Source organism: Malaya genurostris, chromosome 3 (genome assembly GCF_030247185.1).
Source record: "Malaya genurostris strain Urasoe2022 chromosome 3, Malgen_1.1, whole genome shotgun sequence".
NCBI lineage: Eukaryota > Metazoa > Arthropoda > Insecta > Diptera > Culicidae > Malaya > Malaya genurostris.
Window position 1 is genome coordinate 242744204 of NC_080572.1, and position 265253 is coordinate 243009456.

Genomic DNA, 265253 nt, shown 5'->3' on the forward strand with positions numbered 1-265253 from the left:
TTTCGAACGTATCGCATTAGGCCGTAATCAAGAATGAGGGTAATTGTTTCGCAGAAGTGGATGTAGAATTTCAGCTAGAGGATGAAGTCTGTGACTGCAATAACCAATTAGTGACACCTTTGAGTACATTACATGGGTACATTTTTGCACAAGAGCCCTATTTGGGGAATCCTTACGACAGCGACAAATATTCGAAGGAAATTCGTATTGAAAAACTAACGTTTCAATTTTTCATTCACCTTTATTGAAGGGTTCATTAATCCCAAACTAACTTTCCCAAAGGGCAACTGCCCCAATCCAATCCGTCGGCTGGCACTTCTGACCAAACACCGTACTGTTTGGGTATCTTAGTACCATCCGCATCTTGCCTGTCAACGTCCAAAGGCTTCCGTCCGACAGCTCGTAAAACATCATCCAAACAATATACTTCGGATTGTGTTTGTTTTCGGCCACCTGTTCTTTTTGGAGTAGAAGTCGTCCTACTCGCACAGGAGGGCTCGTCATGCTGCGTCTCTTCGTCGCCTGCTACGGCCAAGTAATTGAGTGTAAACTTTTCCATCGCAGCCTCGATTGACTCCCGTTTGGACAACTTTAGATGAGGTTCCGCCAAAGCTAGGATTCTTAAAGGAGAGAATTTAAAAAATTAAAATATAAATTTCAACCACGTATAGTACGTTCACTAACATCGGCATAATTTCCTTGGTGTATACGTTCACGTTCAAAATCCGATCGATGAGATAACTTCTCGAGAACCGCAGATGCCATGGACAGTTGGCCGACATTCCAATAATGATTGTGTTCTGCAAATCAACCCTCAATTTGTTTTCGTAGATTTCACGAATCGTTCTGGACATTTTCTTGGTGTGTTCACGACGAACGTACCGAGGCGATCGTGCCGGAAGACTGTTGATGAGCTTCTTGAATTTCTTCAACAAACGAAAAGCTAAAGCTATCTCGATGGCCCAAAATTTCGCTCCTGCTCTTCGTTCGGCCGACTCCTGACCGTCTTCGCAGATGTCGATTAGTTTTTCCATGTATCTCTGAATGTAGCCCCTTGCAACCAGCACTTGAAAGAGACGTTGATGGATACATGCCAGTCCCTGGGTGTTTCCTTTGACCGGTGCTTCAAACATGTACTGGCAGCTAAGGAAGGCATCACAAACGGCTAGTACCGTTTCAGAACATTTGGGCAGTTTCATATTTTCCGAAAGATAACGAACAACATCAAACACAATAGAGTTCAACCGGTCATTTCTGTTGGCCAAAGCGTGCTCCTGCAGAAGTTGGAATTGGGACGGGGTAAGTTTATTTTCCGATGCGCTTAACGTTTGTGCTCCCAGATGCATAGCTTTCGTAGCAACATCGTATATTGCAGCCATGCACATCAGTTCCTGCTGCTGTTTTGCTTCCAAAGTGTTACGTTTTATTTGTTTCGCGTCACAGCTTTGTATCAGCTCCAGCTCGCGTTGCCAGTAGCAAACCTTCAACCAGTTTAGGCAATATTCGGCCGACCGTCGAAATACATCGACCGAAATCGACATCGAAGTGTGAGCGCACAGATGTCTTAATTCTACTATAAACCCTTCGATTCCGATCTTACCAACCCGATTCGATATAGTACCTCTCCGTCCCGCACCACTCTGCTTGTGACTCTCCGTGAGATAGTTAATGAACCTGGTAAAGGCTCCAGAGTAAATGTTTTTGATTTCATCGCTATTGCCGTCTTTTTTATCCCGCTGGCGCTGGGCATCGTAAATCTGTACCTCCAGGATCGTCATCGTGCACAGCACACTGACCGGTGTGTGCCGATTCTGTCGGATCTTCCATACTTTCAATAGCTTCAGACCTGATTCTTTCGAATCTAGGTCCGATACGTCGGAAGAAAAAATGCGATCATAAACGAGTTTGAATTCTTCTCTAAAAATTAAAACAATTTTGGTGTTGAAAGCGGTTATCAAAAAGATAAACTACTAAACGTACCTGTCGAACCATGCTGAAATGTGGGTAGTATTTTTCTTTTTCGAATCAATGCAACTCGCAGGAAATTCTCGAGGTAATGAATCGACATTCATTGTCGTTTTTTTTTTCAGATGCTTGGAATTGTTGAAATAACGGACGAAAATTGATTTAATTCGATTCTATCTTCACCCAGTAATGTAGAACAGAACTGACCGCTATCTCACTTATTACCGTGTTCGGTGCGATGAATGTTTACTTCCATACGCATTCTCCATCATAAACACAACTAAGAAGGTGTATGACAATCTGCTGTCAAAAATGATTCAATCGAAAATCTCCTGCGAACGTGACACCTGTCGTCGTCTAGTTGAAACTTGCATCTTGTGAAGACTGTTCACATCTCTTCACCGAGGAAAAATTGAATACACGAATTGCAAAGATAATGATCATTTGTAGTTTTTTTTTTATAACGACTAATAAGAAACTTTGAAGAGGAATGTAAGCGAACCATTCTAAATGGAGTATTGATTTTAACACAAAATTTTTCTTTTTCGATTACTGTTATGACTTACTCTCAGCAGGTATCGAATTCCTTTTCAGAGTGATTTTTGTTTTTATAGTAAAATTTTTATTCTGGCCTTTTTGCGTAAAAGCTTTACGTGGCCGATCGGCTTACATTTTTGTTACTTAACATATTTTTTGCTATTGGAACTCGTTGTCACCCTTTTTCTAGGGGGAGATGAGTTTCATTTCCATCCAACGAGGATCGGGGGTCACTTCGTCCGGGACTTATCTCATCATCTATTGCTTTCAGTGCGGCAAAATTTCATTTTCAATCGAATAATATAAGATGAAAATGAAATTTATGGCCATTGACCGTCAGAATTATCCCTTCAAATTCATTTGACTTTTGCTGCCATTTTCAAGTGAAGCTTCCAGAATTCATCGTCAGTTGAATAATCGTACTTAGTCATTTGAAGTTTTGCTTGCTCAGTTTCAAGTGTCAAGTAGTCTAGCTGCTTCATTGTCTTCGCTCTTGGTAGTAAGCAATTTCGAACGAATAGAATTATAAATGGAGTAAAGTGTTAAAAATGAAAACTTAAGGAGGAAACAATTAATTTATGTGTATTCTGTGATTGATATTTCAGCTATCTTATTAGGCTTTCAACTATTATCTTGAACCAATTCGAATGTTTACATAAACCTCATTTGAAGGCCGCTCTCACACTATTGAAAGAGATATTTTGTTACTTCAAGAGATCAACTGACGGTGGTTAAACTGAGCCTCGATTGAAGAGAAACGAGTGATGAACTGAATGCTGGTCGTTCGGGCCAAACTTTGTGTGTGTCAGCGAGTGAAGTTTACTGCAGTGGAGAGATCGTCAATGTGTTCCACATTCAGTTTCAATTGAATTGAATGAAATTTTACTGCACTGATTGCTTCATCGTCGGTGTTGTGTGTGATTTCCGTTTTCTTTTCTTTTTCCTTGTTGATCGTAGTCTTGAACTCGTTGAGAGTTGCTGTAGATGCGCCTTGTTGTACATTGGTTGCAGTTGCTGTTGGTTGGAGGGTAAGTTGTTAACTGCAGCTGGTGTACTTTGTTCTATAGGAGATACTGATGGTTTCGTTGAAGGCGATGCTTCATTGTTGTTGGTGGCTGTCACAGATGTACTGGGGTTGCTTGGGGTTGGTGTGAAGGAAGCACCGTTGTCCTTTGGTGTAGTTTTCTCCTTGTCCAGTTTGTCACATGCCTTACCGTAGTGAACAGCTTTTTGGCAATATTGACATGTGGCCATCTGATTGTCATAGGTAACAAGTGATTTGCACGGAGTTCTTGTATCTTGACCGAAAGTCACATAAGAATGTATAGGCCTCTTCAAGCGCATGTGTAACAAAAGTACGCCATTTAGAAAATCGGGGAAAAAGTTCTTTTACTTTTCTTTTTCGATAGAGAGAATCTCTCCGTATTGGGGCATAGTTTTGCGAATATAATAATCGATGACGCTTGAGGGAAGATCATGCACACGCACTTCTATAGCACTATCTTCCATATATACTGGAATGTTGTACTTAATGTTCTCGTGCTCCACATAGTGCACATTGTTATTGTCTTTTGCGAATTGAATTGCATCCAACTCTTTATGAAACTGGATGTAAACAACATTATTTGTCTTATTGCATTGAAGTAAATGCATTTGCTCCTTAAGCAAAGCTTCAAGTTCTCCTATCTAAGGTCGAATTTTGCACTGCCTGAAGTCAACAATAATTGTATTCTTTCGTGCCGGCGGGAGCTTTTGTTCGTTTGGTTCACTGATTTCGAGATCGTTATATTGTTCACTACACAATACTGTTTTTGGTTTTTCAAAGATATTACATTATTCAGTGGATATTTTTACAAAGTGGGCCAAAATAAAATACAGAAGGCCAAAATACCTCTGTTACCCTATTCAGTAAACATGGCAACACCCATTTTACAAGACAATGAATACTTCATTTGATGTTAGAGTAAAAATCATGTAGAAAAGAGAACTACTACTAAATATTATTCAAATTACAACCCTCAAAAGAATCTCCCTCATAAACGATGTATTAAATTAATAATACCAACTATTGTCAAAGGTAAAATAGTACGGTTTGGATAAAACATTGAATAGATGGTTTGGTAGGTTTAATAGTACCCGCTTGTGAGGAATTCTGGCAACCGTCAGAAGGCTGGCTGCATTCCGGCAGCTGTCAATATTGTCCAGGCGAAATTACGTCATTATCTCGCCGCACGTGTCTTGTTTATTTCTCTCTCCCTTCTTTCTTCTCTTTTTTATTCGACTTCATTTAGATATTCGTCAATCCCACATGTCCATACAAAAAAAAAACGAATCTTGAGACGAGGTAAATGAGATTGAAATATGGGTATGTTTGGTAGTGAGAAAGCAATGTTATTGGCAATAACATTTTCCATAATTAGTGTATATGAAGGGCAATAACTTATTGTCTTTCATGTGTACTTTTTTTTTTAAATCCAAGACGCTAGAAATTTAGAAACGATTCAAAACGGTTCTGCCAGTCTTGTATGGCAAGAATCCGACAGAAACAAAACCGATAATAACCGCTAGGCGAAATTCTCGGCCGGAAACGGTTGTTGCATTGTTGCCAGACTTTTGCCGGAATTCTGGCAGAATTTCGGCGAAAATGGCTGGCAGACATAGCCAGCCGTCTGGGGGGAAATCTGCCCGCCGCATACAAGTGGGTACACGTGAGAGCTCTCGATATAAGTTATCAAAAAAAATTCACTGGATTAACACTTAGAAGTATCTAAAATAGGGTTAGTATAACAATAGTAATCTTTTTTGCAGATTACTCGACCTTCAATCAACAAATTTTGGTAAAATCGAATACACTGTCTTCGCTTCGGCTCTAAGAAGTAATTCTGCCGAAAAAATAGTTCAAGAATTTTGCGATACTGATGTTGCACCGAAGCGAATGCGCCTATTTTCATCTTACCCTTATAGTTAACGCTCTTATAATTTTTTTTGACGAAAACCACTACATTTTGCATAAAAATCAAGAAAATAACAGATCGGCTGAAAAGTTCGTATCGTTTCTATGAGAGGGCGCCACTAGAATTAAATCCATACCATTTTCAGTTAGTACCAACCTTCAAAAGATACGTGTATAAATTTGACAGCTGTCTGATTATTAGTTTGATGAAAAAAGGTGCCGCCGATACCAAAAAATGGCTTGATGAGTGTTATCCAGACTCTGCACCGGGCGAAGCAACAATTCGTAAGTGGTTTGCAAAATTTCGTACTGGTCATATGAGCACCGAAGACGATGAACGCAGTGGACGTCCAAAAGAGGCTGTTACCGATGAAAACGTGAAAAAAATCCACAAAATGATTTTCAATGACCGTAAAGTGAAGCTGACACCCTAAAGATATCAAAGGAACGTGTTGGACATATTATTCACGAATATTTGGATATGAGAAAGCTTTGTGCAAAATGGGTGCCGCGTGAGCTCACAATCGATCAAAAACAACAACGAATTGATGATTCTGAGCAGTGTTTGGAGCTGTTATATCGAAATAAAACCGATTTTTTTCGTCGATATATAACAATGGACGAAACATGGCTCCATCACTTCACTCCGGAGTCCAATCGACAGTCAGCTGAGTGGACTGCACGGTAAATCGTACTACAAAAATGGTATCGAAAAGTTGGAAGATCGCTATAATCGCTGTATCGTCTCTGATGGCAATTATGTTGGATAATAAAAACGAATTTTGGCAAAAAAATGTGTGTTTCTATTAAACGATACGAACTTTTCAGCCGAACTGTTACAGTACATAAACTTTGAAAAAAACGATACATTTTGAAGTACGCATTTCATCTAATCAGAAGATTTATTTTCATAATCTCATTCGTTTTGCCACAGAGAACAGACATTCAAGCTAGTACAAACTTTTTCAAAAAAAGCTGTGTAAAGCATACAAGTAAAAATCCGTTAAAAATTACCGTTGCGAACGACTTCGCACGCCTGAATTACCATTGTATGAAAACTCGAATGCAAGAGCCCATAAGAGGTTACAGGGCTGCTCGAAGCGTCTCTACAGGAGAATTGCTACTTGGTGATTGCTTTTTAAAACAACCGTTAAATTTCTTACACACATTAAAATCTCTACTTCGATGTCTGTTCTCTGTGGTTTTGCCTTTCTCATATAGAAAGATTATGCAATCACTGTGCAAACCGACTTTAGAACCGAGGCTCGGAAAACCGAGTGTCATATACCATTCGACTCAGTTTGTCGAGTACGTAAAATATCTGTGTGTGTGTGTGTTTGTAACGTTTTTTCGCACTTATTTTTCTCGGATATGAGAAGGCCTATTTCCACAAACTTAGATTCAAATGAAAGGTCTTATGGACTTCCGGTTCCGGAATAATGGGGTAAAATTTTAAAAAAAATTGTGAAAATAAGTGCATCAACTTTTCGTCTTCGCCTCACCGATTTTGACGAACTTAGATTCAAATGGAAACTCTTACGGTCCCATACAAAATTCCTGAAATTTGTGTAGATCTGACTTCCGGTTTCGGAGTTACGGGATAAAATGTGCAAAAAAAAAAAACATATGTGCACTATTTTTTCTCAGACATGGCGTGACCGATTTTTACAAATTGAAAGGTCTTATATCCAAACGAAGGGTCTTATGGTCCTTCACAGAACATCTGAATTTCATTTGGATCCGACTTCCAATTCCGGAATTGTAAGGTGATTAGTGTAAAAATTCCAATTTCGAATTACTTACTCGCTTTTCTCAGAGATGGCTTGACCGATTTAAACAAACTTGAACCTACACCCGGGCGACTCTGACTCCGAGCAGACCCTGTCAGTTTGGAGTGAAATCAATCTTCAGTTCAGCAACGCCATCGCACGGCATCACATTCAACATATCATATCAATTGTATGGGTGCGCAGTGCTGCTATTTTGGGGCGAACGAATTTGACATTTCTCTCCCCTTCTTCTATGTATGAGATTCGATGCGGACTCGCCTGACGGCGCCATACTCGCAGAAAAGTATGTTGCCAATAATTTGTTCGGGACATGTGAGAGCTAGATATCTTATTAATATGATGTCTTTGCTCCAAGTAAAACGAACACCTGATACGCGCCCTAAACAACAACTCATAAAAAAAGAAAAAATAAACAAACTTGCATGGATGCGACGTGCGACGAGGAGTGAAACTACGCGATTGGAGTCCGATCTAGAGCGACCTCAGGTTGCTAAAACAAACATATTAAAAGTTGTTTGGACGACTCTGGATCAGCTCTCGGGCTGCTCTGACCAATAAATGAAAACGGTATTAAATTCAAATGAATGGTTTTATGGTCCCATACAAAACTTCTGAATTTCATTTGGATCCGACTTCCGGTTGCAGAGTTATAGGGTAAAGGGCTTGAAAACTTGTATATCGGAAGGTGTGGCAAGACTGCCAGAGGGGCAAGTGTGCCATCCCCACCATTTTCACATAGAATGAGCATTTATCATAAATATACACATTTTGGTTTGTTCATTGAATATCCACGATTTAATTTCACATTGCTTCTATTTGTCTCATTTATTTATTTGGTCGTGAAACCCAAACAAACCAAATCTTGTAATTAGGACACAGATAATATAAGAACGAGGTCTTACAAAATAAGAGTTTTTCAATTGTTCTCCATTTGCTAGGGTTTCATTTTAATGTCAGATCATTGGTATAATATTTGTTAAAAATTGAATATCGATAATTGATTTATTAGTAACATAGTACCATGATTTTGCAATCGGTTCATAAGGGGGCAAGTTCGCCATATTGCTATGGAGCAGGTGTGCCATAACGGATGATCGACAAACCTAACCTCAAAGTCGATCAGTGTTGAAACATTCATTGTAAACAAACAACTAAAAGTAGGTTGTGAACGATGGTACGGACATACAAGAGGGGTTTTTCGCGTAAAAAGTTGTCAAACACAACCATGCTTGCTGCAATCCGGTCCTTGCACGGTGGTGTTTCAACAATTCGACATGCCGCGGAAAACTTTAGAGAAGTAAATGATGATTATTTTTTTAATACACGTAATATCTAAAATAAACATGAATCTTATTGATTGCATTAAGGAAAGCAGTACAGTTGAGGGAATCTAATTAAATTACGGAGAAAATGTAATTATTGTTAGGGTAGCGGTTCTGCCCCACATAAAGGGCACTTATGCCCCGCATTGAAAATATTGAGCTCCTCAACATCCGAAAATTACATGTATTGATTATTGTATTGTTTTGTTTATCAATAATGTTTTTGGGCTATCGAGGGCACTCCTGAAAGTACTTCATAGACGTATCAATTATCAAAATCAAGCGTTAATTTATTGTAGAAACGCGAAAATTCTTAGCATGGCACACTTGCCCCATCATCCCTTACCATCACTTAGAGGGGCGAAGAAGACGTAAAACCTGTGTAACCCGCAGAGAAATAGAGCATGTTTAAAATAACAAAACTGTTAGTAGATTTTCAAATTTGATTTATGATGCTTTCTAGCTAGAGTATGATTATTTTGAACTAATATTTTCCTTCAGCATCAACAATTTTCTCTGTTTGATTTGAACCAAAATTTTTGTCTAGTCAAATGAACAAAGTATCTGTTTCGGATGAACTAACTATTTATTATATGTCAACCAAAGTTGAGTTGATGTTATCGACCATGTCTACGTTGATTAAATCCTGCTATACGTTTATATCAAGAAAAAAATTGGTTAAATTTATCTATGATCGAGTTTGTATTATGATAAAACTAACTTTAATGTTTAATTGAACCATACAAGTTTTATTTCTTATAAACCATAGCAATTTTTTTCCCGCGCGAATAAGCCAGAGCATTTTTCCCCCGCAGATAAAGTATGTGTGCGCTTTTTAAGTGAAATTTTATCTACTTCTTTCATTTCTCAGGAATTTTCAAAAATTGAAGCGTATGTATTTATGAAAATTTACATTACATAACAGATTTTTTTTACAACAAAATATTTGATGCAGAAATCTTCACCGGACTGATGAAGCACAAAGTCATTGAATACTAATTTAAAGACCAGGGCTTGTGGTATGTGAATGATTGGATCGTCTTGCGTTTCGATAAAAGGGCTACATGTCTTGAAATATTATAATTTCGATCAAAATCATGATTTTTATGAATTTGAAAGCGAAATAAAAGTACTATCATAAATTACCTTACGAATTAATTTGAAAAAAATCATTTTATTTTTTGAACAAACAAAAAAGTATGATTATAACATACAAAATGTGAGTTGGTATAACTAAATTTAAGTTCATTTATTTCTACTAAAAAGTTAGTAAATTCGAAGCGCTACAATTATTAACTTTAACTAGAGTTCGTTTATTTCGAACTAATTTTCTAAATTGAATTTACTTCGAAATTGTTTGTCAAGAAATTGACAGGAACGCACAAGTAAAATATTTGTTATTTTTATCAAAATATGGATTGAATCATACTAATCCGTTGAGAAAAATTAATTATCACGTTTTGTAGTTTCAAGCAGCAATATTTGCTATATCAAGCCTGATTTTCTTTTGTCACTATTTCAATAAAATAATTCGTTGTGTGAGCCCCAAATTTTGTTATCTTTACAATTTTTTTCTCTGCGTGATAATGCCTTTCTCATATGTAATACTGTGGTAATGTTTCTCTTCGATTTTTAAAAGAAACCAAGGGATTGTTTGTGCATTAACTAGTATGACATATACAGAATGAAACAGTGCTTTGCATGTGTAGGTCATCCTTAAGAAAACAAAGTGGGTTAATTCGGGTATAAAGGGAGTCGATTCCTACCAACCAACATGACATACAAGCTCTACCACACTCTCATTGAACATAACTCAAAATTGAGTGACACAACACTCATATTCATAAAAAGTGCACGTACTCTAAACGTACTCTCTCTCTCTCTCTCTCTCTTTCTTCAAAGAGCGTGTAGGGTTTGTTCAAATTTTGAAGCTTTTTTTTATACGATTTTGGCATCGTACTCTAAACAACGGTTTCAATTTTTGTTGAATCCGAAAGTATGCAGTAATTTTTGGTACAACCATAAAACCTTTCATTTAACCCTAAGATTGATAAGGTAATATCGGTTATGCAATCACTTAGAAAAGTGAGTGAGATCCATTTTTGAGCATATCACTATTCACCCGGATTCTGCAATCCGACGGACTTGTGATACAAACGAATCTACACTTTAATTCGGGAACGAATTTTACATTCTTTATTCCGTTCGAATTGTACGATTCGATCGACTCTCGTTCGGGAACACTTGAAATTTCGAACACGAACCATCAAAGCTGTCAACACTACTCACACGTTCTATATTATTTATATTAATCATTTCTTAGTAAACGAAACCGTCACACTTGTATAAACAAATTAGAACGATTCTAAACCGAACAGAAGTAATACGTACGCAAGTCGATCGAGTAATGTTCGAAAATTGAACAACTCGAACGAATTATATTCGAGTTCATGCCCAACTCGAACGGAATGCAGAAAGGAAATAGCACATTCGATCGGAATATTCCGAATCAATCGACGTACACAATAGGGCTGAATATTTATCACACTTTATCCTATAACTCCGAACCCGGAAGTGGGACCTGGGTAAAATACAGGAATTCCGTATTGGATCACAAGACCTTTCATTTGAATCCTAGTTGGTAAAAACACAGAGTTGGCAAAGCACAAACAGAAAGTTAAAGAGATTGCTTAGCTTGACGAACTGAGTCGAATGGTATATGACACTTGACCCTCAGGGCCAATTTTTACTAGTCGATTTTTCAAGTGATTTCATAACCTTTCTATATGAGAAAGGCAAAAGGATACGAAATCATCCTGTAATGGGTTGGAAAGCATGTCACCCGATTCAAAGACAAACACCACAGCTTTCAATAATGCTCCATTTATTTTCATGATTTTTTTGTAAACGAAACCTTAACATATACAAGTATTAATAGTTTATATAATTCATGTATAGTAATTAATTCATATCAATTACAATTCATTAATATTAATAGTTTTTTGTTTGTTTCTGTCGAATAATATTCTTGTTTGCATTTTCTGTTCTGGCTTTCGTGTCAAAATCAACGCTTTCGCTCACAATCTCGTGCTTTCACTTATTCATTGTTCTGTTAAATAACTCACATGTACATTTAACTTTCATCATCACTTCATTTAAGTGGTACTTTGTCTTAGTTTAGATTTTGTATTTAATGTTTTTTTTTCGGTGTGTGTGATTCTCTTACTTAGATGGAAAATTCTGCTTATCAGTGGAAACATTTTTTACAATTTGGCCTAACCCCACGACAGAAACGTGCTTCTTACTCTTATTTGCTCCGGTTTCGTTCATTCCATTGTCTATACACGGCCGCGACCCATCCATGATCACCATGTTTATCCCACCGGCTGGATAGGGGACCAGAACAAAAACATGCAAATCACACATGGACAGCCGTTTTCTGGCGGAACTCACCTCTCTCCTTCGAGTAAGTTGATGATTCCTTGATTCCTTTTATTATGTCCTCAATTACACTAGCTTTTCAGTTGACTTGCTTTCACCCGTCAGTGAAGCAAATAATATTCTGTCTCATTCTTGTTCTAATACTTGCTAATAAAGTTTTTTTTATTTGTTTTCACTAGTTACAAACCTATGGATTCAAACACCACGTTTACTAAGTTAGCAATTAAAAGTAATTTTCTCTTTGATTCGATTTCTTTGTCCCCTTTCGCTTCGCGACTGTGGTCTGGTCGGTGTTTGTGTGTGTGTGTGTGAATGTGTAGAAGTGTGAGTGTGTTTGTGTGTAAGTGTGAGTTTATGTGTTTAGAATGCCTCTTGGAAAATCAATAATTTGTTAATCATGGGAACATGATTCTTCTAACGTGTGTGTCATTCTTACTTTGTCGAGTTACTGCTGGCTTATCTGACTACACTTACGGTCTAGCGTTTGTATTTTCACTATATATAATATGAGCTTTTATGATTTGGTCTCTCTTGGGGATGGGCAAAGAGATGAATTGAAATAAATATTGTTCCATTTCTTCTCGTGTCGTGTGTTCAAAAGTCCTGTGGTTTAGCTTTGACCTAGGATAATTCTTTAGTGCAGTATACCCTACACTCTACAGCATTAGATCATATTTACAGAAGTATGTACATACTTGACAATGGTGATAATTCACCGAACGGATGATTCTTCCATTGTTCAATCTCGTTAGATGAGTGTCGTTTGTCCATTTGTCCTAACCATAACTGCTTCATTTGTTGGATTTTCATATTAACTAACACGTACAAGAGTCTCACCTACTTAATTCATTTTAAAACACTAATCCGATGAGCTTTTCTAAATTGCATGTTGTCGTCTGGGTAGACTAAAAATGTACAAGTGATCGGAGCTATTTTCAGTTTATTAGCTAGATAAAAATGTACATGATTTCCTAGATTGTTTCCACTATAGTTCTATAACTTCTCGCTACTCAATTGACGTCTCGCTGTGTTGTATTTACAATTACTATTAATTTTACAATAAATTGTAACATTCGCTACGATTTTTCTTGTTTAATCTCCTTTTGTTACATTCGGTAAAAAAAAATCCGGCCCAACGCAAACAAGGTATGTCTCCGTTGAAAGCGATTGAATAATAAAAAAAAAAAACAATACTGCTTGCAGACAGACAATCCTATTAATTTTCTCTAGGTTTAAAAGCTTTTGGCTTCCCTCATACACTGTGATTCATCAAAACGAAAAACGAAAATACTTACAGTCATTGTCGAGAGCTTAACAATCGATGTTAAAAAAAACGCATGCCATAAATTAGAATAAATTTTAAAACCAGATCTTGGCTGTTGTATAAATTTACATGCTACGTTGCAAATAATTTACATTTCTTACTAAATTTTGATCCTCCAGCATCATTATAAATACTTTCCACTTGACCTAAAATAAAACTACGCGTGAGTGTTTCAGTAATATCGAACCTGGCTGGCTTAGCAAATGTCCAGGGAGAACTGTATTTGATCTTCGATGCGCAGTTGCATTCGAACCAATCCCTCACTATTCTAGTGAACCATTAACCTTTACTGTTGTATCAGTTTCCTATACCCCTAATATCACAGACAGGCGGGAAAAGAAAGAGAACGACCATTCTTCCATAATAGTACCGGTTCCGAGTGTTAATATGTGTGTATGTGTGTGAGTTGCTGTCTTACGCCAACGCCGCGGTCATGTGGTACAACTGCATCAGCACTTGCACATGAATGGGCAAACAGGACAACCGATCGTGGGTGTTGGAATCCATGGCGAGCCACGAGAGTACGTTATAACCTTCCAGTACGAAGCGCAGCACGTCGGCCGTCATGTTCGAGTCCAACGGGTGCTCGGTGGTCGACTGGGACTGGGCCATCGGATCGTCGTTATTCTGCAAAATCTGGAAACTGTTCAGGTGCAGCGCTATCCGAAGGAACACCGGACAGACGTTCTCCAGATGCGGACAGGAAGACCAGAACCAGGACGGCATTCGCCCGGTCGGTGCGGTCGATACCAGATAACCGATGGCCATCGGTTGCTGGGCAAGGGAACCAACCTGGAAAAAGGAAACTCGGTTTTAGTGGTGGTTTGTGTAATTATTTGTTTGTGTTAGATTGGAGAGACTTTCAGTTGTAAAAATATTCATCTCGAGCTTTATTTCCTGGGCATTTTTGAACACATTCCTACTAAGTGTAGCATTTCACATTGTAAAATATCGAAATTACGACCCACGTTGACCGATAAAGCTTTTCTGTTGTACACAATATCATATACAAGACAGGTTACAAGTGAACGAATGGAGATGCACACCGTTCTGAACAGCAATAGAACCCAGTGGATTTTGTCGACTCGCGTCGGTCCGATTATCGGCCCGATTATCGAACCGATTGAACATGATATCGGCCCGATCGCAGCGCTTCAATCGGCCCGTCATCGGACAATTCTTCACCATTTGCATCAACAGCGTCAACCTGAAAAAGCTTTACGTATTCATTATGTATCGCTACCAAACACCAAACAAGGAACTTTCGAACCGACCGAAGTATCTGTCATTTATTTTATTTCGATCATAGAGGCTTTAACCTTAAGGTCATATACAATTTTTGACAAAAATTTCAGTAGTATGAGATAACCACAAACAACCAGGGTGGTAAGTCGATTGCCGATTTCAATTTCCTTTTTTTTTTTTTTTTCATTTACCTATGGCGGCGTCATATACATTCACAACATTGTATTGTACGCACCTCGAGGATGAAACACCTTGACGTCAGTCAAGTAGAAAACGTTACGCTCGCCGGATAGCAAGAAATCGCTCGAATAAAATTATTGATTTTATTGACTGTGAATATATTCGTTTTATTCTCTCCGTATCCGTGGCTCCCACATTGGTGACCCCGACGCGATTTTTTTTTTAATTCGTGAACCGGAATTGCGTTTTTTTGCTAAAAAAAACTGGTATTCCGTATAGTAAAATTCACGGTACGCCATTTTGTAAAAAATAAACATGGCTCAAGTTTCGGGATCCGGAGATCCCTTGGACGGATTGGACGTACCTTTTCCATCGTCACGAGATGCACACATTACCGCAGCAGTTTCCGTCAAATTACCGGAGTTCTGGAAAACGGATCCGCTCATGTGGTTTGCCCAGGTTGAGGCTCAATTTTCGCTTGCTGGGATTCAGAGCGACCTAACCAAATTTCACCACATAATTGCTAAGGTGGATCAGACAGTCTTGCGGCATATTTCCGATATAGTCGCAAATCCTCCTGCACAGGATAAGTAGGTAACTGTAAAAAACCGTCTAATCTCCCGATTCGAGTTGTCGGCACAGGAAAAATTCGAAAAGCTACTTAATTCCTGTGATCTTGGTGATATGCATCCGACTCACCTGCTAGCTAAAATGCAGGAGCTGGCTACAAATCTAAACGTAAACGACGAGTTAATGAGAATGTTGTTCATGCAACGGATGCCAACGAGCATACGTGCAGTTTTAGCGATTTGTGAGAATAAACTTGATCAGCTAGCGGAAATGGCTGATAAGATGGTCGACTCCTCTGGTCATCAGATAGCCATCGCATCTCTTCCTGCTGCTATTACGAATATACAAGATCTGGAAATCCAAATTGCTGCACTGTCCAGCGAAGTGCGACGATTGAGAACGGTGGAAAATGGAAATCGGTCCCGTTCTTCATCACGTCGCCGTAACGACCCACAGTCTTCGCAGGACATTTGTTGGTATCATCGTAAATTTCGAGAGGCCGCACAACAATGTCGATCTCCGTGCCGGTATTCGAAACCAAAAAACTAAAATCCTTCTCATCCCAAACGGCGGGGGTGGGAGCTAAAACGAACAGCAGCCGTCTAACTATTTTCGATCGGACAGCAAACAAACGATTTTTAATAGATACCGGATCAGATCTCTCAATAATTCCAGCTACAATGAAGGATAAAAAGGGAAATCAAAGTCAATGGGAACTGCACGCTGCAAACGGAACAATTATAAAAACGTTCGGACAGCGTTTCGTTACAACAGATATGGGTCTACGTCGTAGATTCTCATGGAATTTCATAGTCGCTGATGTAACTACACCTATAATAGGCGCGGATTTCCTGGCCCATTTTGGGATTGTTGTGGATCTGAAACGTCGCCGGCTGATCGATTCAATTACGAAATTGCACTCAATCGGCGGATTAGCAACTCCTACACTGTGCAATATAACAACCGTGGTAGGAAATCACCCATATAGAAATTTGTTGGAAGAGTTCCGTGAGGTTACACTACCGTCTACCCTGCGTTCCGAAGTTCAACATGACGTAACCCATCATATCCTTACAAAAGGGCCACCGTTGTCTTGTAAAAGTCGTCGACTTCCTCCAGATAAATTGAAAGCCGCTAAACAAGAATTCGAGACGATGTTAGAGCTTGGGATATGTCGTCATTCCAGCAGTTCCTGGGCAAGCGCACTGCACTGTGTGCCCAAAAAGAATGGTTGTTGGAGATTCGTTGGCGATTACAGACGTCTAAATGCTGTTACCGTACCGGACCGATACCCGGTACCGCATATCCATGACCTTCTTAACGCACTTCATGGTAAGTCTATTTTCACAACACTCGATTTGGAACGGGCCTACCATCAGATTCCTGTGGAGGAAATCGATATACCAAAAACCGCCGTGATTACACCATTCGGACTTTTCGAATTTACAAGAATGCAGTTCGGACTATGTAATGCATCGCAGACTTTCCAACGCTTCATGCATAAGATCCTCGGCGATCTCGATTTCGTCATTATTTTTGTGGACGACATTTGTATCGCCTCCGCTAACGAAGAACAGCACCGTTATCACATTCGGTGCGTGCTAGAGCGCCTTCACAAGCATGGATTGGTTATAAACCTCTCGAAGAGTCGATTTGCACAGCGCGAAGTGGAATTTCTCGGCTATCTCGTGAATCACGACGGAATTCGACCACTACCGGATAGAATACAAGCGCTCCAAAACTATAAGTTACCAACTACAGTCAAGGAGCTTCGCCGGTTTTTAGCTCTAATAAATGGTTATAAACGTTTTCTCCCGCACGCTACGGACCAACAAGCCCCCCTTCGCAATCTTATACAAGGAAACCGAAAAAATGACTCAAGAAAATTAGACTGGTGCGACAACGCTGAAAAGGCTTTCGTAAACTGCAAGCAAAGCATTGCGAATGCAACTCTTTTGCATTATCCTGATCCAACCAAACGTTTAAGTTTGATGGTAGATGCGTCGAATACTTCGGCCGGAGCAGTACTTCAGCAGTATAACGGCAGTCACTGGCATCCGCTGGGTTTTTTCTCACAGAAATTCTCCGAGGCTCAAACAAAATACTCAACGTTCGAGAGAGAATTAACCGCCATAAAATTAGCAGTACAATACTTTCGACACTTGCTGGAAGCTAGGAAATTCACAATTTTTACTGATCATCGACCACTAACCTACGCTTTGAGATCAGCAAAAAACGATTATTTACCGCACGAGGAGCGGTACCTCGGTTATATTTCTCAATTCACATCAGATATCCAGCATATTAGTGGTAGTAAAAACGAGATTGCAGACGCTCTATCTCGCGTAGCGACGATTTCCTTTCCGCAATCGCTGAATTTTGAGGAGTTAGCGACTGAACAAATCCATGATGCGGAATTAAAAAGATTATTGGCCTCTGACAGACCAACATCGATTAAGCTGGTTTTGAAAGCATTGCCAAGCACACAGACAGGGATTTATTGTGATGTATCGCTTAATGATCGGATTCGTCCGTACGTACCAGAAAAACTTCGCTTCAAGATCATGGAGATTTTACACACAGTCTCACATCCAGGCATTCGGGCTACCAGAAAGTTGATAAAAGAACGATTCGTCTGGTCATCTATTAACAAAGACATCAAGACGTATGTTCAGTCATGCGATAGGTGTCAACGATCAAAAATCAATCGACATACTTCATCACCCCTACAAGCCTTCAATATTCCCAAGACCAGGTTTCAACATGTACATCTCGACCTTGTTGGTCCATTGACCTCATCGAACGGTAGGCGTTACGTCCTAACAATGATTGACAGATTTACCAGATGGCCTGAAGCGGTGCCATTGTGCGACATGACAGCGGAATCAGTTGCTCAAGCCCTTCTTAGCAGTTGGATTTCTCGGTTCGGCATTCCTGAAACTATTACGACGGATCAAGGACGACAGTTCGAGTCAGAGCTTTTTCGGGAGCTCAGCAATTTGCTAGGCATTAAACGAATCCGTACGACAGCTTATCATCCTCAAGCAAATAGAATGGTCGAGCGGTTCCATAGAACAATGAAAACAGCAATTATTTGTGTAGATTCAAAGCACTGGAGCACTAAACTTCCGTTGATTTTACTAGGACTCCGAACAGCGATCCGAGAGGATATGCAGTGTTCGTCTGCTGAAATGGTCTACGGTCAACCGCTGAAACTACCAGGAGAGTTCTTCGAAACGCAATCTGGAGAAGGAGTGGACCGCTCCGACTTCATTCGCTCTCTTAGGGAATCGATTCAACAACTAACACCGGTTGCCGGTAGCAACCATTCCAAGCCAAGAGTATTCATTCCGAAAGATCTAGCTACTTGTGAACATGTTTTTGTTCGCGTGGACTATGTCAAACGACCGCTCCAACCACCATACGATGGACCGTACCAGGTGGTAAATCGACACGGTAAATACTTCGACATTCTTGTTGGTGGAAAGGAGAAACGAATTTCGATCGACAGAATAAAGCCTGCATTCACATCAAGGGAGCATTCAGGAAGCCAGGTGAACGACGAGGCTCACACTAAAGTTACACCTTCGGGTCATCGGGTCCGATTTCTCGTGTAACTGAAGGGGACTATATGGCGGCGTCATATACATTCACAACATTGTATTGTACGCACCTCGAGGATGAAACACCTTGACGTCAGTCAAGTAGAAAACGTTACGCTCGCCGGATAGCAAGAAATCGCTCGAATAAAATTATTGATTTTATTGACTGTGAATATATTCGTTTTATTCTCTCCGTATCCGTGGCTCCCACATACCCATTTTTAAAATGCGATATGCTTACAATTTCAAAGCGTTGATGAGCAAGTAAATAAATCAAAAACGTCCAAGATATCGATCTATTTTTTCTCATAATGAACTCTGCGCTGCTTTTGAGTCAGTTTTAAAGTTTATCTTCTATGCGAAATCCTTCTACATCCTTCCGGTTCCAGTAGTTCAATACAACATTTGTGGTGAACTAATTACTCAAGCAGACTTTGATTCAGATCATCTACTAATAACATTCTGGATTTCATATCTAGCAATGATTAATTCAGTTAGTATTATATTCTACCATCTTAGAACTAATCGGCTAGGATACAAATCTCATACAGAAAACAAAATGAACCTTAAAATTGTGTTGGAAAATTCGGCTGATATCGACACAACAAAAGATTATTTAAATCATTACATGATTGAAGTTATAAGTCTATCAGTTCCAAAAGCTCAAACTAAATTTAATTCTCCTATCATCAACTGCTCCTGCGTCAACATGAATATGGTGATCCTATCATGGACCTTCAGAATAAAATTAAACATAGATTCACTGAACAAATCAAACCATATTCTAAGCCTTTCTTAGTGATGGTTACAAGTACTCTCGAAAAAGTAAATCAAATACTCCCTGCAAACGGTGGATAAAGTCGAAATCAAAAACTTTTTCAATTTAGTGAGTCCAGATGAAAGCAATATCTCACACAAATAGGAGCATAGTACAAGTATTGTCTCAAGATGACATTTTGAGCTCGTGACATTCTCGAAACCCGTGACCGAAAATGAACAAAGCAGCTACTTATCCAGTATGTATGTACACTACCACAAAGCGAACGCTGTGGCTTTGACTGCTGTGAAAGAGTGCGACAAAATTGACTGCTCTCAATATTGCTGCCGTGTGTCGTGGCTCTCATGATTGCGCCAAGCTCTCGTGTCATCGCGTGTTGGCTACTGTTGAACGTAGCAGTTGCGCGTATCGTTGGTAGTGACTGTCTTATGCTTGGCAAAAGTATAAAAAAATGTCAAACTTTCGCACCCTTGAACCCGACACATAGAAATACGGAATATTTTGAGTGATTAGGCGCAGTGGGCTTACGACACGTTTTGTTCGCTTGTAAAACAGGCACTAACGATAGTCAATTTAGTCATACAATTGATAACCAAAGTGCTCTTATAATTGATTTTCTCGCCTATTGCGAAATTGTTCATTGCTGATTCCAACTATACGTCATTTTATAAAATGAACTGAATAATATTTAAAAAGTTTTTATGTTCAATTTTGTATAAAAAACTACAAGGATCAGCCCCATGGGGTTGTTCGAGACCTTGATGTGGAACAAGGCAACCAAAATTTCTAATGATCTAGAATCAAACAGTTCAATCAATCGTCACACTTTTGAATCCGCAAATGCACGAGAGTCTGCTTAGATTGATCTTTATTAAGAACCAACACCAAGCACGTAAACCCAGAATATAGACTCTATTTGTCGTGATTTGTATTTGTTTTGTAGCCGACGAAATTACATCAATAGCCCAAATGTATGCAATTATATGTTTGCACATGCTTGCGATACGGATATCGATATTTAAGCGCTATCCACACTAGGCCGTGACGTATCCGGAACGGGACCACAACGTGCCGGGATTTTTTTGTAAAATATTCTCATTATACCGTGCACTTTCCGTGTCGCTACCGTTGCTATTAGTAGCATACATAATCGATGCATTTGATGTTAAGTTTTAAATATGATCAATATATAACGCTTCTGTTCCTCTCGAAAATGGCACATTTGTCCAACAAAGAATTTGGGTGCACAAACTTTGGCGAAAAAGAGCAGTTGAGGGTGAATTCACCACCTTATATAAACAGCATGTGAATGACGAGATCAAGGAATATTTCTGAATGTCAGAAGCCTGTTGCAACTCGCTGTTGAGTCAAATTCATCCGTATCTTATGAAGCATGACACTACATTCCTATTAGTAGTGACTCCCCGAGAGAGGCTGGTAGTTTGTTTAAGATATTTTCATTGATTTGTTAACAAAATTTCTTTGTAAATGTCAAGAAAACTCCAACCAAAAATTGTATAGCGATTATTGAGATGACTTATAGTTTATGTTCGTCTCATGATTTCAGATATTAAGCAACAGGAGACACGAAAAAAACCATAGCATTTAGTTACAGACTTGGGGCTGTCTATCAGATTGTTCACGAGATATGTCGTGTAATTACCGAAAAATTATCGACGATGCAATGCCGAAACCAACAGAAGATATGTGAAAGAAGATTGCTAACGATTCCTCTGTGTTTTGGAGCCTTGGATCTAAAGCATGTGACATTTCAAGTACCTGCCAATAGTGTCTTTGAGTCAACGCCTGCTTTGACCGTGCTTCGGACGTGTGTCGATACAGACACGGGTACGGTGACGGTCTAGTGAGAAAATTCACATGGAGCTGCATTAAGCGCTATTCGCACTAGGCCGTTGCGTATCCGGAACGGGACTGGACCGGATCCCGTCCGTGATACGCTTCAAAATTGTTTAATGCAGCTCCATGTGAATATTCTCACTAGACCGTGTCGTACCCGTGTCTTTATCGACACACGTCCGAAGCACGGTCAAAGCATGCGTTGACTCAAAGACACCATTGGCAGGTACTTGAATTATCACATGCTTTCCATCCAAGGCTCCAAGACAGCAGGAAATTCCACAAAAATCTTCCACATATCTTCTGTTGGTTTCGGTAGTGCATCGTCGAATAATTTTTCGGTAATTACACGACATATCTCGTGAACAATCTGGTAGACAGCCCCAAGTCTGTAACTAAATGCTATGGTTTTTTGTGTGGCTCCTGTTGCTTAATATCTGAAATCATGAGACGAACATAAACTATAAGCCATCTCAACGATCGTTATACAATTTTTGGTTGGAGTTTTCTTCACATTTACAAAGAAATCTTGTAAACAAATTAATGAAAATTCCTTGAACAAACTGCCAGCCTCTCGGGAGTCACTGCTAATCGGAATGTAGTGTCATGTTTTTAAAGACACTGATAAATTTTATTCAACAGCGAGTTGAAACAGGCTTCTGACATTCGGAAATATTCCTTCATCTAGTCATTCACAAGCTGCTTATATAAAATGGTGAATTCACCCTCAACTGATCTTTTTCGCCAAAGTTCTTGCATCCAAATTTTCTTTCTTTTTATTGTTTTTAAACTGCTGATTGTCTTCGTCATTCAGAGCAATTGCAATTCTGGCCAATTCTTCGTTAGAGAATGTGCCATTTTCGTAAGGAACAGAAGCACATCAAATGCAACGATTGTGTATGTTACTAATAGCAACGGTAGCGACACGGAAAGTGCACGGTATGATGAGAATATTTTACAAAGAAATCCCGGCACGTTGCGGTCCCGTTCCGGATACGTCACGGCCTAGTGTGGATAGCGCTTTAAACAATTTTGAAGCGGAACCCGGATGGGATCCCGTCCAGTCCCGTTCCGGATACGTCACGGCCTAGTGTGAATAGTGCTTTAAGCTTCTCTTCGCCAAGCTTGTGTTCAAGTTTTGTATGCAAGCAGTTATTTTCATAGCGTTTCGGTACCATTACTACCATTCTGCGATTTCGGTTGAAGCGATAAACTTTTTCTTATTATCAAGCGAGTTCATCTATATATATATATATATAAAAATACAGAGATCATTCTTTGTAATCGCATCACGTAAGAACGGATGGACGGATTGAGATGCTTTTTTTTTTGTTTGATCAGTTTTTACCCCCACCGGGTTCGTAAATCAAAAAAATTAGGAAAATTTACCGGAAAAGTGGGAAAAACCAATAAAGTTATTTTGTGTGGACAATGGAATTTTCCACTGAAAAAGTCGCCAATGATTGCTAGATCATTGATAGGTGTTTGGCGCATAACGAGTTGCATAAGTGTTTGGCCGTCGAAGAAAGGAATACTAGATTGTTGAAAGAATCTTTTGGCGCGCAGCGAGTAGTTTTGTGTGAATATGCATACTTGAATTATGTGATTATTCATTTCAAGCCACGTGCTTAATTGGGTATCAAAATTATTGCTTCCTAATGACGTTTTCGCTTCAGAAAGTTAAAACTGACCCAGGGTAGTTTCATCAAACACTTTTAACGAAGCTGTGTTGGTTTCGCATTTAGTATATGGGATCTGAGCAAACCTCACAGAAAGAAATAATGTAATTTACACGACATGTAAATCAATAGCAACATGGAATAGACATGGATTGAATCAAAAGTTTGATTGAAAACCATTATCGTTGTTAAACTAAACTGGATTGCATTGAAATTTCAATGAATAGAACTGTATCTTCCAATTAACGCTGAGCTTTACGATTGAATTATATTGAAACGTACACAGAAAGAAATAATGAAATTTACACGACATGTAAATCAATAGTAACATGGAATAGACATGGGTTGAATCGAAATTTTGATTGAAAACCTTTATCGATGCAGAACTAAATTGGGTTGCATTGAATTTTCAATGAATATAACTGTATCTTTCAATTAACGCTTAGTTTTGCGAATAAATTATATTAAAACCTACAGAATTGTAAGGTAACTTTATGTTTAATTGCATGCTCCAAATATGTGCATGTAAATAGATGTAAATTCACAAAATATTTTTATCTGTGTACAGCATTGTAAAGTAAGTCTATGTTTAATTGCCTGCATGAAAATACATGTAAATTCACAAAATATGTTTGAAAAAGATTCGATTTTCAGCTCAACAATGTTGAAACTAGGTTCGAAACTAGCTTCAAACAAACGGTTTGACAACAGTTAGGGTGGAAACTGGGTTAGGTTCAGAAACAAACGAAAACGACATAAATGATTGGCGGAATGTATATGACTGTTCTAGAAATACCGATGTAGGCAGGAGAAAAAGTTCTGATATTGTTCACCAGTTAATGGATTCTGTGTAATGGAGTCAGATGAATAATATTGGTCATTGTGAGCGTGAGTTTAACAAATTAGAAAATTTTTGAATGAATCAACGAAATAATCGTGCAGTAGAAGTGTTAAAGTCAAACTAAGAGACATTCCTTGCATTTCGCCATAGAATGAGTTAGATTACACTAAACGCAAATAATAAGTGGCAATTACAACAATGTTCAAGATGATTACCATAATGGATTGAGACTGCAATTTTATATTTCATATTCTGTGAAGAATGTTCGAATTGGAATGATAATTATCAAATTAAAATTTAAGCGTCGTCTCTCCAAGCAACCAAAATTTTCACAGTACTTGAAAAATATCCACTTTATTAGAGCTATAGAGTACGTGTGGCACTTTTTGGCAACTTGAACGCACAGAAAAATTTCTCGGAAAACTTTCTCGCTGCTTAAAAGCTGTACGAAGTTTGTTCTGCTGCATCGGGTGAACATTCAAGTATGAGTAATTTCTTAAAATACTTTGTATGATCCATAAGCCAAATCTCCATTTACGAACTTCTGGTTACTTGGACTAAATACAAATTGTAAATGCATCCTACTCTACCGAATAAACAACCCTAGAAGAGAAATTCTTCAACATTGTATCAAGTTTATCAATACAAAATTCTGGTTAAGGACATTTTTTTGTCGATTACCGAAAGCAAGAATCACATCTGGAAGAGAAAACGTGGCACCTTATATCGTTTATGTTGAAGCCATTAGAAAGGGAACTCTGTCCAGTGCATTGACTTAAAGGATGATATGCCAATCTATGAATTTGCTTATTAGAAGTATTTCACATTTTCACATTAAATTTTGATGATATTTCTCAGTTGGTGATAGTATTCAGAAAAGTAATGGAGAGGAATGTTAACCACTTAGTCGTTTGACAAATTTGCTGTTTGAAAACATAAATTCGAGCAAATAATTTTTAGGCGAGACGAAGTTCGACGGGTCAGCTAGTCTTATATAAATTAGAAATCTTATATAAATTAGAATCTACCCTGGGGTAGTTGCCAATTTCTCAGGCATAACATGGAATTTCATCCGATCTTGCATGACACAAGATCAGAGCATACCAATTAAAGCATCAAATCGTTTTATGGCACTTTTTGGCTTGCTGTCTAGCAACAACCTAACTCTAGCATGCTACGAGTAGGACTGAAACGTTAGCTATAATTTCGCTTCTATTTATAGATTCGCGTGCTTACAACAGCTTCGCATTTGCATCGATTGACCAATCAGAGCGATGCTTTCCCTTTGATATATCGCTTACTCCTTCAAAACAGTCGTCTATGGCAGGGAAATCCGGTATGCCGGAGATTTATTGCAGACAAAATAGGCCACTGCTAGCTATTAATCAACATTTCAATGATATATAATTAAAAATACATGGCTATGAACATTCAAATCAATATGTAGAAATATTTCCAATCAAATGGTTACATAATATTAATAATTGGTACAAAATTGACTGAGCTGTATTTGTTCAAAACCTGACCACATTTCCACGTGTATTTTTCTTGAGTTTTTAATTTGCACTCTTATATAGAAAACAAAAATGAGTTCCACATTAAAACCAGAGATAGAATAATAGTTTGGAATAAACCTTTGCTTGTGCTAATGCGTATCTCTACTTACATATACCGTTTCGGGGCAGAGTTGTGACTTGCGAAACAGTTTATGTACATGCAGAATAATCTCGATTGATTCCAATTACTCAGAATTTGTTGATTCTTACAGCAATCTGTCCTGCATATACTACTTAGTTCCAACCGCTTTTGGCCAGTTTCCAAAAAAAAATGTTCCGCCTTATATTTTCCGCGTTAAATTCTGCTAGTGAAGTATTTAAGTTTTGCAAAAAAACACACAATCAACTAGTACGAGCGATTATCGACATTCGGTAGTGTGGAAAAAGTATGTCAATTTTATTCGTGTTCACGTCATACAGTTGTATCTGACATTACCCACCCGTCATTTTATACAGGGCAATAGAGATTTTCTATAGAAGTATCTGACATAGTACCCCAGTGATGCCATTAATAAAATGCAGATTCTTACCGATGAGTTTGTTTGGCCATCAACTAACACGATTTAAAAATTTGAAGGTTCTGCCAAACAGTTTTAAAGAATCCGATTTCTTAACCCATTGCAACCCAGGGGACCTCAAACTTGAACCAAATGAATATTGGACCTCTTCTCATTTGTTCAAACAATATTTGGTAATCAAATATATGATTCAATGTCATTTGAATAGTATCGGGGAAGTACTATCAGAGATGAATGCACAATATAAACAGAAATACTTGATACATTTCGTCCGAAATGTACACCTTTTTAGATAATTTGATAAATTTGGAAAAAAAGCCAACTGTTCAAAGTCGCACATATAAAAGTAAGTATTCTTCTGGAAGTTACTAATATATCGCATCTTTACCAGTATATGGCGTTTCGTTAATCTGTTCAAAGAATTCGTAATACAGTATCAAACATGTCGATGTTTGTATCTGAAAAATCTTTTTTTTTTGCGATGAGTATTATTTCATTACTTCAACATCGAGTTTTAGTGGAAGTATACAAACATGAAGAAGGTTGTTCACGTAGTTCAAAAATGAACATTAAAAATTACGACACCTGATAAAAAAAACTACCAAAAAAATACTTACATCCTCGGTTTCCTGTGTCGTGTAACCGTTGAGATTCTGAGCGCAGTTCGAACCACTGTCACCGGGACTCTGTCGTTGCCCTTCAAACTGAATTGGGCTACCTTGCCGCGAGTCCTGCTGTATTTGCTGTGGCATTGGTAAATCGTCTACGGAATAAAAACATTTATAATAATCAATTTCAATCAAACACAAACTTTGGTTTTTAGTTACCCCAATTATCGAACAGATCTCCCAAGCCATTGATACCGTCCTCGTCGCAATCTTCGCCGAGTCCCAAATCCTCCAGGTTACCGTCGCCAAGCGTCAGCTCTAGCTCATCGTTGATGTGCTCGGCGACGAAAGCCGATTGGGCCGACTGGAAGTGGTCGAAAAATAAAACATTAACTTTTGCAATCATCAATTCAAACACTTTGCAACCCACCTGCGTTCTCGCACTGGTCGGAAATACCAGGATATGCGTACACGTGACATCCTGTGGGGTAGTAAGTGGCGACTGCATCGACAGCTGGCTGAACCGTTCGTCCGGTGTGAACTGATCCGGCATCACCCTCAGCTCCGAATCGGGTTCCAGTGTAACCAAACATGCACTCAGTATACTGGGAACCGACACCGGATGCATCAGCGAGCACTGCTCGCAGATATCCTTCAGGTGTTTGGAAGCCTTCTGCAGGTTTTGCTTGCTAAGCAACCAACTCCATCCTTTCAACTCGCCGTGTCCAATCCGACCGATACGCCCAATGACAATTCGCCACGGTTGGACAGTCTGCGATATAAGCCCCAGGATGAAATCCATCAGTTTCTGAAGACCCATCCGCCGGGCCGAAGCCCGTTTTCGCCGTACTCGGTTCGGAATGTCGATATTGATCGTCACCGTTTCCAGAAACTCTCCTCGATCATCGGTGGCCACTGCCAGCAGCCAGCTCTGATCTTCGCTAAGACAGTAACTGCAGTACATAATCGAACATTGCTGTTTGATGCTCGTTTGGCCGAACGATTCGGAATTTTCCTTCTTTTCGCACAATTTTGCCAGCACGTACGGTGGGGTGTACAGTTTGTAAGGTGCCCGGTTCTTTTCATCCTTGTTTTTCATGAACTGCTCGGCATTGGCTGCTGTGCCGAACCCGGTGAGGCTCTTGACATTATTCAAGTGCTGCATAAAACGTCGACTTTGAGAGAATATACTCAGTGCCTGGCAGCGCATGTGGTCGCTTAACCTCAACCGATTTCGACTTCGTCCCAACTCGAGAATGCTTTCCAGCGATATAAGCTAAAACGAAACCAGTTCCAATTAGTAAAGCGTGGTAACGGTAAACGGTCGCGTGAAATCCAAATATCTTACCTGTACACTGATATTGGCTCGGATGGAATCCGGAACCGTGTTCAGTATGTTCGAGTAGCATCGCAGCAACGATAAGCAGGCCAGTCGCTCGATTTCAGTCGAATCTGTTCCGCAGGTGAATGGTTCTACCATGTACAGCACGATATGTGGCGGTTCTTTGCCATCGTCGTCGTGTTGCATTCGGTCGGCCGGACTCGACGAGGACGTATTCAGATTGTCACGACTTTCGGTGTCTGTTGAAAGAATTAACATGACAAAAAAAAACGAATGAATACTTGTTCAGACTTTGCCCGCACAGTTGAAACTTACCGTTTTCGGATTTTGGCGTACTTGGTGCCTTGTCACCGGGTTGCGTAGGATCCGGCGTACTTGGTGGTGGTGGAGGCATCGGACTTTGGTTGGGAGCATCCCGATTGGGGGTGGAACTAGCCTGCGCTAAGGCAAGTGCAGCAGCATGCGATGCAGACGAAACGTTATGATTCTCCGGTGGATCCAGCAAACTTTTGTCCGAGGGCACTTTCGACAGGTACGGAGCCAGCTGCTGTTGACACGTCTGGGCATACAGTTTCAGCAGCTCACTCAACCGAGTGTCACCCAAACTGGTGAACCATTCGTCCATGCTGGAGTTTTGCGTTTCTTTGAGAACTCGATTCGAGCCAACCCGCAGTATTCCATCCCAACCTTTGATAGGATTGTGACGGCCTAGCTTGCACATTTCGTACGTTGTACTAAGTTCTTTGAAGTAAGTTTTAACTTTAGACACAATATGATCGTTATCCGGAAGCACCACGACGTAGGCGATGTCCCGAGGATAGGAGTACGGTTCGAGAAGTAGTTTGTCCCAATACTGGATAGCGTACGGGGAAAGCGACAGCCAGTCCTTTTCGTAACCAACGACCAACGACGGAACCGGTTGGGGTTCGCACTGGCCTGTGCCTCGTCCGGCGAGTCGATGGAACTGCCGCCAGGTGAGCGGTCCCTGTATCGTGTATGGAGCATCCCACAACCGGGTGGTACACTTTTTGTGGAAGGCATCCTGGAGGAGTGGTTGCATAGATTTCATTATTCGCACAATATCCTGATTGCTCTTGGGACCGCCAGCCCGTAGATATGGCCATTTATGGACGTTCATAACACCCCGGAGCAGTCCGGATTTCATCAATGTAGAATCTTCGTATTTGTTCTCGTTGATCGCTTGCAGTCGGCTTTGTTCTAACGCTAAACTGATGACCTCATTGGCATCGCTGTATTCCAACATGTGTACGGACGCGCTGGTGGAGCTTTTGACGTTGATTGCACTTCGGAACCGGGCAACCGCCCGGTGGATAGAATTGCTTGAATTCTGAATGACGGCACAGTGCTCCCGCAGAAGATCCATGATCCGGAGCGGCAGCGGTGAAATATCACAGTTCACTCCACTGCTGTAGTCACCCTTGCCTAGCAGGAACTCAAGCAGTGATTTTTTCTTCTTCGTCGCCGGATCTTCTGCCATACCGGTAATCTCCAGTTCGTCCTCGTAGAAAAGCCCCGCCCGATGCGCCAGCTTTCTGTTCATCAGGGCACTGAAACCGCACGTACACTTGATCGGATCCTCATCCATGTATCCGTTCTGTAGGCTGTTTGTATTGATGGCCACTATTCCGGAAGAGTTTGGTCCGTTATTGGCTGGCGAATCCAACATTCCAAAGGCACCGTTATTGTTGTGATTGTTCCCATTAAATTGTGACACTGAGGAAGGCGTAGATTTGGCTTCTCGTTCGCTGCTACTGCCACTGGTCAGTCCGTTCTTGGTGACTCCTATGAAGCTTGTCCCCGGCAGTGGCAAGTATGGACCGGAGTCCGCTCCACGAATGTTGCCAACACATTTGGGACCAGCATTACATACGCACAGGGTGCAGCTGTTGAAGTTATGATCGCGAAAGATGTTGAGCGATGTATCGTACAGTAAAACGTTGACCAGCAAAGCGTTGGTCTCGATGGCTATCCTTTGTAACGAGGCGTTCACTCCTGCACCGGCGAATGGCGTTTGAGGACCATCCTCCATCCCGAACTGTTTGTTGTGATAGGATGAAGTGGTGGAGGTAGCTGGCGAAGCCACGGCCACATCGTACGGAGGTGGAGGAAGAATCGGTGTCCGTCGGAAGTTCATCTGGTTCAGAGGATTCGGGCTTCCCGGGATGATAGACAGAGATCCTCCACTGGCTCCGATCGGTGAAGGGTACGGCAGAGGACAGGATCCTTGTGGAGTTGGAACACGCATTGAATTACCTCCGGCAGCGCTACCACCACCGGGAGTAGCAGGAGATATCGGAGACATTCCTTGTCGCAGGGGAATGTTAATTCCCATTCCAGGGTGGAACATGTTGTTACTCAGAGGTCCGTTGTTCATCGGCGACGGGCTCATTAAACTACCTCCCGAGCTCATCATACCGCCGGGCAGAGAATTCACCGACGGAGGTCTCGAAAGGGGCTGTGATTGACCGCCCTGCGACGGTGGATTTGAGTACGGATGGCCAGCTCCGTTGAGATTGAGCGAATTTGGAGTGCTGAGAGGTTGCGGTACGGTCAGTGATGGTTCATGCTTCAGCAAGCTATTAGTGATTGCACAAGCGTTCGGTGAGATATTTTCCAACTGTGCCTGCTGTTGCTGATGGGTTTCCTGCTGCTCTTGAAGTTCCCGTAACTTCATGAATTTTTCACGTTCCTGTTTCTCCTTCCTCAGCTGCGAGGACGATTTGTAGAAGCAATTCATTGGAAGGGCGACCTGAGGTTGCATCAGTTGACTTGGAAGCTGCTGGAGAGGAGCATATTTCGATGATCCAACGTACGTACAGATGGGCGGAGGAACGAACACGTAGGACCAGTCTTCGATTGGTTCCTCCTGGGGGCTACCGAGAATTGGAACCGTTGCCGCCTCGACCATGGTGTCTATCACAATGCCGTCGGATAGACAGCCACCACCTCCTGGGCTTGAGTTTGGGTGATGTTCTAAACTGGGTGGGGTCGGGAACATCTGCGACAACTCCTTGGGACTCAATATTCCCGTATGGACCGTGTTTCCTGGTCCAGTGAATCGTTTGATATCCTCTAGGCAACCACCGCCACTTTTGTTCGAAGCAGGGCTTGTATTTGCGTGAATATCCGAATCGTCAGGATAGTTTGTACTGTCGTCGAACAACTGATCCAAATCGTCCAGCGCCGGTTGCAAACCTTGCTCCGTAAACAAGCTATCATCCTTGTCCTCTTTCTCCTTCTTGATCTCATGAGCCCCCAAAATTTGACTATCGCCGTCACTTCGGTCGCAGCCTATTTCGGTTTTAATCTGATTCTCGTTCAACAAACTTGGTTTAACATCTTCCGGTAGGGCCAGTGGATCCTGTTGGTCTGGTCGAATACCACCACCGCCGCCCATAGATCCTGGTCCTCCCTCGGAACCGGCATTCTGCAGTGATTGCAAATACTTTTCCGAGTGATTCTTCTGGTCGGCGTAGAGATCCAAGTTTCGAATTTGTTGAGCCAACTTTGAATCCTCATTTGGTCGGTATCGCTTCACCGGATGGTTCATCCAGGCATCGATCGCCGAATAATCGTACAGAAGATGTGACGTACTGGGACTTTCCTCACCCAGCATACCTTCATAGTCCCGCGAAGACAGGGAAGGCCTTTTCAGCGACTGCAATATCTGCAACATTGCTTCCTTTTTGTTGATTTGATTTTGATTGACGATTGGATTCAAACTGCTGTAGATACTTGGGCTGGTTCCCAGCATTATAGCGTCACCCATGATTCCCAGTGCGCCCTCGGATTTCAATCGCATACCCATCATACCATGACTCGGTAGATTACCGGGGCTGCTGTTGGTGGTCCCTCCACTACTGCTACTGCTGGTACTGCTTAGATTGTTACTTACAAGCTGCTGTGATGATTGCTGCTGCTGTTGCAGTTGTTGGTGTTGCTGCTGATGTTGTTGTTGCTGTTGTTGTTGTTGATGCTGCTGCTGTTGAGACTGCTGTGAGAACGGAGCTTCCACGCTCATAACCCCACCCGGATGAGATGGAGTGTTGTACGGCGAAGCAGTAATACTTTTACTATCGTGCTGATCGGTTGGCGTCGGTGCCGGCGTGTTCTTGTCCAGATGATCCAAACACGGTGTTCCGGGCTGGACGCTCCGAGGGTTGTTGGAGGTGGGTGGATGCGGTGACATAGTTATAAGCTGTAATTACCGAAAAAAAACGAATGTTAAACAAGGTTAGCAATTGAGACTGTGCAGCAGTAGCATATCACGTACCTGATCTCCGGACGGACCGACCGACGTCGGTTGAGAAACCGATGAAGGTTGCATCGGGGATGGCGCTGCACTGGCGGGTGAACCTTCCGATGGCAGCGGATGTGAATCGCCGATGGAGAGCGGATTCCGACAGTAAGACGGCGGACCTCCGTATGGCGTACTCCCACCGGCACCGCAATTTTGGTTTGATCTGGTGGGCAAAAACAAAAGTAAACGACAGCGATTAGATGATGGTTAGATTTCTCTGTGAGAAGGCTGACAATATGTGGAAAAGAATTAACGGAGTAGGCGCTGATGTTGTTGCAAATTTCGATCAATAATCAGTTACGAAAACTGTTTCCGTACGGTTGTGTAACAGTAGCAACAAAATCAACGCTTGATCAGGTGTCGCAATGTTTATAATGCAACCGAAACATAAAGGAACTGGAAAACGTTGCCACGACAAATCCATGCACCAGATGAAACCGCAGAACAGATAGAGAGACAGGCAACTAATACTAAAGCCATAAAAGCAACCAGGAACCGGGAGACCTACCGTTACTGTAAAATCTGTAGCATGCAAACAAACGGCAAATACAAATCACTTAACCTATAAAATTTGTGAGGAAACCAACAACATACGAGAAAAACAAAAGAGTGGGAATTAGCTTACTGTCACTTTCAATTTCATTCCGTGACGTGAATTGTTTTTCTCACATGTATAGTGACTGTTTTCCGGAGGCAATAGGAAATCGCATGCAAAGATTAATGCTACTGACGCATTGGTCCAGAAATAATGAAATCGATAGGTTTTGAAGCATCACGTTAATTCTGAGCAATCACATTACATAACCTCCCGAAAGCGGCGAGATGGATCAACTATGGTCTTAGCCTGTCGATAAGACAACACAAACAAAAAAAAAACCTCCCAAAAGGAGCTAGACAAACTCTCATGGTTTGTTTACATTTTCTCTTAAACTTAGAGCAAATTCAGCAGCTGCAAGATTCATATGGGTGGTCTATAATGTAAATAAAACTGAAACAAACGAATCCCCAGCAATCCGTTTTAGTTTTATTAATTCGACCAGTTCTACTGTCAAATTTAAAACTGGTTTACACTGCCGTTCTATTTTTTCTATATTTGAAACACAGATAAAACGCTGCTGGGGCTGCCAGATTATTTTGTTATAATTTCTAGATTTAAATTTTAAAACTGACATAAATTATGCATCTAGAACTAGAACACTCCTGAACACGCCCTTACACCGAGGAAAAAGCAACTAAGAGTGTCATACACGCAGAGAAAAATATTGTAAAAATAACTAAATTTTGGTTTCACGCAACGATTTATTTTGTTGAAATAGTGACAAAAGAAAATCTGGTTTGAAATTGCAAAAATTATTGTTTGAAGCTACAAAATAAAATATTTGATTTTGCTCAGTGCATTAGTTTGTTTCAAGAAATATTTTGTTAAAAATAACAAATATTTTACTTGTGCATTCCTGTCAAATTCTTGACAAACAATTTCATGGTAAATTTAACTTTCAAAATAAGTTTAAAATGAACTAGCTTTAGATAAAGATAAAATAATTAGTTCTTTGAATTTATAAACTTGGCAGTTGAAATGAACGATAAGATTCAAACCTAAAATAATTAGTATTTCAACAAACGCTTTTGTTTGTTAAAATCATACATTTTTGTTTGTCATTATTCTTAAATAGAGATTTCTTTCAAACTAATTTTCAAGGTAATTTTTTTAACTAATTTTATTTCGATTTTCAATTTTCAAATTGTTAATTGCTTTCAATAGCTGTTGGGCCCTTTTGTCGTAGGACGATAAAATTTTTCACATGTTACAATTAATGATTCGGTGCTCCATTAATCTGGTTAAGATAGAATTCCTGCATCAAATATTTTCTGTAAAAAAACGTGTTATGTAAAGTAATGCAAGTTTGGTAATATTTTTAATTATCCATACATACACTTGAACTGTTAAAAGACCCCGAGGAAACGAAAGAAACACTTAAATTTTCCTTCTAGAACACGAGCAAACTTTTTTGATCATCCACGGGAGCAAAATTGTCTGACTTTTAAGAAACAAAACTGATACGGTTAATTCAACCAATAAACTTAGTTGCCATCACACAAATAAAATCATAGATAAAATGAACCAAGTTTTTTCTTGATATAAATGTGAAACTCGATTGAATCAACAAATACTTTGCCAATAACTTCAACTCAACTTTTGTTGACATGTAATAAATGGCTGATTTATTTCAACGATAAAATCTGCCGAAACAAACCAGTTTTTCGATAGCCAGGATGAGAATTTGTCTTCAAATCAAATAGATATAATTGTTAATGTAGAAGGGAGAAATTGGTTCAAAACAATCATATTCTAGCTTGAAATCAACAGAAATCGTATTTTAAAATCTACTGACTGTTTTGTTATTTTAAACAAGCTCAATTTCTGTGCGTGTAGGACTACACTGAAAATCGAGATTTTTTTTAGGAAAAATCGCTCATCATCGAACTCTTCTATGAGCGCTACCCAAAATTAGGTAGGAAACTACCACCCAAATTTTGGGTAAATAACCGATTACACTTTCTGACTTCATAGTGGTTAGTAACTGACTCGTTATCTACTCAAACTTTGACTTGATCGTGAAAAATAGGTAGCGAGCATTACCAAGGTTACCATGACAACACTTTGGATAATCTTACATTTACCTGAACATTAAGGTCATCGGTCGTTAGGCTGGTTTATGTAATACGCTAGTTACATAAAAATTGCGAAGGTGCCCTATACAATAAGGTCTTTTTTATGCGATCTTTTTTATGCAGTTTTTATGCGACTTTTTTTATGCGAATTTTCAGAGTTATGCGAATTTTCAGAGTTATGCGGATTTTTTTTTATGCCAAGTTTTAGAGTTATACGTTTTTTATGCGAATTTTCAGAGTTATGCGGTTTTTTATGCGAATTTTCAGAGTTATGCGGTTTTCTTTTATGCGAAGTTTCAGAGTTATGCGGTTTTTTATGCGAATTTTCAGAGTTATGCGGTTTTTTATGCGAAGTTTCAAAGTTATGCGCTTTTTTATGCGAAGTTTCAGAGTTATGCGGTTTTCTTTTATGCGAAGTTTCAGAGTTATGCGGTTTTTTATGCGTTTTTTATGCGAATTTTCAGAGTTATGCCGTTTTTTATGCGAAGTTTCAAAGTTATGCGCTCTTTTTATGCGAAGTTTCAGAGTTATGCGATTTTTTATGCGAAGTTTCAGAGTTATGCGATTTTTTTATGCGAAGTTTTAGAGTTATGCGGTTTTTTATGCGTTTTTATGCGAATTTTCAGAGTTATGCAGTTTTTTATTCAAAGTTTCAGAGTTATGCGATTTTTTTATGCGAAGTTTCAGAGTTATGCGGTTTTTTATGCGAAGTTGCAGAGTTATGCGGTTTTTTTATGCGAAATTTCAGAGTTATGCAGTTTTTTCATGAGGTACGTAAAATCGCATAAAAATTACTTCAGTGTACACTGAAGTAATCTTTTCAGGCGAGGGATACCGCGTAAAAAAACCGTTCAAAAAACAGCATAACTTCTTGGAAATCCACATTGAAAAAATCTTAAAACTAAAGAATTTTTTTTAATGCCAAATGTCTTAGCAAAATGCATGAATCATCCGGATCTGGTGTAATCCCAGAAAATGAAATTAAAAAAAACGACTCTGGGTCTTTGGGACCGCGTACTTCAGAAATCCGCATAGAAAAAAAACGCAAAAGTAAAGGATTTTTTTTTATGGTGAATGTCTTAGAAATGCATGAAACGACCAGATGTTGAAGATTCAGAACGGAAAGGTGAGACGGTACAAGGGTCATTTAAAGCAAATTAATTTTCTAATTCTCTAAAAAGTGTTAAGAGTGGTCACTCGATTTCCTAGTACACTGAGGCCCTTATTACCATTCTCACTCCACTTTCACATTCACTTCACTTACATGTCATTTCACTTGATTTTACCTATTACCAGTATCACGCATAGTGAAATGATCACTGTGGTGGAAAAAAACTATTTTTTTCAACAAAATTTTGGTGGCGTGATGTTCATAATGACATCCAGTTTATTCAAGTAAATACTTTTGTCACAGAAGCGACTTTCGTAATAAGGACCTACATTCACTTCACTTGATTTTCACCGTGAAGGGATAGCCATAATAAGGGTCACAGTCACTTCACTTGGTTTTCACCGTGTAGTGACACCGGTAATAAGGGCCTGAGATAAATTTTAACGCGCTTTTTTCTCGCGGATTCCCGAAGTTACGCGGTTTTTTAAGCGGTACGTATCCCCCGCGTACAAAGAGACCTCAGTGTATAGAATTTTAATTACGACTTATTCGTCGATTAACATTTTTTTAATTTAGAACTATTGAACCACTTGGCCGATTTCAGTGATTTTTGGAAATGTTATTAATAAGTGTCTATAGTTTTTAGGAAAAGTATGTTAATATGACAAAGCTGCAGATTTTTGAAACGTCAATTGAATATCTTTTTAACGGTTTTCATGGTTTGTTAGACAAAGGGCGCTGCAACATTTTTTTCTGAAACATTTTCATACATTTGCAATTAATCATTTTCCGTTTGTGGGCTCCATTTTTTGAAAATTTTAGGTCATGCAGTTATCGACCATGTCCGTTTGAAAATCATCACTTTTGAACCACTGAACAGAATTCCTTAATTTTTGGATATGTTGTGTAAAAAACTTCGTACTTTCCAGAAAAAATACGAAAATATAAAAAAGAATGGTTTTGTTCATGTTTGAAAACGCAGATTGTTGTATCTCTCAACGGTTTTCACGGTTAGTAGTTGAAGGGCGCTATATTTTCTAATTTTTTTTAACTTAGACGTTTCTCATAACATATAAAAAAATGAGTAAAGTGAAATTTGCCGTTTTCTGATTTGAAATCTTTCGAAAATTCAAACAATTAGCGTTTCAATCACAATAAAAACATTTTTGCATTTCATGTGTTCATATCTCGAAAACGGCTACTTCTAGGAGGAAGATCACTAGGAGTTAATTCATTGCTTTTTATGTGTAGAATCATATTCTATAGTTGGAATGAATATTTTTTTATCAAAGATACAGTTGGCAAAATGCCTAAAAGTTATTTCAGTTGTAACTTTTATACTTTTTAATTCACACTCAAATTAACAATAAAAGTGGATTTTAAGTTTAAGTTTAAAACAAAATTATTGAAAAAATATATCTAAATTTTTAAATCTAATTTTTTCGGCTAATTTTCAACCGATTTTTTAGAACTTCTGTTTCGACACCATTTTTTCTACAAATAAAAATTTCCAAGCTTCACCAATTAGAAGAAAAAAAGGGGTAATTCAACAAGGATCTGAGTTCTTATCGAAATATGTCGAGAGCTTCTAATAGAAAGTTCACAATTGGTTAATCTTTTACCCTGTAAAATCACTTTCTAGTGATTAATTGACTATTTTCCATCAAGAACTTTGAATAATCTTCGGAATAACTAAAAATTCATTCAGGTGTTTTGGTAGGGTAACCATTTTGTGGAAGTCGTGCACATAACTTATTTCAATTTTTTTCGGTTCGTTTTCGACTCATCAGACCATGTTGAACGGTTAATGCCACTCGAAGACGAAACATACAAAATATGAACTAAACTTATTTCAGTTGCATCAACATCAATGTGTTGGTTTCATGCACAGTTTAAAAAAAATTGAAGAGACGTTTTTTTTAAATTAAATTTTCGATTATTAAAAATTCTTCATAAATTGTTTTGTTTTCAGAACATTTTTTTTTTGGTGCTCGATTGATTTCTTAGAACGTATTCTTCGACAGCATTCTCCTACCAATAACAATTATCAAATTACAACAATTTGGAGAAATTTTCTTGTAATAATACATATCTACATCATACATCTGAAAATAAGTCTTTAGTCAAATGCTCTGTTCATTCATGGAGAACAAATTCATGGGATTACTCTCATTCATTGGTGACTTTATTTTGTGAAACCTCCAGAAGATATCTTATACAATCGATAGTAAAACTATGATCCTAACTGTCAAGTTTGTGCAATAGAATCCAATATCTGCGGAAAACAGCCTTGCGAACATTGAAAAACCACCGAAGAGAGCGAAACAGAGACAGAGAGAGAGAGAGGAAGTTAAAGGAAAAACAAAGGAAAGGATGTTGATCCCTTCATAGATGGATGAAGGAAAGCGATTTTGTGTTTAATGGCCCAGAAATTATAATGTTGATAAAAACCGATGGAAAATATTTCCAGTTATCGAAATTTAGATGAAAATGAGATGAAGTCCAATATAACCAATTAGTAATTTAGTTCTTGTATGATTATTTTTGATAACATAAGCATATTTACACCAAAACAAACGGGAACTTCTATTAATCAAGCTTCGCTCTAGCCAATTTGAGTAGTTATTCTTGAGTAAGTGACAAACTAGAGCAAACGCATTGTTGGGTAGTGAGTTGTTGTTGGCATGTGATTCGTTTTTTTTTTTTGAATTTATTTCTTTGTAGTTTGTGTGACTATGTGTGAGTGTGAAACGCACCTTTGAGTGGAATCAAGAAGACAGTAGTCGGGGCTACTACGGGCAGCAACAGCAGTAGCCAGGGCAGCACCAACCACTTGTGAGGAATGTGCGGGGGAATGGTACAGGAGCTCCGGGGATGGTCTCCGATGGAACGGTATTCGATGCGGTCGGGATGGTTTTTCTGCACGACCGGCACCGCTGCTGGCCTTACCAGGGAAGCCGCCGCTGGCCCCAACACTGGAATCGCTGCCAGGAGCAGAACCGGAGTTACGATGGGAAGCAGCAGTGCAGCCGCCACCGTGCAATCGTCCACCACCGGTGCCGGACAGTTTCCTACACCTGAAAGAGCCACACACACAGCTCAACATTTGACACTGGACATTTGTGTTGTGATTGGTAGCGAACAAAACTGAAGCACTCTAGGACGGATTGTGAGTTTGGCATTACGGCAGATGTCCCAAGCTTAAATTGTTCTTAAGGTTAAAGGAGGCATGATGTCGCAACTATTTCGAACTGGTCCGTGGTTCTTGTTATTGTGACGTTGGGCGGTCCCAACAAAACCACGCATATAGTGATGCGGTAATCAGATAGAATATTGTAGGACTATTTTGAACAATATTAAAATTAGAGTTCAAAAAATTGACGGATGGGTAATGTTAGAGTCATGATCAGACAAACGTGAAAGCAAATGGTTGTGTACTATCCCTAAATTTAGGAGAAAACGAAAGAATAGCACCGACAGCTCTTGACTTTAACAGGGTGGCAAGTGAATTGTCTATTTAAATTTCCCGGTTTTTTCCGGTTTTCCCGGTGCACGAGACAAAAAATTCCCGGTTTTTAGAACAGACTCGAATCGCCTATGATCAGTTTTTTTTTAATATTTCTAAAAATCCCACATCCAAAAGAACATCGAGAGTTGAGTATTTTTTGGGTATCTCGATTTAGAAATAGGAAATATTCATTATGCCAAGTGCACATAACAATGGGAAGAAGTCGTTCTTGGCTTTCTTATATAGATAAATTATGCAATCACTGCGAAAACCGATTTTGGAACCAAGGTCCGGAGGGCTGAGTGTCACATACCATTCGAATCTGTTCGTAAAGATCAGAAATTGTGTATGTTTGTATGTATGTAACGTTTTTGAGCGATCAATTTTCTCAAAGATGGCTGAATCGATTTTCTTGTGGTCCCATACGAATTTTATCCGGATCCGACTTCCGGTCGTGAAAAGGGTGAACAGGTGGAGATCTGCAGAGTGAAAATATTGGCTCTTATCTTGATTAGAAACTGTTTATTCGGTTCGACAGCCTCCTTGTATCGATTATATGATTTTGAGTGCAGTATTGTTGATTACGCTCCCAGTATTCAATATAGCATTATCAACGAAACGCTGAGCCACAAGACTTTCAAACCGTTTTTGTTTAAGCATGATGATTTACTTAATAGAAGAATTAAGATTTAAGATCCTTGGAACGACGTTTAAAAACCTCATCCACAATTTGTCCAAATATTCATCTTTAGAACCAACAGTACCACCCAGCTTAATGTATTCCATCTTTTTTTTTTTCGTCTGCTACTCTGCTACTAATGTTATTAGTATGTATTGACTCTTCAAGATAAAAACTCAATCTTTTTGACTATTTCAAATTAATTCGAGGTAACAGTAGGATTAAAACAAGAAAAATAGCTGGCCAGCGGTTATGATAAAAGTGATAAGTCTTGCATTTCACGAAGGAATACAGCATTAACATTCTTGCAAGTTTGTCTAGAAATCAACACATTTTATTCAGACTTCATGGTCTTTTCAATAATTCTCTTAAGTGCAGCTGTTAACCCAAATTCGATTATTGTAAGTGTTTTCTAGGTAGCCAGAAATACCATCAGTCAATTGAAAACCAAATAATTAAGAAATAAATTCAAACCCTTATAATGAAAATTGAAATTGTTATTATCCGAACCATTCAGTCTTCTGTTCGACTACCACTAAATAAGTCTTGTTAAGGCTTTCTGCAAAATCAGTAGTTCTTAAGACTCTTAGGATTCAAACTAGAAGTGTATTCTAGAGATGGGCAAACCCGTTCATTACAAAGAATCGCTCAAAACTTAATAGTTCTGCCGAAAGAATTTGTTCTATTGAACCGTTCTTTCGTTCATTTTTTATATATATCATTTATTTTATCCCTTTATCCTTTTTATATATCATTTATTTTATCCTTTCATTTCTATATAGAAAACTATCATTCTTAAATAAAGAACTAAAGTTCACTCATTCTTGGAGGATGAATAACTCGTTGAACTGTTCGTGAACGCATTACCCATCTCTAGTGTGTTCCAATACTACATTAGCCTAGTATAGTCTAAAAAAGTATACCTAAGGTTAAAAATGAACAAGAAACAATTCTACTCCCGATTCCATCTAACAACATATAAAATATTCTTTCAAAATTGAATTTTGGTAAAACAGAACTAAATCCTTCTAATATTCTTAAAATAGACTCTTGTCGCTCTGGAAAAACAACAACAATCTATACCTCTAGTGACTGAGATGATCTAAGTTTTATTCTTCGTCGAGATCAACACCCGCATTCTTGTGAATCCTACTATGAATTCCATAGGTAATGATGTTTAATATAAATTAAACATTAATCATTCACTGAACAAATCAACCATCTTCTAAAACTTTCTAGGGTTTTTCACAAACTCTCAGAAACCAATTTCAGCTCTCAAAGAAGGAAATCAAATACTCATTGCAAACGGTGGACAAAGTCAAAGTCGAAAGCTTTTTAAATTTTGTGAATCCTATTGAAATCAATACCAAGATTACAACACAAGTAATGTCTCAAGATGACATTACTGAGACAAATTATGATGAAATTAGGACAATCATTAACCCACTCAAAACATGAAGGCTCCTAAGAATTTTTCATAATTTTATTTATACATGTTATCTGATATTTCTTTTGCAATCATATTATGCAAACTTATTCTGAAATTTTATAAAAAATCCAGCAAAAGCATCCGTTCGATGTGATGTTGTTGATAACAACTAAGAAATGCTTTCTGATCTATTAAAAATTGCTGCAAACCCTTACAATTGTTGAACGAAACAAGGGATCAATCTCCAATGGATTGTGTACCATAAAACCTGTGTGGGACAATACGATGTTTCAAAACATTTACTGAAGTTCTCGCTTAAACATAAAAAGGAATATTGCCTCCAACTTTTCATTTGTTGTATCAGAAAAATCATGATTTACTACGATTAGGACTAGTAAGTTTTTTCCCGGATTTGCACTAAAATTCCCGACTTTTTCCCGGTTTCTCCCGGTGAAACGAAATTCCCGACTTTTTCCCGGTTTTCCCGGTTTTCCCGATTTTCCCGGTCACTTGCCACCCTGCTTTAAGCTTTCAATGTGTAAATCCTTGGTAAAAAAAATCTAGCCACCAAGTTCTGAGTGGATGTTACGAGAGAGACGACATCTCATCCATAATGTTGATTATATTTAAAAAATTCTCATTCGAAGCGTTAACCATTTCTTTAGCTTTTTATTGAATTTGGGAGTTTGTTTGTTCGGTGGAATGATACTGACAAATTATTATTTCTTCTAATCCGACAGCTCTCTTTCCTTCTATCCACTCTGTAGATGATAGTCAACTCATTGGAAAGAATTAAAAACGAGCATGGTGAGAAGCACGCAGATTTTTTCAAATATCCTAGTGCTGGAATACAGACTTCAGGAAAAATGTGAACGATGGAATAACAACTTGCGGGTCTGCAACTGAGTTTGCTTCTCGCAATGAAAAATTCTGGCAATAATTCACTCTTGTAATAAGAGTGAATCAAATTGATCTTGTTGAATCAAACAAATTGAACGGACGTGATGCAATTTTTTCTAAGAATGAGATAATGAATGAGAAAATGAGATTTATGTTGAATTTGAATTTTTCCTCCAGTTTTAGAGAATTCTAATGTTGTGTCAAACTTTTTTCACTAAGTAATGATGGCTGTATGAAGATGACGCAATAAATCAAAAATGTCTTTACTGTGCAAACGATAGAAATAGGAGACTATAGACAGAGCCACAACTATCAAGCAAATTATATCCTGGTATATATGTTAAGCTTCAAACGAGCAATAAAAACAAAATACAAATAATTACTTAAGGCCAGGTTCCTCAATACAATTTTCAAAAAATTAAAGATGTTTTATCTCGAAAATTGCTAGAATTTACTCTTTGTGTTACAACCAAAAGTACTCGTAATAATAAAACAAAGGTTGAAAATAAAAAAAAACCCACCGGTTGAAAAGTTTCATTGTAGTACCGACCAGAGCCAATTCGATACAGAATATGAAGCTGTTTTGTTTTTTACTTCCAGATTTCGTTTTCAAGCAATGATGACACCCACCAAATAATCGAGCGACGTAATGAAAACTAATTGAAAAAGATATTCAAGTAGTTTTATATATGTGGTAGTAGTTTTACGTTTCGACTTAGACTCGTCAGTGTATAACAGTTTATGTTGAACTGTTATGGCATCTCCAGTTCCGAATAAAAGAGGTTGAAGATTACAAATTGGAAAAAAGCTCGCCTCTTTTGAATTGAAAAAAAAAAGAATCCAGCCATTTTGTTAACCATTTCGAAGTAAACGAAAAATGTTGCTCGGCGAGTGCGTGTCTTGTCGACGCAAATAAATGATAATATGAAGGGGCTAGGTCTGGGGAGTAAACTGCATGCGATAGAACTTTCCGGTTTCGAAGTGTCCGTAAGCGTAGCGTTTACGATTCTCAAAATAGATCTAGTTTTCAGTAGTCTTTCCCTAATGATTCGAGTAATTTTCTGGACGGAAACTGGCTGTTTGTGACAAATTTAATGCATCAGGCAATCATTTTTGAGTTTGTATTTCATCTTCGTCCAATACGGCCAACAATTTGGTGTGATTAAATATTTTTTCCGACGGTGTTTCAAATACCTCGTTTCCCACACAAAACTTATCGCCTTTCAAGCACTTCAAGTAATTATTCGACGAGATCCGACAGCGGAAAGTATAAAATCAACATTATTCGTGATTGCTTATTTGTCACAAAATTTGTCATTCGTACTCGGTTCGGTTGCATACTAAATATTATTGAAAGCATTTAAAACAATAACAAAAACTATGCACACCTAGAAAAAAATCATGTCATTTTAAATCGTCTGAAACCGACATATTCGAGCGTCTAAAATGATTCGTTTTAATTTGATGCATTACACCATATTTTAAGTGCTTAGGTATGTTTGACACATAATTAAATCATTCTTGTAAAATTCAGCCATCTAGTGAACGTTTCCTGCTACCTTATTTAACAAAGGTGCTTTATTCAATCATGTTGCATTCAGAGCTTAAAGTTGTCTCGTATTTTCAATGAAATAATTCAATCCTACAGACTCATCTTCGTTTTTTACTATCTCATTTGTACATAATCACATTCAAAACAAGCGAACTATTCTACTAAAGAGAGTATCAATGCCAACGTCACTTGTTCCTCTGCGACAAGACGAGATTCTCATTCTTGCTTCAATATATTGAGAATCTGTGTAGTTTGGCTATTAAAAAACCTAAAATATGATAAATCACACTCTGAAAACCTCTTTGGAAACCAAAAAATCTATAGATACGAGCCTTGACAGGTAATTACCATTGTGTATCGTTTTCCGTCATTATTGATTCTCGGAGCTTCGATTGAATATCGAAAACCGAAAATGACTGAAAGGATAAATGATGTGAAGAACACAAATTTAAAATTACTATTCCGCTTTTGTCGCTGACTGGACATGGATCTTGTTCTCAAAATTGCAAGCGGAGCTGAAAGTGACATATTTTGTCATTTTCGTCTAAATTTAAAAAAATATATAAAAATTAAAATAACTTTTATTAGCTCTGGTTGCATTACAAAAAAAAAATATTTCATCTTGATTTCAAGATAGTTCAATAGTGGTGTAATTATACGTTTCTCATAATTCTGAACGACGAAAATTTTATTTTTAATTTTTTACTACTACTTCCAGTATTCCTGGAACTGAATCCCGGATAGGGTACAAACGCAGTATTGTTTTTTCCCATCAAGATCTATATTGGAACAGTTTTCAGGAATTTTTATTTTTTTTAAATCTTCATTTTGGAAAATTTTAAAACTAATCACCTTTTTTTTCAAAGATATATTTATTAAGGCACAATCCATTTAGGTTTACGATGCCAAGGGCTTGTCTATGTGGGTCCTCAGGAAACACTCTTGAGTCTTCGATCCGGCGGGTTGCCCTAATCGATGGGAGTGGTTCTTTGTGGCAGTGGTGTTGAAATCTGACGTGGAAACGTTTCAAAAGTTACCGCATCCTTTTGTGGGTCCGTGAGAAATACCCCCAGGCTACGAAGGCCCGGCGGGTGGCCCGCATGTTGGTCATCGACTGGAGCGGCTAGCTAATCACCTTGTAATGCCAGAAACGAAATTTGGAACCGAATACAAATTAACAGTCATCGAGGGGACCATAGGACCTTTTATTTGAATCTAAGTTTATGAAAACGGGTTATTCCGTCTCTTAAAAATCGAAGTGAATCGCTGTTTGGAAATTTTGAACCATGGCACCAATCTCCAAATAATTAGGGAAATGTGCCATTTTAGCCAATTTATTCTGATTACTGAAGGCGTTTGATTTGCATTTAAGTTAAGACATCTCTGAGAAATCGAAATGGCTTTGATTTTGGAGTTTTGGTTGAGGTTTTGGAGTGAGGTTTAAAGAAAAAATTATTAAAGCAGGGTGGCAAGTGAATTGCCGACTTCAATTTCCCGGTTTTCTGAGAAAAAAATTCCCGGTTTTTTGGAATAGGTTCAAATCGCCCCTGTTTAGTTTATTTTTGTAAATATTTTTTAAATTTAAACTTTGAACATATATCCCATGTCCAAAAATTCATTATAACATGTGCATATAAGAAAAGCATAAAGCCTTTTTCAAGTCATTCAGGGTTTTGGTTACACGTAACCGATTTTTTCCGAGTGAAAATGACTGCTTTGATTATTTTTTTGGTATACATATGATTGAAAATAAATCAATAAGGAACAACAATCCCAAAAACGGACGATTGCCACTCGGAAAAAAAACAACAACAATCTATGCTTGCAACTTCAAATCGTTACGGCAGGAAAATTATAAACGGTATGATGGCCAAGGATGGTTTTTATCGTATCAAAGAACTCTCTCTACCAACCCTTCACAATATTCAATCATTGCCATCAAAGAGAGACGGATATCATCTCAGCAACAAAACACCGTGATGGTTCATTCTACATAGAATGGACACCAGTGCGAGAGCGAACATCTCTCGATGAGCTGTCTGAGCATCACGGAAGCAACAAACGGTCGCTTATTCTCGTTTTGCGATCCGATTCTATACGGGCAGTTGATAATTGCGATAGAATCATTTTACTATTGCCGCTTATTCTAACTATGTGCATATAACCTTTGAATAAGTTGTATCTATGAAAATAGCTGTGAATGCTCCAGACCAGGGTTTTGAAATATTGTATATTTTAACCTAGTATGAGAATCATCAAGTCGAATTATCTGATGAGCATGAACTTAGCGAGGCACCCCTCACCGATGATAACGCAAATAGGTGAATAATTTGTTGCTAATTAGTTACGGTAACTTTGAATTTGTTGCTCAATTTTTTTTTAAATTTTTTTGAGTACTTCGCTAAGTTCATATGAAGTTAGCGAAGCCTCCCTTCCAAATATGCTTCAAAACAAATTGAACCCTAGTGAATAATTTGTTGTTAATTTGTTGCTAATTAGTTACGGTAACTTTGAATTTGTTGCTCAATTTTTTTTAAATTTTCTTGAGTACTTCCATATTTGGAAGGGAGGCTTCGCTAACTTCATATGAACTTAGCGAAGTACTCAAAAAAATAAATTGAGCAGCAAATTCAAAATTACCGTAACTAATTAGCAACAAATTAGCAACAAATTATTCACTAGGGTTCAATTTGTTTTGAAGCATATTTGGAAGGGAGGCTTCGCTAACTTCATATGAACTTAGCGAAGTACTCAAAAAAATTTTAAAAAAATTGAGCAACAAATTCAAAGTTACCGTAACTAATTAGCAACAAATTAGCAACAAATTATTCACCTATTTGCGTTATCATCGGCGAGAGGTACCTCGCTAAGTTCATGCTCATTAATTATCTGCGATAATTAGTAATTTGCGATTTTCTCTTGGTAAATTCCGCCGATCATTGCCGGACTGTATATATTTTGTTAAGGGCTGTGAAATACTCAGAGTATGAAGTGGAGCAAAGAAATGTAGACTAATTCTCTCACGGTTCATGCATTGAGAGACAGCGAGTTCTTGTTGCAGCTTCTACCAGATTGAAAATGTTGTATACAATGTAGAGAAATATCGAGCCGTTTTCTGCCAAATTATCGGCAATCACCAACACTGATGATGGCACAGCGAATCTAACACAATATCGTCATTGCTAGGGCTTCGGCCATGGTACAATAAATTGTAATATGGACATATACTGTTTAAATTATGTCGCTCATAAGCACATCTGTTCAATGAACGATACCCTCAGATGAATTATCATGCTGTGATTGTGATGAAAACCATAAAACCAATTATTAACAAAGTTCTGTCAGACCAAAAATTTGAAATTTTTGAGTAATAAAATTGAATTTAAAATCATTAGATGTACGTATACCTAAGATTTCGGAAAACCGTTCGGCTGCCATGACTTGCTCTTTTAAAACACAATTTTTTCTAATGTATCTGTCAGTCAATAAACAATGTTTACGATTTCAATGCGTTGATGGGCAAATAAATCAAATGATAACTGTTAAAATGCACAATATATCGATCTGGTTTTTTCTAATAGGATTCTAAATGCTCGTAGAGGAATCAGAAAAATAATCAGGAAGTACGATTTCTTCATGATGAACTATCCGCTGGTTTTAAACCAGTTTTATTTCCAATAGCTTAACTAATTTATCTTCTATGAGAAATCTTTCTACAATTACAATTGATTTGATTCTAGCAGATCAATCAATAACATTCAGGATTTAAAATTAAGCAATGATTAGTTCAATTAGTTATATATTCTACCAGCTTAGAACTAATCGACTAGAACACTAACGAATGTAAACCCTGAAATTGTTTTGGGAAATATAGATATAGCCTTATATAATTTAAATCATTACTTTATTGAAGTTCCAAAAGCTCAAACTAAATTCAATTCAACTTCATCTACATCAATATCAACGTTCTTGTGATCCTACTATGGAATAGTTGAGGACCTTCAAAAGGAAATTAAATATAGATTCACTGAACAAATCAATCCATTTTCAAAATCTTTCTAAGATTCTATACTGGTCCTCAGAAACCAGTTTAAACTCTCAAAAAAGGAACTCAAATACTTCCTGTAATCGGTGAATAAGATCAATGTCGACAACTCTTCCAGTTTTGCGAGTCCTTTTGACATCTAACAGAAATATAAGCATAACACAAGTATTGTCTCAAGATGACATTACTGAGACGAATTATGATGATACAAGGGCAATCATTAGCAAACTTAAAAACATGAAGGCTCTTAAAAATGTTCAATAATTTTGTTAAAAATTTTCCCTATGTTACCTTGAGATTTTGCCATAAATTTTGCATATGTGTTCAATACTTATTTAAAAATTTTACAAAAATCCAACAGAAGCATCCAAATTAGCCTTATTTTTCAAAATGAATTTATTGTTATTAATAACAACTACAAAAAAACTCTGATGCTTCCTGTTTGATTTAAAACTGTCTGCAAGCCTCTAAAAATCGTTGGACGAGACATGGGGTATTGGCATATTTGGCATATTTCCAATGGGCAATAAGTTATTTCAACACTTGTACAGAACATTTCGCTCAAACGCAAAATTGGGTATTGTTTCCTACTATTCAATTTATTCTAACAACTGTTACGCATAGGTGAGTTAGTAATATTTTTCCTGGGTTTTCACTAAAATTCCCGACTTTTTCCCGGTTTTACCCGGTGAAATCAAATGCCCGACTTTTTCCCGGTCACTTGCCACCCTGTTAAAGTAAAACCAACACAAGGTCCGAACAATGGCTCATTCCTTAATATATCTAGCAACACTGCTGCTAGTGATCGTAATACGATGTGACTTTCTTTTAATGTACTATAACGGGTTATCAGAGTTGTTTGATGTCTTCACTATAGTTACTCAGTTTATTCTTTTTAAGTGACAAACCATATTCAAAAACTTACTGTAAAACCACAAAAAAGTCATGTAAATTATTATTTTTTTTTGTTTTGATTAAGGACCTTTTAACCGACTTGTCATTCGGGTCCGTAAATTATTTTTTTCTTTGTATCTTTTAAACTATATGAGATAAAGAATATATGTTTTCGGCAAAGTAATTGTATTTGAATTTATCTAAAACATAATAGAAGACACCAAAAACATGTTTCCTCAAATTAAAAAGTTAGACTTTTTTATGATTTTACAGTAAGCTATAAAACATGGCTTGTCACTTGAAAAAAATCTTCATACTAAGCTGAGTAAATATTGTGAAGACATCAAACAACTTAGATAAACCGTTATAGCATAATAAAAAAGTCAAATCATATTACGACCAGTAGCAGCAGTGGTGTCAGATATATTAATGGATGAGCCTAGTGTCGGTTTTTCTATAATAACTATTTCTTCAATTTTTTTTATTTAATAATATATTTAATAAGGCATATTGTTTTAGCTCTAAGAAGACGAGGTCTAAACCTATTTTTTTCTACAAATGTTCGATTGTTTTGCAGTCAAAAGAAAGGCGAAAAGTTTGGTGGAACGAGAAAATAAACCTTTTCCTCATTTTCCCATACAACCTTTTCCCACCCTAATGGTCACTATTAGTTTGCACTAATCACGCTGTCATTCCGGAACCGGAAGTTGCATCCGAATAAAATTCAGGATTTTTAATACGCTTCTAAGTCCTTCTTTTCGAATCGTAGGTTATGAAAATTAATGTCCTTGTTTGAGGAAACTTAGCGCGAGTTTTTGTCATTTTTTCTGACCATGTATGTTCGAAACCGGATGTAAGTTCTGGATAAAAAACGTCCCATTTAGATCAAAGTTTCAAAGTTTGTGAAAATCGGTCCAACCATCACAAACACACAGAGACGTTTTGCGATCTCGGCGAACTAAGTCGAATGGTAAAAAAGACTCAGCCGTCCGGGTCTTGATTGAAAAGTCGGTTTTTATTCTCGGAATATTTGAAATGGAAATTAATCGGGACACAAGAATTGTTTGCCAATCATGAGTGTTGTGATCCTAATGACATATTTTATTTTTGAAAAAAAAAACGAATTCCAGAAACAGAACTAAAATTTTAATTTCAGCCGAGATGGTATTCTGCACATTACAATGGAATGAAAGAAATATTTTCTCATATAATTCTAAAATGTGTGACAAATGATGGTGAAACCACGAAACAGTTCGAAAGTTCGATCGCCATGCTCCAATTTTTGTTTTGTATGACCTATCTCTATTTCTTCATTTTGGTCGTTTGGTGTTTCTTTTTTCATATGACATAAAAACACTAAAGTTCAACAATAAATTACAATGATAAGGTACTAAGAAAAAAAAAGACTACGCGAAAAGAGGCTCACAATTAGGAAGAAATACAAATTAGCATGCTTCAAGAAGAGTTTTACAGTGAAAATAAGATCAGTGGAAAACGGCGTTCGACAAATCGTTCTTGTTATTAGCACAGGAGTGTAAATATAAACAATATGAAGGGATAAGAAGGCACATACAGCATACACTAAACTATCGGCAACTAGAACGATGCTAGAAAACCAATCAGGAAACGGTTGGTTCTATTGGCGATTTGGCAGAGAGCGATAATTTGGTAGGGGGGGCGGCGCTTCAAGTTTTCTAAGCGTTCGATCGAAGCGTGGTACTTACTTGATACACGAACAGGGCACCTTCAGTGCGGGGTCGGTAATCTCCCACACGGAGTTGGCATTCCCATCGAGCGTAGCTGACATACTGTTGTCATTGTTGTTGCTACCGGTTGCGGACGAGGGATCCGTCGGTTCCGACTTAATCGTGACCACACCCGTGACATCGCAATTCGCCAACCCTGGCGACTGCTGGGGCGGTGGAACGACGGGCGGTGTCGCATGCATTATACAATCCTGCCAGACACGCTCCGGAAGCAGAATGGCGGCCGAATTATTAACGATGGCGGAGGACATACTGTTTTGGTTACCGAGGTCATTCGAGGGCGATTCCGGCACGGTTAACGGTGGGTTCATGGACGGCCTGGTGTCTCGATTGTTGTTCGTGCTGGTGCCGTTGCCGTTGGTATTATTGCTGGTGGCAACGTGCATTGGACTCAGCGCTCCCAGCGGGTTAGTGTTCATTGGTGAACTGGAATCGGTGGCGACGAGGGGAGCAGCTCCCGGCTGCGGTGCTGTTTTGGTGGCATTCGACGGTGACTGGATGGATCCGTTGGTGGCGGGCGGTGGTGACCAATCGTCAATGTCCGTCACGAGGACATACTTGGACGGGTAGCGCATTTTAATTCCACCTGAGTGAAGCGAGAATCGGTTAGTAAATTGGAAGGCCCTAAGATGGCTGAAAGGTCTGAGCTTACCCGTCATGATCTCTACGATGGGTGGCACCGTATCGGCACTGTCGGAAAAGTTAACATTCTTGTTCGAGATCGGATAGAAGGCGCTCCAGTCATCGAGAACTTTTTGCGTCTGTGGATCACTGGTCTTGAAGCTTTGACCGGTAAGCGTTGCAGCAAGTCCAAACGGTGCCAGAATGACGGAACGGGGTTTCACCTCGCTATTGCGATTACTGCCCTGCTGGGCCTGGGCCTCCTCCAGATGTTTGATCATCAGCGGTCGCACGGGGGGATGTTCCCGAATATCCATCGAGGCACATACCGTGCTATCGCCATGGACAAAGAAGGCGAACGAGAACGAGAGATGGAGCGAGCTGCAAATAATTTCAACAATTAGCTGGCTGCAAACGACAGGTGCTACGGGTCGGTTGTGCTCGTTAATGATTAACGGTGTCGATGGGGGAACGAAGACCTTTCTATCAGCACTTCACGAAAAAGTCCCAGAAGTCCATCGGTCTAAGCAACTTGCTCTTGGAAGCATTCAACAATTCCCACGGGTTCCACATTTGGCCATGATTCAGCGCAAAGTGGCACCCAGCTAACTGTGGGTAATACTTCCGTACGGTATTCTATTTCCTCTTTCACTTTCCATTTCCATTGCATCAAGCACACACAGAGCGGAGTTGAAGTTCGCACGGAAAAGAAAACAAGACGCCAATTTGGCACACTTACCTCTTGCCAAACACTCGTTCGCTGTTGGAGCTTGGCTGTACGAACCACCTGCCTAAACGCACGACATCCCGCGACAGTAAACATCTGTGTTGTTGTTGTTGTTGTTGTCCAACAGGTGGTGATTGCGAGTTTGCGTTTTTTTTTTTGTTTTTGAGTGTGTGACGCCGTTCCGAAGAAAGATGATTGCATGGAAAGAGAGAAAGAAGCAAAGAAAAAAAACCAAATGTATTAATTACGTTTCACCGCAAAATAACCGATCATCGCCGGTCATTCCGGAAATATTTGCAACCATGTGGAATCCGGTGCGCAGATCTGTTCCATGTATTTATGCAAATACAATATATACTGGAGCTGTTTTCACGGGAATCAGTTTCTACGCGGAACACATTTTTTTACGCTGGCTGGTTGTTTATGCTATTCATTCGAAGTGTGATTATTTTTTTTTTATTAATTATATCGTGTTAATTCATTTTCATCGTATTCTAAAACGATAAGTATTTTTTCTACCACTTGTAGTCTTTTTCAGTGTCTGGAATTAGTTTAAACCTACTCCGGTAGGGGTTCTGGTGTATTCTCGTCTCGGAAAAATTAATGAAAAGAAATTGTTTATTTTGTATTTTGTCCTTGTTATGTGGAAGAAATTCAACTAAACCAAACTAGTAGTTCGGTGTTCGTACAATTCCAGAAGAAAGTTTCTCTACTGATAACAACAATCTACATAATGTCAAATATTACAACGTCAGATATCAGATTGCAATGATATGGAATAGAAGCAGATCGTCTTCAAATCATTTTCCAGTGGGTAAATGTGAGGAAATTCAGGACGTTTGACCCATTATGTCCTAGTGTATGATATATCGTATGCAAAAATATTTGTTTTTCAAAACATGTTTACTGTGGAATGGCAATATCCAACAGCTTAACGCACCTTTTTTGTGTGTTAAAACTGCTGTTTGTGTTTAACATTTTATTGTATAGATATGGCAGTACGAACGTATGTCATATATTGCTTTGTTTTTTTAATGAATTATGTTTGTTAATACTTACATCTGGTGACAGAACATTAACAGAGACTTTAAAAAAGTTGTTTCTATAAAAAAAATTCCGAAATAACGTGTAAAACAATGTACAATTCGATTTTAGCATTTGTTGTATGATATATCATACGGTAGGATAATTTCGTTTATAAAAAAATCCTAAACAGTGGTTTTGCGTTTCCCATAATCTTCAACAAATAATACGATAGAATTGATGATATCAGTTCATTTGATTCAAACTTTAAAACCCCCAGGTTATAATGGGTTAAGATGAAGAAACCAGAACACTTATCATCAATTCACGATCAGATCACGTATTTTGGTTCACCAAAGGCCATTGTTGAAATCACGACAGCGGTTTTCATCCTTTTCTTCACGCATTACAGTAGTATCATAAACTAGGTGTAACTCTCGAACAATTTCTGTTGCTGAGAATTCTTTTACATAGAATATTCTTATTACAGCGTAAATTTCACAACTGTGGAATTTAACGATTAACGCAAATATTGTTCACTGTATGCACAGATAGGCAAATGATCTCTGAATCAAAACAACATCTGAAATTGCTGTACACTGAGGTCTCTTTTTACGCGGGGGATATGTACCGCATAAAAAATTGCACAAAAATACCACGTAACTTCGGAGAGCCGCGTAAAAACACCACGTAACTTCGGAAATTCCCGTAAAAAACCCGAACCTGGGTCTTTGAAAAAATCGACTTGGGGTCTTTGGAAATTTGAGACCGTGTAACTTCGGAAATCCGCGTAGAAAAAAAACGCAAAATGGAAGAATTTTTTTTTTATGCCAAAGGTCTTAGAAATGCACGAATCATCAAGATAGATGAAAGACTTCACTTGACGAACTCCACTACAATCGCTAGGAGATGTAATTGAATAAACACTTCATTGATTTCATTTGCCTGAAATTTTCTTACGATAAACTAGAGTCGAAAATTGTCACATATTTTACAATAAAAGAATCCATTCCGAAAGCATCATCTACGTTTTTTTACTGTATAATTCGTAAATGAACGCATCCAAAACAAACGAAGAGTAACGAAGCGTTTTCATCTTTCACTTCAACAAAAGAGAGTATCAATGCCAACGTCCCTCTTTTCTCTGTGACAACACGAAACCAAAATATCATTTGCATGCACATTTAGTCGAATTTTAATTTGAATTTTGGACAGATATACTGCAAAAAACTTCTAGGACTGTCTAATCTGCTCAAACCACAATTGTAGCATTTTTTTAATAGCTAAGAACTATTAACAAATCGAAGTTTTAAAAAAATACCAGACTTGGCAAGCATTTCACGCTTATGGCCGGCCAAAAGGCCAATCCACAAACAAAGGGTTTAGACGGGTAAGCTAAGCTAGGGTTTTCTGACACTTTTTCGAATTTTCAATTTTTTTTCAAAAAATTTCTAAAACATTTGACATTAATTTTTTTTTTGATTTAGATTTTGGATTTAAAGTCGATTAAAATTTTTTTCGAGACAACGCCTGATCTCGATGTTTCGTGAATTTTTGAAGACAATATTTTTTTTAAGTTTCGCGGTTGTTTTACGTGGATTTCCGAAGTTAGACGGTTTGTTTGCAAGTTTTTTTTTTGTTTGGCGCGTGACCCCACGTAAAAAAAACCTCAATATACTATATTTAACTGATTACTACTGAACTGATTACGTTATACTACATTTGAGCTGGAGACAATTTTCCCTAAACGTCAACCCTTCAACTGCCATATTGACGGAGCTAGGGTGGTAGTTACTGATCTTCGTTTTATTTGATTTTTGAAGTAGCCATTTCTCCGAGAAAATTTGGGATGTTTTAGTCATTTTGTCAGAGAGGTTCAAATTGCTTTAAAATTTATCAAAAATGGATTCCTTCCATTAAAAAAAGCTTAAAAATTTTGAAACTGATTTTTTTACACCTTCGATTTTGTTACTATTCTGGATTTTTTAATAATAAACAATTAATTTTTGAATACGTCGAAATGATTCGGCTTTATTTTTTTAATTGTAAAAACATCAATTTTTGAGTTTTTCTGCAAACATTCAACTATGCGTCTCCATAAAATTTCAACCAACATTTTTATGGAGACATTCAACCATGTTCTATCCTGACAGTGACATCAATGCTATTATTAACTCAATGAAAAGTGATTTAAGAACTCTTGATCAATATTTCAATGCGAACTTATTATCATTAAATGCCACAAAGACTAAGTATATGATTTTCCGTTCCACAAGGAAAATTATACCAACGCATAATCATCCCCAGCTTGGACACAATATTATTGAAAAAGTTGACTATTTCAAGTATCTGGGCATATATTTCGACCCCACATTAACCTGGGCTCACCACATAAAGTTTGTTGCCAAGCACGTGGCGTCGTACTGCGGTGTTTTATGGAGAGTCAAGTCCTTTGTTCCCCAGCGTGTGCTGTTAAATTTTTATTTTGCTTATATCCATTCACAGCTCAACTACTTGGTATCGGTGTGGGGGCGAGCCGCTAGTTATCATCTGAAGAAACTCCAAACTCTACAGAACAGATGCCTAAAAATCATTTTCAATAAACCCTTACTATTCTCGAGTCTTTTGTTATACTCTGACAGAAACCATAATGTTTTACCAATAACATACTTATGTGATGTCCAAACGTTGCTATTCATCCATGATAATTTGTATAAATCCACAGTACACCATAACCTACAGTTCCCAACTATATCCCATTCTAGAACAACACGCCGTAGTAACAATTTGTTTCGTGTTCGAGCAGCTACAAGCCTTGGTCAAAGACGGATCCTTTTTGTTGGTCCAACTAAATATAATGCACTTCCGCCTGACATGCGAGGAATAAGCAATCGTGCCACATTTGCGGCTAGACTAAAGTACCATTTTAAGCACAGACTGAACGAGATATTAAGCTAATTTAGTTTTTTGTTTTATAATGTAATGTATTTATCGTCAACAGTATTTCATATTAATAACTAATTACCTAATTTAATTTGTACTTTCTTTCCAACATAGCGTAGTAATTAAATTGTGGATCCCTTAAAAGGAAATCTTTTCCACTGGGATTCCACTTTAATAAATTGCACATCAAACCATGAATAAATAGAATCTCAGCGGACTTTGAATCAAAATTAAATTTGTATTTCTAGTATTATTATTGCCAGTGTCTATTTGTTTCTTGTTTTTCCGCTGAGACTAGTTGCGTCCACTACCAGGGGGCTTCAAATTGAAGCTTTTTGGTGTGGGGGAGTGTGGTGGGCAAAAAAAAAAAAAAAAAAAAAAAAAACCATGCGTCTCCATGAAATTTCTACTATAAGAAAACGCATGGCTGATCGATAATTTTTTTAATCAAATATTATGGCCGAAAAAAGATAAAGCCGAAGCCCTTAAACGCGCCCAAAATTTATTTATTCATTTTAAAAAGAGTCGTACCAAAATCGGCAGTGTGGAAAAAAATGTTTCAAATTATGCGAAAGTGTGAAAAAATATGCTTCGAAATTATCGAGTATTTTTAATGCAAGAAATACATCTCCAAAAAATTGTAAACCTTTCTGACAATGCCAGAACATTCGCGATTATTTGAAGCAATTTCAGTGGAGCGCTTGCTTCAAAATTCAAATAAAATGAAAATCAATAGAACCACCATAACACCTTCAATGTGGTATCCGAGATTTCTTGTTCATTAGGAGCACAGTTAAGTGGAAAGATTTGATATAATGCAAATAATATCAATTGGATCTAAATTTTTGTTGTAGTGAAAAATTGGCTTTTTTTGCTCAATATCCAACGAGAAACATTCTGAAATATATTGATATAACGAATATTAAGCTTAGATAATAGTATCTCCAGAAGCGAATCAGGGAGCAATGTCACGACTCTTCAATTGAGCTACTCTGACAACATTCCTGATTACTTTAAAAAAATCGGTGGGGCGGTTGCTTCAAAATTTTAATAAAATGAAAATCAATAGAACCACCATAAAACTTCAATATGGTATCTGAGATTTCATGTTCATGAAGAGCACAGTTAAGTGGCGAAATTTGAGATAATGCAAACGAAAGGATTAATTTCAATTTTTTGTGGTGGAAAATCGGCAATTTTGCTCCCAACGGGGAACGAAATATATATGATTGATTAGGATACCATAATATTTGCTAATAGTATCTCCCAGATGCAGAATCGGTGGAATTGCTCTTCTGTTGAGTTACTCTGGCGATGTGCGGAATTCCACTTTCCAGAAGCAACCCGGACGAATCATAATACCGAACTTGTACACTTTTCAAGGCCAGTGAGGTTTTATTTTATAATCTCGTTTGCTGTGTGATCTCACTATCCACATTCATCAACTCCATACTTCTATCGTTTTCCGAGTGATGACATTTGAGAATTATTACCTTGTGAACTATTGAACTCTATTCCTGTCGTTCGAGATGAAACAAATGGGGATTTGAAAGGTAATGCGTAATTTGTGCTTTGCAGAATTTGAGTAATTTGTGTCAGATTGATGCATCGTGAAGGATAAAAAGTAAAAAAATGACTATTTAGATGATTGATTGAAAACAACCGTTGTGTGAAATACTCTTATTTATATTAGTTTTTCTTGATTGTTCTACTACGTACCTATAAAATGAATGCTCTTCGCTGTGATTTAAGATTGTTGTTATTTATAAAAATTAATATAGATTTTTTAGCAGGTATTTCTCGATAAAAAGGTTTAAATTTAAGCATTTCAGAGATTTTTCCTTTCAATTTGTTTTTTAAGTAGCATCCGAATATCCACATGGTGATCCGACGACCCCGCAGAAAGTACTAAAACATTTTGATTTGATGCTACCTACCGTTCTATGAGATTATGCAACGCCTTGAACAGCAGCGACCGACATTCGTATGATAGACCAGCCTCCCAGGAGCCTTTGTCGCCTTCTGCAAAAACAAAACAAAGAGATAGAAAACACATGGTTAGTAAATGTGTCGATGATATAGTGCTGTTCGAAAAGAAAAATGCGTTATAATTCTCGCGCACACCAGACAACAGATGCGGTACGCGATATAATTTATGCGGTTGATTCAATTACGGCGGCAAACAGGTTGATTGTTTTATTGTTTTGTCGTATCGAAATACCGTTGAGTCAAACAGTCAACAGTGAGCTAATTGTGGATCGATGGTGTTTGATGAAGCAACCCTAGTTATAGGTTTATAAATCACAAGCAAACATTTGTTGTGTAGTTAATTCTGATTGTACAATAATGTGCAACAGGATATTGCAGTTTGATTGAAATGATATCGACTTCTAAACATAGCAGCTCTAAGCTACCTCTAACTGAACCTAAAAATGTCTGTGTCCTAACAGTCCATTAGATTACAATTAAAATTATGGGTAAACGTTAATCAGAAAGTTGAAAACCACGGAGATAGAGACATCAAAAACAGAATTCCTTCATACAAGAAATGAAAAGCATTGAGCTCTAATTAATATTAGTTCAATTAGAGTAGTAATTAACCTCACAGTAATTTATCACCTGAACAAATATCAAAATTTGAAACTGATTAACAAATATTTATCTTGCCATAGATGAAGAAATCATAAATAATGTCGTGTTTTCCTGGATAATCAAGATAAGAGTAAGAAGAAAATATATTTTTTACTTCTTGGACCCTCCACAAAAATTGAAGTGTGGTACAATACTAGTAGAATATATGATCCCCAGCGAAGAAAGAAAAAACTGTTGTTTGATGATGAACCGGCTCTGCTAGCTTATTTGATAGTCTCTCAAAGAAAAATTGGAGAATCAAAAAGTCATATTTTGATTTAACGCAGTATACAAGGAAAAACTTACTAGGAAAAGAAATGATAATTTGGGAAATAATACTTAGAGATGTGACTCGAACTTTTTTCTATTCAGGAAAATTTCCTTGCAAATTTAATTACTCTGGAGGTGATGAAAAAGAACTCAGAAAGCAACCCCTTTTGTGCAGAATTTTGTACATGTTCTGACTTTGCACGGCCGGTACGTAGTTTAATTTTTAGTCTCACTCCTGTTGCGTTATTTTTAACCCTTATGCACTCGAATGGGTACCCGGGTACCTTTTCGAATTTCAAAATAAGAAATTTCTGAGTTAGGTTTAAACTAAGATTCTGCAATTCGGTCAATTCCAAGAACTAGTTGGACCATAACTTCTCATGCTTTGACTTTTCATTTTACAGTAAGGGGGGTCGAATGGGGGGGCTCAAATTTTTTTTATTACGTAAACACCCGAATGGGTACCCGGGTACCCACAAATAAAAATGCTTGTAACTAAGGCAAATTCCATCCGATTTGAATTTTTTCAGTACGGGTAAATTCAGAAATTTATCCACTTTTCGATGGCCGTGTATATTGCTGTAGTAGGTTCTTCTGGTTCCCGTTAATCCGGATTTCCGTAGAATGTTCCGACACTTGTGTTTTCCACCATAAATGTCATTTACTAATTTGAAACTTTTCCAAACCAGCTATTTGAGAAAGGCCGTACCAAAATGAACCTTTTGTAGAAAAATGACGTCATCTAAAGGGTAGTTGGCCTATTCTGGACTTACTCTCATAGAACGAAAAAAAGGAAATATAAATGAGAACGAAACTGTTTGGGAAGTAACTTCGTGATGTTTCGAAATGTTTGTTGCCAGAATTAAAAATTGTATTGCGTGCTCCTCGCAATAGGCCTGAAGTACATAATAATTTTCAAACTGAAGATAAGAAAGTGAAGTATATAAGGGAACATACATAAAGTACGTCACGCGTTTAGGGGGGAGAGGTTTCAAAAATACGTGACAATACATGGTGAAAAGATTGAGAAATGCTCGACAAAGGGGGAAAGGAGTGGTAGAAAAATTCAAAATTTTATGTTACGTACATAACGGATGCCCCCTGAAATATATAAACATAACAACTCAGCATAGCACTTGATTTCATATAGCAATTCTTAGATAAGATTACAAAAATACGTGAAATCCGTGTATAAATGCCTCGATGTCGGAACTCATTTAGGATATCCGGGTTCCTGGGAACCAGGAGCACCATGTCCATCTTTATGGGTACCAATCCCAAAGAGCTTAAGTTCCTGAATCCAACAGTGCTAAAATTACTTCAATCGGTTGAAAAATGCTCAACTTACAGCGATTTAAAAAAATGGGTACCCGGGTACCCATTCGGGTGGTTAAAGGTGTTTTTTTTTTCGAGTGCACAACGGTTAAGAGAAGACTCACATGGAATTACCAAATCCAGTAGCATTTCTGTCAGAAAAAAAGTATTATTGTAACTCTTTTGGCGCTTCTGAAATTTAAAACCGAAATATCCCGAATGAATATAATATATTCTACATTGCTTACAAAACGTCAGTTACATTCAGAGTCTGGACTAGTAAAACTAGATCAAATAATTGTGCTTCAATTCTATTGAACTCGCAGAGTTTTTTTTTTTTTTTTGAATTCCCACCATTATCTGTCGCACACTGGAGTGGTCAACTCAACTGAATTCTGCGACCAATTTCTATCAACATCAAGTCGTTGCAGTTCTATACGTTTCGATTGGGCGAAATAACGGCAATATGGTGAATCGATATCCTTATGCACCATATAGTCGCGAAAACATTGTAGAATTTCCTGATATTGCAGCATTTTCGTAATGAGAGTGTATTTTTATTCCTCAAGCTTCCCTCCCAACAGGGTCTTGTCCAGTGATTTCCAAACGGGTCGGCATCGACCCCCAGTACGCGACAGTTCGAGATGAGGCCCAATAAGGGTTTGCATCGCTCCTGCAGTGACTGGGAGAGTTGAAGAAACACTGCTTCAGTCCATCGTTTAATTCGTTATAACAAGTTGGCTTTGAGTCTGCAGTAGAAAATTTCATGCCAGATCGTCAGTTTCTAGGCGATTCATCGGCGAAAATAAGTTTGAGTTTGATTATTAAAAAGATTACCTTTGCCATTTTAATATACTTTAGGTTTCGTCATCGACTCAGTCAGTGCTGTCATAGGTTTCTATTTAGAATATGACCCTCTAGAGCAGTTCCGCCATCACCCTTCTCACTGCCTCATTCTTGACTAATTGTAATAAAAATAGTAAAACAGAGCCTGGACAACTTCTATTTTTTGCTTCAATCACATTTGTTTTTGGGCGATAAATTTATTAATTTATCTAATATCCAGTGTATGAAAGTATTTTTCGGATTTCATTATTATTTTCATGTGAAAATGTTGATACTGAAAAGAGTGTTCGTGAGGTGAAAGGCTACAGGGTTTTTGTGATGTTTTTTGAATAATAAACCAAATTTTCATTCTTCGGTCAACGCAAAAATGAGCGTATGGAGTTATACCAATATGGATTGCAGGCAGGCTTCCGAACAAAAATATCATCTGATCACAGTATACGAGGATAATCTCAGAGAACTCTAATGCGTTGGGTCACAACACAATCTAGATAGAGCTGTTCCTCATGTAGAGTTTAATGTTAACATCTGCTTAGTGATTCATGATAAATTGCTAAGTGGCATCAGTAGTTCAGTATGAACGGTTGAAAACAAACGGGCGAAGACGAAACTTTGCTCTAAGCACAAAGAAGAATATCCTCCAAGTAACCTAATTTTAATTCGTTTTCGCTGAAGAACTTGCCCGGAAATCAATTACAAGACAATCGATTTGCAGCTGCGGAATCAAAATTAAACTTTACATTACCAGTTAAACGATGAACTAGAGGATTACCTGAGGAAATAAACACTAGCTTTCATTCGATCTCACAATTATTCTGTTCATTTTTCATTTTGGTCACAGTGTTTTTAACTTATTTTTTGAAAAACTCTAACCTTATGCGCAGGTAAGATTGCGTGAAGGGCTTTTACTCATCAGTCGGTAAACTGTGACTACTACGGATTATTGACGATTTAAATTTTTATGCAATTGCTATTCTTTACTTGAGATTGCTATTGTGTAAGATTTATGTAAAAATATCGAGTTGTTCCTGAGATATGATTGCTCAAAGTGGAACATATTTTTCAAACTGGTGTACAAGTTTTGTTGTAGTTTTTGTATAAGTCAAAAAAATAAGACAGCGTTCCACAGAAAACTCAAAATTAAACAAAAAACATTCCATTTTCAACTTATAAGTACATTAGCAGTAGATGTTTATTAGCTAGATAGCTGTTTATTAGCTGCTAACGACACCAAACGGTTCAACATAAACCACAAAACAGACGTTAAATTAATACTAATTTCAACACATTTTTTGCACAGAAGTGAACCTAAAGAACCGAAAAAACGAAACTTAGTAAGACCCTCTTTATTTACTTTTGAATTGTGGATAGTTTCTAGCCTGTAACTGAGGTACCTTGTTATAGAATTTTATTGTTGTCAATTTTAGTTCTAGAAGTACTGAGGTTGCTTCAAGCCGGTTTCATAAAACTATCGATAACCTTGAGTGTTGTTTGTACGATTCCTCGAAAGGCCTACCAAAGTGAGTAGACTTTCTACAGTACTGGCATGTGCCCTGTTGATTCTCGTATGTCATCAGCGATTTGAATAGGAGCTCGAAAAGCTAATAAGAAAGAGTAGACGACCTCTTCCAACACATACTTAATGCACCGCCTTCACACTGTTATACTCCAGTAGGCTATGTCATCTACTAGAGAAAATTTACCAACTTCTGCTTCGCATTTGGGGAAAAAATGTACGAATATTGCATTATCAGATTTGTTTAACTGCAGCTCTTGTACCGTTTTTATGTCAAGATGCAGTTTTTCCTTCAGCAAAATTTTAATTTCAATTACTGAAGGTCGAATAATGCTCTTTATGAAGTCAGTAACAATAGACCTTGAGGACGGTTTTTTACGTCTTATTTACGATGGGACGTCTTTTCAAAAATTGCCCTGATGAATTGTTCCTGAGACATGATTACTTAAAATGAAACACGTTTTTTTCGAACTGGTGTACACGATAACAAAAGAACAGATTGACCGCTTTGTTTTGATCCACTTTTTTGCTCGAAATTAAGGAACGAAACCACTCGTTTACAGAAGAAGCTCCCCTTAAGCGAATCATAATTTCTTGGGATATCTTTCTTTTACACAACTTCGAGTGTTTAAGTATCTTTGGAATGGTTCTAAATTTATGGACTTTTCGGTCGACATCACAGTATTTGCGACACTGACAGTTTTCCATGGCCCCAAGAATGCGACCTAAATAGTTATAAGATCATGTACAAAATAAATGTATTTCATTTAATGTAATTTATAATAGCAACTCGCTTGATAAAAACAGTGTTTAGATTAACTAATGAATACCAACATACTAATAGGATATTCGAAATGTATTAGGTTTAAAGTACTATGTATTGTAGATGCCACGGCGAAGAAAAACTTATGTATATTGCCTATGAAATAAACGTATTTATGAAGAAAAAAAAAGAATGCGACCTTAATCAGTCTACTCATGAAAACAAATTTTTGGCCTAACAAGGAGGTGAGTACCTTGAAAATCCCATCAGAAATTCCTTTTTGCGATGATTGTATATCGGCTCGTGCGATACGTCCTACCATAGTGGGTAATAGGAACAGGAACGGGGCTACGAACATACGAACAAAACTCAGCCCCCTGGATGACTATGCAAAATTTCTGATTTGTGTCAAACAACTAAACCTACTGATCACTGGCACGTGCTTTTGCTGTACTGCTTTGAAGGTAAGTGATTTCATCCATTACCTAATGATGCTTTCAACCGGTGTCAAAAGTGAAGTGAAAATGAAAGTTGTGCGGAGTAAATTTGACAAGTAAATAAAAAAAAATTCGAACTGCATGCAAAATTACTTTTATATTAAAAACAGGATTGAAATGTTCCTTCGAATTGCCATTCCAGTTATTGAAAAAAATAATCATCATTCTTGATTACCACTGTTTATGTGTGCCTTGCCTTAGAAAGTCATCGACTTTATCGACTGTTCCGTAATTCGTCGAATAAAAAAATGCTTGTTTTACTTTGATTTCCGACATACTCGGCTCGTGTAAAACCGTTTACATTTGCTGGCTCACTGACGAACAACAAGACAACGAATGCCACTAACTGAAATCAGGAAATTCCATTACATCTTTAATGTTTTGTGTTCAGTTCGACTTGTATCGAATGTTGTTTGTGTTTAATTTTACAATTTCCCAAGCAGAAACGATGTTCACTGTAGTGAACATTAATCAGCAAATTTCAAATCCCATAAACAAGTGCGTAAACAAACAAAACACCATGTACCTGTCCCTTCGAATACTTTTATCCATACTATCCGCTGTCATAGGAGCTTCGAATTCAGCGAAACGTCCGCTCCTTATTCAATGGGCGTGGTTTCGATGCGGAGCACGGAGTACAGCATATATGCATCACCAGCGGAAAAACGTCCATCATCAAAGTCTCCTTGCCGGAATTCGGTTTGTTCCCCTGTCTCCACCAATTCCTAGTTCGTGTATATTCACCACACTGTCTTCTTCTGCTGGTAGTAGCTATACACACCTCATAGTCTAAGTAAGGTAAGGTCTCTCTGCAGCATCGTACCACGGTAACCAACGAAAACGGCCGCCTACTCAACCAACCTTCCATCGATCGAACTACAATACAGAGGCAAATGAGAATACAAACATTGCTCCACTTGTTGTGTGACGTGTTGGCTGAGCCGGGGAGAAACGGGGTGGTCTTCCGTTCGTCGCGTTGGCCTGTTTCCTTTTCGTCTGCCTTGGAAGACCACTCATGTAATCATTCTTGAAATTCCATGAATTGGATGAGTTCCCGTTTCAATGTCGCGGAATCATTCAGGTCCTTAGTGTGAAATCAACGCTCCCCAACCCGCGCCATCGCTGCTATTCTGCCTCTTAACACCCCTAACTGCACGAAAAGGCCAAACTGGCTTCCGCGCGTTTATAGGTATAAATAATAACACAATTTCATTACGTTCAATTAAATGCTAATAAAAAATGTACACACAAGCAATCGGCTGCTGCATGCCGTTGGGGCAACCGCAACCCGTCACATCGTGCTGTGGCGTAGAGAGCAGAAAAAAAACGACTGATGGGAAAGTAATAGCGGGACCAACATACCTAAACACACACACACGCGCGCGTGCGGTGGGGAATACAAACACCCACCACTTTCGGTAACATTACGAATACCACCGCAGTGAAACGTCAAAATCCCTTCAAATTTTCGTCAACAACAGACCGATTTCGTATCGCACTGTATCGAAGTGTGCGACGCACTAACACCACCGATGAAATGCCGCCGGCACCTGTGTTTGTGTGGTTACACAGTGATAGATTAAAAATGGAACATTACCACTAATTTCAAATAAACGCTTTTCTACGTTTCCCGCAATGTTTTTGTTTAGTGGTGAGTAGCGAAAAACGAAAAAAAAAAACATTTCGTTTTTTTGTCTTGGATTGTTAGTCAATCATATACCGCTTTTCGGTTGTTTGATGGGTTACTGTGATTTGATACTGGTTTCAAATTCAAATAATACTTAACAGTATTGCCAGATTTAGTAGTAGCAGTATTCGGTAAATAATACTCGGAATATTATACATGGGTTTACCACCGAATAGAAATATACAATGAAATTAAGTTCAAGAACAAAGAACTTTGCAAAAACAATACATATTTAATAGGGGAATGTGGGGAAAAGCAGTGGGTTGTCGATAAGTCCCGTATTTCACTGCGGCGCCATCTACCACAGACAGTATGAACTTTGTTGAAAAGTGGCGTGATGTAATTTTAGACGTTGAAACACATTCTGATCACGCATTACAGAGTTGTGGAAAGCTAACCAAGACTCTAGCCTGTATTACCCGTTTTACAGACTAGTAAAACAGAAGCAAGTAATCGCATTATTATTTTGCACCTGCACTATTCAGATGATATTGAAGCAAATTCTTCACTTCGCTACATTTTAGCGTAGAACCGAACAGTTATATTTATTTTTCATCAAATAATGCATATTTAATCAAAGATAAACTCAAGATAGAGTGGTTTGCGATTCAGTCATTTGAAGCTAAACAACAAGCGTCTGATGGCTACATGCGTCATAACTATAACAATGCTCGTTTATATTTGAAAAAAATATCAAGTTACAGTATGAACGATATTGAACAATTTTGCTGCATATCCAGTAATGCTTAAAATAAGAATTACTTAGAATTTATATAATTTGTTATTGTCTCATCCCACGAAGCATTAAAGTCAATTGAAGCAAGAAATCATTATGAGCTGAATGTAAATTTATGTTTACTTCCTTTCTAACTTTTTTGTTTCCATGGCCGGAGTTTGCCGACGCTTATTACCGAAGGGTCAATAGAATTGCATTATTACTGAGCCTACTGGTTCACGATTACCGACCCAACATTCATCAATAAATCGTATGGGACATTATACTCTAAAGTATATTTTTGATTTAATTGCAAACGTGCATTTGGGGCAAAGCGGGGTGATCCAAAGTGTCTTTTTGTCACAAATTTTGTACCTAACTTACTTAACCTTGTGACCTAACCTAAACAAAGACGAAGCAGGCCAACACTCAACGCTTCGATGGTTGAAGAAAGAGGTTGAAGTCGACCACTAAAACATTTTAAGTAAGGGAATCGTAACGCTCGTCACACTTGATTCAGATTTAAAAATTAAGTTACCTCTTATATTTTTATCTTTATGTAACATAACATTCATTAGAAACAATAACTTTGTCCATGGCTTTTCTCAATTTCCCACTTAGTCCCTCTTTGAAGGCGAAACGAGGGCACAGGTGGGTTGCATATAGATTATAATATTGACAGATTATTGAATTTTACCCCCAGTATATTTTTTTATTGCTACTTCACGATCTAGGATAAGCTATAATTTTATCATTTAATTCTACAATATGTAAAAAATGCGTTAACAATTAGGGTCCCCACTTTGTCTCGCATTCCCCTATAGCTTTTGTTTTTTTTTAGTGATGCGAAAAACTATGGCCGATGCAAAGAATAAGTATGTAAAATCTGCCCACAAAGAAAATTCATATTGTTATACCACATTTGAAAAACCTTGGACTGGAGCTGTCATATTGGCGGAGCTAGGGTGGTTCTATTGATTTTTATTTTATTTTAGTTTTGAAGTCACCGCTTCACCGAAAATTTTGATTAAAATCAGGAATGTTACTGGTAGGTACTGTCGGCAAGGTTTTCAATTTTATTCGAAGTTTTTTTAGATGTATTTCCTGAATGAAAAAAATCCTAGAAAAATCGATTTTACATTTCGTCTTTGACTCTTCAGTGCGTAGCAGTTTATGTTGAACTGCTAGCGCGACCTGGCGGTTCAACATAAACCGCTAGGCAGATGTACTTCCGATTTTGGTATCACTCTGGATTTTTTAGTAATAAATCAATAATTTTTAACGCATTCCAGTGCTTCGGTTTTTAGTTTTTGAAAATGTGGATGACCATTGCGGTTTTTTTTTCTAAAAAACATCACAAATCAACCATGCATTTAGGGATTAACTTCATTTGTGTTAGGGTACATAATAGTCTTAGACTCGTCAGTGCATAACAGTTTATGTTGAACTGAACTTATGCACTGACGAGTCTAAGAAATTATAAGTGTATTGTAAATAGCAATAACTTTATGTCTGCCTAGCGGTTTGTGTTAAACTGCAGGTGGCATAACAGTTCCAAATGAACTGTTTTGCACTGACGAGACTAAGACGAAACGAAAAGATAATGAATCAACTATGCGTTTCGATTGAAGCACTATTACAAGAAAACGCATGGTGCTTAATTCTAGTAAAGGGTGATTTTTTAAGAGCTTGAGAACTTTTTTAAACAATAAAACGCATAAAATTTGCAAAATCTCATCGGTTCTTTATTTTAAACGTTAGATTGGTACATGACATTTACTTTTTGAAGATAATTTCATTTAAATGTTGACCGCGGCTGCGTCTTAGGTGGTCCATTCGGAAAATCCGCTTTTTTATCGACAAATTTTGTTCAGCGATGAGGCTCATTTCTGGTTGAATGGCTACGTAAATAAGCAAAATTGCCGCATTTGGAGTGAAGAGCAACCAGAAGCCGTTCAAGAACTGCCCATGCATCCCGAAAAATGCACTGTTTGGTGTGGTTTGTACGCTGGTGGAATCATTGGACCGTATTTTTTCAAAGATGCTGTTGGACGCAACGTTACAGTGAATGGCGATCGCTATCGTTCGATGCTAACAAACTTTTTGTTGCCAAAAATGGAAGAACTGAACTTGGTAGACATGTGGTTTCAACAAGATGGCGCTACATGCCACACAGCTCGCGATTCTATGGCCATTTTGAGGGAAAACTTCGGAGAACAATTCATCTCAAGAAATGGACCGGTAAGTTGGCCACCAAGATCATGCGATTTGACGCCTTTAGACTATTTTTTGTGGGGCTACGTCAAGTCTAAAGTCTACAGAAATAAGCCAGTAACTATTCCAGCTTTGGAAGACAACATTTCCGAAGAAATTCGGGCTATTCCGGCCGAAATGCTCGAAAAAGTTGCCCAAAATTGGACTTTCCGAATGGACCACCTAAGACGCAGCCGCGGTCAACATTTAAATGAAATTATCTTCAAAAAGTAAATGTCATGTACCAATCTAACGTTTAAAATAAAGAACCGATGAGATTTTGCAAATTTTATGCGTTTTATTGTTTAAAAAAGTTCTCAAGCTCTTAAAAAATCACCCTTTAGTTATGCACCATGCGTTTAATTGAATTAGAACTTAAATGGAGACAAAAAGTTAAATGGTATTTTTATAAAAGAACTAAATTGAGCTCATGATACACCACATCTTTCTGGTCCCACCAAACACAGAGCACTGCCTTCTTGCCGAATCGATCTAAACGATTTGTGTTTTGGTCTTTGTTAAGACGTGGTTTCCAATGTGATCAGTATCTAACGGGGAAAATAGATTGGAAAATTTACATGCGAATGCAATTATTCGATGAAAACCGTGGAAATGTTACCGCAAAGACGGGACTCGAGCCCGTAACCAACTCCTAAGCGGGGAAATTTTTTTGCCAATTAAACTACCCTGCATTGCATTTCACAAGTGTTTTTTCGGTTTTTCATCTGTCTTTCATTCAATCCATGTGGCACCCATTTTCCACACTTTTGAACTTTTCCCACTGCTTTAGAACGATCAGAAATTGTTTACTGTACAATATTCAACATTACTGCTATATGCAAGCCCGGGTTGGCGGTTCAATGCATACGGCGCTGGTTTTACAAGCCAGTTGTCATATGTTCGAACCCCGACGTGGAAGGATTCATAGTGTCCGTAGGATCGTAGTAATGGCCATGCAATGATTCTGTACGCGACGAATCGGCTGCGAAGCCTGTTGAAACAGAAAGGCCAAATTCCACAAAGGGAATCTGATGCTAAGACTTTGCTTTGCTATTTGCGTTTGACTAGGAGTTCAATCCTCTTCATTCAATATCGCTTGTCATTCGGCGTCTTCAGACTCCCACGTTCTTCATTCCTTACATTGATAATGATTATTATCTCTGAATCGTTTGAACTATCTTGTGCACGTTGCTTCTGGTAGCATTCGATACGACTTCGAGACACTTTTCTTCAAATGAAAACAAAAAATATACTTCCTACAAATCATCACTCACACTTACACAGTACAAAATTCAACATTGTTGATACGATGCAAAAATATGATGATATTTTCAATCCAACAGTTCAATTAATCGGCATACTTTTGAATGCGCAATTGCCCGAGGGTCTCCTTATATTCATCTATATTAGGAACTAACATCGACCACGCGAACCCAGAACATAGACTCTGTTTGCCTTGATTTGTATTTGTCTTATATCCGAAGAAATTATATCAATAACCGAAACATATTTAACTATATCTATGTGCTTACTAGTGTAACGGATTTCGATATTCAAGTCTCTCTTCGCCAAGCTTGAGTTCAAGTTTTGCATGCATGTAGTTTTTTTATAGCGTTGATATTTGCTACTCTTGTGAATACGTAACATAGCAACTTATGGTCGCGCTATGGTTCTACCATTCTGCGATTTCGGCTGAAGCCATAAACTTTTTCTCATTATTAATTGAGTTCATCTAATTAAAATTAGAAATTTATCTTAAACACTCAAAATTGTAAAATTGTTGGGTAGTTGCAGATTTCTCAGACGGAAACGATATAACAAAGCATTTCATCCAAACTCGCATGACACTTAACATCAAAGCAAACCGATTAAAGATTCAAATAGCGCTTTGTATGATGCTTTGCTATCAGCAACCTTCCTCTGTCATGTTTCATGTGAGACTGAAGCTTAAGGACTGAGACTAGTAGGTCGCATATAACCACCGCATGGCTCGCTTTGAGTACTACATTTCTCTCCATGCTCTCTCGCAAATGTGCAAAATGACTCTCGATGTGGCCGGGTGGCCAAGAAAGTTTTGACATTTTCGGTTACAAGTTTGACTACATCACATAAAATTCAATAAAGCTTCCGCTTGTTTGGCAGCCTTTTTGAGCCGATTTTATTTCTCTATCATGTTTCGTTACGTTACCAGGGAACTGGAGCAGCAAACAATGGCGCCGCCATAGTAATCGACTTACCTTCACAAAAATAACATTCACTTCATTTTTATCGCGACAACATATATGTTTTTATGCACTAATCGCATCTAAATTGAATGAGCTAGACATTGTCAGGATAGATTTTTGATCCCTGCTTTTGAAGGCGTGATATTCAATGAACAAGTTGAAAGACGGCGTTTTTCAGCTATGTAATTCTTCCTTCAGACAAAAAACTTTCCCGACCGCTAAAGTCAATGAATCATTCTGAAATTTCACAGAATAATCTGAACTAATTTTCTAAGAGATTGACAGTTGGGTTTTTTTATATTCGTCACCGTTTCTGAGAAAATCAGATTTGAAGCGTGAAAATAGCTCTCTAAAACGCCCAAAAACACACTGGCCTCAGCCGCTTATATTTTTATAGATTCGAGTGCTTCCACAATTTCGCTTTTGCATTGACTGACCAGTCAGAGCGAAGCTTCCCAGCTGATAAATCGCTTACTCCTTCAAAACCTTAATTGATGATAAACTTAATTTTAAGAATCATATTGACTACGTGATTTTGAAGGCATCGAAACTCTTAGGTTACATATTTGGAATTACCAAAAAATTCGCTAACATACACTGCTTGAAAACTCTTTATTGTGCACTAGTTCGATCATCGCTTGAATATGCGGCTGTCGTTTGGTTACCTCATTATCAAGCTGATATTGATCGCATTGAAGCTGTTCAACGCAAATTCATTAGGTTTGCTCTCCGAAATCTACCATGGAGAGACCCATTAAACTTTCCAAGTTATAATGATCGTTGCCGACTGATCGAACTGGAGCCGCTGTTTATTCGTAGAATCGTCTACAAGGCTGTTTCCATCGCTGATTTAATACAATCACATATTTATTGTCCTAATCTCCTACGATTGGTCAACTTTGACATCCATCGTCGCAATCTTCGTTCACATCCATTTTTACGAATCCCTCGTGGTAGAACTAACTACGGATATAATGAACCGTTTCTCAGTATGTGTCGTTTGTTTAACAGTTGCTCGCAGGTCTTTGATTTTCATCTCTCGCGTAATGCGATAAAACGCTTATTCAACGATTCCTTAACTATCCAGTAAATAAATGTTCACCATCTTCATTGGAAACTAATCAGATTCGCCGAAGCTAACCTGTTCGTCCTCCATCTCATTTTCTCCGTCTTCCACCATCTTTTTGTTCACTAACTAGATCTACATGCCGGTTCTAACCCCGTCGTTCGTCCACGCTCACTCACTACTCCCTCAACTAACCTTCTTCTTCCATCTTTATATCCGCTTTTCTTTTCTATTCTAGCCTTTCAAGGAAGCTGCTCTGTAATGCTGTAATATTGTGTCATCAACTAGTTATAGAGTTAGTGGTTTAGCTTTAACTGTGAGTTTTAATTGTTAGTTTTGAACGTAAATGTATCTCTTGGATCATTGTAATCTGTTGATACAAAAGATGAGGAGGTTTTATGCCTACTGGAGAGAGATTGCTATATTTCATCTCCATCGGGCTTTTCCCTGCTCCCCAACATAAAATAAATAAAATAAAAATAAAATAAATAAAATCATCGTCTTCGTTAGGGAAATCCAGAAAAATACAAAAGGCTTGATACATTCAAATCGAAACTTAGAAATGTTTCCAATCAAAATGTGAAATACTTTTAATAATTGATACAAAATTAACTGAACTGTAAGTGTTCATAACCTGATCACATTTCTACGTGTATTCACCCTTGAACTTCTAATTTACACTCAAAATTAACGCTCACTTCATACTGGTATAACAGGCATATATCCGGAAACGATAGTGACAGTTATTTAATCTTTGAATTTGATTCACAAACCAATCTTTAATCTGTAGATGCAAAAAATACATTCGGCACGTCAGTAGAGACGACGCCGGACGATTTATTTTGGAAAAGTGGTAACTCAAGTACAGTTTGAACTTCATGTCTGCTTAGCGATTTATGTTGAACTGCTAGGGGATGGCATAACAATTCGAAATAGACTGTTATGCGATGATTAGTTGAAGACGAAACGTAAATAGAGAACTAAAAACAAATGTTTCAGCTGCTAGGTTGATTTTCGAACAACAAATAAATCGTTTGGCAGCACCGTATCACATGCACCATACCACAAGAACAAAACTCGTCATAGATGGAAAATTATACATTCTTTCCACATTAACTTCACACAGCTGAAGTTGACTTGAAAAAACGTGTTCCCCACACCGCACACAGCGGACATGACCGAGCCCACATATTAGTACAAACATTACGTCGCAAGAGCCGCCACACAACGACGACGACGACGACAAAACCGGAGCGCGCGAGAGCATAACAACAGTCAATCGTTTGATATGAGTGGGGAGGGGAGGCAACAAGATGGGAGATAGTAGCCTCAAGCAGTGTTCGTCTCCTCTCCTCCAATCATCGACCGAGCGGTTCGCTCCATCGATAAAGCAATGTTGTATACGGGTACTGGAAAGGAGGTCGCACACAGATCGAAGCACCAGTACGTAATAATGAGACTGAGAAAAGGCCTAGGAGAGAAACGATTAATATAGTGCAATTTACAGTGGACTATAACAGCATCGATAAAGGGAAGAAAGTGGTTCCAGCCAAAGTTTTCAAGGTTTTTGCTCTCCTGACGAGCGAAAAAATTGCTGAAAAACCCATACACCATAACTGTTCAACCGGACTCTTAACGGATCGTCAAATTCTTGGAATCACTGAATAATTTAAATGGATCGTTATCGTTATTATCATCACCACCATCGTCGTTATCATGAACGCACGCACACACAGACACACGACGCACGAGTTTGGAAGATTATCTTAGAACTGAAGTGACGCTTACATGACGTCACAAACACGTCTAGGTATTGGTGAGCTACGATTGCTCACTTTGCTCGGAAGATTGGGGATGCCGATCTGGTTTGCGGTATGGGAAAACGGCGATGATGATTGGTAAACTTGAATAACTTGATTTTGTGATTCTTTTTTTTTTGTCTCTGTCGCTCGAACTACATAAGATCCCGCCACCAACACCAATAACCGGGGGATGGTTCGCCGGCAGTGGTGTTCCATCTAACACCGTGAAACGCGGTTTAATATTAATGGCAAACAGACAGACGAGAGCTGCGGGTATTGAGCAAAAAGGAAGAAAAAAATGACACTCGCTTCCAAAGGGAAAATTCTTCAGTATGAAAATGAAGTCCAGTCGCTTCGCGATTTAAAATCAATAAACTAGGAATGGGAAACGGATGTCATGTGACTGGCCTGATGATTCGATCAGAGTTAAACAAGCTGTTTAATTCGGCTGGCTGTATTCCGACCGTTAGATGAACGATTATGAATCATCACGCAAACGTAGTCAACAGCGGCGAGCACAACGTGATTGGACTTCATATATGTAGGAGGTAGGCACGCGTGCAGCAGCGATGTTTTACTTCGGTGTATCAACTAACTTTCGGAATGAAGAACAGTACTCGTTAAAGTGCATACCACAAGCACAAATCCATTTTCCATCTTCAGTAACAATTCGATGCAAAACTGACTTTCTTTTCGGTTTTCCATCCGTCTTTCATTCAATTCATGTGGTACCCATTTTCCACACTTTCGCCATAGCTTTTAAACGATCAGAAATTGTTTGTTGTGCAATATTGAACATTACTGCTGTTTACTTTTGACTAGGAGTCTCCTCTTCATCCTGTATACCACAACAAGCACACCGTTGCAGTCGACTCGACTAGACTCTACACTAGGCCGACCACCACGCAATGGTGCGGCTCTGTACCACCAGAAGCCGAAATCGAAGCACGATAGGAAACAGGCATGAAAATCACAAATCTATTTTTAATTTGCATCTAGTCTAAATATAAAGACGTGTTAATTATCGTCACACGGTACGGCACGATTCGGTCGCACGCGGTGTTTGCGCTGAAACTACGTATCGAGAAAATATTTTAATGAACCAAATCATTGCGGTTGGTGGTTTTAAGGGTGCTAACGACCCTGCTGTCTTTATTCTTCTTCTTCTGCCACCGCCGCCACAGATCAAGTGGTTTGCAATGGTAAATGCGGTTTGGCGTACAGTTCTCTTAATTCATAAGAAGATCACCCATCATTTCATCAAGCGTTAGAAATTAACCATGATTGTTTCACTTCTAGAACCTGGTGGTGGTAATTGAAACATCGTGCGTAGCCACGGTCAACAAAATTGACACTTCTAGCTTCATCATTCCAACCACTTTCATTTTCTTTGTAGTCTCTGACTATGGAGGATTTGACCACCGAGCCAGAGTAAACACCGATCACCGATCGGATCGGATGTGCAAAGCAAACACTCTGGAAAGGCCACCACCACCAATTGGCCTCCTATCCGACGAAGCCTAACAAAGCCTGCCGTTCTCGTTGTCGCGGCATAATCACCTGTTCCCGCGAAAAACACACAGAAACCACAACACGCAGTCAGTAGGAGGTAAAATTCGTTCTACCAGCAAATCTCGGAGCATCAACTCGGGCGCGTTTCGTTTTATAATACCTACCACATGAAACACACACACACATCGTACCACATCAGGCGCCTTCGCTGAATGTGCCGCCGCCTTCATGGGAATGTAATCAATCTTTTATTAGCTTAATTGATTTAGTGCGGTCTCGGGTCCATTTCAACTGACTTCGGTTCACCGCTGCTGCCAGTATCGTCATCGGCATCATCATCATCATCATCATCGGACGACAACGGGGCTATCGGGAACTCACTAATTGCCGTCGAAGGAGGGGGAAGACGGGAGAGGGGTGACGGACGAGTACGGTGCCCATCGGAATGAATGGAATTGATAAATTGATCATTAGACACGCGCTCGGGGACGAATGTTGGCTTAAGATGAACTGAATAATTTGTGTACATATTAATCTTGAATTTGTCGTGTCGGGAATTAATTGATTTATCTGCTTGCAGGGGCAAGCATGTCAATATTCTTTATTAAACTAAAAGTCAGTTCCGACAGGTTCTGTCTATCAGAGAAGAAAAAACTTTACTAAAACAAAACAATGCATCTGTCCTTCGCATATTTAGTCACCATTCATCAAAAGAAACACTAAACGTTTTCATGAGCAGTATGATAAAATTTCATTTTAAATTGAATTGCGTAATCCCTTCTCATTCATTTGACTTTTGCTGTCATACTCAAATGAAGCTCCTAGAATTCATCGGCAATTGAATGATCGTACCTAGTCATTTGAAGTTGTGCTTGCTCAGTTTCAAGTGCCAAGTACCTGTTTCATTGTCTTCGCTGTTGGTAGTGAGCAAGTTCGAATGAATAGGCATGAACATCAACGCGATAACCAAACTTCTCTCCGGTCAGAATTACAGGGTTGTTACGAAAAATTTCAAAATCAAAACGTGCGAAATCCGCGTGAAGTCGAAAACTAAAACGCGCGAATTGGAAAACTAAACACGCGATATTCTAGCGAAGCGTTAGACAACTATTTTTATACAGGTGATACTTTCCGCAGTAATTGAAAATTCACTTAAATATAATTTAAAAATCTGCATGAACACAATAAATAAGTCCGTATACAATACGTCACTTCATTTTTATTCTCCATCTATTTCGATGTCCTTAGTTAAGGAGCAAGACTTTTTGCAAGCGTATGAGTAATGTCAACAATATGTGCGTAAAAGCAATTCCGGCGCTTCTTTTTCTGATTTCAATCAATAAATCTTCCATATAATTGAAAAATAAACCAATCAGTTTATTCTGCTTAAAATCGCAATTCGAGAAAAGTGTCTTAGTCTAAAACTATTCGGTTTTCCTTAAAACTGCTCGAGAAAAATTATTTCAGTTCCAGCTTACTTTCACTGACACATTTGATTAGCAAAAAAACACATTCCTATATGGATTTCCACTTGCAGAAATTATTGCGATATTAAGATTTTCGTAGCTTCTATAAGTAAACCCGTAAAATAGGAACCTTTAATTTAACACGCGATGGGCAATGGATATGAAATGTTGTCGTAAAACTATTTATTTTTCCGGAAAACTGCGTTTGTTACAGAAAATGTTTAGTTTTGCTTATTTTGTGTAGCGCAATCTAACACAAATGCATTGAAGCGGTGTTGCTAGCTTTTTTATAATAGAATAAAATCTATCATAAAATGTAAGCTATTTTTCATCAAACGTTGATGAAAAATTGTTCAAAACTGATATTTCATACAAAAAGTCAGGCTTAGCATTCATTTGAGAATAAATTATTGTCAAAAAAGATTGTTTGAAACTCAATCCTGCAAGTCACTTTCATAAACTCGTTGCACTGCATATATGAATGCATAGACCTATGACATATGTACCAAATAAAATGTACGCAATACTCTAATTACCAACACAAGTTAACTTGGTTCACTCTTGATCCTTAATCAATACTTTCTGATGTACGGAAAATGTTACAGTAAAAATTAAAATGCTTACAATTGTGATTTTGAAAGAAGTTAAACAGATTTCACCGAAGATATTTTTTTTGCTTCGACATCTTTTTGCTCGGCAAACATTTCCTTCATGGTAAGAAGAATTTTAAGGTAGACATTCAGGACGATCTGATTCACTCTTTTTAATTTCAGTTTCAATTATAATAGCGCCTTCTTCCGTTATCAGATTTTACTCTGAATGTCTTTCTTTTCCTCCTCACCTTTTATTCATTCAGGGAAAAGCCCACTGGAAATAGTTTCTGTCAAACTTGTTCTCCAGCAGGCATAAAACCTCCTCATCTTTTGCATCAATAGATCAAAATCATCCAAATGATACATTTCCTTAAATCTAGTTCTTCTATAGTAACTAAATCTAATGGTACATCAACATAAGAAACGATTTCTTGATCCCATTACGTGCTAAATGAAAGTCGAAAGAATTGAAACATTTGTTAAATATGCGGCGGCACATGCTAGGAATGGGCTCGTTATATCCATAATTAGTTCTAACATAGGAAATCCGAAGAAAACTACGACGTCGAATGTCAAATTGTAACAATTGCAAGCTCTATAAAATTTAACTTGGTTTCCTGAACACCCAAGTCTGTTAAAGACGATGCGCGTTCGAGAACAGTTTGTGGAATATTATAGTCGAACTTGAATACAGACTTTTTGCTACTAAAAGAGATGACGGAGCATTTAGTGACATTTAAACTAATTTGAAATATGAAATATGAAAGTCATCGGCGAACGATAGTTCCATACACTTGATCGATAAATTTAGATCGATGAGATACATTAAAATTATAAACGGTTCAAGGTGACTTCCTTGAGGAACTCTAGATGTAACAGCACATGGTGAGGTTGTGCAGGCTCCTATTTTCACTATCATTTCATTACCAATTAGAAGGTAACTAAAAAAAGATCCGTTTAATCCTAGTCTACTTAACTTAAGTTATTTGATGATTGATTTCGTCGAATGCAGCACGGGGAGTTGAAAGCTTTGGCATGGATCCATGCTGAATCTTAGATATGTAGTCAAAGCAACTATGTGTTATAAAATCCAGAACTATAATTTCAAACAGCTTCGATACAGCGCACAAAGCAGCAATTCCACGGTAGTTGGATACTATACCCTTGTTCACATTGAATTTCTTCCATATTTCAGGAAAAATTCCAGAACGCAAAGAACAATTGAAAATGTTGGATAGTGGAACCAACAAACTATTAGAACACTTTCTTATCACCACGGATGGAATCCCAGAACTTCTTCGTTTCTTTTATTGTCAGACTTCGCTTCGTAAGCATGTCGTGCAAATTTTGCTTTAAGAATGCGATGTTTAGCATACACAAAATTTGTGATTTCTATATTTTCAATTCAATAATATTGAAGAATCGCATTCCATTTATTACGTTCTTTGCATTATTGAATGTATTTTCACTGAGACGATATCTTCCATCAGACATCAATATCCTTGAGTGCGAAAATATTCTTTTGATTTCCGCATTGGAATGGGAAAACGCAATCACATATATCGAAAAGTTTTTGTAATTCCTGGTAACAGTTCTGTTGAAATAGAAACTTGTATCACTCGAGATCGAAAAGCATAAAATCGAAATTTTGTCCACTGAAGAAAACATTTGTTAGAACCGCCATCTAGTAAATTTTAGTTTTATCAAGGTGAAAATTCACCAATTCGGCCAGCTCGACCAATTGCTGAAACGTTCGCCTATCTTTAATTTTTTAGGGTTTCATAAAACTCACAAGCTTTAAAAATTTGCAAAGAATTTTTTTTATTCAAACAAATGAAATGTGGAATGATGTTTTTAGAAATTCGCGCGTAATCCGCGCCGTAGCATCAAAATCTTAGCAGAAATCGCGCTAAATCCGCGAAAATCGCGAAATCCGCGCGACCGTTACAACCCTGGAATTATAAATACAGGAGGACGGTTTTCATTTGAATGTTCGATTATCACCAGCAAGTTTAAATCGATATTTTTCGACTGTTTGAAACTGAATGAGATGGAAATATTAAAAATGAAAACAGAAAAAGGAAACAATTTATTTATGCTTATTCTGTAGTTGATATTTTAGCTACCACGACTGATTTACCTTTTATTAGTAATCTTGAACCAATTCGAATGATTACATGAACCTTATTCGAAGGCCGCTCTCTCGTAACATTGAAAGAGATATTTTGTTATTTCAAGAGATCAACTGACGGTGATTCAACTGAACTTCGACTGAAAGAGAAACGAATGAAGATTTGAATGCTGCCCGTTCGGTACGTCAGCGAAGTTTATGTGTAAGGAATGTGAAGTTTACGGCAGTAGAGTGATCGAATTGAATGAAGTTTTACTGCACTGTTCGTGACCGAAAAAAGGTCATTTCATTAGCACTTGTGAAAAAATCAATTCAAGAGATTTACTAAAAACAACTCAGTGATTGAACAAATCACTTCCAAAACTTTCATTTATGAAACAAGCATCCAGGAAACTCTGAATCTAAAAGTTCACAAGTATTATTTTGTGTCAGCAAAGCTTCACGCAGCTGAAGTTCTGGAAAATTTTCATCCAAAAAATGTAATTGTTCATTTTGGAAAGCAGAAAAAAGCCCGATGGAGATGAAATTTCTCAATCTCTCTCTCTCTCTCTCTCTCTCTCTCCAGCAGGCATAAAACCTCCTCATCTTTTGTATCAACAGATTACAATGATCCAACAGATACAATAGGCTTAACAGTAACAATAAAGACTAACAATTAAAATTAAATATCGACAAAGAGATAATCCAAAGGGAGAAGTGTCTCCGATGATATTTCAGTGCTGAATTTCCACTACGCTTCAGTTCGACACCGAAGTGATTCGTGTAAGATCAATTTATTAAATCTTCATGAATAAAAAAATCTGTACTGAAAAAAATTCGCAACTGAATCGGAAATGAGCAAAAAGGACTGCGATATTTTCGATGCACATAGAGCGGTCAATATGAACAACACAATTACTTTCCACATTCCAAATAGGGATAGTAGGCTGGTTCAATTCCAGTTGGTTGTGAACACTGCAAGTTTTTCATATTAAACCTAATTTTAAACGCTATTTGGCATGAATTTCATTTATAGAAGTAACAGGAGCGCTGCATTTTGCTTGTCTCGAACACAAAGCAGGCGCAGCGTTTAAATGGCGCGTTTGAATTGGTGTAGCGATAACCTGCGCTCCTGTTACTCCGGCGTATAATATTCAAGCTAAATTGGGTAATATTTTTCAATCAGCTGCATAACATGCTTTGTGATTGCTTGTTTTTTAAAGTCTTTATCATCATAATTGTTATTAATCACAGCACTTTCTGCTTTTATTGATAATATTACTCCACCATCACGGCATTGCTGAATAAAGGGTGTAACCGAGTATGCATATAAAAACTGCCCCCAAACAGAAATTAAATTGATATAAGCTGTTTGAAAGGGTTAGTATTACAGATAATTTTCCCAAAACTTTAACCTTTTAACTACCATATTTGTGGAGTTGGGGTGTTTCTTCTGATATTCATTTTATTTTAATTTTTAAAAAACCTTGCAGAAACTAACTAAAATTTTTTTTTTAAATCGGGAATATTTTAGGCATTATGGGAAACCTTTCTGACTTTTTTCAAAATGTATTTCATGAAAAATAAATGTTCAACATTTTCGATTTTTTTATTCGCACTTACGATTTTGGTACCACTCTACATTTAACATACAAAATACATCATTTCTGGGTACTTTACGCTGTATTATTTTTAGATTTTTAAAAAATAATAATAACGGTGAAAAATTTTTCTACAAAAGAACTATATTTTTAACATGCTTTAGAACGTTCACTAAATATAGCAAAAATAAGCGATTAAAGTTAACTACTGTGTACTTACATTGATTTGAAAACAGTAAATGTTAGAAAAATTACTTATCCGTTCAGTATATTAAAAACTAAATATTCGTCAATTCATTAGTTCTAATTCATGTTTCCTCCTCACACATCCCTACATTATTGCTAGCTAAATCGAGACAGGCGTACGGACGTGTGTAAATAACATTAGGAATGAAATTCTTTTATTAATAGTAATTACGTCAATACTCAAGCCCTGAACTCAAGTTGTATATGGAAACGAATGGTATTTAATTCTGAAGATGACTAGTGTACGATTTTAGAACGAAATACCATGCTTCTCCATCTGATGCTAATTTTATGGAGACGCATGGTTTTTCGACTGATTCTTTTTCTGATTTTTTTTTTAAATCTGAAAATAATACATCTCATAAATGATTTTTTTTCGATGTAAAATCTAGAGTGGTACCAAAATTGTGAATGCGAATAAAAAAATCGAAAATTTTGAATTTTTTTTATAAGTTTGAGATATAACGGCTATAAAAATTTATTTCAAAAAAAAAATTTCTGTTCGAGAATCATATCAGATGTATTCAATGTGTGAACTTTTTTCCTAAATATCATCGAGGAGAATGTTCACTGGTGAACTTTTTACAACTGATTTTTCACCAAGTGATATCAGTTTCAGTGATAATCGCGTTTGCAAAAAATCAGTAGTGATCTTTTCTTCAGTAAGTTTTATGATCGATGATTTTTTTTGTCTGAAAATCACTTGCGAAAAACTTCAGTCGCGATTTTCGAAAGCTCGATTTTTTTCCTCAAAACTGAATATGAGTAGCTGTACCACCTATTCTTGTATTCGACTTTAAGTCAGTGAAATTGAAACCTTATTAAAGAAAAAAAATGTGCCTCGAGATAAAAAAAAGTACAGCAACTACAGCTGAATAAGTCGGGCAATGCAATTTACGTACAGTTCATGAAGGAACATGAACAATTGCATTGAACATGAGCAACTTCAAGTATATAACAGTGCAGTTCGAAATAGTAGCTGCACCCAACTAGTTTTCAGTAATGTGTTTTCTTTGTGATTACTTCAACAACAATCAACAGAACTGAAATAAAACTTACGAAAATTTGATAAAAGAAGGAAAAAGTATTGAGATATAATTGATAAAGGTTTGGAGTTAAGGACCATAGCATAAACTAAAAACATAAATACGTTAACAATACGGCAGTTACGGGACAAAAAGGGAAACACAATGAAAACCAAGCCAAAAGCAAAATAAAATAATAATATAAGACGAAACGTAAAAGAAAAGTAAAAATAATATGGTGAATTAAAGAAGTCAAGAACAGATACACAAAAATAAGACAAAAATGAGTCAAATTGAAAAATGAGATGATGTCGAAACTAACACGATACAAAATTGTGTACGGATCAGTAATCACTACAATTTTCCAATTTCCATTATAATTTGCAAATTCTTGTTTGTTTTTATAGTGTTTCTATCTCATTCCAAATACAAATTTGACCTCTGCTTGTTTCCTATTTCTTAACTTTTATCCGTAGTTTGGTCCCATATTCACCTTGCATTTTGCTCAATTTTAACTCATTGATAATGCATTATAAAGTATTTAGTTGTTTTGATTGAATTCAAATTTGTACCAGTTGATCATAGTCATATCTTATTGTTTTATCTTCTTTCCATTTTAGTCCTAAATTTATTTTAACCTATTTTCGTGTAACTTTTGTTTCGTTTTCGTATATTGCTTTTTCATTTTCATCTCATTTTAACATTAATCATTATTACCTCCGCTTATTACCTATCTTTCCTTATTTCCTTTCCATTTCGATTCAATATTATCATATTTCTAGTCTGTATTATTTTTCCTCTTGAACCCTTTTCGTCTCATATCAGTCTAACTTTGAAGCTTTTTAAGTTTTATCCCTTTTTGTCTCACTTCAGTCTAAATTTGAAGATGTTTAGTTTCATTTGAATGCTCAATTCTAGTCTCATTCTGGCATCATTTTTAATCGAGTTGTTTTCTTTTCAGTCTCATTTTTGTATCACATTTGTATTGTATTTTTGTCTTATTCCTGTTAACTTGTTTTTCGATTTTTAACGATATCAAACTAACTAGAGATTACAAGAGCAGGAAGAATATGACAATTATAGAGTGATAGTACTACAGGAAGAGCAAGTACGACAAGACGTGAGTTAAAACAGAGGCAAGTATGAGACCAAAACAGGAACAAAATAAGACACACAAAAACTAATTTGAAGACCAACATTCATATCAAAATGATACAAAGTTGATTACTCAAAGTTAGGACGAAAATGAGGACAAAAAAATCATTATAAAAATAAGAAAAAACTTAAACTGAAAATGAATATAGCAAACTATATGGAATGAGAAGTCCTGGGCCTAACAAAGAAAAAGTCGATTTTTTACCATGAAAACTTTTTTATTCTTCAGTATAATCTCCATCTAAAGCGATTCCAACATTTTGATGCTCTTTAACGAAAAAGATTTGTCAAGGCCTTCAAAATAGGCTTCCGTTTCTGCAATGACCTCAGCATTCGACGAAAAATTCTTTCCCTGGAGAAACCTTTTCAGGTTTGAAAGTAGATAATAGTCACTGGGGGCCAGCTCTGGAGCATATGGGGGATGGTGGACCAATCGGTACCGCAAATCATTCAATTTTACCGTTGCTTTTATGCATGAATAGCGCAATAGTGCGTCTTTTTCCATAGCTAGAACTCGTCTGAAACGATCAGCTGTTATTCAAACACTAGTGGATAGATGATTGTCATGAAATTTGGCATTGGGTCATCTAAAGGCTTGTTATCAACAAAAATATACACGGTTCGAAACTATTCCTGTCTTTTATGCGAGAGGCCCGTGATTTTTCGTTCCATGTGGTAGCTTTCTCAATAGAAATTCGACAAACTTAAGCTCGTATGAAAATTACTATTGAGTTGTTAATCAAGTTCGAAAATCAAAAGGCCATCACTTCCGGTTTTAGAGATTTAGAGGCATAAGTGACGTAACCGACAAAGGGAATTTTTTTTCCTCTCCGCTCAATTTTCTCGGAGAATCGTTCGAAAGTCACTCTTGATTCAATGTATAATTGTATAATAACTTCAAATGACTGATATTTCCAGTTCAGAAGATATTATGGTATAAGTGACGCAACCGACCAAATACGCTCAAATTTTCTCGGAGAAGGCTAACCCGATTTCAACAAGGTTGTTCGAAAAGCTACTATTAATTCATTGAACAAGTTCGATGGTCAAATAGCCATCAATCCGGCGATATACGGGTATAAGTGACGTAACCGACAAATCGAACAACATATTCAGGAAGCGACTAATGAACGGGTTCAAATGTACTATTGCTTTCTCAATAGAAATTCGACAAACTTAAGCTCGTATGAAAATTACTATTGAGTTGTTGATCAAGTTCGAAAATCAAAAGTCCATCACTTCCGGTTTTGGAGATTAAGAGACATAAGTGACGTAACCGACAAATGGAACTTTTTTTTTCCTCTCCGCTCGATTTTCTCAGAGAATCGTTCGAAAGACACTCTTGATTCTGTGATAATTTTGAACTTCAAATGACTGATATTTCCAGTTCAGAAGATATTATGGTATAAGTGACGCAACCGACCAAATACACTTTTTTCTTCTCCGCACAAATTTTCTCGGAGAAGACTAACCCGATTTCAACAAGTTTAGCCTCGTTCGAAAAGCTACTATTAATTCATTGAACAAGTTCGATGGTCAAATAGCCATCAATTCGGCGATATACTGGTATAAGTGACGTAATCGACAAATCACACAACATATTCAGAAAGCGACTAATAAACGGGTTCAAATGTACCATTGCTGGGACAGGCTTGTACGAACTATCCGAATCAACCTGAATAAATTTGTGTCAATAATCAACCCAAATTCGTGTCAAAAACAACTTAATGAAAAAAATATTTTCTAATGAGATTGTTCGATTGATAGTTTTGGATTAAAAAATTCGTGAATCGAAACCTTTTGCAAATGTATTTTTTAGTAAAATCGGACATATTCAGTGCCGGAAAATAGGAATGATGCAAACAATATTTAAGTGTATGACTTTCAAGATGAAAAAAACAGGAAGTTCCCAAATAGTTTTACATTGATAGCGTTGACCTCTATTTAAACGGAGATTCTTGTATTCATTGAATAATGTTATTTTATGATTACCCTATGGCTGATGCAATTCAACTGAATGTTACAAACTTTTCAAGCTTAGTGGAAGCAGCGCACATAGATTATTTAAAAGAAAACAGGGAAAGGGTGGGAAAACATAGATCGTATAGGATTTGAATAATTCGGTGAATTTGCTACAGGAATATTGGGACCAGTTTATTAGTAACATTCTTCTGAAACACAACCAATCAGTACTCCTGCAGCTTGCATTCTATAGGCCAGAGGTCGTCAACGCTTTTCATACAACGTCCGTCCGTCAACACAGTCCTCTATTCTATATTATTCGGATATTGGATGTTGAATATATTGACGGTAATAATGTGATATCGTTTCGTTCGGGTAGAACATATAGATGGAAAAATCAATATCAGCTTCGATTCGGCACATTCCCAGCCATTCTGCTTCGAACACCCAATAATGGCACGAAGAATCCCACTACGGTCCGAGTTATATATCGCAGGTTGCACTTTTTCCGCCGTCCACTGTTTTAGTAGGTGGAAAGCTAACCGAAACTTGATCCTGCAAAATAATTGCATACGATAATGATGCATACAAGGTGCAGTAAAGTGTACCCAACACGTCTCCCATCCTCAAACTACACCAGCAAGTGTACGCACGCACACACACACACATACCAACACGTTAGCATGCCATCGGACGTCGGTAAACATGCTTCGGTTCCACCTAACCCGAACGAAGGAAGCTGTTGCTGATGGAAAATCATCTCCGAGTTACGACCGAAAATGTCAACTTGTCTTCCGAGAACACCGCGCTTATCATCGATACACGTGCAGTTGAGAAGAGCAGAAGAGAGCGAAACTCTCCAGACCATAAGACTGTGGTGGCCTTCCACTGTCACATACATGCCGGTTCCGGTGTTCCGGAAGAGCATGCGCCGTTCGAAACCTCCGTAGCACATTCTCTTTTACTCTCTTCAATCGATTCGGATTGATATAAAACCGAATTGTAAAATTGTAAATTGATAGCAAAGTTGTAAATTTTCATTAGTTAGTTTGCTTCTGAGTTGTACGTTTTCAGTCGCTCATTGTCAATATTATGGAAGAAAAATCGTTTGAATCGTCCCATTCAACAGAAACATAACACTTCTTCCGCTTGATTAAGGACAACATGTAAACTCAAAAGAAAACCACCTCGTTTCGAGAATTGCAAAAAAAAAATAAAACAAAATCTGTTTGCATTTCATACTGCCGTTCTTATGTACATGAGTTTACATACGACCGCCGACACCCACCGATCCTGTAAACACACGTACAGAGCATAGTCGCACACACAGCGCACATGAAGGAATGCGAAGAATCCTGTGCTGCAGCGGTGAAGGTGATGCCTTGCTGTTGGATTGAAAATTTGCGCGCCCACACATACATACACAGACACAGGGCAGCCCAAAGCCCAAAACGGGGGGACTCTTTCCGAGGTGGATCAATAGACATGGGAAAATTCCTGCATCGATCTGTTTCCGCTGGTAAAACCTTGGGCCGTTTGAACAGTCCGTCCGTTCGAACTATTATTCGGAAGGAGATTCCGTAGCCGTACGGCTAGTAAGCCGAAACTTGTTTCGTTCGGGACGTCGGTTTTGATATTACACTTAGGTGTAATATCAAAGAAGTGTTTTGCAAAAAACATTAACTTTACGTCTGCTTAGCGGTTTATGTTGAACCGTCAGGTCGGAGGTAGCAGTTCAACATAAACTGCTACGCACTGATGAGTGTAAGACGAAACGTAAAATCAAGTGATATATTGATATTCAGTTCTCCTCAGTGATCTACCAGGAACGTTGATATCTAATTTGGCCAACAGCACAGGGCAGTCCATGTCCATGCAAATCGAATATAAACAGTCGCTGCAAGTAGAGGAACATGGGGTAAAACGCACCCCTGAGGCATAATGCACCTTTTGCTTTTCTCAAAAGTTACCAATTTTTTTCAATGAAATTTTAATGAACCTGAAAGTCCGCCATAACAACAGATTACTATAAAATTTTGGTAGCGATGGTTCAATAATATCTGGAAAATTTTAGAAAAAAAAACAATTATGTCTCTGTTAAAAGTAATTTTTGATGTTCGTTCCATAGTAATTTTCTAGGGTGAGGAAGACGATTTGAATTTTGTAACCAGTAAACTTCTTTGCCAATATTCATAAGTTATCAATTTAATGAATAATAGTGAACAATCTTTCACTTGGCGAATATTTCGTCAACGAAAAGTCTGAAGCTTTCTTTAAAGAAGAAGAAAAAGCTTTATGAGGGTCCATATTGCCTCGTGGTTGTCATGAGCTTAAATCCGTTGTTTTGATGGATGTTTACCCGGGATCAGGGTCATGTCGCCGAAAGCCATTTCGCCGAAAGCCGTTTCGCCGAAAGTCATTTCGCCGAAAGGGTCATTTCGCCGAATGTCATTTCGCCGAATAAGCCACTTCGCCGAATGTCATTTCGCCGAATGTCATTTCGCCGAAAGCCATTTCGCCGAAAGGGTCATTTCGCCGATTCCTACAAATGTCTTAAAATTGTAATGGGAATCGATTTAAAATAAAGACAAATTAAAGATAATAACGTGACGCCCGTTTTGTTGACCTACAATTGTACTTCTTGAATAAAGATTGATTCATGAACCTCAGAACGGAGTTCCCAAAGAAACTTGTTGAGTACTAATCATCAAAGCAATTCTATAGGTATCTACCAAGCAAATTTATGTGGTATTTTCCGTTTACTAAATAAAAAAATATTTAATGCAGCTTCGCCACATCGATTTGATTCGTGTGCTGTCCGGAGCGTTCGTCGTCTTCAACGTCTTCGCGGCCATCTTGGAAACGCTTATATCACTCGTAAACACTTGTGTTTTTCATAGCAGACTCGCCGTAGGCTCTCTGTGACATTTCGCACACTTGGTTACACTTTATTTCATTTTTCATGCAAAAATTAATACAAATTCTTTGACTCTTCAATTCTTCCATTGTTTAAACTAACAAAAATCGCCGAGCTCAAAAAAACACGTCTACACCAGCCGCTACAAGACAGAATGTAAACAATGAATACAGCTGAAAATTTCACCACACATTAGGGACATATGTACCAACACAATAAAAAAAATTTTTGACCACCGGACTCTCCAGACGCGCGCAAATTAAAAAATTCCGGGAACTTTTTGAACAGACCTCGTACACACTGGTGTATCACTCTAGTGAAATGCCATCAGTCCATGTAGAATAGTTTAATTGGCAAAACAACTTCCCCGGATAGGAGCTAGCTACGGGTTCGAGTCCCGTTTCTGCGGTAGGTTTTTCGCGGTTTTCATTACATACTTTTATTCGCATGTATTTTTTCCATCTGTTTTCCATGTTAGGTACTGATCAAATTTAAAACAAAGTGGCTTTTTGGGGTAATCCATGTCCAGAAAGTTTTATCGAATTCTGAGAAAGTGCTGCCAACATTTGCCTGAGTTGGCGTGAAATTTCTTCTATTGCGATGAGTTTCTCAGTGAATTAAACTTTTCATTCATTTCTCATCGGAAAAAAGACAACGTAAAATAAGAAATACTTGCAAGTATTGAAACAACACAAGTTAAACCTTGTATACTGGATTTGTTATTGCGAACCAGCCGCAAAACGAGAAGAAAAGGCTGCACGTGCTAAATATGGAATAACGCCTGAAACCAGTTCGCAGTTGTGGCCAGGTGTGGCCGTACCCGACCGGTCGATAGTCTTTCTTGATTCGACTCGCCAAGGTCACACTTTACCGAGATTTAGATGATTTGCGAGAACAATTCCGGATACAATTCCGGCACTTTTTCAAGATCAGGGAATCAGGATTCACAGTCTTCAATTTCAACATTGTCCGGTTACAAACGGAGAAAGCAACAAACAGTAGTAATGCAAACAACATCAACTCAAATCAGGTTTCCGCAACACAACCTGTATGCCGCAGTCAGTCAATAATACCCGAGAATCAAAGAACGAAAAGTGTCTTATCCACACGATGGGTAACACTCGCAATCGTAAACCGCCGTCGTCGTCGTCGTCGTCATCATCACGGCCAATCAAGCAAGCAAGCGTGGGGACACACAACACAGCGATCGAAATACGACGAATGAACGCTCGCCCGGTTCCGAGAGGAAAACCAAGGAGAATACGGAAAGAGGTCGTTAAACCTAACGAAACAACAGCAGAATGGTCGATGATAAACCGGTGGAGCTAGCTAGCCTACCTTCAGATCCGGATGGGCAGCGACGATGGGAATAAAAATAACGCAAAGCAACTCTCGAACGAACGAAGGAAGGAAGGAAGGAACGGGAAGGGAGTTGAGCAAGTTTCCTTCATGTTTGCAGTAAACATTAATGAATTGGACTGCTGCAGCAAAGGTGATAATGGTGTTGCAGAGGAAACATAGAAATATTGGTGCGTGACGTAAGGTTTGACGGGTTCGCTGACGCACCGCCGCCATGGTGACGTAGGCTCTGCTTCATTTTGCTGCCAGGCAGACAATGGTCACTTTGATTGAATCGAGGTAGGGGGATTTTCTAGAAAACATTTCCAACATGTGAAAAGTTAATGCAAATGCAAAATAATAGCTGATGCTGGAACACCTTGAGACGAACTTTAGTAAAAAGGTTCCATCCCAAGAGATTGCAACTTAGACTGCGACAGTCAGAGCAGTTTCAGCCGTTTCGGTTTCCGTTAGTTTCGAACTAAGGGAAAAAAGTGTTCACCGGGGTTGTATGTACATAAGTCCAGAGACTGAAGAAACCAAAAAAACAGAGTAAAGTTTGTGCTTTTGTTTCACGTTTTACCATCGGATCGCGAGCCTCGAAAGTACATACTCTCGGAATGCCGGATGATGACGGTTGTTAAGGGGACCCGGACCAGGAAAGAGGGAGTAAGGATTTCGTTTGCGAATGATAGCTCCCGGGTTCCGGGTAACCCGAAACAGAACATACAATATGAGTCGACAATTTATGATCGTATTTTGGGCTATGTTTACTAACGTGAACCGGAGCCTCATGCTGGATAACGAATTTTCCTTTCACGCCCGCATATATACAGGAATGTTGATAAACCGGAGCTGTGAAAAGTATAAAAACACACAACACTTATCATTCTCAGATTGAAACCGAGATTCCAAGCATGCCCTACTGAAAATCATCCTGCAAGCAACATACGATGCTCTATTGTTTTTTTTTTTTTTTGGTTTTTGTTCGGTTCCTTTGCATCTTCCTAGTCTAGCCTATTTAGTACTTCATTTAGTCTTGCAAGCAGCCGGTGATTTCCAGCCGGTCGTAATCTCTATTCACCAGTGAGCACAAGTTAGCAAAAGCTGCTGAGAAACCTGATGAGGTGCATAGTTGTTGTTGTTGTTGATATTCACAGCATAAAACTTATGCCTTCCCCCCCGAAAACTGACCTGGAGAAAGCAGTCATAAATAACGCAAACATGTAGTTATGTACATAGATGCCGTTTTGTTGTAGTGTAGTTTTTTTTCTCTTTTTTCTCGATTAACATTGGATACGGCAGCAGAGAATCCGGACGATGGCGCCACCATCCTAGCACCCTCATAGCATAGTGGAGTACATAGACGATGGCAATGTAGTTATGAGTCTCGAATTTACGAACGAACGGAAGGCGGGGTGGGGGAGGTCTTTGGCGAACAAACACCGAAGGGATCCATTGGCTGGTTCTTTGGTTTTCATTGGCGATGATAGTGTATAAAGATGATCATGATGGTGATGGTGCTGATGTTGATGACGGCAATGGTGTTTATGATGTCGTTGAGTACACTTCGGGTGTGCGCCAAGCTCTCGGATCAGTCGTGAAGATTGGCTATTATCAAATATATGGACGATGACAATGAGAACTGAATAGGGCACATATTTTCCGTAAGTCAGGCGACGAAAGCATTGTACTTTTGCACGGTCCTCACCGGGAATTGATGATCCGAACGTGGAACCAAAATGTCAACTTATGTTGAACCTCGAGATTCTGGCGAATCCATTTTTGCTTCTATCGGTACCAAAATAACAATACCCTTAGTCGCGTAACTATTCCAAAGTTATGCTCCGATACATTATTCCTAATCTTCCATTTTAAAGGGTGTAGGGAATCTAATTGCACCACTTTTAAAGGGCTGTAATAGCGTCATGGCTGCGTAGGAATGGTAACAATCGATTCTTTAGACACGATATATTTCCTTGTTTAACGTTTCGGTAGCGATGAAGCTTTCATTTGCTCGACCACAGCTGCATATTGCCTGCCAAACCAATTTTTTTAAAACTTCGCTTCGTATGGCATGGCAGTATTAGACATTCCGGGAATCTGCTCAAATCTTCCAGCGAAAGCTGCTATATGTCACTATCAACTAGCAAACTTTGCACGATAAAGATTGGAAGCTTATGTCACTGGACTGCTGCCATCCAGCAATAAACTGCGAAGTCCTATGATTTTTTGCAAAGAACAAAAGAATTTATCAATTTATGTTCATGTTAGTACTCTCATTGTTTTTTCACTTCAACAAAGAATAGGAGAATGAGAGAGAAACAAAAAAGTCGCCTGTCTTTGACTGAGCATATTTCTACTTGGACATAGAACTATCAAGTATCTCATTTGACAGACATTTTGACCGTACCGATTACAGTTGACGATTGATTTTAGGAATATATACTAAAATGTCGAATGACAAAACGTCGGTGAACAAAAGGTCGAAAGAACAAAAGACCGAATGCGTCAAATGGTCGAATACGACAAAAAGTCGAAATAACAAAACGTCAAATATAACGAAAGGTCAAATGTAACAAATAGTTGAATAACCATAAGGTCGAATACACCATAAAGTCGAAAGGGACAAAAAGTCGAATATAACGGAAGGTAGAATACAACAGTAAGTCGTATACAATGTAAGGATGAATTCTGGGTGCGTTGAATGGCACATATCCACTGAACATCAACTGTTCAGGGCTTGTATTGTGAATCCTCAAACGAACGAAGCAACAAAAAATATCTGCTGTGAACACTTTGCTTGACATAGCTGAATGAGAGACCTATATTAGAGAGAAACTGGGTGCGTGAGAGTATATGCTACTGAGCAGACCAATTCCCCTTGCCAAGTAAACTGTCTGTGCTCTCAGTCTCAGTTAACACATGAACTAAGCAATCCATGACAATGTAATGAAATGAAGGGTTCGCTCTCGTTAGTATTGTACGAAAAAGAAGACCTTGCCTCACGGTGTGCTACAAGACGCGAAGCAAAGTCATATAGGCAGTGTTTACGGTTTATTTTTAAAAAGTAGGTTTACAGAAATCATTTTTAACATAATGTTCGCATTCCAAGACCAAATTTGATCACATTTCAAACATACTTTAAACATTTTATAGCAGAAGTTTTGCATTTGAGCCCATTTTCAAAACGATCAATTTGTTTTTTTGGCAGTTTACACTGTGTATATATCCGAGAAACACTAAAAGCAATGTTCTTTAAGTTAATATTCATCGGAACTAAAAGTTATGAAACTAGTTTCCTCATAGGCATCTACAATATTAGAACCATTCATCAAATGCTAACCTCATGAAGCATAGGGCATATTCATGAACTAATGAACGAACGAAGCAGCTCTCCTGGCTTGGGTTGCGCTGTGAATTCTACCTGACATACGAATGTGTGTGAATAGCACAGATGGTGAAATCCTTTCGTTCATATTCGTTGCTTCAATTTGCAAGCCCTGCAACTGTTAAACCAAATTAATCGTCAGGGTTAAACCGAGGCAAAGTATGCGGCTCTAAAAGTCGATAATGGAATATAGTAGCAAAATGATGCAACTCTCACTTTACGTAATTGCACTTTACAACACTCACAGATTTTGAAAAGGCAACAATCGATAGTTTGTCAAAATCGGCGAATCCGATTCGCAGCAAAAATAATGTTTTTTCATCTCTCTCAATTTTTTTTCAAAAGAGTACAGTGCACTGGATTTCGCTCACTGTACATAGAGAACAAAGATGTTTATATGATATTCAAGAAAGTTGAAGCATTGGCTTTTGTATCACAAGTGCACGTACCAAAAACTTTTCAAATCATAAAATCTGATGAAAAAATATGTTCTTGACAATCATAAAAAGCTCAGAGCAATGGAAAGTGAAGTAAAGCATTATTTGTTATTATGAGCAAGTTGTTTGAAATTGTGGAAAGGTTTGTAGTAATAGACAACATTTCTGATTACATTACGGATGTTGCAATAATATTAGAAGACTATTAATTACAATATCTATATTCCTTTTGATTCATGAATGTCTTTTTTTCTGTGTTTCCCTACTTTACATGTTCAAAAATAGTCGTCTTTATCATTTTCATAATAACACACGAGCCAATATTCCGGGCAAACGGGTGGATCACAGGTTTGAGTGCCATCCGACCTCGCTACCGCTCGATCGGACCTAAAAAAGGTAAACAAACTATGTTTAAGTAAACCGGGCAAACGAGGCGGTTACAGGTTTGTATGCGAGAGGCCGCACAGGTTTGTATGACAACGGATAAAACATGGATCCATCACTTCCCTTCGGAATCGAAACGATCATCATCTGAGTGGACTACAGCCGATGAACCACGTTCGAAGCGTTCAAAGGCACAACAGTCAGCTGGGAAGGTTATGGCTTCAGTATTTTGGGATGAACACAGTATAATCTTTATTGACTACCTTGAGAAAGGAAAAACGATCAATAGCGAATACTACATAGCGTTGTTAGATTGTTTGAATGCGAAAATCCCTACATGTCGAAGAACAAAACAAACACTGTTTCACCACAGACAATGCACCGAAGCACTAGTCGATGGCAACGATAGTTGAATCGAAAAAAAAAATACAATTCCAATTTCTTCCTCATCCACCGTACAGTACAGATCTGGTCCCCAGTGACTACGAAATCAGCCAATTTCAGGAAGGAATGCTTGCTAGTAGGAAATTCAACTCAAATGAAGAATCAATTGCTAAATGTGAAACCTGTTTTTGAAGCCAACGACAAATCGTAGATTACTTTTCATCGCTAGTGCGCATGTGATGAAACAGCGTTCGACGTTCCTTGATCATAGCCAAGGAACGTCGAACGCTGTTTCATACGGTACCCAATTGCCTTTCGGATCATTCCCATTGCTTTTGAATGTTGGTAGATGGCTTCTTGCGTTTTAGACGGAGCTTGCCTGAGTAGTTCCTCTAATTCTGGGTGCATTTTGCTGACTATTTTCTTGTAGTTTAATTCCGTACACCGTTTACTAATAAAATAAAACATGGGTGTGGCTTCATCTGTTTGTAGAATCTTTAATGGTAGTGTAATTAATCTTTAATGGTATCTGTAATTTTCACACTAACTATGTCAAAATGTGAATTCAGAATTTTAACCATTCACTATTTTAACCATTTTTAACCTTCTAGGAGGTTAGTTACATGGAACCGGTTTGTACTAAGCGCTCATGTCTATTTTTTTTTACGTACTGTCTTCGACTCATCAGGGCATAACAGTTCACGTTGAATTGCCATGTCACTCAACAGTTCAGCACAAACCACTAAGCCCTTCACTAGAGACTCCATTGGTAAAGCCACTGCGCTTAGGTACAATCTAAAGTGTCTCAAATAGAGATAATTTTATGTCAGCTCAGCGGTATAGCTTGAACCGTTGAGTGGTGTGTGGTAGTTCAACATAAACTGTTAAAGATAAAGATTTTATACGAGGTCGGATCCAAATGGAAATCAGACCTTTACTATGAATCAAAGTTCATGAAATCGGTCCATTTCTAAGAAAACTACGCGTGTACCATTTTGAACCTTTTCACCACAATTTCCTGTAATTTCGGGACGGGGAACAAAGATCTGGTATATCCCAAATCAAATATTCTGCACGGAACCCCTCGCGATCGTGAAACAACCAAAAATATTAGTTGTTTTTCTGAATTTGATTGGGTAAAATTTGGTACAACTAATCGATTTTCTAAACTGTAATTTTTGTGTTTTCGATCAACAGAAACGATGGTTGAAAAAAAGATGCTGTCAGTTAGTTAAGACACACACCTTTCAATTTCAATAAAGATTTTAGTTACATCAACCGACCTTGTTATTGATTTAACAGTTATGTGAGTTGGCAAACAAATCGGTTTTATTTGTTTTAGATATTACGATTAGTTATTTCAACTTAAGCAAAATTATTGATTTTGAATGACAAAAAAATATTCCTTATTGATATACGTTCTGATTTTTTAAATGTAAATTCGGTATGTTAAGATATATAAAAAATATGTAATATTTAATATAAATAATATACTGTCCTTTAGTAGTGCTGGTGTCAACGAAAGTATCTAATTGTGACCACTATATTACTTACGAACAAAAAGTCGAACCGAATGCACTGATTTTTATTTTTTGAGCCATTGCAACTTACAGTTCCAACAGATTATATGAATGAATATTAAACATTTTCAATTTAATCACTTTGTTCATACAATTTTTGTACATGACTTGAAGATAACATGATGCTCATTCATTAACATGCATTTCACGATGGAGAATCAAGTTGATTTTCAGACCAAAATTCAAACGCCTACAATTCACTGGGTTCTAGTTTTGGTTAAACACGTTTTGTTAATTGCAATATCTCTAACGGCTATCAGTTCTGTGCATAGCACAACTTTATATCAATCGTTTTTTCTTGTAACACCAGAGCAGTAAAGATGTAGATAATCTGTCATCACACTAATATTCTGACAACTAGTGTTATGATAAAAATTAATTTACTATCATTCAAAAGTTACTCTTCACGATTTTTACAAACGTATAATAAGCGAATTTCGTTTGCATGAAAATGATTAAGAAACGCGTTTGAATTTCAACTAAAGTAATGGTTGATTTTCCATTGCGATTTTTGTTTTGCTTTGTGCTGTTTTTGACATTAGATAGCATTGAAAAAAAAAAACATCATTTTTCAACTACTTCAATATGTGCAAATCAAATAGCAAATTGGTTGAATCAACTAATTATTCGTTAAAACAACAACTGCAAAAATCAAAATTTGCGAGATCGTAATTTTTTGATTGGAGGGTTTTCCGTGTGGGTAACAACTATCTAGACCAGCACAATTGAAGAATTATATGACCAGTTCAAAAGGTTTTGTTCGATTTTTCCAGCATCGAGTGAAGAACCAATGACCATGAAATTGAATTTATAAGCCAGTAATTCCGAAACCGCAAGTCGTATCCAGATAGAATTCAATAGAGTGTGATTTTGAAACCTTAGATTTAAATCTAAGTTTGTAAGAATCGGAAATGCGGGTCGAAAAAAGCAAATGTTGGCGGTTACGTCACTTATACTATTATATTTCCGGAGCCAGAAGTGTAAACCACTTGACCTTCGAACTTGATTCACAACCCAATAGTAGCTTTCAAACGAGTTCAGCCATCTCCGAGCAAAATGTGCTAGGAAAAATCTAAAAAAGTTTTTATACACACACATTTTCCGATCTCGTCGAACTGAGTCGAATCGTATATAAGACTAGGAATCTCCGGAGCTCCAAACCAAAAGTCGGTTTCTTCAGCAATTCTATTACTCTTCTATAGCGATATGAAAAGAACAAATAATGAAATCTTTTCACAGAGACGAGGCGTAACCTTCTCAAATCCGGAGGTATCATTCTGCCATTCATAGAATGACACATAGAACTCTGGATGTGATTAAACACAACGCAGAAGGCAACCCCAATTGAACAAAATTCCGTATAGGTTCACACTGTCCACGGCCAATGCGGTTCAACTTTCGGTCCCCCACCACTGTTGCCATTTATCGCATATCAGCGGAAGAAGTTTTACCGCCCTTTCAAGGGACATTTTTAGATGTCAGATTTGCGATTAAATTGGATTGGATTCATCTCAAGGTTTCAAGACTCAAGACTTCGGGGGCATCAGTAACCAAGACCCGAGAACCGTTCCGACCTCTTCAAGTTTAGTTCTTTAATTTGAAGCTAGACTAAATTTAACTCAATTTACTAATGTTTGTCGGTAGTACAGAAGTAAAAAGGATTATAATATGCAACTATGGCTTTTCACATACTGCGAAGTCTGTTGTTTAATTCAATAACACTGTTAACATGCTACTGTGTTGAGTAGTGGTAACATATCTACATGATATGTGAAATGTGAAAACACTAAAATGCTATTAGAGCGATAAAGTGAGATTCTTGTTCGCAAACAAACCATATCACCATGATATTTATATATTTATGTTCAATATTAAATACATTTTGCAATATTTGAATTTCATTTGTAAAGCATTATTGAAGCATTATTAAAGCACTTTCATTGCTACTATTGATTTTCATTTTATTTTAATTTATTTTATTTGGGAGCAGGGAAAAGCCCGCTGGAGCTAAAATTTACAATCTCTCTCTCTCCACCAGGCATAAAACCTTCTCATCTTTTTATATAAACAGATTACAAAGATCCAACAGATATAATGCTATTTTTGAGCAGTATAATAGCACTATATAAACGTTTATAACTCCACTGCATTTTATCAATTTCTTCACACGATTTTTTAAAGCAGAAATAGTATTGGATTATAATGCGTTGTGGTTACTCGGGTGGACTGAAAAACCAGATTCTTCTCTGTAGAGATTATCGGTAAGTACTCTTCCTGTCATCATTTTCCTAACAGGAAATATTTCATCTTCCGAGCTCCATTGCAGACTGTCATGCGTCTGCATTGAATTGATAATTCGGTTTTTCTTTCCTCGGCAAAATGATGAGCCGATATCGAATCATTAGTTCGCCATCGGAAGAATCGCTTGATTAGGGTGGATCGTTGCTTTCCAAGCAGATACGTACGTAACTAATTTTAAATGTTTTAGATTGACTTCAAAATGAATAATGTAATAATCCTCCATGCTCCGGAAGGCAGTCGTAACGAAAAACGGGAAGCTCAACGCCATGCAACTAACTCTCGTGCTGTCAAAATTACTTTCGACTAGAGCGGCTCTCGTAGAAACGCACCAATTCAGTTCCGCAAACAACATCCAACCATAAACTCAACTGACAGTCAAACTGTCCAACGCAGAAAACACTGGTGGCAGTGATTTAGTTTGTAGCTAAGCACACACAGGACTGCCAATAGCAGACACACCTACGCACCTACGTCTCCTTCTGTTCGGTATCGCAACTAGGATAGCCTGCACAGCAGATCCTGACAGGAATTATATAACGCAGCCCACTGTTGGAGGTAATCGTAGTCGTAGTCGTAGTCGTCGTCGTCGTCGTCGTTGTCGTCATTGTCGTCTCTGCTGACGCTCTGGCTCGCAGTAGGCATGGGCATGTGGGCGGAAGAAAAAGGCTCGTTCCAAGCGAACGACCAACGCAACCGACCAGAGTCGAAGCGTTTGGGTCGATGTACCGTCATCAGCAAGCAACAAAAGTAGGAACGGGCTTCCGGCACATTCGCATTTGCACCAACTAACTCTCTCGTGGGTACACACGCATCGGTCCGGGCGATGCCAAACTAGACACGATGCACTTTTAGTAGGTCCTTCTGTGCCGCCCGCGCGCACACGTCCGGTACCGGTCGTCGTTTTGACCTTCCGCTGCAGCAGCGACCAGCGACATTGGTGGAAGTTGAAAAGGACACCTCTACGTTATGCTGCTGCACTCAACTGAGTGAGGGGGGTGGGGTCAAAAAAAAATTGACAGAGTGGTGGTGGCACACAAAGAGAGAAAGCAAATAGAGCCATGAATTTCGGTGAACGCCATACTAACTGCAGCTCGTTTGCTGGGGATGGTTTGAGGAACCACCGCCCACCAGTATCATCACTGCATTGCACTGCACTGCACTGCATTTCACTGTACTGTTGTGGCATTGTTTTTAGGTTGACGGTTCAGTTCAGGGCTAACCTTCAACCCGGGGACCAGATGCGAGACGCTAGTTTCTTGCATGCAGAGGCATAATAAAACGTAATAGAAGTACTAATGATGCACATTAAAAGGCATAATGCCCACCAGGCCTGAACCGATTTGTAGTGGTTGCCAGTTGTAGTGTTGGTTTGTTGAGGTCCTCCACCACCGCCGTCCGCCGTCGCCTTCGTCATCATCGTTGTATCGTGCATGCTTGACCCGAGAGAAAGCCAACAACAGGCCCCGGCGATCGACGACGACGAAACCGGGGTATGTTCGTCACACGTTGGGGTTGCGATGAAAAACGAGTTTTCAGGGGTAAAGTGTGACTGGCCGCCTGCAGGCAGCTTGTGCTGCACCAGTCTGCAAGTGCACTGTGTGTGCATCGGAATTATCCGGCTGCTAGACGGACCCGAACATTTACATAGCGGGCAGCTACCGGGCGAGTGATACATAGCATAGTCCTTCGCTCCCGCCATTCTTCAGTCTCACCCGCACTCACTGATTTGCTGCATGGTGAGATTTCGAGAATGTGCAATGGCTCTCTGGCTGGCCAAACTTCAGCTTGGTGCTGTATTGGTATTTATGACATAATACCAAATGTACACCGCTTGCAAAACCCAAGTGCCTTTTTGTTGGTTTCCTTTTTCGGATAAACAGGACAAATGCAGCAACCCCCCAGCGACTGGAAAATAAAAAACACCTAAGATTAAAATTGATGGCGATGCGGTCCGGAAATCCAACCCGTAATCTAATGAGTTGCAGTCGGTTATTTGGTTTTGAAATTACGAGAGCATATCTTTTTGTTCATATTGCTAGCTGGGAGCTTGTCTTTGTTGATGAAATAAAAAGATATCCAATGTATGAACAAATTCAGAGTACTACAAAGAGTTCCATTAAATTTTATGTGCGGAATCAACTTTGCTTGCACCGTTTTCTTCCAAAATTAAAGCTTTATTGCAAAAAAGTGCTAACAGATGTATTATTCAAAGTATTGTCCGTCGCTAGCGACAACTTTCTCCCATCTTTCCGGCAATTTTTGAATCCCGGCTCGAAAAAAGGAGTCATCTTTTGACACTATCCATGAAGCAATCCATGTTTCCAACTCTTCGAAGGATTGAAAATGTTGATCTGCCAGGCCGTGTGCCATCGAACGGAATAGGTGGAAGTCAGAAGGGGCGACAGCTGGGGAATACGGCGGGTGGGGCAAGACTTCCCATTTCAGCGTTTCCAGGTACTTTTTGACGGCACCACGACGTGAGGCCGAGCATTGTCGTGTTGGAGGAGGACTTTGTCATGTCGCTCTTGATATTGTGGCCGCTTTTTTTAGCGTGCGACTGAGGCGCATCAGTTGCGTTCGGTAGCGATCTCCTGTGATGGTTTCACAAGGTTTTAAGAGCTCGTAATAAATCACACCGAGCTGATCCCACCAAATACAAATCATAACCTTGGCGCCGTGAATATTCGGCTTTGCCTTCGACGAAGTAGCATGCCCGGGCTTTCCCCATGATTTTCTGCGTTTAGGATTATCGTACCGAACCCACGTTTCATCACCGGGGTCGATTCAATGTAAAAACCCTTACGATTTTGTCTTTGAAGCAGTTGCTCACATACAAATAGACGGCGCTCGATGTCCCTCGGTTTCAACTCGTACGGCACCCAGTTTCCTTCTTTCTGAATCATGCCCAGGGCTTTGAGACGTTTTGAAATGGCTTGCTGATTCACTCCCAACTATTCGGCAAGCTCTTCTTGGATTTGGCACGAATCTTCATCAAGCAATGGTTCTTTGAAGGTTTTTCTCTTCCAACCTTCTTTGAAGGTTTTTTCTCTTCCACCACCATGTTTGTCTTCGACATCGAAATCATTATTTTTTAAACGTTGAAACCACTCTCGACACGTTCTTTTACTCAGAGCAGCATCACCGTAAGTTTCTGAGAGCATTCGAAGCGCTCCAGCTGCATTTTTTTCGAATTGTAACAGAAAAGTACAACTTCCCGCAAATGACGAGAATTGGGCACATAAACAGACATTTTCGAACCACGTCCAGGACGGCCATCAACATCAACTTATGATATCTATAAATGTCAAAAACATCAAGAAATTGGTAATCGAGAACCAACGATTGACAGTCAGAGACCTTACAGGGATCGTTGGAATAACGGAAGGATTAGTAAAAATCGGAATTTAGGGCCGACAACTCTTGGTTTTTGCACCACGATAATGCACCGTCACTCACTGCATTGATTATTCGTGATTTTTTCGCCAAAAATTCAACCAATATCGTACCGCAACCACAGTATTCGCCTGATTTAGCTCCGTGTGACTTCTTTTAGTATAACTATCAAGTTCTGAGTGGTTCTTCAAAGTGGACGGTTTTGTCTATCTTTAGTTCCTTTTTCGCTGTGCGCTTAGAACAAACCGATTTCTAGGAACCATATCCCTAAATGGTTACTAGCTAAAAACAAGCAGTATGCCGTAAATATCGGTTACGTTCGGGACTTCATCAGTAAAGACACTGTTTTTCGATAAAATATAACTGTCTCAAGTAGTAACTCTTTACGTCTGCTCAACGGTTTATGTTGAACTGTTGAGAAGCGTAGCAGATGAACTGCTATGCCCTGATGAATCGAAGACGAAAAGTAAAATGAAAAAAATAATAATAACAAGGGGGGGGGGGGTCGGATATAGCGTTATGGGTAAATCGATGCCTTTCACGCAGCATGCCTGGGTTCGATTCCCAACCTCGTACATAAGGTCAGAAAGTTTTTATGGTCCGGAGAGGCGAATGATCTTAAGGTTAAAACCTTCACAATACACTGAGGTCTCTTTTTACGCGGAGGATACGTACCACGTAAAAAAAAAACCGCGCAAAAAGCCGTGTTACTTCGGAAATACGAGTAAAAAAAACGCGTAACTTAGAAATTCGCGTAAAAAAAACCGCGTAACTTCGGAAATCCGCGTAAAAAAACCTGCAAACTTAAAAAAAAAAATTTTGATGCCAAATATCTTAGAAATGCATGAAACGTCCAGATCTGGTGTAATCTCAAAACATTTTTTTTGTGAAAATCGACTTTGAGACATAGAAAAATTTTGAGACTTTCGAAATTGAAAATTTTTTTTTGATGCCGAACAAAAAAACCCGTAACTTTTGAAATCCGCGTAAAAAAAACCACGTAACTTCGGAAATCCGCGTAAAAAGAGACCTCAGTGTAAAACATTAATATGTGTTCCCCTGACCCTCCGCGATCAATCCAGTGACAAAGCTTAGATGAGAAAAAATGATTCGAACTGAGCGACATTTTGAACACAGGACTACGCGTTTGTTTTCTATATAGAACTGTGAATTTAAAATTCGTCAAATAAGACTGTACAACATTTCTCGACCAATTTCAGGGAAGATTTTCAATTTTATTACACTTACTGCTGAACTCCAGAATTTTATAGCAGAAAAGATTGCAGTCAGGATTGATTGGCTTCGACTTGGATGAAACTTTGCACACATCTTCAGTGTCCAGCGATTCCATGAGAAAACGATATTTGATCTCTCAGAAATTCGTCATATTTTATACAATTGTTCTCCTCCAAAAATATTAGACCCATTTTTTTTCTTTCTTTCTTTTCGTTGGGGTGACCGTTTTCATGTTAGAGTGGTTCAAAAAATGTATTTAATCGTTTTTTTTTTTGAAAAGCTGTTTTTTTTTCAAAAAAATATTTTGATAATCTCTTCCATTTTATCAATACTTTAAATTTTCAAAAAATTATAATAGGTGTATAAATAATCTCTTGCTGTTTTCTGCAGATGGCGTGACTTGATTTTTATTCCAGTGATTTTTTCTTTCAAAATATGCGAAACCACTGTCATACAGCTTCAGAATCAGTATCTGTTATTTAGTTGAAACTTTAACAAGAATACTTTGTTTTACTATGAAAATGTCGAGTTTTGTGGCGAATAGAGTATTTTTTTTTGTTGAAAATTCTTCTTCATTATTTCAATATGAAGAAAACAGTTCGAGTTCATATTAGTCAATAACTACAAACCACTTGCCTAATCTGAAATTTTTTGGAAACAAAGGTTGAACCTTGGTCGTCGAATCACCACAGCCGCTTAGGTGTATTCATTTCGAATCGTCTTAGTACTTTGTTTCTGTCATGACGGTAGTAAGTGAAATACTGACTCGACTCGACAGATGAGATATGAGAACGATTTGAGGCATAAATATAACAAATTCTTTGGGTACTTCGATAAATGGTAAAATGGTTTCTTTCAGAGACGCTTTCTTGTAGAAATTCGGGTTTATAGAATCATTTGTATTTAAATCTTGACAATTTGACTTGACCGATCTGGTGACTTTGTCCTTCGGTTCAGTTTTATGAGGCAATAAAAACGACAGCCTTTGTGTGAACAGAATTTCAGGCAGAATTTTCGTTGGAATTGTATTTTTTTTAGCAATGTCGTCATCCGAGATTCCAGAATCCACTCTAATTGGCTGAAGCGTAACTCAGAACAGTTTTGAACAATTTAGAGTGTAGTGAATGTGTAGCTTATGTGTGCACTGGGTCTTACAAGCCAGTTGTCGTATGTTCGAGCCCCGACCTGGAAGGATTCTTAATGTCAGTAGGATCCATAGTACTAGCCATGCAATGATTCTGTACACTAAGAATCGGCTGCGAAGTCTTTTGAAACAGAAAGGCCCAATTCCACAGAAGGAATGTAATGCCAGGACTTTGCTTTGCACTGGGTCATGCAAACACCAGCTGCTCGACCAATCTAGGTATCCCTATTCGTTCTATCTACGCACCAGGTGAGCAAGTTTTAGGTCTCGCTTCCAACACATTTGGTTTTTGACAATTGACGGATACCGTCACAAAGGAAATCTTCACCTTTTATAACCATCCATTCATCGTACGTCATCGAAAATCTATATAGAACTGTGAATTCAAAATTCGTCAAATAAGACTGTATAACATTTCTCAGCCAGTGTGTGAGTGTCATCCATGAAAAACAGTGATAATTAGAAGGTGCCAAATCTGGTGAATATAGCGGGTGCGGTAATAGTTCACAATCAAGCGTAGTGATTGTTTCTTAGACCACTTTGGCTGAATGTGGGGGGCTGTAGGAGAGCTTAGCCGTGCCTTCGAGTTGTTGACAGTAGCGGGTGTTATTAACTGTTTCGCCGGATTCAAGAAGCTCGAGATACACTATTCCTTTATGCTTCCACCTCACACCTAACATTGTATTAGTTGCTTGTCTTAGTGTTACCAATATTTTTTGCGTTTCGAATTCGTAAAATATATCCGTTTTTCGTTTTCCGATGCAATTCGATGCAAACAAAACTTTCATTCGTAGCGTGAAAAGAGCATTTTGTACTGATTTTTTCGCTTTCCCACCTGTCGTTCGTTCAGTTCGTGTGGAACCCATTTACTAACCATTTGAATGTTTAACATGGCTCCCTGGAGAACAAAAATGGCTTGCCGAATAATATTCTACAGCTTCTTTCTCATTTATCGTGTTTTTGCATCACTTTCGTCCAATAATGATTGTAGTTAGTCATCTATAAACTTTTCCTATTGATTGTCTCGTTTTAGTTGTGTTTGGAACGTTGAAACCAGCGTTCACAAATTTTGACGGTTGGATAATGATAGCCTTCTCATTTGGCTCAAAATTCAACATGTTTATCACGAAAAAGAAGTATGTGAAAAAATATGATGTTTTGAAGAGGGGGATCAAAAACCAACAAAATAGCAGTTTAGGTTCGGAATATGCTTAAATAGATTTAAAGTTCCATCTGCTGACAACAAATAGACCTCCCGCGGACCCATTGAAACGTATAATCGTCATCTGGAAGAAACTAATGCCATATTTAATCCACCGACCATTGCCGATCGCCAGCTGCAGACTGAATCTGCAGAATCGACCATTGCGACCGGAACTCGCCACTACCCTTATGATAATACCCTAGTTTTAAGTTAGTTTTAATTTAAAATAAGAAAATGGCATCTAAGAGCTTAAGCAGTGTGCCTTCAGATATGTTACTATTGAATAAAAAAAAAACAAATAGACCATTTAAATTCACGTTTCATCTTTGACTCACCAGTGCGTAGCAGTTTATGATGAGTTAAAGACGAAACGTAAATAAATTCAAAAATGGTTATAAACAATTAGCATAAATTTGGGGGTTTAAAAATAATTAATTTTTCAATTTAAAATTGAGCCGATAACTATTCTCATATCCTACTAAGTGCAGCACAAATTCAAAACTTCGGCAGTTCTTTTATGATGTTGTAGTTGAAGAAATATACCTTTATGCCAATTGCACTTTTTCTCTCTCGTTAATTGGTGTTCAACGTTTGCTTTTCTAAAAAAACATTGTTCGCACAACAATATCGAATTTGTCAGCTTTTCATACAGTAATCAGTCGAACGATAAAAAGTCCATAGACTCATAAGCAAAGTATTCCAATGTAAATCTATTTTCGACGCAGATACAATAGATTAAACAGGGTTGTCAAAAGATGACATAACTAAGTGCTCACAAATTCTTATCTCATGCCTCCCCGTGATGACATTTGGTCAATAGAACGACATCGACTGGGTGCTATCATCTTCTGCGTTAGTAGCAGAATGAGAGGGTGCGAATTGGTTTGTATGTAAATAACCCATTTGAAATTACTAAAAGCGTCGGAAATCATTTCAACACGTTCGAATGTTTCAGCTTGACAACTGACTCCTAGACTGAAGATTGGTAAGAAGTAGGGCATTGAATACATACTGGAGTATTACTAAGACCGGGAAATGTTCATTGTATACACTCATTTAGGTCTTTTTTACGCGGACTTCCGAAGTTACGCGTTTGTTTTTACGCGGGTTTCCGAAGTGACGCGGTTTTGCGAAGTAACGCGGTTTTGCGAAGTAACGCGGATTTTTTTTATGAGAATTTTCAAAGATATGTGGTTTTCTTTTTTGGTCCTAGAAATGCACGAAGTGTCGATGTCTGGTGTTATCCCAAAATTTTTTTTCGAAATCAACTCTCTGACATCTAGAATCTCGACCTAGATTTCGACGTTTCATGCATTTCTAAGACATTTGCCATAGAAAAACCTCGATTTCGGAAGTCCCAAAGTAGATATTTTTCAAACAATTTCTTTCAAGATAACATGTTTCATGAATTTTTGAAGGCATTTCGAACAAAAAAAAATTCTTATAGTTTTTCGGTTTTTACGTGGATTTCCGAAGTTACGCGGTTTTCTTGTGCGTAAAAAGACCTCATTGTACACCACACTGTAGAACATAAACTGAATAGGCGTCGATTACTTATTATTTGCAAGGGATAGAATGTGTCTGTTCGAATCCATTTGATGCAAACATTGCATTGACGCGGAGCTAATCGATGGAACGATGACCTCGGAACACGATTTGCTCTGTATACGAAATGGGTCATTCGATTGAGTCAACACCTCCCTGAGTCCGGGACTAAAGTTATTTGCATATATAAACAAAACACTTGGAAACAAATTTTTTCTGTAAACCAAGGCTACCAGACAGTGGGGCTTGGGATAGATTAAACACACACAGAGATTTTTGGCAATTGTACTGATACGTATTTAAATCAATCTAATTCTCCGCGCAGCTTGTTAGACTGCATTCCAGTGCAGTATCGGACAATTTGATAGAAGTTGCTAGATCTAAGTCACTTGTGAGACAAGTTTCTTATCCCGGAATCATCGACTGACCCAGGAATATTATTTTCTATAAACCGCCCAGCGCAGCGACTTCGGTCGTCCCTCCTATAAAGTTAGGCTTTCAATTCCACTTACCGGAAGACTTGAGCAGATCCGGATCGACCAGATCGGTTAGGTCCGGTTCCTCGCCGTACCAGAAGATCCACAGTTCCTTGGCGGCGGTCAGCGAGAGCGGCGGATGAATCACCGAGCCACCCGTCACCGGTCCCGGTATGCTCATCTCGAACACATTCTGATCCTGTTCGGCCGGTTTTGGGGCGGCTACCCGGCGCCACACGCACAGAATATCCACCTCGAGACATTTGGAGTAGGATCGGAGCACCGGGTCGTCCAGTGGGTAGCTCGACGCATTCGGCCGTTCACCTTGGGCCAACTTACGCCATTTTATACCGCACAAATCATTCTGTGGTAGAAGTAAAGAGGGAAGAGAAAAGAATATTTTTATTATTCATGAATCGTTTTTAAAATTTTTGTTCTACATCAGAAACATTGAAATTAGTTTAAATGAACCACTTACGACGACCAGCAGCTAGAAATGCCTACAAAATAAACAGACAGTTGCACAATCGTAGTCTTGCACAACGATTCAAACAGACGAATTAGTCTGATACAGTTTCACATAACAGTCGCAAGATTGAATCGCAACGGCACGAGCACATCAAATCCGACTCTGTGCTTTGATCCACCGCTGAAATTCGGACACTCCCGGGTGTTAGTCGATAATCCACTTTTTTTTAATTAAACTTCCGAAATTTCATCACCGCTTTCTCTGGAACGAATGCCACTGGGTGCACGCGACGGAGTCACACGTGCAACGTAGGGCAGCACTCGGATTGGCAAGTCATACAGAAGGATGAAGAGTAGGGCCACCTCTCCTTGCACTCCGCTCAGAGCATGCTGAGAGTACACCAATATCCTCACAAGTGTAAGCTATTTTTCTGACATAAAACAGTAGTATGTAGTAGTGGGAATCGACTTTTTTGTTTTCATCTCATACCGTTCCGATGTTCGTGTCACTGTGGTGGTCCTTTGGGAGCAAGGGTAGTAATAGTAATAGTGTCCATAGACAGCCCGTGCCCGTCCGTCGAGAGATTCAGTGAATAACAAACGTGAGGAAACCCGCTTTCCGACGGCTACCAACAACAAGAGAGCGTGTGAAACGGAACTCAGGTGGCGTGGAAAGGCCGCTGTTTCACCGTTCCCCCTTCCAATACCTATACCTATAGATAGATTAGCAGTGCTGCTGTATGTGTATGTGTGTGTATGTGAGTGGGTAGAGAGGAATATGACGGATGGTGCCTGTCAGTACAGTATGCCCGGTAGAGATGTTGTGTTCCGTTGCTGTGGCAGTCACCACCTCCGGAATGATCCTTCGGTACTCCTCGTTCCGGTACTGGCCCGTTGGTCGACCAGAAACTCTGCTCTGTACTCCACAGGATTTTTGGTAATGGTTGGCGCGGGATTTTTTTTTTAACTGGGGAAGCAAAACTACCATTTCAAATTATCCCGGAAAGCAGTATTTCCACACGAATCAATTTGCTATTTTCATTCGCTGATCCAGGATCACACTTCCGTTTTAAAACTTGCATAATTAATTCCAATCAGATTCAAGAGTGATAAAAATAAACAGAATAGTAGGCGCCACAAAAATTGTTCCAATTTTGACACCCGCCTTCGACCCCTTTTGAAAAGCAACAAATAACGGTTCAATGAGGAATTCTCATCCCCCTTTGACAATAGACAGTTCCGTTCTCCCAACACACATCACATTGGAGATCGGGTCCGAAAGAAATGATTTCCTGTTCCAAATCCAAGCGACTTTCGTAAGTGACAGTACGCTCCAGTAGCTAACGAAATTCACGCATAAAATAAAGATTGAATTACCTACTTTGTCTTCGCCACGATTATCTCACACTTTTTTTCTCTACCTTTTGCTTGCTTGATTTTCCCTTTGCAGTACATATAGTAAATCTCATCCGGCGCGGCTGGCGATTGTTCACCAACACACCGAACCCCAGGGTAATGAGTACACGACACCTCTACAATGGTGGTGAAGTGCGTATGGAAAGCAGCAGAACAATTTAGCATTCAATGTTGCAGCATTACAATGGAGAGCGCGGTGCGCGGTGAAGAATAAAATGAACACACAAAAAAAGACAGAAATAAAAGGTAAAATCAACTCAAACTAAACGGTCTATACCCCCCGTCTCCCTCCTGGTCCTCACCGGGGGTACGATTGTATAACGTAAACAACATCAGCAAGAAAAGAGAACACACACTCTTCTTCGGCAGCAGTGAGCAGCGAACAAACAGCCAAAGCAAAAGAAGAAACCAGATGAAATAATTCGCTCTTCGGAATCCCTGCTTCCCAGTCTGTTCGGACACTTTGCCGCATTTACGACCCCCTCCACCCCGCTTCCTCTGCTGAAAGTATCAGTCAGTATTTCAGGTTTCCTAGCCCCGTTTCTGTCAGTCACTTTTGTTGATGTTGTACAATTCGACAGCGATTATGAGCCACATTTCACAACTACTACCATGTGCCTATTTATCATTTTCTTTCGACTGCATTAGTATCGAGTGTGGGTGATGTGTTTACCTTTTTGACGTTTAAACACATAACCCATAGAGAGAGAGCAAATCGGAAAGGAATGTGCGGTACTAAAAAGCTACGATTGTAAATCGAAGTTGTTTTGATTATGTTATTTCCAGTAGGTGTTTAAGTTGTTTAGTTCGGTCATGATGTGTGACTAGAGATCGCTATTTTTCACTGTTGGCGAAATTTTCAAAAACCAAGAATTTTTCGTTAGATGATAATATTAAATTGACAAACTATTGTAATTTAATTTACCTCCTAGAAGAGCACCCCATTGCTTATATTTCAAAATCGAAACGCGTCTAAAATTTTGTGTACCTTATGATAAAAAAAGAACCGGAATTTTATAAAAAAAGAACGCAAAATTTAAATTTTTAATAAATTTCTTTATTATCGCCTTCAAAGTACTCTCCTCCTGCGGCAATACATGCATGCCAACGCTTGATCCAATTTTCCATACAAGTTTTATAGGCCTCCGAAGGTATGGCCTTTAGTTCACGCAGCGAATTCTCTTTTATGGTCTCTATGGTCTCAATACGCGTTCCCCGCAATGGTAATTTGAGTCTGGGAAGAGGAAAAAGTCACACGGGGCCATATCTGGAGAGTACGGTGCTTGGTTGATGATATTAATTGAGTTTTTGGCCAAAAACTGCGACACAACCAACGCTGTGTGAGCCGGCGCATTATCGTGAAATTCAGCTTTTTTGGCACCAGCCGAGAAGCGACGCGTTTCAAACCCAAAACATCAGTTAAAATGTGTTCGGCTGATCCTTAAGAGATGCCCAACAACACAGCAATCTCTCTAATCGGTACAGAACGATTTTGCAACATGATTTGCTTTGCCAATTCAATGTTTTCTTCAGTAACAGATGTTGTTGGGCGGCCAGGGATCTCATCATGATCCAAGCTTGTACGACCACCTTTTGAAGCGTTTATACCACTCGTATGTCTGAGTTTTTCCTAGACACGATTCATCAAAGGCCTTTTCTAACATTTTCAACGTTTCGGAACACTTAAATCCATTTGCAACACAAAATTTGATGCACGCACGTTGTTCTAAATTTTCATCCATTATAAAAATTGCCACACGAAAATTTTTCAACTTCTTTGTATAGACGCCAAACAAAAGCTAATCGTACGATATGCGTCAAAATTTGACAGAATGTGTATAACAGTGTCGTGTTCTCTCAAATAAAAGTTTACCGATTGGACAAGCGCAGGAATTTTAAAATGAAAATTCCGGTTCTTTTTTATCATAAGGTATCTCTGTTCGTCACTATCCGCACAGCTATTTAAGGTTTTTTTTATTCTGCAATCGTTTGCCTATCTGTGCGTACAGTAAACTATGTCCGCAGAAATCGTTGCTGTCGCTGTGCTGTATCTTCAGCTACTTGAGTTCATCGAGTTATCCCTAGTTTATGGATCTACTGTGATGAGTAAAGGAAAGATTGGTTGGGATCTACTAGGAGATTTCTAGCCCTTGTTATCTTTCTCCGGACAGGATTAGTCGTTAGAGGCCACAATTGCAAGAATTTTTCCTTTTTCTAATTTCAGATTGTTTGAACGCTTCAAATTTGGTTGTTTTTTAGGCTTTCTCATATAAAAAGGCTATGCAATCACTGTGAAAACCAACTTCTGAACCTAGGACCAGAGGGGCGAGTGTCATACCATTCTACTCAAAGAATTGAGCAAACGTCTTTCTCTTCCTTTCTCTCTCTCTCTCTCTCTCTCTCTCTCTCTGTAACAAAAATGTGCACTCGATTTTCTCGGAGATGGCTGGACCGATTGTCACAAACCTATATTAAAATTATAGGTTCTTGGTTTGGGTCCAAGAGCCCATTGCTATTGAATTTTACTCGGATCGAACTTCCGGTTCGGAAGTAACGGGGTAAAATGTGTTAAAAAAATAAAGAAAAACTGCTCTCGATCTTCTGAGATCGCCCAACCGATTTTCATCATCATAGATTCAAATTTAACTAAGATTAGTCGATGACCAAATGCGTCAATTTTTGGTATACCGGATCATCGTTCCTGATTCAGGAAGTACCGGGAAAATGCTCGTGATGTGATGTGATGTGAAGTGAAGCCACAATCAGTTCTCGGACTTGCCAGTGGTTCCGGGTAGACTTACAGTAGCCCCGATATGACTCTTCTGACTATAGCTGTTACCGAAAAGCGAACTAAACTTACGGATATGTAAGCAGAGTCACTCATATTTCGCGGCAATAAAAGATGCTCCTTCAACCATAATATCCAGTGAATGGATGAAGTATATTGCTATACACGCTTGAAACCGCCTGATGGTTTGTTTGAGAAGGGCGCGTCAGACTCAATTCAAACCTTCAGGAGGAAACAAGTATCTTTCAAGTGACTTGGACTGGCTATCCACAATCCCTCGTCCAGTCATCAATTCGTACGATGCCCTGATGCTTCCTTCCAATACATTCCCATTATAAATGTTTTACTTTAATATAATACAATGTAACAAAATGTAATATAATATACAATGATATAATATAATTAATTAAAGTAAGGTTCGGAATTCGTATCCAGAATTCTCATTCCGGAATAAAATTCACATTTCTGAACCAAAATTCAAAATACGAATTATAGATCTGAATTCCGGAATAAAATTTGAAACTAACTTCTGAACCTGAATTTAGTTTCAGATTTTACTTCTTAAATTTAGTTACAGAGTGGAGTTCCTGAATTTAGTTTTTGTGTTCATTTCCAGAATTCAGATCAAGCATGCTGGAATAGAATTCGGAACTTGAGTTTTGGAGCTAGATTTTGGAACTGAATTCATTGCCTTAAGGTGAATTAAATTCAGTCAGTATTCAGTTTTAGAGTTGAACTGAGTTCCAGAAATCTAGAATCAAATTTATGAACGGAATTCTTGATCTGGATTTCGAACCTGAGCTCGGTTCAGAATTTAGTTCTTCAAGGGGGGATTCAGTATAGATAAAGTAGATGTTTTTCTAGATCCCAACGTTTCTGTTTGATTTTTTTTTTATTTTTGGTGGTTGTTCAAAGTGAAAACAACGATTTTTCACGAAAAAAAATCGCAATTTTGTAGCTGTAAAACCTCACCAAAGTAACAAACAGGGAAAAAGAAAACGTTGGGGTCTGGTTTTTTATATGTAGAAAGTGTGTGAAAAATTTGAAAAAAAAAATTAGTTCAGTAGTTTTTGAATGACGTTGGACACGGACTTTCAAAACCTGCTTTCGAGAAAAACGCGTTCAAAGTTTTTTGTCTATAAAATCAATGGAAACAATTTAAAAATTCTTTGCAGTATGAGATAAGCAAAGATAAAGGCCCATAACTTGCCGAGTTTTTCTCCGATAGGCCTGAAAATTTCACAGAATATTCTTGAAATGTTTTACTATGAGAAAATACAAAGAAAATAATAAATGATTTTTCAAAAGTGTTACACCCTACCCGCCCCTTAATTCAGTTCCAGACATGCTTTAGTATAGATGGATCGTTACAATTCTGGATGCGAAGCAATGAAGGTTGCAAAATTCCTCACAATCAGTCAACTAATACGAACGATTATTGATTTTCGGAAATGTGAAAGAAGTATGTCAGTTTTGTCCGTAATCACGTCCTCCAGTTATGACTCTGACGTTACCCATCCGCATTTTTTTCGATCACCGACTATTGACAGACATCGTTTTCATTCGTTTTTGTCTTTCTCATATAGGAAGGATATGCTAACATAGATTTAAATTGAAGGCCTTCTAGGCTCGATTCTCTTAAAGCTGACTGAACCTTTTTTAACAAATTGAAACTTTTGAATTTGAAATTTCAATAGATTCAAAGGAAAAATTTTAAAGGTCTATAGAAAATTTCTGACTTCCGACTTCCGGTTCTGAATTACTGGGTGATAAGTGTGAAACTGTCAACTTAATTTGTATTAAATGTAACGTAAAAACCTGTTTTAATCCACCTAGTGGTGTAATGACCTCTTTCTCATATAAATCATACTATCATATATAATACAGCAGTATTCTTCAAAATAATTTTCTTCGATTCTTAAAAGAATAATCGAAATCGGTTTGCTGGTTGGACCGTCTACTGATAAAAACTATCAATTGGAGTAGATTTGAGATCGATTTAGAAAACTTTGTTCGGTTTTTCGCCCTTTTCAGTGATGGTATAAAATTTTTAACACACTTTACCCTATATTTCCCGGATCCCGAAGTCGGATCCGGATGAAATTCAGGAATTTCGTATGGGACCTCAGAACCTTTCATTTGAACCTATGTTTGTGAAAATAGGTCACGCCATCTATGAGAAAAGTAAGAACACATATTTTCATTGTTATGGACATTTTACCCCATAACTTCGGAACCGGAAGTCGGATCCAAATAATATTCAGTAATTTTGTATGAGACCACAAGACCAAATTAAAATCGGTTCAGCCATCTCCGAGAAAAGTGCAAGAGAAACGTAACATACATACAAAACGCGTACACACACACATACACACACACACACACACACACAGAGAGAGAGAGAGAGAGAGAGAGAGAGAGAGAGAGAGAGAGAGAGAGAGAGAGAGAGAGAGACAGTGATTGCTCCTTCCTATTCGAAAATGAGAAAGGCAAAACCAGCAAATTTCTTAAAAATAATTGTAGTTCACAGATCTTGTCAGTATAAACTTAATAAGATCCCAGGTCTCCGATTCCGGAAGCAGTTGTTAAAAACTCCAAAATTGAATGCACAATGACTGAACCAATTTCACAAACTTAGAATTAATTGAAATGTTTTGCGGGCTTTCCATTTTTATTTAGATCCGATTTCCGGTTTCGGAATTACAGGATGTTTAGAATCAAAAATTTCAAACCATCTTATAAAGTGATGCAAAACACTTAAAAACTTTTCGAAGAGGCTTCATTTTTGAGGTCTTGTGTCTTCGGCTATACCGATCCGTGGTTTACGGTTCCGAAAATATTCCTCGAAGACTTCTAAGATGGAACTCGTTTTGATTTCTCAATGATGGCTAAACCGACTTTTACAAACTTAGGTTCAAATAAAAGCTTTTACGATATCATAGGCAACTGTTAAATTTTATTCGAATGCGACTTCCAGTTTTGGAATAATAGGAAGATGAGTACATATTAAAAATTTCATGCCGTCCTTTAAAATGGAAATGCAAAAAAAATCCACGGAAATATACAATTTGTAGACCACTAGAGCCGAACTGGGAATTCTCGTCCCGTGGTCTGGTTCTGGAATTACCAGAACTAGCGATTAAAATCTCCAAAAAGTAACAGTATATTTGGGGAAAAATAGTAAAGTGACACTTCTATCATTATAACACTAGACGGATGCCAACAGGTTATTTTTTGAGAATTATGTTAAAAACTTAATTTTTGCTCGCTAAACCGATTTTGTTTTGAGTTCTTCGGTTTTTTCAACCGTGTTAGAAAATATTTAAAAAATTTACCTGGCATCCCTGCTTTCGAAGTCGGGTACCAAAACCCAATCGGGTTTCGGTTAGCGATTAATTCTCAAAAACCTGCAAATTGATGTAGTCTACTCAATTATGTTCAATTTTTCCACTATCTTAACTATCCGTAACTCCGGAGCCGATATTCTGATCTCCAGTTTCAGTCTAATGTCCTTAAATTTTTATACTAGCATCAGGGAAAATTCTTTAAAAAGCCCATGGTTTGTAATCGAATTCTAAAAACGTGCTTAATCCACCTAGCGGTAAGATGATATCTTTTCTTTATCAATCCGCATGAGTTTTTTGCATGAATATTCTTCGGTGTTTTAGTTCTCATGACAGTATTTTAATGACCGTTGTTTTAAGCGGCAGTTTGAGAATCTTAAAAATACGGTTCGAATTTAAAAAAAATCATCATCCTGTAATTTTAGAATCGGAAGTCAGAATTGGATAGATTTAATAATTTTGTCTTTGTCGATTTGGCTTTTTTTGCGAAAACGATCGAGCTTTGAGAAACGATTCGATACTGGAACCGGAATTCGAAAATCGGTGTAGCCGAGATCGGATAAATTCAGCTGAGTAGCTGTATAGTTTACATTTGTTTCTTAATATTTGAAAATCAGTGTAGACATCTTTGAGAAAATGTAGTGCGAATTAAATATGAATCGAAAACTGAATTCCACTAATACTAAAATAAGTTTATTTGGTTATCGACTATTCAAATCTGCATATTCGATAAACCTGGATATTTGATGTGAAATGGACATTTTATACTAATCACCAAGTATCCCCTAAACCGGAAGTTGGATCTGACTGAAAAGCAAAACGTTTTATAGTATCTTAATATTTTTCATTGGAATCTTAGATGATTCCTAGATATCATTTAAATCTTAGATCGGTTTAGCCATCTACGAGAAAAATGAGTTACACCATTTTAATTTCGTTTCACATATCATCATATAGTTCTGGAACCTGAAGTCGGATCCAAATGTAATACGGGAACCTTGTTTGGGAGCATACGACTTTTCGTATGAATCTGAGTTTGTAGAAAACGGTTGAGTCATCTCCGAGAAAATTGAGTGAATTTATTTGTCACACATACATTTGCTGATCTCGACGAGCTGATTCGAATGGTATATGGGTGTTATGTTCTTTCAGCATTTATTGCTGTAAGTAGAGTAAATCAATATAATTATGGAAATATTTTCAACTCGAAAATGCTGCCATCATATGGTTTACATATGTCACATTCTAACAATTATGTTGCCAAAAACGAACCGTGCTAAAATCGGTCCGAGGCAAAATGTCATGAAAAAGAATGCTGTACACAATCGTTTTTGGTATGTACTTAGAAACAATTGTATGAAAAATCGTGTTCCACGTTGCTACCAAACATTACTCTGTCATTCAACGCTCAAAACTCTTATCACTGGAATAAAGCGAAAAGTCGCTTACACAAAAATATCGATATCTCCGTTAAAATTGGACGGATTTTGACAATCTAGGCTCGTTGGATAGTTATTACCGTGCAAAATCTAAATCTAAAATAATATTCTTTTTTCAAGGTCAATTGTGACAGATAAAATTTTGACATAAAACTTCGTATAACTCAAAAAGTAAACATCTGATCTCAAAACTATCCAATAGCGTTCTGGATGACGGGTAGACCTTTCAGTTGCGACTAGTTTGATCAAAATCGGTCCAGCCATCTCTGAGATCTCGACCTCTTAGTTGACAACACACATACAGACAAACACACACACACACACACACACACACACACACACGGACATTTGCTCAGTTCGTCGAACTGAATCGATTGGTATATAACACTCCGCCCTCCGGGCCTTGGAAAATTTTTCTAAAGTTTGAGCGAATTCTATACCTATTTTTAATATATATATAAAAAAGGTAAAAACCTGGTTTAATCCACCTATGAAGTAATGATGTCTTCATCATATAGCTCATGCTTTCATAAATATTACTATGGAATTCTACAAAAAACTTTTCTTTGAGTCTTAAATAAGAACATAAAGTTTGTTTGAATGTACGCTACCATAACCATTTAAATTTAGAATCAGTTTTGAGTTTGTTGGAATTCTTCGTTTTTATAAACTGCTAATGCATTGATGAATAGAAGACGAAACGTAAATACTATTCAAAGTGGTTTAGAGCACTTAGCATACAATCAGGAGTAATATTTACTTTCAGTTTTGGGTCAAAAAACTGTTCTTCTCCCAGAACGCCCAGTACTTGACTAACGTAATTCGGACGATTCGAGGGAACAACTTTCGATTGAAACTTGCAAACAAACAAACAAACAAACAAATAAACAAGCGTGTCAGGAACCGAATAAGCTCAATTTAATTATCTAATTGGTATGCGAGAAATGACGATGACTCTCCGGACTGAACCCCTCTACCAAGAGGCCACTGGGAGCTACGTTTGAACTGACGGGCACATTACTCTTCTGTTTTCCACCACCAACCATTCTATGTAAATAGCCGAGCAAAATAATAAACAATCGCCAACGGTGGTGGGTACACGAAGGCGAAGCGACGGAAAGCACAGTTATAGTCGTAACAACAACAACAACAACCAAAACAAAAATTGCTGGCCGGGTTTGGATGATGCAGCTCCGGTACGAGGACGAGGAAAACTAACGCGAGAAATACCCACTTGAATGACTTTTTTTTCTTCGGTGTAACATTTTCATTTAACCGCGATACTATACCTATGGTAGGCGGTATGGGCGCTTGTAGTGCTTCCCCGCCCTCTTTTTCGACGAATACTTCACCGAATCTGTGTTGTATGAGGGAATGACGCAGCGCCGCCGACTAACCAGCAAACATTATGATAAATGCGCGGTGTTGTCAAATCATCATTATTTCTCGAGTATCGCACATGAGCGAGCATGCCGATGTGCGATCGTAATCAAGCGAGAGGCGGTGATACGTGATAGTTACTAACTAATACCAAGACTCTGGTTCGAAACACGAGAAAGGAAAATTTTAAGATTCAATTTTTGCTGCTTTTGTTAGTGTCATGAAAGTGTTTTTTTTTTTCTTCGAACGGAATCCAAATCAAAACTATTAAAATCTAGAAAAGTGTGCTAGATTCATCCACCACCCGAGTGATCACTCACCCACACTAGTTAGCTAAAAGTGCGCTCGGTAGAAAACAAAAAAAAAAAAAAACAACGGACTGCAGCAGTAGCAGGGGTTGACATTGACATAAATTGCATTATTATACTCAGCAAAAGAACGAATGATTAGCACCCGCAGCAAAACCCGCAAGGGTGCGGCGGTCTCTCCTCTGCTGGCCGTCAATGAAATGTTGAAACAAACAACACAACTACTCGGTTGCGTTGCGGTTACAGAAATCAAAAATAAATACACGTGACCAGTTAAACGATGCGTGTTTGCCGTGTGAGGCTGTATGTGAGCGGGTGTACGTCCGCGAGTTCACTAATACGCAACTGCGGTTAGTTCTTCTGATACAAACGGGTACAATGTTGATGATCTACTTTTACCCCAAGTGCAGATGAGTCAGGTAAGGCACACAGCACAGTGAAGCAAGCTAGTTCGAAGATTAGTTCAGTACTTCGTTTTAGCCGTATGATTTCTATTTGAACTCGGGTCCGTTGGTTCCGAGTATAAGTCACTGATTTCGCAAGTCAATTAGTCGATCGTAGGTTCGAGCCCTGACCTAGAACAACATTTAGTGGGTCAACAGTACTAGGCGTGTACTGGTTCTGTACACTACACTACGAAGTTTGTTGGACCCAAAAATGGTCGAATCCCACGTAAGGAATGTGATTCCAAAAAATTGCTTTGTTTTCCATTATGCACGTAAAATGGAATTTATTAAATTTGAGGTAATTTTAAGATATCGCCAGTCTCAAACAAAATAATAAGTTTACAGCTGTTAAAACAAACGGGTGGTAAAAACCTCTATAATTCTCAAATGTCCTAATCAGGCAAACGTTAGAAAAGAGTTTAGACGAATGTTTGAGTATGGTTTTAACATACTGGCTTGCTTTAAATTTCCGAATGGGTAAGGCTAAAACGGGACCACTCCGAAATGATCTTGACCGGGTGCTCTTGTCGAATCAAGTCACCTTCTGAGAAGTGTTTCACCACTTCTCCATAATCGCTCAATTAGCAGAGCAGTTGCGTTTCTACGCGTGAGGTGTACTTAGAATACAATTGGTGTAATTTGATCACTATGTTCCATCAGACTTCGCAGCCGAGCCTCAGTGTACAGAATCATTTTGCATGACTGGTCGGGATTAGCATATTTTTACCCAACACCTGACTCGAACCCAAACCCGAACTCGACGGATACGGGTCGGGAAAAGAGATGGACGGGTAAGCAATTTCTTAAACCTGAACCCAACCCGTACCTGATCAAAAATAAAATACTTTCAGTCGGTGGTGAACAGTCGTTCGCACCGCACGCGTATAGCTCTTGGCTCCTGGAAATTTCTTCTGGCTACCTAGAGTCTCATTGATTCAAGGCTTCAGTCTTTTTCAAGGCTACCTGAATCACTAACAGTCTTTTTAAAGACCAACAATTAGTCAGCCTTTCTCAAGGCTATACAAAGAATGATATTCTAATATAATCAGTCTTTTTCAAGACTAAGAAATTATTCAGTCTTTTTTAAGGCTATTCTTCGAACTAAACAGTCTTTATTAAGACTAACACAAAATCAGTCTTTATCAAGACTTTTCCAAACTAGGAGTCTAATCGAAGACTAATTTAGCCTAGTTAACTTAATTTCAAAAATGCCTGCGTCCAACCGAAAAGACAACAAGCCTAAGGCTAAAAATAATTCAATACGGAATAAATCACAATCCGTTATTCAACATTTTTCTAATAACATTCACGATCTTATAGAATCTGAATGTAAAAATAAAAGACAACGGACGGACTTCCCTTCCGTTGATCCTATGCCGTCTAACAATATTTACGAGATTCTTCCTGAATCCGATTGTAGCGACATAGAAGAAAATTCTTCAAAAATTCCCAAAATGGACGCATGTCGTTCTGGGAAGAAACAACAATCTATGCCACCAATGACGGTGATGATTTCCGACTTCAAAGCATTCCGGATTGAGCTTTCTACTTTTCTCCCGGAAGTAAAAGTCTCATTTCAAATCGGTCGAACAGAAGAATATCGAGTCTTGGTTGATGGATTGGAAGATTACGAACGTCTTATTCGATATTTGTCCGAGAAACTTCATTAATTTTATTCATATGATATAAAATCAGACAGACCCTTCAAGGCTGCCTTGAAAGGCTTATCAAATGATGAAAGTACTGATGAAATTAAAAATGAACTAAAAGAATGTCTTTGTTTTGCCTCTTCCCAAGTAATACTTATGAAAAAAAGAGAGCGAATGGTACTTCTAAACCACGCTCTGGAATTTCCCATGAACTTCACCTAATACACTTTAATCGAAGTGGTGTAAACAATTTGAAAACTTTAGAAAAAGTACGTTTAATTTCCCACATTAAAATTCATTGGGAACATTATAAACGGCATAATCGTATTGCAAACTTAACGCAATGTCGTCGTTGCCAAGGCTTCGGCCATGGAACCAAAAATTGTCATATGGATATACGGTGTTTGAATTGTGGTAAATCGCATTCGAAAGACGTTTGTCCAATGAATGAAACCACTGATAAATTTTCATGTTTAAATTGCGATGGAAATCATAAATCCAATTATTTGAAATGTCCTGTCAGGGAAATAATTTTAAACGCTCGTTCGCTTAGACAACAAGTCAAATCAACGACCTTAAATTTACAGAACATACCTGAAAATCAAAAAACCGTTACAAATGCCACGCCCATTTCTTGTAAGGCATTTATTTGTTCGAATTTAAAACAAAAAAACAGGTACGCCTACCAATTCGTCTTCTAACGAAAACAATTTATTGACAGGTAGATCGACCTCGTCTTCATCTTCTTCTAATGACAGTTATGCTAGTATAACAGGTAGAAATCTACCACTTAATTCTTATAATGTAAATAATCAAAACACAGGACCGCCTTGCAGTTCATCTTCTAACGAAAACAATTTATTAATAGGTAGATCGGCCATATCATCTTCTTCTAATGGCAGTCTACCTACAAATATTCCTTCAATGTCATTCGCTTCTTTAAGTGAAGTCGATTTAGGCGATATAACTGAAAATAAAATGATCTACCTACAAGATTAACTTTTTCAAATGATCATCCGAATGAATTCGACTTCATCACTTTTTGAAGTAATTCAGATCGAATGGAAATTTGGCAAATAATATTATAATGAATTGAAAATTTAACAGTGATGTTAAATAATTATTTGAATATTTTAAATTGAAATGGTCCATCTTTAAATCGAGTGAAGATGAATTTTATAATTTTCTCAAAGTTCACAAAATTCATATGGCCATTGTGATAGAAACTTTTCTTAAACCAAATGTCAAATTGAAAAGCAATCCTCATTATGTGGTTCATCGATTTGACAGGTTTACTGGGATGGGTGGTGGAGTTGCCATTGTTGTCCAACGGCAAATTAAACATCGAATTTTATCTATATTAAAGTTATTAAAATCTTGGGAATCGACGTTGAAACCATTCATGGAATTATTTCATCGCTGGAGCATATTTGCCATTCCAATGCACCGACGAACAATTAAATTTCTTTAAAAGCGATTTGCAAAAACTCACAAGATATCGACCGAAATTTTTCGTAATAGGGGACTTAAATGCTAAGCATGTCCAGTGGAATTGTAGGCAAAATAACAGTAATGGTAAAATACTTCATAATCAACTCTCAGCTGGTTACTTCACAGTTCTTCATCCCAGTAATCCGACTTGTTTCTCTTTCGTGAAAAACCCGTCTACAATTGATCTGGTTCTAACAGATCAAAGTCACATTTGTAGTGAACCGATTACTCATGCTGATTTTGACTCAGATCATCTTCCTGTAACATTCAGACTTTCCAATGAAGCTTTAATTAATCCAATTAGTTCGATATTCAACTATCATAGAGCTAATTGGTTGTATTACAGATCTCACATTGAAAATCATGTGGATCATGAAACTATTTTATAAAATTCTGCGGACATCGACACAGCAATTGATAATTTGAATCATTACATTATCGAAGCTAGAAATCTTTCAGTTCCCAAAGCTCAAACTGGATTAAATTCTCCTATCATCGATGACAATCTTCAACTGCTCATTCGGTTGAAGAATGTTCGTCGACGACAATATCAACGTTCTCGTGATTCTGCTATAAAAAACATAGTTAAGGATTAACAAAAAAAAATTAAACATAGATTTACTCTTTTGCGAAATGAAAATTTCGCTAAAGAAGTTGAACAAATTAAACCATATTCTAATCCTTTCTGGACATTTTCTAAGGTTCTTAAGAAACCTCAGAAACCAATTCCTGCTCTCAAGGAAGGAAATCAAATACTTCTTACAAATGGCGAAAAAGCTCAAAAACTTGCTCAGCAGTTCGGGAGTGTCCACAATTTTAATTTGAGCGTTGTGAGTCCTATTGAAAATGAAGTCTCACTGAAATATGATCATATTTCAACTCAAGTGTTATCACAAGATGATATTATTGAGACGAATTTTGATGAAATTAAATCAATTATTAGGAAACTTAAAAACATGAAGGCTCCTGGTAATGATGGAATTTTTAATATTCTTATTAAAAATCTTCCCGATGTTGCCTTGAGACTCCTGGTTAAAATTTTCAACAAGTGTTTTTCATAAGCTTACTTCCCAAAAAGATGGAAAAACGCTAAAGTAATTCATATCCTCAAACCTGATAAAACCCAGCAGAAACATCAAGTTATCGACCAATTAGCTTACTTTCTTCTATCAGTAAACTTTTTGAAAACAAAATATCTTGTTGAGGATGATGTCTCATATAAATATAAATTCAATTTTTTTACCAGAGCAGTTTGGATTTCGTCATAAACATTCAACTACTCATCAACTTGTAAGAGTTACGAACATGATAAAAGCAAATAAATCTTCTGGGTTACCCACTGGAATTGCTCTTCTAGACATCATTCGACAGTGATTGGCACAAAGGTTTAATAGCAAAAATGTCTGATTTCCAGTTTCCTATTTATTTGATCAAAATGATTCAAAATTATTTAACTGATCTTACTCTTCAGGTTAGCTAACAGAATTGTAAATCTGAATTGCTACCCGTACGAGCCGGTGTTCCGCAGGGTTCGAGCGTAGCTCCAATCTTGTATAATATTTTCACTTCTAATCTTCCAAATCTACCCGTTGGTTGTCAGAAATCGCTCTTCTGTGACGACACAAGTCTGTTAGCCACAGGTAGAAATCTAAGAGTGATCTGCAGTCGCCTACAAAGAAGTTTAAATATTTTCAGTGATTATCTGTCAAAATGGAAAAATAAACCAAATGCAGCAAAAACGCAATTAATTTTCTTTCCTCATAAGCCAAGAGCTTCTTTTCTTAAACCAAACAATAATCACATTCTCAAATCGAATGGCTTGGAATTGACATGGTCTGATCAAGCTAGGTTTAACGTATGACAAAAACTCACTTTCAAGGATCACATTGAAGGAATCCAGACAAAGTGTAATAAATATATTAAATGTTTATATCCTCTTATAAACAGAAATTCTAAGCTCTGTCTAAAAAACAAGTTGTTAATTTATAAACAAATTTTCAGACCAGCCATGCTTTATGCAGTACCAATTTGGTCAAGTTGTTGTTCCACCAGGAAGAAAACGCTTCAAAGGATTTAGAATAAAATTCTGAAAATGATTTTAAAGCGTCCTCCCTGGTTTAGTACAAATGAGTTACACAGACTCACAAATATAGAACCATTAGATGTAATGTCACATAATATTATAATCGAATTCCGACAAAAATCGATACAATCTTCAATTGAATTGATTCGCTCTCTGTATTAGTTATTAAGTTAGTATTTAAGTTCTTTTTCCCCATTACACAATACAAGTAGGTTTAGAATTTTCCCTACAAAAAAATCTCAGAATAGCGGAAGCAAATGATGTCCTCATGGTAACAACCAAATCATATATATAATAGGTCTGATAAGTCACCACTTGTGGCTGAACACCCAATTTAAATCCTAATAATTTAATTTTAACTCATATTCCAATAAATAGTTATTTAAAAAAAATTATGAGCGATTTTATCCACAGCAATTCCTCAAAATTGCGAGTATTTCTTGTCACTGTTTAGTGTTTTTTCCATGCACATGAGTTACTGCACAGATTCAAGAAAAGAACGAATTACTCAACTCAGTTCTAAGATTTGTTGTTCTCTCTGTCACAATTAGCTCTGTGAGAACTTGTATGCATACCTCCAGGAGAGGCATCAGTGACTTTTGCTTATGGCAGTTGCGAACAAATTGCTGTCTCAGTTGTAACGTCGAAACGGTTTCATTGATGAAGTTATTGATAGATTTGGTCGAAGTATATCAATATTTCATTGTATTGAAAAACACAAACGAATATTCATTTCTCAACCATTATTTTTCATTTACAACGAACTGTTACAACTGATTTCGCACAAATGTTTTATTTATTTTGTTTAACAGATACAGTTTGAGATGTATGTAAATATAACGGAGTACCGTTGCCAATTTTTTCCAGTGCATTTTTTCAGGTAGATTTTACTGACTTATGACAAACGAGTATCACAACTCATAATCAAATGAAATTCAGTGGATCACCTGAACCGTCGGCAGAGTAGTGGTTGTAAACAAACGCAAAGGGAAACCAGAACAGCGCGGTATAATTTATTTTACTACAAATCATCAAAACCCGATACCACCACTGAAGTGAAAACAGTTTCCGGTCGCTGGCACTCAACTCATCGCCACTCGGTACAGTGAAGTCCGCATACGTGTGTGGTTGTTTTCGTCGCACCACGTAGATTCCACCCATTCATGGTCTGTTTCTTGAGCAGCTACAACAACAACAACAAGAACAACAACAACAACAGTAGCAACAAAATGTGAATCCTTGATTGGAACCGTTTCAAGTCACGAGCCAACGTACTTGCGGCGATCCAGAGTGCATTGCGGACGAACCGACTGGTCATTCACAACGAAAATTGAACGAATGGTTTCAAAAACGAATGAACATCGCGAGCGAGTGAGAGTAAAAGAGAGAGAAGAAAAAAAAAGCTTATTATTCAATCTCTATTCTCAAGTACCCATTTTACACGAACGACGAGCTACGGCCGCCAGTCGAGTCCAAGGAGGAATTCAAAATCAAAACCCACGAAGAGTGCGCCGCATCGCGAGAGTACGACGACCTGTTTGGGCACGGAACCATGACCGATGCAAGCGAAGACGTACAACCAGGCCACTTCAGAGCAGATGAACTCAGGCGGCGGCGTTGAATAGTCTGGACGGATGGATAGGCATCACCTGTTTAGTAAACGCATACGTATTTAATTACTTTGTCGAGAGCACATTTGCAAAATAAGAGGAGCGAAGATGATGATGATAATGATGATGATATATCATAGAAGTCTAAAAATCTTTTCAGAGATGCAGAGATGTGAAACGATTGAAACATCTCCGGTATTTCTCTTTCGCTACCAAACGGAGTTCATCAAACTTCCCTCACCGAAACGCTACACAATCTCTAATAGATGTAGCTGCATAGGAAAACAACACGGTTGAAGCCCCGGTAATTAAGATACCGCCGAGCACCCTCTACATCCCACATCCGAAAGGAAAGGAAAAATAGTTAGAAGAGAAGACGAGCACACCACCGACGGAACAGCAGACTAGAGAGGGAAGCGAGATAGAAAAGAAAGAAAAAAATGTAAATAAACACTACAGACAGCACAATGGTTGCGTGCTGTTGCATCGGTGCGTCCTTGTTGTTTGGGGGGGAGTTCAACGAATTACAGCTTCTGCTTTATTACGGTGGCGCAGCGCTGTTACGTGCAGTGACGACGGCCGACTTTGACTTCGACGACTACGACTACGACTACGACTATACGACATGCAATGGGAAAATAGGCGCACCAGTGCTGACGTGGTCTGAGCGTGAATGAAATGCTCAGCAGCTTGCCTGATTCTTTCACTCATTAAAACTCGGCGGACGGAAAGCCACACATCGTATCGTGACAGTCGACGGTCGAAATTGGAAAACATTTGCTCTAGTTGATGTGCATGTGTGAACGGACGAAACCGGAGTGGAAGTGAATGATCTTTGTTGAGGATGTCGAGGAGCCGTCGAATTTGCCTGAAACTCAACCTATAAGTTTCTGAGTTCATGCAAAGTGGTTTTGTTTTGGATTTATTTTTCCGGAAATGTAGTCCTTCTTCAACTAGTCAGTACATTAACCCAGAAGAAGTTAGTTCTTGAAGTAATTTTGCAACGCGAAATCGTTCTTTTTGTCTAAAGAGAGTACTACTCTACTGCGGATACGCGGAAACTAAACCTATTCCTTCCTACGTGGGGTTAGTACGGAGGGATTCATAGCTCTACAAAACTGTTGCTACCTATGAAATTCAAAACTATTACAGATGCCCTTCAATACAAGTTTCGAAACAAATATTTCACTGCGAAAATGTCGAATTTTGTGGCGAATAAAGTGTTGTTGTGGAGAGGTCTTCTTCATTATTTCAATTTGAAGAAAACAGTCACCGACAGTAATCGTTTTTTGTCGTGAATACGACTTACTTTACTATGGGGCGCCTTTTCAAAGTTTACCCTCTGAGAGAGTGATAAGTTTTTGATCGTGAATATCTCTTGTTGTATCTAACGAATCAACATAATTTTTGCTACATGCCATCGGAAATATGATCACAATTTTATGATAAAATTTTCAGTTGTGTGACATAATCTCAAATAATCCAAAATTAAACTTTTCCTAAATGTTTGGTGTAAACGAGCATCAAAGAGGATAATTCATAAGGCGCGTTTGCCTTTCTCGTATTTTTAAAGCTCATAGCATAGTGATCTGTGAAAAGATTTATATAATCTAACTACCAATTGAATCGAAATTTTTTAACCTAAACGTGTATAGCAACAGCATTGAAGTATTTCAATAGTACACTATTAAAAAACCTGTCTCATTTGACCCATGTCAACACCAGCCAATCAGAACGCGTTCTGAGGAAGAGAACAAAATATCTGCTGCTGTTCAACAAATCGTTCGAGAAAAATGTTCCGAACAGTGCTTAATATCGTAGTGAGTTCCACAATTTGGTCCTTCTGAAAGGCAGGAATGAATCCCGTACAGCATCCTGATAGTTTTCTACAGCCAGCCCGGCCGGGACTTAAAAGTGGTTGACAGGGTGGCAAGTGAATTGCCTATTCCAGGTTTTTTCCCGGTTTTCCTGGTTTGCGAGATAAAAGTCCCCGGTTTTTTTGGAATAGGATAGAATCGCCTCTTTTTAGTTTTTTTAACACTCCAAATACCAAGCCTAAAAAAAGTTGGAACAGTAACTTCGAGCTGTCATAGTTCAGCTATTTTTCAACGAATCTTAATAAATTTTACATCTTCGAATTTTATGTAGTTCATAGATTGATTCAAAAATTTTATAGCCGATTGACGATTGATTATGAAAAACCAATGAAAATTCAATTTTTCCTGTTCCAGGTTTCTTTCTCGCGCACAATATGCCCTATTTGCTTCCGTACTTTCTTTCCTTTGGCCAACGTCGCATATAAAATATTAAGATGTTCAACTTTACCGAGTTATAATACTGTTGTTAGTCAACCGATTTTCGGAATTTGTTCACTATTGGAAAGGTACTACTTCCAGAAATAAGATTCACTGAAAGAATCGAAAAATTTTCTACCCAAACTTATAATGAAAACTGTAGATATATGACCTCAGAAAAGGTGAGACTTTTTAAAATTATCGTAAATGTCTCGAAAATCAAAGCGATGATCTATATATTTTTATAAATCATTCGATTGCTAGTGATACCAGCTACAATTTTTGCCTAACTACCACACTATCAAAAGAAACACTTAAAATATCGGTGAATTTATAAATATATATAAATATTTCAATTTTTTCACATGTTTCTATGTAAAACGAAAATTAAAACGATGACATTTACATTTTTATGCTTTAAAATATTGGAATCTTGACCAGAAACAATGTATTGATGAACAAAATTATATATCCGTTCAAAGAATCTCAAGAAATTTTGTACAAATTCAGAGAACTTCTATTCTTACAAAAATTTTATCAAACAAAATCACGTCAAACTTTCAAATTTTATGGCACTCCATTTTTTTTTTTTGAAAGAAATCATAAATTTGGCATAAAAAATAAATTTTCTATTTCGGTCCCATAGTCGATTTTTTTCAAAATTTTTTTGTAACGAAACTAGATCTCGACGTTTGAGGCAATTCTAAGACATTTGGCATTGAAAAAAAAGTTCGATTTCGGAAATTTCATAACAACTCATATTTGAAATGCAGCATGTTTACGATTTGATGAATTTACGCATGCGTTGATGAGCAAATAAGTCAGATTATAGCTTCAAGAACGGACTAGATATCGATCTATTTTTTCCTAATAGTGTTCTAAATGCTAAGCATCTCTCGTGAAGTAATCAGAAAGTGCGAGTTCTTTATGATGAACGCTCCGCTGGTTTTTAGCCAGTTTTATTTCCAAATAGCCCAACTAATTTATCTTCTATGATAAATGCTTCTACAATTGATCTAATTCTAGAAGATCAATGTCACATTCCATTACTCAAACTGACTTCAGTATTACAAATTTAGCAATGATTAATTCAATTAGTTATATATCCCACCAACTTCGATTAGGCTAGGATATAGATCTTATATCGGAAGCAATGTGAAACATGAAATTGTTTTGGGAAACATCAATATAGCCATACATTATTTAAATCATTGCATTATTGAAGTTAGGAGTGTATCAATACCAAATTTCAAACTAAATTTAATTCTCCTTCATCTACATCTATATCAACGTTATTGTAATCCTACTATGGAATAGTTGAGGACCTTTAAAAGAAATTGAAACATAAATTCACTGAACAAATCAAACCATATTCTAAGGTTCTCTACTGTTCCTCAGAAACAAATTTCAGCTCTCAAGGAAGGAAATCAAATGGTGGATGAAATCAAAGTCGACTACTTTTCCAATTTTGTGAGTCCGATTAAAATTTCACACCAATATGAGCATAACACAAGTATTGTCTCAAGATGGTCAAACTCCTAAGAATTTTGAATAGTTTTACAAAAAAAAATCCGATGTTATCTTGATACTTTGCCAAGTGTGTTGAATATTTATTCAAAATCTTAATGAATCCAACAGAAGTATCCAAATTATGTTTATTTTCCAATATGAGCTTCCATTGTGCTAAGAATGTTCCTTTCTGATTAATTTAAAACTGCTGTTAAACCCTTACAAAATCTTTGGACGAGACATAGGGATGTTGGCCCAATTTCCAATGGATTGTTCAATATTGAACCTGTATGGGACAATAAGTTGTTTCAACACTTTGACTGAAGATTTCACTCAAACGCAAAATTTGGTATAGTCTCCTACTTTTCAATTGTTGAATAAAAAAATCATAATGCCAACAATTGTTTCTCATATTTGGGCTAGTAATATTTTTCCCGGTTTTTCACTAAAACTCCCGGCTTTTTCCCGGTAAAACCAATTTCCCGACTTTTCCCGGTTTTCCCGATTTTCCCGGTCACTTGCCACCCTGGGTTGAGTACATCAGAAAAAAACCCATCGGCGTCGACGCGGGTTTGGCCAAGCAGTTCAACACCAGCATCGGAATGATTCAACGGATCAAAGTCCGAACTCCCTGAAAACGTACAAAAAACAGAAGATGCCGAAGAACACTCTGGTACAGCAAGTTCAGGCCAAAACAAGAGCGCGAAAACTGTATAACCGGATTCTACAGAATAAAGACGGATGCATCCTGATCGACGACGAAACCTACGCCAAGAAAGACTCTCGAGCGCTGCCCGGACCGCAATATTATACGAAATCGGTGTACCAGGACCTGGACGACGCTGACACCACGGTGGCGATGGAGAAGTTTTGGGCAGAAGGTGTTGGTCTGGCAAGCAATTTGTACCTGTGGTTTGCGATCGTCGATTTTCTTCACGAAGGCCACAATTAACGCCAAGGTGTACGAGGAAGAATGTTTGAAGAAGAGAATGCTGCCACTGTACAGAAAGCATAAGGCTCCTCCACTCTTCTGGCCGGATTTGGCTTCAGCCCACTACGCCAACTCCGTTCTACAGTGGCGTTCTTCGGCCAATTGAAAGGTACTGGGCAATTGTCAAGCGGCACTTTCGGAAGGAAGGTGCAGTGTCCCAAAACATGCCGGAATTCAAAAAAACTGCACAGCTGCCACCAGGAAAGTCACAAAAGTAATTGTGCAGAATTTAATGAAGAATGTCAAGTCCAAAGTGCGAGCGTTTCACAGAAACTAGGATTTTCTTCAATATAATCAGTGAAATGCATAAAAATGTAATTTTTCTACAATATATCGAAAACTGATGTCAAAATTTTTTTTTTTCGCCTTTTTATTCAATAATCAATGTTGCTAACTACTTTTCGATACACTCCTCAATCGAAATTTAAATTCTGTATGCGGCTATTTTTATAGCCGTTAGGACTGCCCATTAGTGAAAAAGCTACAAACGAAATCACGTAAAAAGAAACCTCTTAACGAAAATTGGATCAGTTTGGATTCTATCGCCACTGCGAGCAGATGTATTGTGTGTCGTTTGCAAAGCTAGTTTCGCTTCCGACAAGAGTGATTACGGCACAGCTGCCAGTCGTTTGCATTGGTGAAAAACAACGAAAAGAGGACAACGGTGGAGAGCATCACAAAAAATCAGCCGTTCTGATGGCACTAAAAGTTTTCTAAAGAACTATTAGGATTTCTTGTTCGCATATAGAAGGTAAATATCCTCACCCTGCAAATCTAGAACATTTTGATTAGATTTGTGCATTTTTCGCTGTGTGAAATTCACAGTAATCGAGATCAAGTGAAGCCTTCTTTGTTTTTGCGAAAAATGTGAGAAAGGGGAATGCTTGCATAATTCATACAATTGATCAACTAATTGATATTCGGAAGTGTTAAGGAACATGTCAGTTATTTTCGTATTTACGACATCCAGTTATGTCTCTGACATTACACCCGACTGTTTTTAGTGGAAAAGTATATTGTGAGCATACTCTAACTGAGTGAACGTGTCGGAAGCGGTTTTTATGGTTTTAAAGCGGCTATTTTGATGGAAGATGATGAATTGGAAAATATTAAAATCTTTATAATCCACCTAGTAGTGTAATGATGCCTTTCTCATTTTACATATAATTTCAAAAACATCACTAGAAGATTCTATCGATAATTCTATTTCTAACTTTAATAAAACCAAACACTTTCTCTGGATATAAACTACCATAACCTTTTCAATTTGTAAACAGTTATGTCAAATTAATATAAATTTCAATATGGTAACCCTGCTGGCTATACAAAATTGAACAAAGCACGCTTTGTTCTAGGCGGTGGTGTTCTCTTTTTCCGTACCTGCACGTACCGGTTTTGCACCATTTTGTATGACAGTTTGAAAGTTTTGACACTCATTGCCCTATAATTTCGGAACCGAAAGTCGGATCTAGACGAAAATGCTTAGACAATGAGAGCTTTAATTTGGATTATGATTTGTGAAAATCGGTTTAACCGTTGCTGAAGTGTGAATTCCGTTTTTCGAGCTTTTGTTCACTATTACCGGTTCTTTCGGAAGCGGAAACCGGGGACTTGTAGTTTCAAAGTAAATTTATATACCCACTAACTAGCAAGGTCTGCAAACTAGATGAATTTACTAGTAAGTTTTATAAACATCTGCGTTTCGCTAGCACTTGTGAAAAAATACTTATGAAAATGAAAATTTTTCACATATCGCGCTGGAATACCAAGACCGGAAGTCGGATCTAAATCATTTTTTTCGAGGACTTTTTAAAAAATTTGATATTTTATTTGCATCTTAGTTTGTAAAAATCGATTAAGAAATTTCCGAGAAAATTGAGTGCGTATTTTCTCACAGATTTGCCCATATCCCCCTGTAATTCCGGAACAGGAAGTCGGATGGGACTATAAAACCTTTCGTTTGAATCTAAGTTTGTGAAAATCGGTTAAGTCATCTCTGAGAAAATCGAGTGACATTATTTGTCACATACACACACCGTCATTTTGTGATCTCGACGAACTGAGCCGAATGGTATATGCCATTCGGTCTTCTGATCTCCGTTCGAAAATCGGTTTTCATAGTGATTGCATAGCCTTTCTATATGAGAAAGGCAAAAATAGGCGGTTTTTGCAACGTCGATCCTAGCAAAATTTTGAAATTTTAAACACACAACACTCTCACAAATTCTGGTATCGAGAGTCAGATTCAGATAGACTTAAGGAATTCTGTAGAGGACCAATGGAATTTTCATTTGAAAATCGCTTCAACAATCTCCGAGAAAAGTGAGTGAGATTATTTGACACGCACGAACTCATAGACGTTGCGTAACTCGACGAACTGAATCGACTGATATATGATGGATATTTGGCCAGATTTAACTAGTCGATTTTTTAAACTATTGCATGATCTTTCTATATGCGAAAAGCAAAACTTTCCTTATGATCATCTTCGATTTGTAGGAACCGCTCTACAAATTGAGCTACCCTGGAAATATGAGAAAACCACTAGTCAAAGAAATTTTTTTGAACAAACACCTACACTGTGCAGGATGGATGTTCGCAGAGAGTCTATTTGTGGTTTACCCATAGACGCATTTTGCGACGGATCGTATTCGGAGTTGGCTGCACTCTTACAGATTTCAGTATATTTCCGGAATCAAAAGTAGCTTTCAAATTAGTCAAAGCTTGTAGAAATCGGTTCCGTTATCTCCGAGAAAATTTAGCAGTGAAAAAATGCGTTTTGTCGGTTACGTCATTTATACCATTATATCCGGAACTGTGGATGTGACAACCGAATGTTCATTGAACTAAGGTAGAAGACACACACACACACAGACATTTTCTGATATCGTCGTGATAAGTCGATCTTCCAAAAATTCTATTACCTTTCTATAGAAAAAAGGCACAAAATGGAACGTGTTTTTTCCACCTCCACTTGTGAATTGCAAAAACGAGATCCATATTCAGTCGATAACACAAGTAGAACTACAGGTGTAAAAACGGTGTTCTTTCTTTCGTGGGGACGCATTCTACTTCGGGTTTGAACAAGGAACGTATTCTGGCATAGTAGATCCCAAACAACCAATAAGCACATACTAATACCGCATTATGACAGCAAATAATCGCTAATAGACACTGTCACTCTTGAGACCGAATTAGGATCGAATTTGGCCAAATTTACGACCTGGATATTCCTTATTATATTTCTGGATAATGCTTATGTATGTGACAGGTATGTATTCTGTAAGCTAAATTCTAATTGACTTTCAACAGATGAGTTTTCAGATTGCAGATATAAGGCTATAAGAATTTCTGATGCTTATAAAAGGCTATTATATTATTGAAAAACGAAATTCGAATGAATTTACAGAGTAGGTGTTTGTTCAAAAGAATTTGTTTGACTAGTGGTTTTCTCATATTTCCAGGGTAGCTCAATTTGAAAAGCGGTTCCTACAAATCGAAGACGAAAGGAAAGTTTTGAATATTCCAGTTTCGTTTTTGTTCGTTGGGAAAACACTACCCATGCGGTGCTAAAACCTCTAAATAACTATTTGTTGACAATCAGAGAGCCGTCACTAAGTTTTGTTCTTTCGGCACTTCAATAAAAACATCGCACTTTAATGTAAACTGAAAAAGTGTTCTGTAACTAGCAGAAAGTTTATATCTGCTTAGCGGTTTAGGTGGAAATGCTTAGTGGCGTGGTAATGAAAAACCTCTTTTTAATTCACCTGCTGGTGCGTTAATGCCTTTCTCGTGTCATTTAAACAGTCTCATTAAAACATATTTTTTCGTTAATAATTTCTTACACGAACTAGGGATTTTACACATCATTCCATTCAGATTGTTTCAGTTAGTTCCGAAAAGCGTGATACAACGCTTAGGTCGCCAACATTAGACAACATTGTCGAAATCAATAGTATCAGCAATATTATTTTTGAACTTGATCCTTGGACACTTTCTGTAAAAAGTGCGGATAAATAACTCATTTTGTCGGTTGTGTCACTTATACCAATATATCTCCGGAACTAGAAGTGACAACCACTTGATCTGAAAATCTGATAAACAACCCAATAGTAGTTTTCAAAGGAGCCTAAGTGTGTTAAAATCGGTTGTCATTTCCAAAACAAATGTGCGAAGAAAAACATGCGTTTTGTCGGTTACGTCACTTATACCAGTGTATCTCCGGAACCGGATGTGGCAGCCACTTGATTCACAACCCAATAGTAGCTTTCAAATGAGTTTATTAAAATCGGTTCAGCCATTTCCTAAATAAATGTACGGAAAGACAATCTTATAAGACTGTGGGTCTCCTCCGATCAAAAGTCGTTTTTTCCAGCAAAAAATATATCAATAGATGGATAACTGAATTAAAAGTTCGTCTTTTTCATCAGAATCAATTTCCGAATTTGACACGTTATCCTCACTTAGACTAGATTAATTGTTGTTTTATTTAACATAACACACACAAAAACCCACTGAAAATATTTACTGGCCATGCCCAACAGGTATAAAACATGTTTTGTACGTCTCATATCCCACAAGTATAAGACCTGTCAAAATCAAAATACCATTGTATCTAACACAGCTAATTTATTTGAATTAAGTATAGTAGAAGAAAACGGACAGTAAATGACCAAGTAATAGATGGTAATTTTTCAACACGACAACGTTCGGCCATATCTTTCTGCCCCCGGTCAGAAGCTTTGTAGCCTGCCTCATCCGCCTTACATTCCAGACTTTTCACTACTTGTTTCTGATCGATACAGGACGCTTCCACGGCAATAAGCTACACTGCAATCGAGAAAAAAAAAAGTTGGTCCTAGAAGGTTTGGATTCGGCATTATGAGAGGAAAGGGATTGCATAAAGCGTCAGTAGATTTCAACTCAATTTTCGAATCTTATGCCTTATATTTTTTGAAGAAACATGAAACCGAAAAAGCAAACAAGAGTGTTGAGCATCAATTTAATAAAAAATGTTGATCCAACAGCTACCTAATAAAATACAAATGCCTTACGAATACCGCTTAAATGCCGTTAGTTCTAGTAAGCTAAATACAGAAATAGACCTACAAGGCATTGACCTCACTGTAGACTCGGAGAAGCACTGATTACAGTAATACCGACTCGCTGTGGTGCGTTCAAGGTATACTACAATAATTATTGCTTGGCTGGAGATAAGTTTTCATTGGCAGAAGGCAATTCCTAGTATAGTCACGAATCTAAAACTTATTCGACGTTAGCCGACAACACTGAATCCGCCGAACGCCAAAGTACAATAATACATCTAAATGACCGAAACCAACAAGCGAAACATCGTTGTGTTACGCGCCGTTTATCGGGTTTTCTTCTTGCTGTTGTTGCCTGTATTATCTGAGAATTTCTTTACCACACTTTTGTGTCATTCTCCCCCACACTCAACCCGACACACGGTTGACCGCAGAAGGGGGAAGGAGACATTACAGTAAGCGATAACATTAGCAAAAGCATCGTTTTCGTCGTCGTCGGTTTGAGTCAAGGCAAGTCTCTTTTTTTTTCCCAATACTCTCGTGCGGAAAATGATGTTCGCGCATTCGCATTCCCATTTAGCCTATATATCGCATCAATCGAATACCAATACCAGAACGGGCCCAGGAAGACCAGTTTCCAGACACAGAATCCTGCACGAACACAGTGGTACCTTGCGGCGTTTAATAGATATAATAAAAACAAAAACCGCACGCCGCATTCGACACAGAAGAGAGAAGAAAAAAAAACTAGATTGACATTTCTCCGCGTATGTGGTTGTGTGTTCGAAAACCATCAGCGCCGATGCTGAACGGTGTGCGTGAATCGCATCGAAGAGACAGCAGCGAACGGTGGTTTCGCATACGCACACACATACACACGGACACCAACTTTTCAATTATGAATAATAGGGTGAATGGACAGGGGAGCGATAAATTGTATCTGCTGAGCTTGTCGTTTTGTACCAGAAGCCACACTGGTCGCACCGATACACAGGGACGACGAGTAAGAAGTAACACCGTGGGGACCATAAATAAAGATATTGTTCAAAGCGAACGACAAAAGCTATATTTTATGTTCTTCATCGACGGAAATGTGAACGTTTCGTATGGCTTATCAGTGGCTACTCTACCTCAAAGTAGGAGAAGAAGAAAAAAGACACGGAAACGATAAACAATTCCGCAAGATAAGACCTTCTTGTACGTTGGTCGATTGTGAGTTTCCTTCGCGGCTCGAAAAGACCTACCTCGACGTTGGCGACCTGTCGACGTCATTTTTTCAAGTACAATCGGGAAAAACTGCCGCTCCGATTGTAGGTGCACACATGCGCAATACTAGAATCATTGACCACTCGTCTCGTTCGTTCTCTCTCACTCTTTGCTGGCAGTCGTTCGTTCTCGGCTGATGTTTTATGTTTTAATCTTATGTCCTACAAGGATGTCCATTCATTGCAAATAGTTTCCACAATCATAAAGTTCAGGCTGGACTTTGGACGAAATTTGCTTAATTTATACTTTCAATTACTTGTTTGCACGCAATAGGAAAAACTATTCCCGTAACTCAATCAGAAAGTATTATGAGATAGTGGTTTGAAAATAACAGTAACAACAATAGTCAGAGAGTTATATTGAACGGTGAAATGTAATGCCCTGACTGTTTGACTTGACTTGATCCCACGGTTTGTGGGACGTCAAATGAAACTAACCGCAAAGATTTCTTCCGTTTGTTTGTGGTACGTCACGGAGCTGTGCGCCACACAGTGGACCGCAGTTTGACGTTGACACGCAGTGCACGGGTTGCTGATAAGCTGTGTCCGACTCGTCAGAAAGTCTAGTCTACTTAGAGTTCGGAATCGATGGTCCGTAGATTTTGTGACGGTGCGATAACTGAATTGATTACTTCAACTAGGTGGGGTTTTAATTCGAATAACCGGTAATTGATGATTGCTGGTTCTAGTGAAAGACCAAATTGAAATTCAAATCACTAGATTATTGCAATTTCTACCCGAAACCTTTGTTGGAAACTTTAAAAAACAAGCTTAGATCTCATATTTTTTTTTGGGTTTCGCTTTCAACTCCTAAGTGCATTAGCCGTTTATGTTGAGCCGCTAATGCCACCTCGCGGTTCAATATAAACCGTCAAATAGACGTGAAGCTGATACTATTTTCAAAACCATTATCACAGAACAGACATCCATGCTAGTACAATTTTTTTTTCAAAAAAGCTGATGCTTTACACAAGTAAAAATCCGTTACAAATCTCCGTTGCGCACGACTTTGCACACATGAATTACCATTGCATGAAAGCTGAAACGCAAGAACCCATATGGGATTATTGGGTTGGCCGAAGCGCCTCTACAGGAGAATTGATACATGGTAATTGCTTTTTAAAACAACCGTTAAATTTCTTACACAAATTGAAATCTCTACTTGGATGTCTGTTCTCTGTGCTATGATTTTTCCAATCGAAAAAAAACCTGACGACTTTCTGGTCGTCATCAGTCTAATTATTTAATGTTTATGTTAAATCGCGAAGTGGTATTGGACTCAACATAAACGGCTAATGCACTGATGAGTCGAAGACGAATCGTGAAAATATTATTAATGAGTAATTAGTGCACAAATTGGTTACTCTCGAGGTATCAAAAACCTCTAAATGACTAGTTCAAATTTTCTAGAGCCTCTGGAAATGGAAACGAACGATAATTAATCGCATTCACATATTGCTTAAACGACATCTTCATTTGAACCTTGTCATGAATTTTATTGCTCACAATTACTGTTAAGCTAAACAGGACACCCCCTCAAATACGTATATCTCCGGAAATACTTCATAAACGCGTGAAATATTTCTGATGAACGTATATCTGTTGATTGTGTAAAATCAATCGGAAGAAGCAAGAACGAAAAGCAACTGTGTGCAGTCGCAATGAAAATTCGGATCTGTCAGTAAGAAAACTTGCAAAAAAGCTTGATTCTCCTGCAAGTACTGTTCATTACGTTCCTAAATCTTACGATAAACGTTTGACAACAGTCTGGATTTCAAGAACCACCAGAAGTACGCGATGGTGAAGCAAGTATTGCTGAAGAGACCAGATCTTCCGGTATGCACTGTGGCTAGAAATATAAAAATGTCTCAAATTTTCGTGCATACTTCCAAGCACCGGCAAGGCATGAAGTCGTACAAGGTGAAAACTGTACCGAACCGTTAAGATGAACAGAATGTGACGACTAAAACCCGGACTTACAAATAGTATCGCGAATATTTGAGGAAGTGTCCCTGCGTGATAATGGACGATAAAACATGTGCTAGAAGACTTTAAACAGCTTCCCGGAATGTCTATACTGCCATGAAACGGAACGGCGTATGAGCTTTTTAGGATGAAAAAAAAGGCCAAGTATCCCAAAAAATATTTGGTTCGGCAGGCAATAAGCAGCTGTGGTCGAGCAAGCCAAAGCTTTGTTACTACCGGAACGGTAAACAAGGAAATATACCATGAAAAATGCCTAAAGAAGCGATCGTTACCATTACAACGCAACTCGAAGGCACAAATCTCCAAATAACTATGGGAACGTGCCACTTGAGCCAACTAGTTAGTATCGCGAATATTTGAGGAAGTTTTACTGCCTTATAATGGACGATGAAACTTATGTACCTGAAGACTTTAAGCAACCTCCCGGAATGATGTTTTTATACTGTCATGCTTTGGAATGGCGTTGAGGAGCATTTCAGGACGAAGAAAAAGGTCAAGCTTTCCAAAAAATATTTGATGGGGCAGACAATGAGCAGCTGTGGTCGAGCAAGCCAAAGCTTTATCACTACCGGAACGGTAAACAAGAAAAAATATAGCGCGAACAATGCGATTATTACCATTCCTACACAGCCGTGATTTTCTCGCTATTCTGGTCTGATTTAGCATATTGTCACTACACCAAAGATGTTTTGAAATGGTATAGAGCGAATGGAGTAAATTTTGTACCGAAACGAATTGAGCTCTCGTGAAGAGAGAACTCTCTCAATATAAACAACAAGCTACAACTGCAGAAAAATTTCGAAAATTTTAGACAGAGGCAACTAAATCGGTTGTAGAAGTCTGCACAGATCTCAGTAAGTTGCAGTAAGCTGTTAAGATGAGTAATAATGCACAATAAAATGAATTTTTATGCATCTTGGATCGAACGGAAAATTTGTTCGATCTGTCCAGATTTGCTATGAACAAACCTAAATACAGAACGCAACGAACATCGGAGAAAACGTGCAACTACAAGTTGTACTATTTGTCTGACCCAAAGAGCCACAGGGTGGTCAGCTTGAACCGTTCATAGTTTTACTTTAACCTAACACATGAGCTGAAAAGTCCTGGGCTTAACACATAGATGGCGCTAGTTTTATTGCAGTCACCTTTGTTCAGGTAATATAAACCATTAAAAGACGGCTGTTAAAATTTCATGATATTACATCTATTAGTTTGTGAGTTGTTGTGCAAAGAGTGACGCTACTTTTGTCATTGGCTTGGAGTGTTATGGAGACTCTGCTCCATCAGAAACCAACAACAAAACGTTGGTTTGCTGACTTCAAACGTGGTCGTAGACACCGATAATGCAGAACGCAGTGGACGTCCGAATTAGGCGGTAAGACCAGAAAACATTTAAAAAAAATCACAAAATCGTTTGAATGATCGAAAAGTGAAGTGTCAATGAGAAAGCTCTGTTCAAAGTGAGTTTGCTCACTGTTGGCCAAAAACCGAGAACGTATTGATGATTGTGAGCAGTGTTTGGCCATGATTAAACGTAACACACCGGAATTTTTGCGTCGATATGTGACAATGGATGAAACATGGATTCATCACTTCACTCCGAAAGCAAATCGATTTTCATCTGAGTGGAAAGCAACTTTTGAAGCTCGTACAAAGCACCCACAATCGACTGGAAAGATTATCACCTCGGTAATTTGGAATGTGCGTGGTGTAATATTTATCGCCTATCTTGAAAAAGGAAATACCATTAACAGTGAATGTTCTATAGCGTTATTTGAGCGTTTGAAAGCTGAATTTGCAAAGAAACGACCGCATATTGCAAAGAAAAAAATCTTGTTTCATCAAGACAGCACACCGTGTCACAAGTCAATCAAAACAATGGCAAAACTACGTGAATTGAGCTTCGAACTGCTCTCACATCCCCTGTATTCGCTAGATTTGGCTTCCAGCGACTACTGGCTGTTTGAAAACCTAGAGAAATGATCACTGGTAAGAAATTTTGCACGAATGAAGAGGTTATCGCTGAAACTGAAGCCTCTTCTGAGGCAAAAGATAAATCGTTCTACAAAAGTGATACTGAAATGTTAGAGCGGCGCTGAAATGATTGCGTTGCTCTTAATGAAGATTACGTTGAATAAAGTTAATTTTGAACCAAATAAATCATGTTCTTTTTGTTAGGCCCGGAACTTTTTAGCCCATGTGTTAAGCCTAAATAAACTAGTTCTCGAATTTGCTTTTCCCGATGTCGGATAACTATCGAATTTTCGTCATCCAGAGCTGTGACTTCCTGTTTCAAGTCTTGTCACTCTCTCAGAGGGAAAATTTTGATAAGGTACCTCATAATAAATTATGTTGTATTCTCAACAAAACTTATATTTGTTGACACAGCTTTCACGGTAGAGATGTACATTCAAGCACATAAGTATGAAACCATCCATCCCATTCCGCGATGCCTACATCCTGAACAAACACGCCAAAACAGTTGAACATTAGGGTTTTCTCTTCTTCAGCCTACGACACATTCGCACTCACGCGAAAAACGCTCCATTATCGTTCAGCATGTGCAAAAAAATTAATAAGAAAAATCACCCCACGAAGCGAAACATGCAAAAATTCAACTACTCCCCCACCAGGTAGCCTCTGTTTATAGCATTGAATGCAACTGCGCGGGAGCCTTCACTCGACCACCACATTGGAATAAATTTGCATCGGCTAATAGGACATACAGCACACAGTGGAACTTTTTTTTTCGCGATGCAACACTACAACGCTATATACGACGCTGCTGCAGTAGCACACGCTGAGACGCTGCTGCTGCTGCTACTACTTCTAAGGTACGTCGACGAAAAAAAAAACTAAGAGAAACAAACTGAACTGAAACCAATACAGAGCAGAGGAAAAAACTGAGCAAGTTTTGCACAAAGTGCAACGAATATGGCCGGTCGAAGTCGAAGGATGCAACAGCCTGGTCTGACTAACTCACGCTGTGCTTACATTTTTTTCGTTTGTTTGCTTGCTATATGTGCAGCTGGTGCACTGCAAAAAGACAATACATACGTTGGATGGACCTCTTGGTTTTTAGATTCGCGCACGAAAAAAAAAATCTGGCAGCCACCAGGTTGCCACAACGGCGGTGTGCTCAATGATCCATGGCTGGTTGCTTTTATCAGCAATTATTATTGTCAAGTTTAAGAATATATTGACAGCAGAACCAGCAGTAGCACCAACACAACCGTCGGCCAGTGTCACAGGACTGCACGTGTTACGTTGACTGCACTGTTTGCTTGTGTGTGCATGTGATTTTTTTGTTCATTTTTGTAGTTATTGCAATATATATGGCTCTGCAAGGGGTTAGCTACAGACCGATAGCGTCGAACGAGAATGGAATGCTTGAAGACGGGATCAACTAAGCCGAAGTGCAAGTGTGAATCTCACACGAGCACATACACTTCCGTGGGACCAAGAATTTTCGAATGCAAAATAATGCATTACAGAGAATTTGTATCTAAATAAGTTCTGATCATTAGCTAAAAGGTTAAGTTTGTTTGATTTCAGTGATAAACTACCGAGAACTTGACTATCGGTACCTTGAAGCTTGAAACGAAAAAAGTATGGTGCATGGTTTTAGAAAATGTAACCAAATATATTTTCCTGCTGCAGTAATTTTTCACTTTATGTAGAATAGAGTTTTCTCAATAATGTCTATTTCAAATCGTTTTTTTACCTGTTGTTGATTCTAATGCTTGATTGCAGATTGCAACTTCGACGTTTTCATGGCACTGAATTTCACTATTGCAACACTCAATTTGCATTCTAAAAATTATGCATTTGAAAAATTTAAAGCATAATAAACGATTTTTATCATCTTCGTAAATGATATCTGATTACCGAATACGATTTCCTGATTTTAATGTATTGAACAGCTAGAATAACCATGAACATGAATTTAACGAAGCACATATCTCCGACGCAAATAGGTGAATAATATGTTGTTAATTAGTTACTTACTAGTTACAGTGGTTGATTTTTTTTAAATGGGATTCAATTTTTTCGAACTTATTAAGAATGGGGGGGGGGGGGGGGGAGGAGCTGTTTCATTAACTTCAAATGAACATAGTGAACTACTTGAAATTGAGCAACAAATTCAAAACCACCGTAACTAATTTATTCACTCTAATATGAAAATGATCACTCTAGCGACAAAATAAAAACCTGTATTAATCCACCTGCGATGGTGGATGGTGCCTTTCTCATATTATTCATTATCTCTGATCAGTGGCGTCTCGTGACAAAACTTACAGGTTGTGCACGATGTCAGATGTAGCAGTTCGTTGCAAAAAAAAACTAGTTTGAGGAATGTATGTTTTTGCCTTTATCAATATACAAAATAACATACTTTTGGATCATTTTTAATTGAACTTATGTCGTATCATCGATACAACAGTAAAGGAATTCGGCTCTCTGCAAATCGAAAAAATCAGTCAAAACCTTCATCAACGAAGCTGCTTCGAAGTTGCAACTGAGACAGCTTATTTGTTTTCAACTGCCATTAGCACAAGCCACTGAAGCCTCTCTCTCTCTCTATCCATCGTTGAACTAAGATCGTTGGACTGCGCAAAATTGAGAACCTTTTTTTCAGTTGACGCTGTGGTTAGTGGCAACGTCAATATTAGTTTGCTGAGTCGAATGGTTTCTGAAAAGATATCTTCTGAAATTTTACTTTTGTAAGTCCATAAATCGTACTTCTAACTCGAATAGGATACGGTCGACATTTTGAAGTAAGATCGTCGTTACTGTACGTTCTATGCCTAAGCGTTACAACACGGATTTAGGCATAAGCATTCCTCAGCTGCCAATCACCTACCCTTTACATCTTATGTGACCAACGTCGTGCCAAACGGTCATCTACACCGATTTTTCAATCTCCTTCGATAAAAAATACGTAGGGTCTTTGGTGGACACAATCATATCTCGGAAATCGTCACTTTGTAGTTGAAATTGACGATTGTTTCGAAACGCTTTTTTGGCAACATCTGACAGCCCGTAGGGAAGCCATCTCGGCCCTTTGATCTTCTTGCTGTACTTTAACGATAACGATGGATTTATGGATTTATGATTAGTAGATCGACGTGCATCAAAGATCTTGATGATTTTCTTGGCAAGCTATTGACATTCGCTTCGATTCGTGATACGAATGGCCAAGCATTTTACGCATGTTTACTACTTGAAATCCCTATACTGTTTACTCGTTCGTTCTACTCTGGAATACTGTTTAGTTGTTTGGAAGTCACTCTACCTCAATGGCGCTCATAGAATCGAGTCGATACAGTGTACATTCGTTCGATTCGCTCTTCGCCGTTTTACTTGAAATAATCCTCATCAACTATTGAACTATGAAAGTCACAGATTGCTAGTTGGTCTAAGAACACTACAAGTAAGACGGGAGCTGTCGTTTGCTTCAAATATAGCAGTTGTTTTGGTTCGACTGCCCCACATTGCTCCGTGAGATAAACAAAGTTAGTCCTCGAGCTCGGAGAAGATGATTGTAAAGAAGGAAACGTATCAATTGGAACTCGTCGCTCTGACTGGCTATTCAAATTATCTGCAAAACATGAACGAATCTGTATATAACGGATGTTTTAATGAGGTTTATATTTTCAATAGGGATTACTCTATTCTCTGAAAGTTGTTTTGACAGTGTATAATGACGTCACTACTCAGTATTGTTTGGCAAATCATCAGTCCAGAATAACGCTTCCAAATCGTGGAATTTTTTTTTCAAAATCAGTGTTCAATTCAAAATGTTTATAGAGCAGTTTGTGAATTTTATGGTGCACATAATCGTCCAAGACCATCATAAATAACGTATTCGGAGCGAAGATAATCCACACGACGTTCAAGAATTACCGATACATCCCGATAATCGATACAAAACCATGATCAATGAATTTTGGTTGTCAAATCTTATGGATAGATATGGGTGTGGAAATTTTAATTAAATTTAAATTTTGGAACTGAGTTCTGACCTTTGTAACCAAATTCCACCTGAATTTTGAACTTGATTTTGGTTGTAGAAAGTAGTGCGAATTTAGTTTCAAAATTTAGTTCCAGAATACGGTTTCAAAAGTTAAAACTTAGACACCGAAACTGAATCCTTATTTTTGATTTGGAACTGGTTCCTTGGCTAGATTTTGAACTAAATTTAGTCCCTTAGTTTGAGTTCAGAACTCGTATCCTAAATTCTCATTCTGAAATAAAATTCAGAATTCCGAAACAAAATTCAAGATATAAATTCAAGATCTGGATTTTGGAACATTTTAAATCTGAACCAGAATTTTGAAACTGACTTCAGAACCTAAATTTAATCATCCCAGTTTCTGAGTTCATAGACTTATTCATATTAAGCATATTGGAATTCAAGTTCAGTATTCAGCTCTAGAATTAAATTTGGATCCTGAATTGTGAAAATGATCATTTTAAAATTAAATTAACGAACTGAATGATTGATCTGAATTCCGAACCAGAATTTTGCTACGGAATTTAGAACTAGTTCCATGTTCCAAATTCAGTTCCAGTCATACTTCAATATAGAAGCCGTAAAAGTGGCACAATTCTCACAATCAATCAACTAATATTAACGATTATTGATATTCAGAGGTGTGAAAGAAGCATGTTTGTTTTGTTCGTATTCACGTTCTCCAGGTATGTCTCTGACATTACCCACCCGCTATTTTAAATTTCAAATCAGCAAGCTCTTAAAACATCATTTAATAGCATGATTCTTACGAATGTTTCAGTCCGATGAGATTTTGCCAGATTAAGGATCGTGCGTGACTATGGATTAACTTCGTAACTGATTTTAAATTTGTCAAAAATTTTCATTTTCGACTCCTAAGTGAATACTATCTGTTGACGACCAGCAAGTCGTCAGCAAGTTTTGAGTTTTTTTTGGCACTTCGGTGTAGAATATGTTTTGCAAGTAGCAGCATTACCTTTACGGAGGCTTAGCGGATTACGTTGAACCGTTTGGTGGCGTTATCAGTCCAACGTGAACTGCTAATGCACTGATGGGTCGAAGACGAAACGTAAAAATATGCTAACTGTTTATGTTGAATTGTTGTCACCTAACGTACACTGTTAAGCAGTGACGGGTGTAAAAGGTAATAAAATAAGTTTAACCTCTGAAATTAGGGTTTCACTGATCCTGGGAAGATTGATGGCATTAATTACTGGATATTTCCTTTCAATAGCGTAATCCTTAACTACAACTTTGGTTTGGAACTGTTCGCTCTGACCTTATCCCGTGTTCCCGTTTCAACCTACACGACGACAAAGCAAATTCTCGGAAATTTTGCGCTTCTACGCTTAACGCTATTTCCAGCAAACCTTCGGTAGCCTTGGCTGGTTCGTCCAAGATTCACACGACACGTTCTGCCGTTCGTTTCAAACAACGAAAACCGTTTCCACTTTGTTCCATTTCATCGATTTTTACCGCCTGGCTCCCTGCACATTCAAAATCGTCCCGCGGTGTGTGAATAAAAGGCACCTCTTCTTATTCGTTCGAGCTCGAGCCGGGGGCTTCCCTTTGCAAACATTCGCTCGTTGATTTTTTTTCTTCTATTCATTTTTCCACGCTAAACATAACCATCTTTTTTCCCCGGCTACTACTACTACTCATCGGCGGCGCGGCGGTCCACCGTTTCAAATTCCATAAGCACTTCTTTGCTCCACCTTCCGAAGCGCTGGTTCGTTTTGCTGGTGGTTCCGTTCCGCCGTTCCGTTTAGGTTTTTTGTTCAACAAATTGTAATCCCTTCCAGCCGCCGAACCAAAGAGATGCGAAGAGATGATGTTGACGGCGGTCGCGTCTGGGACCCTGCCGCCGAAACGCGCCCCCTGAATCACTGTATCTGGTTCCAAGCCAAACCGAAACAAACCAGTCAGTCATTGACGTCGCTGTCGCCGTCGTCGTCGTCGTCGTCGTCGTCGTCGTCGTTGCCGTCGACTTCATCGCTCTGTTGTCCGTGGCGTTGCTTATTATTGAAACATTTTCATTTATTTTTAAAATCTAGTTTTTTTTTCGCTGTTCGTTTCCACACACGATCCCAACCAATTCCACGATTGCACACAACCACACACGGGCGCATTGGTGACGGAAGGGTTTGTCGTTTTCTTGTGTGTACGATTGACTATTGAACCATCTCCTCTCGGGTAAGTGCACTTGTGTGTGAAATTTATTTCACATTACTTCGATCCGCCACCGTCCACCAATACTACGAGACTCGCTGTGGAGGTGCCGAACCAGTTTTTCGGTAGATAGGGCTGGTTTATGAGCGATGGTGGTGCGCAAATTTGGAATATTTGTTGTGCTGTGGACTAACTTCTTGAAGCAGGTCGCCAACCATTTCTAGGCAAGATAGAATGGAATCGCCTTACTTAGATCGGTGTGGTGTGTGGGTTTCGCAAACGGCAACCAGCGAGAAGCTCGTCCTCATTCTACTCATCGTTCATCGAAAGGTTGCCGTATTTATTAATTAGTTTGATAAGAGAAGGTGTTATTTTACATGCACTCGAGGGTAGGGTAGAGCTTTTAACTGCGAAGAATCGTGCTCGGCTTTCGGCCCGACGATTCGCCGAGTATAGCTTAATTAGGAATGACCTCACTACTGTCGATTGCCTTGAAGCAGCACTGTTGGATGCGACTGCCGTTTGTTGTTTACGCTATTGCTCGTGAGGTACATCGAACGTAACGCAGCAGTACTGCAGTCGTAGGTGATGTACACAGTCAGTCAGTCAGTCAGTGGCCGATTTACCCCATAGCAGGCTATCTGACGAAATTCTACCGACTGATGTAACAGCTATCGACAGTTTGTCGCATGCTTTGTTTATATCGGCAAATTTATTTCCAACACGCTAGGAGTAAAACATGACAGTATACAATTGAAATATTGTTTCAAAATTTCAGTTAAATCAATCAACCTGCTGGCCGTTGTAGTGGTTATTTAATTCAGTACATCGAAATACCAAACAAAACTACGGTTTAATACTGGAAAATTAAAAAAAAACGAAAAACGGAACTCACCAAGGCGAAAAAGTTTGTGTGGCAATCTTCCAAACTTGCGCCGTTAGTTTGGTGATTCTGGTGCGTCATGGTTGTGTTATTCTTAACATTTTCACTAGAGAGGTAAAAACAATTTCTACACTAAGCTGCTTCGGTTACGAAAAGCAAATTTACTGTATGGGTAATATTGCGCTAGGTTTCTTCTGATACATTTGGCGCACAACTATAAGCTCCCGTACTGCACACAAAACGCACATATACCACTGCAGCTTCTGCTCTGTATTCGATGTACTCTTTGCACTACTTCCTTCCTACATTAGCTATTCCCTTCTCGATAGCAAATTCACTTCCCAGCAGACTGGTGGAAGATAATTCACTCTACTACGATTTATTTCTATTCTTCGTCACACTAGTGAAGCAAACTGCCTCCCACACTGGCGGCACTTATTCACCACAGTAAACTTCACTTGCTTGATAGCAAATTTTCACCATCCAATAGAGACGGCAGAAAATGGCGGACATCGAAAACAAGCTGAAACACTGTTGTCATATTTGACATTTGCAAAATTTACACGCATACATGCGACTACGAAAGCCCTATACATCCAGCGGCTAGTCTTGGACCGTGTATCTTTATGCACTTTTTCGCGGTGTACGCACGCATACACAGATACGGGCGAGCGAAGAAAACCAGAATTTTCCCTTTTCTCGACACTTTTTGAGGAAAAACTTTTTCAAAGTAAGCCACAGTCACACTTTCACCACTCGGTCAACATTCCGAATTCGTATCTGAAACTTTACTCAACACACTTCACCTGGTACAGCCCTGCGTTAATCAAGGGCCAGGCTATACAGATCAAGAAAAAACTTCACTTCTTTTCTTGCTGCGAGGACGCAAAAATAATCCGTCCGTTCGATTCCCACGTCGAGAGTCAATTATATTTAGAAAGTATGTTAAGTCCGAGATCTCGATCTCGCTCACGGTGCTGTGTCTCTTTTTTTGCCTTATTTGCTCTCTTACAGCCTGTGCGACGGTGATCTCACCAACACTGTTCCACCCCTGTTTCTGTCTGCCTGCACTGCTGGCGATAGTCTGGCGAACATTCTCACAATACGCCGCCCGCTCAAGGCAGTCGATCTTCCGTATCTCGGTCGCTTGTCGCGCAAACGATATGGCAACAATGTAATGTACAGCAAGCAAACTCAACACACAGGTGTGTTGGTGCGTAAAACCGCTCGTCCGCTGTTCCTATACGACCGATGTTTATTGTTTCTCTTTCACACTCTGGACCCACTGGCAGTGGCTGAGTTCATCTACTCAATGAAAATGCTGCTACTTAGATGATGCGATAGTATCGCACACAACTCATTAAAACAGTACATCTATGCTTAGCAATCAACCTCTCTTTTTCTCCAACGACAAAATCCGCACCGATCCAACCGACTCACTGTGGGGGAGGGGGTCTAGTAAAGATATTGCACTTTTTTTTAATGGACGCACTTCGGAGCAACGCGCACTTTCACCACTTTTATCGATTTCAAACGCGAAAATAGGAAGCTTGACACACAGAAATTGCACAAAATGCTAAGCGAAGACTGTGCATGCAACACTAATCAACCAGTAAGCGGTCTGCATGTGTACGTGTGACTGAATAACAGCCATCCTTTCCAAAAACTCTATACAAGCTTCTAAGGAAGCAGAGCGAAATGACTAAGCACACACCCGATCTCGGCAACTACTGAAAGCACAATGAAAATGAAATTAACTCGATGAATGATCAACGTCAAAGGCAGTTTCAGAGTAAAAATGGTACTCAATTCCAGTAGCTCATGCATTAATGAACTCTGCGGCGCTTGACATTTCATTCCCGTGAGATCCGCAGAAAATTGAAATTCTACCATGAATTTTGAGCACAACTTATTTTAAATTAGAGCTGCTTTACTTAATTTATTTTATATTTCGTGTCAAAATAAGTAAAGTAAAAAGCTATCTGCTTCGCAAATATAATTATTTATATCAGCTTATTTCCATGTAGAGGCGTTGATGAGCACTAGAAAAAATTGACTTTAGGCGTGATGTTTTCTTTGTCGTTTGCTAGATTCAAATGAAGATAATAAAACCAAAGATAAATAATAAAGACATGTATGTGCCTACAATAATTTAAAAAAATCTGGTTCGTACCCGGTACTTTCTAAAATGACCGCACTCACCGCTTGGTGGAGCGCGAGATTTATTGCAATGTTATCATTTCGATTAAAGTGTGCCATGAGTAGGGCAGAATCAAATGTCAACATTGTCACTCATTTCGATACCATAATATAAAAAGATAATTGTTAAAAATAACCAACAAGTTAAGCAAAACTAATCGTAAAATTAAAAAAACGGAAAAGCACGAAAAATGGGCATCCAAAGCCATGCTGATTTCTTCCATATACTCGTCAACTGTAGATTTTGATTTTTTAACATTTATGCAATCTACTTTGACTTTTTCGTAGTACATAATGGAACCTCGGAAATCTACTGTATTAGCACTTGGAATTCAGAACTACCTTTATTTTCAACGCGAAAAGTATACAATGTAACTGCCATTTAAATGCTATAATTCATATCTGCTATAAACTGTCCTCTCGCTATTAATTTAAATACACGAGAGATCATGGTGTTAGCTGATTACATCAAAATAAACAAAATATTAAGTGTACAATAAAATCTCAATATACACTGAAGTCTTTTTTTATGCGAATTTACGTACCGCATGAAAAAAACCGCATAACTCTGAAAATTCGCTTAAAAAAAATCACATAACTCTGAAACTTCGCATAAAAAAAGACCGCAGAAGGGAAACCGCATAACTCTGAAAATTCGCATAAAAAACCGCATAACTCTTAAACTTGACGACAGTATCGCAGTGTAATGCAGCGGATCAACACACGAGGAAAGCGAAACACCGGTAGAGTAAAACAAACGCGGAATTGAAATCCGAAACAAGTTTTATTTGTAACTTTAAATAAACGCACCACGCGGTTCAGTGGTTTTTCTATATAGAGAATAAAAACGTCAAAGCATCAATGCGTGCTAACTAAAGGTGCACACATTGTTAAATCCAAGTTGTATAATGATTAGGTAGTCATTGCTTCATTCAACACTCCCCCTTAATGAGAGCTCATTTGTCCTCTACCAATCCGAGTAACTCTGTAAACTCCCTGTGTTTTAGAGTCCCAAGTGGTTTTGTCATAATATCAGCTAGCATAATATCAGTCGGGCAATATTCCAGGCGTATTTCTTGTCTCATACATGACTCCCGTATAAAACACTCACGAGTATCGATATGCTTACTTCGACGACTCTTTCTCTCAGAACGCACAAACGACAGACATCCCTGATTATCCTCCTTTATAAGGGTGGACTGTTCTTGTGTTTCACCGAAGTCGCAGAGTAGCTGTCTGAGCCATAAAGCTGCCTGACACGTTTCACTGAGAGCCACGTACTCAGCTTCCATCGACGAAAGCGTGACACTTGTTTGTCTCCTGCTAGCTCATGTGATCGTACCACCTCCAAACTGGAATACCATTCCAGATGTTGACTTTCTGCTACCGACGTCACCTGCCCAATCTGCATCCGAAAACCCGATGAGACACTGATTTTTGTTTCCTCCTAGTTGTAATTGGTAACATTTGGTACCCTTCAGATAGCGAAGAACCCGTTTTGCAGCAACCCAATCACATTCACGAGGTTCGCTAAAATTTCTACCAAGAATCGATGCAGTCGCAGCGATATCTGGTCTTGCCACAACAGCCAAATACAATAATCCTCCAACCAGGCTACGATACAAAGAGGGGTCCTGGAAAACTTTCTCAGTTCGGTGATCTTTAGATATCCCGGATCCATGGGCGACTTTGCTATTTTGCACTCTGTCATTCCGAACATACCGAGCAGTTTCTCGATATAGTTTCGAAGACTCATTTTGAATATTCCATCCACACGTTTGACTTCCACACCGATAAAGTGTCGCACCTCTCCAAGACAGGTCAGCTCGAAGTCCGCTCGTAGATTATCAGTTATCTCTTCTAACGCCTTTTCATTTGTTGATGCGACAAGTAGACCTTGGTTTCACCTTTTTCGTTGCTATATAGACAGGGATCGGAAATAGCTGCCTTGAAACCATTTTTCATCACTACTTCTTCCAAACGCCTGTTCCAACACCGAGCCGATTGACGCAAACCATAAATGCTGCGCTGAAGCAAACATACGTGACGTTCCTTCCCCGCAACTTCGAACCCCGGCGGTTGCCGCATAAAAACCTTTTCTTGAAGGTGTCCGTACAGATACGCGGTTTTTATATCTGAGTGGCGAGTAAACATGTTGTGCTTTGATGCCACTGTAATGAATAACCGAAAAGTTGCCTGACATGTAACCGTAGCGAACACATCGTCTACGTCAATACCCGCCTTTTGAGTGTATCCCTGTGCAACCAATCTAGCTTTCCATTTAACTATTTGGTTGTCTTGATTGCGTTTCACTTTATAAATCCATTTCGATCCTATAATTTTCTGGTCCTTTTGTCGTGGAACTAGCTTCCATGTCTCATTTCGCTGATGAGCATCGAACTCTTCATTCATGGCTTCACGCCACACTGGATCCTGTAAAGCTTCACGATGGTTAATGGGACCTTCAACTGCGCAAGCAGCAACGCCAACAGCAAATTCCAGATCGTAATCATCCAAATATGTTGGTCGGTTACCTCGGGTACTTCGTTTTGGACGTCGAATATCTGAAAAAGATTCTTCATCCGTGTCTACTGGTGCACTATTTTCAACAGCATCTTCATAGTCTTCCTCTTCCTTCTTTTCGTCGAAAGGAATCAACTGAATATTATCAGTGGTGTTCTTAATTCCAGCGAATGATATCTCAACTTGTGATGTACCATTTCCGAGCTCAATGAATCGTGCGTCACGGCTAATGATTATCAAATCCGTCTCTAAGTCAACGAAACGATATCCTTTCTGCTCAATAGCGTATCCGATGAATGTAAGTTTCCTTGCCTTACTATCCATTTTCTTACGTTTGATGTCCGGCACGTGTACAAATGCCTCACTGCCAAATACGCGGAGATTTCCAAGATCTGGTTTCTTTCCCCACCAAAGCTCGTGTGGAGTTTTCATGATAGACCTAGAGGGAAGCCTGTTCTGCAGATAAGTAGCGGTCAAAAATGCCTCACCCCAGAAACGTTTATCCAGCTTTGCGTCAACTAACATACACGTAGCCATTTCTCCAAGCGATCTGTTTTTACGTCCAGCAACACCGTTTTGTTGTGGTGAATACGGTGTGGTGAATTGTTGTTGAATTCCTTCAGTTTTGTAAAAGTAACGCAGCTCTTTATTCACGAACTCTCCCCCTCCATCAGAACGCACAACACATGGCTTACGCCCAAAAATATTTTCCACCCATTTGACGTATGCCTTAATGTTGCCAGTAGCTTCCGATTTTTGTCGAAGAAGATAGGTTATGGTAAAACGACTCTAATCGTCTGTTATAGTCATCGCATACAGATTTCCACTAGGAGTGGCACAATCCATTGGACCACATACGTCGGTATGTACAATATCCAGAATCCGAGAAGCTTTTCGTTCTATCACCGACGGAAATGGAAGTCTGGCCGATTTGCTTTCCATACAGCACTCGCACACCAGTCGCATGCCGCAATTATTTACTTTCATACCAGTCGCTAAATCTTCTTTGATAATTCTTTCAGCTGCGGCCCAGTCTCGATGCCCGAGCCGTCTGTGCCATTGATGTTGGCAATGTACATTATGACTCAATTCTGTTGCAGCCATTGATGCCTCCGCAATCCGCAAATAATAAAGTCCACCGTGACGAGTCCCAGTCGCAACAACACAACCGTCGATATCAACAATGTCACATCCATCCGTATCAAAGCTCACCTTGAAACCTTTCTGAGACAACTTACTGACTGAAATCAGGTTTGTTGAAAGTCCTGGAACAAATTTCACTTCGTTAACGTCGATCTTTTGAAAATTACTTGCTCCATCCAGGCCGTAAATAATACCACATCCTTCACCTTCAATTTGAGTGCGCTTACCATCAGCCATTGTGATAAATCCACCAGAGAACAGTTTCAATACTTTGAAAAAAGATTTATCGTTAGTCATGTGGGCACTTGCCCCGCTGTCGATCACCCAGCTATTTTGTTTTTCATCAGTTACTGTGAATGCAACAATTTCACATCATTGTGTGCTGCCTTCGCTTTCGCATTCTTAGAAGCGTCAAATTTCGATACGTCATCCTTCTTCTGCTGATCAGCTAGAAATTTACGACAGTAACGTTTTATATGACCTGCCTTCTTGCAAAAGTGACAAGTTCGTATCTCGGTTTTCGACTTGGCCTCCGCGGATCGCATCGCCTTTTCCGTCTTCACCGATGTGCCCTTTCGTTCCAGATGCCGTTGGAATTCGTCGACCAACTTAGCTTTCACTCCGTCGAGTGAAATATCATCATCCGTACGACTGTCAAGCGCAGTAACTAGTCCGTCATATGAAGCGGGGAGGCTTCGCAATAACATGCAGATTTTCGTATCCTTGTCCAAATTCATTCCGGCACCATCTAAGCGGTCGAAAAGATCATTGAAAACAGCCAAATGTTTTTCGATATCACCGTTCTCCTCGAGGTTTAAACAGCACAGCCGTTTAAGCAACGACACACGGACGGAACGTGTAGTTTTCTGGTGATAATTTTTGAGGTTATTGTAAACATCCCGAGCGTGAACACTATCCTTTACCAATGACAACTGACTATCATCCAGCAGTAGAATCAACGTCGCTTTGGCCTTACGATCTCTTGTCTGCCAATCAGCTAGCAGCACCTCTTCATTCGGAGGGTCCTCGTCGATCACATCCCATAGATTATCACGAGCCAGCAGCATCTCTATCCGGATCTTCCATGTTTGCCAATTCGTCCCGTTTAACAAGGGTACAGAGAACTTCGCCTCGCTCATTTCAATTCCGTTGTAAAGTATCCTTTGAGGGTTTTAAGTTTCTGATACGCAATAAACCGCAAACTTAAATTACGGCTCCTTCTAACCGAAAGTTTCCGTCACAAAATATTTTCCGTGGTCTTAGCCGCTGGGCCCATAACCTGACGACAGTATCGCAGTGTAATGCAGCGGATCAACACACGAGGAAAGCGAAACACCGGTAGAGTAAAACAAACGCGGAATTGAAATCCGAAACAAGTTTTATTTGTAACTTTAAATAAACGCACCACGCGGTTCAGTGGTTTTTCTATATAGAGAATAAAAACGTCAAAGCATCAATGCGTGCTAACTAAAGGTGCACACATGGTTAAATCCAAGTTGTATAATGATGAGGTAGTCATTGCTTCATTCAACAAAACTTCGCATAAAAAAACGCATAACTCTGAAAATTCGCATAAAAAAAGACCTCAGTGTATACAAATGAGGTAACGAATCGAAAGGTTCTCGCGGTTTGACATTTGTGTTATAAATGTGATGATGGGAACTCAACAGTGCAACCAGTTTATCACCATTGTTACCTGTTTCATGGGGGACCGTAGATGTGCGCCAAAAAAAGATCGTGACTGTCATGTCTGGAAATTCGTTTGTGATAAAACACGCTCTTTCTCCAACGCGGAGAAATGAAGCATGTTTAAACTACCAAAACTGTTATAGATTTTTAAATTTGATTCATGATGATTTCTAACTGGAATATGATTGTTTTGAACTAATTTTTCCCTTCAACATCACAGTGTTCTCTGTTTGATTTGAATCAAAATTTTTGTCTAGTCAAATCAAAATAATTTTTGTTTTGGCTGATTCTATTGTTAAAAAAACTAACTATTTATTACATGTCAACCAAAGTTGAGTTGATGTTATTGGCAAAAGCTATGTTGATTCAATTCTGTTACACCTTTATATCAAGAAAAAAATTGGTTCAATCTATCTATGATCTTACTTGCTGCATTTCTTCTCTCGCGGATAAAGTTTGTGCGCGTTTTGATAAACTTCTTTAATTCCATAGGGGGTTTTAAACAATCCAAGCGTATGTATTGATAATTTATATATATTCTTGAAAAAAAAATGCATAACATTTAATAACACGTTTTTTGAAAAATAATTATTTGATGCAGATATCTTGACCGAACTGATGAAGCACAAAAACATTGAATACTAATCAAAATACCCAGGCTTCAGTGTAAATAATTTTTAAGAATTTGAATACGAGCATGAATCAAAATAACTTAACATCAAAAATTACCTTGCAAATTAATTTCAAAGAAATCATTTCATTCTTAAAACCAAACCAAAATATGTGATTATAACAAACAAAAGCGTTAGTAGAAATAGCTAAATTTGAATTCATTTATTTCAACTAAAAAGTTTGTAAATTTAAAGCGCTGAAAATAATTACCTTGAACTAGAGTTCGTCCATTCAAAACTAATTTTTTTAATTAAATTTACTGTGAAATAGTTTGACGAGAAATTGACAGGAACGCACAAATAGAATATTTGTAATGTCTATCAAAATATTGATTGAAACAAACTAATGCACTGAGCAAAATTAATCATCATGTTTTGTAGTTTCAAGTAGCAATATTTGCAATATCAACCCAGATATTCTTTTGTTACTATAAAAAAAAATAAAAAAAATTCGATGTGTAAAACCCAAATTTAGTTATTTTTACAATATTTTTCTCTGCGTTAACCTTTGATTTTGTGATTTATTTGTCATAAAATAAGAAAGAAAAATCCGGTCCACGTTCGATTACTGATGACTCGGCAAACCATGTTTAATCCGGATCACTTTTACCGAACTAGTAGTAAAATTTCTACTGACTAGTTCGATAATAATTGACAGTTAATAAATTTAGGATTGCCGAGACTCTCAGTAATTACCAAGCACCAGCAGCGTAGCCATAGCCGAAGCTGAATTATTTCACACTTTCGAATATAGATAATCACTCGTATAAGTTGCCATAGCTTTAATTTCTTAACCAGTAATATGAAATTCCTTCTTTTTATACTAGTCCAATTTGAGCTTCGGGACGGATATGTGCCTGACTAGCTCAAATCCGTACGAGAAAGGCAAGTGTGATGAATTTATTTTATTTATTTATTTTATATTATTTATTTATTTGGGAGCAGGGAAAAGCCCAATGGAGATAAATTTTGGCAACCTCTCTCTCCAGCAAGCATAAAACCTCATCATTATTTGTATCAACAGATTACAATGATCCAACAGATACATTTGGACTTAGCACTAACAATTGAAACTAACAATCAAAACAAACGATTTAAACTAAGTCTATAACCTTAATCTGAGTAATCTGAGAAAGGGGTGAGAACGTAGATTACGTCGATGAATGTCGAGATTTATCAACTGCAGAAGCTCGGGACGTGAAAATAAAAACTAGTCATGTGCACTTTAACACAAAACGGTACACATGAGGTACCAAACCCCTAAATGACTACAATCTGTTGGCGGCCAGTATGCCTTCAATTTGTTTTGCTCTTTCGGCACGTCAGGATGGACATGGCACTTCGGTGTCAATAAGTGATTTGTAAGTAGCAAATACTTTACGTCTGCTCAGCGGTTTATGTTAAACCGTTAGGTGGCGTTAGCAGTTCAACATAAACTACTGACGCACTGATGAGCTGAATGCGACACGTAAAAATAAAAACCAATATATTGCTAATACACCAGTTCACGAATATATCAAGCTGTGACTGCCAAAATATGGTGTCGTCAAGTGATTTTATTAGATAATATAGTTTAAAATCATCTACGAAAGATAGTGTGTGGCATTTCAATATAAAATTGAGATCATTGAGGTAGAGCAAGAATAAAAATGGTTCCAAGTTACTGCCTTAAAGGAGTCCAGAGCAAACTGCGAGAGGTGTTGTAATGCAGTCACAGACTAACAGACATGACAGTATGAGTAAATTCTAATAAAAATTATTTTTCGTGATGCACTAGTTCCACCTATATTGTACTGCGCGAACTATTTACTATCTGTACACCCCTTGTGTTATGTAAAAGTTTTTTTACTAGTTGGTTTCCCCTCGTTTGTCAACACCGATCAGCTGCTTGCAGGGATGCCTGATTTCATCAAAATATTTGAAAATGAATCGTCACAATGATTTATTGGATTACGTTGATAATATATTTAACTTTTTCTTGATGTTGGAGGGTAACCATTTATTCGACTCAAATTTGTTCATCTAGACTATTTTTTATTGTGTTGGTAGTTTTCACCCGAAATTAAGTGGCGGCAGACCAGAAGCAAGTAAATATTGTAACAAAACGGGTTCGATTTTTTATTGAGTTGGAGGATGAGAAGTAGGCGCAATTATGTATATAGTATAGGCAATATCAAAGATAAACTCAAGATAGAGTAGTCTGCGATTTCTTAGGTATCATTTGAATAGGACCCCTCGATGAGCTCGGTTCACTGTCAATTTGAGTATTTTGAAGCAAAACAACAAGTGTCTGATCACTAGATGCGTCGTAACTATGACAATGATTGTTTATGTTTGGAAAAATATCAAGTTACAGTATGAACGATATTGAGAAATTTCGCTTTATATCAGTGATTCTTAGAATAAGAAAGTGAAAACTACTTAGAACCATTGTCTAGAATTTATTTAGTTTGTTATAGCCTCATCCCATGAAGCATCAGTTGTGGCAAGAAATCATTATATGCTGAATGTAAACATATGTGTGCTTCCTTTCTAACTTGTATTGTTTCCATGGCATTTTGTCGGAACTAGTCGACGCTTGTTAACGGAGGGTCAATAAAATTACATTATTACTGAACCAACTGGTTCACGATTACTGACCCAACATTTTTCAATGAAACGTATGGAACATTGTAATCTTCAGTTTATCTTTGGCAATATGTATTAAATCTGTATCCTGCATGAAATTCGCATGGACGTATACAAATCAATACATTACAGGTAATTCTGTATGAATGGCAACTCTGTTGGTAAATGAAAAAAATAAAGACAGTCTAGATGACAGACATGATGTTTTTGATAGGGTAACGTGGCGCCATCATGACACATGTGAGTACTGTCCCAAATAATGGAATATTCGAAATGACCGTTAAAATGATTGAAGAATCAAATTTGAGTGTCCTGTCTGTTAGTCTGTGATGCAGTCTCCGAGTTTTATTGACGTTTCACGACCAATTAGATAAGACTGTAGTCAATTAAGTAGTGATCCACCGAATCCAACCCTATTGAGTTTTGCAACTGTTGTTTGATGGTTTACTTTTTCGGAAGCAGCGGAGAAATCAGTATATATAGCGTCAACTTATAGACATGGTTTTGTTGCAGACTTTTGAAAATCATGATTTTCGCAGACTTTTAAACTCACCGCGATCATTTTTTTCCTCGCTAAGCCAATTTTGCGGTCCATACTTTATAGAGAACTTGAGTCCGCTGCTTAAAGGTTTTTGACATTTTTACCTTGCACCTCAGTATTTAACATTGAACCGTCGTCAAATGCACGATGTAGAATCAAAGATAAACTTAAGATAGAGTGATTTGAGATTTCTTCTGTATCATTTGAATAGGACCCCTCGATGAGCTCGGTTCACTGTCAGTTGCAGACGGCTACCAAAATTGGTTCAGTGAAGGCTGTCAAATCCAATTTGGCAAAACATAGTTGCCTGTATCTTAGTTAGCCGAGCGTTTTCATCTGTTCACCTTCGCTGAAAATGTCAAAAATTTCTATGTGGAAAAATTCCTGGTGGATACGGTTGTATCGTTTGAGTTGTATATCTGGCAGCGGTAAGACAGTCGGTCACCAGAATGTCTGCCAGCCATATTTTTCCAGCTGGCAGCGTTTAGTCAGCCATCTGGCAGCCATGCGTATGCGGGTAATTGCTAGATACGTCCCACATTATCGAAATGATGGAATGAGCAATGAATTCTTACTCGACTGCATGATTTTTTAGTGCTCGATCGGTTCAGTGCTAGAATTTTCGCCTGAGCTGGCTGCTCGATCAACCTGATTGACAGTGACATTATAAATGTCATTGAATATTCGCTCATTTTATGAATGTGTTAGTGTAAAATTTAGGCGACTTAAGCCATTTCACTACACTCCAGCTAGAGGAATGGATGATGCTGACTAAGGTAGGCCGTTTTGTTAATTTCCAGCGAATTTCAATAGTTTATATTGGGATTCTAAGAAGAACTGGTTATTTACTAGTTCTGTATATCCGAAAAACATGAAGTTTTAAATTTGTATATTCAGTTATATAATGTTTTCGTTTAAAAATAAACTGAAAATCAGCACGAAAACGTGCAAAATCAGGAAAGAAGAAGAAGAAGACGAATTGACAATTCAGTCCGCATCTTCTCACTCAATTCCGAATGATTTCCGAATCAACCGGTTGTAGGCGAACCGGTTCATTCGGAATCGGTTGTTGCACTGGAGTTGGAATTGATTCGGAATTCATTATGATTCCCTCATGAAATTCCGAATGAAAATTTCTCGCCGATTCGGAATTGATTCGGAATCCATTCGGATCTGATAATGTGTGAAAACGTGCAAAATCGGGAAAGAAGAAGAAGAAGACGAAATGACATTTGAGTCCGCATCTTCTCACTCAATTTCGAATGATTTCCGAATCAACCGGTTGTAGGCGAAATTCATTCGGAATCGGTTGTTGCACTGGAGTTGGAATTGACTCGGAATTCCACATGGAATTCCGAATGAAAATTTCTCGTCGATTCGGAATTGATTCGGAATCCATTCGGATCTGATAATGTGGGGTCTTGCTATATAAACGTAAACGCGTCGAACACATCATAAACCACCAAACAACAAAAGACGAGATGGATCAACTATGGTCTTAGCCAGTCAAGCGACAACACAAACAAAAAAAAAACAAAACTCGAAACTAGTCAATCCGCAGCAATGAGCCGTACTGACAAAATTTGTCGATTTTGTCTTGGTTACACCGAACCCACGGCAGGTATCCCTATAACGGATACTGATCTCCGTACTAAAAGCGACATTGTTTTTAAGTTTGATGTGAGTATCGATTTTCAAAGTAATCCCGGTGCCATCAATTATCTTTAACAGTTAAATAATGATTTTAGCAGCTGAGTGACGATGAATCTCTTCCCTCCACCGTTTGTTCAGATTGCTGTATTAAGGTCTCAGATATTCACAGTTTTCACGAAATGGTTCAGAACAATCAAATTAAGTTGATAAGTGAATCTTCGAACGAACTAAAACCACAACATACAGATTCGGTAAAGCAGGAGTCCTCTGTTCCTAGGGATGATGATTTCGATCGAGTGGTTTGGTTACCCGAACAGCTAGCAGACCAGGACTTCGAAGATACCAAAGAGGACGGAATCGATGTGAAAGTAGAGATGATCAGTTCCGATGACAGTGACGATTGCAAGCATCCAATTACTAGATCAACACGGGGTTCTGATCATAAATCTGTGATCGCGAATAGAAATCAATCAAACAAAACATCTAAGACTAGGGAGAAGATAATCGAACGGCACAATGATGAAAATCAAAAAATATTAGAATTTTTCAAAATGAACTGCGAATTTTGCTCTGAAACTTTTGAAACATTCGGTAACCTTCGGACGCATTGCCGGAATGTCCACAATGAAAAGGCTAGAGTTAAATGCTGTAATCGATTTTTCTACATAAAATGCAAAATTCTTGAACACATAAGATCTCACCAAAATCCGAAGCGGTTTCATTGTGAAATTTGCAACAAATACTACAGTACCAAAGAGTATCTAGAACTGCATCACATGAGGCACAGCAGTCCTGAGGAAAAACCTTTCGCTTGTGACAAGTGCGATAAAAGCTTCCCCAAGCCGAGTTTGTTGAATGCACATTCGAAAACACACATCCAGGCGGAATGCAACGTTTGCCACCGAAAGTTGGCCAATATTTATTCGTTAAAAGTTCACATGTTACTGCACACGGATAATTTGGAACAGGCAAAGCATATCTGCGATACCTGTGGGAAGGAGTTCAATCGTAAATTAGCGTTGGATCAGCACATTATGCGTCACAAGGGTATTAATCCTGAAAAAAAGCTTCAGTGCCATATCTGCAATCGCTTTATTATCGGGAAAAGAGGCATGCAAAAACACCTGAGAACGGTGCATTGTGACCGAAATCTGGAGTTTCCTTGTGATATCTGCTTCCAAAAGTACAAGAACGAACGTTACTTAAGGCTTCACAAGGCTCGAGTTCACGTGGAGGATAAGTTTGAGTGTGAATTTTGCGGGAAACGGTTCAAAAGAAATATCAACCTGAAAGAGCACAGGGCCTCACATACGGGTGAGGTACTATATACGTGCAATTTGTGTGGCCTAACAAGCAATTCTAACGGAAATTTGTACTCGCACAAGAAAAACAAACATCCTAAGGAATGGCTGGAGGCAAAGAAGAAAGCGATGGAAGTACTTTATGCGAAAAACTAGAAATCGCACGTAAAAAAAATCAAACTGGAAAAGATCAAGCAATTGACCGGAAAACGATAGGTAATGGTAAACCTCGAATGGTTTGTTGCTAGCAGTTAGGGTTATTGTACCAATAGTCAGCTCATTAGTAGAGCCACCACGTCACCAAGTCACCAACAAATGTGCAATACAGCTGTTACAGTGACGCCCAAATTCGAAGCGAATGTGAATAAATTTTCACACTTTGAGCCAATGCATAGAACATTCTTACCAATACTTTTTGCATATGAAATGAATGGTGGAACTGAAATGAATAGGGGTACCGTTACGGGATATAATTACAATAAATTCTTGACTACAACAGTACAGTTTTGTTGAAAAACCTATCAAGGCCAGGACTTCTTGGCCACGTGTCCACGGTATTTGTCTTTGTATTTCAAACCGGTCACTATGGTTGAGCTTTTCGGGAAGGCCGTCTTTCCTCCGAACATGGTGTCCGTTTCTGGATGAAACCGGATGTACTCATGCTGTATGTAAAGATTTTCGGGCAAATCTACCGTCTTGAGGGTGTCCAACGGAAGCGTTGTGTCGACCGGTGTTTGATAGAAAATTATCGCGTCCTCTACATAGGTAAAATAATGGTGTTTCATACCAACATCAATTGAAAAGAAACAATCGGAAGACCTACCAACGGAGCTGATTTCGTGTAGCTGAGAGTTGGGTACAGAATGTTTGAAGACTTCGTAGCAAGCAGTAAGGAATTCAAACTTTCGTTGGCCATTAGTGAACATTTCCCTTGCATTTGCGATGTTCTTCGATTTAGCTACCGCGAGCACTTTCTCCATAGCATCTTCGGGAGGGAGATATGGCTTAGTTGGTCGAAGATATCTGAAATATTGGAATATCTGATGGTGTATTTTTCACGTTCGAACACTGTTGTGGTTACCCTCTGCTACCCAGCGATTGACCAACCGATTTAATCGTCTGTCCGGTTAGAATTGCGGCTTCCTCCTCCGGTGTTTTGGTTCTCATTTCCAAAGCTTTGGCAACATTTCTGGCACGATCTGAAATTCCCACTTTTTTGAATGCCTTTACGCGGTTTGCACTGGCGTAGTTTCGAACTACATTGAAGCGTACCTTCAGAGGGTTTGAAAAAGAAAGGTTTTATGTAAGGAAATCTAGTCAAATCGACGACAAAGCTAGCCTATTGAACAATAATTAGACGTTGGATTATTCGCTGCAGAAGCTCATTCAAAATTCTACGATGGATCACTGTGTAGAAAACTAGACTGTGGCACAATGGAAATATCTAAAAGCATTTGAAGACTGTCTGTTAAGAAACAGTCAATCATACTCACCAGTTTTGTGCTAATTTGAGACAGTGATCCTGAGTTTAAACAGTTTTTCACTATCGTCGCCATCCTCATACACAATGCGATTACTAATGTTTTGGCTGTCAAATTGGAATAGTGAAATTAGAGTGACTATAAGTGAAATGAGTGCCGAGCAGGGTTGCCTGGTCATTTTTATTCGAAAATCTGTATCCGGCGCAAAAATTTATCTGTATCACACTCGAATAAAAATTCACATTCGAATTATTGAAAAGAAAATGAATGTTATTATTATTATATCGTTTATTTATCCCCGGTTTTAACCTAAATATGAATGTTATGCGGAAATCCTCTAAAATGAACAGAATTTTTTACAAAATATTTACGTGAATTGACTAAACGTCATACAATTTACGTGAATTTCCGGAGTGAAAAAAGTGCTTTTGGAAATGGCGAACAGTGAGTTCTCAAAGTTTTATTAGTTCAAAATTTAGCTATATTTTTTTTTAAATTACAATTTCCTACTATAACACAAAAAGGATTGCGATTTTACTTATTTTTTTAATAATATTTCAACTGTCGTTTTTTTTTCAGCAAATCCACTGCCCAAATGTTCACTTTCTGCGACAGCCAGTATTAAGCCATAACTCGTTTATCGTTCGTTGTGCCACAGCTTTGGTAGAAGGTAGCCGCTCGATGTCCGTCTTTCCACACCTTCTGTTCCATCCAACAAAGCTCCTGCAGCGCTACGACGTCGAAGTTGCGAGGATTTAGTTCGTCATATATTATTCTGTCGCAGCCTGCGAAACCTAGCGACTTGCAGTTCCATGTACCAAGTTTCCAATCGTAGTCCTTATTTCGTCGCGTGGGTCTATGCCGATTGTTCCGGATCGTATTCTCTCCTGTATTATTCGTAATAAATGTTTTATGGGCGGCTTCTTAGGCCTACGCCAACCCCTGTCTCGCCGGAGTATCATCGTGTTTGCTCTGTTTAACGTCCCAACTAGCACTATCACCACAGACTAACAGACAGGACACTCAAATTAGATTCTTCATTCATTTTAACGGTCATTTCGAATATTCCTTTATTTGGGACAGTACTCACATGTGTCACGATGGCGCCACATTACCCTATCAAAAACATCCTGTCTGTCATCTAGATTTGTGTTTATTTTTTTCATTTACCAACAGAGTTGCCATTCATACAGAATTACCTGTAATGTATTGATTTGTATACGTCCACGCGAATTTCATGCAGGATACAGATTTAATACATATTGCCAAAACTATATACATAATTGTGCCTACTTCTCATCCTCCAACGCAACACAAAATCGAACCCGTTTTGGAACAAAAAACTACCAAAACAATAAAAAATAGTCTAGATGAACAACGTTGAGTCAAATAAATGGTTACCTTCAAACATCGCGAAAAAGTTAAATGTATTATCAACGTAATCCAATAATTTATTGTGACGATTCATTTTCAAATATTTTGATGAAATCAGGCATCCCTGCAAGCAGCTGATCGATGTTGACAAACGAGGAGAAACCAACTAGTAAAAAAACTTTTACATAACACAAGGGGTGTACAGATAGTAAATAGTTCGCGCAGTACAATATAGATGGAGCTAGTGCATCACGAAAAATTATTTTATATAAGAATTCACTCATACTGTCATGTCTGTTAGTCTGTGCTATCACTACATATAGAACACATGAAATTCATAAAAACGTACACTTAACTCATAAAAGAGTGTAAAACCTGTTGATATTAAGTGGAAATTATGCTACATTTATCTGAAATGTTCATCAAAACGATAATATATATCGTTACCTCTAGATTCTCAATGAATTTGATATAAATGTGACTGTATTCACAATTAAATCGAAATCTTTGAAATAAAGTAATGTTGGGAGAATGTCATTGCAACATTTAATGATTTAAGAATGAGGAATTCCATGAGCGTTCAATACTCATATCTTCATAACTCACTCTAAAATGAAGAAATTAAATATATGTAATTTTTCATTAACACATAATTTCTATTCTACACTCAGAAAAATATTGTGGTAACAGTTACTATATAGAGGGCCAACCTGACCATGCGAGTATAGTGGTTTTCAGCCGACTATTAAATCAGATGATTTCAACAATAGTCAAGTTCATGTTTACTATAAATGGTATCGGAATAGAATAGTAACATCGACGACACAACCAGACACTCCGAATAAAAATCGGAATAAAAAGTGTTCGTGAGCGATTTACCACCAGTTACCATAAATATAGCGACCCCTTGAAAATGACAAAAACTAACTATTCGAGCAACACTGTTTCAGTTGCTATGAACTAGTTACCAACGAGAACCAGAATAAATAAATAAACAGTTTGAAATAGTTATGGAATAATTCCACATTTCATCATTTAAAATATTTTACAATTTTTCATTATTTGTATATATCATTATTCGGAAATACATTCGACGTTCGAATGGAACGCAATCACTAGACGGAGTGTGTGTTATTGTTAATAACGCTGCTAGTTGCTTGGAACAAGACTTCATAAATGCTTTGAAATCACCTCCGAAATCTGGTTACCGGTTACATAGATCTAGCACAGACTAACAGACAGGACACTCAAATTAGATTCTTCAATCATTTTAACGGTCATTTCGAATATTCCTTTATTTGGGACAGTACTCACCTGTGTCATGATGGCGCCACGTTACCCTATCAAAAATATCCTTTCTGTCATTTAGACTGTGTTTATTTTTTTCATTTACCAACAGAGTTGCCATTCATACAGAATTACCTGTAATGTATTGATTTGTCTACGTCCATGCGAATTTCATGCAGGATACATATTGCCAAAACTATATACATAATTGTGCCTACTTCTCATCCTCCAACGCAATACAAAATCGAACCCGTTTTGTTACAATATTTACTTGCTTCTGGTCTGCCGCCACTTAATTTCGGGTGAAAACTACCAACACAATAAAAAATAGTCTAGATGAACAACAACAGTCAAATAAATGGTTACCTTTCAACATCGCGAAAAAGTTAAATATATTTTCAACGTAATCCAATAATTTATTGTGACGATTCATTTTCAAATATTTTGATGAAATCAGGCATCCCTGCAAGCAGCTGATCGATGTTGACAAACGAGAGAAAATCAACTAGTAAAAAAAACTTGTACATAACACAAGGGGTGTACAGATAGTAAATAGTTCGCGCAGTATAATATAGGTGGAACTAGTGCATCACGAAAAAATATTTTTATAAGAATTTACTCATACTGTCATGTCTGTTAGTCTGTGGATCTAGCCCAATCGGCACTTCAAAGTTCAGTCCAGCAAGGGCAATTACAAACTAGTGACGTTGAACAGGCACGTTCAAAATTTTTGACAACCTTAAACAATGCTGATATGTCCACCAAGTTTATAGAAACACTGTGGTCACCTGGAGTTATCAAAAAGCAGACCCTGTCAGCTTGGAGCGAAATCAATCTTCAGTTCAGCAACGCCATCGCACGGCATCACATTCAACATATCATGTCAATTGTATGGGTGCGCAGCCCTGCTATTTTGGCGCGCACGAATTTGACATTTCTCTCCCCTACTTATATGTATGAGATTCGATGCGGACTCACCTGCGGGCGACATGCTCGCAAAAAAGGATGTTGCCAATGATTTGTTCGAGAAATGTGAGAGCTGGATATCTTGTTAATATGATGTATTTGCAAAAAGTTCAATCGGCTTGGTAGACTAGTTTTAAACCAGGAAGCTCGAGCAAAACTTTAAACGAGGAATGTAATTCTGGAAACATTTTGAAAGTGATAAATGCTTAGTTAGATGAATATATTCCCTCTGAAGATAACACACGAGAAGTTTTTATTGCCTTAAACAACCGAAATCAAATTTTTGTTAGTCAATAATATTCGTTGCCGGTACGGTACGCCACTACGAATTACATATTCGTTATGAGACAAGTGCTCCAGAAGTGTCGAGAATACAACGCGCCATTGACTTCAAAGCGAAATACGACACAATCGCTGTGGCAAATTATGCAGCTATGGCAGATTATGCACGAATGCGGATTTCCGTATATTTTGACGTGATTAGTCGAAGCAACGATGGATAGAGTAATGTGCTACGTCCAAGTATCTCGAGTCGTTTCAAGTCTCAGAGAGGGCTACGGCAAGGTTTTGGATTCTTTTGTCTCTTGTTCAATATTGCTTCGAAGAGCTCTTTGGCTTCGCTGACGATGTTGATATTGTGACACGTAACTTTGAGAAGATTATGGAAAGAAACATCGAGCTGATAGCCGAAGCTAGAGGTATCTGACTGGCTATAAAAAGATACAAATTTAAAAAAAATGACTCAAAACTCTCTGAAAGAATAAATTTAATACCTGCCAGCGGCCAACTACACTCAGTGGTTTCGTTTCAAGTGATAATCTCTTGTTTTTGTTTACATTCCATATGTAGTTACCAAGGCTACTGGTAACTGTTTTTCAAAATCAATAACTTACCAACTTGTGTTGCCAGTTCCAACATTTTTTCAAGCAAATCCGTTTTGACATTACCAGTTACTGAGGGGTAGTTAAATTTGCGATACAGTTTTGATAGTCGTGTGACAGGTCGTAACATTGAACAGTATATTGTATGAACAACTAATACGATTGAAATGGTTAGGCTAACCATGACCGAATCTTTATTTACATGGTAGTTTTCGCTATAACCAGAGCCATGGTATTTTTGACATTTTTCTTCTAGTTATTTCGAAACTAAAGGCAGTGGTTGATTCAACAATGCTGAAGATCAGCAAAACATGAGCTAATGTTAAAAAGTTTTATGAATTTGAATTCTAGAACAAGAACAACAAAATAGTTTCATTGAATTCTATTTTATTTTTGCATCAAATCAAATGATGATGTGCCTGGTGAAATATTGATTATCAACGTAGACACGGAGCATCCCAGACTCTGTTCGATGAAGTTTTTCCTGAAGCAAGAATGGGCAGCATGGAAGAAATTAATAACCAAGTCCAGATGCAAACCTCAATACCCACCTGTAATATATTGTTATTTTTTCCGTCGGATTCGAGCGATTTGAATCCGGGAATCGGATGATGTTCGTCGTTTTCTTCCATCGCTTGATGTTGTTTCTACAGCGACCGATAGCGAATAATAAAAATCATACAGAACGTCGATTTCACTAGAAAACAGCCGTTACCGGCAAAATTGTTGAAACATTTAATTTCAACGACGGAAACTAGTAAGGCTACAAAATTTACTCACCTGCAAGACCATCCAAATTGCACAAAATAAGTCACAATATACATTTTTTTTCAAATCAATCACTAATGTGTTACGAAATTGTCTGTTGTATTGTAACTTTATGTGACAATAACAAAGTACATCCGTTTATTGACCATTTGTATAGTCAGCACAAATGAAAAACATAGTCGGTTAAAAAACACTATACGATAATGTGCTTACTACATAAATTCTGTTGATATGGACTACATGAATAGTGTTTTCAAACTTCATAATTTCTTTTAAACTATGTATCTATTTATGGTAACATTATTATACTGTGGACATATTTACATGGTAGCGATAACTATTTAGATCTTCATATATATCAAGGCTCGAGAGCAATTTCACCTTACTAGAAATTGTGATTTTAACTATTTGTTCTTATATTTGAGATGACTACCATTGTCAGGATGACCATGCCAGAAAAGTCATAAATACAAATAGTTTAGTCAAGTCGTAGTCTTTGTTGTCTAGTATTTTATACAATACAATATATATCATGATTGTTGCTACTATTTAAGCGTATATTTGAAATGACAATGGAAAACAGGCTACGGTTACTCTGGTATTTTGTTCAGTGTATATAATTTCAAACAGCTAAAATCAGACGTCTACGATGGGCTGGGCATGTCATAAGGATGTCGGACGACAGCTCAGTGAAAATGGTTCTTGAATCTAATCTGACTGGTATAAGAAGAAGAGGAGCGCAGCGAGCAAGGTGGATCGATCAAGTAGAGGGTGATCTCAGAAGCATCCGTGCCTTGAGTGGCTGGCGACGAGCAGCCATGGACCGAGTTATGTGGAGACGTATGCTTGATACAGCAAAGGACACCCCAGGCCTATAGCTGTTAGGTAAGGTAAGTATATACTTTCAAAATGTTGACTTCGTAAGATCACGTGGGATTTCTGCGCTTAACGTGCAACCTTAAGTCATGTCATCCAAGTCTTAGTCTAGCAAGTATGTTTCGTGATGCTCGATTCAAATTTGTCTATATATCTTATCTTATATATAAGAGCTGATAATCAAAGACCAACTTAATTTTAAGATTTTCTAATAAATTTGTGATTCGCCTATTGATTACGACATTTTTATCTTGTCACTGCCACCAAAGAGAGCTCAGACAAAAATGTTTATTTTTTATTTGTTTCAATTATAGAGGTTTTAACCTTAAGGTCATTCGCCTCTTCGGACTAGAGAGGCTTTCTGACCATATGTGCGGGATTGGGGAATTCAAGTGGGCTGCGTGAAAGGCATCGACTAACCCAACACGCTATACCCGTCCCCTGCAGTTATTTTATTTTTTTCTATTTTTTTGTAAAATCTGTATAAATCTGTATTGAATTTGGAAAATCTGTATAATACAGATAAATCTGTATAAATGGAAACTCTGAACTAAAGCAAAAACCCAAAATTGGTATACCTGGCAACGTTGGTGCCGAGCCGACTGACAGCTGTGTTTTGAGCGATCTACGTTTGTATCAAGTCAGGCACCAAAAACCCAGGCACAAAAAAAATTTTGGTGCCTGGAATTGAGCGATTGATGCGCCATCTGCGTGTCAAAATTTGAAACTGTCAAACAGGAAATATATGCTAAAATAAAAAAAATGTTAAATAAAAACTACAGCTTCTTATTTCGTCTCCGAAAGGTCCCATCAGTACCAGCACATTCGGACGATTGTTGGTACAATAAGCCAATAAATCAAATATTTTTTCATATCACAAATCCCCCTTTTTCCATTAATACGTTTATTTCTTAAGGCAGTATACATAAGATTTTTTTTCGTTGTAGCATCACTTTTACAAAGAACTCTTATACTAATATAATTCTAGTACAGTCACAACGATTTGAATTTAATAAAACATATTCCTTTCTTTGTATTTCATCGTTTACTATTAAGTGTAGTGTATTACTATTATTATTAAGCCTTTGGCATCATAGAGCTAACGCATTGTGCCTTAATAAATATATTTTATGAAAAAAAAAAAAAAAGTGTATTCAAGAATGTTATTTGAACCAGATGGTTAACTGATATAAATTATAAAATGAGCTGCTATTTTTGTACATTCTGTTGATAATTTTATAAACGATTTCGAGTTTGTTTGAATTAGTACATAATTTCTATTCAAATTTAGATTACAGATTATCTTTGTCGGCAAATATTTTCAGGAACATCTTCAAAATACCGCGCGTTTCCTTATAAGTTAATCCGGCAATACAACGTGGAACAGAACGCAACTATCAGCTTGACGCAAAATCTGCGAAAAAAAAATACACGGTTTTAAAATCGTATCACAGTATTTGAAAAATTTTAGTTTTTACCTTTAGCGTATACAACATCCATTACCGTACCAGATTTTCGTTTTGCTTGTTCAGGGTAAGTAACAGGAGCACCATCAAACCACCGCGCGTTTCCTCATAAAATAATCCTGAAATACTCATCTAGAAGTGCCTTTTTGGGTGCCTTCATACACAAATTTTTAAAATGTAAAATATCTCTCATATGAGAAACAAATTTACGTTTTCGACTATAACTTTTGAACGACCCGATAAATTTCGTTCAAAATTTCGTCAGAGTTAGCTAATAATATAACAAATCGAATGATCGCACATCTAGAAGTGCCTTTTTGGGTGCCTTCATACAAAAATTTTTAAAATGTAAAAATATCTCTCATATGAGAAACAAATTTACGTTTTCGACTATAACTTTTGAACGACCCGATAAATTTCGTTCAAAATTTCGTCAGAGTTAGCTAATAATATAACAAATCGAATGATCGCACATCTAGAAGTGCCTTTTTGGGTGCCTTCATACAAAAATTTTTAAAATGTAAAAATATCTCTCATATGAGAACAACATTTACGTTTTCGACTATAACTTTTGAACGACCCGATAAATTTCGTTCAAAATTTCGTCAGAGTTAGCTAATAATATAACAAATCGAATGATCGCACATCTAGAAGTGCCTTTTTGGGTGCCTTCATACAAAAATTTTTAAAATGTAAAAATATCTCTCATATGAGAACAACATTTACGTTTTCGACTATAACTTTTGAACGACCCGATAAATTTCGTTCAAAATTTCGTCAGAGTTAGCTAATAATATAACAAATCGAATGATCGCACATCTAGAAGTGCCTTTTTGGGTGCCTTCATACAAAAATTTTTAAAATGTAAAAATATCTCTCATATGAGAACAACATTTACGTTTTCGACTATAACTTTTGAACGACCCGATAAATTTCGTTCAAAATTTCGTCAAAGTTAGCTAATAATATAACAAATCGAATGATCGCACATCTAGAAGTGCCTTTTTGGGTGCCTTCATACAAAAATTTTTAAAATGTAAAAATATCTCTCATATGAGAACAACATTTACGTTTTCGACTATAACTTTTGAACGACCCGATAAATTTCGTTCAAAATTTCGTCAGAGTTAGCTAATAATATAACAAATCGAATGATCGCACATCTAGAAGTGCCTTTTTGGGTGCCTTCATACAAAAATTTTTAAAATGTAAAAATATCTCTCATATGAGAAACAAATTTACGTTTTCGACTATAACTTTTGAACGACCCGATAAATTTCGTTCAAAATTTCGTCAGAGTTAGCTAATAATATAACAAATCGAATGATCGCACATCTAGAAGTGCCTTTTTGGGTGCCTTCATACAAAAATTTTTAAAATGTGAAAATATCTCTCATATGAGAACAACATTTACGTTTTCGACTATAACTTTTGAACGACCCGATAAATTTCGTTCAAAATTTCGTCAGAGTTAGCTAATAATATAAAAAATCGAATGATCGCACATCTAGAAGTGCTTTTTTGGGTGCCTTCATACAAAAATTTTTAAAATGTAAAAATATCTCTCATATGAGAAACAAATTTACGTTTTCGACTATAACTTGTGAACGACCCGATTAATTTCGTTCAAAATTTCGTCAGAGTTAGCTAATAATATAACAAATCGAATGATCGCACATCTAGAAGTGCACTTTTGGGTGCCTTCATACAAAAATTTTTAAAATGTAAAAATATCTCTCATATGAGAACAACATTTACGTTTTCGACTATAACTTTTGAACGACCCGATAAATTTCGTTCAAAATTTCGTCAGAGTTAGCTAATAATATAACAAATCGAATGATCGCACATCTAGAAGTGCCTTTTTGGGTGCCTTCATACAAAAATTTTTAAAATGTGAAAATATCTCTCATATGAGAACAACATTTACGTTTTCGACTATTACTTTTGAACGACCCGATAAATTTCGCCAAGGTAATCTGGTATGATATTGCAGATAAAGCACTCAATTGTTCCCGCATTTTCCCCAGGAAATACGGTGAGTGCTTTCCAGGCTTCACTGAACGGAGAGCCTCAATGGAGCTGAGACTGCCCGATACAATGAAGTAGTGATCTGTGGGCAGAGTGTCAATGATCTAGGGTATACTGAATTGCAGCAAGTTCTGTGACGTAAACTGAAGCTGGATCACTGAGTTTATAGGAAGTGGTGAAATTTTTACATTGAATATACTGAAGCCAGTGGACCCGTCGAGATATGATCCGTCAGTGTAAAACATTTTATTAGAGTCGACTTCATTAAGTTTATTTGAAATTTTTGGGATCTCTTGAGGGCACAGGATCCGAGATTCCACGAATTTCTTCTTTCATGGATGTGTCGAAAAACATAGTAGGATTAGAAGTATCCACAAAATGAACACGATTGGGAACAAACGAAGAAGGATTTATATTCTGAGCCATGTAGTCAAAATACAAGGACATAAAAGTGAACACAGAGAAAAACACTTCTTAATCCACCTAGTGGTGTGATAATGCCTTTCTCTTCTTTCATAACAGTCTCATGAACATATGTTTCATACTTTTATTAACTAATTTTGGATACTAATTTTGACACCAATTGATTCAGATTGATTCTAGTAGTTCACAAAAGCATGCTTCAGTGTTTATGTGACACAGTCAGTCTCATTTTTCCAAACTAGTGCTTGACATTTGCGTTGTCTATTTGTAATCAGTGATGCTAATCTAAAAAACCCTTCTTAGTCCACTTAGTGGAATTTTCATATATCTTGAAAAATCACCATAGGGGGGAGTACATGAAATTTTCGAAATCGAAAAAAAATTTTTGATGCCAAAAGGCTTAGAATTGCATGAAACGTCGAGATTTAGTGTCATCTCGAAAAAAAATTTTTTTGAAAAAGTCGACTTTTTGGGACTTAGAAAAAATATGAAAATTTTTCTAAGTCCCAGAAAGTTGATTTTTTCAAAAAAAATTTTTTTCGAGATAACACTAAATTTCGATGTTTCATGCAGTTTTAAGAGTTTCGGCATCAAAAAAAATTTCGATTTTGGAAATTTCATGTATTCCTCCCTATGGTGCTTTTTCAAGGTCGAAAATTGTCAAACCTTTACCACCGGGCAGCACCCCTTAAGCATGTCAGATTTAGGTCAAATTTTGCATGAAGGCTTTTTTCGAGGTGCTTAAACTTTTGAGCACTAGAACTTAACGAAAATAGAGGTGATCCTAAAATTTTGGCACCCATATATATATAAGAGCGGTAAAAATCAATGTGTTTTGTCGGTTACGTCACTTATACAATCATATCTCCGGAACCAAAAGTCACAGCCATTTGATCTTCGAACTTGATCAATGGCCCGACAGTAGCTTTCAAACGAGCCCAAGTTTGTTCAAATCGGTTCAGCCATCTCTGAGAAAATTGAGCGCGTTCTAATATCTTCGAAAAGTGCACACACATACACACACACACAGACATTTTCCGATCTCGACGAACTGAGTCGAATGGTATATAACACTATGGGTCTCCGAGGCTCCGTTCGAAAGTCGGTTTTTCCAGCAATTCTAATACCTTTCTATAGAGAAAGGCAAAAAGCAGACGTGCTGGTAAAGCAGACACTTATGCCTACATGCTACGGCACGACCAGCCAAATCGTCTAAGACGTTCCGCTGATGCGTTTCGCATCGGGTCGCGTACGTACCAACCAGCCAACTCGTTCAAGGCGGTTCCGCTGATGCGTTTCGCATCGGGTCACGTTACGTTACAAATGATGGAACCAATCTACCAAGAACTGGGACGACGGGTTCGCACGAATAGGTGGAACCCAAATTGTGTATCTGAAAGCAATCCATTTGTCTTGACCCAATTATCTAAACGGAAGAGAATCATGTTCTCCAACATTTTCCGAATACAGGAAAGCATAGCAATCTGTCGATACGAATTGTGATCGGAGGCTGTTTTCCCAGGTTTTTGAATGATGATAATATTACCCTCGAGAAACTTGTTGAATAAATTACATAGATATTCATTTTATCGTATTAACCTCCCCTCGACACCGGGAATTGAAGTTGTCTCTCGCCTAATTAATATTAATTAGGCGAGAGACAACTTCAATTCCCGGTGTCGAGGGGAGGTTAATACGATAAAATGAATAACACTTTTTGATCCCTAAAAGTACCCCTCCATAAGAGTCTTCTCGATCCAGGCGGATTATGTTGAAATTATGGAAGTCGAGGTTGATGTTAGAAGTCAGCCAAGTTTCACTCAAGGAGAATACATCGCAGTTACGAGTATGTATTAAGTGTTTGAAAGAATCAAGTTTTAGGATGATACTTCTGCAATTCCACTGAAGCACAATGATCATATTTTCGATTATCATTGGTAAATTATCCATCAAAAGATACAATTGCTGCAAGGAGGGGCCATTGTTCAGTAGAGCAGTTAGGAGGCTTTTTAGAGGATCAGTAATATTGAAGGCTGATAATATCCAGCTAATATCCACGATATCATAAAATTTCAATAATCCAGTGTTTGTTTGATTTTCTGGTTGTGATTTGGGGTCATTCGTGTTTTTAAGCCCCTGGAAGTGCTGGGTTATAGGGTAAAGTATATTAAATATTGTGAACTAACAATAGGATTTTTTATTTAGTATAAATAGTACGTTTTTTTTCAGAATGGCTAGATTTCAGGTAAGTTTTTCAATTTCTCAAAAAGAAAAATTTATATCATACTGTGCCCAAAAGTACGGTATGAATTGGTTCGAGAAAGAGTTCTCGCACGATAATGAAGTGTTCAAAGTGTTGGGTATAAAATGCAACCAAAAAAATCGCTTCAAAGTATTAAACTTGCGAAATAAATTGAAGAAAGAACTTCAAGCAAGTTTTAATACTTCCATCCCGAAGAAGCCAACTGAACGCGTTTCCATTTGCATGGATGCGAGTACGTTGGTCAGGGATATACAAATATTTTCTGAGAGCGTTACTGCAAACATATCAGAAAATATTGTTCAAACAAGCAACGCCAATCAAGATTTTGAGGAAACGGCTATAGTTGGTAATATTTCATTCCCAAAGAAGCCAACTGAAAGTTCTTCCATTTTCATGGAAGCAAATACGTTGGCCAGGGATATGCAAATATTCTCTAAAAGTGTCACTGCATGTGTATCAGACATTTTTATTGAGACAACCAACGCCAATCAAAATCAAGATTTTGATGACATGGCTTTAGTTGCCATCGACGCTGCTACTAAGCGATTTGAAAAAGTCTCGATGACCTCTAGTCATATTGATGACATGAACGCTATGTTCGAAGAGAGTGATTTCAGTGAACCATTCACACAGGAAATGGCCACAACACTCAAAAACGAACCTATGCGTCCATGCACTGTTTTGAATAACAGTGAAAAAAAAGAGGCAATGTCTAATAGAGATAATCGAGAATTGCCATTCCTTATGAGCGACTTCTACGATTCTGGAGAAAGACGCTACTGGACAAGAGAGCAATTTAATAAAGTTATCAACCTTGAAACATCAAAGTTGATTCGATATAAGCAAGGGCATGCTCAAAGAATGAAATTGAAGACCCTTGCAGAACAAATTGCATTTAGCACGTATCACGATTTGATACGCCATCCGAATGCAACCTGTAAAGCGTACATTAAAGACATAAAAGATTATGTCCCAATGAAAAAAAAAGTACGGGTGTGTAATGTCAGAGACATAACTGGATGTCGTGAATACGAATATGACACGCTTTATTTATGCTTCCGAGTTCGAATTGGTAGTTCATCGATTGTTTGAATTGTGCAACTTTCCCCTCTTTCATTACTAGTAATTTAAACGATGCGCCTAGACTTAATTACAGATTAGTTACATTAAACATTCTGAACTGCAATTAAATATTATGAAATAAGCAGTATAGTTCTTTATAATAAAAAAATGGTGGCTCTGAAAAGAAATGAAAGCGTTCGTGATGAAGAGTCACGATTTTAGTTAGCTCAGCACGCAGACTCTGAATTCTAAACCCATATTCCAGAACTAAGCTCTAAAACTTGAAGACGATTTTTCGCCATGACTACCAGAATGGATTTTATAGATTACAGTGAAGTAAATTTCCGCATAATTCTTTAGGAGTATTATTATGGTTCTAAAAAGAACCGAATAGAAGAAGTCCGGAATAAAGAACTTGATCCTGAGTTCAAGAACTAAATTTAGAACCAATAACAGACTCAGAATCCAGTTTCAATTCTAGAATTGCAATTTCGAAACTCAAATTAGTTCCGGAATACAGTTCCAGAATCCAGTTTCAGCACGCAGGCTCTGAATTCTAAACCTATATTGCGGAACTACAATCTGAAAATTGAACTTCTCGTTATGACTACCGAGAACCAAATGATGGCAGGTGCTCTCTCCGTCGCTGATGGTTTAACTCCCGCGATGGCAGTCTGCTTGCCTTGAAGCCCAGCAAGCGAATGAGAGTTGCGACCTGAGCGTTTGAGGTTTTAACCACGCAGAAGGTGCTCTCGTCGCTGCTGGTTGATGGTTTAACTCCCGCGATGGCAGTCTTCTTGCCATGAAAGCCAGCAAGCGAATGAGAGTTGCGACCTGAGCGTTTGAGGTTTTAACCACGCAGAAGGTGCTCTCTCCGTCGCTGCTGGTTGATGGTTTAACTCCCGCGATGGCAGTCTGCTCGCCTTGATGGCCAGCAAGCGAATGAAAGTTGCTACCTGTGCGTTTGAGGTTTTAACCACGCAGAAGGTGCTCTCTCCGTCGCTGCTGGTTGATGATTTAACTTCCGCGATGGCAGTCTGCTCGCCTTGAAGGCCAGCAAGCGAATGAAAGTTGCTACCTGAGCGTTTGAGGTTTTAACCACGCAGATGGCGCTCTCTCCGTCGCTGCTGGTTGAAGGTTTAACTCCCACGACGTCTGCTTCCATCGAACGCACGAAAAGAAATGATCGATTTTCACCACGGTTCCCCTTATATACGCATTCAGTTGAAGATATGTGCCTGACTACCTCAAAATCGTCGTCCTTGCGCGAAAAACCCAAGCGAAAGTAAAGAGTTTTCCGCATTATTTTGAAATTTTGAGAAAACCTAATTTTTGAGTTGTTTGTTGTTATCTCACACTGTTCAAAATATTATCCTAAATTCCTGATCATATTTTTGATGAAATGGTGAAAGAATTATGTTGCTACCATTAATACAAGTCGAGATATTCACGATTAAGTTCTGCCCATTCTTCCATATGGCTAATTGTGAAAAGGCACCCCATAGTAAAGTAAGTCGTATTCACGACAAAAATGTACGAACAATTAAAATATTTGCTCGTTGCATGTTCCCTACATGTAAACGATTTATATTCATTGCAACTTTCGCAACTAAGGGCCACACCGCAATTGAGTTCAAAATACTCCATGACATGGAGGTTATGCATCATTCCAAAAATATGGTGTCCCAAATGCGTGGCAAGGAACGAGTAATCGTTCAAGAAGATATGTTAAAAACTATTCCTCGTTTATATATTCGTGAGCAAGCACGAAATTTAGCGAAAACTGAGGAATTCAAAGTTGATTTGAACCTAAGAAAACGCGTATCGGATGGCACAGCGAGACAAATTGTCAGTGAAGCCAGACTAAAGTTACGATACGATAAAGATGTTTTTCTAGCGTTGATGAAAATGGTCGACGAACGTGTTTGCTCTATACTTAGTTTGCAATACCGACCATGCAACATCATACTGATGAAAAAAGAGCAGTTAAATTTAATTCTGGCAATAACATCTAGAGATGGGCCTCTGGACTTCCATCTCGATGCAACTGGCACTAGATGGTACTCTATAACAAACCACATGATGCTACTGTACAGCATGGTAGCAGATATTAAAATAGTGGAAACAGACAAAAATGCCAAACCGTTTCCTATTGCCCGTTTTTTTACTGAAGACCATCATACATCAAATATAGAACTGAATTTGAGGTCTATAGTAAAATTCTGTGCTAGTAATTCCACCAGAAAATGTTCATCATTTATTAGAACGATTACAACTGATTTCTCACTAGCTGAAATCAATGCTGTTGTACAATCGTTCAATATGATGACATTAACGGAATATATCCGAAATTGCGAACAATGGATCCGCGATATTAAGGATAGCAAACCAGTTGAACATGTTATTGTGAAACTGTGCAGTTCACATATAACTAAACTGATGTATAAAGATATTGACAAGTACATTGGAAAAGAGAAGCCAGAAAATCGAATTTGCAAAATTGCTTTGGCTTCACTTTTCAATGTTAAAGAGATAAATGTAATCTACCATTTATTGAAATTATTATTCCGATTTTTGATCGTTGATACGCACAACAAAAAACATAAGGCATATGATACATTGGCAACTGAGTTCAATTTAACGAAGGATCCAATGTTTGAAGAGTACAACGACAATAAAAACTTGTTTGGTAATGATAATGGTAATGATATTGAACAAACACAATACAAAACCATTTATGAATCAAGTCCGTTCTATCAGAAAGGACTTGAAATATACAAAAATACATTGTATGAAGAAGGCATTGTTGAATTTACAGATGATAACGTAATGAATGACTTCATTACTGTTATTTAAAAAAAGTATATTGCGTATTTACCGCTTTGGACTCCAGTTTTGACTGCCAAAGATTTTAAGGGTATGACGCTTAAAGAACAACAAAAAATGAATCGTGCCAATAATGGAGTGATTGAAGGGTATCACCGTATAATCAAAGCTTATATCGACGAATGTAAGTTTATCGGTGATACACCGCGAGTTAGAATTGATGATTACATAATTCATGTTCACGATGAATTAATAAAGGATATGATCATCCAATTCAACCTTAATATACCTGCAAGCTGTAACTCAAAAATGATTCGAAATAAAACAAAAAACGTTTTGTCGAACAAGAAGTCTGAGCTGCAGGTTACATCAACTCCATTATCAACAAACAATAAAAAGATATCTACTCTCCAAACCAAACGTCGAATGCAGAAAACTTTGATGTTCAGTCAAAGTTCAAATTCGTCTATGAGTAGTACTGAAAAGAGTAAAAGTGCATGGCAACTTTCAGACCTGCGTAAGGCAAAAGAAAGTTTCAAAAAAGGCACAAGCAAAAGGAAGTTACCTTTTTGCGAAAAGGAATTACAAAGCATCGAGCTTATGGAGAAATATTGGTCAAGTGATGAAAACTTGACACCTATCGGGAAAAAAAATCGACTAAACGATTTAAGCCCGATCATGGAACTCGAAGAGCTAGAAAAAGACGAAGATATCAAAGAAAACATCCGGCTCAACAATTTAAGCATAAAGCTTGAAGAGCCAAAAGATATCGAAGCAAATATCCTTGAAGAGCCGGAAAATGATTCAAGTATTTTCAGAGGATTCGATGAATCCTCCGAAGAATTGTTTAAAGGCACAAAAAGTTTCATAAAAGAACTGAAAAAAAATATTTTACCCAATGGATTAATGAAAGATCCTGCCTATTATTACATAACTAGAAACAGTTATTGTAATCACGTTGAAGTGGCACTAGTTAATGGCGATTATCTCAACTATAGCGACCTAAAGACATTGATAACTGACGATAGTTGGCTATCCAATTTCTTGGTCGACTTTTGTGTGCGGTTATTGTGCAAGATGTATCATCCAAATGCATACATATTATGCTGCGATTTTACACCTTCGCTGTTTGGATTTCAATCTATGGAGCCCATAAATGTTCGGCGGCTTTGTTCTAGACTCATAGATTCTGAAATCACTATTTTACCAATGCTGAATAATTCCCACTTCACTGTCAGCATTATCAATAAAAAAGAAATGGTTTTCATTTTCTATGACTCAATGAAAAATGACTCAATGAAAAAGTCTAGACAAATGTATTTGAAGTTCTTGAAAACTTTAAAATCAATAAAGCTCATGAAGACTCTTGAAGATAAGGAAGTCATTATGAAAGCTATCGAATTCATTGAGAAACTGAAACCAGTTGAAAAGAACTGTCATCAGCAGTCAGATACCTCGAGTTGCGGTGTTCATGTCTTGAATAACATAGAGCTTGAACTCACCGACAAGGAAATGCACAGGACAAATTTCTGTCCTAAAACATTAAGAAAACATTTTCTACAAACCATCATGATAAACTCTGATAATGTAGAAAACATGTGCGCAGGATGTGGTGTAATTGAAGAGTGGTCTTCTTTTACTAGCATTTCCGATAGCTCGCGTTCTTGCAAGCAAGATATATGGGTACTCTGTGAAGGCTGTAACAGATGGTGGCATACAAGGTGTGCGAAACTCCCAAACTATGGGTTGCAATATGTTTCATTTTTTTGCAAAATGTGCAAAAACACGGAATATGAATTTGAACCCAACTTGAACACTTTAAAACATCATTTGAAGATGTTTGATTCAACTGGTACATTGGCTTAAGACTTCGTATATGAACAGTAGAAAAGCTACATTACAGCTAATACTTTCATAATACAAGTGGCGAAATGTAAACCATGATTGAAGAAGCTAAATTTTAGCTATATTCTCTGTAGTTAGTTTTTTGTGTAAGCCCATAGTATCCCCATAGTATTCCTTAATCCCTTATAATTCCTGTATTCTAATCCATGCATGTAACTCCGCCAGTAAAGCAGTTCTCAATAGAAAATACAGTGTCCTATTGGTAGGAAGTGTATTATCCAAATGCTATTGAAAATTGTATCTGCCGGTCACAAGCCCGGATAAAGGAGGAGTGATGCTTTATATTCACTACTAACTGGCTGAACTTGATGATAAGCTTTTTTATTTTTAATGTATTTCGATGTCCTACGAACGCTTACCAAGGCTGCACATGTTGCGTTGATGTCTGAATATACCAACATCGAAACCAGATTTCGCATCAAGTTGATAGTTGCATTCTGTTCCTCGTCGTATTTCTGGATTAATTTAAAAGGAAACGCGCGATGTTTTGAAGATGATTCAGAAAAATGTTATTCGTTATGCTGAACAAACAACACGAAAATCTGTTACGGCAATGGATGTTGTATACGCTGAAGATAAAATCTAAATTTTTTAAAATTCTGTAGTATGATTTTAAAACGCATTTTTTTCGCAGATTTCGCGTGAAGCTGATAGTTGCATTCTGTTCGTCGTCTTCGGATTAATTAATAAGGAAACACGTAGTGTTTTGAATGTGTTCCTGAAAATGTTTACCAGCAAGGAAGATCTGTTGTATGAAAAATTATCAGAGTTATTGGTTTATTGTACCAACAGCAGTTCGGATTTACTGATACTGATGGAACCTTTCGGAGACGCAGTAAGAAGTTGTAACTTTATTTTGCATTTTGTCGTGAATACGACTTACTTTACTATGGGGTGCCTTTTTATCTAGAAAAAGCTATTCAATCACCGTGAAAAACTTTTACCCGAAACCCGGAGGGTCAAATCATTTGATTTGTAATATTACTATAACTCTGGTCAAATTTTGAACGAAATTTATCGGGTCGTTCAAAAGTTATAGTCGAAAACGTAAATTTTGTTCTCATATGAGAGATATTTTTCCATTTTAAAAATTTTTGTATGAAGGCACCCAAAAAGGCACTTCTAGATGTGCGATCATTCGATTTGTTATATTATTAGCTAACTCTGACGAAATTTTGAACGAAATTTATCGGGTCGTTCACAAGTTATAGTCGAAAACGTAAATTTGTTTCTCATATGAGAGATATTTTTACATTTTAAAAATTTTTGTATGAAGGCACCCAAAAAGGCACTTCTAGATGTGCGATCATTCGATTTGTTATATTATTAGCTAACTCTGACGAAATTTTGAACGAAATTTATCGGGTCGTTCAAAAGTTATAGTCGAAAACGTAAATTTTGTTCTCATATGAGAGATATTTTTCCGTTTTAATAATTTTTGTATGAAGGCATCTAAAAAGGCACTTCTAGATGTGCGATCATTCGATTTGTTATATTATTTGCTAACTCTGACGAAATTTTGAACGAAATTTATCGGGTCGTTCAAAAGTTATAGTCGTAAACGTAAATTTTGTTCTCATATGAGAGATATTTTTCCGTTTTAAAAATTTTTGTATGAAGGCATCCAAAAAGGCACTTCTAGATGTGCGATCATTCGATTTGTTATATTATTTGCTAACTCTGACGAAATTTTGAACGAAATTTATCGGGTCGTTCAAAAGTTATAGTCGTAAACGTAAATTTTGTTCTCATATGAGAGATATTTTTACATTTTAAAAATTTTTGTATGAAGGCACCCAAAAAGGCACTTCTAGATGTGCGATCATTCGATTTGTTATATTATTAGCTAACTCTGACGAAATTTTGAACGAAATTTATCGGGTCGTTCAAAAGTTATAGTCGAAAACGTAAATTTTGTTCTCATATGAGAGATATTTTTCCGTTTTAAAAATTTTTGTATGAAGGCATCCAAAAAGGCACTTCTAGATGTGCGATCATTCGATTTGTTATATTATTTGCTAACTCTGACGAAATTTTGAACGAAATTTATCGGGTCGTTCAAAAGTTATAGTCGTAAACGTAAATTTTGTTCTCATATGAGAGATATTTTTCCGTTTTAAAAATTTTTGTATGAAGGCATCCAAAAAGGCACTTCTAGATGTGCGATCATTCGATTTGTTATATTATTTGCTAACTCTGACGAAATTTTGAACGAAATTTATCGGGTCGTTCAAAAGTTATAGTCGTAAACGTAAATTTTGTTCTCATATGAGAGATATTTTTCCGTTTTAAAAATTTTTGTATGAAGGCATCCAAAAAGGCACTTCTAGATGTGCGATCATTCGATTTGTTATATCATTTGCTAACTCTGACGAAATTTTGAACGAAATTTATCGGGTCGTTCAAAAGTTATAGTCGTAAACGTAAATTTTGTTCTCATATGAGAGATATTTTTACATTTTAAAAATTTTTGTATGAAGGCACCCAAAAAGGCACTTCTAGATGTGCGATCATTCGATTTGTTATATTATTAGCTAACTCTGACGAAATTTTGAACGAAATTTATCGGGTCGTTCAAAAGTTATAGTCGAAAACGTAAATTTGTTTCTCATATGAGAGATATTTTTACATTTTAAAAATTTTTGTATGAAGGCACCCAAAAAGGCACTTCTAGATGTGCGATCATTCGATTTGTTATATTATTAGCTAACTCTGACGAAATTTTGAACGAAATTTATCGGGTCGTTCAAAAGTTATAGTCGAAAACGTAAATTTTGTTCTCATATGAGAGATATTTTTCCGTTTTAAAAATTTTTGTATGAAGGCATCCAAAAAGGCACTTCTAGATGTGCGATCATTCGATTTGTTATATTATTTGCTAACTCTGACGAAATTTTGAACGAAATTTATCGGGTCGTTCAAAAGTTATAGTCGTAAACGTAAATTTTGTTCTCATTTGAGAGATATTTTTCCGTTTTAAAAATTTTTGTATGAAGGCATCCAAAAAGGCACTTCTAGATGTGCGATCATTCGATTTGTTATATCATTTGCTAACTCTGACGAAATTTTGAACGAAATTTATCGGGTCGTTCAAAAGTTATAGTCGTAAACGTAAATTTTGTTCTCATATGAGAGATATTTTTCCGTTTTAAAAATTTTTGTATGAAGGCATCCAAAAAGGCACTTCTAGATGTGCGATCATTCGATTTGTTATATCATTTGCTAACTCTGACGAAATTTTGAACGAAATTTATCGGGTCGTTCAAAAGTTATAGTCGTAAACGTAAATTTTGTTCTCATATGAGAGATATTTTTACATTTTAAAAATTTTTGTATGAAGGCACCCAAAAAGGCACTTCTAGATGTGCGATCATTCGATTTGTTATATTATTAGCTAACTCTGACGAAATTTTGAACGAAATTTATCGGGTCGTTCAAAAGTTATAGTCGAAAACGTAAATTTTGTTCTCATATGAGAGATATTTTTCCGTTTTAAAAATTTTTGTATGAAGGCATCCAAAAAGGCACTTCTAGATGTGCGATCATTCGATTTGTTATATTATTTGCTAACTCTGACGAAATTTTGAACGAAATTTATCGGGTCGTTCAAAAGTTATAGTCGTAAACGTAAATTTTGTTCTCATATGAGAGATATTTTTCCGTTTTAAAAATTTTTGTATGAAGGCATCCAAAAAGGCACTTCTAGATGTGCGATCATTCGATTTGTTATATTATTAGCTAACTCTGACGAAATTTTGAACGAAATTTATCGGGTCGTTCAAAAGTTATAGTCGTAAACGTAAATTTTGTTCTCATATGAGAGATATTTTTACATTTTAAAAATTTTTGTATGAAGGCACCCAAAAAGGCACTTCTAGATGTGCGATCATTCGATTTGTTATATTATTAGCTAACTCTGACGAAATTTTGAACGAAATTTATCGGGTCGTTCAAAAGTTATAGTCGAAAACGTAAATTTGTTTCTCATATGAGAGATATTTTTACATTTTAAAAATTTTTGTATGAAGGCACCCAAAAAGGCACTTCTAGATGTGCGATCATTCGATTTGTTATATTATTAGCTAACTCTGACGAAATTTTGAACGAAATTTATCGGGTCGTTCAAAAGTTATAGTCGAAAACGTAAATTTTGTTCTCATATGAGAGATATTTTTCCGTTTTAAAAATTTTTGTATGAAGGCATCCAAAAAGGCACTTCTAGATGTGCGATCATTCGATTTGTTATATTATTTGCTAACTCTGACGAAATTTTGAACGAAATTTATCGGGTCGTTCAAAAGTTATAGTCGTAAACGTAAATTTTGTTCTCATATGAGAGATATTTTTCCGTTTTAAAAATTTTTGTATGAAGGCATCCAAAAAGGCACTTCTAGATGTGCGATCATTCGATTTGTTATATCATTTGCTAACTCTGACGAAATTTTGAACGAAATTTATCGGGTCGTTCAAAAGTTATAGTCGTAAACGTAAATTTTGTTCTCATATGAGAGATATTTTTCCGTTTTAAAAATTTTTGTATGAAGGCATCCAAAAAGGCACTTCTAGATGTGCGATCATTCGATTTGTTATATCATTTGCTAACTCTGACGAAATTTTGAACGAAATTTATCGGGTCGTTCAAAAGTTATAGTCGTAAACGTAAATTTTGTTCTCATATGAGAGATATTTTTACATTTTAAAAATTTTTGTATGAAGGCACCCAAAAAGGCACTTCTAGATGTGCGATCATTCGATTTGTTATATTATTAGCTAACTCTGACGAAATTTTGAACGAAATTTATCGGGTCGTTCAAAAGTTATAGTCGAAAACGTAAATTTGTTTCTCATATGAGAGATATTTTTACATTTTAAAAATTTTTGTATGAAGGCACCCAAAAGGCACTTCTAGATGTGCGATCATTCGATTTGTTATATTATTAGCTAACTCTGACGAAATTTTGAACGAAATTTATCGGGTCGTTCAAAAGTTATAGTCGAAAACGTAAATTTTGTTCTCATATGAGAGATATTTTTCCGTTTTAAAAATTTTTGTATGAAGGCATCCAAAAAGGCACTTCTAGATGTGCGATCATTCGATTTGTTATATTATTTGCTAACTCTGACGAAATTTTGAACGAAATTTATCGGGTCGTTCAAAAGTTATAGTCGTAAACGTAAATTTTGTTCTCATATGAGAGATATTTTTCCGTTTTAAAAATTTTTGTATGAAGGCATCCAAAAAGGCACTTCTAGATGTGCGATCATTCGATTTGTTATATTATTTGCTAACTCTGACGAAATTTTGAACGAAATTTATCGGGTCGTTCAAAAGTTATAGTCGAAAACGTAAATGTTGTTCTCATATGAGAGATATTTTTACATTTTAAAAATTTTTGTATGAAGGCATCCAAAAAGGCACTTCTAGATGTGCGATCATTCGATTTGTTATATTATTTGCTAACTCTGACGAAATTTTGAACGAAATTTATCGGGTCGTTCAAAAGTTATAGTCGTAAACGTAAATTTTGTTCTCATATGAGAGATATTTTTCCGTTTTAAAAATTTTTGTATGAAGGCATCCAAAAAGGCACTTCTAGATGTGCGATCATTCGATTTGTTATATTATTTGCTAACTCTGACGAAATTTTGAACGAAATTTATCGGGTCGTTCAAAAGTTATAGTCGTAAACGTAAATTTTGTTCTCATATGAGAGATATTTTTACATTTTAAAAATTTTTGAATTAAGGCACCCAAAAAGGCACTTCTAGATGTGCGATCATTCGATTTGTTATATTATTAGCTTACTCTGACGAAATTTTGAACAAAATTTATCGGGTCGTTCAAAAGTTATAGTCGTAAACGTAAATTTTGTTCTCATATGAGAGATATTTTTCCGTTTTAAAAATTTTTGTATGAAGGCATCCAAAAAGGCACTTCTAGATGTGCGATCATTCGATTTGTTATATTATTTGCTAACTCTGACGAAATTTTGAACGAAATTTATCGGGTCGTTCAAAAGTTATAGTCGTAAACGTAAATTTTGTTCTCATATGAGAGATATTTTTACATTTTAAAAATTTTTGAATTAAGGCACCCAAAAAGGCACTTCTAGATGTGCGATCATTCGATTTGTTATATTATTAGCTTACTCTGACGAAATTTTGAACGAAATTTATCGGGTCGTTCAAAAGTTATAGTCGAAAACGTAAATTTTGTTCTCATATGAGAGATATTTTTCCGTTTTAAAAATTTTTGTATGAAGGCATCCAAAAAGGCACTTCTAGATGTGCGATCATTCGATTTGTTATATTATTTGCTAACTCTGACGAAATTTTGAACGAAATTTATCGGGTCGTTCACAAGTTATAGTCGTAAACGTAAATTTTGTTCTCATATGAGAGATATTTTTACATTTTAAAAATTTTTGTATGAAGGCATCCAAAAAGGCACTTCTAGATGTGCGATCATTCGATTTGTTATATTATTTGCTAACTCTGACGAAATTTTGAACGAAATTTATCGGGTCGTTCAAAAGTTATAGTCGTAAACGTAAATTTTGTTCTCATATGAGAGATATTTTTACATTTTAAAAATTTTTGTATGAAGGCACCCAAAAAGGCACTTCTAGATTTGCGATCATTCGATTTGTTATATTATTAGCTTACTCTGACGAAATTTTGAACAAAATTTATCGGGTCGTTCAAAAGTTATAGTCGTAAACGTAAATTTTGTTCTCATATGAGAGATATTTTTCCGTTTTAAAAATTTTTGTATGAAGGCATCCAAAAAGGCACTTCTAGATGTGCGATCATTCGATTTGTTATATTATTTGCTAACTCTGACGAAATTTTGAACGAAATTTATCGGGTCGTTCAAAAGTTATAGTCGTAAACGTAAATTTTGTTCTCATATGAGAGATATTTTTACATTTTAAAAATTTTTGAATTAAGGCACCCAAAAAGGCACTTCTAGATGTGCGATCATTCGATTTGTTATATTATTAGCTTACTCTGACGAAATTTTGAACGAAATTTATCGGGTCGTTCAAAAGTTATAGTCGTAAACGTAAATTTTGTTCTCATATGAGAGATATTTTTACATTTTAAAAATTTTTGAATTAAGGCACCCAAAAAGGCACTTCTAGATGTGCGATCATTCGATTTGTTATATTATTAGCTTACTCTGACGAAATTTTGAACAAAATTTATCGGGTCGTTCAAAAGTTATAGTCGTAAACGTAAATTTTGTTCTCATATGAGAGATATTTTTCCGTTTTAAAAATTTTTGTATGAAGGCATCCAAAAAGGCACTTCTAGATGTGCGATCATTCGATTTGTTATATTATTTGCTAACTCTGACGAAATTTTGAACGAAATTTATCGGGTCGTTCAAAAGTTATAGTCGTAAACGTAAATTTTGTTCTCATATGAGAGATATTTTTACATTTTAAAAATTTTTGAATTAAGGCACCCAAAAAGGCACTTCTAGATGTGCGATCATTCGATTTGTTATATTATTAGCTTACTCTGACGAAATTTTGAACAAAATTTATCGGGTCGTTCAAAAGTTATAGTCGTAAACGTAAATTTTGTTCTCATATGAGAGATATTTTTACATTTTAAAAATTTTTGTATGAAGGCACCCAAAAAGGCACTTCTAGATGTGCGATCATTCGATTTGTTATATTATTAGCTAACTCTGACGAAATTTTGAACGAAATTTATCGGGTCGTTCAAAAGTTATAGTCGAAAACGTAAATTTTGTTCTCATATGAGAGATATTTTTCCGTTTTAAAAATTTTTGTATGAAGGCATCCAAAAAGGCACTTCTAGATGTGCGATCATTCGATTTGTTATATTATTAGCTAACTCTGACGAAATTTTGAACGAAATTTATCGGGTCGTTCAAAAGTTATAGTCGAAAACGTAAATTTTGTTCTCATATGAGAGATATTTTTCCGTTTTAAAAATTTTTGTATGAAGGCATCCAAAAAGGCACTTCTAGATGTGCGATCATTCGATTTGTTATATTATTTGCTAACTCTGACGAAATTTTGAACGAAATTTATCGGGTCGTTCAAAAGTTATAGTCGTAAACGTAAATTTTGTTCTCATATGAGAGATATTTTTACATTTTAAAAATTTTTGTATGAAGGCACCCAAAAAGGCACTTCTAGATTTGCGATCATTCGATTTGTTATATTATTAGCTTACTCTGACGAAATTTTGAACAAAATTTATCGGGTCGTTCAAAAGTTATAGTCGTAAACGTAAATTTTGTTCTCATATGAGAGATATTTTTCCGTTTTAAAAATTTTTGTATGAAGGCATCCAAAAAGGCACTTCTAGATGTGCGATCATTCGATTTGTTATATTATTTGCTAACTCTGACGAAATTTTGAACGAAATTTATCGGGTCGTTCAAAAGTTATAGTCGTAAACGTAAATTTTGTTCTCATATGAGAGATATTTTTACATTTTAAAAATTTTTGAATTAAGGCACCCAAAAAGGCACTTCTAGATGTGCGATCATTCGATTTGTTATATTATTAGCTTACTCTGACGAAATTTTGAACGAAATTTATCGGGTCGTTCAAAAGTTATAGTCGTAAACGTAAATTTTGTTCTCATATGAGAGATATTTTTACATTTTAAAAATTTTTGAATTAAGGCACCCAAAAAGGCACTTCTAGATGTGCGATCATTCGATTTGTTATATTATTAGCTTACTCTGACGAAATTTTGAACAAAATTTATCGGGTCGTTCAAAAGTTATAGTCGTAAACGTAAATTTTGTTCTCATATGAGAGATATTTTTCCGTTTTAAAAATTTTTGTATGAAGGCATCCAAAAAGGCACTTCTAGATGTGCGATCATTCGATTTGTTATATTATTTGCTAACTCTGACGAAATTTTGAACGAAATTTATCGGGTCGTTCAAAAGTTATAGTCGTAAACGTAAATTTTGTTCTCATATGAGAGATATTTTTACATTTTAAAAATTTTTGAATTAAGGCACCCAAAAAGGCACTTCTAGATGTGCGATCATTCGATTTGTTATATTATTAGCTTACTCTGACGAAATTTTGAACAAAATTTATCGGGTCGTTCAAAAGTTATAGTCGTAAACGTAAATTTTGTTCTCATATGAGAGATATTTTTACATTTTAAAAATTTTTGTATGAAGGCACCCAAAAAGGCACTTCTAGATGTGCGATCATTCGATTTGTTATATTATTAGCTAACTCTGACGAAATTTTGAACGAAATTTATCGGGTCGTTCAAAAGTTATAGTCGAAAACGTAAATTTTGTTCTCATATGAGAGATATTTTTCCGTTTTAAAAATTTTTGTATGAAGACATCCAAAAAGGCACTTCTAGATGTGCGATCATTCGATTTGTTATATTATTAGCTAACTCTGACGAAATTTTGAACGAAATTTATCGGGTCGTTCAAAAGTTATAGTCGAAAACGTAAATTTTGTTCTCATATGAGAGATATTTTTCCGTTTTAAAAATTTTTGTATGAAGGCATCCAAAAAGGCACTTCTAGATGTGCGATCATTCGATTTGTTATATTATTTGCTAACTCTGACGAAATTTTGAACGAAATTTATCGGGTCGTTCAAAAGTTATAGTCGTAAACGTAAATTTTGTTCTCATATGAGAGATATTTTTCCGTTTTAAAAATTTTTGTATGAAGGCATCCAAAAAGGCACTTCTAGATGTGCGATCATTCGATTTGTTATATTATTTGCTAACTCTGACGAAATTTTGAACGAAATTTATCGGGTCGTTCAAAAGTTATAGTCGAAAACGTAAATGTTGTTCTCATATGAGAGATATTTTTACATTTTAAAAATTTTTGTATGAAGGCATCCAAAAAGGCACTTCTAGATGTGCGATCATTCGATTTGTTATATTATTTGCTAACTCTGACGAAATTTTGAACGAAATTTATCGGGTCGTTCAAAAGTTATAGTCGTAAACGTAAATTTTGTTCTCATATGAGAGATATTTTTCCGTTTTAAAAATTTTTGTATGAAGGCATCCAAAAAGGCACTTCTAGATGTGCGATCATTCGATTTGTTATATTATTTGCTAACTCTGACGAAATTTTGAACGAAATTTATCGGGTCGTTCAAAAGTTATAGTCGTAAACGTAAATTTTGTTCTCATATGAGAGATATTTTTCCGTTTTAAAAATTTTTGTATGAAGGCATCCAAAAAGGCACTTCTAGATGTGCGATCATTCGATTTGTTATATTATTAGCTAACTCTGACGAAATTTTGAACGAAATTTATCGGGTCGTTCAAAAGTTATAGTCGAAAACGTAAATTTTGTTCTCATATGAGAGATATTTTTCCGTTTTAAAAATTTTTGTATGAAGGCATCCAAAAAGGCACTTCTAGATGTGCGATCATTCGATTTGTTATATTATTTGCTAACTCTGACGAAATTTTGAACAAAATTTATCGGGTCGTTCAAAAGTTATAGTCGTAAACGTAAATTTTGTTCTCATATGAGAGATATTTTTCCGTTTTAAAAATTTTTGTATGAAGGCATCCAAAAAGGCACTTCTAGATGTGCGATCATTCGATTTGTTATATTATTAGCTAACTCTGACGAAATTTTGAACGAAATTTATCGGGTCGTTCAAAAGTTATAGTCGAAAACGTAAATTTTGTTCTCATATGAGAGATATTTTTCCGTTTTAAAAATTTTTGTATGAAGGCATCCAAAAAGGCACTTCTAGATGTGCGATCATTCGATTTGTTATATTATTAGCTAACTCTGACGAAATTTTGAACGAAATTTATCGGGTCGTTCAAAAGTTATAGTCGAAAACGTAAATTTTGTTCTCATATGAGAGATATTTTTCCGTTTTAAAAATTTTTGTATGAAGGCATCCAAAAAGGCACTTCTAGATGTGCGATCATTCGATTTGTTATATTATTTGCTAACTCTGACGAAATTTTGAACGAAATTTATCGGGTCGTTCAAAAGTTATAGTCGTAAACGTAAATTTTGTTCTCATATGAGAGATATTTTTACATTTTAAAAATTTTTGTATGAAGGCACCCAAAAAGGCACTTCTAGATTTGCGATCATTCGATTTGTTATATTATTAGCTTACTCTGACGAAATTTTGAACAAAATTTATCGGGTCGTTCAAAAGTTATAGTCGTAAACGTAAATTTTGTTCTCATATGAGAGATATTTTTCCGTTTTAAAAATTTTTGTATGAAGGCATCCAAAAAGGCACTTCTAGATGTGCGATCATTCGATTTGTTATATTATTTGCTAACTCTGACGAAATTTTGAACGAAATTTATCGGGTCGTTCAAAAGTTATAGTCGAAAACGTAAATTTTGTTCTCATATGAGAGATATTTTTCCGTTTTAAAAATTTTTGTATGAAGGCATCCAAAAAGGCACTTCTAGATGTGCGATCATTCGATTTGTTATATTATTAGCTAACTCTGACGAAATTTTGAACGAAATTTATCGGGTCGTTCAAAAGTTATAGTCGAAAACGTAAATTTTGTTCTCATATGAGAGATATTTTTCCGTTTTAAAAATTTTTGTATGAAGGCATCCAAAAAGGCACTTCTAGATGTGCGATCATTCGATTTGTTATATTATTTGCTAACTCTGACGAAATTTTGAACGAAATTTATCGGGTCGTTCAAAAGTTATAGTCGTAAACGTAAATTTTGTTCTCATATGAGAGATATTTTTACATTTTAAAAATTTTTGTATGAAGGCACCCAAAAAGGCACTTCTAGATTTGCGATCATTCGATTTGTTATATTATTAGCTTACTCTGACGAAATTTTGAACAAAATTTATCGGGTCGTTCAAAAGTTATAGTCGTAAACGTAAATTTTGTTCTCATATGAGAGATATTTTTCCGTTTTAAAAATTTTTGTATGAAGGCATCCAAAAAGGCACTTCTAGATGTGCGATCATTCGATTTGTTATATTATTTGCTAACTCTGACGAAATTTTGAACGAAATTTATCGGGTCGTTCAAAAGTTATAGTCGAAAACGTAAATTTTGTTCTCATATGAGAGATATTTTTCCGTTTTAAAAATTTTTGTATGAAGGCATCCAAAAAGGCACTTCTAGATGTGCGATCATTCGATTTGTTATATTATTTGCTAACTCTGACGAAATTTTGAACGAAATTTATCGGGTCGTTCAAAAGTTATAGTCGTAAACGTAAATTTTGTTCTCATATGAGAGATATTTTTCCGTTTTAAAAATTTTTGTATGAAGGCATCCAAAAAGGCACTTCTAGATGTGCGATCATTCGATTTGTTATATTATTTGCTAACTCTGACGAAATTTTGAACGAAATTTATCGGGTCGTTCAAAAGTTATAGTCGAAAACGTAAATGTTGTTCTCATATGAGAGATATTTTTCCGTTTTAAAAATTTTTGTATGAAGGCATCCAAAAAGGCACTTCTAGATGTGCGATCATTCGATTTGTTATATTATTAGCTTACTCTGACGAAATTTTGAACAAAATTTATCGGGTCGTTCAAAAGTTATAGTCGTAAACGTAAATTTTGTTCTCATATGAGAGATATTTTTACATTTTAAAAATTTTTGTATGAAGGCACCCAAAAAGGCACTTCTAGATGTGCGATCATTCGATTTGTTATATTATTAGCTAACTCTGACGAAATTTTGAACGAAATTTATCGGGTCGTTCAAAAGTTATAGTCGAAAACGTAAATTTTGTTCTCATATGAGAGATATTTTTCCGTTTTAAAAATTTTTGTATGAAGGCATCCAAAAAGGCACTTCTAGATGTGCGATCATTCGATTTGTTATATTATTAGCTAACTCTGACGAAATTTTGAACGAAATTTATCGGGTCGTTCAAAAGTTATAGTCGAAAACGTAAATTTTGTTCTCATATGAGAGATATTTTTCCGTTTTAAAAATTTTTGTATGAAGGCATCCAAAAAGGCACTTCTAGATGTGCGATCATTCGATTTGTTATATTATTTGCTAACTCTGACGAAATTTTGAACGAAATTTATCGGGTCGTTCAAAAGTTATAGTCGTAAACGTAAATTTTGTTCTCATATGAGAGATATTTTTACATTTTAAAAATTTTTGTATGAAGGCACCCAAAAAGGCACTTCTAGATTTGCGATCATTCGATTTGTTATATTATTAGCTTACTCTGACGAAATTTTGAACAAAATTTATCGGGTCGTTCAAAAGTTATAGTCGTAAACGTAAATTTTGTTCTCATATGAGAGATATTTTTCCGTTTTAAAAATTTTTGTATGAAGGCATCCAAAAAGGCACTTCTAGATGTGCGATCATTCGATTTGTTATATTATTTGCTAACTCTGACGAAATTTTGAACGAAATTTATCGGGTCGTTCAAAAGTTATAGTCGTAAACGTAAATTTGTTTCTCATATGAGAGATATTTTTCCGTTTTAAAAATTTTTGTATGAAGGCACCCAAAAAGGCACTTCTAGATGTGCGATCATTCGATTTGTTATATTATTAGCTAACTCTGACGAAATTTTGAACGAAATTTATCGGGTCGTTCAAAAGTTATAGTCGAAAACGTAAATTTTGTTCTCATATGAGAGATATTTTTCCGTTTTAAAAATTTTTGTATGAAGGCACCCAAAAAGGCACTTCTAGATGTGCGATCATTCGATTTGTTATATTATTAGCTAACTCTGACGAAATTTTGAACGAAATTTATCGGGTCGTTCAAAAGTTATAGTCGAAAACGTAAATTTTGTTCTCATATGAGAGATATTTTTCCGTTTTAAAAATTTTTGTATGAAGGCATCCAAAAAGGCACTTCTAGATGTGCGATCATTCGATTTGTTATATTATTAGCTTACTCTGACGAAATTTTGAACAAAATTTATCGGGTCGTTCAAAAGTTATAGTCGTAAACGTAAATTTTGTTCTCATATGAGAGATATTTTTACATTTTAAAAATTTTTGTATGAAGGCACCCAAAAAGGCACTTCTAGATGTGCGATCATTCGATTTGTTATATTATTAGCTAACTCTGACGAAATTTTGAACGAAATTTATCGGGTCGTTCAAAAGTTATAGTCGAAAACGTAAATTTTGTTCTCATATGAGAGATATTTTTCCGTTTTAAAAATTTTTGTATGAAGGCATCCAAAAAGGCACTTCTAGATGTGCGATCATTCGATTTGTTATATTATTAGCTAACTCTGACGAAATTTTGAACGAAATTTATCGGGTCGTTCAAAAGTTATAGTCGAAAACGTAAATTTTGTTCTCATATGAGAGATATTTTTCCGTTTTAAAAATTTTTGTATGAAGGCATCCAAAAAGGCACTTCTAGATGTGCGATCATTCGATTTGTTATATTATTTGCTAACTCTGACGAAATTTTGAACGAAATTTATCGGGTCGTTCAAAAGTTATAGTCGTAAACGTAAATTTTGTTCTCATATGAGAGATATTTTTACATTTTAAAAATTTTTGTATGAAGGCACCCAAAAAGGCACTTCTAGATTTGCGATCATTCGATTTGTTATATTATTAGCTTACTCTGACGAAATTTTGAACAAAATTTATCGGGTCGTTCAAAAGTTATAGTCGTAAACGTAAATTTTGTTCTCATATGAGAGATATTTTTCCGTTTTAAAAATTTTTGTATGAAGGCATCCAAAAAGGCACTTCTAGATGTGCGATCATTCGATTTGTTATATTATTTGCTAACTCTGACGAAATTTTGAACGAAATTTATCGGGTCGTTCAAAAGTTATAGTCGAAAACGTAAATTTTGTTCTCATATGAGAGATATTTTTCCGTTTTAAAAATTTTTGTATGAAGGCATCCAAAAAGGCACTTCTAGATGTGCGATCATTCGATTTGTTATATTATTAGCTAACTCTGACGAAATTTTGAACGAAATTTATCGGGTCGTTCAAAAGTTATAGTCGAAAACGTAAATTTTGTTCTCATATGAGAGATATTTTTCCGTTTTAAAAATTTTTGTATGAAGGCATCCAAAAAGGCACTTCTAGATGTGCGATCATTCGATTTGTTATATTATTTGCTAACTCTGACGAAATTTTGAACGAAATTTATCGGGTCGTTCAAAAGTTATAGTCGTAAACGTAAATTTTGTTCTCATATGAGAGATATTTTTACATTTTAAAAATTTTTGTATGAAGGCACCCAAAAAGGCACTTCTAGATTTGCGATCATTCGATTTGTTATATTATTAGCTTACTCTGACGAAATTTTGAACAAAATTTATCGGGTCGTTCAAAAGTTATAGTCGTAAACGTAAATTTTGTTCTCATATGAGAGATATTTTTCCGTTTTAAAAATTTTTGTATGAAGGCATCCAAAAAGGCACTTCTAGATGTGCGATCATTCGATTTGTTATATTATTTGCTAACTCTGACGAAATTTTGAACGAAATTTATCGGGTCGTTCAAAAGTTATAGTCGTAAACGTAAATTTTGTTCTCATATGAGAGATATTTTTACATTTTAAAAATTTTTGAATTAAGGCACCCAAAAAGGCACTTCTAGATGTGCGATCATTCGATTTGTTATATTATTAGCTTACTCTGACGAAATTTTGAACAAAATTTATCGGGTCGTTCAAAAGTTATAGTCGTAAACGTAAATTTTGTTCTCATATGAGAGATATTTTTCCGTTTTAAAAATTTTTGTATGAAGGCATCCAAAAAGGCACTTCTAGATGTGCGATCATTCGATTTGTTATATTATTTGCTAACTCTGACGAAATTTTGAACGAAATTTATCGGGTCGTTCAAAAGTTATAGTCGTAAACGTAAATTTTGTTCTCATATGAGAGATATTTTTACATTTTAAAAATTTTTGTATGAAGGCATCCAAAAAGGCACTTCTAGATGTGCGATCATTCGATTTGTTATATTATTTGCTAACTCTGACGAAATTTTGAACGAAATTTATCGGGTCGTTCAAAAGTTATAGTCGAAAACGTAAATTTTGTTCTCATATGAGAGATATTTTTCCGTTTTAAAAATTTTTGTATGAAGGCATCCAAAAAGGCACTTCTAGATGTGCGATCATTCGATTTGTTATATTATTAGCTAACTCTGACGAAATTTTGAACGAAATTTATCGGGTCGTTCAAAAGTTATAGTCGAAAACGTAAATTTTGTTCTCATATGAGAGATATTTTTCCGTTTTAAAAATTTTTGTATGAAGGCATCCAAAAAGGCACTTCTAGATGTGCGATCATTCGATTTGTTATATTATTTGCTAACTCTGACGAAATTTTGAACGAAATTTATCGGGTCGTTCAAAAGTTATAGTCGTAAACGTAAATTTGTTTCTCATATGAGAGATATTTTTCCGTTTTAAAAATTTTTGTATGAAGGCACCCAAAAAGGCACTTCTAGATGTGCGATCATTCGATTTGTTATATTATTAGCTAACTCTGACGAAATTTTGAACGAAATTTATCGGGTCGTTCAAAAGTTATAGTCGAAAACGTAAATTTTGTTCTCATATGAGAGATATTTTTCCGTTTTAAAAATTTTTGTATGAAGGCATCCAAAAAGGCACTTCTAGATGTGCGATCATTCGATTTGTTATATTATTTGCTAACTCTGACGAAATTTTGAACGAAATTTATCGGGTCGTTCAAAAGTTATAGTCGTAAACGTAAATTTGTTTCTCATATGAGAGATATTTTTCCGTTTTAAAAATTTTTGTATGAAGGCACCCAAAAAGGCACTTCTAGATGTGCGATCATTCGATTTGTTATATTATTAGCTAACTCTGACGAAATTTTGAACGAAATTTATCGGGTCGTTCAAAAGTTATAGTCGAAAACGTAAATTTTGTTCTCATATGAGAGATATTTTTCCGTTTTAAAAATTTTTGTATGAAGGCACCCAAAAAGGCACTTCTAGATGTGCGATCATTCGATTTGTTATATTATTAGCTAACTCTGACGAAATTTTGAACGAAATTTATCGGGTCGTTCAAAAGTTATAGTCGAAAACGTAAATTTTGTTCTCATATGAGAGATATTTTTCCGTTTTAAAAATTTTTGTATGAAGGCATCCAAAAAGGCACTTCTAGATGTGCGATCATTCGATTTGTTATATTATTAGCTTACTCTGACGAAATTTTGAACAAAATTTATCGGGTCGTTCAAAAGTTATAGTCGTAAACGTAAATTTTGTTCTCATATGAGAGATATTTTTACATTTTAAAAATTTTTGTATGAAGGCACCCAAAAAGGCACTTCTAGATGTGCGATCATTCGATTTGTTATATTATTAGCTAACTCTGACGAAATTTTGAACGAAATTTATCGGGTCGTTCAAAAGTTATAGTCGAAAACGTAAATTTTGTTCTCATATGAGAGATATTTTTCCGTTTTAAAAATTTTTGTATGAAGGCATCCAAAAAGGCACTTCTAGATGTGCGATCATTCGATTTGTTATATTATTAGCTAACTCTGACGAAATTTTGAACGAAATTTATCGGGTCGTTCAAAAGTTATAGTCGAAAACGTAAATTTTGTTCTCATATGAGAGATATTTTTCCGTTTTAAAAATTTTTGTATGAAGGCATCCAAAAAGGCACTTCTAGATGTGCGATCATTCGATTTGTTATATTATTTGCTAACTCTGACGAAATTTTGAACGAAATTTATCGGGTCGTTCAAAAGTTATAGTCGTAAACGTAAATTTTGTTCTCATATGAGAGATATTTTTACATTTTAAAAATTTTTGTATGAAGGCACCCAAAAAGGCACTTCTAGATTTGCGATCATTCGATTTGTTATATTATTAGCTTACTCTGACGAAATTTTGAACAAAATTTATCGGGTCGTTCAAAAGTTATAGTCGTAAACGTAAATTTTGTTCTCATATGAGAGATATTTTTCCGTTTTAAAAATTTTTGTATGAAGGCATCCAAAAAGGCACTTCTAGATGTGCGATCATTCGATTTGTTATATTATTTGCTAACTCTGACGAAATTTTGAACGAAATTTATCGGGTCGTTCAAAAGTTATAGTCGTAAACGTAAATTTTGTTCTCATATGAGAGATATTTTTACATTTTAAAAATTTTTGAATTAAGGCACCCAAAAAGGCACTTCTAGATGTGCGATCATTCGATTTGTTATATTATTAGCTTACTCTGACGAAATTTTGAACAAAATTTATCGGGTCGTTCAAAAGTTATAGTCGTAAACGTAAATTTTGTTCTCATATGAGAGATATTTTTCCGTTTTAAAAATTTTTGTATGAAGGCATCCAAAAAGGCACTTCTAGATGTGCGATCATTCGATTTGTTATATTATTTGCTAACTCTGACGAAATTTTGAACGAAATTTATCGGGTCGTTCAAAAGTTATAGTCGTAAACGTAAATTTTGTTCTCATATGAGAGATATTTTTACATTTTAAAAATTTTTGAATTAAGGCACCCAAAAAGGCACTTCTAGATGTGCGATCATTCGATTTGTTATATTATTAGCTTACTCTGACGAAATTTTGAACGAAATTTATCGGGTCGTTCAAAAGTTATAGTCGAAAACGTAAATTTTGTTCTCATATGAGAGATATTTTTCCGTTTTAAAAATTTTTGTATGAAGGCATCCAAAAAGGCACTTCTAGATGTGCGATCATTCGATTTGTTATATTATTTGCTAACTCTGACGAAATTTTGAACGAAATTTATCGGGTCGTTCACAAGTTATAGTCGTAAACGTAAATTTTGTTCTCATATGAGAGATATTTTTACATTTTAAAAATTTTTGTATGAAGGCATCCAAAAAGGCACTTCTAGATGTGCGATCATTCGATTTGTTATATTATTAGCTAACTCTGACGAAATTTTGAACGAAATTTATCGGGTCGTTCAAAAGTTATAGTCGAAAACGTAAATTTTGTTCTCATATGAGAGATATTTTTCCGTTTTAAAAATTTTTGTATGAAGGCATCCAAAAAGGCACTTCTAGATGTGCGATCATTCGATTTGTTATATTATTTGCTAACTCTGACGAAATTTTGAACGAAATTTATCGGGTCGTTCAAAAGTTATAGTCGTAAACGTAAATTTTGTTCTCATATGAGAGATATTTTTACATTTTAAAAATTTTTGAATTAAGGCACCCAAAAAGGCACTTCTAGATGTGCGATCATTCGATTTGTTATATTATTAGCTTACTCTGACGAAATTTTGAACGAAATTTATCGGGTCGTTCAAAAGTTATAGTCGAAAACGTAAATTTTGTTCTCATATGAGAGATATTTTTCCGTTTTAAAAATTTTTGTATGAAGGCATCCAAAAAGGCACTTCTAGATGTGCGATCATTCGATTTGTTATATTATTTGCTAACTCTGACGAAATTTTGAACGAAATTTATCGGGTCGTTCAAAAGTTATAGTCGAAAACGTAAATTTTGTTCTCATATGAGAGATATTTTTCCGTTTTAAAAATTTTTGTATGAAGGCATCCAAAAAGGCACTTCTAGATGTGCGATCATTCGATTTGTTATATTATTAGCTAACTCTGACGAAATTTTGAACGAAATTTATCGGGTCGTTCAAAAGTTATAGTCGAAAACGTAAATTTTGTTCTCATATGAGAGATATTTTTCCGTTTTAAAAATTTTTGTATGAAGGCATCCAAAAAGGCACTTCTAGATGTGCGATCATTCGATTTGTTATATTATTTGCTAACTCTGACGAAATTTTGAACGAAATTTATCGGGTCGTTCAAAAGTTATAGTCGTAAACGTAAATTTGTTTCTCATATGAGAGATATTTTTCCGTTTTAAAAATTTTTGTATGAAGGCACCCAAAAAGGCACTTCTAGATGTGCGATCATTCGATTTGTTATATTATTAGCTAACTCTGACGAAATTTTGAACGAAATTTATCGGGTCGTTCAAAAGTTATAGTCGAAAACGTAAATTTTGTTCTCATATGAGAGATATTTTTCCGTTTTAAAAATTTTTGTATGAAGGCATCCAAAAAGGCACTTCTAGATGTGCGATCATTCGATTTGTTATATTATTTGCTAACTCTGACGAAATTTTGAACGAAATTTATCGGGTCGTTCAAAAGTTATAGTCGAAAACGTAAATTTTGTTCTCATATGAGAGATATTTTTCCGTTTTAAAAATTTTTGTATGAAGGCATCCAAAAAGGCACTTCTAGATGTGCGATCATTCGATTTGTTATATTATTAGCTAACTCTGACGAAATTTTGAACGAAATTTATCGGGTCGTTCAAAAGTTATAGTCGAAAACGTAAATTTTGTTCTCATATGAGAGATATTTTTCCGTTTTAAAAATTTTTGTATGAAGGCATCCAAAAAGGCACTTCTAGATGTGCGATCATTCGATTTGTTATATTATTTGCTAACTCTGACGAAATTTTGAACGAAATTTATCGGGTCGTTCAAAAGTTATAGTCGTAAACGTAAATTTTGTTCTCATATGAGAGATATTTTTACATTTTAAAAATTTTTGAATTAAGGCACCCAAAAAGGCACTTCTAGATGTGCGATCATTCGATTTGTTATATTATTAGCTTACTCTGACGAAATTTTGAACGAAATTTATCGGGTCGTTCAAAAGTTATAGTCGAAAACGTAAATTTTGTTCTCATATGAGAGATATTTTTCCGTTTTAAAAATTTTTGTATGAAGGCATCCAAAAAGGCACTTCTAGATGTGCGATCATTCGATTTGTTATATTATTTGCTAACTCTGACGAAATTTTGAACGAAATTTATCGGGTCGTTCACAAGTTATAGTCGTAAACGTAAATTTTGTTCTCATATGAGAGATATTTTTACATTTTAAAAATTTTTGTATGAAGGCATCCAAAAAGGCACTTCTAGATGTGCGATCATTCGATTTGTTATATTATTAGCTAACTCTGACGAAATTTTGAACGAAATTTATCGGGTCGTTCAAAAGTTATAGTCGAAAACGTAAATTTTGTTCTCATATGAGAGATATTTTTCCGTTTTAAAAATTTTTGTATGAAGGCATCCAAAAAGGCACTTCTAGATGTGCGATCATTCGATTTGTTATATTATTTGCTAACTCTGACGAAATTTTGAACGAAATTTATCGGGTCGTTCAAAAGTTATAGTCGTAAACGTAAATTTTGTTCTCATATGAGAGATATTTTTACATTTTAAAAATTTTTGAATTAAGGCACCCAAAAAGGCACTTCTAGATGTGCGATCATTCGATTTGTTATATTATTAGCTTACTCTGACGAAATTTTGAACGAAATTTATCGGGTCGTTCAAAAGTTATAGTCGAAAACGTAAATTTTGTTCTCATATGAGAGATATTTTTACATTTTAAAAATTTTTGTATGAAGGCATCCAAAAAGGCACTTCTAGATGTGCGATCATTCGATTTGTTATATTATTTGCTAACTCTGACGAAATTTTGAACAAAATTTATCGGGTCGTTCAAAAGTTATAGTCGTAAACGTAAATTTTGTTCTCATATGAGAGATATTTTTCCGTTTTAAAAATTTTTGTATGAAGGCATCCAAAAAGGCACTTCTAGATGTGCGATCATTCGATTTGTTATATTATTTGCTAACTCTGACGAAATTTTGAACGAAATTTATCGGGTCGTTCAAAAGTTATAGTCGAAAACGTAAATTTTGTTCTCATATGAGAGATATTTTTACATTTTAAAAATTTTTGTATGAAGGCACCCAAAAAGGCACTTCTAGATGTGCGATCATTCGATTTGTTATATTATTAGCTAACTCTGACGAAATTTTGAACGAAATTTATCGGGTCGTTCAAAAGTTATAGTCGAAAACGTAAATTTTGTTCTCATATGAGAGATATTTTTCCGTTTTAAAAATTTTTGTATGAAGGCATCCAAAAAGGCACTTCTAGATGTGCGATCATTCGATTTGTTATATTATTTGCTAACTCTGACGAAATTTTGAACGAAATTTATCGGGTCGTTCAAAAGTTATAGTCGTAAACGTAAATTTTGTTCTCATATGAGAGATATTTTTACATTTTAAAAATTTTTGTATGAAGGCATCCAAAAAGGCACTTCTAGATGTGCGATCATTCGATTTGTTATATTATTTGCTAACTCTGACGAAATTTTGAACGAAATTTATCGGGTCGTTCAAAAGTTATAGTCGAAAACGTAAATTTTGTTCTCATATGAGAGATATTTTTCCGTTTTAAAAATTTTTGTATGAAGGCATCCAAAAAGGCACTTCTAGATGTGCGATCATTCGATTTGTTATATTATTAGCTAACTCTGACGAAATTTTGAACGAAATTTATCGGGTCGTTCAAAAGTTATAGTCGAAAACGTAAATTTTGTTCTCATATGAGAGATATTTTTCCGTTTTAAAAATTTTTGTATGAAGGCATCCAAAAAGGCACTTCTAGATGTGCGATCATTCGATTTGTTATATTATTTGCTAACTCTGACGAAATTTTGAACGAAATTTATCGGGTCGTTCAAAAGTTATAGTCGTAAACGTAAATTTGTTTCTCATATGAGAGATATTTTTCCGTTTTAAAAATTTTTGTATGAAGGCACCCAAAAAGGCACTTCTAGATGTGCGATCATTCGATTTGTTATATTATTAGCTAACTCTGACGAAATTTTGAACGAAATTTATCGGGTCGTTCAAAAGTTATAGTCGAAAACGTAAATTTTGTTCTCATATGAGAGATATTTTTCCGTTTTAAAAATTTTTGTATGAAGGCATCCAAAAAGGCACTTCTAGATGTGCGATCATTCGATTTGTTATATTATTTGCTAACTCTGACGAAATTTTGAACGAAATTTATCGGGTCGTTCAAAAGTTATAGTCGTAAACGTAAATTTTGTTCTCATATGAGAGATATTTTTACATTTTAAAAATTTTTGTATGAAGGCACCCAAAAAGGCACTTCTAGATTTGCGATCATTCGATTTGTTATATTATTAGCTTACTCTGACGAAATTTTGAACAAAATTTATCGGGTCGTTCAAAAGTTATAGTCGTAAACGTAAATTTTGTTCTCATATGAGAGATATTTTTCCGTTTTAAAAATTTTTGTATGAAGGCATCCAAAAAGGCACTTCTAGATGTGCGATCATTCGATTTGTTATATTATTTGCTAACTCTGACGAAATTTTGAACGAAATTTATCGGGTCGTTCAAAAGTTATAGTCGTAAACGTAAATTTTGTTCTCATATGAGAGATATTTTTACATTTTAAAAATTTTTGAATTAAGGCACCCAAAAAGGCACTTCTAGATGTGCGATCATTCGATTTGTTATATTATTAGCTTACTCTGACGAAATTTTGAACAAAATTTATCGGGTCGTTCAAAAGTTATAGTCGTAAACGTAAATTTTGTTCTCATATGAGAGATATTTTTCCGTTTTAAAAATTTTTGTATGAAGGCATCCAAAAAGGCACTTCTAGATGTGCGATCATTCGATTTGTTATATTATTTGCTAACTCTGACGAAATTTTGAACGAAATTTATCGGGTCGTTCAAAAGTTATAGTCGTAAACGTAAATTTTGTTCTCATATGAGAGATATTTTTACATTTTAAAAATTTTTGAATTAAGGCACCCAAAAAGGCACTTCTAGATGTGCGATCATTCGATTTGTTATATTATTAGCTTACTCTGACGAAATTTTGAACGAAATTTATCGGGTCGTTCAAAAGTTATAGTCGAAAACGTAAATTTTGTTCTCATATGAGAGATATTTTTCCGTTTTAAAAATTTTTGTATGAAGGCATCCAAAAAGGCACTTCTAGATGTGCGATCATTCGATTTGTTATATTATTTGCTAACTCTGACGAAATTTTGAACGAAATTTATCGGGTCGTTCACAAGTTATAGTCGTAAACGTAAATTTTGTTCTCATATGAGAGATATTTTTACATTTTAAAAATTTTTGTATGAAGGCATCCAAAAAGGCACTTCTAGATGTGCGATCATTCGATTTGTTATATTATTAGCTAACTCTGACGAAATTTTGAACGAAATTTATCGGGTCGTTCAAAAGTTATAGTCGAAAACGTAAATTTTGTTCTCATATGAGAGATATTTTTCCGTTTTAAAAATTTTTGTATGAAGGCATCCAAAAAGGCACTTCTAGATGTGCGATCATTCGATTTGTTATATTATTTGCTAACTCTGACGAAATTTTGAACGAAATTTATCGGGTCGTTCAAAAGTTATAGTCGTAAACGTAAATTTTGTTCTCATATGAGAGATATTTTTACATTTTAAAAATTTTTGAATTAAGGCACCCAAAAAGGCACTTCTAGATGTGCGATCATTCGATTTGTTATATTATTAGCTTACTCTGACGAAATTTTGAACGAAATTTATCGGGTCGTTCAAAAGTTATAGTCGAAAACGTAAATTTTGTTCTCATATGAGAGATATTTTTCCGTTTTAAAAATTTTTGTATGAAGGCATCCAAAAAGGCACTTCTAGATGTGCGATCATTCGATTTGTTATATTATTTGCTAACTCTGACGAAATTTTGAACGAAATTTATCGGGTCGTTCAAAAGTTATAGTCGAAAACGTAAATTTTGTTCTCATATGAGAGATATTTTTCCGTTTTAAAAATTTTTGTATGAAGGCATCCAAAAAGGCACTTCTAGATGTGCGATCATTCGATTTGTTATATTATTAGCTAACTCTGACGAAATTTTGAACGAAATTTATCGGGTCGTTCAAAAGTTATAGTCGAAAACGTAAATTTTGTTCTCATATGAGAGATATTTTTCCGTTTTAAAAATTTTTGTATGAAGGCATCCAAAAAGGCACTTCTAGATGTGCGATCATTCGATTTGTTATATTATTTGCTAACTCTGACGAAATTTTGAACGAAATTTATCGGGTCGTTCAAAAGTTATAGTCGTAAACGTAAATTTGTTTCTCATATGAGAGATATTTTTCCGTTTTAAAAATTTTTGTATGAAGGCACCCAAAAAGGCACTTCTAGATGTGCGATCATTCGATTTGTTATATTATTAGCTAACTCTGACGAAATTTTGAACGAAATTTATCGGGTCGTTCAAAAGTTATAGTCGAAAACGTAAATTTTGTTCTCATATGAGAGATATTTTTCCGTTTTAAAAATTTTTGTATGAAGGCATCCAAAAAGGCACTTCTAGATGTGCGATCATTCGATTTGTTATATTATTTGCTAACTCTGACGAAATTTTGAACGAAATTTATCGGGTCGTTCAAAAGTTATAGTCGAAAACGTAAATTTTGTTCTCATATGAGAGATATTTTTCCGTTTTAAAAATTTTTGTATGAAGGCATCCAAAAAGGCACTTCTAGATGTGCGATCATTCGATTTGTTATATTATTAGCTAACTCTGACGAAATTTTGAACGAAATTTATCGGGTCGTTCAAAAGTTATAGTCGAAAACGTAAATTTTGTTCTCATATGAGAGATATTTTTCCGTTTTAAAAATTTTTGTATGAAGGCATCCAAAAAGGCACTTCTAGATGTGCGATCATTCGATTTGTTATATTATTTGCTAACTCTGACGAAATTTTGAACGAAATTTATCGGGTCGTTCAAAAGTTATAGTCGTAAACGTAAATTTTGTTCTCATATGAGAGATATTTTTACATTTTAAAAATTTTTGAATTAAGGCACCCAAAAAGGCACTTCTAGATGTGCGATCATTCGATTTGTTATATTATTAGCTTACTCTGACGAAATTTTGAACGAAATTTATCGGGTCGTTCAAAAGTTATAGTCGAAAACGTAAATTTTGTTCTCATATGAGAGATATTTTTCCGTTTTAAAAATTTTTGTATGAAGGCATCCAAAAAGGCACTTCTAGATGTGCGATCATTCGATTTGTTATATTATTTGCTAACTCTGACGAAATTTTGAACGAAATTTATCGGGTCGTTCACAAGTTATAGTCGTAAACGTAAATTTTGTTCTCATATGAGAGATATTTTTACATTTTAAAAATTTTTGTATGAAGGCATCCAAAAAGGCACTTCTAGATGTGCGATCATTCGATTTGTTATATTATTAGCTAACTCTGACGAAATTTTGAACGAAATTTATCGGGTCGTTCAAAAGTTATAGTCGAAAACGTAAATTTTGTTCTCATATGAGAGATATTTTTCCGTTTTAAAAATTTTTGTATGAAGGCATCCAAAAAGGCACTTCTAGATGTGCGATCATTCGATTTGTTATATTATTTGCTAACTCTGACGAAATTTTGAACGAAATTTATCGGGTCGTTCAAAAGTTATAGTCGTAAACGTAAATTTTGTTCTCATATGAGAGATATTTTTACATTTTAAAAATTTTTGAATTAAGGCACCCAAAAAGGCACTTCTAGATGTGCGATCATTCGATTTGTTATATTATTTGCTAACTCTGACGAAATTTTGAACGAAATTTATCGGGTCGTTCAAAAGTTATAGTCGTAAACGTAAATTTTGTTCTCATATGAGAGATATTTTTCCGTTTTAAAAATTTTTGTATGAAGGCATCCAAAAAGGCACTTCTAGATGTGCGATCATTCGATTTGTTATATTATTTGCTAACTCTGACGAAATTTTGAACAAAATTTATCGGGTCGTTCAAAAGTTATAGTCGTAAACGTAAATTTTGTTCTCATATGAGAGATATTTTTCCGTTTTAAAAATTTTTGTATGAAGGCATCCAAAAAGGCACTTCTAGATGTGCGATCATTCGATTTGTTATATTATTTGCTAACTCTGACGAAATTTTGAACGAAATTTATCGGGTCGTTCAAAAGTTATAGTCGAAAACGTAAATTTTGTTCTCATATGAGAGATATTTTTACATTTTAAAAATTTTTGTATGAAGGCACCCAAAAAGGCACTTCTAGATGTGCGATCATTCGATTTGTTATATTATTAGCTAACTCTGACGAAATTTTGAACGAAATTTATCGGGTCGTTCAAAAGTTATAGTCGAAAACGTAAATTTTGTTCTCATATGAGAGATATTTTTCCGTTTTAAAAATTTTTGTATGAAGGCATCCAAAAAGGCACTTCTAGATGTGCGATCATTCGATTTGTTATATTATTTGCTAACTCTGACGAAATTTTGAACGAAATTTATCGGGTCGTTCAAAAGTTATAGTCGTAAACGTAAATTTTGTTCTCATATGAGAGATATTTTTACATTTTAAAAATTTTTGTATGAAGGCATCCAAAAAGGCACTTCTAGATGTGCGATCATTCGATTTGTTATATTATTTGCTAACTCTGACGAAATTTTGAACGAAATTTATCGGGTCGTTCAAAAGTTATAGTCGAAAACGTAAATTTTGTTCTCATATGAGAGATATTTTTCCGTTTTAAAAATTTTTGTATGAAGGCATCCAAAAAGGCACTTCTAGATGTGCGATCATTCGATTTGTTATATTATTAGCTAACTCTGACGAAATTTTGAACGAAATTTATCGGGTCGTTCAAAAGTTATAGTCGAAAACGTAAATTTTGTTCTCATATGAGAGATATTTTTCCGTTTTAAAAATTTTTGTATGAAGGCATCCAAAAAGGCACTTCTAGATGTGCGATCATTCGATTTGTTATATTATTTGCTAACTCTGACGAAATTTTGAACGAAATTTATCGGGTCGTTCAAAAGTTATAGTCGTAAACGTAAATTTGTTTCTCATATGAGAGATATTTTTCCGTTTTAAAAATTTTTGTATGAAGGCACCCAAAAAGGCACTTCTAGATGTGCGATCATTCGATTTGTTATATTATTAGCTAACTCTGACGAAATTTTGAACGAAATTTATCGGGTCGTTCAAAAGTTATAGTCGAAAACGTAAATTTTGTTCTCATATGAGAGATATTTTTCCGTTTTAAAAATTTTTGTATGAAGGCATCCAAAAAGGCACTTCTAGATGTGCGATCATTCGATTTGTTATATTATTTGCTAACTCTGACGAAATTTTGAACGAAATTTATCGGGTCGTTCAAAAGTTATAGTCGTAAACGTAAATTTTGTTCTCATATGAGAGATATTTTTACATTTTAAAAATTTTTGTATGAAGGCACCCAAAAAGGCACTTCTAGATTTGCGATCATTCGATTTGTTATATTATTTGCTAACTCTGACGAAATTTTGAACGAAATTTATCGGGTCGTTCAAAAGTTATAGTCGAAAACGTAAATTTTGTTCTCATATGAGAGATATTTTTCCGTTTTAAAAATTTTTGTATGAAGGCATCCAAAAAGGCACTTCTAGATGTGCGATCATTCGATTTGTTATATTATTAGCTAACTCTGACGAAATTTTGAACGAAATTTATCGGGTCGTTCAAAAGTTATAGTCGAAAACGTAAATTTTGTTCTCATATGAGAGATATTTTTCCGTTTTAAAAATTTTTGTATGAAGGCATCCAAAAAGGCACTTCTAGATGTGCGATCATTCGATTTGTTATATTATTTGCTAACTCTGACGAAATTTTGAACGAAATTTATCGGGTCGTTCAAAAGTTATAGTCGTAAACGTAAATTTTGTTCTCATATGAGAGATATTTTTACATTTTAAAAATTTTTGTATGAAGGCACCCAAAAAGGCACTTCTAGATTTGCGATCATTCGATTTGTTATATTATTAGCTTACTCTGACGAAATTTTGAACAAAATTTATCGGGTCGTTCAAAAGTTATAGTCGTAAACGTAAATTTTGTTCTCATATGAGAGATATTTTTCCGTTTTAAAAATTTTTGTATGAAGGCATCCAAAAAGGCACTTCTAGATGTGCGATCATTCGATTTGTTATATTATTTGCTAACTCTGACGAAATTTTGAACGAAATTTATCGGGTCGTTCAAAAGTTATAGTCGTAAACGTAAATTTTGTTCTCATATGAGAGATATTTTTACATTTTAAAAATTTTTGAATTAAGGCACCCAAAAAGGCACTTCTAGATGTGCGATCATTCGATTTGTTATATTATTAGCTTACTCTGACGAAATTTTGAACAAAATTTATCGGGTCGTTCAAAAGTTATAGTCGTAAACGTAAATTTTGTTCTCATATGAGAGATATTTTTCCGTTTTAAAAATTTTTGTATGAAGGCATCCAAAAAGGCACTTCTAGATGTGCGATCATTCGATTTGTTATATTATTTGCTAACTCTGACGAAATTTTGAACGAAATTTATCGGGTCGTTCAAAAGTTATAGTCGTAAACGTAAATTTTGTTCTCATATGAGAGATATTTTTACATTTTAAAAATTTTTGAATTAAGGCACCCAAAAAGGCACTTCTAGATGTGCGATCATTCGATTTGTTATATTATTAGCTTACTCTGACGAAATTTTGAACGAAATTTATCGGGTCGTTCAAAAGTTATAGTCGAAAACGTAAATTTTGTTCTCATATGAGAGATATTTTTCCGTTTTAAAAATTTTTGTATGAAGGCATCCAAAAAGGCACTTCTAGATGTGCGATCATTCGATTTGTTATATTATTTGCTAACTCTGACGAAATTTTGAACGAAATTTATCGGGTCGTTCACAAGTTATAGTCGTAAACGTAAATTTTGTTCTCATATGAGAGATATTTTTACATTTTAAAAATTTTTGTATGAAGGCATCCAAAAAGGCACTTCTAGATGTGCGATCATTCGATTTGTTATATTATTTGCTAACTCTGACGAAATTTTGAACGAAATTTATCGGGTCGTTCAAAAGTTATAGTCGTAAACGTAAATTTTGTTCTCATATGAGAGATATTTTTACATTTTAAAAATTTTTGTATGAAGGCACCCAAAAAGGCACTTCTAGATTTGCGATCATTCGATTTGTTATATTATTAGCTTACTCTGACGAAATTTTGAACAAAATTTATCGGGTCGTTCAAAAGTTATAGTCGTAAACGTAAATTTTGTTCTCATATGAGAGATATTTTTCCGTTTTAAAAATTTTTGTATGAAGGCATCCAAAAAGGCACTTCTAGATGTGCGATCATTCGATTTGTTATATTATTTGCTAACTCTGACGAAATTTTGAACGAAATTTATCGGGTCGTTCAAAAGTTATAGTCGTAAACGTAAATTTTGTTCTCATATGAGAGATATTTTTACATTTTAAAAATTTTTGAATTAAGGCACCCAAAAAGGCACTTCTAGATGTGCGATCATTCGATTTGTTATATTATTAGCTTACTCTGACGAAATTTTGAACGAAATTTATCGGGTCGTTCAAAAGTTATAGTCGAAAACGTAAATTTTGTTCTCATATGAGAGATATTTTTCCGTTTTAAAAATTTTTGTATGAAGGCATCCAAAAAGGCACTTCTAGATGTGCGATCATTCGATTTGTTATATTATTTGCTAACTCTGACGAAATTTTGAACGAAATTTATCGGGTCGTTCAAAAGTTATAGTCGTAAACGTAAATTTTGTTCTCATATGAGAGATATTTTTCCGTTTTAAAAATTTTTGTATGAAGGCATCCAAAAAGGCACTTCTAGATGTGCGATCATTCGATTTGTTATATTATTTGCTAACTCTGACGAAATTTTGAACGAAATTTATCGGGTCGTTCAAAAGTTATAGTCGAAAACGTAAATGTTGTTCTCATATGAGAGATATTTTTACATTTTAAAAATTTTTGTATGAAGGCATCCAAAAAGGCACTTCTAGATGTGCGATCATTCGATTTGTTATATTATTTGCTAACTCTGACGAAATTTTGAACGAAATTTATCGGGTCGTTCAAAAGTTATAGTCGTAAACGTAAATTTTGTTCTCATATGAGAGATATTTTTCCGTTTTAAAAATTTTTGTATGAAGGCATCCAAAAAGGCACTTCTAGATGTGCGATCATTCGATTTGTTATATTATTTGCTAACTCTGACGAAATTTTGAACGAAATTTATCGGGTCGTTCAAAAGTTATAGTCGTAAACGTAAATTTTGTTCTCATATGAGAGATATTTTTACATTTTAAAAATTTTTGAATTAAGGCACCCAAAAAGGCACTTCTAGATGTGCGATCATTCGATTTGTTATATTATTAGCTTACTCTGACGAAATTTTGAACAAAATTTATCGGGTCGTTCAAAAGTTATAGTCGTAAACGTAAATTTTGTTCTCATATGAGAGATATTTTTCCGTTTTAAAAATTTTTGTATGAAGGCATCCAAAAAGGCACTTCTAGATGTGCGATCATTCGATTTGTTATATTATTTGCTAACTCTGACGAAATTTTGAACGAAATTTATCGGGTCGTTCAAAAGTTATAGTCGTAAACGTAAATTTTGTTCTCATATGAGAGATATTTTTACATTTTAAAAATTTTTGAATTAAGGCACCCAAAAAGGCACTTCTAGATGTGCGATCATTCGATTTGTTATATTATTAGCTTACTCTGACGAAATTTTGAACGAAATTTATCGGGTCGTTCAAAAGTTATAGTCGAAAACGTAAATTTTGTTCTCATATGAGAGATATTTTTCCGTTTTAAAAATTTTTGTATGAAGGCATCCAAAAAGGCACTTCTAGATGTGCGATCATTCGATTTGTTATATTATTTGCTAACTCTGACGAAATTTTGAACGAAATTTATCGGGTCGTTCACAAGTTATAGTCGTAAACGTAAATTTTGTTCTCATATGAGAGATATTTTTACATTTTAAAAATTTTTGTATGAAGGCATCCAAAAAGGCACTTCTAGATGTGCGATCATTCGATTTGTTATATTATTTGCTAACTCTGACGAAATTTTGAACGAAATTTATCGGGTCGTTCAAAAGTTATAGTCGTAAACGTAAATTTTGTTCTCATATGAGAGATATTTTTACATTTTAAAAATTTTTGTATGAAGGCACCCAAAAAGGCACTTCTAGATTTGCGATCATTCGATTTGTTATATTATTAGCTTACTCTGACGAAATTTTGAACAAAATTTATCGGGTCGTTCAAAAGTTATAGTCGTAAACGTAAATTTTGTTCTCATATGAGAGATATTTTTCCGTTTTAAAAATTTTTGTATGAAGGCATCCAAAAAGGCACTTCTAGATGTGCGATCATTCGATTTGTTATATTATTTGCTAACTCTGACGAAATTTTGAACGAAATTTATCGGGTCGTTCAAAAGTTATAGTCGTAAACGTAAATTTTGTTCTCATATGAGAGATATTTTTACATTTTAAAAATTTTTGAATTAAGGCACCCAAAAAGGCACTTCTAGATGTGCGATCATTCGATTTGTTATATTATTAGCTTACTCTGACGAAATTTTGAACAAAATTTATCGGGTCGTTCAAAAGTTATAGTCGTAAACGTAAATTTTGTTCTCATATGAGAGATATTTTTACATTTTAAAAATTTTTGAATTAAGGCACCCAAAAAGGCACTTCTAGATGTGCGATCATTCGATTTGTTATATTATTAGCTTACTCTGACGAAATTTTGAACGAAATTTATCGGGTCGTTCAAAAGTTATAGTCGTAAACGTAAATTTTGTTCTCATATGAGAGATATTTTTACATTTTAAAAATTTTTGAATTAAGGCACCCAAAAAGGCACTTCTAGATGTGCGATCATTCGATTTGTTATATTATTAGCTTACTCTGACGAAATTTTGAACAAAATTTATCGGGTCGTTCAAAAGTTATAGTCGTAAACGTAAATTTTGTTCTCATATGAGAGATATTTTTCCGTTTTAAAAATTTTTGTATGAAGGCATCCAAAAAGGCACTTCTAGATGTGCGATCATTCGATTTGTTATATTATTTGCTAACTCTGACGAAATTTTGAACGAAATTTATCGGGTCGTTCAAAAGTTATAGTCGTAAACGTAAATTTTGTTCTCATATGAGAGATATTTTTACATTTTAAAAATTTTTGTATGAAGGCACCCAAAAAGGCACTTCTAGATGAGCGATCATTCGATTTGTTATATTATTTGCTAACTCTGACGAAATTTTGAACGAAATTTATCGGGTCGTTCAAAAGTTATAGTCGTAAACGTAAATTTTGTTCTCATATGAGAGATATTTTTACATTTTAAAAATTTTTGAATTAAGGCACCCAAAAAGGCACTTCTAGATGTGCGATCATTCGATTTGTTATATTATTAGCTTACTCTGACGAAATTTTGAACGAAATTTATCGGGTCGTTCAAAAGTTATAGTCGTAAACGTAAATTTTGTTCTCATATGAGAGATATTTTTACATTTTAAAAATTTTTGAATTAAGGCACCCAAAAAGGCACTTCTAGATGTGCGATCATTCGATTTGTTATATTATTAGCTTACTCTGACGAAATTTTGAACAAAATTTATCGGGTCGTTCAAAAGTTATAGTCGTAAACGTAAATTTTGTTCTCATATGAGAGATATTTTTCCGTTTTAAAAATTTTTGTATGAAGGCATCCAAAAAGGCACTTCTAGATGTGCGATCATTCGATTTGTTATATTATTTGCTAACTCTGACGAAATTTTGAACGAAATTTATCGGGTCGTTCAAAAGTTATAGTCGTAAACGTAAATTTTGTTCTCATATGAGAGATATTTTTACATTTTAAAAATTTTTGAATTAAGGCACCCAAAAAGGCACTTCTAGATGTGCGATCATTCGATTTGTTATATTATTAGCTTACTCTGACGAAATTTTGAACAAAATTTATCGGGTCGTTCAAAAGTTATAGTCGTAAACGTAAATTTTGTTCTCATATGAGAGATATTTTTACATTTTAAAAATTTTTGTATGAAGGCACCCAAAAAGGCACTTCTAGATGTGCGATCATTCGATTTGTTATATTATTAGCTAACTCTGACGAAATTTTGAACGAAATTTATCGGGTCGTTCAAAAGTTATAGTCGAAAACGTAAATTTTGTTCTCATATGAGAGATATTTTTCCGTTTTAAAAATTTTTGTATGAAGGCATCCAAAAAGGCACTTCTAGATGTGCGATCATTCGATTTGTTATATTATTAGCTAACTCTGACGAAATTTTGAACGAAATTTATCGGGTCGTTCAAAAGTTATAGTCGAAAACGTAAATTTTGTTCTCATATGAGAGATATTTTTCCGTTTTAAAAATTTTTGTATGAAGGCATCCAAAAAGGCACTTCTAGATGTGCGATCATTCGATTTGTTATATTATTTGCTAACTCTGACGAAATTTTGAACGAAATTTATCGGGTCGTTCAAAAGTTATAGTCGTAAACGTAAATTTTGTTCTCATATGAGAGATATTTTTCCGTTTTAAAAATTTTTGTATGAAGGCATCCAAAAAGGCACTTCTAGATGTGCGATCATTCGATTTGTTATATTATTTGCTAACTCTGACGAAATTTTGAACGAAATTTATCGGGTCGTTCAAAAGTTATAGTCGAAAACGTAAATGTTGTTCTCATATGAGAGATATTTTTACATTTTAAAAATTTTTGTATGAAGGCATCCAAAAAGGCACTTCTAGATGTGCGATCATTCGATTTGTTATATTATTTGCTAACTCTGACGAAATTTTGAACGAAATTTATCGGGTCGTTCAAAAGTTATAGTCGTAAACGTAAATTTTGTTCTCATATGAGAGATATTTTTCCGTTTTAAAAATTTTTGTATGAAGGCATCCAAAAAGGCACTTCTAGATGTGCGATCATTCGATTTGTTATATTATTTGCTAACTCTGACGAAATTTTGAACAAAATTTATCGGGTCGTTCAAAAGTTATAGTCGTAAACGTAAATTTTGTTCTCATATGAGAGATATTTTTCCGTTTTAAAAATTTTTGTATGAAGGCATCCAAAAAGGCACTTCTAGATGTGCGATCATTCGATTTGTTATATTATTTGCTAACTCTGACGAAATTTTGAACGAAATTTATCGGGTCGTTCAAAAGTTATAGTCGAAAACGTAAATTTTGTTCTCATATGAGAGATATTTTTACATTTTAAAAATTTTTGTATGAAGGCACCCAAAAAGGCACTTCTAGATGTGCGATCATTCGATTTGTTATATTATTAGCTAACTCTGACGAAATTTTGAACGAAATTTATCGGGTCGTTCAAAAGTTATAGTCGAAAACGTAAATTTTGTTCTCATATGAGAGATATTTTTCCGTTTTAAAAATTTTTGTATGAAGGCATCCAAAAAGGCACTTCTAGATGTGCGATCATTCGATTTGTTATATTATTTGCTAACTCTGACGAAATTTTGAACGAAATTTATCGGGTCGTTCAAAAGTTATAGTCGTAAACGTAAATTTTGTTCTCATATGAGAGATATTTTTCCGTTTTAAAAATTTTTGTATGAAGGCATCCAAAAAGGCACTTCTAGATGTGCGATCATTCGATTTGTTATATTATTTGCTAACTCTGACGAAATTTTGAACAAAATTTATCGGGTCGTTCAAAAGTTATAGTCGTAAACGTAAATTTTGTTCTCATATGAGAGATATTTTTCCGTTTTAAAAATTTTTGTATGAAGGCATCCAAAAAGGCACTTCTAGATGTGCGATCATTCGATTTGTTATATTATTTGCTAACTCTGACGAAATTTTGAACGAAATTTATCGGGTCGTTCAAAAGTTATAGTCGAAAACGTAAATTTTGTTCTCATATGAGAGATATTTTTACATTTTAAAAATTTTTGTATGAAGGCACCCAAAAAGGCACTTCTAGATGTGCGATCATTCGATTTGTTATATTATTAGCTAACTCTGACGAAATTTTGAACGAAATTTATCGGGTCGTTCAAAAGTTATAGTCGAAAACGTAAATTTTGTTCTCATATGAGAGATATTTTTCCGTTTTAAAAATTTTTGTATGAAGGCATCCAAAAAGGCACTTCTAGATGTGCGATCATTCGATTTGTTATATTATTTGCTAACTCTGACGAAATTTTGAACGAAATTTATCGGGTCGTTCAAAAGTTATAGTCGTAAACGTAAATTTTGTTCTCATATGAGAGATATTTTTACATTTTAAAAATTTTTGTATGAAGGCATCCAAAAAGGCACTTCTAGATGTGCGATCATTCGATTTGTTATATTATTTGCTAACTCTGACGAAATTTTGAACGAAATTTATCGGGTCGTTCAAAAGTTATAGTCGTAAACGTAAATTTTGTTCTCATATGAGAGATATTTTTACATTTTAAAAATTTTTGTATGAAGGCACCCAAAAAGGCACTTCTAGATTTGCGATCATTCGATTTGTTATATTATTAGCTTACTCTGACGAAATTTTGAACGAAATTTATCGGGTCGTTCAAAAGTTATAGTCGAAAACGTAAATTTTGTTCTCATATGAGAGATATTTTTCCGTTTTAAAAATTTTTGTATGAAGGCATCCAAAAAGGCACTTCTAGATGTGCGATCATTCGATTTGTTATATTATTTGCTAACTCTGACGAAATTTTGAACGAAATTTATCGGGTCGTTCACAAGTTATAGTCGTAAACGTAAATTTTGTTCTCATATGAGAGATATTTTTACATTTTAAAAATTTTTGTATGAAGGCATCCAAAAAGGCACTTCTAGATGTGCGATCATTCGATTTGTTATATTATTTGCTAACTCTGACGAAATTTTGAACGAAATTTATCGGGTCGTTCAAAAGTTATAGTCGTAAACGTAAATTTTGTTCTCATATGAGAGATATTTTTACATTTTAAAAATTTTTGTATGAAGGCACCCAAAAAGGCACTTCTAGATTTGCGATCATTCGATTTGTTATATTATTAGCTTACTCTGACGAAATTTTGAACAAAATTTATCGGGTCGTTCAAAAGTTATAGTCGTAAACGTAAATTTTGTTCTCATATGAGAGATATTTTTCCGTTTTAAAAATTTTTGTATGAAGGCATCCAAAAAGGCACTTCTAGATGTGCGATCATTCGATTTGTTATATTATTTGCTAACTCTGACGAAATTTTGAACGAAATTTATCGGGTCGTTCAAAAGTTATAGTCGTAAACGTAAATTTTGTTCTCATATGAGAGATATTTTTACATTTTAAAAATTTTTGAATTAAGGCACCCAAAAAGGCACTTCTAGATGTGCGATCATTCGATTTGTTATATTATTAGCTTACTCTGACGAAATTTTGAACAAAATTTATCGGGTCGTTCAAAAGTTATAGTCGTAAACGTAAATTTTGTTCTCATATGAGAGATATTTTTCCGTTTTAAAAATTTTTGTATGAAGGCATCCAAAAAGGCACTTCTAGATGTGCGATCATTCGATTTGTTATATTATTTGCTAACTCTGACGAAATTTTGAACGAAATTTATCGGGTCGTTCAAAAGTTATAGTCGTAAACGTAAATTTTGTTCTCATATGAGAGATATTTTTACATTTTAAAAATTTTTGAATTAAGGCACCCAAAAAGGCACTTCTAGATGTGCGATCATTCGATTTGTTATATTATTAGCTTACTCTGACGAAATTTTGAACGAAATTTATCGGGTCGTTCAAAAGTTATAGTCGAAAACGTAAATTTTGTTCTCATATGAGAGATATTTTTCCGTTTTAAAAATTTTTGTATGAAGGCATCCAAAAAGGCACTTCTAGATGTGCGATCATTCGATTTGTTATATTATTTGCTAACTCTGACGAAATTTTGAACGAAATTTATCGGGTCGTTCACAAGTTATAGTCGTAAACGTAAATTTTGTTCTCATATGAGAGATATTTTTACATTTTAAAAATTTTTGTATGAAGGCATCCAAAAAGGCACTTCTAGATGTGCGATCATTCGATTTGTTATATTATTTGCTAACTCTGACGAAATTTTGAACGAAATTTATCGGGTCGTTCAAAAGTTATAGTCGTAAACGTAAATTTTGTTCTCATATGAGAGATATTTTTACATTTTAAAAATTTTTGTATGAAGGCACCCAAAAAGGCACTTCTAGATTTGCGATCATTCGATTTGTTATATTATTAGCTTACTCTGACGAAATTTTGAACAAAATTTATCGGGTCGTTCAAAAGTTATAGTCGTAAACGTAAATTTTGTTCTCATATGAGAGATATTTTTCCGTTTTAAAAATTTTTGTATGAAGGCATCCAAAAAGGCACTTCTAGATGTGCGATCATTCGATTTGTTATATTATTTGCTAACTCTGACGAAATTTTGAACGAAATTTATCGGGTCGTTCAAAAGTTATAGTCGTAAACGTAAATTTTGTTCTCATATGAGAGATATTTTTACATTTTAAAAATTTTTGAATTAAGGCACCCAAAAAGGCACTTCTAGATGTGCGATCATTCGATTTGTTATATTATTAGCTTACTCTGACGAAATTTTGAACGAAATTTATCGGGTCGTTCAAAAGTTATAGTCGTAAACGTAAATTTTGTTCTCATATGAGAGATATTTTTACATTTTAAAAATTTTTGAATTAAGGCACCCAAAAAGGCACTTCTAGATGTGCGATCATTCGATTTGTTATATTATTAGCTTACTCTGACGAAATTTTGAACAAAATTTATCGGGTCGTTCAAAAGTTATAGTCGTAAACGTAAATTTTGTTCTCATATGAGAGATATTTTTCCGTTTTAAAAATTTTTGTATGAAGGCATCCAAAAAGGCACTTCTAGATGTGCGATCATTCGATTTGTTATATTATTTGCTAACTCTGACGAAATTTTGAACGAAATTTATCGGGTCGTTCAAAAGTTATAGTCGTAAACGTAAATTTTGTTCTCATATGAGAGATATTTTTACATTTTAAAAATTTTTGAATTAAGGCACCCAAAAAGGCACTTCTAGATGTGCGATCATTCGATTTGTTATATTATTAGCTTACTCTGACGAAATTTTGAACAAAATTTATCGGGTCGTTCAAAAGTTATAGTCGTAAACGTAAATTTTGTTCTCATATGAGAGATATTTTTACATTTTAAAAATTTTTGTATGAAGGCACCCAAAAAGGCACTTCTAGATGTGCGATCATTCGATTTGTTATATTATTAGCTAACTCTGACGAAATTTTGAACGAAATTTATCGGGTCGTTCAAAAGTTATAGTCGAAAACGTAAATTTTGTTCTCATATGAGAGATATTTTTCCGTTTTAAAAATTTTTGTATGAAGGCATCCAAAAAGGCACTTCTAGATGTGCGATCATTCGATTTGTTATATTATTAGCTAACTCTGACGAAATTTTGAACGAAATTTATCGGGTCGTTCAAAAGTTATAGTCGAAAACGTAAATTTTGTTCTCATATGAGAGATATTTTTCCGTTTTAAAAATTTTTGTATGAAGGCATCCAAAAAGGCACTTCTAGATGTGCGATCATTCGATTTGTTATATTATTTGCTAACTCTGACGAAATTTTGAACGAAATTTATCGGGTCGTTCAAAAGTTATAGTCGTAAACGTAAATTTTGTTCTCATATGAGAGATATTTTTACATTTTAAAAATTTTTGTATGAAGGCACCCAAAAAGGCACTTCTAGATTTGCGATCATTCGATTTGTTATATTATTAGCTTACTCTGACGAAATTTTGAACAAAATTTATCGGGTCGTTCAAAAGTTATAGTCGTAAACGTAAATTTTGTTCTCATATGAGAGATATTTTTCCGTTTTAAAAATTTTTGTATGAAGGCATCCAAAAAGGCACTTCTAGATGTGCGATCATTCGATTTGTTATATTATTTGCTAACTCTGACGAAATTTTGAACGAAATTTATCGGGTCGTTCAAAAGTTATAGTCGTAAACGTAAATTTTGTTCTCATATGAGAGATATTTTTACATTTTAAAAATTTTTGAATTAAGGCACCCAAAAAGGCACTTCTAGATGTGCGATCATTCGATTTGTTATATTATTAGCTTACTCTGACGAAATTTTGAACGAAATTTATCGGGTCGTTCAAAAGTTATAGTCGTAAACGTAAATTTTGTTCTCATATGAGAGATATTTTTACATTTTAAAAATTTTTGAATTAAGGCACCCAAAAAGGCACTTCTAGATGTGCGATCATTCGATTTGTTATATTATTAGCTTACTCTGACGAAATTTTGAACAAAATTTATCGGGTCGTTCAAAAGTTATAGTCGTAAACGTAAATTTTGTTCTCATATGAGAGATATTTTTCCGTTTTAAAAATTTTTGTATGAAGGCATCCAAAAAGGCACTTCTAGATGTGCGATCATTCGATTTGTTATATTATTTGCTAACTCTGACGAAATTTTGAACGAAATTTATCGGGTCGTTCAAAAGTTATAGTCGTAAACGTAAATTTTGTTCTCATATGAGAGATATTTTTACATTTTAAAAATTTTTGAATTAAGGCACCCAAAAAGGCACTTCTAGATGTGCGATCATTCGATTTGTTATATTATTAGCTTACTCTGACGAAATTTTGAACAAAATTTATCGGGTCGTTCAAAAGTTATAGTCGTAAACGTAAATTTTGTTCTCATATGAGAGATATTTTTACATTTTAAAAATTTTTGTATGAAGGCACCCAAAAAGGCACTTCTAGATGTGCGATCATTCGATTTGTTATATTATTAGCTAACTCTGACGAAATTTTGAACGAAATTTATCGGGTCGTTCAAAAGTTATAGTCGAAAACGTAAATTTTGTTCTCATATGAGAGATATTTTTCCGTTTTAAAAATTTTTGTATGAAGGCATCCAAAAAGGCACTTCTAGATGTGCGATCATTCGATTTGTTATATTATTAGCTAACTCTGACGAAATTTTGAACGAAATTTATCGGGTCGTTCAAAAGTTATAGTCGAAAACGTAAATTTTGTTCTCATATGAGAGATATTTTTCCGTTTTAAAAATTTTTGTATGAAGGCATCCAAAAAGGCACTTCTAGATGTGCGATCATTCGATTTGTTATATTATTTGCTAACTCTGACGAAATTTTGAACGAAATTTATCGGGTCGTTCAAAAGTTATAGTCGTAAACGTAAATTTTGTTCTCATATGAGAGATATTTTTCCGTTTTAAAAATTTTTGTATGAAGGCATCCAAAAAGGCACTTCTAGATGTGCGATCATTCGATTTGTTATATTATTTGCTAACTCTGACGAAATTTTGAACGAAATTTATCGGGTCGTTCAAAAGTTATAGTCGAAAACGTAAATGTTGTTCTCATATGAGAGATATTTTTACATTTTAAAAATTTTTGTATGAAGGCATCCAAAAAGGCACTTCTAGATGTGCGATCATTCGATTTGTTATATTATTTGCTAACTCTGACGAAATTTTGAACGAAATTTATCGGGTCGTTCAAAAGTTATAGTCGTAAACGTAAATTTTGTTCTCATATGAGAGATATTTTTCCGTTTTAAAAATTTTTGTATGAAGGCATCCAAAAAGGCACTTCTAGATGTGCGATCATTCGATTTGTTATATTATTTGCTAACTCTGACGAAATTTTGAACGAAATTTATCGGGTCGTTCAAAAGTTATAGTCGAAAACGTAAATGTTGTTCTCATATGAGAGATATTTTTACATTTTAAAAATTTTTGTATGAAGGCATCCAAAAAGGCACTTCTAGATGTGCGATCATTCGATTTGTTATATTATTAGCTTACTCTGACGAAATTTTGAACAAAATTTATCGGGTCGTTCAAAAGTTATAGTCGTAAACGTAAATTTTGTTCTCATATGAGAGATATTTTTCCGTTTTAAAAATTTTTGTATGAAGGCATCCGAAAAGGCACTTCTAGATGTGCGATCATTCGATTTGTTATATTATTTGCTAACTCTGACGAAATTTTGAACGAAATTTATCGGGTCGTTCAAAAGTTATAGTCGTAAACGTAAATTTTGTTCTCATATGAGAGATATTTTTCCGTTTTAAAAATTTTTGTATGAAGGCATCCAAAAAGGCACTTCTAGATGTGCGATCATTCGATTTGTTATATTATTAGCTAACTCTGACGAAATTTTGAACGAAATTTATCGGGTCGTTCAAAAGTTATAGTCGAAAACGTAAATTTTGTTCTCATATGAGAGATATTTTTCCGTTTTAAAAATTTTTGTATGAAGGCATCCAAAAAGGCACTTCTAGATGTGCGATCATTCGATTTGTTATATTATTTGCTAACTCTGACGAAATTTTGAACGAAATTTATCGGGTCGTTCAAAAGTTATAGTCGTAAACGTAAATTTTGTTCTCATATGAGAGATATTTTTCCGTTTTAAAAATTTTTGTATGAAGGCATCCAAAAAGGCACTTCTAGATGTGCGATCATTCGATTTGTTATATTATTTGCTAACTCTGACGAAATTTTGAACGAAATTTATCGGGTCGTTCAAAAGTTATAGTCGAAAACGTAAATGTTGTTCTCATATGAGAGATATTTTTCCGTTTTAAAAATTTTTGTATGAAGGCATCCAAAAAGGCACTTCTAGATGTGCGATCATTCGATTTGTTATATTATTTGCTAACTCTGACGAAATTTTGAACGAAATTTATCGGGTCGTTCAAAAGTTATAGTCGTAAACGTAAATTTTGTTCTCATATGAGAGATATTTTTCCGTTTTAAAAATTTTTGTATGAAGGCATCCAAAAAGGCACTTCTAGATGTGCGATCATTCGATTTGTTATATTATTTGCTAACTCTGACGAAATTTTGAACGAAATTTATCGGGTCGTTCAAAAGTTATAGTCGAAAACGTAAATGTTGTTCTCATATGAGAGATATTTTTACATTTTAAAAATTTTTGTATGAAGGCATCCAAAAAGGCACTTCTAGATGTGCGATCATTCGATTTGTTATATTATTTGCTAACTCTGACGAAATTTTGAACGAAATTTATCGGGTCGTTCAAAAGTTATAGTCGTAAACGTAAATTTTGTTCTCATATGAGAGATATTTTTCCGTTTTAAAAATTTTTGTATGAAGGCATCCAAAAAGGCACTTCTAGATGTGCGATCATTCGATTTGTTATATTATTTGCTAACTCTGACGAAATTTTGAACGAAATTTATCGGGTCGTTCAAAAGTTATAGTCGAAAACGTAAATGTTGTTCTCATATGAGAGATATTTTTACATTTTAAAAATTTTTGTATGAAGGCATCCAAAAAGGCACTTCTAGATGTGCGATCATTCGATTTGTTATATTATTAGCTTACTCTGACGAAATTTTGAACAAAATTTATCGGGTCGTTCAAAAGTTATAGTCGTAAACGTAAATTTTGTTCTCATATGAGAGATATTTTTCCGTTTTAAAAATTTTTGTATGAAGGCATCCGAAAAGGCACTTCTAGATGTGCGATCATTCGATTTGTTATATTATTTGCTAACTCTGACGAAATTTTGAACGAAATTTATCGGGTCGTTCAAAAGTTATAGTCGTAAACGTAAATTTTGTTCTCATATGAGAGATATTTTTCCGTTTTAAAAATTTTTGTATGAAGGCATCCAAAAAGGCACTTCTAGATGTGCGATCATTCGATTTGTTATATTATTAGCTAACTCTGACGAAATTTTGAACGAAATTTATCGGGTCGTTCAAAAGTTATAGTCGAAAACGTAAATTTTGTTCTCATATGAGAGATATTTTTCCGTTTTAAAAATTTTTGTATGAAGGCATCCAAAAAGGCACTTCTAGATGTGCGATCATTCGATTTGTTATATTATTTGCTAACTCTGACGAAATTTTGAACGAAATTTATCGGGTCGTTCAAAAGTTATAGTCGTAAACGTAAATTTTGTTCTCATATGAGAGATATTTTTCCGTTTTAAAAATTTTTGTATGAAGGCATCCAAAAAGGCACTTCTAGATGTGCGATCATTCGATTTGTTATATTATTTGCTAACTCTGACGAAATTTTGAACGAAATTTATCGGGTCGTTCAAAAGTTATAGTCGAAAACGTAAATGTTGTTCTCATATGAGAGATATTTTTACATTTTAAAAATTTTTGTATGAAGGCATCCAAAAAGGCACTTCTAGATGTGCGATCATTCGATTTGTTATATTATTTGCTAACTCTGACGAAATTTTGAACGAAATTTATCGGGTCGTTCAAAAGTTATAGTCGTAAACGTAAATTTTGTTCTCATATGAGAGATATTTTTCCGTTTTAAAAATTTTTGTATGAAGGCATCCAAAAAGGCACTTCTAGATGTGCGATCATTCGATTTGTTATATTATTTGCTAACTCTGACGAAATTTTGAACGAAATTTATCGGGTCGTTCAAAAGTTATAGTCGAAAACGTAAATGTTGTTCTCATATGAGAGATATTTTTACATTTTAAAAATTTTTGTATGAAGGCATCCAAAAAGGCACTTCTAGATGTGCGATCATTCGATTTGTTATATTATTAGCTTACTCTGACGAAATTTTGAACAAAATTTATCGGGTCGTTCAAAAGTTATAGTCGTAAACGTAAATTTTGTTCTCATATGAGAGATATTTTTCCGTTTTAAAAATTTTTGTATGAAGGCATCCGAAAAGGCACTTCTAGATGTGCGATCATTCGATTTGTTATATTATTTGCTAACTCTGACGAAATTTTGAACGAAATTTATCGGGTCGTTCAAAAGTTATAGTCGTAAACGTAAATTTTGTTCTCATATGAGAGATATTTTTCCGTTTTAAAAATTTTTGTATGAAGGCATCCAAAAAGGCACTTCTAGATGTGCGATCATTCGATTTGTTATATTATTAGCTAACTCTGACGAAATTTTGAACGAAATTTATCGGGTCGTTCAAAAGTTATAGTCGAAAACGTAAATTTTGTTCTCATATGAGAGATATTTTTCCGTTTTAAAAATTTTTGTATGAAGGCATCCAAAAAGGCACTTCTAGATGTGCGATCATTCGATTTGTTATATTATTTGCTAACTCTGACGAAATTTTGAACGAAATTTATCGGGTCGTTCAAAAGTTATAGTCGTAAACGTAAATTTTGTTCTCATATGAGAGATATTTTTCCGTTTTAAAAATTTTTGTATGAAGGCATCCAAAAAGGCACTTCTAGATGTGCGATCATTCGATTTGTTATATTATTTGCTAACTCTGACGAAATTTTGAACGAAATTTATCGGGTCGTTCAAAAGTTATAGTCGAAAACGTAAATGTTGTTCTCATATGAGAGATATTTTTACATTTTAAAAATTTTTGTATGAAGGCATCCAAAAAGGCACTTCTAGATGTGCGATCATTCGATTTGTTATATTATTTGCTAACTCTGACGAAATTTTGAACGAAATTTATCGGGTCGTTCAAAAGTTATAGTCGTAAACGTAAATTTTGTTCTCATATGAGAGATATTTTTCCGTTTTAAAAATTTTTGTATGAAGGCATCCAAAAAGGCACTTCTAGATGTGCGATCATTCGATTTGTTATATTATTTGCTAACTCTGACGAAATTTTGAACGAAATTTATCGGGTCGTTCAAAAGTTATAGTCGAAAACGTAAATGTTGTTCTCATATGAGAGATATTTTTACATTTTAAAAATTTTTGTATGAAGGCATCCAAAAAGGCACTTCTAGATGTGCGATCATTCGATTTGTTATATTATTTGCTAACTCTGACGAAATTTTGAACGAAATTTATCGGGTCGTTCAAAAGTTATAGTCGTAAACGTAAATTTTGTTCTCATATGAGAGATATTTTTCCGTTTTAAAAATTTTTGTATGAAGGCATCCAAAAAGGCACTTCTAGATGTGCGATCATTCGATTTGTTATATTATTTGCTAACTCTGACGAAATTTTGAACGAAATTTATCGGGTCGTTCAAAAGTTATAGTCGAAAACGTAAATTTTGTTCTCATATGAGAGATATTTTTACATTTTAAAAATTTTTGTATGAAGGCACCCAAAAAGGCACTTCTAGATGTGCGATCATTCGATTTGTTATATTATTAGCTAACTCTGACGAAATTTTGAACGAAATTTATCGGGTCGTTCAAAAGTTATAGTCGAAAACGTAAATTTTGTTCTCATATGAGAGATATTTTTCCGTTTTAAAAATTTTTGTATGAAGGCATCCAAAAAGGCACTTCTAGATGTGCGATCATTCGATTTGTTATATTATTTGCTAACTCTGACGAAATTTTGAACGAAATTTATCGGGTCGTTCAAAAGTTATAGTCGTAAACGTAAATTTTGTTCTCATATGAGAGATATTTTTACATTTTAAAAATTTTTGTATGAAGGCATCCAAAAAGGCACTTCTAGATGTGCGATCATTCGATTTGTTATATTATTTGCTAACTCTGACGAAATTTTGAACGAAATTTATCGGGTCGTTCAAAAGTTATAGTCGTAAACGTAAATTTTGTTCTCATATGAGAGATATTTTTACATTTTAAAAATTTTTGTATGAAGGCACCCAAAAAGGCACTTCTAGATTTGCGATCATTCGATTTGTTATATTATTAGCTTACTCTGACGAAATTTTGAACGAAATTTATCGGGTCGTTCAAAAGTTATAGTCGAAAACGTAAATTTTGTTCTCATATGAGAGATATTTTTCCGTTTTAAAAATTTTTGTATGAAGGCATCCAAAAAGGCACTTCTAGATGTGCGATCATTCGATTTGTTATATTATTTGCTAACTCTGACGAAATTTTGAACGAAATTTATCGGGTCGTTCACAAGTTATAGTCGTAAACGTAAATTTTGTTCTCATATGAGAGATATTTTTACATTTTAAAAATTTTTGTATGAAGGCATCCAAAAAGGCACTTCTAGATGTGCGATCATTCGATTTGTTATATTATTTGCTAACTCTGACGAAATTTTGAACGAAATTTATCGGGTCGTTCAAAAGTTATAGTCGTAAACGTAAATTTTGTTCTCATATGAGAGATATTTTTACATTTTAAAAATTTTTGTATGAAGGCACCCAAAAAGGCACTTCTAGATTTGCGATCATTCGATTTGTTATATTATTAGCTTACTCTGACGAAATTTTGAACAAAATTTATCGGGTCGTTCAAAAGTTATAGTCGTAAACGTAAATTTTGTTCTCATATGAGAGATATTTTTCCGTTTTAAAAATTTTTGTATGAAGGCATCCAAAAAGGCACTTCTAGATGTGCGATCATTCGATTTGTTATATTATTTGCTAACTCTGACGAAATTTTGAACGAAATTTATCGGGTCGTTCAAAAGTTATAGTCGTAAACGTAAATTTTATTCTCATATGAGAGATATTTTTACATTTTAAAAATTTTTGAATTAAGGCACCCAAAAAGGCACTTCTAGATGTGCGATCATTCGATTTGTTATATTATTAGCTTACTCTGACGAAATTTTGAACAAAATTTATCGGGTCGTTCAAAAGTTATAGTCGTAAACGTAAATTTTGTTCTCATATGAGAGATATTTTTCCGTTTTAAAAATTTTTGTATGAAGGCATCCAAAAAGGCACTTCTAGATGTGCGATCATTCGATTTGTTATATTATTTGCTAACTCTGACGAAATTTTGAACGAAATTTATCGGGTCGTTCAAAAGTTATAGTCGTAAACGTAAATTTTGTTCTCATATGAGAGATATTTTTACATTTTAAAAATTTTTGAATTAAGGCACCCAAAAAGGCACTTCTAGATGTGCGATCATTCGATTTGTTATATTATTAGCTTACTCTGACGAAATTTTGAACGAAATTTATCGGGTCGTTCAAAAGTTATAGTCGTAAACGTAAATTTTGTTCTCATATGAGAGATATTTTTACATTTTAAAAATTTTTGAATTAAGGCACCCAAAAAGGCACTTCTAGATGTGCGATCATTCGATTTGTTATATTATTAGCTTACTCTGACGAAATTTTGAACAAAATTTATCGGGTCGTTCAAAAGTTATAGTCGTAAACGTAAATTTTGTTCTCATATGAGAGATATTTTTCCGTTTTAAAAATTTTTGTATGAAGGCATCCAAAAAGGCACTTCTAGATGTGCGATCATTCGATTTGTTATATTATTTGCTAACTCTGACGAAATTTTGAACGAAATTTATCGGGTCGTTCAAAAGTTATAGTCGTAAACGTAAATTTTGTTCTCATATGAGAGATATTTTTACATTTTAAAAATTTTTGAATTAAGGCACCCAAAAAGGCACTTCTAGATGTGCGATCATTCGATTTGTTATATTATTAGCTTACTCTGACGAAATTTTGAACAAAATTTATCGGGTCGTTCAAAAGTTATAGTCGTAAACGTAAATTTTGTTCTCATATGAGAGATATTTTTACATTTTAAAAATTTTTGTATGAAGGCACCCAAAAAGGCACTTCTAGATGTGCGATCATTCGATTTGTTATATTATTAGCTAACTCTGACGAAATTTTGAACGAAATTTATCGGGTCGTTCAAAAGTTATAGTCGAAAACGTAAATTTTGTTCTCATATGAGAGATATTTTTCCGTTTTAAAAATTTTTGTATGAAGGCATCCAAAAAGGCACTTCTAGATGTGCGATCATTCGATTTGTTATATTATTAGCTAACTCTGACGAAATTTTGAACGAAATTTATCGGGTCGTTCAAAAGTTATAGTCGAAAACGTAAATTTTGTTCTCATATGAGAGATATTTTTCCGTTTTAAAAATTTTTGTATGAAGGCATCCAAAAAGGCACTTCTAGATGTGCGATCATTCGATTTGTTATATTATTTGCTAACTCTGACGAAATTTTGAACGAAATTTATCGGGTCGTTCAAAAGTTATAGTCGTAAACGTAAATTTTGTTCTCATATGAGAGATATTTTTCCGTTTTAAAAATTTTTGTATGAAGGCATCCAAAAAGGCACTTCTAGATGTGCGATCATTCGATTTGTTATATTATTTGCTAACTCTGACGAAATTTTGAACAAAATTTATCGGGTCGTTCAAAAGTTATAGTCGTAAACGTAAATTTTGTTCTCATATGAGAGATATTTTTCCGTTTTAAAAATTTTTGTATGAAGGCATCCAAAAAGGCACTTCTAGATGTGCGATCATTCGATTTGTTATATTATTTGCTAACTCTGACGAAATTTTGAACGAAATTTATCGGGTCGTTCAAAAGTTATAGTCGAAAACGTAAATTTTGTTCTCATATGAGAGATATTTTTACATTTTAAAAATTTTTGTATGAAGGCACCCAAAAAGGCACTTCTAGATGTGCGATCATTCGATTTGTTATATTATTAGCTTACTCTGACGAAATTTTGAACGAAATTTATCGGGTCGTTCAAAAGTTATAGTCGTAAACGTAAATTTTGTTCTCATATGAGAGATATTTTTACATTTTAAAAATTTTTGAATTAAGGCACCCAAAAAGGCACTTCTAGATGTGCGATCATTCGATTTGTTATATTATTAGCTTACTCTGACGAAATTTTGAACAAAATTTATCGGGTCGTTCAAAAGTTATAGTCGTAAACGTAAATTTTGTTCTCATATGAGAGATATTTTTCCGTTTTAAAAATTTTTGTATGAAGGCATCCAAAAAGGCACTTCTAGATGTGCGATCATTCGATTTGTTATATTATTTGCTAACTCTGACGAAATTTTGAACGAAATTTATCGGGTCGTTCAAAAGTTATAGTCGTAAACGTAAATTTTGTTCTCATATGAGAGATATTTTTACATTTTAAAAATTTTTGAATTAAGGCACCCAAAAAGGCACTTCTAGATGTGCGATCATTCGATTTGTTATATTATTAGCTTACTCTGACGAAATTTTGAACAAAATTTATCGGGTCGTTCAAAAGTTATAGTCGTAAACGTAAATTTTGTTCTCATATGAGAGATATTTTTACATTTTAAAAATTTTTGTATGAAGGCACCCAAAAAGGCACTTCTAGATGTGCGATCATTCGATTTGTTATATTATTAGCTAACTCTGACGAAATTTTGAACGAAATTTATCGGGTCGTTCAAAAGTTATAGTCGAAAACGTAAATTTTGTTCTCATATGAGAGATATTTTTCCGTTTTAAAAATTTTTGTATGAAGGCATCCAAAAAGGCACTTCTAGATGTGCGATCATTCGATTTGTTATATTATTAGCTAACTCTGACGAAATTTTGAACGAAATTTATCGGGTCGTTCAAAAGTTATAGTCGAAAACGTAAATTTTGTTCTCATATGAGAGATATTTTTCCGTTTTAAAAATTTTTGTATGAAGGCATCCAAAAAGGCACTTCTAGATGTGCGATCATTCGATTTGTTATATTATTTGCTAACTCTGACGAAATTTTGAACGAAATTTATCGGGTCGTTCAAAAGTTATAGTCGTAAACGTAAATTTTGTTCTCATATGAGAGATATTTTTCCGTTTTAAAAATTTTTGTATGAAGGCATCCAAAAAGGCACTTCTAGATGTGCGATCATTCGATTTGTTATATTATTTGCTAACTCTGACGAAATTTTGAACGAAATTTATCGGGTCGTTCAAAAGTTATAGTCGAAAACGTAAATGTTGTTCTCATATGAGAGATATTTTTACATTTTAAAAATTTTTGTATGAAGGCATCCAAAAAGGCACTTCTAGATGTGCGATCATTCGATTTGTTATATTATTTGCTAACTCTGACGAAATTTTGAACGAAATTTATCGGGTCGTTCAAAAGTTATAGTCGTAAACGTAAATTTTGTTCTCATATGAGAGATATTTTTCCGTTTTAAAAATTTTTGTATGAAGGCATCCAAAAAGGCACTTCTAGATGTGCGATCATTCGATTTGTTATATTATTTGCTAACTCTGACGAAATTTTGAACAAAATTTATCGGGTCGTTCAAAAGTTATAGTCGTAAACGTAAATTTTGTTCTCATATGAGAGATATTTTTCCGTTTTAAAAATTTTTGTATGAAGGCATCCAAAAAGGCACTTCTAGATGTGCGATCATTCGATTTGTTATATTATTTGCTAACTCTGACGAAATTTTGAACGAAATTTATCGGGTCGTTCAAAAGTTATAGTCGAAAACGTAAATTTTGTTCTCATATGAGAGATATTTTTACATTTTAAAAATTTTTGTATGAAGGCACCCAAAAAGGCACTTCTAGATGTGCGATCATTCGATTTGTTATATTATTAGCTAACTCTGACGAAATTTTGAACGAAATTTATCGGGTCGTTCAAAAGTTATAGTCGAAAACGTAAATTTTGTTCTCATATGAGAGATATTTTTCCGTTTTAAAAATTTTTGTATGAAGGCATCCAAAAAGGCACTTCTAGATGTGCGATCATTCGATTTGTTATATTATTTGCTAACTCTGACGAAATTTTGAACGAAATTTATCGGGTCGTTCAAAAGTTATAGTCGTAAACGTAAATTTTGTTCTCATATGAGAGATATTTTTCCGTTTTAAAAATTTTTGTATGAAGGCATCCAAAAAGGCACTTCTAGATGTGCGATCATTCGATTTGTTATATTATTTGCTAACTCTGACGAAATTTTGAACAAAATTTATCGGGTCGTTCAAAAGTTATAGTCGTAAACGTAAATTTTGTTCTCATATGAGAGATATTTTTCCGTTTTAAAAATTTTTGTATGAAGGCATCCAAAAAGGCACTTCTAGATGTGCGATCATTCGATTTGTTATATTATTTGCTAACTCTGACGAAATTTTGAACGAAATTTATCGGGTCGTTCAAAAGTTATAGTCGAAAACGTAAATTTTGTTCTCATATGAGAGATATTTTTACATTTTAAAAATTTTTGTATGAAGGCACCCAAAAAGGCACTTCTAGATGTGCGATCATTCGATTTGTTATATTATTAGCTAACTCTGACGAAATTTTGAACGAAATTTATCGGGTCGTTCAAAAGTTATAGTCGAAAACGTAAATTTTGTTCTCATATGAGAGATATTTTTCCGTTTTAAAAATTTTTGTATGAAGGCATCCAAAAAGGCACTTCTAGATGTGCGATCATTCGATTTGTTATATTATTTGCTAACTCTGACGAAATTTTGAACGAAATTTATCGGGTCGTTCAAAAGTTATAGTCGTAAACGTAAATTTTGTTCTCATATGAGAGATATTTTTACATTTTAAAAATTTTTGTATGAAGGCATCCAAAAAGGCACTTCTAGATGTGCGATCATTCGATTTGTTATATTATTTGCTAACTCTGACGAAATTTTGAACGAAATTTATCGGGTCGTTCAAAAGTTATAGTCGTAAACGTAAATTTTGTTCTCATATGAGAGATATTTTTACATTTTAAAAATTTTTGTATGAAGGCACCCAAAAAGGCACTTCTAGATTTGCGATCATTCGATTTGTTATATTATTAGCTTACTCTGACGAAATTTTGAACGAAATTTATCGGGTCGTTCAAAAGTTATAGTCGAAAACGTAAATTTTGTTCTCATATGAGAGATATTTTTCCGTTTTAAAAATTTTTGTATGAAGGCATCCAAAAAGGCACTTCTAGATGTGCGATCATTCGATTTGTTATATTATTTGCTAACTCTGACGAAATTTTGAACGAAATTTATCGGGTCGTTCACAAGTTATAGTCGTAAACGTAAATTTTGTTCTCATATGAGAGATATTTTTACATTTTAAAAATTTTTGTATGAAGGCATCCAAAAAGGCACTTCTAGATGTGCGATCATTCGATTTGTTATATTATTTGCTAACTCTGACGAAATTTTGAACGAAATTTATCGGGTCGTTCAAAAGTTATAGTCGTAAACGTAAATTTTGTTCTCATATGAGAGATATTTTTACATTTTAAAAATTTTTGTATGAAGGCACCCAAAAAGGCACTTCTAGATTTGCGATCATTCGATTTGTTATATTATTAGCTTACTCTGACGAAATTTTGAACAAAATTTATCGGGTCGTTCAAAAGTTATAGTCGTAAACGTAAATTTTGTTCTCATATGAGAGATATTTTTCCGTTTTAAAAATTTTTGTATGAAGGCATCCAAAAAGGCACTTCTAGATGTGCGATCATTCGATTTGTTATATTATTTGCTAACTCTGACGAAATTTTGAACGAAATTTATCGGGTCGTTCAAAAGTTATAGTCGTAAACGTAAATTTTGTTCTCATATGAGAGATATTTTTACATTTTAAAAATTTTTGAATTAAGGCACCCAAAAAGGCACTTCTAGATGTGCGATCATTCGATTTGTTATATTATTAGCTTACTCTGACGAAATTTTGAACAAAATTTATCGGGTCGTTCAAAAGTTATAGTCGTAAACGTAAATTTTGTTCTCATATGAGAGATATTTTTCCGTTTTAAAAATTTTTGTATGAAGGCATCCAAAAAGGCACTTCTAGATGTGCGATCATTCGATTTGTTATATTATTTGCTAACTCTGACGAAATTTTGAACGAAATTTATCGGGTCGTTCAAAAGTTATAGTCGTAAACGTAAATTTTGTTCTCATATGAGAGATATTTTTACATTTTAAAAATTTTTGAATTAAGGCACCCAAAAAGGCACTTCTAGATGTGCGATCATTCGATTTGTTATATTATTAGCTTACTCTGACGAAATTTTGAACGAAATTTATCGGGTCGTTCAAAAGTTATAGTCGAAAACGTAAATTTTGTTCTCATATGAGAGATATTTTTCCGTTTTAAAAATTTTTGTATGAAGGCATCCAAAAAGGCACTTCTAGATGTGCGATCATTCGATTTGTTATATTATTTGCTAACTCTGACGAAATTTTGAACGAAATTTATCGGGTCGTTCACAAGTTATAGTCGTAAACGTAAATTTTGTTCTCATATGAGAGATATTTTTACATTTTAAAAATTTTTGTATGAAGGCATCCAAAAAGGCACTTCTAGATGTGCGATCATTCGATTTGTTATATTATTTGCTAACTCTGACGAAATTTTGAACGAAATTTATCGGGTCGTTCAAAAGTTATAGTCGTAAACGTAAATTTTGTTCTCATATGAGAGATATTTTTACATTTTAAAAATTTTTGTATGAAGGCACCCAAAAAGGCACTTCTAGATTTGCGATCATTCGATTTGTTATATTATTAGCTTACTCTGACGAAATTTTGAACAAAATTTATCGGGTCGTTCAAAAGTTATAGTCGTAAACGTAAATTTTGTTCTCATATGAGAGATATTTTTCCGTTTTAAAAATTTTTGTATGAAGGCATCCAAAAAGGCACTTCTAGATGTGCGATCATTCGATTTGTTATATTATTTGCTAACTCTGACGAAATTTTGAACGAAATTTATCGGGTCGTTCAAAAGTTATAGTCGTAAACGTAAATTTTGTTCTCATATGAGAGATATTTTTACATTTTAAAAATTTTTGAATTAAGGCACCCAAAAAGGCACTTCTAGATGTGCGATCATTCGATTTGTTATATTATTAGCTTACTCTGACGAAATTTTGAACGAAATTTATCGGGTCGTTCAAAAGTTATAGTCGAAAACGTAAATTTTGTTCTCATATGAGAGATATTTTTCCGTTTTAAAAATTTTTGTATGAAGGCATCCAAAAAGGCACTTCTAGATGTGCGATCATTCGATTTGTTATATTATTTGCTAACTCTGACGAAATTTTGAACGAAATTTATCGGGTCGTTCAAAAGTTATAGTCGTAAACGTAAATTTTGTTCTCATATGAGAGATATTTTTCCGTTTTAAAAATTTTTGTATGAAGGCATCCAAAAAGGCACTTCTAGATGTGCGATCATTCGATTTGTTATATTATTTGCTAACTCTGACGAAATTTTGAACGAAATTTATCGGGTCGTTCAAAAGTTATAGTCGAAAACGTAAATGTTGTTCTCATATGAGAGATATTTTTACATTTTAAAAATTTTTGTATGAAGGCATCCAAAAAGGCACTTCTAGATGTGCGATCATTCGATTTGTTATATTATTTGCTAACTCTGACGAAATTTTGAACGAAATTTATCGGGTCGTTCAAAAGTTATAGTCGTAAACGTAAATTTTGTTCTCATATGAGAGATATTTTTCCGTTTTAAAAATTTTTGTATGAAGGCATCCAAAAAGGCACTTCTAGATGTGCGATCATTCGATTTGTTATATTATTTGCTAACTCTGACGAAATTTTGAACGAAATTTATCGGGTCGTTCAAAAGTTATAGTCGTAAACGTAAATTTTGTTCTCATATGAGAGATATTTTTACATTTTAAAAATTTTTGAATTAAGGCACCCAAAAAGGCACTTCTAGATGTGCGATCATTCGATTTGTTATATTATTAGCTTACTCTGACGAAATTTTGAACAAAATTTATCGGGTCGTTCAAAAGTTATAGTCGTAAACGTAAATTTTGTTCTCATATGAGAGATATTTTTCCGTTTTAAAAATTTTTGTATGAAGGCATCCAAAAAGGCACTTCTAGATGTGCGATCATTCGATTTGTTATATTATTTGCTAACTCTGACGAAATTTTGAACGAAATTTATCGGGTCGTTCAAAAGTTATAGTCGTAAACGTAAATTTTGTTCTCATATGAGAGATATTTTTACATTTTAAAAATTTTTGAATTAAGGCACCCAAAAAGGCACTTCTAGATGTGCGATCATTCGATTTGTTATATTATTAGCTTACTCTGACGAAATTTTGAACGAAATTTATCGGGTCGTTCAAAAGTTATAGTCGAAAACGTAAATTTTGTTCTCATATGAGAGATATTTTTCCGTTTTAAAAATTTTTGTATGAAGGCATCCAAAAAGGCACTTCTAGATGTGCGATCATTCGATTTGTTATATTATTTGCTAACTCTGACGAAATTTTGAACGAAATTTATCGGGTCGTTCACAAGTTATAGTCGTAAACGTAAATTTTGTTCTCATATGAGAGATATTTTTACATTTTAAAAATTTTTGTATGAAGGCATCCAAAAAGGCACTTCTAGATGTGCGATCATTCGATTTGTTATATTATTTGCTAACTCTGACGAAATTTTGAACGAAATTTATCGGGTCGTTCAAAAGTTATAGTCGTAAACGTAAATTTTGTTCTCATATGAGAGATATTTTTACATTTTAAAAATTTTTGTATGAAGGCACCCAAAAAGGCACTTCTAGATTTGCGATCATTCGATTTGTTATATTATTAGCTTACTCTGACGAAATTTTGAACAAAATTTATCGGGTCGTTCAAAAGTTATAGTCGTAAACGTAAATTTTGTTCTCATATGAGAGATATTTTTCCGTTTTAAAAATTTTTGTATGAAGGCATCCAAAAAGGCACTTCTAGATGTGCGATCATTCGATTTGTTATATTATTTGCTAACTCTGACGAAATTTTGAACGAAATTTATCGGGTCGTTCAAAAGTTATAGTCGTAAACGTAAATTTTGTTCTCATATGAGAGATATTTTTACATTTTAAAAATTTTTGAATTAAGGCACCCAAAAAGGCACTTCTAGATGTGCGATCATTCGATTTGTTATATTATTAGCTTACTCTGACGAAATTTTGAACAAAATTTATCGGGTCGTTCAAAAGTTATAGTCGTAAACGTAAATTTTGTTCTCATATGAGAGATATTTTTACATTTTAAAAATTTTTGAATTAAGGCACCCAAAAAGGCACTTCTAGATGTGCGATCATTCGATTTGTTATATTATTAGCTTACTCTGACGAAATTTTGAACGAAATTTATCGGGTCGTTCAAAAGTTATAGTCGTAAACGTAAATTTTGTTCTCATATGAGAGATATTTTTACATTTTAAAAATTTTTGAATTAAGGCACCCAAAAAGGCACTTCTAGATGTGCGATCATTCGATTTGTTATATTATTAGCTTACTCTGACGAAATTTTGAACAAAATTTATCGGGTCGTTCAAAAGTTATAGTCGTAAACGTAAATTTTGTTCTCATATGAGAGATATTTTTCCGTTTTAAAAATTTTTGTATGAAGGCATCCAAAAAGGCACTTCTAGATGTGCGATCATTCGATTTGTTATATTATTTGCTAACTCTGACGAAATTTTGAACGAAATTTATCGGGTCGTTCAAAAGTTATAGTCGTAAACGTAAATTTTGTTCTCATATGAGAGATATTTTTACATTTTAAAAATTTTTGTATGAAGGCACCCAAAAAGGCACTTCTAGATGAGCGATCATTCGATTTGTTATATTATTTGCTAACTCTGACGAAATTTTGAACGAAATTTATCGGGTCGTTCAAAAGTTATAGTCGTAAACGTAAATTTTGTTCTCATATGAGAGATATTTTTACATTTTAAAAATTTTTGAATTAAGGCACCCAAAAAGGCACTTCTAGATGTGCGATCATTCGATTTGTTATATTATTAGCTTACTCTGACGAAATTTTGAACGAAATTTATCGGGTCGTTCAAAAGTTATAGTCGTAAACGTAAATTTTGTTCTCATATGAGAGATATTTTTACATTTTAAAAATTTTTGAATTAAGGCACCCAAAAAGGCACTTCTAGATGTGCGATCATTCGATTTGTTATATTATTAGCTTACTCTGACGAAATTTTGAACAAAATTTATCGGGTCGTTCAAAAGTTATAGTCGTAAACGTAAATTTTGTTCTCATATGAGAGATATTTTTCCGTTTTAAAAATTTTTGTATGAAGGCATCCAAAAAGGCACTTCTAGATGTGCGATCATTCGATTTGTTATATTATTTGCTAACTCTGACGAAATTTTGAACGAAATTTATCGGGTCGTTCAAAAGTTATAGTCGTAAACGTAAATTTTGTTCTCATATGAGAGATATTTTTACATTTTAAAAATTTTTGAATTAAGGCACCCAAAAAGGCACTTCTAGATGTGCGATCATTCGATTTGTTATATTATTAGCTTACTCTGACGAAATTTTGAACAAAATTTATCGGGTCGTTCAAAAGTTATAGTCGTAAACGTAAATTTTGTTCTCATATGAGAGATATTTTTACATTTTAAAAATTTTTGTATGAAGGCACCCAAAAAGGCACTTCTAGATGTGCGATCATTCGATTTGTTATATTATTAGCTAACTCTGACGAAATTTTGAACGAAATTTATCGGGTCGTTCAAAAGTTATAGTCGAAAACGTAAATTTTGTTCTCATATGAGAGATATTTTTCCGTTTTAAAAATTTTTGTATGAAGGCATCCAAAAAGGCACTTCTAGATGTGCGATCATTCGATTTGTTATATTATTAGCTAACTCTGACGAAATTTTGAACGAAATTTATCGGGTCGTTCAAAAGTTATAGTCGAAAACGTAAATTTTGTTCTCATATGAGAGATATTTTTCCGTTTTAAAAATTTTTGTATGAAGGCATCCAAAAAGGCACTTCTAGATGTGCGATCATTCGATTTGTTATATTATTTGCTAACTCTGACGAAATTTTGAACGAAATTTATCGGGTCGTTCAAAAGTTATAGTCGTAAACGTAAATTTTGTTCTCATATGAGAGATATTTTTACATTTTAAAAATTTTTGTATGAAGGCACCCAAAAAGGCACTTCTAGATTTGCGATCATTCGATTTGTTATATTATTAGCTTACTCTGACGAAATTTTGAACAAAATTTATCGGGTCGTTCAAAAGTTATAGTCGTAAACGTAAATTTTGTTCTCATATGAGAGATATTTTTCCGTTTTAAAAATTTTTGTATGAAGGCATCCAAAAAGGCACTTCTAGATGTGCGATCATTCGATTTGTTATATTATTTGCTAACTCTGACGAAATTTTGAACGAAATTTATCGGGTCGTTCAAAAGTTATAGTCGTAAACGTAAATTTTGTTCTCATATGAGAGATATTTTTACATTTTAAAAATTTTTGAATTAAGGCACCCAAAAAGGCACTTCTAGATGTGCGATCATTCGATTTGTTATATTATTAGCTTACTCTGACGAAATTTTGAACAAAATTTATCGGGTCGTTCAAAAGTTATAGTCGTAAACGTAAATTTTGTTCTCATATGAGAGATATTTTTCCGTTTTAAAAATTTTTGTATGAAGGCATCCAAAAAGGCACTTCTAGATGTGCGATCATTCGATTTGTTATATTATTTGCTAACTCTGACGAAATTTTGAACGAAATTTATCGGGTCGTTCAAAAGTTATAGTCGTAAACGTAAATTTTGTTCTCATATGAGAGATATTTTTACATTTTAAAAATTTTTGAATTAAGGCACCCAAAAAGGCACTTCTAGATGTGCGATCATTCGATTTGTTATATTATTAGCTTACTCTGACGAAATTTTGAACGAAATTTATCGGGTCGTTCAAAAGTTATAGTCGAAAACGTAAATTTTGTTCTCATATGAGAGATATTTTTCCGTTTTAAAAATTTTTGTATGAAGGCATCCAAAAAGGCACTTCTAGATGTGCGATCATTCGATTTGTTATATTATTTGCTAACTCTGACGAAATTTTGAACGAAATTTATCGGGTCGTTCACAAGTTATAGTCGTAAACGTAAATTTTGTTCTCATATGAGAGATATTTTTACATTTTAAAAATTTTTGTATGAAGGCATCCAAAAAGGCACTTCTAGATGTGCGATCATTCGATTTGTTATATTATTAGCTAACTCTGACGAAATTTTGAACGAAATTTATCGGGTCGTTCAAAAGTTATAGTCGAAAACGTAAATTTTGTTCTCATATGAGAGATATTTTTCCGTTTTAAAAATTTTTGTATGAAGGCATCCAAAAAGGCACTTCTAGATGTGCGATCATTCGATTTGTTATATTATTTGCTAACTCTGACGAAATTTTGAACGAAATTTATCGGGTCGTTCAAAAGTTATAGTCGTAAACGTAAATTTTGTTCTCATATGAGAGATATTTTTACATTTTAAAAATTTTTGAATTAAGGCACCCAAAAAGGCACTTCTAGATGTGCGATCATTCGATTTGTTATATTATTAGCTTACTCTGACGAAATTTTGAACGAAATTTATCGGGTCGTTCAAAAGTTATAGTCGAAAACGTAAATTTTGTTCTCATATGAGAGATATTTTTCCGTTTTAAAAATTTTTGTATGAAGGCATCCAAAAAGGCACTTCTAGATGTGCGATCATTCGATTTGTTATATTATTTGCTAACTCTGACGAAATTTTGAACGAAATTTATCGGGTCGTTCAAAAGTTATAGTCGAAAACGTAAATTTTGTTCTCATATGAGAGATATTTTTCCGTTTTAAAAATTTTTGTATGAAGGCATCCAAAAAGGCACTTCTAGATGTGCGATCATTCGATTTGTTATATTATTAGCTAACTCTGACGAAATTTTGAACGAAATTTATCGGGTCGTTCAAAAGTTATAGTCGAAAACGTAAATTTTGTTCTCATATGAGAGATATTTTTCCGTTTTAAAAATTTTTGTATGAAGGCATCCAAAAAGGCACTTCTAGATGTGCGATCATTCGATTTGTTATATTATTTGCTAACTCTGACGAAATTTTGAACGAAATTTATCGGGTCGTTCAAAAGTTATAGTCGTAAACGTAAATTTGTTTCTCATATGAGAGATATTTTTCCGTTTTAAAAATTTTTGTATGAAGGCACCCAAAAAGGCACTTCTAGATGTGCGATCATTCGATTTGTTATATTATTAGCTAACTCTGACGAAATTTTGAACGAAATTTATCGGGTCGTTCAAAAGTTATAGTCGAAAACGTAAATTTTGTTCTCATATGAGAGATATTTTTCCGTTTTAAAAATTTTTGTATGAAGGCATCCAAAAAGGCACTTCTAGATGTGCGATCATTCGATTTGTTATATTATTTGCTAACTCTGACGAAATTTTGAACGAAATTTATCGGGTCGTTCAAAAGTTATAGTCGAAAACGTAAATTTTGTTCTCATATGAGAGATATTTTTCCGTTTTAAAAATTTTTGTATGAAGGCATCCAAAAAGGCACTTCTAGATGTGCGATCATTCGATTTGTTATATTATTAGCTAACTCTGACGAAATTTTGAACGAAATTTATCGGGTCGTTCAAAAGTTATAGTCGAAAACGTAAATTTTGTTCTCATATGAGAGATATTTTTCCGTTTTAAAAATTTTTGTATGAAGGCATCCAAAAAGGCACTTCTAGATGTGCGATCATTCGATTTGTTATATTATTTGCTAACTCTGACGAAATTTTGAACGAAATTTATCGGGTCGTTCAAAAGTTATAGTCGTAAACGTAAATTTTGTTCTCATATGAGAGATATTTTTACATTTTAAAAATTTTTGAATTAAGGCACCCAAAAAGGCACTTCTAGATGTGCGATCATTCGATTTGTTATATTATTAGCTTACTCTGACGAAATTTTGAACGAAATTTATCGGGTCGTTCAAAAGTTATAGTCGAAAACGTAAATTTTGTTCTCATATGAGAGATATTTTTCCGTTTTAAAAATTTTTGTATGAAGGCATCCAAAAAGGCACTTCTAGATGTGCGATCATTCGATTTGTTATATTATTTGCTAACTCTGACGAAATTTTGAACGAAATTTATCGGGTCGTTCACAAGTTATAGTCGTAAACGTAAATTTTGTTCTCATATGAGAGATATTTTTACATTTTAAAAATTTTTGTATGAAGGCATCCAAAAAGGCACTTCTAGATGTGCGATCATTCGATTTGTTATATTATTAGCTAACTCTGACGAAATTTTGAACGAAATTTATCGGGTCGTTCAAAAGTTATAGTCGAAAACGTAAATTTTGTTCTCATATGAGAGATATTTTTCCGTTTTAAAAATTTTTGTATGAAGGCATCCAAAAAGGCACTTCTAGATGTGCGATCATTCGATTTGTTATATTATTTGCTAACTCTGACGAAATTTTGAACGAAATTTATCGGGTCGTTCAAAAGTTATAGTCGTAAACGTAAATTTTGTTCTCATATGAGAGATATTTTTACATTTTAAAAATTTTTGAATTAAGGCACCCAAAAAGGCACTTCTAGATGTGCGATCATTCGATTTGTTATATTATTAGCTTACTCTGACGAAATTTTGAACGAAATTTATCGGGTCGTTCAAAAGTTATAGTCGAAAACGTAAATTTTGTTCTCATATGAGAGATATTTTTACATTTTAAAAATTTTTGTATGAAGGCATCCAAAAAGGCACTTCTAGATGTGCGATCATTCGATTTGTTATATTATTTGCTAACTCTGACGAAATTTTGAACAAAATTTATCGGGTCGTTCAAAAGTTATAGTCGTAAACGTAAATTTTGTTCTCATATGAGAGATATTTTTCCGTTTTAAAAATTTTTGTATGAAGGCATCCAAAAAGGCACTTCTAGATGTGCGATCATTCGATTTGTTATATTATTTGCTAACTCTGACGAAATTTTGAACGAAATTTATCGGGTCGTTCAAAAGTTATAGTCGAAAACGTAAATTTTGTTCTCATATGAGAGATATTTTTACATTTTAAAAATTTTTGTATGAAGGCACCCAAAAAGGCACTTCTAGATGTGCGATCATTCGATTTGTTATATTATTAGCTAACTCTGACGAAATTTTGAACGAAATTTATCGGGTCGTTCAAAAGTTATAGTCGAAAACGTAAATTTTGTTCTCATATGAGAGATATTTTTCCGTTTTAAAAATTTTTGTATGAAGGCATCCAAAAAGGCACTTCTAGATGTGCGATCATTCGATTTGTTATATTATTTGCTAACTCTGACGAAATTTTGAACGAAATTTATCGGGTCGTTCAAAAGTTATAGTCGTAAACGTAAATTTTGTTCTCATATGAGAGATATTTTTACATTTTAAAAATTTTTGTATGAAGGCATCCAAAAAGGCACTTCTAGATGTGCGATCATTCGATTTGTTATATTATTTGCTAACTCTGACGAAATTTTGAACGAAATTTATCGGGTCGTTCAAAAGTTATAGTCGAAAACGTAAATTTTGTTCTCATATGAGAGATATTTTTCCGTTTTAAAAATTTTTGTATGAAGGCATCCAAAAAGGCACTTCTAGATGTGCGATCATTCGATTTGTTATATTATTAGCTAACTCTGACGAAATTTTGAACGAAATTTATCGGGTCGTTCAAAAGTTATAGTCGAAAACGTAAATTTTGTTCTCATATGAGAGATATTTTTCCGTTTTAAAAATTTTTGTATGAAGGCATCCAAAAAGGCACTTCTAGATGTGCGATCATTCGATTTGTTATATTATTTGCTAACTCTGACGAAATTTTGAACGAAATTTATCGGGTCGTTCAAAAGTTATAGTCGTAAACGTAAATTTGTTTCTCATATGAGAGATATTTTTCCGTTTTAAAAATTTTTGTATGAAGGCACCCAAAAAGGCACTTCTAGATGTGCGATCATTCGATTTGTTATATTATTAGCTAACTCTGACGAAATTTTGAACGAAATTTATCGGGTCGTTCAAAAGTTATAGTCGAAAACGTAAATTTTGTTCTCATATGAGAGATATTTTTCCGTTTTAAAAATTTTTGTATGAAGGCATCCAAAAAGGCACTTCTAGATGTGCGATCATTCGATTTGTTATATTATTTGCTAACTCTGACGAAATTTTGAACGAAATTTATCGGGTCGTTCAAAAGTTATAGTCGTAAACGTAAATTTTGTTCTCATATGAGAGATATTTTTACATTTTAAAAATTTTTGTATGAAGGCACCCAAAAAGGCACTTCTAGATTTGCGATCATTCGATTTGTTATATTATTAGCTTACTCTGACGAAATTTTGAACAAAATTTATCGGGTCGTTCAAAAGTTATAGTCGTAAACGTAAATTTTGTTCTCATATGAGAGATATTTTTCCGTTTTAAAAATTTTTGTATGAAGGCATCCAAAAAGGCACTTCTAGATGTGCGATCATTCGATTTGTTATATTATTTGCTAACTCTGACGAAATTTTGAACGAAATTTATCGGGTCGTTCAAAAGTTATAGTCGTAAACGTAAATTTTGTTCTCATATGAGAGATATTTTTACATTTTAAAAATTTTTGAATTAAGGCACCCAAAAAGGCACTTCTAGATGTGCGATCATTCGATTTGTTATATTATTAGCTTACTCTGACGAAATTTTGAACAAAATTTATCGGGTCGTTCAAAAGTTATAGTCGTAAACGTAAATTTTGTTCTCATATGAGAGATATTTTTCCGTTTTAAAAATTTTTGTATGAAGGCATCCAAAAAGGCACTTCTAGATGTGCGATCATTCGATTTGTTATATTATTTGCTAACTCTGACGAAATTTTGAACGAAATTTATCGGGTCGTTCAAAAGTTATAGTCGTAAACGTAAATTTTGTTCTCATATGAGAGATATTTTTACATTTTAAAAATTTTTGAATTAAGGCACCCAAAAAGGCACTTCTAGATGTGCGATCATTCGATTTGTTATATTATTAGCTTACTCTGACGAAATTTTGAACGAAATTTATCGGGTCGTTCAAAAGTTATAGTCGAAAACGTAAATTTTGTTCTCATATGAGAGATATTTTTCCGTTTTAAAAATTTTTGTATGAAGGCATCCAAAAAGGCACTTCTAGATGTGCGATCATTCGATTTGTTATATTATTTGCTAACTCTGACGAAATTTTGAACGAAATTTATCGGGTCGTTCACAAGTTATAGTCGTAAACGTAAATTTTGTTCTCATATGAGAGATATTTTTACATTTTAAAAATTTTTGTATGAAGGCATCCAAAAAGGCACTTCTAGATGTGCGATCATTCGATTTGTTATATTATTAGCTAACTCTGACGAAATTTTGAACGAAATTTATCGGGTCGTTCAAAAGTTATAGTCGAAAACGTAAATTTTGTTCTCATATGAGAGATATTTTTCCGTTTTAAAAATTTTTGTATGAAGGCATCCAAAAAGGCACTTCTAGATGTGCGATCATTCGATTTGTTATATTATTTGCTAACTCTGACGAAATTTTGAACGAAATTTATCGGGTCGTTCAAAAGTTATAGTCGTAAACGTAAATTTTGTTCTCATATGAGAGATATTTTTACATTTTAAAAATTTTTGAATTAAGGCACCCAAAAAGGCACTTCTAGATGTGCGATCATTCGATTTGTTATATTATTAGCTTACTCTGACGAAATTTTGAACGAAATTTATCGGGTCGTTCAAAAGTTATAGTCGAAAACGTAAATTTTGTTCTCATATGAGAGATATTTTTCCGTTTTAAAAATTTTTGTATGAAGGCATCCAAAAAGGCACTTCTAGATGTGCGATCATTCGATTTGTTATATTATTTGCTAACTCTGACGAAATTTTGAACGAAATTTATCGGGTCGTTCAAAAGTTATAGTCGAAAACGTAAATTTTGTTCTCATATGAGAGATATTTTTCCGTTTTAAAAATTTTTGTATGAAGGCATCCAAAAAGGCACTTCTAGATGTGCGATCATTCGATTTGTTATATTATTAGCTAACTCTGACGAAATTTTGAACGAAATTTATCGGGTCGTTCAAAAGTTATAGTCGAAAACGTAAATTTTGTTCTCATATGAGAGATATTTTTCCGTTTTAAAAATTTTTGTATGAAGGCATCCAAAAAGGCACTTCTAGATGTGCGATCATTCGATTTGTTATATTATTTGCTAACTCTGACGAAATTTTGAACGAAATTTATCGGGTCGTTCAAAAGTTATAGTCGTAAACGTAAATTTGTTTCTCATATGAGAGATATTTTTCCGTTTTAAAAATTTTTGTATGAAGGCACCCAAAAAGGCACTTCTAGATGTGCGATCATTCGATTTGTTATATTATTAGCTAACTCTGACGAAATTTTGAACGAAATTTATCGGGTCGTTCAAAAGTTATAGTCGAAAACGTAAATTTTGTTCTCATATGAGAGATATTTTTCCGTTTTAAAAATTTTTGTATGAAGGCATCCAAAAAGGCACTTCTAGATGTGCGATCATTCGATTTGTTATATTATTTGCTAACTCTGACGAAATTTTGAACGAAATTTATCGGGTCGTTCAAAAGTTATAGTCGAAAACGTAAATTTTGTTCTCATATGAGAGATATTTTTCCGTTTTAAAAATTTTTGTATGAAGGCATCCAAAAAGGCACTTCTAGATGTGCGATCATTCGATTTGTTATATTATTAGCTAACTCTGACGAAATTTTGAACGAAATTTATCGGGTCGTTCAAAAGTTATAGTCGAAAACGTAAATTTTGTTCTCATATGAGAGATATTTTTCCGTTTTAAAAATTTTTGTATGAAGGCATCCAAAAAGGCACTTCTAGATGTGCGATCATTCGATTTGTTATATTATTTGCTAACTCTGACGAAATTTTGAACGAAATTTATCGGGTCGTTCAAAAGTTATAGTCGTAAACGTAAATTTTGTTCTCATATGAGAGATATTTTTACATTTTAAAAATTTTTGAATTAAGGCACCCAAAAAGGCACTTCTAGATGTGCGATCATTCGATTTGTTATATTATTAGCTTACTCTGACGAAATTTTGAACGAAATTTATCGGGTCGTTCAAAAGTTATAGTCGAAAACGTAAATTTTGTTCTCATATGAGAGATATTTTTCCGTTTTAAAAATTTTTGTATGAAGGCATCCAAAAAGGCACTTCTAGATGTGCGATCATTCGATTTGTTATATTATTTGCTAACTCTGACGAAATTTTGAACGAAATTTATCGGGTCGTTCACAAGTTATAGTCGTAAACGTAAATTTTGTTCTCATATGAGAGATATTTTTACATTTTAAAAATTTTTGTATGAAGGCATCCAAAAAGGCACTTCTAGATGTGCGATCATTCGATTTGTTATATTATTAGCTAACTCTGACGAAATTTTGAACGAAATTTATCGGGTCGTTCAAAAGTTATAGTCGAAAACGTAAATTTTGTTCTCATATGAGAGATATTTTTCCGTTTTAAAAATTTTTGTATGAAGGCATCCAAAAAGGCACTTCTAGATGTGCGATCATTCGATTTGTTATATTATTTGCTAACTCTGACGAAATTTTGAACGAAATTTATCGGGTCGTTCAAAAGTTATAGTCGTAAACGTAAATTTTGTTCTCATATGAGAGATATTTTTACATTTTAAAAATTTTTGAATTAAGGCACCCAAAAAGGCACTTCTAGATGTGCGATCATTCGATTTGTTATATTATTTGCTAACTCTGACGAAATTTTGAACGAAATTTATCGGGTCGTTCAAAAGTTATAGTCGTAAACGTAAATTTTGTTCTCATATGAGAGATATTTTTCCGTTTTAAAAATTTTTGTATGAAGGCATCCAAAAAGGCACTTCTAGATGTGCGATCATTCGATTTGTTATATTATTTGCTAACTCTGACGAAATTTTGAACAAAATTTATCGGGTCGTTCAAAAGTTATAGTCGTAAACGTAAATTTTGTTCTCATATGAGAGATATTTTTCCGTTTTAAAAATTTTTGTATGAAGGCATCCAAAAAGGCACTTCTAGATGTGCGATCATTCGATTTGTTATATTATTTGCTAACTCTGACGAAATTTTGAACGAAATTTATCGGGTCGTTCAAAAGTTATAGTCGAAAACGTAAATTTTGTTCTCATATGAGAGATATTTTTACATTTTAAAAATTTTTGTATGAAGGCACCCAAAAAGGCACTTCTAGATGTGCGATCATTCGATTTGTTATATTATTAGCTAACTCTGACGAAATTTTGAACGAAATTTATCGGGTCGTTCAAAAGTTATAGTCGAAAACGTAAATTTTGTTCTCATATGAGAGATATTTTTCCGTTTTAAAAATTTTTGTATGAAGGCATCCAAAAAGGCACTTCTAGATGTGCGATCATTCGATTTGTTATATTATTTGCTAACTCTGACGAAATTTTGAACGAAATTTATCGGGTCGTTCAAAAGTTATAGTCGTAAACGTAAATTTTGTTCTCATATGAGAGATATTTTTACATTTTAAAAATTTTTGTATGAAGGCATCCAAAAAGGCACTTCTAGATGTGCGATCATTCGATTTGTTATATTATTTGCTAACTCTGACGAAATTTTGAACGAAATTTATCGGGTCGTTCAAAAGTTATAGTCGAAAACGTAAATTTTGTTCTCATATGAGAGATATTTTTCCGTTTTAAAAATTTTTGTATGAAGGCATCCAAAAAGGCACTTCTAGATGTGCGATCATTCGATTTGTTATATTATTAGCTAACTCTGACGAAATTTTGAACGAAATTTATCGGGTCGTTCAAAAGTTATAGTCGAAAACGTAAATTTTGTTCTCATATGAGAGATATTTTTCCGTTTTAAAAATTTTTGTATGAAGGCATCCAAAAAGGCACTTCTAGATGTGCGATCATTCGATTTGTTATATTATTTGCTAACTCTGACGAAATTTTGAACGAAATTTATCGGGTCGTTCAAAAGTTATAGTCGTAAACGTAAATTTGTTTCTCATATGAGAGATATTTTTCCGTTTTAAAAATTTTTGTATGAAGGCACCCAAAAAGGCACTTCTAGATGTGCGATCATTCGATTTGTTATATTATTAGCTAACTCTGACGAAATTTTGAACGAAATTTATCGGGTCGTTCAAAAGTTATAGTCGAAAACGTAAATTTTGTTCTCATATGAGAGATATTTTTCCGTTTTAAAAATTTTTGTATGAAGGCATCCAAAAAGGCACTTCTAGATGTGCGATCATTCGATTTGTTATATTATTTGCTAACTCTGACGAAATTTTGAACGAAATTTATCGGGTCGTTCAAAAGTTATAGTCGTAAACGTAAATTTTGTTCTCATATGAGAGATATTTTTACATTTTAAAAATTTTTGTATGAAGGCACCCAAAAAGGCACTTCTAGATTTGCGATCATTCGATTTGTTATATTATTTGCTAACTCTGACGAAATTTTGAACGAAATTTATCGGGTCGTTCAAAAGTTATAGTCGAAAACGTAAATTTTGTTCTCATATGAGAGATATTTTTCCGTTTTAAAAATTTTTGTATGAAGGCATCCAAAAAGGCACTTCTAGATGTGCGATCATTCGATTTGTTATATTATTAGCTAACTCTGACGAAATTTTGAACGAAATTTATCGGGTCGTTCAAAAGTTATAGTCGAAAACGTAAATTTTGTTCTCATATGAGAGATATTTTTCCGTTTTAAAAATTTTTGTATGAAGGCATCCAAAAAGGCACTTCTAGATGTGCGATCATTCGATTTGTTATATTATTTGCTAACTCTGACGAAATTTTGAACGAAATTTATCGGGTCGTTCAAAAGTTATAGTCGTAAACGTAAATTTTGTTCTCATATGAGAGATATTTTTACATTTTAAAAATTTTTGTATGAAGGCACCCAAAAAGGCACTTCTAGATTTGCGATCATTCGATTTGTTATATTATTAGCTTACTCTGACGAAATTTTGAACAAAATTTATCGGGTCGTTCAAAAGTTATAGTCGTAAACGTAAATTTTGTTCTCATATGAGAGATATTTTTCCGTTTTAAAAATTTTTGTATGAAGGCATCCAAAAAGGCACTTCTAGATGTGCGATCATTCGATTTGTTATATTATTTGCTAACTCTGACGAAATTTTGAACGAAATTTATCGGGTCGTTCAAAAGTTATAGTCGTAAACGTAAATTTTGTTCTCATATGAGAGATATTTTTACATTTTAAAAATTTTTGAATTAAGGCACCCAAAAAGGCACTTCTAGATGTGCGATCATTCGATTTGTTATATTATTAGCTTACTCTGACGAAATTTTGAACAAAATTTATCGGGTCGTTCAAAAGTTATAGTCGTAAACGTAAATTTTGTTCTCATAAGAGAGATATTTTTCCGTTTTAAAAATTTTTGTATGAAGGCATCCAAAAAGGCACTTCTAGATGTGCGATCATTCGATTTGTTATATTATTTGCTAACTCTGACGAAATTTTGAACGAAATTTATCGGGTCGTTCAAAAGTTATAGTCGTAAACGTAAATTTTGTTCTCATATGAGAGATATTTTTACATTTTAAAAATTTTTGTATGAAGGCATCCAAAAAGGCACTTCTAGATGTGCGATCATTCGATTTGTTATATTATTTGCTAACTCTGACGAAATTTTGAACGAAATTTATCGGGTCGTTCAAAAGTTATAGTCGAAAACGTAAATTTTGTTCTCATATGAGAGATATTTTTCCGTTTTAAAAATTTTTGTATGAAGGCATCCAAAAAGGCACTTCTAGATGTGCGATCATTCGATTTGTTATATTATTAGCTAACTCTGACGAAATTTTGAACGAAATTTATCGGGTCGTTCAAAAGTTATAGTCGAAAACGTAAATTTTGTTCTCATATGAGAGATATTTTTCCGTTTTAAAAATTTTTGTATGAAGGCATCCAAAAAGGCACTTCTAGATGTGCGATCATTCGATTTGTTATATTATTTGCTAACTCTGACGAAATTTTGAACGAAATTTATCGGGTCGTTCAAAAGTTATAGTCGTAAACGTAAATTTGTTTCTCATATGAGAGATATTTTTCCGTTTTAAAAATTTTTGTATGAAGGCACCCAAAAAGGCACTTCTAGATGTGCGATCATTCGATTTGTTATATTATTAGCTAACTCTGACGAAATTTTGAACGAAATTTATCGGGTCGTTCAAAAGTTATAGTCGAAAACGTAAATTTTGTTCTCATATGAGAGATATTTTTCCGTTTTAAAAATTTTTGTATGAAGGCATCCAAAAAGGCACTTCTAGATGTGCGATCATTCGATTTGTTATATTATTTGCTAACTCTGACGAAATTTTGAACGAAATTTATCGGGTCGTTCAAAAGTTATAGTCGTAAACGTAAATTTGTTTCTCATATGAGAGATATTTTTCCGTTTTAAAAATTTTTGTATGAAGGCACCCAAAAAGGCACTTCTAGATGTGCGATCATTCGATTTGTTATATTATTAGCTAACTCTGACGAAATTTTGAACGAAATTTATCGGGTCGTTCAAAAGTTATAGTCGAAAACGTAAATTTTGTTCTCATATGAGAGATATTTTTCCGTTTTAAAAATTTTTGTATGAAGGCACCCAAAAAGGCACTTCTAGATGTGCGATCATTCGATTTGTTATATTATTAGCTAACTCTGACGAAATTTTGAACGAAATTTATCGGGTCGTTCAAAAGTTATAGTCGAAAACGTAAATTTTGTTCTCATATGAGAGATATTTTTCCGTTTTAAAAATTTTTGTATGAAGGCATCCAAAAAGGCACTTCTAGATGTGCGATCATTCGATTTGTTATATTATTAGCTTACTCTGACGAAATTTTGAACAAAATTTATCGGGTCGTTCAAAAGTTATAGTCGTAAACGTAAATTTTGTTCTCATATGAGAGATATTTTTACATTTTAAAAATTTTTGTATGAAGGCACCCAAAAAGGCACTTCTAGATGTGCGATCATTCGATTTGTTATATTATTAGCTAACTCTGACGAAATTTTGAACGAAATTTATCGGGTCGTTCAAAAGTTATAGTCGAAAACGTAAATTTTGTTCTCATATGAGAGATATTTTTCCGTTTTAAAAATTTTTGTATGAAGGCATCCAAAAAGGCACTTCTAGATGTGCGATCATTCGATTTGTTATATTATTAGCTAACTCTGACGAAATTTTGAACGAAATTTATCGGGTCGTTCAAAAGTTATAGTCGAAAACGTAAATTTTGTTCTCATATGAGAGATATTTTTCCGTTTTAAAAATTTTTGTATGAAGGCATCCAAAAAGGCACTTCTAGATGTGCGATCATTCGATTTGTTATATTATTTGCTAACTCTGACGAAATTTTGAACGAAATTTATCGGGTCGTTCAAAAGTTATAGTCGTAAACGTAAATTTTGTTCTCATATGAGAGATATTTTTACATTTTAAAAATTTTTGTATGAAGGCACCCAAAAAGGCACTTCTAGATTTGCGATCATTCGATTTGTTATATTATTAGCTTACTCTGACGAAATTTTGAACAAAATTTATCGGGTCGTTCAAAAGTTATAGTCGTAAACGTAAATTTTGTTCTCATATGAGAGATATTTTTCCGTTTTAAAAATTTTTGTATGAAGGCATCCAAAAAGGCACTTCTAGATGTGCGATCATTCGATTTGTTATATTATTTGCTAACTCTGACGAAATTTTGAACGAAATTTATCGGGTCGTTCAAAAGTTATAGTCGAAAACGTAAATTTTGTTCTCATATGAGAGATATTTTTCCGTTTTAAAAATTTTTGTATGAAGGCATCCAAAAAGGCACTTCTAGATGTGCGATCATTCGATTTGTTATATTATTAGCTAACTCTGACGAAATTTTGAACGAAATTTATCGGGTCGTTCAAAAGTTATAGTCGAAAACGTAAATTTTGTTCTCATATGAGAGATATTTTTCCGTTTTAAAAATTTTTGTATGAAGGCATCCAAAAAGGCACTTCTAGATGTGCGATCATTCGATTTGTTATATTATTTGCTAACTCTGACGAAATTTTGAACGAAATTTATCGGGTCGTTCAAAAGTTATAGTCGTAAACGTAAATTTTGTTCTCATATGAGAGATATTTTTACATTTTAAAAATTTTTGTATGAAGGCACCCAAAAAGGCACTTCTAGATTTGCGATCATTCGATTTGTTATATTATTAGCTTACTCTGACGAAATTTTGAACAAAATTTATCGGGTCGTTCAAAAGTTATAGTCGTAAACGTAAATTTTGTTCTCATATGAGAGATATTTTTCCGTTTTAAAAATTTTTGTATGAAGGCATCCAAAAAGGCACTTCTAGATGTGCGATCATTCGATTTGTTATATTATTTGCTAACTCTGACGAAATTTTGAACGAAATTTATCGGGTCGTTCAAAAGTTATAGTCGAAAACGTAAATTTTGTTCTCATATGAGAGATATTTTTCCGTTTTAAAAATTTTTGTATGAAGGCATCCAAAAAGGCACTTCTAGATGTGCGATCATTCGATTTGTTATATTATTTGCTAACTCTGACGAAATTTTGAACGAAATTTATCGGGTCGTTCAAAAGTTATAGTCGTAAACGTAAATTTTGTTCTCATATGAGAGATATTTTTCCGTTTTAAAAATTTTTGTATGAAGGCATCCAAAAAGGCACTTCTAGATGTGCGATCATTCGATTTGTTATATTATTTGCTAACTCTGACGAAATTTTGAACGAAATTTATCGGGTCGTTCAAAAGTTATAGTCGAAAACGTAAATGTTGTTCTCATATGAGAGATATTTTTCCGTTTTAAAAATTTTTGTATGAAGGCATCCAAAAAGGCACTTCTAGATGTGCGATCATTCGATTTGTTATATTATTAGCTTACTCTGACGAAATTTTGAACAAAATTTATCGGGTCGTTCAAAAGTTATAGTCGTAAACGTAAATTTTGTTCTCATATGAGAGATATTTTTACATTTTAAAAATTTTTGTATGAAGGCACCCAAAAAGGCACTTCTAGATGTGCGATCATTCGATTTGTTATATTATTAGCTAACTCTGACGAAATTTTGAACGAAATTTATCGGGTCGTTCAAAAGTTATAGTCGAAAACGTAAATTTTGTTCTCATATGAGAGATATTTTTCCGTTTTAAAAATTTTTGTATGAAGGCATCCAAAAAGGCACTTCTAGATGTGCGATCATTCGATTTGTTATATTATTAGCTAACTCTGACGAAATTTTGAACGAAATTTATCGGGTCGTTCAAAAGTTATAGTCGAAAACGTAAATTTTGTTCTCATATGAGAGATATTTTTCCGTTTTAAAAATTTTTGTATGAAGGCATCCAAAAAGGCACTTCTAGATGTGCGATCATTCGATTTGTTATATTATTTGCTAACTCTGACGAAATTTTGAACGAAATTTATCGGGTCGTTCAAAAGTTATAGTCGTAAACGTAAATTTTGTTCTCATATGAGAGATATTTTTACATTTTAAAAATTTTTGTATGAAGGCACCCAAAAAGGCACTTCTAGATTTGCGATCATTCGATTTGTTATATTATTAGCTTACTCTGACGAAATTTTGAACAAAATTTATCGGGTCGTTCAAAAGTTATAGTCGTAAACGTAAATTTTGTTCTCATATGAGAGATATTTTTCCGTTTTAAAAATTTTTGTATGAAGGCATCCAAAAAGGCACTTCTAGATGTGCGATCATTCGATTTGTTATATTATTTGCTAACTCTGACGAAATTTTGAACGAAATTTATCGGGTCGTTCAAAAGTTATAGTCGTAAACGTAAATTTGTTTCTCATATGAGAGATATTTTTCCGTTTTAAAAATTTTTGTATGAAGGCACCCAAAAAGGCACTTCTAGATGTGCGATCATTCGATTTGTTATATTATTAGCTAACTCTGACGAAATTTTGAACGAAATTTATCGGGTCGTTCAAAAGTTATAGTCGAAAACGTAAATTTTGTTCTCATATGAGAGATATTTTTCCGTTTTAAAAATTTTTGTATGAAGGCACCCAAAAAGGCACTTCTAGATGTGCGATCATTCGATTTGTTATATTATTAGCTAACTCTGACGAAATTTTGAACGAAATTTATCGGGTCGTTCAAAAGTTATAGTCGAAAACGTAAATTTTGTTCTCATATGAGAGATATTTTTCCGTTTTAAAAATTTTTGTATGAAGGCATCCAAAAAGGCACTTCTAGATGTGCGATCATTCGATTTGTTATATTATTAGCTTACTCTGACGAAATTTTGAACAAAATTTATCGGGTCGTTCAAAAGTTATAGTCGTAAACGTAAATTTTGTTCTCATATGAGAGATATTTTTACATTTTAAAAATTTTTGTATGAAGGCACCCAAAAAGGCACTTCTAGATGTGCGATCATTCGATTTGTTATATTATTAGCTAACTCTGACGAAATTTTGAACGAAATTTATCGGGTCGTTCAAAAGTTATAGTCGAAAACGTAAATTTTGTTCTCATATGAGAGATATTTTTCCGTTTTAAAAATTTTTGTATGAAGGCATCCAAAAAGGCACTTCTAGATGTGCGATCATTCGATTTGTTATATTATTAGCTAACTCTGACGAAATTTTGAACGAAATTTATCGGGTCGTTCAAAAGTTATAGTCGAAAACGTAAATTTTGTTCTCATATGAGAGATATTTTTCCGTTTTAAAAATTTTTGTATGAAGGCATCCAAAAAGGCACTTCTAGATGTGCGATCATTCGATTTGTTATATTATTTGCTAACTCTGACGAAATTTTGAACGAAATTTATCGGGTCGTTCAAAAGTTATAGTCGTAAACGTAAATTTTGTTCTCATATGAGAGATATTTTTACATTTTAAAAATTTTTGTATGAAGGCACCCAAAAAGGCACTTCTAGATTTGCGATCATTCGATTTGTTATATTATTAGCTTACTCTGACGAAATTTTGAACAAAATTTATCGGGTCGTTCAAAAGTTATAGTCGTAAACGTAAATTTTGTTCTCATATGAGAGATATTTTTCCGTTTTAAAAATTTTTGTATGAAGGCATCCAAAAAGGCACTTCTAGATGTGCGATCATTCGATTTGTTATATTATTTGCTAACTCTGACGAAATTTTGAACGAAATTTATCGGGTCGTTCAAAAGTTATAGTCGAAAACGTAAATTTTGTTCTCATATGAGAGATATTTTTCCGTTTTAAAAATTTTTGTATGAAGGCATCCAAAAAGGCACTTCTAGATGTGCGATCATTCGATTTGTTATATTATTAGCTAACTCTGACGAAATTTTGAACGAAATTTATCGGGTCGTTCAAAAGTTATAGTCGTAAACGTAAATTTTGTTCTCATATGAGAGATATTTTTCCGTTTTAAAAATTTTTGTATGAAGGCATCCAAAAAGGCACTTCTAGATGTGCGATCATTCGATTTGTTATATTATTTGCTAACTCTGACGAAATTTTGAACGAAATTTATCGGGTCGTTCAAAAGTTATAGTCGAAAACGTAAATGTTGTTCTCATATGAGAGATATTTTTACATTTTAAAAATTGTTGTATGAAGGCATCCAAAAAGGCACTTCTAGATGTGCGATCATTCGATTTGTTATATTATTTGCTAACTCTGACGAAATTTTGAACGAAATTTATCGGGTCGTTCAAAAGTTATAGTCGTAAACGTAAATTTTGTTCTCATATGAGAGATATTTTTCCATTTTAAAAATTTTTGTATGAAGGCACCCAAAAAGGCACTTCTAGATTTGCGATCATTCGATTTGTTATATTATTAGCTTACTCTGACGAAATTTTGAACGAAATTTATCGGGTCGTTCAAAAGTTATAGTCGAAAACGTAAATTTTGTTCTCATATGAGAGATATTTTTCCATTTTAAAAATTTTTGTATGAAGGCACCCAAAAAGGCACTTCTAGATGTGCGATCATTCGATTTGTTATATTATTAGCTAACTCTGACGAAATTTTGAACGAAATTTATCGGGTCGTTCAAAAGTTATAGTCGAAAACGTAAATTTTGTTCTCATATGAGAGATATTTTTCCATTTAAAAAATTTTTGTATGAAGGCACCCAAAAAGGCACTTCTAGATGTGCGATCATTCGATTTGTCATATTATTAGCTAACTCTGACGAAATTTTGAACGAAATTTATCGGGTCGTTCAAAAGTTATAGTCGAAAACGTAAATGTTGTTCTCATATGAGAGATATTTTTACATTTTAAAAATTTTTGTATGAAGGCATCCAAAAAGGCACTTCTAGATGTGCGATCATTCGATTTGTTATATTATTTGCTAACTCTGACGAAATTTTGAACGAAATTTATCGGGTCGTTCAAAAGTTATAGTCGTAAACGTAAATTTTGTTCTCATATGAGAGATATTTTTACATTTTAAAAATTTTTGTATGAAGGCACCCAAAAAGGCACTTCTAGATTTGCGATCATTCGATTTGTTATATTATTAGCTTACTCTGACGAAATTTTGAACAAAATTTATCGGGTCGTTCAAAAGTTATAGTCGTAAACGTAAATTTTGTTCTCATATGAGAGATATTTTTCCGTTTTAAAAATTTTTGTATGAAGGCATCCAAAAAGGCACTTCTAGATGTGCGATCATTCGATTTGTTATATTATTTGCTAACTCTGACGAAATTTTGAACAAAATTTATCGGGTCGTTCAAAAGTTATAGTCGTAAACGTAAATTTTGTTCTCATATGAGAGATATTTTTACATTTTAAAAATTTTTGTATTAAGGCACCCAAAAAGGCACTTCTAGATGTGCGATCATTCGATTTGTTATATTATTAGCTTACTCTGACGAAATTTTGAACAAAATTTATCGGGTCGTTCAAAAGTTATAGTCGTAAACGTAAATTTTGTTCTCATATGAGAGATATTTTTCCGTTTTAAAAATTTTTGTATGAAGGCATCCAAAAAGGCACTTCTAGATGTGCGATCATTCGATTTGTTATATTATTTGCTAACTCTGACGAAATTTTGAACGAAATTTATCGGGTCGTTCACAAGTTATAGTCGAAAACGTAAATTTGTTTCTCATATGAGAGATATTTTTCCGTTTTAAAAATTTTTGTATGAAGGCACCCAAAAAGGCACTTCTAGATGTGCGATCATTCGATTTGTTATATTATTAGCTAACTCTGACGAAATTTTGAACGAAATTTATCGGGTCGTTCAAAAGTTATAGTCGAAAACGTAAATTTTGTTCTCATATGAGAGATATTTTTCCGTTTTAAAAATTTTTGTATGAAGGCATCCAAAAAGGCACTTCTAGATGTGCGATCATTCGATTTGTTAAATTATTTGCTAACTCTGACGAAATTTTGAACAAAATTTATCGGGTCGTTCAAAAGTTATAGTCGTAAACGTAAATTTTGTTCTCATATGAGAGATATTTTTCCGTTTTAAAAATTTTTGTATGAAGGCATCCAAAAAGGCACTTCTAGATGTGCGATCATTCGATTTGTTATATTATTTGCTAACTCTGACGAAATTTTGAACGAAATTTATCGGGTCGTTCAAAAGTTATAGTCGTAAACGTAAATTTTGTTCTCATATGAGAGATATTTTTACATTTTAAAAATTTTTGTATGAAGGCACCCAAAAAGGCACTTCTAGATGAGCGATCATTCGATTTGTTATATTATTAGCTAACTCTGACGAAATTTTGAACGAAATTTATCGGGTCGTTCACAAGTTATAGTCGAAAACGTAAATTTGTTTCTCATATGAGAGATATTTTTCCGTTTTAAAAATTTTTGTATGAAGGCACCCAAAAAGGCACTTCTAGATGTGCGATCATTCGATTTGTTATATTATTTGCTAACTCTGACGAAATTTTGAACGAAATTTATCGGGTCGTTCAAAAGTTATAGTCGTAAACGTAAATTTTGTTCTCATATGAGAGATATTTTTACATTTTAAAAATTTTTGTATGAAGGCACCCAAAAAGGCACTTCTAGATGAGCGATCATTCGATTTGTTATATTATTAGCTAACTCTGACGAAATTTTGAACGAAATTTATCGGGTCGTTCACAAGTTATAGTCGAAAACGTAAATTTGTTTCTCATATGAGAGATATTTTTACATTTTAAAAATTTTTGTATTAAGGCACCCAAAAAGGCACTTCTAGATGTGCGATCATTCGATTTGTTATATTATTAGCTTACTCTGACGAAATTTTGAACAAAATTTATCGGGTCGTTCAAAAGTTATAGTCGTAAACGTAAATTTTGTTCTCATATGAGAGATATTTTTCCGTTTTAAAAATTTTTGTATGAAGGCATCCAAAAAGGCACTTCTAGATGTGCGATCATTCGATTTGTTATATTATTTGCTAACTCTGACGAAATTTTGAACGAAATTTATCGGGTCGTTCAAAAGTTATAGTCGTAAACGTAAATTTTGTTCTCATATGAGAGATATTTTTACATTTTAAAAATTTTTGTATGAAGGCACCCAAAAAGGCACTTCTAGATGAGCGATCATTCGATTTGTTATATTATTAGCTAACTCTGACGAAATTTTGAACGAAATTTATCGGGTCGTTCACAAGTTATAGTCGAAAACGTAAATTTGTTTCTCATATGAGAGATATTTTTCCGTTTTAAAAATTTTTGTATGAAGGCACCCAAAAAGGCACTTCTAGATGTGCGATCATTCGATTTGTTATATTATTTGCTAACTCTGACGAAATTTTGAACGAAATTTATCGGGTCGTTCAAAAGTTATAGTCGTAAACGTAAATTTTGTTCTCATATGAGAGATATTTTTCCGTTTTAAAAATTTTTGTATGAAGGCATCCAAAAAGGCACTTCTAGATGTGCGATCATTCGATTTGTTATATTATTTGCTAACTCTGACGAAATTTTGAACGAAATTTATCGGGTCGTTCAAAAGTTATAGTCGTAAACGTAAATTTTGTTCTCATATGAGAGATATTTTTACATTTTAAAAATTTTTGTATGAAGGCACCCAAAAAGGCACTTCTAGATGAGCGATCATTCGATTTGTTATATTATTAGCTAACTCTGACGAAATTTTGAACGAAATTTATCGGGTCGTTCACAAGTTATAGTCGAAAACGTAAATTTGTTTCTCATATGAGAGATATTTTTCCGTTTTAAAAATTTTTGTATGAAGGCACCCAAAAAGGCACTTCTAGATGTGCGATCATTCGATTTGTTATATTATTAGCTAACTCTGACGAAATTTTGAACGAAATTTATCGGGTCGTTCAAAAGTTATAGTCGAAAACGTAAATTTTGTTCTCATATGAGAGATATTTTTCCGTTTTAAAAATTTTTGTATGAAGGCATCCAAAAAGGCACTTCTAGATGTGCGATCATTCGATTTGTTATATTATTTGCTAACTCTGACGAAATTTTGAACAAAATTTATCGGGTCGTTCAAAAGTTATAGTCGTAAACGTAAATTTTGTTCTCATATGAGAGATATTTTTCCGTTTTAAAAATTTTTGTATGAAGGCATCCAAAAAGGCACTTCTAGATGTGCGATCATTCGATTTGTTATATTATTAGCTAACTCTGACGAAATTTTGAACGAAATTTATCGGGTCGTTCACAAGTTATAGTCGAAAACGTAAATTTGTTTCTCATATGAGAGATATTTTTCCGTTTTAAAAATTTTTGTATGAAGGCACCCAAAAAGGCACTTCTAGATGTGCGATCATTCGATTTGTTATATTATTAGCTAACTCTGACGAAATTTTGAACGAAATTTATCGGGTCGTTCAAAAGTTATAGTCGAAAACGTAAATTTTGTTCTCATATGAGAGATATTTTTCCGTTTTAAAAATTTTTGTATGAAGGCATCCAAAAAGGCACTTCTAGATGTGCGATCATTCGATTTGTTATATTATTTGCTAACTCTGACGAAATTTTGAACAAAATTTATCGGGTCGTTCAAAAGTTATAGTCGTAAACGTAAATTTTGTTCTCATATGAGAGATATTTTTCCGTTTTAAAAATTTTTGTATGAAGGCATCCAAAAAGGCACTTCTAGATGTGCGATCATTCGATTTGTTATATTATTTGCTAACTCTGACGAAATTTTGAACGAAATTTATCGGGTCGTTCAAAAGTTATAGTCGTAAACGTAAATTTTGTTCTCATATGAGAGATATTTTTACATTTTAAAAATTTTTGTATGAAGGCACCCAAAAAGGCACTTCTAGATGAGCGATCATTCGATTTGTTATATTATTAGCTAACTCTGACGAAATTTTGAACGAAATTTATCGGGTCGTTCACAAGTTATAGTCGAAAACGTAAATTTGTTTCTCATATGAGAGATATTTTTACATTTTAAAAATTTTTGTATTAAGGCACCCAAAAAGGCACTTCTAGATGTGCGATCATTCGATTTGTTATATTATTAGCTTACTCTGACGAAATTTTGAACAAAATTTATCGGGTCGTTCAAAAGTTATAGTCGTAAACGTAAATTTTGTTCTCATATGAGAGATATTTTTCCGTTTTAAAAATTTTTGTATGAAGGCATCCAAAAAGGCACTTCTAGATGTGCGATCATTCGATTTGTTATATTATTTGCTTGAACGAAATTTATCGGGTCGTTCACAAGTTATAGTCGAAAACGTAAATTTGTTTCTCATATGAGAGATATTTTTCCGTTTTAAAAATTTTTGTATGAAGGCACCCAAAAAGGCACTTCTAGATGTGCGATCATTCGATTTGTTATATTATTTGCTAACTCTGACGAAATTTTGAACGAAATTTATCGGGTCGTTCAAAAGTTATAGTCGTAAACGTAAATTTTGTTCTCATATGAGAGATATTTTTCCGTTTTAAAAATTTTTGTATGAAGGCATCCAAAAAGGCACTTCTAGATGTGCGATCATTCGATTTGTTATATTATTTGCTAACTCTGACGAAATTTTGAACGAAATTTATCGGGTCGTTCAAAAGTTATAGTCGTAAACGTAAATTTTGTTCTCATATGAGAGATATTTTTACATTTTAAAAATTTTTGTATGAAGGCACCCAAAAAGGCACTTCTAGATGAGCGATCATTCGATTTGTTATATTATTAGCTAACTCTGACGAAATTTTGAACGAAATTTATCGGGTCGTTCACAAGTTATAGTCGAAAACGTAAATTTGTTTCTCATATGAGAGATATTTTTCCGTTTTAAAAATTTTTGTATGAAGGCACCCAAAAAGGCACTTCTAGATGTGCGATCATTCGATTTGTTATATTATTAGCTAACTCTGACGAAATTTTGAACGAAATTTATCGGGTCGTTCAAAAGTTATAGTCGAAAACGTAAATTTTGTTCTCATATGAGAGATATTTTTCCGTTTTAAAAATTTTTGTATGAAGGCATCCAAAAAGGCACTTCTAGATGTGCGATCATTCGATTTGTTATATTATTTGCTAACTCTGACGAAATTTTGAACAAAATTTATCGGGTCGTTCAAAAGTTATAGTCGTAAACGTAAATTTTGTTCTCATATGAGAGATATTTTTCCGTTTTAAAAATTTTTGTATGAAGGCATCCAAAAAGGCACTTCTAGATGTGCGATCATTCGATTTGTTATATTATTAGCTAACTCTGACGAAATTTTGAACGAAATTTATCGGGTCGTTCACAAGTTATAGTCGAAAACGTAAATTTGTTTCTCATGTGAGAGATATTTTTCCGTTTTAAAAATTTTTGTATGAAGGCACCCAAAAAGGCACTTCTAGATGTGCGATCATTCGATTTGTTATATTATTAGCTAACTCTGACGAAATTTTGAACGAAATTTATCGGGTCGTTCAAAAGTTATAGTCGAAAACGTAAATTTTGTTCTCATATGAGAGATATTTTTCCGTTTTAAAAATTTTTGTATGAAGGCATCCAAAAAGGCACTTCTAGATGTGCGATCATTCGATTTGTTATATTATTTGCTAACTCTGACGAAATTTTGAACAAAATTTATCGGGTCGTTCAAAAGTTATAGTCGTAAACGTAAATTTTGTTCTCATATGAGAGATATTTTTCCGTTTTAAAAATTTTTGTATGAAGGCATCCAAAAAGGCACTTCTAGATGTGCGATCATTCGATTTGTTATATTATTAGCTAACTCTGACGAAATTTTGAACGAAATTTATCGGGTCGTTCAAAAGTTATAGTCGTAAACGTAAATTTTGTTCTCATATGAGAGATATTTTTACATTTTAAAAATTTTTGTATGAAGGCACCCAAAAAGGCACTTCTAGATGAGCGATCATTCGATTTGTTATATTATTAGCTAACTCTGACGAAATTTTGAACGAAATTTATCGGGTCGTTCACAAGTTATAGTCGAAAACGTAAATTTGTTTCTCATATGAGAGATATTTTTACATTTTAAAAATTTTTGTATTAAGGCACCCAAAAAGGCACTTCTAGATGTGCGATCATTCGATTTGTTATATTATTTGCTAACTCTGACGAAATTTTGAACAAAATTTATCGGGTCGTTCAAAAGTTATAGTCGTAAACGTAAATTTTGTTCTCATATGAGAGATATTTTTCCGTTTTAAAAATTTTTGTATGAAGGCATCCAAAAAGGCACTTCTAGATGAGCGATCATTCGATTTGTTATATTATTAGCTAACTCTGACGAAATTTTGAACGAAATTTATCGGGTCGTTCACAAGTTATAGTCGAAAACGTAAATTTGTTTCTCATATGAGAGATATTTTTACATTTTAAAAATTTTTGTATTAAGGCACCCAAAAAGGCACTTCTAGATGTGCGATCATTCGATTTGTTATATTATTAGCTTACTCTGACGAAATTTTGAACAAAATTTATCGGGTCGTTCAAAAGTTATAGTCGTAAACGTAAATTTTGTTCTCATATGAGAGATATTTTTACATTTTAAAAATTTTTGTATGAAGGCACCCAAAAAGGCACTTCTAGATGAGCGATCATTCGATTTGTTATATTATTAGCTAACTCTGACGAAATTTTGAACGAAATTTATCGGGTCGTTCACAAGTTATAGTCGAAAACGTAAATTTGT

The 265253-nt window shown here is 35.6% G+C and overlaps 4 protein-coding genes across 7 annotated transcripts; 1 reads left to right on the plus strand and 3 right to left on the minus strand.

Moving 5' to 3' along the window:
* Positions 1-221: 221 nt before the first annotated feature.
* Positions 222-2228, minus strand: LOC131438435 (uncharacterized). Its single transcript, XM_058608453.1, has 3 exons — positions 1981-2228; positions 685-1917; positions 222-620 (listed from the first exon to the last, which is right to left on the minus strand). Exons 1-3 carry the CDS (start codon positions 2070-2072, stop codon positions 257-259), a joined length of 1689 nt encoding a protein of 562 aa, XP_058464436.1. The 5' UTR covers positions 2073-2228; the 3' UTR covers positions 222-256.
* Positions 2229-11434: 9206 nt separating this feature from the next.
* On the minus strand, positions 11435-149590 carry LOC131438854 (mediator of RNA polymerase II transcription subunit 13). Of its 2 annotated transcripts, XM_058609190.1 has the most exons (14): positions 147881-149590; positions 107322-107649; positions 58238-58322; positions 52347-52430; positions 51639-51988; positions 50945-51572; positions 38970-39290; positions 32403-32592; positions 28424-32327; positions 28115-28347; positions 27197-28042; positions 26986-27130; positions 26776-26921; positions 11435-14124 (listed from the first exon to the last, which is right to left on the minus strand). In XM_058609190.1, the coding sequence occupies exons 1-14, from the start codon at positions 147947-147949 to the stop codon at positions 13747-13749; spliced, it is 7707 nt and encodes a 2568-aa protein (XP_058465173.1). In that variant the 5' UTR covers positions 147950-149590; the 3' UTR covers positions 11435-13746. The 2 variants fall into 2 exon arrangements, with proteins under 2 accessions (XP_058465173.1, XP_058465174.1); XM_058609191.1 differs by lacking the exon at positions 38970-39290.
* An 11217-nt stretch (positions 149591-160807) lies between these two features.
* LOC131437618 (transcription factor grauzone-like) lies at positions 160808-162712 on the plus strand. 3 transcript variants are annotated; one of them, XM_058607089.1, is made up of 2 exons: positions 160808-160942; positions 161011-162712. In XM_058607089.1, exons 1-2 carry the CDS (start codon positions 160826-160828, stop codon positions 162370-162372), a joined length of 1479 nt encoding a protein of 492 aa, XP_058463072.1. In that variant the 5' UTR covers positions 160808-160825; the 3' UTR covers positions 162373-162712. The 3 variants fall into 3 exon arrangements, with proteins under 3 accessions (XP_058463072.1, XP_058463073.1, XP_058463074.1); XM_058607090.1 differs by having other exon boundaries at positions 161014-162712; XM_058607091.1 differs by having other exon boundaries at positions 160812-160942; positions 160994-162712.
* On the minus strand, positions 162666-163815 carry LOC131437619 (large ribosomal subunit protein mL50). The gene is made up of 4 exons (XM_058607092.1): positions 163710-163815; positions 163298-163488; positions 163040-163239; positions 162666-162973 (listed from the first exon to the last, which is right to left on the minus strand). Exons 1-4 carry the CDS (start codon positions 163776-163778, stop codon positions 162738-162740), a joined length of 696 nt encoding a protein of 231 aa, XP_058463075.1. The 5' UTR covers positions 163779-163815; the 3' UTR covers positions 162666-162737.
* Positions 163816-265253: the final 101438 nt, after the last annotated feature.

Coding starts and splice junctions, on each gene's coding strand:
- LOC131438435 (XM_058608453.1), bottom strand. CDS start 2,072: ATGAATGTCGATTCATTACCTCGAGAATTTCCTGCGAGTTGCATTGAT. Junction 1,918..1,980: donor ATTTCAGCATGGTTCGACAG/GTACGTTTAGTA, acceptor TTTAATTTTTAG/AGAAGAATTCAAACTCGTTT. Junction 621..684: donor ACCAAGGAAATTATGCCGAT/GTTAGTGAACGT, acceptor CTCTCCTTTAAG/AATCCTAGCTTTGGCGGAAC.
- LOC131438854 (XM_058609190.1), bottom strand. CDS start 147,949: ATGACGCACCAGAATCACCAAACTAACGGCGCAAGTTTGGAAGATTGC. Junction 107,650..147,880: donor ACACAAACTTTTTCGCCTTG/GTGAGTTCCGTT, acceptor CTTCTACCACAG/AATGATTTGTGCGGTATAAA. Junction 32,328..32,402: donor TCGGTCCGTCCGGAGATCAG/GTACGTGATATG, acceptor CGGTAATTACAG/CTTATAACTATGTCACCGCA.
- LOC131437618 (XM_058607089.1), top strand. CDS start 160,826: ATGAGCCGTACTGACAAAATTTGTCGATTTTGTCTTGGTTACACCGAA. Junction 160,943..161,010: donor ACATTGTTTTTAAGTTTGAT/GTGAGTATCGAT, acceptor TAATGATTTTAG/CAGCTGAGTGACGATGAATC.
- LOC131437619 (XM_058607092.1), bottom strand. CDS start 163,778: ATGAGGATGGCGACGATAGTGAAAAACTGTTTAAACTCAGGATCACTG. Junction 163,489..163,709: donor CTCAAATTAGCACAAAACTG/GTGAGTATGATT, acceptor AACCCTCTGAAG/GTACGCTTCAATGTAGTTCG. Junction 162,974..163,039: donor ACACGAAATCAGCTCCGTTG/GTAGGTCTTCCG, acceptor TTACCTATGTAG/AGGACGCGATAATTTTCTAT.